Source organism: Peromyscus maniculatus, chromosome 10 (genome assembly GCF_049852395.1).
Source record: "Peromyscus maniculatus bairdii isolate BWxNUB_F1_BW_parent chromosome 10, HU_Pman_BW_mat_3.1, whole genome shotgun sequence".
In the NCBI taxonomy this organism is placed as follows: Eukaryota; Metazoa; Chordata; class Mammalia; order Rodentia; family Cricetidae; genus Peromyscus; species Peromyscus maniculatus.
The window spans coordinates 2,208,610-2,454,901 of NC_134861.1; the positions used below are offsets into that span (position 1 = coordinate 2,208,610).

General features: G+C 46.8%; 5 protein-coding genes, 2 long non-coding RNA genes and 1 other non-coding gene across 32 annotated transcripts in view; 5 read left to right on the forward strand and 3 right to left on the reverse strand.

Annotated features, from left to right (window-relative positions):
* LOC121832571 (uncharacterized) overlaps positions 1 to 3,448 on the reverse strand; it is a 6,565-nt gene extending 3,117 nt beyond the window's left edge. The window contains exons 1-4 of one of the 3 annotated variants that reach the window (XR_013042686.1): positions 3,055 to 3,448; positions 2,690 to 2,842; positions 552 to 594; positions 1 to 234 (exon numbers count right to left, since the gene is read on the reverse strand). The exon at positions 1 to 234 is cut by the window's left edge and continues 3,117 nt beyond it. This is a non-coding gene — a long non-coding RNA (uncharacterized LOC121832571). Of the gene's footprint in view, positions 595 to 2,689; positions 2,843 to 3,054 lie in introns of all 3 variants that reach the window. The other 2 variants (XR_013042685.1, XR_006076187.2) reach the window with 2 other exon arrangements.
* A 12,941-nt stretch (positions 3,449 to 16,389) lies between these two features.
* On the forward strand, positions 16,390 to 33,161 carry LOC121832732 (uncharacterized). Of its 3 annotated transcripts, XR_006076432.2 has the most exons (5): positions 16,390 to 16,576; positions 17,065 to 17,222; positions 23,465 to 23,958; positions 25,265 to 25,365; positions 31,887 to 33,161. It is a non-coding gene; the product is annotated as an uncharacterized LOC121832732 (long non-coding RNA). The 3 variants fall into 3 exon arrangements; XR_013042687.1 differs by lacking the exons at positions 25,265 to 25,365; positions 31,887 to 33,161 and having other exon boundaries at positions 23,465 to 24,622; XR_013042688.1 differs by lacking the exons at positions 25,265 to 25,365; positions 31,887 to 33,161 and having other exon boundaries at positions 16,391 to 16,533; positions 23,465 to 24,622.
* Positions 33,162 to 34,714: 1,553 nt separating this feature from the next.
* On the forward strand, positions 34,715 to 102,777 carry Kiaa0232 (KIAA0232 ortholog). Of its 9 annotated transcripts, none has more exons than XM_076545692.1 (10): positions 34,715 to 34,869; positions 57,221 to 57,717; positions 70,899 to 71,033; positions 83,259 to 83,325; positions 84,230 to 84,311; positions 86,379 to 89,679; positions 90,917 to 90,985; positions 94,843 to 94,990; positions 98,616 to 98,713; positions 100,489 to 102,777. In XM_076545692.1, exons 2-10 carry the CDS (start codon positions 57,487 to 57,489, stop codon positions 100,666 to 100,668), a joined length of 4,311 nt encoding a protein of 1,436 aa, XP_076401807.1. In that variant the 5' UTR covers positions 34,715 to 34,869; positions 57,221 to 57,486; the 3' UTR covers positions 100,669 to 102,777. The 9 variants fall into 9 exon arrangements, with proteins under 9 accessions (XP_076401807.1, XP_076401808.1, XP_076401811.1 ...); XM_076545693.1 differs by having other exon boundaries at positions 94,882 to 94,990; XM_076545696.1 differs by lacking the exon at positions 98,616 to 98,713.
* On the forward strand, positions 65,272 to 65,373 carry LOC121821016 (U6 spliceosomal RNA). The gene has a single exon (XR_006061725.1). It is a non-coding gene; the product is annotated as a U6 spliceosomal RNA (small nuclear RNA).
* A 12,532-nt stretch (positions 102,778 to 115,309) lies between the features above and the next one.
* Tbc1d14 (TBC1 domain family member 14) lies at positions 115,310 to 213,352 on the forward strand. Of its 12 annotated transcripts, XM_076545703.1 has the most exons (16): positions 119,493 to 119,679; positions 127,206 to 127,311; positions 127,485 to 127,582; positions 130,557 to 131,295; positions 160,820 to 160,940; positions 178,429 to 178,547; positions 180,498 to 180,580; positions 183,279 to 183,396; positions 184,613 to 184,719; positions 188,640 to 188,720; positions 190,202 to 190,296; positions 195,881 to 195,952; positions 196,614 to 196,742; positions 200,404 to 200,513; positions 209,288 to 209,546; positions 210,841 to 213,352. In XM_076545703.1, exons 4-16 carry the CDS (start codon positions 130,574 to 130,576, stop codon positions 210,904 to 210,906), a joined length of 2,082 nt encoding a protein of 693 aa, XP_076401818.1. In that variant the 5' UTR covers positions 119,493 to 119,679; positions 127,206 to 127,311; positions 127,485 to 127,582; positions 130,557 to 130,573; the 3' UTR covers positions 210,907 to 213,352. The 12 variants fall into 12 exon arrangements, with proteins under 12 accessions (XP_042141830.2, XP_076401820.1, XP_076401823.1 ...); XM_042285896.2 differs by lacking the exons at positions 119,493 to 119,679; positions 127,206 to 127,311; positions 127,485 to 127,582 and adding exons at positions 115,310 to 115,593; positions 116,678 to 116,732; XM_076545708.1 differs by lacking the exons at positions 119,493 to 119,679; positions 127,206 to 127,311; positions 127,485 to 127,582; positions 160,820 to 160,940 and adding exons at positions 115,365 to 115,593; positions 116,678 to 116,732.
* Positions 213,353 to 216,407: 3,055 nt separating this feature from the next.
* Positions 216,408 to 220,262, reverse strand: Cfap184 (cilia and flagella associated protein 184). Its single transcript, XM_006985592.4, has one exon. It carries the CDS (start codon positions 220,014 to 220,016, stop codon positions 218,289 to 218,291), a length of 1,728 nt encoding a protein of 575 aa, XP_006985654.1. The 5' UTR covers positions 220,017 to 220,262; the 3' UTR covers positions 216,408 to 218,288.
* Positions 220,263 to 220,507: 245 nt separating this feature from the next.
* Positions 220,508 to 229,550, forward strand: Tada2b (transcriptional adaptor 2B). Its single transcript, XM_006985591.4, has 2 exons — positions 220,508 to 220,885; positions 228,458 to 229,550. Exons 1-2 carry the CDS (start codon positions 220,616 to 220,618, stop codon positions 229,448 to 229,450), a joined length of 1,263 nt encoding a protein of 420 aa, XP_006985653.1. The 5' UTR covers positions 220,508 to 220,615; the 3' UTR covers positions 229,451 to 229,550.
* A 3,917-nt stretch (positions 229,551 to 233,467) lies between these two features.
* Grpel1 (GrpE like 1, mitochondrial) lies at positions 233,468 to 240,282 on the reverse strand. Of its 2 annotated transcripts, none has more exons than XM_006985590.3 (4): positions 240,127 to 240,282; positions 236,304 to 236,466; positions 234,467 to 234,548; positions 233,468 to 234,123 (listed from the first exon to the last, which is right to left on the reverse strand). In XM_006985590.3, the coding sequence occupies exons 1-4, from the start codon at positions 240,186 to 240,188 to the stop codon at positions 233,777 to 233,779; spliced, it is 654 nt and encodes a 217-aa protein (XP_006985652.1). In that variant the 5' UTR covers positions 240,189 to 240,282; the 3' UTR covers positions 233,468 to 233,776. The 2 variants fall into 2 exon arrangements, with proteins under 2 accessions (XP_006985652.1, XP_015859524.1); XM_016004038.3 differs by having other exon boundaries at positions 236,304 to 236,440; positions 240,127 to 240,270.
* Positions 240,283 to 246,292: the final 6,010 nt, after the last annotated feature.

Below are 246,292 nucleotides of genomic sequence, written 5' to 3' on the forward strand. Positions count from 1 at the left end.
GTAGGGATGGGGACGCTCAGCAGTGAGTAGGGATATGGTGATATTTTATTTGTGCTGAAATGTGATTTTATTTGTATGTTAATAAATAAAGTTGCCATTTAGCAGAAGTCCGGCGGGGGTGGCACATGCCCTTAAACAGATCACACGGCAGGCAGAATCTCTGTGTGTTCAAGGACACAGCCAAGCGATCACCCGAACCTTTAATCTCAGTACGAACCACAGAGACCTGGAGGTCTGTATAGACAGGCAGTGACGAGGAAGACATGTGGTTGGGTTTAGAACCAATGAGAAGACAGAACAGAAAGTCAATAAAAAGACAGGACACAGGAAGAAGGTCTCTCTCTCTCAGGGGAAGGATGGCAGCAAGTGGTAAGATAAGGTGGCCTTAGCTCTTGGCTACTGCTCCATCTCTGGGCTTTTAACTCTTTATTTGGCTCTGTGTTTTTTATTTAATAAGACCGTTTAGAATTACATCTACATAGGGGTGGACAGAGGGGAGAATCGGGTGGCCGTGTGGTAGGCATGGAGTTCTAGCTGGGGTGGGGGCTTACCTGTAGAGTGCTTGCCAGGCGTGTCTGGGTTCCATCCCCAGCACTTGGAAAATAAAAATAAATAAATAGGTGTGAGGTCTCCTTTGGAGAGAGGGACACTTTTTAGAAGTACATAAAGGTGACAATTACACAATGTTGTAGGTGGATAAATGTCACAGAACTGACACTTTAGATAGCTAAATATCTGTGGTGTGGATTTTACCTCAATTTAAACAACAACAAATGAGTCTCAATACATAGCCCAGGCTACTATTGAACTCACAGTGATCCTCCTGCCTCTACCTCTTAAGTGCTGGGATCACACACGTGCCCTACCATGCCCCAATTAATTTCAATCTACAAAAAGAGAAAAGAAAGATCAGAGTGTGGCTCATCATGGTGCCACAGCTCCCAGGCTGAGTCATCAAGTTAAAGATCACCAGGTCAAAGGTGCCTACATGGCCACCCATATCACCACCTGTGTGGGCAGGGGCTGACATTACAGTTCAGGATTGCTGCCAGAGAGTCCCAAGGGCAGAGGCTGGGTGATTCTTTGGCCTGTGATTTCCACATCACCTCCTGCATGAGTTATGGATAATCTTGCCTGCACGCCTCCAGAAACCAGGACTCAGCAGTCCTTCAGGCTCCTGAGTCCTGTGGGGGCCATCACAACATAGAATAGCATCCAAAGCCAGCTTTGCTCCTGTGAGCCCCGGTTTCCACAGCCAAAACCACATGTAACAGTCACAGGAAGGTTTAGAAGGATAGGAACTCCAAGCGTGTGGTGTGGAGCTGGGCATGCTGGGAGAAGGTACCAGGGACTATTGCTCTCATCTCCTCTCATGCTTGGCAGTTCCAAGATACCTTCAGGGGTCACCTGGATTAGAGATATGTCTGAGGCCATAGCTCAGGGAATGAGCACAGAGTGTAACCCATTCAGCAGGCAGCCGCTATTATCACTTATTCCAACCCTTTTTTTATTTTTATTTATTTTTTGGTTTTTCGAGACAGGGTTTCTCTGTGTAGCTCCAGCTCTCTTGGAACTCATTCTGTAGACCAGGCTGGCCTCAAACTCACAGAGATCCGCCTGCCTCTGCCTCTTGAGTGCTGGGGTTAAAGGTGTGCACCACCACCGCCCAGCTAAAATGTGTAGCAGAGGCTGGCCTCGAACTTGTGATCCTCCTGCCTCTGCCTCCTTCAGCAAATCCTACTGGCATGTGCCACCACAACCAGCTATTCCAACTCTTGCTTGCCCACATGTGCTTCCATACTCTCAGATACTTCCAGAAGCTCACACTGAGAGGTTGTGAAAAACAACCAAGTCCTCCAGGGAAAGAGGGTTTTCACTGGAAACTGGAGTTTTCTGAAGTATTTCCACCATGCTCTTATAACAAAATCTTAATTTAAAGTCAATTAACCTCTGAAACAAAAACCCAAGCTCTTCCGAGTTCCCAATAGAATAGAAGAGGACTATGAGTTTTAATCTCCCCTTAACTGCCGCTCCCCCACCACCACCACACAGGTACCTACTTAAGGGCTCACACTTCCTGTCACTGTCTCCCTGCCCACTTCTCATAAAACTCAGAGAGAGCTGCAGGGAAGGGCCTGTCTGAGTCACCACAGATCTCCCCTGACTGAAGGAATGAGGCTCGGAGAGGTTTAGTTAACTAGCTTGCCTGAGATCACAGAGTAGGTGGTTGGGCTAGTCTCTGTGGTCCAATCAGACCACACCCCGGACTTCCTTAGGACTGCCCTCCCACTCTCTAAAACTGTCTCCAAAAGGCCTACCTGGATACTGTCCAGATGGCCTTCAGTCATTGTACAGATGCTGCGTCACTTGGGAATGGGGAGGAAAGGTCCTTCTGGCCCTGAGTGGCAGCTGGAAATGCCAGCTGGGTGTGTAAAATTCTAGGCAGCGCCCTAAGCAGAGCCAACCAGAAAAACCACAAAAGACATGTGGTTTGCCCTCCCGTGTCTCCTTATCTGTCACTTCAAAACTAAGATCTCAGTCTCTCAATCTCAGGTACAAATTCTCCTGATGGTAGCAGGGTCCTCCAGGCAAAATGCCTCTGCCCCAGAGGTCCTGTGAGGCAGTTCTGCAAACTGACCCCACAGACGAGAAAACTGAGGGTCAGAGACAGGGAAGAAGACAGACTTACCTTAGACCTCAGGACTGCCAGCATCAGAACAGGGTCTCAAGTCAGCCCCTTGGAGCCTGAAGCCTGCGTGTACAGTAGCATGGCTTCCAGTCTGCCAGCCTGGCTTTCTTTCCAATGGCTCCGAACTCCCAGGACCTCATGAGGATAAAGTATCTAAGTGTACAGAAATACTTCAAGCCTGTGCCTTGCACCAATAGACACTCCAAATCATGACATCTGTGGCTGATGATTCTCTCCCAGAGGTGGATAGGGTGTCCCTTTTTGGTAGCCTTACCAACACAATGCCACCTCCTCTCCGGAGCCTTCAGTACCCTTCCAAACCCACAAACTAGGCAGCAAGAATTGGGAAGAGGCTCCAATCTTACCTGGGTTGGAGTGTGGCCTTTGTGAACAGATCCCAGGGGGAGCACCCAGTCTGTAATCTGTAGCCTGCTGGACTGCCAGCTTGCCTGCTGGAAAGTCTGAGGTCAGCTGATGGTCACTCAGAACCACAGAAACCTGGCCTGTCCGGAGCAGGCTGACCTCAGCCTCCCAGCTGCACTTAGCTGGTTGTTTTCTGTGAACATTTTGCCAGCAGCAAACCTCACCCATGCCCTAAAATGAGTAAGTTCAAATTTTGCTCCTAAAATGATGAAGGGACTTGGGGAGAAAGGCTCTTGGTTTTCTTTGAAAAGAATGTCTTTAGAGTCCTGATGTCCTAACAACTTTGGCTCTCCAAGCTCTTGAGGGGTGGAGAGCCCTCATAATTTATACCTGTCTGGCTGAGCCCTCATCATGTCTCTGTTAGACCACTGGACCAGCCTTCTGCCTGCTTCTCCTACTTCCTCCTCTCCCTCCAAAGCCTGACTTCAAGTTTCTCTGCTTAATATCACTAGGGATGCCACACAGCCTGAGGCTCAAGTCATCCCCCAGGTGAAGCATTTTGAGCTAGGACCTGGTGGTGTCTGGCCCCGACTGGGCCTCCAGCCTTATTTCTTCTCAGCTTCACTCCAGCCTCATACCACACACTGGCAGACTCATGTTCTGGAGGTGAGGGACCCCAAGGACCCACTCTGCATCTGCCCATCCTCGGGGATGTTAGAATGAGATGAGATCTAGAATGCTGGCCCGGCAGAGGTATCCTGTGTGTGACCAGTGTTTATCTCCTATCCTCTTGCCCCCAAACATAGTTCCCACCCTTTCAGCCCCTGCTCTGTACCATCATGAGCCGAGCTTGCAGAATGGAAGGACAGCTGACCACAGGGCAGGGTCCTGGGAGTAGATCAAGCCAGGTCTGCAGCAGCATAGCTCATAATGCACGTGAGTGACCTCAGAAAAGCCTTTCCTGTCTTCAGACTCCAATGTGCCATTTGCAAAATGAGGAGCCAGGATTATTGGTGATTAGTGTCCCATGTTCCTGGGAATGTTCTCCTCCCATGTCCATTCCCACAGAGTGCCAGCTCTGTGTTCCTATCCAGCAGTCCATGGGTGGGCTGTGTACCCCACATTCAACCCCTTCTCCCATTTTTATCACTCCGAACATCCCTCAGAACAGAGAACCTGGTCACCTCCAGCATGCAGCTCTAAAGGGACATTGTTGTTAGCTTCTGAGGGGAGGTGACTCCTGGCCGGCTGAGGACAAAAACAACTCTGTTCTCATACCTGGTGGCTGCTCATGTCACACCTTGGAGAGGAACAAGAGGCTCACATGGACCCTCTTTTCTCACAGGAATGTGCTGGGTCCAGAGGCTGTGTACAAGCCAAGCCTGGCATCCGTGAGGAGGAATGCAGGAGCAGTCCCAGTCATGCTCAGACTTCAGTTTGCAGAGGTAGAACAGCGGGTCCAGAGTAGCTCAGAGGCCAAATGAGGGAGCATGCCATCAGGACTAGGCAAGGTTCAGCATCTGGAGGGTGGTGCTTTAGAAGGCATGTGGACACAGGGCCCCCAACCACCAGCTCAGCCCTGGGACTTTTGCTTGTGTGGGTTCCCTTTTACATTTCTATGAAAACATAATTTTTTTATATCAGATTATCCATGTGGACTCAGCAGTGTCTGGCTCTGAGGCAGCCCTCACTGAACTACAGATACTCACTGCACAGATGGATGTGTGCTGTGATCATTTTATTTCTGTGGCATTAAGAATTGAACCTGGAGCCTTGTACACTCTTACCTACCTGTGGTGGTTTTGAATCATGTCCCTCCTGTCCTTGGTGCACCTTGCATTGAATTGAGTGTAGAATCCCTGCCTTTGGTGGTGGTGACTTGCAATGGCAATACCAGAAGACAGAGGGGGCCTGTCCTGTGAGCCCTGAACTAACTACACAGTTTCCTGATTCAGGCTGACTGTTTGTCACCCCCAAACTCACACACTGTATCCTTGCTCTGGAGGAGACATAGCAGGTGTGTGTGGGAGTGGGCCCCCGAGATGCGTAAGACATGACGTTCAATCATGGCTTTAGCACTTTGATAAAGGATGTAGCTCAGTCAGTAGAGTGCTTGCTTAGCATGCACAAAATCCTGAGATCTAGCCTCAGCACTGCATAAAACTGAGTATGGGGCTGACAGATGGCTCAGCAGGTAAAGGTGCTTGCCTCAAAGCCTGACAGCCTAAGTGGATCTCTGGAGCCCATGTGGTGGAAGAAAAGAGTTGAGTTCTTCAAGTTTTCCTCTGACCTTCATAGTCTCATGTTCTCTCCATCCCTTTCTCTCTCTCACACACACACAATTAATTAATTAAAAATAAATAAAAACAAAAACTAGGTGTGGTGTTTAAACATGCCTCTTTAATCCCAGCACTAGGGAGACGGAGGCAGGAGGATCAGGAGTTCAAGGTCACCCTCTACTATACAGAGAATTTGAAACCAGCCTGGGATATATGATATCCTGTCTTCAAATAAATAAATAAGATCCCAGAGAGCCACAGGCTCCTTCCAACCACATAGAGACACAAGGAGAAAGTGCCTCCTGCACCAGAAAACAGGACTTTGCAGATGACGGGGCTGCCGGCACCTTGATCTTGAACTTTCAGTGGTTGTTTCTGTGAGGAGTGGATGGCTAACTGGTGCAGAGCTCCAGGGTCTATAAAACTAAGCCTCGGCAGATGTTTTCCTCGGGACACTCCTGTGAAGAGCTCAAGGGCTCACACAGAGAAGACGTGGAGTCAGCCGATCTCCACCAAGCCATCCTTGGACCCTGACCTCCACTAGCTGTCAGCTCCACCCGACTTCCCCTTTCCTTCCCCACTTGCATGCCCTCACCACTGGCCCACAGCCCCTTCTTGCCCCTTGCACATGCACAGCCCTCCTTCAGACTCTGCATGCTTTCTCCTACAGCCCCTGGTTCAACACATGCGCCAAGCATGGGCATGATGAGCGAGCTCTCCTGGGAACACAGTGTGTGCCCAACTCACCTAGCATTGCCTCAAACTGTCTGTCCGAGGGGCACAGGTGTTGAAGGTAGCACGACACGCTAGTGATTTCAGTTTTCCCGAGTGTGCCAAGGGCTGTGAAATGAAATTCCAGGCAACGGGAACACATGGCCGCTAGCTCCACAGGGGGAAGAGGGTACAGAAAAGCTGTGCCCACAGCCCGCAGAGCCTGAGCACAGGCGTTCCTCATGTGTACTTCTATTCTCACACTGTCTTACAATGGAAGCAAAATGAATGAAAAAATGAAGGAACAAATGAATGAATGAATAAGAAGAAAAGAAAAAGGCCAGTGTGCATCCATGTATATGAAATTCAAGATAGGCCAAAAGCAAATGGAATCCATGGAGACAGGATCAGAATGGCACTTGCTTTGGAAGGGTTGAGGGGAAGAGATTTCAAGGAATATTTCAGGTGATGAGATTGTCCTGTCTCTTGGTTGGAAGAGTTGTTATAAGTCTGATAAACACACAAGCTGTTTTTTTTTTAATTTAGTTTTGCATGTAATTGTGTGTGTGTGTGCGTGTGCGTGTGTGTGCGCGTGCGCGTGCGTGCGTGTGTGTGTGTGTGTGTGTGTGTGTGTGTGTGTACACATCTATCAGTGCGGGTGCCTAAAGAAGTCAGAAACATTGGATCCCCCGGGCACTGGAGTTACAGGCAGTTGTGAGCCGCCTGACTTGGGTATTAGGAATGGAACTAGGGTCCCCAGGAAAAGCTGTACCTGCTCCAAGCAGCTGAGCCGTCTCTCCAGTCCACATTAACTGTTTTGTTTGCTTTTCATCTAGTCTAACTATTCGCAAAAAGGAAGGCTGAGAGAAAAAGGAAGAGGAGAAATAGGGGAGGAAGAAAAGGGGGGATGAGATGGGTGGAGAGAGGGAGGGAGGAGGGAGAGGAGAGGAGGGCAATGACGACAGAGGAAGATGCACACTGGTCTAGGGCCTCAGGAGGTCCCACCTTTGAGCCTGAGCTTCTCCATTCTTAACTGAGCAGTCCCTTGGTCTTATGGAGGTCTGCACCTGTGCCTGGTGGAGGGGGCACTTGGTCATTTGTCTCTTCCCTTGGTTGCTCTCTGACATCACCATCTTTGCCTATGAAATAGAAGGACGAGCTAATGGCAGCCAGAAGTCCTTGTGGGCTGTAGGGAACCCTGCTTGTGATTGGCCTCCACTCTACTTCTGCCTGGCCCAGGCCAATCCCACATCCCACCCGCGCGTGTGTGTGTGTGTGTGTGTGTGTGTGTGTGTGTGTGTGTGTGTGTGTGTGCGTGCGCGTGCGCACGCGCATGCGTGCACATGAGTGCACACATGCGAATGTGCTCATGTGTATGGAGGTGCACATGTGTGTCTGGGTATACATTCAGGCATTTACGTATGTGTAGGCCAGAGGGTATTCTCTTCAACTGTTCTCTACCTTACTTATTTTGAGACAGGCTCTCTCACTAAATCCAGAGCTCCCTGATTCAGGTAGACTGTCTGGCCAGAGAGCCCCATCAATCCCCTTGTTTCCACTTCTCTGGGGCTAGGATCATGGGCACACACTGCTGCTCCTGGGTTTTACATGCTGGTCTTCACACTTACACAGGACTCAATTTACTGACTGAGTCATCTCCCCAGGCCTGACCAATCTTCAAAGCACACTTGTGGATGCTGTCTAAAGTGTATACTGCATTCTAGACCATTGTGTGGAACTACGTCTGCTTCTGTCTCTTGCCCAGCTCTTCTACCCCAGTAAGCCTGTCTCAGAGTTCCTCCAGCATCTCTCAGGGTCCTCCCTCCCTGCTTCCATGTACAAGATCAAGGTCTTGGATAAGAATGTAGAGAACCATATTTTAAATGTTATTTATAATCTCCGGGTCCATATTCTGTTCTAGAAAGTAGTAACTGAGCAGAGGAATGTGGAGTCAGCAGGAGGCTTTCTCCTGATGTCAGCCAGGCTCCTTCTCAGCAGAGGGAAGTGTATGTAAAGGAACAGACTTGCAGGACCATGGCTGGGTGCGTCATTCTGGGATCTGCAGGCCAGGCCAGCAAGCTGCAGACTCTGAGGCAGGATTCTTCTTTTCTTAGGTAAGTCTCCCTGAGGAAGTGTCTGTTTTGCTCCTCAGGCCTTCAATTGCTTGGGTGAGGTCTACAAGGACACTCTTCTTTGCATAATTATGGACAGTAGCTACAAACTACATCTGCAGAATGCCATCAAGCAATGTCTATAGTCATGGCTGAGTAAGTAGGGCCGTAGCCTGGCCAGCTTGACACATAGACTAGCCTACCCCTCCCCAAAGGGAGGGGGATCATTCCCTCTGTCTTTGATGTCCCTGCAGGAGCAGTTTCCCAGGACCCCATTTCCATTGCCTTCTTGGAGGCTACCTAGGCTGCCCAGTTGCCTCTGCCAGTCCAAGAATCCTTCAGGGCACACGAGTTGGGGGCCCATTCTCTCCTCAGCTCGTGGGAAGGAGTAGCTTATCCAGGCTCTAGAATTCCAGCCCGGGCACAGAGCCCAGCTGGGACCCCTTTCCCTGAGGTGTCTGGAGGGCTCTATGGGAGCCCCTGTGGAGGCCCGATGGGAGGCCATGGGGACCCACAGGAAGCTGACAACTGTTCGTGGCTAGCTCTGTCTCAGCCCTACAAGCACGTATTCTCTCTTCCCTCCCACAGGCAACCACGCCACTTCTGGCCTTCCACTCTCACCTACTCTTCCCCGGGAGTCTCTGTTCCTGCTGCCTGTAGCTCTCACCTCACCCCTAGCCCCAAGGATACCTGCTCTGGCCAATCCCAAAGGACACAAGCACAGTCAGTTGGGGACAAATGTGAACACAGTTCAAGGTTCAGGCTGTCTCAGTCATGGTCCACTCTCCTACGTGATCCTGGGCGCATTGCAGGCTTCAGGCTTCTCCTGTGCGTCTGTCCTTGAAGAAGCCGGCCTTCCTTAAATGGCTGAGGGCTGCAGACTCGGGTCATCGGTCCCCCAAGGCTCTCAGTTCATATCTTAAAGGCACCCTGGCCAGGCCACCCCCACCTTCCAGATGCTTGGCCTGCCTCTAGGGACCTTTCCCCAGCTATGGAATTTCTGTCTTGGCTGCTTCTGGGCTTCCAGACCCCATATCTGGGCGAAAAAGAGAGCATTATGAAAGACACTAGAGAAGACACCGAACCTTTATTGTGCAGCTTAGATGTCACTTCCAGGGGGATGAGTGAAGTCACCCCCCCCCAAAAAAAAGAAGGTGCTTTGGGAGAGAGCCTGCACACACCCACAGGCACGGTGAGTTAGGGTTTAGCTCTGTCTCTCAGGCCACCTACTGAGTACCTGTCACTTCTGCTGGGCTTGATCCACACTGGCTTGGGTGACCATAGCTTGGACTCCACACAGCCAGTGTACACAGACACCCTGGGGAGGTCACCCAGAGTCCCAGTCTGGGAGGTCCCAGGGACATATGAAAGCTCTACTCTTCATTTCGAGTTGAGTGTCTGTTTTGTTTTGTTGTTGTTGTTTACACCAGATGTAAGACTTACTAGTGACCATAGTTGGTGTGGTGGGGAACTCAGCACAGAGGGTGTTTTCAGGAGCGCAGCCCTGGCACCTGTCCAGGGAGTCACAGCTGGGAGGGCCAGCACCTGCCCAGGGAGCCACAGCTGGGAGGGCCGGCACCTGTCCAGGGAGTCACAGCTGGGAGGGCCGGTACCTGTCCAGGGAGTCACAGCTGGGAGGGCCGGCACCTGTCTGGGGAGCCACAGCTGGGAGGGCCAGCACCTGTCTGGGGAGCCACAGCTGGGAGGGCCAGCACCTGTCCAGGGAGCCACAGCTAGGGCCTATATTTGACCCACAGACATGAGCTTTTTATCAGCTCCATGCCTTTAACTCATTGGCACTAAACCCGGTGAAGCCCCCTTCTTTATAATGAGAACTTTCTGAAGACCTATCCTGGGACCTTGAACCTGACCCTGCAGCTCAGGACAGATGACCATGAGGACACAGCTAACACAAAACTCTGGCCACTGTGCCCCATGGCTTCCCAAAGGTATCCCACATCCCTGTCAAGATTGGGACAGAGTGAGACGAGAAACACGAACATCCACCAGAAAAGCCTACCCTCAAGATTACCCCAGGCATCCCACACAAGCCACAGACTGCAAAAGCTACCAAGGAGGCTGCTTGCTGCCACTGCATATTGCCAGAAGGTGAAGAACCTGGCTGCCTTCACTGGTTACAGAGCATCTGAAGGGCTGCTGATGCTCTGGTTTCCTAGGAAGTCACTATCACTGTAGTAGAAATAAGAAGCTAGCTGTGCCTAGTGGGGAAGATATTACAAGACCACCTCTAAGAAGAAATATATTCATAGCTTTTAGTCTGATGCTCTGCCCCCCAGTTCCTTTAAAAGACAAGATCTTACTCTGTAACCGTAGCTGGCCTGGAGCTCACTCACTATGCAGTCCAAGCTGGTCTGGAACTCATGATGGTCTTCCAGCCTCAGCCTCCTGAGTATTAAGGTTACAAGCACAAACCACCAAACTTAGCTTGTCTCCCTTTTCTTTTTCTTTCTTTACTGTGGTACTGAGGACCGAACACAGTGCCTTATGAATGTGTCCCACTGAGTCACTGTCCAGCCCTGCCACACCCTTTTCCTACTGCCTCACTCACAGTGTCCATGACAGATTTGCAGATGAGACTACCACAGGTGACAAGTGACAGAGACTGGTCTATGTGGCACTGCAGCCCTCTTTCCTGTGAGCCACGCCCCAGCCTCTTTGCAGAAACTTCTCCAAACCCCTTAAAAGAGATCTTAATTCCCAGGGAGACAGGCACCTACCACAAACTCTTAACTAGAATTTGAATCTGCCCTGGGGAATTGACCATGAATGACATTCTCTGCTAAGCAAACCCTGGCTCCTTGCAAACCAACCACCTAGAATAGCCACTGGGTCCTGGGCAAGAGCATTAACCCTTCACAGTAGGTAGAGGTGCTCTCTGGGAGCTCTGCTTTCTCACAGGATATGATCATGCCTGAGGGTGGCTGGGCAGGAAGGTCACTGTCCAGGGCATCTGCAGCCTCTCTGTGTGCTCCTCTGGCCTCTCTAGCTTGCACTCAGCCCAGGCAAGTGGAGTTGTGTATCAATACAGCCCAGTTGGTGCCCAAGTGAGCACACTCATTTCCAGAAGCCAAAAAAGTGGTGTTGATGACAGTCTCCCTGGGTTGGTCTCCCTTAGGACAGAGCACTGTTTTGGGCACCCTCAGCCAGGCTGGCTCTGCATGGGCAATGCTGTTTGATTGCATCTGGTACAGCTTGCCCAGGGTGATGGGCAGAGAGTAGAGTCAGCCAGCTGGTGGTGGCCAGCCACTCTTGGGAGCTACTGTTCCACACTGCTGTCCTCTCCATAGAAGGACCCTTTCTTGGAAGTTCATTATTTTTTCCAAATAATCCCAAGGGGCAGCTCCTAACCACTGCCGCTTTTGCAATGAGCAAACTGAGAATCAAACGCTTAAGTAACTTGTCTTTAGGTCACAGAGCTGGTGACCCATGGAACTGGGCTTTGAACCCGGGGATTCTGGCTCCAAGGCAGGCCACCTCCACATTCCTGGGCCTCTGTTTCTTCATCTATGAAGTGGAAGATAAGGGTGCCTCCCTTCCCAGTTCCTGGGTGAGTTACAACATCTTTCACAAGCATGCTCAGCTGCCAGTCCCAGAAACAGGACCCTGCCTGGCAATGCTCCAGAGTGCCACCCTATCCTGGGACAGGGCAGGGCAGGGCAGGCTGTGTTCCTCACAGCGTGTCACAGGACAAGATCCCTCTCCCTCTGGATATGGGGCACTGTGAGAGGTGGACTGCCTCTGCCTAGTGGAGGTTCCTTCTATCCAGGGCCTGGTGCCTCCAGAAGGAAGCCAGGCTCATGGGTAAGCTGGGTGATGGACCTACACATTATGACCAGTGATTGTTCAAAAGATGAAGGGCCCTCACTGGGATGGCTCAGGGCCAGTGTTGTGCTCAGCAGTGATTGTGGAGACTAGCTACCACACACTTCCTGGGATGAGGTCCTCCCAGGGGCCACAGGAATGGAGTCAAGTGGCTCCAAGCACAGGCTTTGGATTCCAAAACCAGAGAGGACTCCTAATTCCACCACCAACCAGTTAAGTGAGTTGAGGCGAGTTACCTGGCCTCTCTGACCTTGTTTTTCTTATCAATAAAATGGGGGTGAATTTCAGGATGTTGAGGGGAGTTTTGTTTGGCTGCTGATTCTTGGAAAAGCTTTATTATCCCTTAATTATGAATGATGGTAGGATACCACATAAACACAACCATCTCTGAATACCTACTATATGCAGAAGGTATGTGAACACCTGCTATGTGCAGAAGGCACATGAACACCTGCCATGTGCAGAAGGCACGTGAACACCTGCTATGTGCAGAAGGCATGTGAACACCTGCTATGTGCAGAAGGTATGTGAACACCTGCCATGTGCAGAAGGTATGTGAACACCTGCCATGTGCAGAAGGTATGTGAACACCTGCTATGTGCAGAAGGTATGTGAACACCTGCTATGAGCAGAAGGTATGTGAACACCTGCTATGTGCAGAAGGTATGTGAACACCTGCCATGTGCAGAAGGTATGTGAACACCTGCCATGTGCAGAAGGTATGTGAACACCTGCTATGTGCAGAAGGTATGTGAACACCTGCTATGAGCAGAAGGTATGTGAACACCTGCTATGTGCAGAAGGTATGTGAACACCTGCCATGTGCAGAAGGTATGTGAACACCTGCTATGAGCAGAAGGTATGTGAACACCTGCTATGTGCAGAAGGTATGTGAACACCTGCTATGAGCAGAAGGTATGTGAACACCTGCTATGTGCAGAAGGTATGTGAACACCTGCCATGTGCAGAAGGTATGTGAACACCTGCTATGAGCAGAAGGTATGTGAACACCTGCTATGTGCAGAAGGTATGTGAACACCTGCCATGTGCAGAAGGTATGTGAACACCTGCCATGTGCAGAAGGTATGTGAACACCTGCTATGTGCAGAAGGCATGTGAACACCTGCCATGTGAAGAAGGTATGTGAACACCTGCCATGTGAAGAAGGCACGTGAACACCTGCCATGTGCAGAAGGCACGTGAACACCTGCCATGTGAAGAAGGCACGTGAACACCTGCCATGTGCAGAAGGCACGTGAACACCTGCCATGTGAAGAAGGCACGTGAACACCTGCCATGTGCAGAAGGTACGTGAACACCTGCCATGTGCAGAAGGCACGTGAACACCTGCCATGTGCAGAAGGCATGTGAACACCTGCCATGTGCAGAAGGCACGTGATCACCTGCCATGTGCAGAAGGCATGTGAACACCTGCCATGTGAAGAAGGCACGTGAACACCTGCCATGTGCAGAAGGCACGTGAACACCTGCCATGTGCAGAAGGCATGTGAACACCTGCTATGTAGCACAGCCCAGGTGTTCCACGGCAGTCATGTGTGTGTAAGTCTGTGTCTGCACCCCCGTCTTACTAGAGAGAACATTGGCTGACTTCAGAAAGGACAACCACCTAGGATCTAGTGGGGTCACGCTGGGTTAGTGCTGAGCAGAGGCCTTTTGTTGGATTTTGAATTTTGCATCAGATGACTCTGTGTCTCTGTTCTAGATCCAATACTTATATTAAGACTAGCCTTAGTGGATGTTGGAGAGATGGCCGGTAAGAACATTTTCTGGGCAAACATGAAAGCCTAACTTCAGATCTTCAGCTACCTGTAAAAAGCCTGTCACCATCTGGCTCGCTTGCAAACCCAGGACTGTGGGGGGAGGAGACAGGAGGATCCCCAGGGCTTGCAAGTTCACTAGCCTAGCTCCAGGTTTGGTGACAGTATTTCAAGGGAATAAGGCAGATGGTAGCAGAGCAGGACACCTGACATTCTCCCTGTGCAGCCCCCCACCCCCACATACCTATACCACACACATACACTGTATATTTATTCTCACACACAAGTAAACAAGTAAGTAAATAAATATTAGCCTTAGCGATTTATCATTTGACCTTTAACGTGACCTGCCAGGGAGCTTGATCTCCACGCATTTGACAGAGAAAGGTGACATGATTTGTTTGGGGTGACAAAGCAGGGACTTGGATCCTGAGTGAGTGGCTCCCTGATGACGCTGTCCCTGGAGGGCTCTGCTGGAGAGGAGGAGCCGCAGGGCCCCGCCCACTGGCCTCAGGAAGGCGTGACCCTAGTGTCCTGGATCTGTGTCGCAGGTTTCACAGGCTGCGTTGGAGAACTTGCCCCATGGGCCTCAGCTCTGCAGGGGGGACGAAATAAAAATAGCCAGGGAGAGAGGCCAGTGGCTGGGCTGTGGACAGAGCGCATGCCTTTCGCATGACTCTCTTTGGCCTGCCCTGAGAGGTCCTGGGTGCCAGGCCCTACGCTGGGCCCCAGAAGGCAAAGCCCAGCGGGCAGGGCCCCGCCTACAGGGAGAGGCAAAAACTCCTGAGCCGCAGAAAGATTTGTGTGAGACCTCTCACCCGCTCCCTCCTCCCAACGTGAAAGCTTCCAGAAGAGTCACGTTGGAGAAAACAGTAGTCAGGCAGAGGTGCTGGGGCCTTCCAGGAAGTGGCTAAGGCTGAACAGAGTGACAAACGTGGCCCTGGAGAGGAAAGCCAGCGGCTGGGGCCACATGGGGCCAGTGGGCAGGCTGCATAGGTCCTGGCTGGGAGCCAAGAGTTTCAGGACTATGGGGCAGTGGGGAGCCAAGGGAGGTTAAGGTGCAGGGGGTGTGACATGACCGCATCATCCTAAGATCCAGTTATCTTAACCTCCACTGGATACCTCCCTTTTGCCACCTGAGTTCCTGGGGGTGGGAAAGGGAGAGGGTGGGGAGTGGGGGTGGGGGACAGGGTGGGGGGGTCGGTGTCATGATTCTGGGTACTTGCATGCTTTTTTTTTTTTTTTTTTTCAACACATACTTGTTCAGTGGTCAGCTTCTGAGGGCCTCAAGCTAAGATACCTTATCTTGGGCTCAGAAGGTCTCTGCAGGTCAGTGAAGGGGTCAGCAAGACAGACAATAGACTGAGCTACTTAAGAGGTGCAGAGTGGGGTCTCTGTAGCTATAGGAACCAGAGCCCGCCATCCTCTTACAAATGAGGCAGTGCAGGGCAGATGGAGATGCTGGGAAGGAGGCTGAGAAGCTTTCTTTGGCTCTGGGATCAGCCTTTGTTAGCTACGGAATGAACAGATAATTGTGAGCAGTGAATGAGAGAATATCAGGTGATGAGCAAATATCTCCTATGGACCCCAGTCACTAAGAGTGTGCAGGGTGTGTGTCTGGCAGGAATCTAGGCTTTAGTTCTGGAATGCTAGTTACTGAGAAAACTTGTCACTATATAACCAGAATGGAAGAACTTTTCAAATGGCAGGCATTTCTGACTCTTGTTTCCACGGAGAGGTGGAGAAGGAGGGCAGATGTCCATGCAGCTCCTTCCTGTTGGATGAGGTCAGCAACCTCCTCAGGAGGCTTTTGGGTCAGTTTACACATGGGCATTTGAAGGAGGAAGCTGTGAGAGGGAGAAGTCCTCCCACAATGGCCTCCAAGCCTTCTGATATCAGTCTAGTTGCTGAACATTCTCCCCGGGGAGAGTTGATTCTCTGAAATCACTCAGGAGAGGGATATTCCAGTCAGTATGACTGCGCCTGGTTGACAAAGGGGGAGTAGAGGCCTTTAGGGTCTCCATTCTTGCTGATTCACCTTCGATCAACGAAACCCTGACAGATGGCGTTAGATTGTCTCTGGACTACCTGAGTGTCGATGGACTGTAAATGAGAGCAGATAAAATTAAGACAGTAGTTGAGTACACGAGGTCCAGAGATTACTAGATCTAGGTTATAACATATTAAACCTATTTTTACTATGACATCCAGGTTTCCAGCTGTTCACCAATGGGCTGGTGGTGTTTAGTGGAGTTATTAGACCTTATGAAGCAAAGGAGATAAGCGCAGGATTATCGGAAATAATATGAACAGAGAGCAGTGTGTCAGGAAAAATAAGAGACTCTAACTTAATTATAGCTTGGGTGGCTGTGACTATTCCCACCCAGCATGTCAGCGGCCCATATGGAGGCCGGTAAAGCCTTTCCATTGTTCATTTGCTTTATATTGTTTTCAATTGCTTTAACTTTGGTTGTACTTTCCTGCTGGGTGTTTAAAACTGTGCAGGTGGCCAAAATCACTTCCCCTCTCCTATCAGGGCCAGCTGAGGGTCTGGGCTTGAGCGGAGCCTCTGCCTCGGGCCTTCCTGTTCCTGGTTGTTTCCTCTGTGTAAGGGTTAGTCAAGGCCCTGCTGGGCCATGGCTTTGATTGGAAACTCGGAGGAAAACGTCTCCTTGATGTTGGCCTTTCTCTTTGTAGAATGGGTACTAGTAAAGTCCACGTGGTGGAGGTCTCTGTGGTCTTCCTGAACAAGATGACGGGTAACTCAACAGGGCTAACCTGGGACCTACCTGATCTTGGGAGGTAAGGGGTAAAATGTCCATTTTAATTCCTCTGTCCATTTTAATTCCTCTGTCTACTTTAGTATAGGCCTCTGAATATAGTTGTTGAAACCCCAGAAAGTCAACTACACTCATCTCGTGCTTTTAACTACTGTGTAATGTAGAGATAAAGCTTAGATGGTGAATTTTAAGTAGAATAAATTTTGGGTTTTTTTTTTTTTTTGGAAATTTTTTTATTTGTTTGTTTTCTAGACAGGGTTTCTCTGTGTAGTCCTGGCTGCCCTGGAACTCACTCTGTAGACCAGGTTGGCCTTAAACTTGAAGAGATCTGCCTGCCTCTGCCTCCTGAGTGCTGGGATTAAAAGCATGTGCCACCAAGTCTGGCTACATTTTGTTTTTTGAGTCTGTACTTGTGTTACCAAGAACAGATCAATAACTTAAGAGAACTATTAATTTAAATAGAGTCTTGATTGAACTTTGACCTTAGCAAAGCTTTCACGATTTGTTTAGGTGTTCCAGCTTTCTTTTCTGTTCTGGAAAAACATCCAGCCGTCTCAAGAAAATGTCTAACCCCACAGGAATCATGGGGTCCAGTGTCCCCTCCTTAATCTGACATGGGAAATAAATGGACCTCATTACATGACAATAGAGACACCCAGGAAACATCTGTAAGTATAGAACCAGGCAGCTGGGGTGGAGGTGGGGTGGGAGGCTTAGATCAGCATGATGGAGTAGTGCCCATTGGGAGGAAGTGGTTTTTCAGTAAGTCAAGTGAGTCCAGAAATGTGACGAGAGGGCAGAAAAGCATCTCTGTGAGCCTCAGTTTACGTCTGGAAACGGGTGAACCCATAGATAAGCATAGTGAACAGTGAATGGGGTCCAGAAGAATCCAGATGCTTCTCGGGGTGAAAGGAAGGCAGAGCAGAGGTTCTGGTTAGGTCCAGAGCCCAAAAAGGAGGGACCAGAACCCCAGAAATAAGGTAAAGAGGCTGGTAAAGAGGAGAGTTAGAGCTCTGGGAGGGTGCCAGAATCCCCATGGTAGGACTAAACCTGGAGGGGCTCCCAGAACCTCAATAGAACATGAGGTTAGTGAGGAAAAAAGGGACCATGAGGGTGAGGGGAGGCACAGCTGTAGACAGATGGGCAGGAACTCTGAGGGGACAAAGGATAAACAGAAGAGTTAATGACAGAGCCGGTATCAGGGAGGGGGTGTCTATAGTAATTTAAATTTTTCCTTTAGAGGAGGCCGTCGGAAAAGCATCAGAGAATAAGTATAGATTTTGAGAGGGCTGTAGCAGATTTCTTTAAAGTTAATCACCTTTAATAGTTTTTGAGCTTTGGTCACAAAATGTTGTCCTAAACATGGAAGGGTAATAGATTGGCTATTTAAAAAGTATTAAGATAGTCCAGGACAATTTTGGCTTTGGACCTGTAACATTTTAACTCTCTACACTCATCATCGAAGTTTTGGTGACACAGATGTTGCTTGTTGATGGTTTAGCCTAACTGTAGCCTAGAAATGGTATATTTGCTATGAACATTGTAAATTGGTTGTGTTTTAAAGAAGCTAAGACAGAAGATGAAGGAGACAGGTGTCCTAACTTAGAAGGGTTTAAATATAGACGCCCCCCCCAAATGGTTTAATTAAGGTAGGGTGTCTGGGTAAACACACATTTATTTATTCATTTCAGAAAGATCTAAAATTGTTCTGACTTGTGGTCTTATCAGAATCAAGATCGGTAATTATTGTCACTAAGAAACAACCCGAAAAAGTTAAGTATCTTGTAAACATTGCAGGATTTACAGAGTATAAAGTACAGTCCTTTCTCTTTAGGCTGGAGGGAGTCACAATTTATTAGTAGCAATAAAGAATGTAAGTAAGGCTCCACATTGAGGGGAGTCCCCGAGTCCTCTCACCGAGACAGCAAGATGGCTGAAGATGGACTTACCATTTTTAGAAGGGCTGAGAATTCAGGACTTGCTTTGGTCTCAGAGTCTGGGGGAACTGCAGGTGGAGTTGGGGTGGGTGTTTTTTTCCCCCAGAAGGCAGGTCTGGTCCAGGAGCCCACTGTGGAAGGGGATTGCCACTGCAGAGTTGGCTGGGCTTGGTGGGTGGCGGTGGGTGAGTGTAGAGGATGGGAAAGCTGAAAGAAATGGGGAGGTTGGGCAAAGATGCTTTCAGAGGGGAGGTGAGTGCTGGACACAAGGACACAAGCCACCCACATACCAGAGTGGGAGAAGAAGTCAGAGCACTCAGAGAATCCGAGACTCCTTATCTGATTAGAACAGGGAATTTGGGTTAGGCATGTGAGGTTTTCCGATGAGAACAGTAATGGCTGGTTCCTAGGCTGACAACCCTGTGGGTGGGTACAGGCCTGACACCATACATAAAGGAAAGATGACTGAATCATAAGTGCCCTGCCATGCTGTGCTGGGAGGAACATAGAATTTTGCCAAAGAAAGAGAACCTGGGTGAACCCTGGAGAAGCTGGGACTGGGAGGGCAGGAAGGTGGGTTAGGAAGCAGGTTTTGCTAGGGAGGAAAGCGACGCAGGGCAGCTGCTGTTATGCAGCTGGCTCAGAAAAGAGCCTTTCTTGGAGGCATAGGTCTTCATGGCAGGCTTTGGAAAGCCACATACAGTTACAGAGAAGGCAGTTGTGTGGGGTGAGAAAGAATGCGAGCAGGGCAAATTAGGAGGACCAGGTCTAGGAGACTGATGGAGAAAAAGGACCCGAGGGGCAGAGCAGGGGAGCAGAAGGATGGAAGCAGGACCAGCCAGATAAAGGCTGGAATGCAGGCAAGTTTGGACCATATTCCACCGCGTTAATACAAGGTCCTTTTAAATCTGAAAGTCAAACATGTTGCCCTCTGACCAGTTGTAGCCATGAAGTATACTGTTGCCAGGACAGCTGAAATGGAAAGATTTGGTGGGGACATGCCCAAAAGCCTCTAGGCAGTTAGAGAATTGCTGGCCCATGGCTGTGAGGAGGGGTGAGGAAGGAAATTCTTCCAGGCAGAAAACAGGCCTAAAAGAAGAGATCTATCCTCTAACCAATGGTTTGGTTCAGCAAGACCTTCTGGAGAACAGAGATGTCTCTAATGGACCCCTCAAGGAAGACCACAGTTCCATCTAGGAGAAGCTTTCCATCCATTACTGGAGTTTCCGAGAAGTCTCCCTGGCAAATTTCAGAAAAAGAATTTCCAAGAAGGAAAGGAAATCTCAAAACTCACACAAAGTCAGAACAACTGATGGCAGGGTGTATAGATTGCAATAGAATGATTGTCCCTTTGAGTCACTCAAAGAGATAGGTGGGTACAAGAATCAGAGGGGGAAATGAGGGTGAGGGGAACAGAATCAGGGGACCCTTGTTGGAGAGCCTATGTGCCAACTCCCTGTACAGACAATCAAATGGAAGTTCAGCAAGAAGGAAAGAAAGACAAGGGAACCAGTGACTTCAAGCAGTGCAGACTTTAATTTGTGGGTAGGGGTGACTGCAAAGGGAGTGTGGTGGTTTGAATGAGAACAATCCTTCCACCAAAGGCTCATATATTTGAATACTTGGCCCCCAGTTGGTGGAACTGTTTGGGAAGGATTAGAAGGTGTGGCTTTGTTGAAGGAGATGTGTCACTAAGGGTGGGCTTTGAGATTTCAAAAGCCCCCACCATTCTCATTTTGCCTTCTGCTCCTACTTGTGAGTAAGGATGCAAGCTCTCAGCTACTGCTCTGGTGCCATGGCTGCCTACCTGCTGCCATGATTCCTGGCATGATGGCTGTGGACTCACTCTCTAAAACTGTAAGAAAACCCCCGAATAACTGCTTCCTTTTATAAGTTGCCTTGGTCACAGTGTTTTTGTCATGGCAATAGAAAGGTAACTAAGATGGGGGGAGCTTTAAGAATCAGAATGAGAGCCCATCATCTCCTTACAAACAAGGTAACTGAAGGGCAGACAGGGGAGCAGGGAAGGAGGCTGAAAAGCTTCCCCTTTGGGCTTGAGATTGGCCTTTGCTCCAAATGAACAAAGAATGATCATTGGTGAGTGAAGGACTGTCAGGCGATGGGTAAGCATCTCCTATGGCCAGTCATCATCAAGAGTCCTTAGGGAGTGTGTGGTAGGAATCTAGACTTTAGTGCTGGAATGCTGATTACTGTGGTTTCCAGGAATTGTCAGTATATAATGCAAATAGAAGCAACCAATCTTCGCAGACAGGCCTAGGTTCCAATCCTGCCTCTGTCACTTTCTTGCTTTATGCCTTTGAGCAACTTGCTGGTCTGTTTCAGAGTCTGCTCCCTCATCTTACAAAAGGTGAGGGCCCTAGGGATCCCTAAGCAGGCCAGAGAGTTGTTGGGTGCAAATCCCTTTCCACACTATAGGTTCTCAGGAAACCAGAGTGTTACATCACACAGAGAGCTGACTTAGCTCTGGCTCTCCTGCCTTCTCCAGTGCGGAGACCCAGGCTCTGCAGTCCCCTGAGCTGTCAGTCAGTCCTCCTAGGGACAAAAGAAGCTTGTTTTGTTTCCTGAATGCGAAGTACCAGCCGACTGACTGCTCTCTCCAAGCGGGCTCACTCCTAATAACACTTGGTGCTGTCCAGGGGACTGACATTTGGGAGAGGGCTTTTCTGCGCACCTCAAAATGAGGGGAAAGCACAGGGCCTGTGCCAGCCCACGGGGCAGTGAGGCCAGAAGGTTTCCAGGCAGAATCCGATGGTCTCTGGGATGCTGTGAATCAAGCCATCATTGGGTGTGGCTATGGCAACTATATGCAGTTTCTTTCTCAAGGCCAGGGCATCATGTGTCACTGCCGGTCTTTTGTTCCATTTCGACTTTGGAAATGAATGAGATAATAAATGCTGGTGGTTTTTGGTCTTAAATTGAGTGGATTTCCTGAAAATAAGGTTTGGTCCTCTTCTTGAGCATGCATTTAAAAATAATTCTATTACATTTTATGGATTTGCGGAGGGCACACAGCACAGTTGGAGAGTGGATGTCAGAGGATGACCTCTAAGAGGCAGCTCTCTCTTCCCATCAAAAGATCAAACTCAGGTCCTCAGGCTTGGCTGGTGGTGAGCGCCTTTACCTGCTGAGCGATGCCGAGGGGGCTCCAGGGTGTATTCTTTTTATCATGTCTTCAAAAGAGATGTGAAGTAGAGCCTTTGTATACTTCTCCCATGGTTTGCTTTTGTTTTCCAATAGAGCAACTAAGGAACACCCACTCCTCAGGGGCTGGGCACTGTTTAGTCACTAAGGGGAACAACTCGGTACTTTCTTCATCTTCTCCCCTGGGAATGTAGGATGAGTCTGTGCCGTGGCCCATTTCTCACCAGTGTGAACACTTGGGACAAGCCCGTGGAACAGGCGCCATGGTGTGAGCCTCATGAGTGCATTGCATTCTGGATGTGAGTAGCCCTGTGGAGAGAGGCCCTGTGGAGAGAGGCCCTAGTCAGGGAGAGGCCCTGTGGTGAGGCCCTGTGGAGAGGGGCCTAGTAAAGAGAGAGGCTCTGTGAGGAGAGAGGCCCTAGTCAGGGAGAAGCCCTGTGGTGAGGCCCTGTGGAGAGGGGCCTAGTAAAGAGAGAGGCTCTGTGGAGGAGAAAGGCTTTGTGTAGGGAGAAGCCCTGTGAAGGGGGAGAAGCCTTTGGAGACAGATGTTCAGGGAGAAATCCTGAACAAGATAGAAGTCCTATGAAGGGAGATGCCTTGTGGAAGGAGGAAGCCCTGTGAAGGGGAGCGGTGCCCCTGAGGAGAAAGACTCTATGTAGGGAGAGGTACTTTGGAAGGGGAAAAAATTCTCTGGATGAGAAAAATCCTGTGGAAAATAAACCCCCTGTGGAGGGGAGAGGCCCTGTGGAGGGAGAGGCCCTGTGGAGGGGAGAGGGTCTGTAGAGGGAGAGGGCCTGTGGAGGGGAGAGGCCTGTGGAGGGGAGAGGGTCTGTAGAGGGAGAGGCCCTGTGGAGGGGAGAGGGTCTGTAGAGGGAGAGGGCCTGTGGAGGGGAGAGGCCTGTGGAGGGGAGAGGGTCTGTGGAGGGAGAGGGCCTGTGGAGGGGAGAGGCCCTGTGGAGGGGAGAGGCCCTGTGGAGGGGAGAGGGTCTGTAGAGGGAGAGGGCCTGTGGAGGGGAGAGGCCTGTGGAGGGGAGAGGCCCTGTGGAGGGGAGAGGGTCTGTAGAGGGAGAGGGCCTGTGGAGGGGAGAGGCCCTGTGGAGGGGAGAGGCCCTGTGGAGGGGAGAGGGTCTGTAGAGGGAGAGGGCCTGTGGAGGGGAGAGGCCTGTGGAGGGGAGAGGCCCTGTGGAGGGGAGAGGGTCTGTAGAGGGAGAGGGCCTGTGGAGGGGAGAGGCCCTGTGGAGGGGAGAGGCCTGTGGGAGGGAGAGGCCCTGTGGAGGGGAGAGGGTCTGTGAAGGAGAGCAGCCCTGTGTGGGCAGAGGCCCAGTTTGGGGAGAGGCCCCATGGAGGAGGGAGGAAGAAGCTCTCTGGACAGGAGGATTCCTGCTGAGGGAAGCTCCACTGAGGGAAGAGACTGTGAGGAAAAAAGCCCTGTGGAGTCGAGAAGCCCCATCATGCGGACAAAACAACGTTGAACAGCTGGACTCTGAGCCCTTTGTCCTGATCTACCACTCCTGGCTGTACACCCTTGGCCAAGGTCACTCTCTCTACTAAAACCACGGCCCACAGTGGCACTCTGGGGTCCTGTGCACTGGGTCCTGTAACTCCTCTGTGGTGGGCAGCAGCTGCTCTGGCACGGGCTGAGTGAGTGAGCGCTCAGCACGTGCTGGTGGCGCTGTGTCTTGAGGCCCCGTGGCTGGTGAAGCAGGCAGCAGGCAAAGTGATTCTTTAAGTGCCAGAGACATAGAAGCTGCTCTGCAAATAAGGAATGAGGCCAAGAAGCAAAGAATCACTGTCTCTTTATTCCCAAATAGCCCAAAGTGCAAATCTACCAGGAGCCCACAGACAGCTGAATGGAGAAATGAAGTGCGAACTACGGGTTAACTCCATCGGGATACTAATTCAGCTTGGAAGAAGGAGGGAGACTCTGAAGCACTCCCCTGGATGAACTGCAGGGACAACAAGCTCTGTGAAATAAGCCCTTCCAAAGAGTCTATCCCTGCCCGTCCTCCGCTGGATTCTGGGACTGTCATTTCCTGGAGATCCCACTGGCAAAGGAGTGGAAATGAGTTACGGACACCAATGAATTCAGCAAATGTTTGCTGAGGATCTACTGTATACGCAGCGCTGCCTTGGGGCTACATCCTGTTTGGGAGGATAAGAGGCAGACAACTGAGTGGACAAGAACAGATTAGATGAAGGAAGAGACAGGCAATGTGACGGAGGCAGGCGGCACTGAACAAGGGTGGAACAAGCTGGAAGGTGAGAAGACACTGGACCAGGAATCCCAGGCCCATTCTGAGCACAGGTGAAGGAGTTAAATACTCTTAGCCCAGTCTGGGAGTGAGGGGGGATGGCCACTGAGTGAATATAGAATGGATGTCTTGTGGGAATCAGTGAGAGCTTTGAAAATCCCTTCCTGGAGCAAGGCTGCAATGACCTAACCACCTCCCTGAAGACCTCACCTCCTCAGGGTTCTGTCAGTTCCACAGAACCACACTAGAACCCGGGATTTCAGCACATAAAGCACCAGAGTTAGCCATATCCAATCCACAACAGTGGTTTGGAATGTGTCGAGTTCCTGTTCAAGGCTAGGAACCCTGAGGGGACCACGAGGCTGTGGAAGCTTTTATGAGTTGGTGGAAAAGGTGCCTCTGGTCAGCCAGGGGAGGCAGGGTGGTGGCTGTCCTTATCATTGAGGTCTTCCGGTGTTTGCTGAGAGAACATGAAGTGTCAGTCACCCCATCCAGCTCCCCTGAGAAGTGTAATCAATTGCTTTAGACTAAGGGCTTGTGCTGGGCAGGCATTATGCCAGATGGTCTACCTGGGTGGGGGAGGGGGGAATCTTGTCTTCTTACCTCAAGTCACTTCTTCCTGGAAGAGACAACTTCCTGAACTGTCATTGGTCTGAAATAATTATGGTGTGTAAACATAAATATTATGTCCATTTTAATAAACATCAATTACATGCACTTCCCCTATAAAGACCAGAGCATCATTAGCTGTTAGTGTCGATGCTTTACAGCCAAAGCAGGGCTGTAAACGCGTGGCACTCCCTGAGTAACTACCACCCTCTTTGCCTCCCCCAGGATCTGGCACCATGAATGTGTCCAAGTCATCCTTCAAGCCCATAGAGAAAAGATGGCACAGTGGTAGGAATCTTCAGAGATACTCTTGTCCAGACCATGTATGGTGCCACAGAGTCTATCAGAGACCCTAGGGAAGTGTTACCCAGGTCTCAGCTATAATATCTTTCATAGTCTCTCACCACTCTTGAGGGTACTCTTGGTGTTCTCTGGACATTCATGGGTATTTGAATTGGAGAGGTCACTGGAAGGGAGAACATGACTGGAACTCAGGAATTTGCAGATGCTAGCCTTGCAGGCTACTGCTACAACTCTAGCTTTTGCTTTTGAGATAGAGTCTCAAATTGTCCAACTGGCCTCAAGGATGTAAGCCAAGGATGGCCTTCAACTTCATATCCCCCTACTTCTACCTTCTGAGTACCACCATACACTGTTTGTTTGGTGCTAGGAAGCAGACCAAAGGCTTTGTTCATGTTACACAAGCACTCTGCCCATCTACTGACAATCTCTTTCTTTTCTTTGGAAAAGGTTCTCACTCTACAGCCAAGGCTAACCTGGAACTCACTGTATAGCTTAAGTTGGCTTCAAACTTATGTCCTGCCTCAGTCTCCTTAGTGCTGAGATTACAGGTATGAGCCACTTACTATAACTGGCTTCCAGACCCTTTAAAGTTTTGATTTATTTATTTATTATTATTATTATTATTATTATTATTATTACTACTACTATTTTGAGATAGGGTCTTGCTATGTAGCCAAGGCTGGCCTCAAACTTACTTCAATCCTCCTGCCTCTGCCTCTTGAACACTAGGATTACAAGTGTGAGCCAACATGTCTGGTGTTTATTTTTATTTTGAGACAGGGTCATGCTAATACTCTCAGAGTAGCCTTGAACTCTCAGTCCTCTTGCCTTAGCTTCTCAAGTAGCTGGAATTAAAGTGCAACCTCCATGCCTGGCTTAGAAAGCTTAAAAAGGCCTTGGGGATGATAGGTAAAGTTGCAATGCAACAATATACATAGAAATTCTTTTTTAAAAATCTTTGTTTTACTGGGTGGTGGTGGTGCACACCTTTAATTCTAGAACTTGGGAGGCAGAGGCAGGCAGAGCTCTGCTGTGGAATAATCCTTCTGTACACTGTGAATGTGTATTGCTCTCATTGGTTAATAAAGAAGCTGATTAGCTGATAGCAAGGTAGGATAAAGTTAGGTGGGACAATCAAACTGAGGATACTGAGATGAAGAAGGATGGAGTCAGGGAGATGCCAGCTGGCTGCCAAGGAAGCAGGACATGGAGAAAATGAGGTAACAAGTCATGGGCCATGTGGCAAAGCATAGATAAAAAATATGGTTTAATTTAAGTGTAAGAGTTAGCTAGTAACAAACTTGAGCTATCGGCCAAGCATTTATAATTTATATTAAGCCTCTGAGTGATGATTTGAGAGCATTGTGGGACAGGAAAACTCTGTCTACAGATCTCTGAGTTCAAGGCCAGCCTGGTCTACAAAGCAAGTTCTAGGACAGCCAGGGCTATACAAAGAAACCATGTCTCGAAACAACAAATCATTAGTCTCTCTCTCTGTCTCTCTCTCTCTGTCTCTCTCTCTCTGTCTCTCTCTCTCTCTGTCTCTCTCTCTCTCTCTCTCTCTCTCTGTGTGTGTGTGTATGTGTGTGTGTGTGTGTACTTGACACGTACATGAGTGCACATGCATGTGTGCCACAGACCAAAATGGAGGTCAGAGGACAATTTTGTGAAGTCTGTTCTCTCCTTTCACCTTTCCATGGGTTCCTGGGATGAAACTCAGGTTGTTAAGCTTGCATGGCAAATGCCTCTATCCAACCTTACCATCATTTCTTCTTAAAATATCTATCTATCTATCTATCTACCTACCTACCTACCTATTTATTTATTTTTATTTATTTTTTTATTTATGTGTATGCATGCCTGAATGAGTTTCTGTGCACCACATGCATGGAACTGGAGTTACAGATGGTTGTGAGCAGATTAATATGGGTGTTGGGAACTGAATTCATTCCTCTGCAAAAGTGGTAAGTTCTCTCAACCACTGAGCCATCTTTCCATCAGCCCCTGTGGAGCGCTCTTGTTGGTCCTATAAGAAGAAGTTCTTAGCACAGTCACTATACAGTGTATATGGCAGGTGCTCAATGCAAGGATCCACCACAAGCAGTCTGGAGACTGACTGGCCTCCTGGAGGGTGATTTTGGCATGAAGCTCCAGTTATTGAAATACTTTCTGCTCCAAGTGTGTAACAGTCTTAGTTGGAAGATGGAGAAACTAAGGCTTGGTGACTACTTGAGATTTAACAGCTGCAGCCAGATGTGGCTCTTGGCACTATATAAACAGACTTCCCATGTCGAGGACATTGTTAGGGATGAAGAGCAGGTCACTAGAGGGAATGTTCTCATCTCCCTCCTTCAGAGGTTCTGGGAGCACACCAAGGAGGAGGCAGAAATCCTGAAAGGGACACAACTGGCATCTCTCAGCAAGGGCTAGTCCCTTTTCCTGTGACACAGCTCTTCAGACAGCCTGGGGTTCATTTGTAGTGATATATTGTGTACCCTGATAAATTTGCCTCAAGATCAGAGAACAGAACAAGCCACTAGATTAAACATAGATGCCAGGCAGTGGTGGCACACACCTTTTTTGTTTTATTTGAGACAGGGTTTCTCTGTGTAGTTTTGGTGCCTGTCCTGGATCTCGATCTGTAGACCAAGCTGGCCTCAAACTCACAGAGATCCTCCTGGCTCTGCCTCCCGAGTGCTGGGATTAAAGGCATGTGCCACCGCTGTCTGGCTGGAGAGAAACAGAGCCAGACAGTCGTGGCACACACTTTTAATCCCAGTACATGGGAGTCACATGCCTTTAATCCCAACACTAAGAAGGAAGTGATGGCTAGGTAAAGAAAGGTATATAAGGCATGAGGATACAGGAACTAAAAGCTTTTTCAGGCTGAGGAGTTCTAGAGGTCAGATGTGGCGGTGGCTTGTTCCTTTGTCTCTCTGATCTTTCAGAATTTACCCCAATATCTGGTTTGGGTTTTTATAAGACCATTTAAGATTCCGACAACATTCATTCCTGAATCATGGCCTTATCTAAAGGACATCTTCACACTGGGCTGTGACCTAGAGTCAAGAACATCCTCAGTGTGATCTGAACTCAGCATAAGCACAATCAAAACTGGTGAATAGAAAGAGGAATTATCCACAGTGAACTTACACACATTTCCCATCAGCGTTTTAGCAAACTCTGAACTCCGTGCCTTGGTACAAAGGCCTGGCTTATCTGTGCTCTGTACATGGATAGATATTACACCTCATCAAAGTCACCTGGACTCCCCCAGCTGTGCCCTGTTGCTTTCAGTTTCTCAGTGCACTCTGCCCTGTCCTAAATCAGGACCTTGTCCTTGCTTTTCCTGGAGTCTGATATATTTAGTCCCTACAGTCTGTCATCCCTTCCTGATTGGAAAGAATTGGTGCTCTTCCTCCCTCTCTCCCTTCCTCCCTTTTTTTTCTTTTTGTGTTTGTGTATGTGTGTGTAAGCCTAAGGTGACTGAAGGATGTAGTTCCTCAGGAGTCATGGGGTTTGGGGCAGGGGATCAAACTCAGGTCCTTCTGCATGACAAACAGGCTTCTGTCTGTCTCCTCAGCCCTAGGAAAAAGTATCTTTCTCCTTCTAGCCTGAATCCAACGTCCTGCTCTCAAGGAGCTTTTTGCTGACAGTACCGCTAAATAGATTCCCCATTTGTTTCTTTTTATAGCATTTCCCACAGTTGGTAACATTGCAACTTAACCCTGAATAGTCCTCTCCCGCTAAGATTAAGGGTCCCATGGACACACTGTTGCTGTGTTTATCAATTACCTGCTAAGAGCCTAACGCTGAGTGCCCCACACTGTTGAACAGAGGGAAGTTGTGATCGCTTCACTTTGTTTCCCAGTCCTGGCACACACCAGCTGGGCTGTGACTTGGTGGGACAACTGTCAGTTCTCTAAGCCTCTGTTTCCTAGCCTGAAAAACAAAGATGATGGTAGTCCCTCCTTTCCTGGGAGAACTGAATGAGATGGGATTGAGCAATGGGAATTGCCAGGAACATCATGGGTGTCATGGCTAGAACTGTGTCTTCAGACAGATACATGGAAGCCTCACCCCTATGACCTCTGTGTGAACCCCCATTTGGAAAGTTTGTCTTTGCAGATTCCATTAATGAGGATGAGGACAGTCCTCAAAGGGTTTGCCTCTGGGCCCCTGGGTGCCGGGTCTGTAGTGGGGTTGGGAGGAGTGTTGAGGTAAGGGAGTCACGTATTGGCACCTTGTGGTTGGAAGAAAGAAGCAGGTTACAATGGTGACATCCTGACTTATATAGCACCCCTCTCCCCAGTATCCCGGAAAGAAGGCGTCACTAACTTGTCTAGCTCCAGGCTTGGAGGTCAATAAGAGGGGTCCAGGTCCAGCCCAGCTCTGGCGCAAGGACCTGCTTCTCTGCATCGTCTTCTCCCTGCCTTGCTGAGCTTGGGGACAGCAAGAGCAGTTCTGTAGAGAGCGGATGGCTACTCTATCCTTTCCAACGAGGTCACTCAGGGGCCCTGCTGGAGCAGCCTCCTCCACAGCGGCCTGGCTTCTGTGGCAGGCTACAGATTCGGAAGCTACTTTCATCAGCCCTGGGGTCATGTGGGGTGGAGTAAAGCAGTGGTGTAGAAAGGGACAGGGGAAGAGGAAGCATCAAAGGCAAGGTAGGATCAGAGCTCCAGGAGCCTGGGAGCTGATGCTGGTGTTTGGTTCACTGTGGACAGGGTACTGTTTTGGACCCTGTATGAGGATCGTTTCCTTTGACAGCAAACCATGATGCCTGATACCATCACTGCGAACATTTTAAAGATGAGGATGGTAGTGAGCTTAGATAAGCAGGGCCTGGCTTCTACCCAGTCCCATGCTTCTCCTCCATGCTAGCCTACCTTTGAGATGGACAGTTGCTGACCTCACTGTTAAAAGCTCTTTCTTGAGTGAGTTAGAGGAGTTGGAACTAGATAGTCCTTGGAAGAAGTTTGGGAGGACATTGAGGGGACTTGACACTTACTGACAACTTAGTGTCTACAGAACAGGGCACACTTTTGGCTGGGTTTGGCTCCAGTACAGGTGAAGGACAGGACTATGACTCCTCTGTCCCTTCATGTATGTCTTAGTTAGGGTTTTTTCTTTTTTTTCTGTGAAGAAACAGCATGACCACAGCAACTCTTTTTTTTTTCTTTTCTTTTTTTCCGAGACAGGGTTTCTCTGTGCAGCTTTGCGCCTTTCCTGGAACTCACTTTGGAGATCAGGCTGGCCTCGAACTCATAGAGATCCGCCTGCCTCTGCCTCCCAAGTGCTGGGATTAAAGGCGTGCGCCGCCACCGCCCGGCTGACCACGGCAACTCTTCTAAAGGAAGGCATTTAATTGGGGCTGGCTTACAGTTTCAGAGGTTTAGTTCATTATCATTATGGCAGCACATGGCAGTGTGCAGGCAGGCATGGTGCTGAGAATCCTACATCTTGATCCGCGGGTAGCAGAAGGAAAACTGTGTATCACACTGGATGTAGCTTGAGACCTCAAAGCCCACCTCCACAGGGCCACACAGACTCCAACATACCTCCTAATAGTGCCACTCCCTATGGGCCAAGCATTCAAATGCATAAGTCTATGGGGGGAGGTGTCAAACCTCTCACATAGCACCATCACAATGTACTAGAGAATCAAAGGCCCAGGAAACGAAGCAGTTAGAATCAAGAGGCCACAGCAGAGGCTAGGCCTTGACTGAAGCCCTGGAATAGGGTTTGCACCATTTGGAGGAATGCAGGGCCACTGAGAAGGGGAATGTTAGGAAGGGACTAGGCTTGGGGAGGCTGAAAGAAGTCTCCAACCAGTTATAGTGATACACTCATGGAATTCCAGCTACTTAGAAGGCTAATGCAGGAGGAGCCCAAGTTCAAGGTCTGCCTAGACTACAGACTGAGTACAAGGCCAGTCTGGGCAATTTTGTATGACTCTGTCTCAAAATAAAGGATAGAAAGAAAGTTCAAGATGCATGCATTCCTAGAATACATGAGGGATTAGGGTCAATGCCCAGTACCTGTAAACAAATAAATAGGGAGAAAAAGGGGAAAAGATCTGAAGACCATGGACACTTGGACTTATGTGTCTGAGCTGAGTTGAATGGTTAGGTGCCCTACATGAGGGTGCTTGGCCTGAGGCAGACCATGGAAACATGTGTGGGCATCATCACTTAGGGTAGATTCTTATGAAATGGTATGAACCATATAACAGGGACAGGGCTGGGATGTTACTCAGTGACTGCTTACTCACTGTGTGGCCCAACAAAAGCTACAAACCTCTCTGGAGCCTCAGTCTGTAGCTGCAAAGGGTGGAGAACCCCTTTGGTTGCAAAGGTAGAGTACAGGATGGTGTGTGTAACAATGTGGGTATCATTCATGTTGGTTATGGGGAAGTGTTGAATACATTTCCCTTAATCAGTGTTGCTTCACTTAAAAACTCATTTCTAAAGTGTTACAAAGAAAAAAGGGCAGGGTGGGCTTTTGAAATCTTCCTTCCTAAGTACCTCGCTGTATAAATGGGGAAGCTGAGGCTCAGTCAGTGAGATTCGGTAGAGAAGATCCTCGATCTTACGAGGCTTGTCCTGCCTTCAACCCACCAGAGTGCTATTGAATGCCACAAATCACCCTGCAACTCCAGCCTGTTGTTCTCCAGGCATATATGTGACAAACTCTGCCTCAGCAGGTGCCCTCTATGATCCCCACTAGAGCTGAGCATATCTGAGTCAAATGGTGTGTGTGTGTGGGGGGGTCAGTCATCTTCACCCATCACTGATGTGTCCTTGTGCAGGGGACAGGTCCAGTGGTAGGTGCTCTTGAACCTGGAGAGGTGAAATGATCTCTCTCTGTCTCTCTGTCTCTGACTCTCTGTTTCTTTCTCTCTCTCTCTCTCTCTCTCTCTCTCTCTCTCTCTCTCTCACACACACACACACACACACACACACACACACACATCGAGAGAGCAACTATGATAGTTTTTTGCACAACATGGTGAATGAGGAGCCTCTGCCACTGCCTCTTTGCTGCCTCTTCCTCTGCCACTTTGTTTCAGCCAGAGGCCTCTGGCCTCCTTTGTGTTCCCTGGAGACCACAGCCATGGCACCAGAGCTGCAGTTATCCTGAGTTTACCTCTGCTGATCTGTACCCAGATACTTGAAGGAAGACGGTGTACAGAGTGGCAAATGGAAGGACACAGAAGGCCAGATTGCAGAAATGAACCCCATGGACAAGGACACTGCTCTCCCGGAAAAGGGGTCTTGATGGGAAAACAAATTCACAAATAAGATACTCTCAAGTATTGATAAGAACTGGAAGCCGAGAAACAACACAAGACTGGGAAGGTAGACTGCTATAAACTGGGCACCAGGGAAGGTATAGCTGGATGGTTGACACACCTGACCCTGGAAAAGGAAGGAGCCAGCTAAGCAAAGATCTGAAGAGCCTGTGCAAAGCGTCAGCAAGTGCAAAGGTCCTGAAGCTGGAGTCCAAATGCCTTCTGGAGCTTTTGACCAATACGATCTGAATCACAGGGGTTATTTCATTAAGGAAACCACTTCCAGTCCTTTGTGAACCTCTCCACTGCCTCCAAATCCTCCCCATGCAAGCTAATTCCTACTCACTATGAATTTTTTCTTTTACGAAATTCTTCCTAAAACCTTAGGGAGTTCTAGTAGTCTGTGGTTTATGAAAAATCACCCTGTGATTCAGTAACAAAAATAAAGTGGGGGGGGGGTTGGGGAGACAGCACAGTTAGTAAAAGCATCTGCATGTAAGTATGAGAAGCTAAGTTTGGGTCCCCAGCACTCACACTTAAAAAATAAATGGGAACACGAGTGCACACCTTTTTCTTATGTTTTTCTTTTTTGTTTGTTTTGAGACAGGGTCTCACTATGTAGCTCTAGGTGTCCTGGAACCCACTATGTAGAACACACTAGCCTTGAACTCAGAGATCCGCCTGCCTCTGCCTCCCAAGTGCTGGGATTGAAGACATGTGGCACCACACCTGGCCTAAGGGGCGCACACCTTTAATCCTAGCACTGGGGAGTGAGCACAAGAGGACCCCTGGACTGGCTGGCCAGCCAGTCTAGCTGAACCAATGAGCTCCAGGTTCAAGGAGAGGCCATGTCTCAAAGTTAAAAAAAAAAATAGTGCGCTGATAAGAAATGGCTCTGGATAAAAGAGTTTGCTGCCAAGCCTGAGAACCTAAGTTTGATCCCTGGAATTCCCATGGTGGAAGGAGAGAAACTAACTCCTGAGGGCTGTCCTCTGACCCCACACTGCGGCTGAGCATGTGCATACACACCAATAAATATATCTAAAAGTATGAGGTTGAGAGTGATTAAAAATGACTGATGTTACCCTCTAGCCTCCACCTGTGCTTGCCCACCAAAATCCCACGAACACATACACACAGAAAATAGTCAAAAAAATGGTGTAGCTACAAAGTGGCTGTGTTTTCTTTCCTTTCAGATAGTTGAGATACATTGTTGCTATTTTGAAACTTCTGTACTACCAGTATGCCTTTACATAAGGTGCAGGCTAGGTGACAGTAATTTTATGAATGTACCAAAAATGTGTGCAATTTCTCCATATTTTGGGAAATGTTTCACTGGTCCAGAAGATTCCCAATGCTATTTATTCCCACCTTTGCTCCCACATGGTCCTGGATTTTCCACTGACTCCCCATGTTATGGAGTTCGACTGGCTGCCCAGCCACGAGCCAGGCCTAGAACAGGTAACCAAAGGATGTGTACTAAATATACTGTGGTTTGTGGCTCACCTGAGATGAACCCCCGAGGCAACAAAACTGGGAGCAAGCTGATGAAGGGAAAGAATTGGGCAAAAAGGAAGAGACCCTCGATATCATAGGCAAGGGCCTGGGCTCAAATTCTGCCTCCATCCAGAGACCCCATTCATTCCCTGCCAGCCTGTTCTGAGCCTCACTTCTTACCAGTGAAACCGGCCAGTAAAGCTTTACCCTGGGGTTCTTGGGGGAGAGTGAAAAGGTGTTTGCAGAAACAGCGTGGATTCTATGAAAGCAGGGTTCTTTTAGGTTCCTGTCCCCGGTTTACATACAGAGTCCAGCCTACCTTAGCAGAAAAGTAGTTCCAGTTCTCTGCTCCACCCACAAGCTATGAGCTGAGTATGGGAACTTTGGGTCTCAGGCTCTGAACCCAAGAGCAGGGACTTGTGCCTAGGGATGCTCAGTAAGTTCAATGAACACATGACTGCGCAGGTCACTGCTCTTCTGGACCCGGTCTTTCCTTTGTACAGAAGTCACATCCCAGGCTTTCCTCCCTGGTACCTCTGACATCTATATCTGCTTTTCTAGAAGAGCCTAGGAGTCACATTTAGGGAAGGTGAGTAGGAGGGAAGAGACTTTGACTAAAAGGTTAGTGCACATTTTTGGCTCCCACTTCCGAATCTTCCAGAAGGCCTTTTATTTTTTGCCTACTTAATAATAACATGAAAAAGCCATGTCACTTTTTTAAATTGAAGTCTTTATGTTAAGCCACCCACTCCAGCCATTCCAGGACGCGGTGAGGAGGGGGCGTGGACAGGTGAAGCGCGCTAAAGGGTAGCGCGTAAGTGGGGGCTCCCTGCTAAGCCTGGTCTGAGAGCCCCCGCGGGAGTCATCGACCCAGGCGCCGGCTTTCAAAACCTGGTAAAGCTTCAAAGTCTCAGGTCCCCAGGTCAGCCTCGTGCCCTCTGTGCCTCCTGCTTCCCCCCACCCACGGCACGAGGGCGGCGCCCCAGCGCGCTGATGTAATCCCGGCGCCTGGGCGGAAGGATATGGAACGCGGCGCTGACTGGCGGGGCGCTGAGGCCGTTGCCAGGTAACGCAGCGGAGCCGCTGCCGCGCGCCGCCTCCCGCCCTCCGCCGCCTGGCGCTGGGGCCGCCGCCGCCGCCGCTGCCGCCGCCGCCGCCGCCGCTGCCGCTTTACGTAAGGCGCAGGCCAGGGCCACCCGGCGCTCGGCAGCCGCCTGCAGCCCTCGGAGCGCAAGGAGAGGCTCCCGCCCGGCAGTCTTGGCAGGTAGGCTGGGGCCGGGAGGGGGGCCGTGGCGGGTGACTAGCTGGAGAGGCGCCGGGCCCGGGGACCCCGCGGGCGGCGTGCGATGAGTGCGCACAATGGGCCGCGACGGGCTGAGGCGGCCCGGCCTGAGGGACAGCGGCCGAGCCTCGCCCCGCGCCCTCAGCTTTGTCCTTCGGCGGCCGGGGGCGGGCGCGGCGCGGTGAGTGGCGGGCGCGCGGGCCTATGGCGCGGGGTCGGCGAAGGTGACGGCCGAGGGCAGAAATGACAGTCGTCCCCCCCCCGAGTCGCCGGCCTGAGCGCGCCGCCGCCCGGACCCTCGCGGCCCGGCTTCCGGCCGGCGTCCGCGGAGCTCCCGGCGTCTCCCGCCGGCCCAGAATCAGGCTGACTGAGAGCACTGCGTAGAGGCCAGGCAGGATGAGCTCTAGGGAGCAGACCCCCGAACCTGGCAGCCCCTCCCCTCAGTGTTTGCCCTTCCCTAGACAAACCTTAAAGGTTCAACCAAGAAAAAGTGGGATGGAGATAAGCTGGGGAGGGGGGACATGCGACTCGAGTCATTTACTTAAATGGGGTTCTTGGTTCTCATCACCTGCATCGCAGACATTGCCTCGTTGCCCAAGTAACTGACAATGCATTTTGCATTTCTGAGTCTTGGCTTTGCCAAAGAAACGGTGGGAGAGGATTGCTGAGGAGCTGGGGACGAGCAGTTTGGAGAACAGGTGATGCCATGGGAAAGACTGTACACCGAAAACCCCACGCAGGATTTATGCTATCCGTATAGGACCCGTTGGACGACACCGTGTCGGTTTTAGAGACTTCAGATTTAAAGGGAGGGAAAAAAAAATCTGTCACTCTGCATTCTGAAGGTCAAATATTCGCCCGCAGATATTTTGGGCTGAACCATTCTTAACTAGGTCTCAGGATCTTTATGACAAAAAACCATTCTGGAACTGTGCCTTTGAAATACCCATGGAGGCTCCTTGTAATTAATACTTGTTATTCTGGATTCAATTGCTGTTCTTGTCAAATAATGAACTTTAAATTTTTATTCTTTCACAAGTTCATGCATATTTATATATAATGTACTTTTATCATAGTTCCCCATGATCTTCTTTTATCCAAATAATTAGTTGTAGTTATATATATATTCATGTGTGTATATAGTCATGTGTTTGGGTGCATATGTGTGTGTGTGTGTGTGTGTGTACTTGTGGAGGCAAGGGATCAATATCAAGTGTCTTCAGTTGCTCTACACCTTATATTTTGAGACAAGAAATCTAGAGATCTGCCTGCCTCTGCCTCGGAAATGCTGGGATTAAAGTCATGTGTCACCAACCTTCAGCTCCACAGACAGGGTCTCTCACTGAACCCTGAGCACACCAGTTGGGCTGGATTGGGTGGCTAGTAACTTCAAGGATCCTCCCATCTGGGGCTGCTCAGCTCTGGGATTACAAAGCATGCACCGTATAGTACCTGGAGGTCCGAACTTGAGACCTTGAGCTTGTGTGGCAAGCACTTTCCTGGCTGAGCCAGTCACACATGTTTAATCATTTAAAAAGTAGTTAGGGCTGGGGAGGTAGCCCAGGTGAAGCTCAGGATTAAATTCTCAGAACCTCACATAAAATGGGGCTTCAATTGGAGTGTAACAGGGTTTTTCATGAGCCTATTTTCACTTACGTGCCACCTTAGCCAGTGAAATGTCAAGAGGAGAGTTTTGCTCTTATTGAGTGTCATGGAGATACATGTATTGTTCTTTGAACATAAGGCTTTAACATGGCAACACAAGGCAAGTCTGGTTAAAGGATGATCAGTTTATTTGATACACAAATTAGGAACATTTAAGAAACTAAAAAGGTTTTTAACTTGTCCCTGGTGGTCATGTATCTTCCCTCTGTTCCTGATTTTATCCCAGGGCTCTTTAAGAGCAGAGAACTTGTTATTCCTCATTGTGTGGAAATGTACTGAGCCCAAGCTTTGCCCCTGATTTTATGTCATTTGACTCGGAGCTTGACTCGGAGCAGTTAATGGCCTCTGAGCCAGTTTTGTCATCTGTGAAATGGGAAGAATGCTGATACCTGTCTTGCAGGATAGATAACCAGAGAGGAATGATGTGAAGTAATTTCATCCACACTCAAGCTCTTAAAATGCTGATATTTCTAAGTCCTCAGATTCCCCTGCTGGCTGAAAGCAGTCACTTGTCTTTAGGCCGCTATTGCTTCCTCTCTACTTTGCCTGGCTTCCCGGATTCTCTTTCCCAAACGCATGTCAGCCTCTGGCCCTGCAAGCTTCTAAGTAAGTACCTGTGATTTGGGGCTTTGAATGCAGTTATACACACCAACAGAGTGGTTGGTGGCCCATTGCTGTTCAGCCCCTGGCGTCCTGGCCAACCCCCTTCTACATTATCTTGCTAAAACTGCTGCTGCTCTGAACATGCCAGTGTCAGACTTTCTTGATGTATAACTCTCTTCTGATCTGAGTGCCCACAACTTACACTTTCTCTGGCTTTTAAAAGTTCTTAAAAGATACTATATCCTCTTTGGAGCCTTTAGAAGTCCTTCAGAATTAATTCTTCCTTGCTGTAGGCCTTGTCTTCTAGTTTTCCTTCCATTATTGCCCATGTGTGTGCATATGCTTCCTTCCCTTGGAGGCCAGAAGACATTAAATTCTGGCTATCATGCTCCTCCTAACATCTTGCTGGGGCCTTTAAACATATGGAAATGTGCCAGTGTTTACTAAATAAAAGTTTGCCAGTTTTGAGCATATTAATATTATAAGTAATTTTAATAAAACATTAACACCAATTAAAGTGTTAGAAATGCAGTTATACTGTGTCGAGGGTAGTTACTCTTTAAAAGATTTCTGTGCAGTTGTTTTTGGCTTCTCACATAATTGTGTCCTGAGTGAAAAAGTCAGTTTTGCCATCTGTTTCTCAACGCTCAGAATCTGCAAAGTGACTGTATTCTGCCCCATGTTGTGGGTAGGGGAACCAGAGTCCAAGCTGAAAACATTTCCCTGTATGAAGGGTAACTCTTCTCTTGGTAGATGACATGATTTTTCTTAATTTTTTTTTTTTTTTTTGTGCGCGTGGGGTGGGGGGGTTTAATAGAAAATATTATTGCTTTCAAGAAGACTTACTCATTAACCCATTAGTACCGGATTGGAAAGACTCAAGTTACATTCTGGCTCCTCTGTTGCTTCCTGGGTCACCATGGAATCTCTTAACCTTCAGTCTTTCTGTGGATGAAGAAGTATCATCCCATGTCTTTTGCTTTGTAGTGAGCTGGGTTCTTGGAATTGAACTCAGGTTTCTTTTCTTTTTTTGGTTTTTTGAGATAGGGTTTCTCTGTGTCGCTTTGTGCCTTTTCCTGGATCTCGCTCTGTAGACCAGACTGGCCTCGAACTCACAGAGATCCGCCTGCCTCTGCTCCCGAGTGCTGGGATTAAAGGCATGCGCCACCACTGCCTGGCTGAACTCAGGTTTCTACGCTTGCTTGACAAATGCCTTTATCCACTAAGCCATCTTGCTGGCCCTGGGGGCTTTTTTGATGACCAGCTTTTTAAAAGAAAGATTTATTTTTATTTATATGTATGTGTGTGCATATGCTTTCCTGGGAGGCCAGAAGACTGTGTTGGATTTCTCTGGAGCCAGAGGTACAGGCAGTTATGGTCTACCTTACTTGGGAGCTGAAAACTGAACTCCAGTCCTCTCAAAGAGCAGTAAATATTCTTTACTGCTGAACCATTTCCTTAGCCCCAGGTACCAAATTTTTACCAGGTCTGCATTTGTTCCTGTTCCCCTCCTTTTTTCCTGAGTGTTTGTGTGTGTGTGTGTGTGTGTGTGTATGTGTGTGTGTGTGGGCGGGCCTGTGTGTGTGTGTGTGTGTGTGTGTGTGTTCGAGCGCGCACTTGGGATTAAACCCAGAGCATCATGCATTCTAGACAAATATTCTGCCAACTAAATTACATCCCCTGCCCCTCTGCGTTTTTTGTTTTCTCCTGGAACTTGCTCTGTAGACCAGGCTGACCTTGAACTCAGAGATCCACTTGTCTCTGCCTCCAAGGCGTGCACCACCACAGCTCAGCATTTTTTGGGGAGAGTCTATGCATTTTTTAAAATCAATCTTCCTTGATCTCTTTCCTCCCTGGTCCCCCTACCCCACCTTCCGAACTATCACTGGTCCTTAGAGAAGAATGTACATTTTCTTCCCTTGGCTAAGAGGCAGTGTTGAAAGGGTTAAGACTACACTCTAAAAGCATTGCCACCTGTACTTATTCTTTTAATTAGATCTGAAATTGTATGTCTTCTTGTTATCGCATAGGTTAGGCAGCTCCCAGAACACCTGGTATAAAAACCTCTGGGAGGGAAACTATTTTAGCTCATTGTTTCTGAGCTTTCAGTCTTATCATGCAGGGCATGATGGCTGGAAGATCTCAACCGGATAGAAGTCAGGAAGCAGTGAAAGACAGACAGATGGGGCCAAAGACAGATACCCCAAGGACCTGTTTCCAGTGATCTACTTATTTCTGCTAAGTCTTACCTTGTAATGTTTTCGGCACCTTCGAAAATAGTGCCCTCAGCTGGAGACCAAATGTTCAAATGAGACTGAGGGGCACACTTCAGATCCGTAACATTCCACCCGAGTCCCCAAAGGTTCATGGGCACCTCATAATGCAAAATGTATTTACTCTATCTCAGGAGTCCCCAGTGTGTTATATTTCAACATTGTTCAAAAGTCCCAAGTCCAAAGTCTCTTCTGAGACTTGAGGCAGTCTCTTAGCTATGAGTCCCAGTAAAATAAAAAATAAAATTACATACATAAGGGCACAGAGTAAACATTTCCATTATAAAAAGCATAACAGAATAGCCAGTGAGGATTGGACCAAAGCCAGATCATAACCCAACAGGGCAAACTTTAAATCTTGTTGCTACATGGCTGTCATCTAAAGTGTGTTGTGAGCTCCAGTGGGCTTGGACAGCCCTGCCCTTTGGCTTTGCTGTTTGCATGTAGCCCATATGACCTCTCTTGGGTTGGCTCCACTCAATGCCATCTTTGGGCTGTCATAGTGCAGGGACCCTAATCTTATCACACATTTCCTGACCTCTTAGACTTTTCTTTGAAATCTGGGTGGAAGCCTCTATGGTCCTTAAGTGTACTTTGCTTGCCTGCTAACCCAGCATCACTTAGTAGTGCCAAGATTTGCTGCCAGCTGCAGTAGTAGCCAGGCTCCCATAGTTACAGCAGCCTCAAGAGTCCTGGGTGGTCAAACACAGTAAAACAAATTGTGGGGAAAAAGCTTCCCAGGTAGCCTTGGCCTTGTTTAGTCTTGGTGTTCTTAAAGTTCTCTCTTTTCAAGGGGGAATTATTCCAAATTGTTTTATGTTTTTCTACCCTTGAACCTGTGATGTGGGGGCCTGGCCACTTTCTGAGATGCCCTGAAGACACCCTTTGCCTTGGTTCTTATCCCTGGCTCTCTTATGATAGTCCTAATTTCTTCAGTAGTCACACTTCTTTGGCTTCAGTTTTACCGTGGCTGCTTCTCTGACCATGTTGCAAGCTTTTCAATCTGTTTTGTTTTTTTCTTACTATAAATTTTAGGAGCTGTTAGCAAAACTCATCCACAGCCGAAATGCCCAGCTACTTTGGAATTTCTAATGGGTTACTTGTAAACTCAGCCTGTCACTGTTTGGAGTTTTGGGAAATGGATAAAGTTTAGACATGTTGTTGTTATATTGTAGCATGTACAGTCTCTAGTCTAGTTTCCAGCAGTCTTTGCTTCCATCTGAAACCTGTCTTTATTGTTCACATTCCTAGTGCCTTCTGGTCTTCTGAGCTCCTACCAAAATTGTCCATTAAACTCTGCTGATGGCTTTCTTGGCTTTGGTTTGTTTTTCTAAAGTTTTTCATATTCCTCCTGTAAGACTAGGTTAAAGGCTTCCAATGCACATCAGCAGCAGTCAGCAATGACCTCAATTCTCTGGGACCAGGTTTCTGTGTTCGACTTTGATCATCGTGACAAAATATCTGACATGCACAACTTAGGTGGGGGAAAGGTTTGTGTTGGTTTGTGGTTCAGTACCCTCATGGTGGAAGGACTGGGGGAGCAAAGTTCCTCACCTCCTGACAGCCAGGAAGAGAGAGGAAGAGAAGCAGAGAGGAGATGGGCGACAAGAGATGGACAGATAAGGTGTCCTTAAGTTCTATCAAAGTGTCCTATTCCTTCAGCTAAACCTTGCCTCTTAAGATTTCCAGCGTTTCCCAGTAAAGTGCCACTAACCTTCGGAAGACCAAGTGTTGAGCACGTGTGCCTGTGGGGAACATTTCAGATTCAAGCCACAGCACCTTTTATCTTGGCACAAAATTGCTGGCTACCTCATGATTGTCCAGTTCTTGTGTTTGTTCTTTCCACCCATCATGCTTGAAATCTTGAAGACTTTGCTGGCATATTCTTTGTACTTCTGTAACCTGATTTTCAGAATTAACTCTTTATTCTCTCATACAGTGTTTGCCTGATACCTGAGTTTTTTTCCATTTAACTATTATTATAATTTATTTTATGTGCACATTTGGGTGTGCATGCACCTCATGTGTGCAGGTGTCTGTGGAGGCCAAATTCCCTGGAACTGGAGGTAGAGGCAGTTGCAAGCTGTTCAGTGTGTGTGCTGGAGAGTAAACCTGGGTCCTCTACAAGAGCAGTAAGTGCTCTTAACTGCTGAACCATCTCTCTAGTCTAGTCCCTCAAGTTGTTTTGTTGTTGATGTTTACTTATGACATTTTAGGGTTTTGTGTGCTTTTTTACTTTGGTTCTGCATGGAGGCATCTCCTGGATTTTTAATTTCTTGAGGAAAGAGAAGGGACTCTTATTTGATGATTCCTTCTAGTGTGCAGTATAATCTTTTTGCACAGTACTCATTCAATGTTTGACTGAATTAACTCAGAATCACTGATTTCAGAAGGAAAGGACTTAGGTCAAAGTAGCTTTTGAGGAGAATTTTGTGACTCAATGCAGGGCCCAGTATATAGCAGATGTGTCAGTAAGTGCAGCTTTTAGCTCATTTGAACAGGTGTAGAAAACACTAGAGCTTGGCGCCTTAGTTACTTTGGTGTTACTGTTGCCATGGTACCTGATGGAAACAACTTCAGTGATTTTGGGCTCATGGTTTCATAGGATTTTAGTCCATCTGGGGACAGCATGTGGGAACACTTCACTTCATGGTGGCAGGGGCATATGGTAGAGGCTGTTCATATCACAGCAAACCAGCAAGCAGAAAGAGAGACAGGAAATGGGCAGGGATAATGTAATCCCAGTCATTCCTCCCCAGGTGACCTTCTTCCTTCAGCTAGTTCTACCTCCTGAAGTGTCTAGTCCTCAAGTAGTTAGGGACCAAACATTCAGAACTTGAGCCAGTGGGGAATATTTCCTATTCAGATTCTTACATTTGGCTTTTGATGTTCCAAGGCTCATGGCCATCTCTTATGCATAATGCATTTAATTCAAATTCAACTTCTTAACAGTTTTGACATTGTTCAAAGTCTGGTGCCAAATGGTCAGCCCTGGGACCATAGACACACAGGTAACATTATATGGATTGAACAGGTTGTATTTATATATTTAGGAAAAAATATACATGTATTTGTTTATATATATATATATATATTTGTATATATGTATATATAAATATAACATATGTTACACATATATAAACAATTAAAGACAAAAAAAGACTGAATTTGAGAGACAACAAGGGAGTGCCTGGGAAGGTTTGGAGGGAGGAAAGGGCAAGGGAGAAATGGTATAATTATACTGTAATTTCAAAAAATAAAAAACTTACAAAAAGAAGTCTATAAGATTCAAAGTAGTCTCTTAGCTGTCGTCCATTCCATTTGTGATGGTTAATTTCCATTGTCAGCTTGACTAGATTTAGAATTGCTTAGGAAAAAATGTCTGGACATATCTGTGAGAATGTTTTCATAGAAGTTTAACTTAGGAGGAAAGACCCATTCTGAATGTGGGTGGTGCTGTCCCACTGGTTGAGGTCTGGGGCTGGATAAAATGGAAGCAAGCTGAGCACCATCATTCATCTCTCAGTTTCCTGTCTGCAGACAATATGTGATATGCTGTCCCTGCTGTGAGTTGCTGCAAGTCCTCCTTAAGATGCTTCTGTCAGAGACTTTGTCACAACAGTGAGAAAAGTACTTAACACCTTATAAAGTCAAAATGAAGTCACAGACTTTTGTGTGCAATGACATACAAACATTACCATTCTAAAGGGAGGAGATGGAGTAGCAAGGAAGGGTGGACCAAAGCAAAGTTGAAACCCAGGTTGGCAAACAGTAGGTCCTGTAGCTCCCAGGGCAGGTGGTGAGCTTCAGTGACCTGGATAGTTCTGTCCCTTTGGCCTTGCCATCCTACTCCACATGATCTCTCTACTGGTTCCATTTGGTATCTTTCTTTAGCAGATGTTCTATGCTCCTGGCATCTCCAATATCTTGGTGTCTGTTATGACTTAGCGCGCCCCCCTTCACAAGTTTTATGCATGATCTCACAAGGAATCTGATCTTGCTCCAAATTGCTTGGCCTTCCTAACAAATCTGGGTAGAAGCCTCTATATATCTGTAACTGTAAGCATTATGCATACCTGTGTGGTGGTATTGTGTTCCTCAAAATATTGTGTGTACCTTAATAAACTTATCTGGGGTCAGAGAACAGAAAAGCCACTAGTTAGGCAGTGATAGCACACACCTTTAATCCTAGCATTCCAGAGACAGAAATCCCTCTGGATCTCTGTGAGTTCAAGGCCACATTGGAAACAGCCAAGCATGGTGACACACGCCTTTAATCCCAGAAAGCCAGCCTTTAATCCCAGAGAGTAGTGGTAGAAAGCAGAAAAATATATAAGGCGTGAGGACCAGAAACTAGCAGCATTTGGCTGGTTAAGCATTTGGCTGGTTAAGCATTTGGCTGGTTAAGCATGTGGCTGGTTAAGCTTCAGGCTTTCCAGCAGCAGTTCAGCTGAGAGCCATTGGGATGAGGACACAGAAGCTTCCAGTCTGAGGAAACAAGACCAGCTGAGAAGTTGACCAGGTGAGGTTAGCTGTGGCTTGTTCTGTCTCTCTGATCTACCAGCATGGACCCCAATAACTCGCCTCGGGTTTGATTTTATTAATAAGAACTTTTAAGATTCCTGCTACATACCTGCAAAACTAGTATCCATCATATAGCTTGCCTCCAGTTCAGTCAGTAACCAGGCTTATTTAGAGCACAGCTGTAGCAGGGTTTTGAGTGCTTAGATGGCTGGACATGGGAAAACATTCCCCTAGGCAGCTCCCATCAAAGGAAGATCTTTTATAGGAATTTATAATTGTATTCCCCTGCAACCTGTCATAGGTGAGTTTGGCCAGTTTCCCAGTATCCAATGGCAGCCCTCTTGGCGTCCAGTCTCTAATAACCACACACTTTTTGTCTTCAGCCTCCAATCCTATTCTGTGCAGAATTCACATTTGTTAAATTCTCTGTTTGCTGTGAGTTGTCACTGTAAACCTGGCTAGAAGTCTCCAGCAACAACAGTACCGTAGCCCAGATGCTCCTCTGCCACAGTAATTAGCCTATTAGCTTTTTTTTTTTTTTTTTTTTTTTTTTTTTTTTTTTGGCTTTTGTAACCTTTATTTTTATATTATGTGTATGAGTTTTGGTTTTTTTTTTTTCTTGCATGTATGTTTGTGTATCAGGTGTGAACAGTACCCAAGGTAAGCCAGAAATAGGTGTTTGATCCCCTGGAACTGGGGTTACAGGCATTTGTGAGCTGCCCTGTGGGTGCTAGGAATTGAACTAGAGACCTCTGGAAGAACAACCAGTGCTTTTTAACCACTGAGCCATTTCTTCAACTTCTAGTCAATTTGTTTTAAACTCAGCCTTCCACAGAAGTCCCTGGGCCCCACCAGAATCATATATGATGGTCTTTTAGCATTCTGTAGCTTCTCTATCCCATTTCTATGAATTCTTTTTAAAATTTTCCCACAAATCATTTCCAGAGGCTACTTGGACATATTTAGTCTCAGTAAACCCTTCTTTTGGTATCATTTTTCTGTATCCACTTTTCATTGATTGTGACCAAATGCCCAACAGAGACAGATTACAGGAGAAAAAGGTGATTTTGGCTTATGGTTCAGTTTTTCAGGTCAGGAAGCCATGGCTGGGAAGTGTCAATGGAAGCATGTGGCAAAGGCTGTTCACATCATGGTGGATGACGAAGCCCATGGTGAGATAGGATGGTTACGGATAATATACCCTCAAGGAGCTAGGTCTCCTTCCCCTATGACCTAGTCCTCCAACTAGGTCCCACTTGCCAAAATTTCCAAAGCCTCCCAAAATTATGCCACCACCTGGGAGCCAAGCAATTAAAATAAGAGTCTAAAGGGGATATTCCAGATTCGAATCATAGTATTAAGTGAATTGATTGATTGTTTATACTTTTTTTTTTTTTTTTGAGACAGGGTCTCTGTATGTTGTTCTGGCCCTCAACATATAGACCAGGCTGGCCTTGAACTCACAGAGATCCACCTGCCTCTGCCTCCTGAGTGCTTGGATTAAAGGTGTGCACCACCACTGCCTGGCTTTGCTTGCACTACTTTATTATGACAGTGCTCACAGATTTAATTCTAACACATGTATATAAAGTAGAATTTATCTCTTCATCTATACCTGCATTTCTTTATTTGCTTAGGGATGAGCTGGAGTGGGCTTTTGCACAGATTTAATATGGAATCTTAAACTATCTTGAAAATGAAGAAGTTTGTCTGTAGGTAACATGTTTTTGTATATGGCTTAAGTAGGTTAGTGGAAAATTAGAATTGTTAGACATTACCTGCTGTTTTTCACTTTAATCTTTCAAAATGTATTTGGGGTAGCTATTGAAACCTCCAAATTTTTCCCCTGTTGCTAAGCTTTGTCCATACCATTCTGTCTCTTTTGTCTTATCAGCATCCCAGCCTCCTTTGTAGTGGGAGCAGATAGGTGAGGAATTGTGTTTGAATGTTGACACTTTAAATGTTGATGATGCTATTTAAGTTTGTGTGCTTTACTGATTAAATTTTCAAAAGTACTTACCTGTTGGTTCTGATATTACATGGATCTCCTTCCCTGGAGTAGCCTATTAGTGGTAGTTTCTTGTATTGGTTATTTTATGTTTATCTCTTTCCTTAATCATTGGAACTTGTGTATTGCTAATCTCTTAAAATCTGCTCCAGTGATTTGGGAATGATAGTATTGTCTCAGCAGATGAACTTGCTGTATTGCTAGTGTCTGTTACAAATAAAGGCATTGGGGCAGTGAATACAGAATGCTTGAGAATCTTCTCTGTGTGTGCATGTTTCTAGCCTGAGTAGTGAATGAATGAGTTCTAAGAACGTGGGATGTGGCGGCGGGGGGTGGGGGGTGGGGGTGGGGTGGGGTGGGGTGGTGGTGGTGTTGAGTATGGGGGTGTGGCCAAGTAAATATTTAACATGAGTCAGTTGGTTCTGTGTATGTAAAACACATGAGGGTAAATGAGTGAAAAGAACTATGTCACAGTATACTTTCAGATCCCCCCCCCTCTGTGTGTGTGTGTGTGTGTGTGTGTTAGTCCTTTGTAATTGGGACAGAGGTGTTTAAATGAGTAGGAAGGGATTTGTTTTCCTTTCATCCTGGAGTCTATTTCTTTTTTTTTTTTTTTTTTTTGTTTGTTTGTTTTTGGTTTTTCGAGACAGGGTTTCTCTGTGTAGCTTTGCGCCTTTCCTGGAACTCACTTGATAGCCCAGGTTGGCCTCGAACTCACAGAGATCCGCCTGGCTCTGCCTCCCGAGTGCTGGGATTAAAGGCGTGCGCCACCACCGCCCGGCTATCCTGGAGTCTATTTCTAATTCAACTGTATTTTTCCAAAGCACCTTTGGCTTTGGAGTAATTGCCAATGCATCACTATTTCAAAATTGAGTCTGACTACAGCTTTTGGTGTTTGTGTGTGTGTGTGTGTGTGTGTGTGTGTGTGTGTGTGTGTGTGTGTGTGTTTGTTTCTTCATTTATAACCCCAGACTTGAGTTTTTCTTGCCTCATCCTCCCAAGTTGCTGCAGTGACAGATATGCAACTACACCTGTCTTTATGTTTTTGTTGCATTCTTTTGCTAGGATTCTGAAGGAATGTTAGGATAAGATTAAAGTTGAAGTTCATTTTGTTAAAGGATATTGTGTGTGTATTAGTCAGTTTTTTCATTGCTTTAATGAAGTATTGAGGTGGCTTGTTTGCAAAGAAAAGAGATTTATTTGGCTCACTGTGTTTGGAGGTTCATGGTTAAGGTAGGTAGTCTCATTGATGAGAGTGATGGGTACATTTCCTTATGGTGGAGAGGACTGGTAGCTAGCTCCACCTTTCCGAGGCTTCCACTGCAGCGTAGCTTGCCATAATGTAGTCTTGGGTATTAATAGCTGTTAGAAAGCTTACTCTTTTTTTCTTTAAATAAAAGATTTGCTATTTTATTTGAGTGTGTGCATAATGTGTGCCTGTCACACATGTGCCAGTGCCCAGCCTATGAGCTGGGATTACAGGGGGCTGTGAGCTGCCTCATGTTGGTACTGAGAACTGAACTGAGTCCCCTGGAAGACCAGCAAGTTCTCTTAACTACTAAGTCATCTCTCCAGTGCATAAAGCTATTTTTTATTTTATTTTATTTTATTTTATCTTATTTTATTTTATGTGAATGAGTGTTTTTGCCTGCATGTATGTAGGTTTAATACATTTTACAGTTCACAGCCATAGAAGTTTTATACTTAGACACTTTGACAAGCCACAGTTTCATATTCAAAAATTATATGCATGCTATGAGCTAATATTTTACATGATAAAATGTTTTTCAGCTTTGACAGGGTAAGTTTTGTGGAGAAATATTCATGTCTGAGAAAGCAGAAAGATAACAGGTCCCTAAGGAGCAATTTCCATAATACAAGACTGGTCCAGAAAGTGTCCTGAGAAAAAAATTGTGGTACCTTTGATCACCAGGAACAACCAAATGAATTAATTTGAATGACAGCTTTCAACACTGGCCAATCAAAATTTTGCCTTCATTTGCATGGCAAGAACTGCTTGGCTAGTTACCCCAATTGCAAGAAGTTAGCTCTCCAGTTCCCTCACTTCCAGCCAGCAGACTGGTGGTAGGTCTGTCTGGTGGGTTCTTCTTCCTGCCCTGCTCCTTCATTGTCAATGTACTGGACAGTTGTCCTTTTCTGCTCAGGTCTGAAAGGTGCAGTCTTGCACCTACATGCCAATTCTCTCCACAGGTTTCATCATGTTTTGCAGTAACAGACATTCTGAAAACCTTTTGTTTGTTCTAGGTAAACTTGCTTAGGAAAAAAAAATGTTTTGAGACAATGTCTCGCTATATAGCTCTGGCTGGCTCAGAACTCACTCTGTAGACCAAGGCTGGCCTTGAACTCACAAAGATCCACCTGTCTCTGCCTCCTGAGTGCTGGGATTAAAGGCATGTGTTGTTATTCACAGATTAGAAATTTTTAAATGCATATTTTAGAGTGAAGTTCTAATCTCTCCTAATTCAAGTTTTAATTTTATAAATTTTAGTTGTTTATTTTTCAATAATTTTCATCAATTTCATGTTTTAAAATTAAAGACAATTTTATTATTATTATTTATTATTATTATGTGTAATGTGTATATGTGTGGATGCATGTGCCTTGGGGTGTGTGTGTGTGTGTGTGTGTGTGTGTGTGTGTGTGTGAGGGTCAGAGGACAGTTTTGTGGAGTTCTCTCCTTCCACCTTTATATGGTTTTATATAAATATATATATATAACTTAGGTAGCCAGGCTTCAGCAAACATCTTTACTTGCTGAGCCATCTCACCTGCCCTAATTTGTTTTTCATTCAGTATTTTTTCAACAGATCTTTTAGGGTTCCATCTCACTGAACTTTGTTTTTTTCTTGGGATTTTTGTTTGCTGCCTTTGATTGTCTGCATGGGCACAGTTGTCTGTTTCGGTTGTGTATACCTTTCCCCTTCCCTTTGGTCCACATCTCTTAAGTTTTTTTTTTTTTTTTAAAGATTTATTTATTTATTATGTATACAGTGTTCTGTCTGCATATACACCTGCATGTCAGAAGAGGGCACCAGATCTCATTATGGATGGTTGTGAGCCACCATGTGGTTGCTGGGAATTGAACTCATGACCTCTGGAATAACAGCCAGTGCTCTTAACCTCTGAGCCATCTCTCCAGCCCAAGTTTTTAATTTTGTAAACTGTTGAATATGAAGTTTGCCCCTGCTAGGGAAAAGGAGCATTTTTTTTTTAAGTATATAAACTCATTTTGTAGCCCCGCTGAAGTACTCTGCACCTATGACATCTAAGTGAACTGAACATCTACACTAGTTATTGTAAAGTGAGAAGGTGCACAAGGTTTTCTTCTGTACATGGCTTTTCAAACCAGGAACATTAGTAGACACCCATCAAAGCTTTCACATCTGGGCGTGTTTGACAGTTGAGGGGTGATAGAGAATTGGCCCAGATTGGATGGGAAACTCCCCTTTATTGGCTCCTCACACATATGCCCTATCTGTCCATGGTACTATTTTCAGCTGTGCTTGACTCCTATAAAAACTTGGTTCTTGCGGGGGCAGAGCCAGGCGGATCTCTGAGTTTGAGGCTAGCCTGGTCTACATGGTGAGTTCCAGGCCAACTAGGCCTACATAGTGAAACACTATCTCAAAACAAAACAAAAGTAATCCTTTTATTTATTTTTGACGAGTTCATACTTATATACAATGTGTTTTGATTATATCCACCTCAACTCCCCTTTCTACTCTTCCCAGACACCTCCTAAGACAGTCCATTCCCCTTCCCTTCTTCTCCTTTTATTTAGTTTTGTATCCCCATTGAATCCAATTAGTGCTGCTTGATGGAGTGCTGACTGACCGTAGTGGCGTGTTCTTCTATAGCTACAGTGAGTTCATGTGTGCTGTGTCCGTGTCCTACCACAGCACTTCTCATCTAGCTCTTACAGTCTTCCCATTCCCTCTTATGATATTCCCCATGCCTTGAGGGAGGAGAAACCTGATAGAACTACCCCATCTAGGGCTGAGCACTTCCATTTTATAAAGGTAGTTACTAAGTTAGTATCAGGTAGTAATCTAAGAATAGTCCTGTGATATGAAAAGAATTTTAATTGCCAGTGGGGAGGCTGTGCTTCCTAGTATAGATCATCAGTTTGCTTCTGCTACTTGACTAGTAAAGATGGAGCTGCTTAATCTTTATGCTCTTCCTGTTGGCATAAAAAGAATGTGGTTCTAAACTAGTTTTTTTTAATTATATTATCTTAAAAATAAGCTTTATTCATTTTCTAAGACTTGACACATTGCTAGAATAGGGCAGAAAACTAGGTCTAGAGAACTGTCCATTTCTGTTTAATTTTTTCAGATACATACAGGAAGCAAGTTGACAGGATCAGCAGTTAGCCCTTCTTTGCTGTTTTCAGTGCTAGTTTTAGTTTGGGTTGTAGATTCTTCATGGTTCTTCTTTTGATTATACATAGGCTTTGGAGGCTGGGCCCCTCCTAAAGAGAATGAGAAGTATCTGCTTCAAATTGTGTGCAAGGTGTATTTACAAGTGTGTAACTGTTTTATACATGGGCACACTTGATGTTTGCTAGGCAAAGAGTATGCTGGGGTTGGGGGTAGCAAGGAAGGCTTGCTTATAAGTGTGTAACTGCTTCATGTTGTGCACTTCATGCTTGCTGGGCAGACACTCTATAGAATTTCCAGATCCAAAAAAAGTAGTTTCTGAAAGCCAGACTCTTAGGATTTCAGATATCCTTACCTTTGTTCTCTTCTGTTTCTTTTCCTTCTCCCTTCTCCATTTCCATGTATTTATATTTCAAAAGTATATTTATTTATATATGTGTATATGTTTGTATAGGCATGCATGTGGAGGTGAGAGGACAACTTGAGAGAGTCAGCTCCCTCCCTCTACTATGTAGGGCCTGGGGATTGAACTCAGGTCATCATAAGGCTTGGTGGCAAGTGCCTTTACCTACTGAGCCATCTCTCCATCCATTCATTCATCTATCTATTCTTTGTTTGAAAGTCCCATAGATACCCAAGTTAAATAATTATGGGAATAAAATTGCAAGTAATAAAAACCTTTGAGCATGTGTTAACAAACAGCATGCTCTTTTTAGTGAGGAAGGACCAGTTAAAACACAGTTAGACTGGACCATGTACTGCAGAAATATCCTATGAGATGGAAGAGAGTGGCTGTGTGATTCACTGGAAAGTGGAAGTTGGCATACCCAGAAGTGAAACCTAAGCCTCCTGGAAGAGTTTGGAAAATGCTGAGGGGAAAAACCTTGGGCTGTTGTCTTTGTGTTGCCAGTATTAGCACGGGACCTGGCAGTGGACCTGTGATACATGTGGGGTGGTAAACGGTGAGTTAGAATCCTGGATGACAGTCCTAAACTCATACTAGTAAAACTGACAGTGTAACCAGAAGGGTTTTCTCCACAATGCTGCTATGTTGTTATTTCCTAAACTTCTCTTTTCAGAGTTTATTCTCCGTATTTGGATTTAGGAAATCACTAGTTCAACACAGTTTTGATCACCTGCTAAGGTGTAAGCATTCTGCTAAGTAGGACATGGAGTGTGTCACAGTTTCTGCTGAAAGCCTTGCAGTCTTATTTGTGATGAAACCTACACCAGAAGCCCGAAGTAGTCTGAAAGGATGTCATAGGCTCAGTGTGCTAAAGATGATAATTGCCTGTGTGCTGGCAGAGATGATGGTCTGGAGGAGTAATGGAGGCAGGAGGCTAGATTCCCACTGCTGGTGGCAGTAGCATTTCAACAGTATTTATACTGTTTGAAACCTTTCTAAGAATAATTATCTTTTCTCTTTTATGAATCACTTCTCTTTTACAGTTTTAATTCATTTGTGCTACTAAACTTCCCCTATCTAACTAGAGTGCTAATTTTAAAAATAATTTATTATTTTTATTTTATGAGCATTGACTGGTGTATGTCTGTGTGAGGGTGTAGGATCTCCTGGAAGTCGAGTTACAGGCAGTTGTAAACTGCTATGTGGGTGCTGGGAATTGAGTCCTGGGTCCTCTAGAAGAGCAGCCAGTGCTCTTAACCTCTGAGCCATCTCTGTAACTCCTAGAGTGCTACTTTTTAACAATGTTAAATGTTTTCTACTAATATCCTCTTATTTTGTCCCTCGAAGTCCTTGTGGCTGGTGATGCCTGTTCTTGTTAAAGTGAGGCCACTTTGACTAACTATGATTTAACTGACGAATGATGATAGGTAGCTCTCATCCAAGAAGCAGCTTTCAGAGCATCAGGGCATACTTTGGCACAGAACTTGATTTTTTCAGTCCCTGGATTAGTTGGGTTCCGGGTGGTGACTATTTTGTTACCTGTGTCCCAGGTGGATCACACTTAATGATGATGGCCTTGTGTATCCTTGCCAAAGCTAGATGAACATGTGGCATTAGGGGTTGTGCCTCTGCACCATGTGTACCTCTTTCTTTCTTCCTTCCTTCCTTCCTTCCTTCCTTCCTTCCTTCCTTCCTTCCTTCCTTCCTTCCTTCCTTCCTTTCTTTCTTTCTTTCTTTCTTTCTTTCTTTCTTTTTATGACAGGGTTTCTCTGTGTAGCTTTGGAGCCTATCCTAAACTCAATCTGTAGACCAAGCTGGCCTTGAACTCACAGAAATCCTCCTGCCTTTGCCTCCCAAGTGCTGGGATTAAAGGCGTGCACCACCACAATGGCCTATTTTGTACCTATTTTTTTTCTTTTTATTATTATTATTATTATTATTATTATTTTACAACACCATTCAGTTCAACATAATAGCCACAGATTCCCCTGTTCTCCCCCTCTCGCCCACCCCTCCCCCCAGCCCACCCCCCATTCCCACCTCCTCCAGATCAAGGTCTCCCCCGAGGACCGGGGTTGACCTGGTAGACTCAGTCCAGGCTATTCTGTACCTATTTTAATTGAACCCTTTTTCCTGGTTGATTACCCTGGTCATCTGACTTCTTTACATTGTCAGTGAGCTTCATTTGTTCTTGCTGTCCTATACAGTCTGACATTGTCATTGAACCATCCACAAATACACTGAGCTGTAGTGTAATTTGACCTGTTGGAGTTTAGTCCTGTGAAGCATGATTTCTGTTGTCTTCATGGAAGAGGGGCTTGTAAACTGTTGAAAAAGTAACACGTCTTTATTAGTTCAGCATTGTGATTTGCAGGAGTGAGTCAAAGTCAGTGTCCAGTAAAACTTCTAGGCAGTGTGAATGTCCCATATTCTCACAGTAATCATCAGATGGATGTAGTATTTGGGCCTTGAAGTGTGGCTTAGTATGACAGACTGACCGACCTTTTTGTTGTTTTTGACTGTCTCAGTCCGGCTGGCCTCAAACTCTAGATTCTCCTACCTAGCCTCCAGGACACTACATTTCTAATATAGTCTACCATACTCAGCCCAAGAAACTATTTTAACCTGGGTAGTGCAGTGGCACTCTAGAGCTGTATGGTATGATGGTGCTGCTGGGAAGGAGGCAAAACATTTGCATGCTGTGTTTAATATGTGATATAATGATATGCTAAGCTTTCAGGTGCTCCCATTGTGTGTTCTTAGTTAAGAAACTCTTTTTTAAAACTTACAAAAAGTATATAAGGTAAAGGAGCAAGAAGAAATACTCTGGTGCTAGTAGGCATCTCCCAAAGCAAGTGTACTGACCGTCACAGTAGCCAGGGTCTCAAAGCTGTCTCCTCCTTGCTGCTCCATGAGTGGCTACACTGGAACATGAGAGAGTCTAGGAACAGTTCAGTTGTCTGTATTAGCATGCCATAAAGATACTGTGGGCTCGGAGGTGAGTGTTTGTCATGCAAACAGGAGAACTTTTCAAGACAGGGTTTCTCTGTGTAACAGCCCAGGCTGGCTATGAACTCACAGAGATCCACCTGCCTCTCCCTCCTGAGTGTTGGGACTAAAGGCGTGTGCCACCATGCTCAGCAAGATACTTAATTTTTAGGTGTTAAAAAATATCTAAAAGTTTATTACATGTTTGTTTGTGTGTGAGTGTACATATATGCATGTGTGCCACAATGCATGTGGAGGTTAGAGACAACTTGTAGGAGTCAATTCTCTTCATTTACCATGTGGGTTTCAGGGATGGAATTTAGATCTCCTGGCTTGGATGGCAAGTGCCTTTACCTACTTAGCCATCTTGTTGGCCCTAATGATATTTAATGAGACAGATGTAGTTGGCATTTGTGGCTGTTGTTTCTTTAAGTGGATTCACATTTTGGCTGGAATAATTTTACTTCTGCCTAAAGGACTTTTCATATTTCCTGTAGGGCAGGTTTATTGGGAATAAGTTCCTTCCGTTTTCACATGTCTGAAAAAGTCTATTTCACCTTGGCTGTGAAAGATAGCTCTGTAAGTACGGAGTACTAGGTTGATGGGTGCTTTGGTGTTTTAAGTCTTGCCCCATTACCTGCTCACTTACATTGTTTCCTACCAGAACAGGATGCTATGTACCTCTTTGCACACTTAATGTTTCTGTTTTACTCTGGTTGCTTTAGGATGTTTCTGTTGGTTACAGATGTATTTTATTGTGCTGAGTCATTCTCTTCATGTTTTATATGCTTGGAGTTGCTTGAATGTCTTGCTCATTTAATTTCTATCAATTTTGAAATTTAATTATTCAAATACATAGGTGTGTGTGTATTTGTGTGTGTGCACGTACATGTAAGTTTTTAGTATATGTAAGTGAATTTTTTTCCTCTCATTTTTGTCTCCTATTTTGAATAGTTGTCAGACATTGTAAATTTTATCTTCTTAGGTTCTGGTGATTTTGAATTCCTATAAATATCCTTGTTTTGTTCTGAAACCACAGTAAAGTTAACTGAAAGCAGTTTGGTTCTTTGGGGGTCTGTTAAGATTTGTTCGGGGATGGACATGGTTGCTGGTGCCCAGTTAGGAGATGGAGACTGGAAGATGAGTTCAAGGCCAGGCCATCCTGATCTACATGAGATCGTTTCAAGACATGACCCCTCCCCCCCAAAAAAACAAAAAACAAAAACAAAAACAAAAACAACAAACAGCAAAAGATTTGTTAGTCAGGACCAGATCAGTATTTAGACCATGTCTAATTCTTCCCAAATACAAAGACCAGACTTGCTGAGTTTGTGAGTTTCCTGGCCTGGCTGGAGGTACTGCTTGCTGCTGCTGAGGATCAGGTACTGACTCATCATCCTTTACAGGGATTCATCCTGTGCTGTGGGGGCCTCTGTGTCCATCAGAGCTGACAGAGTAACTATCTGCATGTGACAAGAAGGAAATACCACTCAGCATGACTCAGTAGCCAGTGTTGTTTCAAACATCTAGAGTCTGACACTGGACAGGTTATTGTAGGCATATTTAAGTACAGTACAATTTGGAGAAAAGGATCTGATGTGGTTTCAGTCATACAGATACTATAGAGGTCATTTAGACCATTAGCCACCCCCAGTCCTGGTTGTGGGAGTTTGGGGAGTCAGGTATGTCCTGGCCCTACAGATAGCACAGGGGTTACCGAGACAGGGCAGAGGGGGGAAGTGTCAAAGGACCCTTTCACAGGGGTCACATATCAGATGTTATGATTCATAATGGTAGCAAAATTACAGTTATAAAGTAGCAGTGAAATAATTTTATGATTGGGGAGTCACAGCTTTAGAATGGTTGAAAACCTCTGATCTAGGCTATTAGCCACCTCTATTCCATCGGCAAACAGGTTATACATTTTTCCCTTTGAAAAGACAACCCTGTGTGTTTAGCATTCCTGGTTTCCCTAATGCTTATCTGTGAGCAGAAGGACCTCTGTGCTCCCAGTCCTCCGATAGTTCCTTACTTAGGCACACCCATGGATACTCTGCTAAATACTCCAGGACAGACCTTGGCAAGTTTTTGATGTTTCTTTGTGCAGACCTTTCTCCAACTCTCTGAGTTCAAGCTGCCTGGATTCTCTCACTCTCCTTCAGCTGTTTCAAGTCCCTTCAGTCTTGGCTGGTTTTCACTGAGTAACTTGTCAGCTTGCTTCAAGTGGGCTAGGATTGAATGTGTTTATTGGTGATCTGTCTGATATCTTGCCTGGGAACCAAACATTTATTAAATGATTTATGGAAAATGTTTTAATTTTGAGAGACAGCTGGAAAATATCAGCTGATGAAAAGTGTAGAAGATCTTCGCTTTAACTTCATTACCTTTCATAGTTTAATAAAGGCAGTATAGTAGTGAGGATTTTTGAAAATAGCAAAACAGTAACACATATTGGTCTAATGGCTTAGTTATAGAATGGATTTAGAATTGTTTTCTATATATTTATTGTATAAGTTTTATTGACACCTGGGGAACTCAGGCATACGTCATTGTAAGGAATGTCCACTTTTCACTGAAAATCCTGCTCTGAGTCATGCTTGGTGGCTGAAGTTCATGAACATACTAGGCTCATCAATGCTGCTTCCCCTGTTTTCATTTCCTAGCAGGCTTCATAGCTAGACTCTGCATTAAAAAACCCAAACCCAAAAGATGAACAAAGAAACCCATTACTGGACATATTGAAAGTGTGTTTAGGGGAATGATATTAAGAAAGAATGTCACTGAGTCAGAAGTCCAGCTAGGAGAGGCCACAGCAGGTCTGACAGCATAGCCTGTGGTTGTAAGACAGGTCTGCTTCACCTCCAGTTTTATGAATCCCTGATTACCATCCTCAGTTTTAGCCATACTAAATACATAATAATGACCTGTGAATTTAAATTTAAAGGTTTTTTACCAACGTTTTGATGACACTGTTTAGCTGTTGTTTCCATTGTATTTAAGTGTGGACTAGTGATTTGCTGTAAACATTTTACTAGTCCAGTCTCTTGAGATAAGAATTGATCATTAGTGTCACTGGGCACAAGCAGAGATCACCCTTGTTTTCATTCCAGATGATACCAAAATTTTAAATTTACAGTGTCACTCAGTTTAAAATGCCAAATACTCTTGCACTGTTTCAAGTTACCAGATACATTTTAAAAGGAAGAACACCTTCCTTTTAAAAATCATCCTCACTGAGTAGTGGTGGCTCACACCAGTAATCCCAGCACTTGGGAGGCAGAGGCCAGGGGATCTCTGAGTTGAGGCCAGCCTGGTCTACAGAGTGAGTTTCAGGACAGCCAGGACTACACAGAGAAACCCTGTCTAGAAAAACCTAAATAAATAAATAATAAATATATAAAGATAAAAGTCGTCTCACAGCTTTGTGTCTATATGTGACTCATTCCTTTCTTTTTCATTTCTGTAGGTTCTGCCAGAGACTGACATTTGGCCTCAATGTGAAATGAAAGTTGAAAATTGCATCTCCATGTGTGTTGCTCTCATGGTGTTGATTCACTGGTCATGCCTGAAGAGGGAAATTGTGCTGTAGAGAGCTGACTGCTGCGCGGTCACTGCCTGTCCTCCATGTCCAGCTCCTCTCCCTTCTGCTGGAGTGAAATCCTCTCCGGATACCAACAGAACGTCCACTGTAGAAAATGCTTTGTGTTTTAAGAATGTCAGCAACCTAAGTTCATGCACCCTGTCTGTACAGTTGTTGTGGATGGTTTGCCATCTGAAAGCGCCTCAAGTTCTTATCCAGGCTTCGTGTCTGTTTCTGACATGTCTCTGCTTCATGCGTTGGGCCCAGTGCAAACCTGGCTGGGACAAGAGCTCGAGAAATGTGGCATTGATGCCATGATTTATTCGAGGTATATCCTCAGTCTTCTTCTGCATGACAGCTATGACTACGACCTTCAGGAACAGGTATTGATGTGTGTTAAGTGCTTTGTGACATTTGATGCTCTGTGTCTAGTTATGTTTTATTTTTGTGGTAAAATACTGCAACAGAAGTTTAAGGGAGAAAGTTTATTTGGCTCAGAAATCCAGATTATGGTTCATAATGGCAGGGTAGTCACAGTTGCAGGAGCTAAAGAGAACTGGTCTTATTATATCCAGTCAAGACCAGAGTGCAATGAATACATGCATGCTTGTGCTCTGCTTGCCCTCCATTCTCTACAGTCCAGGATGCTCTGCTCTAGGAATGATGCAGCCATAATTAAGATGGCTCTTCCCACATCAACTCAATCATGACAATCCCTCACACATTCTCAGAGGTGCCTTAATCTAGACAGTCCCTCACAGGTGTGCCTTTAGGCCTGCCTCTTAGGTATCAAGTACTAACTTGATATTTGTATATACTTTTATTAATTTTTGAGGTGGAGGGGCACATGTACCACAACATTCATGTGGAGATCAGATGACAACTTGTAGGAGTTGATTCTCGTTCTACCTTGAAGGTTCCAGGCATTGAACTCAGGTTGTCAGGTTTAACAGCAGGCACCTTTACCTGTTGAACCATCTCATCAACCCTGTATGTGTACATTCTTTTTTTTTTTTTTTTTCTGAGACAGGGTTTCTCTGTGTAGTTTTGGTGCCTGTCCTGGAACTTGCTCTGTAGACCAGGCTGGCCTTGAACTCACAGAGATCTGCCTAGCTCTGCCTCCTTAGTGCTGGGATTAAAGGTGTGAGCCACCACAGCCCAGTGTATGTGTACATTCTTAAGAATTAAAATTTTTTTATTTTATGCGTGTAAATGTTTTTTTTTTTTCCTTTGGTTTTCCGAGACAGGCTTTCTATGTGTAGCTTTGCGCCTTTCCTGGAACTCACTTGGTAGCCCAGGCTGGCCTCGAACTCACAGAGATCCTCCTGCCTCTGCCTCCCGAGTGCTGGGATTAAAGGCGTGCGTCACCACCGCCCGGCACGTGTAAATGTTTTGCTTTTGTGGATGGATGTGCACCATGTGTGTGCCGGTACCTATGGAGGTAAAAAACTTAGATCCCCAGTTGTAAGCCACCATGTGGTTACTGGGAACCAAACCTGGATTCTTGCCAAGAACAGCAAGTGCCCTTAACTGCTGAGCCATCTCTCCAGTCCCATGGGTGTACATTCTTAAGACTTCAAATACTCCAAGTCAGAAATAATCATTGTGTAGTATGAGGAATTTTTGAAAACTCCTATCAGTAACAAGATTGTAGTAGAATATCACTGGTGCAGTTGTTAACTTCATAGATTTTCCTTGTTTGCTTGCATTCTGACATGGACTTTGTGTCTCATCTACATTGGAAATACATTTATGACCTGCCACCTTTGGACACCACTACCCTGAATGTTGGTTTCTACTGTTAGGAAAGTTAGTCACATGTCTATTCTATTTCCTTCTGTTCCAAGATAAATACTGTATATATCTGAAAGAATGATATTAATCACAGTGCATAAGACAAATCAGTACCCTTAAAAGTACTGTCAAGCTCATAACTTTACCAGATGTCACTGTGTGTCACTTTCTAGAAATTGTAAAATAGACTCTTGAGAGGCACGTAAGATATTCTCTCTGCAAACACAGAATGGTCTTTCCAGAAATGAGGCAGTTTCTCATAGCTACTTCAATTCATGGGGGATGGGTTGTTTTCAGTAAGACTTCAACTTCTCATTTCTTAGAGTTGTTTATTAGGAGTCTCAATCTAGAAGATTTAGTCAACAGCAATATATTTCCTAAGGCAAAGTATTTATGTACCAAGTGCTATACGATGTACAGAGTAAAGTGTAAATGTAGTCAAAGAAGAGTGTATATACACATGACTCTTGACAGACGTGGTCAAGTGTTCTCTGGTTTCTTATTCATTGCAACAAGTTGGGATCAGGGATCAAAGAAACAGTGAGTCTCCACCCAAATTGGATCCTCCTTCCAGGTTCTGGTTTATTGCTTATAGACACAACAAATAAAAGCTGGGAAAAGTACACTATGTCTAGAGTTATGAGGAAGATCTATGTGCAAATAGACAGCCCTAAAGTACTATTTGAGGGGGCATTGTGTATGTGTATGTTCAAATGTGTGTGAGTACAAACATGCCTATGACATCAGATTATCTTCTTCAACTACTCTCCACTTTATTTATTGTGACAGTGCTATTGAACCTGGATTATGCCAATTCCAGCTAATCTGGTGAGCTGCCTCTGGGATTCTCTGTGTCTGCCTCCCAAGTGCTAAGATTATAGTTGGCTGCCATGCCTGGCCAGCTTCTTACATAGGTTGTAGGGATCCAAGTTCTGGTCCTCACACTTGTACAGCAAGTGCTTTGTCCATTGAGCATCTCTCCAGTCACCAAAAATACTTTTCTACTTAGCCCTGAAAAGGCAAAGGATACCTTGGCTTGTGTGTGTGTGTGTATGTGTGGTAGTGGTGGGGAACAACGATGAAGGTCAAATAAAAAAATGTCTTGTTTTTGTTCAATTTATTTTCATCATGTTTTATTTATGTGTATGTAGACACGTTTGTGCAGGTGCCCTTGGAGACATTTTAGATTCCCCTGAGCTAGAGATACAGGCAGTATGTGAGCCACTCAGTGTAGGTGACAGGAACCAAATTGGGATCCTCTTTGAGAGCAGCCAGTGCTCTTAACCCCTATCCTGCAGTTGTCAACCACCTGTGAAGGTGACAGAAACAAATGTGTATTTCAAATTAAAACTATCCACAATGCTGGAGAGATGGCTCAGTGGTTAAGAGCACCCACTGCTCTTCCAGAGGACCCAGGTTCAATTCCCAGCACCCACATGGAGTTCACAACGGTTTGTAACTCTAGTTCCAGGGGATCTGACACCTTCACACCAATGTACGTAAAATAAACTTAAATTATTTTAAAAAATCAAAACTAACCATCAGGTGTAGAATTACTTTGTAGGAGCATGTAATGTTAATGGAAAATGTTAAAAAAGGAGAAATGTATGTGAGGAATGTGCAAGTCAGAGCAACATCAGTACTAATGCTGATGGCATGAGCTTGGGTCCATATTCTGCCCAGGACACCAAAAGGACTTATTTTTCTTTTTGAGACTTATTCTTCTTTAGGTAGCCTAGGCTGACCTTGAGCTCACTGTATAACCAAGGATGACCTTGAACTTTGGTTCTCCTACTTCTATCTTACAAGTCCTAGGTTTACAATTGTGCACCACCATACCCAGTTTGTGTTATGCTAGTAATTGAACCCAGGATTTCCTGCATGCTAGGCAAATTCTCAACCAACTGAATCACATCTGTAGCTCCTTTGTTTACATTTAAAAAAGTTATTTTTAATCATGTGTGAGTGTGTGTTTGCATCGTGAGTATGGATGCCTGAAGAGGTTAGAGACATCAGATCCTCTGGAATTGGAGTTATATGTGGGTGCTAGGAATAGAGCCCATGTCCTTTGGAAGAGCAGTAATGGGCTTTTAATCTCATTGAACCATTTCTCCAGCCTGTTTACTTTTTTTTTGAATGTGTTAAAAAATATTTTTGTGTTGGGCGGTGGTGACTCATGCCTTTGATCCCAGCACTCCTTTAATCCCAGCATGCCTTTAATCCCAGTAAGCCTTTAATCCCAGTTCTCGGGAGGCAGAGCCAGGTCGATCTCTGTGAATTCTAGGCCAGCATGGTCTATAGAGCGAGATCCAGGACAGGCACCAAAACTACACAGAGAAACTCTGTTTCAAAAAACAAAACAAAACAAAATTGTGGGATAAATAAATATTTGATGATAAATACTGCATTTTTAAGATTCAGTTTCTATTTTCTACTTAGATGTTATAGCATAATACATGCCTAACACAGTATTGGGCACAAAGACAACTAAGGATGGGTCCCTAAAAGGCATTTGACAGTTTGCATAGCAACAAAACACTGGGTTAGGCAGTTTGGAGACAGGGACACCAGGGGCCCATGCATGGGCTGGGGAATGTTACAAGTGATGGAGCTGTGAGCTGAGAGCAAGCAAGAGAAGATTCGGAAGAACCTGATATGCTGTGGATTTGTAGTTTAATAATAGAGACAAGAAACGAGCATTCTGTCAGCCAGCAGTGCAGGGCTACATGGTAGTGGGGATGCAAACTTCGGGCTGCTGAAGTCAGGGAGCTACTGAGGAGACACCCACTGTTAGGGGAAGATGTAGAGGGTAGAAGTGAGTTAGCTGCTGTGAAAATCCATTTGTTTGTTTGGAGTTTCCTGTTTCTACTAGCTGCAGGTATTCTAAGCAGTGGGTTAGTGGATTATCTAGAAGAGGTTAGTGGATTATCTTAGATTCTGCCATAGTTTCCATTCAGAAGTGCCCAAAAGTCCAGCCTGAACTGGCTTGAGGGGAAGTCACCCAGCTGCACGTCCAGAAGTAGGGCTGGCCCTTGCTTGGTTTGATTCCAAGCTTCCATGTCCCTGGGGCTTCTCCTCTGCTTCTTTGGCTGCCTCCTCCTTTCAACTTGGGTTTGTTTGTTTGTTTGTGTGGTTTTTTTTTGAGACAGAGTTTCTATGTGTAGTTTTGGAGCCTGTCCTGGATCTCGCTTTTGTAGACCAGGCTGGCCTCAAGCTCACAGAGATCCGCCTGGCTCAGCCTCCCGAGTACTGGGATTAAAGGTGTGTAGCACCGCCACCCGGCTCAACTTGGTTTTGACCTAGCTCCTTGTAGAGGCAGAGGGTGTGCCTCTCTTGAGCAGATCCTTGAAGACAAGCCCTGCTACTTTGCTTTCAGCCACTGAGGGCCTGAAGTGAGGCAAAGGTATGAAGAAGCAGGAACTATTTCAAGAATGGGGGTAAATGTTCTTGTCCCTGGCTGCTGCTCCATTGCACTTATTCTTCTTCCTGTTCTGCTTCTCAGACAGTAGGAGGTAAGAAGCTTCCCATTGCTATGCTCTCCTACCATGTTTTCTACCTTGACACGTAGTGTAAAAACAGTGAAATCAGCTGGGCAGTGGTGGCATACACCTTTAATCCCAGCACTAAGGCAGAACTCAGTTTGATGTCAGCCTGGCTTACAGAGCGAGTTCCAGGACAGCCAGGGCCACACACACAAACACTATCTCGAAAGAAATAAAACCAGCCCACCATGATCTGAAATCTCTCAAACTGTGAGCCAAAATAATCTTTCCCCTTTTCAGGTCTTGCCTCAGGGGTGTGTGTGTGTGTGTGTGTGTGTGTGTGTGTGTGTGTGTGTGTGTGTGTGTGTGTGTGTAATTTGTCACGGCAACAGAAAACTCACTGATGCATACTTATTATCTTTTTATCATCTATGCTCCACTAAAAGTCGACTGGTTGGCACTGAATAAGATCAAGTATATTTTTTTCAAAGCCCTAATCTAGAAGGCAGAACACAGTTATCAAGTATCAAAAGCAGATGAGGCAGAAGAGCTCCCCAGGCAACCGTTTATTTATTAGCAGCTGCTTTTCTAGACACCCTGGTGAGGTGACATAAGGTTAGGGCTTTGATTGACTTCTTCATGCTGTCTTCTATCAAAAAGGAGATTGGGACCTGGAGGAAGAAAAAGAACATGGTATTCTAAAATACAGCTGGTATCACTGCTGTCTGCTGCTAAGCACCCACCCCTGCCTCCCACATCTTGTTAACAACCTCCTGAAGAACAGAAGCCCAGTGAGTCTGAATGAGGCTACGTTCCCCTCTCCCCAGCTCATACACTACACCCACTTCAGGCCCTCGGTAGCTGAAAGCAAAGTGGCAGGGCTCGCTTTCAAGGATCTGCTCAGAGAGGCCTGAGACCAGTCAGAAACGAACACTCCATGGCTCTGCATGGTATGTGAGAACTTGATGCCCAGTATCACTCCCCTCTACCCCTACGAGGAGCTAGGTCAAAACCAAGTTGAAAGGAGGAGGCAGCCAGAGAAGCAGAGGAGAAGGCCCGAGGACATGGAAGCTTGGAATCAAACCAAGCAAGGGCCAGCCCTACTTCTGGACATGCAGCTGGGTGACTTCCCCTCAAGCCAGTTCAGCATGAACTCAGTAGTGGGGGACATTTATATTCAGTACAAAATACAAGTGTTTTGTGTCTTTTTATACTATACTGTTTTAAAAATCTGATGATTAGTTCAGTGATTTTAATAAAATGTTAGTTAATACTTATAATACATACTGTACAGAACAGAAAAGTACAGAGTGGGAGATCTCCTGAAATAAGTGGAAAGAATAGAATGCAAAAGGTATATATAATGTGCTATATTTTTTATGTAGCTTTTGTTACAGGTTTTTTATTTCCCAATGAGTTGAACCTAAAACTCAGAGGGTAAATAGCTCTGTGTGCCTATAATGCAGTGAAATTTTTGACAGATATTTGGGACATAAATCATAGTAAACTGCTTCATGTGCTTCTACAGCACACCAGTGTAGTAACAGGCAGCCATCAAGAAAAGATTCAAGCCGGGTGGTGGCGCACACCTTTAATCCCAGCACTCGGGAGGCAGAGGCAGCCGGATCTCTTTGAGTTCGAGGCCAGCCTGGTCTACAAAGTGAGCTCCAAGAAAGGCACAAAACTACAGAGAGAAACCCTGTCTCGAAAAACAAAAAACAAAAAACAAAAAAACAAAAAATAGAAAAGATTCAGTTTTGTAAATCTGGCTTTCTGGTTAATGCCAGAATTTGATAGTATCTGTGTGAGGACATTATCAAAGATAAAATACATAAGGTCTTTCTATGAGTGACCATTAACAGGACAGTTCAGAAGAAAAACCATTCAGACTGGAAAGAAGTAAAACTACCTCTAGTCAAATATGACATAATCTTATTGAAAAGAGATGCCTGTTAAAGGATGAATATCCATATTGGGGGGAGGACAATAGTTGGTGCTAGGGATACATTTCAGTAGTAGAGCATTTGCCTAGTTTGTGGAGGTCCTGGGTTCATCCTCAGTACTATAAAAACAACAAGAAAATGGAGAGGAAGAAGTGTAGCAGGGGAGGGTGCCCTGAAGGAATGAAGACAGTTCCATGTACAATAGTTTCAAAAACAAAATGATAGGAGTACATTTAGCAGAAGTGTGAGACTTCTGTATGAAAGTGATAAATGTGCAAAAACCTCAAAACCTGAATAAATGGGAAAATGTGTTCATGATGAACAAACTCAGTATGATTTAAATGGCAGTACTTCCCAGACTGATCTGGAGACTCGCCAGTCATCATCAGAACCCCAGCCACCTTTATATTGCAAAGATTGACATGCTGATCCTGAAATTTATATGAGAAACTCATGGGACACACAGTAGCCCCAAATTCAACAAACAAAATGATAGCAACTTCAGAGGACTTACTTCCCAATTTCAGATTTTCCTACAAGGCTCTGATAAGACAGTTTAGTCCTGGCTTATGACTAGGAGTCAAAGTCAGTGAGCTGGAACCAAGGTCCAGAAATTAACCCTTTCATCTATGGTCAGATGGTTTCCAACAATGTAGGAAGAACAGTCTTTCAGCGAATGGTCCTGGGCCCCTGGGTACTAAACGGAGAATTAAGCTATGTTCATTTCAGCAGCACATATAATACAATTGGAACAATGCAGGGATTAGCATGACCCCTACACAGGAATGGCATGCAAATGCACAAAACATTCTATGTTTTTATGATACAAAAATAAAGAATGAAGCTTAACTTCTGCATCCTACTATATTGAAAAGTTAATTCACAATGGACCAGACACTTGAATATAAGGGCTAAAAACTTGGGCTAGGCAGTGGTTGCTTAGATATGAGGCAAAAGAATAAGAATCCAGATTGTATGTAAATTAATAAGACCTTACTACAAGTAAAAATCTTTGGCATTTCAGGTAACACCATCATGGAGGTGAAGAGGCAAGTCATATTCTGAAAGATGTGCAGGCAGTTGGGTTAGGAGCTCTTGCATCTCAGCACTGAGAAAGGCTCCATGCTACATTTGTCACAGACAGTATGGAGATGACATTCAGTCCACAGGTAGGGGCTTAGCATCAGTTGTTCTTAGAGGGTGGGTACAGTAGAGAATACAAGACAGTTACAGATGCTGGTGGCGTGCTGATGTGATTGTATAGCAGCTGCTTTGGAAAACAGTCTAGTAATTCTTCAGATATTAAACACAGTTCAAATGTGGTCCAGCACATCCGTCTGTTCATCCATCTTCTATCTATACCAAGAGCATTGAAAATTGGTGTCAATGCCAGGACTTGTATTTGAGTGTCCGTAGCAGTGTGGCTGCTAGCCAAAAGATAGAAATAACTCAAACATCTATCTGTGGCTAAATGGGTAAATAAAACACACTTCGCCTATACAGTTTGTATTAATTTGTTCATAAACAGGAATGAAACACTGATCCATGTTATTACAGCATGGATGAGTGTTGGAGACATGCTAAGTGGAAGACTAAACCCAAAGAGCAGGCATCACATAACTCCGTTGTTAGCATCTGCATAGGCAGGGCTATGTATGAAGGAAAGTACTCATAGGCACAGAGTTCCTTTTTAGGTTGAAGGGAGTGTTTAAAGTTAAATAGTGATACCTGTTATGTAGCCTTGTGGATACACAAAAACAAAACAAAAACCTAAATGATGTTAAAAGTAAAGGGTAGTATGTACAACCCTGGTTCCATTCCTAACACCAAAATTAAACAAAAGTTTTCTCTGTGTAGCTTTGGAGCCTGTCCTGGATCTCGATCTGTAGACCAGACTGGCCTTGAACTCACAGAGATCCACCTGGCTCTGCCTCCTGAGTGCTGGGATTAAAGGCATGTGCCACTACCACCCAGCCAAAAGTTTTACAATGTGTGAATTATGTCAGTGTTAACACCTAACCTTAAGAGGTGGTGTGCGTGATGTGTGTGGGTGTGTACTTAGATTTATTATTTATTTATTTGTGTATGTTTGGAGGCAAGCATGCCACAGTGTATGTGTGGAAACCAGAGAACAACTTGCAGAAGTTGGTTGTCCTTCCATGTTGTGGGTCCCAGGTATCTAACTCAGTCTGTCATGTTTACCAGCAAGTTTCTTTACCTGATGAACCATGTCACTGGTGCTATTTTTGTTTCTGAGACAGTCTCACTATATAGTCCTAGCTGGCCTGAAGCTCATGATCCTCCTGCCTCAGCTTCCTAAGTACTGAGATTACAGATTCATGCCATGATACCTGGCTTCTAAGATGGCATATCCTATGTGTATCTTGCCAGATTTGTGTCTTTCTGGAAAGGAAAAAAACTCACTTTAACAACTGAATATTTGTGATTAATTTGTCTTGTTTTCCTTCAGTGGTCTTATTATTTTATGCAGGCTGGCCTGGAACTTCTGGGCTCAATTCATCCTCCTGCCTCAGCCTTTGAATATGTGGACCACAGCCCTTCATGACTGTGTCTGGCTTGGCTTGTTGGTTCTCATAGATAGGAAATGCTAACTTTGAACTCTAATCAGTCAAATGTTACCCTCCTCCCAAAGAATTAGTCATCTTTGGTGGAGAGATGGAATCTAGGACCTCTGTTCTAGAGCCCTGCAGCTACGGCCCCAGCCTACAAAGCCCATTCTCAGTAGTATAGATATATGGCACAGACTCATTACTGAATTAGATTTCAAATTTCACCAGTAAAAGATTTAGAAATATTTCTTTTTCGCTACATTATTTCCTTAAATTATCTATTCTTTTGACCTTCAACTATTTTTAGTCAGACTCTTTACAGAGCATATTTCTATGCCTTGTAAAACCCACTGTTTCTTCTGCATAATTTGCCCTCTCAAGTGGCCAGACTTCTAGTCAGTGTGTAACAGTGTGCATTAGTGACCATTCCTCCTTGGAAGCCTTTATTTATCTCCCAGACCAAGAATAGAACATGCCTCTTCAGCATCTCCTTGGTGATTGCCATCCCAGAATGGTTGGCTCACTTCTTCCTGCTAGACTGCACATCTCCAACAATTGGAGATTATGTTGTATTCTGTGTTGCAACCTAATGCCAAAGGGAAAACCCACTGGTAAGAGGATGGCTCTTTCTCCATGTACACATAAAGACCTGCCAGGCAGGAAACCTGAGGCTGTTACCAGGTACCAGGTTCAGGTAGAGATCCACAGGTTGCCTCTTATTTATCTGTCAACTTCCAAGCTTTGAGTGTAAAGCTATTTTTTTTTTAATCTTTGAGTATGATTCTTAAGACAGTATAAATGATAAAAATCTTGTTTTATTTCTTGGGATCATATTCATAGCATTTTATTTTTTTATTTTTTTATTTTTCGAGACAGGGTTTCTCTTTGTAGCTTTGCGCCTTTCCTGGAACTCGCTTTTGTAGACCAGGCTGGCCTCGAACTCACAGATATCCGCCTGCCTCTGCCTCCCGAGTGCTGGGATTAAAGGCGTGCGCCACCGCCACCCGGCAGCATTTCTTATCAGATGTTTGAGTGTGTGTGTATGTGTGTAAAATAAGCTCATACTGTAATTAACTGCTATATTATCATAGTGTTCCATGCCAGTCCACTTCAAATTCCTTTAGTCGCTGTCCTGTCCCGTGTTTGCATGAATCATGACTTATTTATCCATGTTCTCCTATTTAATATTTAGTTTGTCTCTCCTTGTTTGCCATTATTGACAGTGATATAGTCACCATAGCTTTGCTAAATCTTTTACATTACTGATTATTTTCTCAGGAATTCCCAGAAGTAGACTTACTGGATTAAAAGTACATGCTTAAGATGTTTGCATAATGACATATACTGTCAAATTGTGCTTCAGAAAGACTGTATGTCCTTGTGAGCTTGCAGTTTACACAGACTGCTGAGTGCATGTCACCTCTGCTGAGCTGTAATAGATTTCAGGGTCTGGATGCTCATTAAGAGGGAGTCTAATCACAGCCCAGATAGAACTAAGCTCCATCCATTTCTTTTTTTTGCAAGTGACCCTCCTGCATGCCCCCCCCCCAATTTTTTGTTGTATGTGTATGGATGTTTTCCTGCATGTATGTCTGTGTACCACATGCTTCCCGGTGCCCACAGAAGCCAGAAGAAGGTAATGGATCACCTGGGAGTGGAGTTACAGAGAGTTGTGAGATGTCTTGTGGGTGCTGGGAATCAAACCCCGGTCCTCCAGAAAAGCAACCAATGCTGTTAACCACTGGGTCATCTTTCCATCCTCACATTTTTTTTTTCCTTAAATATAGTGTGAACCACAGGAGCTTAGAGCATTTTCTCTGTCTTGAAGAAGCTTTGAGTCAACACTGTTAAGGTTCTGCAGAATACAGTCTGTCTCCAGAAGATATCACAGATAAGAAGTGTTGGGTCTCAGATGTAGTCCACCTAAACACAGTCAATAAATGGAAACTGATCATTCTCATTTGACCAACAGCATTGTTTGTTTTTTTGTTTTTGAAATGGAAATAATATTGTAGCTAGAGTTTTCCTGCCTTGCCCACAGTCAGGACAAATCTTTGTCACCCGCCAGTCCCACAGCCACTCAGACCCAACCAATTAAACACAGAGACTTATACTGCTTACAAACTGTATGGCCATGGCAGGCTTCTTGCTAACTGTTCTTATATCTTAAATTAATCCATTCCCATAAATCTATACCTTGCCACGTGGCTCGTGGCTTACCGGTGTCTTCACATGCGGCTTGTCATGGTGGTGGCTGGCAGTTTCTCTCTGCCTCAGCCTTCCCAGAATTCTCTCTCCTTGTCCCACCTACTTCCTGCCTGGCCACTGGCCAATCAGTGTTTTATTTATTGACTAATCAGAGCAATTTGACATACAGACCGTCCCACAGCATAATATCACTTACCCAAAAAATTAGTTTAGTTCTAAAAACATGGCCAGCAAATGACTATTACAGGTTCTGAGTGTGAGGAGCACACAGGAGCCATCTGCTTCCACTCATTTTGTCAGCATAAGAATCATTTCTGTGTTTTGGATCAAAGTGAAGATTGGGTTGGCATATGATGGTTTGCATTTTGCTCTTAAAAAGATGGTTGAAATTTATAGTTGTGGTTCTTTTCCTTCTATATCCCATGTCCTTCATTTGCTTTTCTTTATCTCCTTAGTCCAGTGCCCTTCTGAATAGTAACTTCTTTCATTCAGTCATTATCTGCCCTGTCTAGTCTTTTTGTATCTTGTCTTTCTACTGTTTTCATCACTTTATCAAATGAAAGACTTGGCAAGCAAAACAGACTAGCAAAGTGATGGAAAATAATTCCATAAGTTTCTGCTTTAGGGAAAGAGTTAAGTAAACTTACATTGGGTTATTGTATAGCCAAAGAATTTGTAAAGTGGGTAATGGTCCAATAAAAAATTGTGTACTGACTTTATAAGTACGCTTTAAAAGCACATGAGAAAACTAACTGAGGCACACTCAGTTTTTCCTGAGTGGCAGTACAGTGGCTGATGTCCCCCTCCCACCTTCTTGCTTTTGAAATTGTCTTTAGATTTTTTTTTTTTTCTTTTTGGAGCTGAGGACTGAATCCAGGGCCTTGCACTTGCTAGGCAAGCACTCTACCACTGAGCTAAATCCCCAAACCATTTTTTTTTTTTTTCCAAGACAGGGTTTCTCTGTGTAGCTTTGTGCCTTTCCTGGATCTCACTCTGTAGACCAGGCTGGCCTTGAACTCACAGAGATCCAGCTGCCTCTGTCTCCCAAGTGCTGGGATTAAAGGCGTGAGCTGCCGCCGCTGCTACCATCACCCGTCTTTAGATTTTTTGTACTGGCATATATAAGCCAGAGAAAATAAACTGGCAAACCCTGTAAAATGCTTTATAACTATTGGATGTTCTTTAGACAGTAAGGTAGAGAAATAGGATTTAACCATTTAACTGATAAGCTGTAAGACCTTACCATAGCCTGAATAGTCAGTCACTGAAAAGCAGAAACTGTAGGAGACATTTAGTGTATAGTACATAGTTTATATTGCGTTTTAGTTACATTACTGTTTATGCACAAGCACGAGTTGACTTGTTTGCAAGTTGGCATGTCTTACCACTGCAAGTAGTCAGGTTCTTGAGAAGATGAATAATCTAAGCAGACTCCAGGGAGCGCTGGGTTCTAAGGTGCTCATCTTGAGTATTTGGTAGGAAATGTATGTGTAAGCAGTTGTGTGCAGGGCTCCTTAAACTGATTCTCCAGTCTTAAGTCATCTAACCTGGTGCAATCTCATTGCAGGAGAATGACATCTTGGGCTGGGAGAAAGGAGCTTATAAGAAATGGGGAAGGAGTAAAAAGAAGTGCTCAGATCTAACGCTAGAGGAGATGAAAAAGCAAGCTGCCGTCCAGTGTCTGCGCTCTGCTTCTGATGAAGTAAGTTTATGCTTTCTTATGCTTAGGGGGAGCAGTGGGGCACTCTTAGACATTTATACAACAATGATGACAAAAACAACCTGGAAATAAACTTCATCTCACTCTTGAGAGGTGGACAGTTTTACTTTATAAACTTTTTCATGTCTTGGGATTTTATTTTGTTTGCTTTGTTTTTGTTTTTTGTTTGTTTTTGAGACAGGATCCCACTATGTAGTCCTGGTTGGTGTGGAATTTAATATGTAGACCAGGCTGGCTTTAAATTCACAGAGATTTGCCTTTCTCTGCTTCCTGAATACTGGGATTAAAGGCATAGCCACCATACATGGCCTTACATTTTGTTTTATAAAATATATTTTTGCGTGTAGCACTCTAATTAATGAATACACATGTTATTTTCAACTTAGGTCCTTGAGGGTGCTCGGTGAGAGCTCTGCTACTGAGCTATATCCCAACCCTGTGTCTTTAAAAAAGAAAAGAAACTTCATCCTGTTGTTATTTTTAAATTGCTTTTCATCAAATAATATTCCAACAGCATAGTGGTCCCTGCTAGATAGTTGACTTACCATTGATTTCTGTCCTGATATCTGGAATACTGTGTAAATGGTGCCTTATGTTGTATGTATGCTTATTTTGGATATTTTCCTAGAAGTGAGCTAGTACTTCTTATGCCTTAAGTATCATGTTTGTTTATGATTCAGATATTTTTTGTTTTCTTTTTTTAGATAATTAGCTTATTTTTAAGCTCTTTATATAAAATACATTGTACATTAAATTTGCTTTAGAAAGTGAACATCTGTTTAAATAAATACTATCAATTCTTTCTTTGTCACCCACTCTTATGACAAAATCTCTGAAATTATAACTACTTGAAATGGTTTTGTGGTGAGATGGTACAGTTTTTAAACACCGTTACAATTGAAGGTTGAATTGAGAGAGTTCCAACCTCCAGGCTTCCTTCCTGAACCAAGGGTCCTATGCTGTGATAGCCAGTTTGCTTCATCTGTGATCTGTGGCGTTTACTCATCTGGCTGCATCTGTCGAAGGTGCCTTTTAATACTTACTTGCTCCATGTTAGTCCTTGTCTTAGTCCATAAGTCCTCTCACCCCACCTCCCACTATGTCCTCAGCCAACTCACAGTTGTCTGTGAAACCTGCTTTCCTGGCTGGGTAGCACCATACTTGTGCATCATCCTATGTCACAACCTGTAACCCTGGATTTGGATTGTTAATTTGACTATGCTCTTTGGAGCCAAGAATAGTTGGTCAGTCAGGCAGTCCGTCATTCTGTCCGTCCGTTTCTCTCTCTCTCTCTCTCTCTCTCTCTCTCTCTCTCTCTCTCCCTCCCTCCCTCCCTCCCTCCCTCCCTCCCTCCCTCCCTCCCTCCCTCCCTCCCTCCCTCCCTCCCTCCCTCCCTCCCTCCCTCTCTCTCTCTCTCTCTCTCTCTCTCTCTCTCTCTCTCTCTCTTTACTTTGGAATGCCTATCAGGCTGAGTTCTGAATATAGATACCATTGAATTTCTTTAGAACTAGATAGAATATTCAGTGTTTAGAACCCCTCCTGTCATGGGAATCCTTTTCCTAGCTCTTTTTCTCTCCTCCATCCCTCTGACTTTTTATTTTTTATTTTTATTTTTTTGGTTTTTCGAGATAGGGTTTCTTGGTGTAGCTTTGCACCTTTCCTGGATCTCACTTGGTAGCCCAGGCTGGCCTCGAACTCACAGAGATCTGCCTGCCTCTCTCTGCCTCCCTTTGACTTTTTAACTCCAAATTGCCCAAAGTTGCTGCTCATACACCACATCCACTGAGGACAGGAATTTAAAAGCTGCTTCTTTGGGTAGTTCTAGTTACGTCTCTGCTGTAACCAGGGTACCGGCAGAAGCATCTTTAGGAAGGAAGTATTTATTTTGGTTTAGGGCTTTGGGGATTCCAGTCCATCACGGTGGCAAAGGCATGGTGTGGAGTAGAATGTCTGGGGTCAGGAGTACTTGAGGCTTGGTTGTTAGGTTTTTTTTGGTTTTTCGAGACAGGGTTTTTCTGTGTAGTTTTGGTACCTGTCCTGGAACTCACTCTGTAGACCAGGCTGGCCTCAAACTCACAGAGATCCTCCTGCCTCTCCCTCCCGAGTACTGGGATTAAAGGCGTGCACCACCACCACCACCACCACCACCACCACCACCACCACCACCACCACCACCACCACCACCACCACCACCACCTCCTGGCGGTTAGTTAGTTTTTGGAGGATCGGTGTGCAGAGAGCTAGAGCAGAGGTTTGGCCAGTCTAGAAGCCTTCAAAGGCCTGCTCTTAGGCACCGTATTCCAAAAGTTCCATAAATTTGTAAAGTAGTATTGCTAGCCAGGGAAGTGTGTTCACACATATGAGCCCCTGAGGCACTTTCCAGATGCAGTCCATAATATATGGGTCTCTATCGTAGGTACCATTGCGTTACTTAAAGCAAGAACATCAGTCATCTAGTTTAAGAAAAATAGAGTATATATAGGCATGGGATATAGGAATGTCTCACTGAAGCTGTGGGCTTAAAGTGTAAAGGCCCCAGGAGGGCCCTGAACTAGGAACTGTAATGAACAAATGAGGCTATTGCCTCCAGTGACCTAAAGTCGTCCATTGCCTTTCTCCCCACTTGGGGGTCTTTCCTTTCTTTGTGAATTCCAGCTTTCTGCTTTAGCATAAATGTGGTAAAGAATGGCCTTTCCTGCCCCAGCTCAGCATTATGCTGCAGTATCCATTGCTGGTCACTACAAAAAGAATCCTATAGGCTGTGCACGTGTCCACCCCTACTGTGATGAAGTGTGGTGATGGACAGACAGCAGAAAAAGATGGTGTGATTAAACGGTCACAGAAGTGGATTGATAAAGTGAATGGAGCTTGTAAAGGAATTGTTGAGCATTTCAAAAGTGTAAAGTGTCTGTCTGGATGCTTTCTTTACGTGGTGAGAAGTGAGACCACAACCATTAAGTCCAGGAACTAAGAACACTCAGAGCTTCAGTGCTGTCCCAACCAACCCTGTCTGGAGCCTGGCCTTCTGTTCCTAGATACATGGATGGATATATGGATGGGTGTTGTATTGCAAACTTGGGACTGGCTATAAGACACGATTCTGCCACAGATACATTTATTGCTTTAAACCACAGAGGAGGCACAAAAAAACCAACCAAACAAATAAATTTCTGCAGGGAACCATGACCACACCTAACAGTGACTTTGAAATCTCCAAAAAGATGATGGGATCCTATAACGATGATTCCACATGGACTGTGATAAAGCCATTATGCTGATTAACACGATGGAAAGATCTGCTTTGGACTTGGACTACAAACTACTCAGGACAATTTTGAGACGGCTAGCTACAATGATCCAGATTCATATACTACTCAAACAAGGACTTGAGACAAGCCCTGCATGTTCTCATTATGCAGATACTGGATAAATGATACAACTAACTCTCTCAGGACTTGACAATTAAACCCCAAAATTTTCTTTTCAGGATTCCCTAAAGATGCCTTCACCCTCAGACAGCAGGAAGTAATTTTAAAAACATGATGCTCACATTCCCAAAGGAGATGAGATATCGGGTTTTTGTTTAAAAAAAAAAAAAGAAAGAAAAAGAAAAAAGAGGATATAGAAAAGGGTAGATTATTGAACCTACTCTGAACAGAAAAAGGGAAAGATATAGAAATGATAAGATAAAAGGTAGATTTTTAAATCTATTCAGAAAAGAAAAAAGACAGACTATGGATATGGTAAGATAAAAAGGTAGGTTATTGAATATACTTTTAAAAAGGAACTACTTGCTTTAAATAGAATAAGTAATGAAATTTTTTGTCTGAATTTGTCACATGTTAATGGACTGGACATTGTTTTTTTTTTTTTTTTTCTTTTTCTTTTTGCAACAGGGTTTCTCTGTGTAGTTTTGATGCCTGTCCTGGATCTGTTCTGTTGACCAGGCTGGCCTCGAACTCACAGAGATCCTCCTGACTCTGCCTCAGAGTGCTGGGATTAAAGGCGTGTGCCACCGTCGCCCTGGACTGGACATTGTTATTGTATATAATGGATTTTTTTTTGTCTGAATCTGTCAAATGCTTATGGACTAGACATTGTTAATGTAATTCTTGACTGTATATATTGTATATACTTTTTCTTATATTAGTTATAAATTTTTTTTAAACAAAAAAGGGAAATGTGGTTGATACATTGTGCACCCCAATACATCCACAGTATTAATATAGAGATTAGGCAGTGGTAGCACACGCCTTTAATCCTAGCATTCCAGGGGCAGAGATCCATCAGGATCTCTGTGAGTTCAAGGCCACACTGGAAACAGCCAGGCATGGTGACGCACACCTTTAATCCCAGGAAATGATGGCAGGAAGCAAAAAGGTATATAAGGCATGAAGACCAGGAACTAGAGGCTTTTTAACTTTTAGGCTTTTCAGCAACAGTTCAGCTGAGATCCATTTGGATGAGGACTCAGAGGCTTCCAGTTTGAGGAAATAGGATCTGATGAGGAGTTGTCCAGGTGAGGTTAGCTGTGGCTTGTTCTGCTTTTCTGATCTTTCAGAATTCACCCCAATACCTGGCTCCGGGTTTGTTTTTGGTTTGGGGTTTTTTTTTTTTTTTTGTTTTGTTTTTTTGGTTTTTTGAAGACAGGGTTTCTCTGTGTAGTTTTGGTGCCTGTCCTGGATCTCCTCTCACAGAGATCCACCTGGCTTTGCCTCCCGAGTGCTGGGGTTAAAGGTGTGCACCACCACCACCTGGCTCAGGTTTGTTTTTATTAATAAGAACTTTTTTTTTTTTTTTTTGGTTTTTCGAGACAGGGTTTCTCTGTGTAGCTTTGCGCCTTTCCTGGAACTCACTTGGTAGCCCAGGCTGGCCTCGAACTCACAGAGATCCGCCTGGCTCTGCCTCCCGAGTGCTGGGATCAAAGGCGTGCGCCACCACCGCCCGGCTAATAAGAACTTTTAAGATTCGTGTTACAGATGGGCTTTCTTTTTTCTTTTTTTTTCTCGAGACAGGGTTTCTCTGTGTAGTTTTGCACCTTTCCTGGGACTCACTTGGTAGCCCAGGCTGGCCTCGAACTCACAGAGATCCGCCTGCCTTTGCCTCCCAAGTGCTGGGATTAAAGGCATTCGCCACCACCACCCGGCCCAGATGGGCTTTCTAAGAGTCTTTGACTTTCTTCGGAGAACCTCTGAAGGATTGGAGGGTTTGGAGAAGAGGATGATGTGGTATGAATTAAATGATGATTGTAGCTCTAGCTGCTGCCTAGAGACTGGACAGTGATGAGGCTGGCTAGCTGGCAGACTAAGTGAAATCAGTGAAGAGCCTATTTGGAGGCTGGGGATCATGGGTTGGAGAGCATCCGGTACTACAGTGAGACTATCTGAGAAAGCAAATGAAGCAGCAGTTGTTGCAGTGACTCTGTGGCCAGTCACACTCTGGATTGAAGGCAGAGCTGACCAGATTGCATTAGGGTAGAGAAAACAGTCGGGGGGGGGGGGGGGGGGGGTGGAGACAACGGTCTGTGGTCTGAGCGCCTTCGGGAGTGGAGTTTCCTATATCCAGGGAAAGGAATCCCAGGAAGGCACCCATCTGAGTAGGTGGGGATGAAGAACTACTAGAGTGCGGGGTACCTCCCCGAGAGCGTGAGATGCAGGTGACTGCATGTCCAGGTTTGGTTGGCTGAGTGGCTTGTGGGCCTCAGAAGCCTTAAATAGTAGAATGCTTTCATACTGCTTAAGTAGCCTGGAAGCTTCTCTCCAGAAAAGGTGTAAATTTGAGGTTTCTGCAGAAATTCCTGATCTTTCTCGGATGTTGAAAAGTGAGGACCTGAGAAAGGAAACAAGTGGGAGAGGATGTTCTAAAAACCTACATGTTCAGTGAGCAGCGAACATAAAAATAAGCCTGTGGGGGGTTACAGTGTGGGGAGCAGGAGGAGGGCAGTCATCCTGCAGTCCCAGAGCTCCAGCCTTTTGCCCTCTTCTCCCTCCCTCCCCATGCTTGCTTTTATTGCTAGGATTACTTTGCATGTGCTTCAGTCTCATAAATAGCACCATTCTATGTTTGTTTTACAGCTTTCTTTTAAATGTTTAAAATTTTGTGTTTGTAGCCATTCTGTCCTTTTCATTCTTAGTTATCAGTAATTGTCAGCTTTGGGATATTCTCTCACTAATGCATCTTCCAACCTTTCCATTTTGTTCCTCTCCTCCTGTATATTCTCTCCCTCTCCTTCTCTCCTCCTGTATATTCATTCTCATTCTCATTCTCATTCTCATTCTCTCTCTCTCTCTCTCTCTCTCTCTCTCTCTCTCTCTGTCTTCCTCCCTCCCTCCCTCCCTCCCTCCTTCCCTCAGTTTCTATCTCTGTGTTTGTGTTATGTTTTGTTTTTAGAGATAGTATTTCACTGTGTACCTAGCTCTGCCATCCTGGAACTCACAGGGCTCCACCTGCTTCTGCCTCCCAAATGCTGGGATTAAAGGTGTGTTCCACTAAGCCCAGAGGCTCTTATATAGTCTTTGTGGTACCTTTTCCAGGCTACATGCTGAGGCATTGGGTCACTAGATTAAAGTCTTAGAATCTCGTATTTGAAAAAAGCTACGTACCTGGCCAGGAGGAAATGTAAGCTTTTTTTCTGTACAGTAATTTTCATACACATTAGTGACCTTCCCCAGTCACACTTCATAGATGTAAATGTCTGCTCTAGCCAGGCATGGTGGGTCATATCTATAATCATAGCATTTGGGAAGCTGATGCAGGAAGCTGGTGAGTCTAAGGTCAGCGGGGCTACAGAGTAACACCTGCCTCAAAAATAAATAAAAAGTAAGCAAAATACAATTTTGCAAAATGTCTACTACTCCACATCTTAATCTTAAAACTTTGAAGCCGGGCGGTGGTGGCGCACGCCTTTGATCCCAGCACTCAGGAGGCAGAGCCAGGCGGATCTCTGTGGGTTCGAGGCCAGCCTGGGCTACCAAGTGAGTTCCAGGAAAAGGCGCAAAGCTACACAGAGAAACCCTGTCTCGAAAAACCAAAAAAAAAAAAAAAAAAAAAAAACTTTGAAACCTTGACTGTTCTTATTAAAGGGACAGTGTCATATTAATGAAAGTATCCAAAAAGCTCAACCCAGAAACTTCCAAGCTTCTGGTCTGAATCATCAGAGTTTAGTTTTTATTGAAGGCACACAGATATCTGAAGAGAAAAGAAATGGGCGGTAGCCAGGTGGTGGTGCTACACGCCTTTAATCCGAGCTCTGAGAGCCAGAGCCAGGCGGATCTCTGTGAATTCGTGGCCAGCCTGGTCTACAGAGAGAGATCCAGACAAGTATCAAAACTATACAGAGAAAACCTGTCTCGAACAAACCAAAAAAAAAAAAAAAAAAAAAAAAAAAAAAAGAAAGAAAGAAAGAAAAGAAAAAAAGAAAGAAAGATATAGTCCAGTAACAAATGTGATAGTGTTGAAAACCAAACCTGCCTATGTTTACAAGGTGGCATAAGGAAATGGGAATGTTAGAGAACTTAATTCAAGTTAAAATCTTTCTTTTTTCTGTTGATGGCAGCATAGAAGAATTTTTTAATTTTTGTGTTGTTACTCAAGGTTCTCATTTCTCAAGGGTGAATTTTGTAGATGGCTTATCGCAGTGATAATGGTTCGTTCATATCATTTCCATACTGAAGACTAAGGCAAAACGGAGTTGTCTTTTTGTAAGCTTTGATTGTGGTTTTTGTTGTTTGTTGTTTTGTTTTGCTTTTTGGTTGGGATTTATGTTCATTTTATTTTTTAGAAATGATTTCATTGTGTAGACCAGGCTACCCTCAAACTGGGCGTCTTCCTGGTGGCTGGTATTACAAGCATGTGTCATTATGCTTAGCTGATGGTATTATTTTATCATCATTTAGAGCAGGCATTGGTAACCTCTTTGAGGGGGTGGGGAAGGGAGTGCTGGACTGGAACCTAGGGCTCACATGTACTAGGCAGGTACTGTACCACTGAGCTCTGTGCTGCCCCAGATTGAACCTTTCCTCCTCATCTGTCTTCTCTGCATCACCCCAGCAGTGTGCAGCAGCGAGCAGTAGCCAAGAGCTAAGACCACCTTCTTACCGCTGCCGTCCTTCCCCTGAGAAAGAGACCTGCTTATTGTGTGTCTGTATTTTTATTGCCTTTCTGTTCTGCCTTCACATTGGCTCTAAACCCAAGCACATGACTTTCTCGTCACTGCCTGTCTATACAGACCTCCGGGTCTCTATGGTTGGTACTTGGATTAAAGGTGTGTGTCACCATGCTGCCTGTGTCCTTGAACACACAGGCTCTGCCTGCCATGTGATCGGATTAAGGGCGTGTGCTACCACTGCCAGACTTCTGCTTAATGGCTACTGCTCTCTGATCTCTGGGCTTTTAACTCTGCATTTGGCTCTGCATTTCTTATTTAATAAGACAGTTTAAGAATTACATCTACAGTCCCCATTACTAATGTGTTTTCATTTTGGGAGGGCATGCTAAGGAGAACAACATGATTCACTTGTGGTACCTGAGTAAGGGGCTGCCCTCTAGCACTGATGTTCTGGAGAGACTGAAGACTGTCTAAGCTGAGAGGTATTGGGCTCCATTGAGAGAAAACACACAGGAGGATTATTCAGCAGCAGAAAAAACCAGGGCAAATAAGAGACAAGGCATTCTCTCATTCTAACCATGGCAGTAAATATGAAACAAACTTAATGGAAGGCTTAGAGTATACAGCTGTGGCACTAGGAAGAACAGAGGAATGAAGAAGTTGAGGGACCAGCCAGTATAGGAAGTCCAATAATCAGCTACTGCAGGTGGTCTTCCAAATGTGGAAACTGAGGCTGGGGTTGGTCAGTGGCTTATGTGGAGTCACATAGTTTACTGGTGTCTTAGAACCAGATCTCTTTGAGTTAGTTCACTGTGCCATGTTCAAATGGAAGTTAAGAATATGCTTTCATAATGGGTGTTTACCAGTAGAGCTTGGGGTTACCTGTCTCACACTTGGGGACTATTCAGTCCAGTGAATTCTCTCTGAATGAGTAGCTTAAAATGCTTAATGCAGCTATGAAGTCTTTGGGTATGGAGAAGGCAGACAACAAAGAGACCAGGCCAGCCACCTCTTCTTGACAGATACGCCTTCAAATTCCAAAGCACAGGAAGCATGGAGAGAATGAGAGATGTCTGAGAATGCTGTGGGGTTGAGAAGCAAGGAACAAAGGAAAACCTCCCAGAAGCAGCAGTACAGTGGCTGTAAGCTGTGATCAGCCTCAGTTCACATCAGAGTAACAGACCTGACCACCAGCAGAGGAGAGCTGAGGTACAGAATAAGCCAAGGAGGCTGTGGAGCCCTACTGTTGAACAGGCTGGACTGACACTGGCAGAACTCCAACTCAGCCTCTAGGTCTGCCTCCAAATCCAGATCATCAAAACACTAAAGGCAGTTTTGAAAGAATAGCATACAAAATTTAGAAATGACACTGATGTATACTGAAGTAGCTTGGGTGAGATGTGCTCTGACAGGTGCATCACTGTTAGGTGAGTGTTGAGAGAGAACTGGAGGTATTTGTGGGTATAGAGAGCTAGAGTAATAAGCATTAGTTAGCCCTTGATTCCCATGTGTGTGGCCGGGAAGGAATTCAGAGCCAGGTGTGGAGACCCCAAGCCCAAATCTATCTAACTTAACTCTGTTCCCAGAAAAGTAAGAGGTACTACTATGTGACTTCTAGGAGGACAGGTTCTTATTCTCCATGTGACCTGCCTGACATGTGGGCTGCTTGTATCACTTGTTTACTGGGTGAGAGTTCATGATTGTCCAGTGACTGTCCAGCCATGCTTCCAGGGGCTGCCTTCTAAGCAGCTCTGGAAACAGGACCATCCTGCACATGGCTCTCCACTGCGCATTTTAGAGTGCACTTGCTCTGCAGAGCACTTCCCACGAGTTTTGGACATTTGGTGGATGAGTATGGTCACAGTGAGCAGAGGCCAGGCAGAATGTCACAGGAGAGCCACAGCATCTTCTCTCCACAGGTACTCCTGTGGGGTTTCTAGAACACAGGTATACCCTAACCTTTGTTCCTTCTTAACATGCTTTAAGCTAAGTATTTTTCAACATGCCTATGGATAGGATAGATTGCTAAAATATAACTTAAAATTTTATATCATATATTGTAGGTAGAAATGGAAATGAAATTTCTCAGTAACAGTCCTAAATGAACTCTTTAGAATACTTGCCAGCATACAATGATATGATCGCAGCTTTGGATGCCTTTATGCTTCTTCTCATCTTGCTATTAGGAGTCCGTGATGGCCTAATGGTTATTAACAAAAATAATAACTAGAGTGGGGTTAGTCTCTAGTACTGTAAAAATATGTGTGGTGGTGTGTGTTAGTGTATATGTATGTACACATGTAGGATAGCACAGGAGAAGGAAAGAAAACAGAAACTTGGTCAGTAAAGCTTGATATACACATAGAATAAGGAGTGAGACACTTTTTTATGCTTCTTATATTTGAAAACAGATATTTTATATATAAGAGTATATTCATACATATAAGAGCATATACATTCATACACTCTATGAATGGATGATAGTTACATGTATATTGCTTTTATGTGTAGCTAGTTGTATATCTGTGTAGTTTATACTAGCTACAAGATAGCATGTATACCTCGCTCACAGGTTGTCATGGCCATTCTGCAGGGGTGGGAAATGCTAGCCTATTTTAGAGGTTGAAAGGAGTTTGGTAAGCAGTCCCCAGAGGTTCCATATTCTGCACTGGAGATAGCTCCAGGTTTGCAAGCAGTGACAGAGACTTGTACAGGACAGTATGCGGCGTGTCAGCTGACACTCGTGTTAGTTTCAGGGCCCTGGAGAATGGACTGTAAGTGCCGGCCTCATCACACCTTGACCGTTATGGTAAGCAGACCTCAGTGGTGGGGTTGTGCAGTCTGCTGTGACTGTTGACCGTATTGTCTGCTTGCTTTTCAAAGCTGTAAGTAAAAGGCAGCTGTCCTCTGACCTGTTTTTTTCCATTCCTTCTTAAAGACTGGGACACTCTGTAGATAGAAGGTAACTATGAATATTTACAGTTTACTTTCCTAATTGTAATCTGTTTCTTGTAGCTAAAACTGTGTAAGGGGGGCTTTTTTCTTTAGAACATCTGCCATACTTTGCTGAGTCATTTTGAGTTCAGCGAATGGGTGAGGTTTATTTTTAGCCCCTGGAGGCGCAGAGCAGAGGCACAGAGGCTCAGGCAGCTCTTCTGTGTGCATCTGTCCAGCTGTGTCCTTTCAAAGAGACAAGATTCCAACAAGACATAGCTTGTCCCTGAGTAAATACAAAGGTTTTTAAGAAACTCTCACTTTTCTGTCCATTGTATAGATTTTTTTTTCTCTCGCAAAAAAAAAAAAAAAAAAAAAGAATTTGAAATGAGTGAAAGAGCATGTGCTGTGCCTATTTCCAGTGCACATTTTTCTTTGAAGCTGGACTCATTTTATTCTCAGTTCCAGATCCTTTTGCACCCTTTCTGTAGACATATGCCTGTGGAACTTGTGGGAATCTGTTCTCTCCTCGCACTGAGTTGGTCCTGGGTATTGAACTCAGGTTGTCAGGCTTAGTGGCACATCTCACTGGCCCTCTTGCATGTCTTTCTAGCAGTATAGTTGTGCCTTTCTCTTAAAATAAATAACCTAGAGCTTCCCTATGTGCTTTCTGCTGGAGTTGTGTGAGTTTACTTTAAAGGAGAAAAGAGAAGACAGGGAAGGAAAGAGGAAGGAAAGACAGGAGCACCTACTGTGTTCTCTAGGCTGTAATCTCCTAGAGGACTAAGGAGGTTTGTAGTCTTTGTGTTGAGTTTCTACAAAACCAGGATTACAAAGAGTCTTGGTGCTGTTCTTTCTTTGGGTGACTGACTTTGGTCAGATGATGGACACTTAGATCTGCCTTATTGTGCAAGACAGATGCCATTCTGGGAGCTATATTCATATTGCCACATTTTATCAGTAAGTCTCACTTAATGTCCTTCATTAGTAAGATGCTTACACTAGGTTGGCTTTACAAGTGGACTGTTTTTGAACTCTGGGATTCATTTAAGAATTGATAATGTATTCCTTCTGGAACATGAAAGACTTGTGATCTTTGGTATTAATGTAAAATGCCTGTCTTCTCTGCTCGTGATGGTCAGTTGACTGTCTTCTTTCTCACACAGAGCTCTGGAATCGAGACTTTAGTGGAAGAACTCTGCTGCAGACTGAAAGACCTACAGAGTGAGCAAGGTGAGCATGCTGGGGAAGCCACCACAGCCCTCAGTATTGAGTGTATTGCCAGGCTGGCATTTCTCATCACCCTTAGCTCTGCAAGAGGCTTCAGTGAGGTCCTTAGTGGCCACATGGGAAATCTCTGCTCCCAAAGGATGGCTGTAATCCACATGTGCCCCTCTCAGACATGAAGGAACCTCTGTCTTCATTGAGTTTTTTGGGTAGGCCAACTTGCCAAGTTCATTCAATCATTTGGGTTCCTAAGTGCTCTGCAGAACCTCAGGAAGAGGCTGCATTTAGACTTAGGACCTTGTTCCTGTCCTTGTCAAGGTCACTGTGCAGCATACATACACTTTTGAAGCCTTCTGCTAAGGGCAGAGCTTGTTTTTAAGTTAAGGCAATACCTTGGACTAAGGTAAGTGGATAGATAGTCTTTGTTTTTGTTGGCACTGAAGCACAGCCCGTGCTTACTTACATGTTAAGTCACAGATCTAACTGTAGTGATGAGTTTTCTTTTCAGATTAGTATTAATCAAAATGAGTCAATACAAAGGCCATGACTCAGAATTTTGTGAGAAAATATTTTTGGAATATGAACAGATGTTCACTCCTTCTGGTCTAATTAATAAATACACAGGGACTGTCAGGCTCTCAGTTAAGAGCCTTCAATGTTGCTTTGGTGATGAGATAAAGGACTCTAACTCAGCCTGCAGCCTGGTGCTTGTGTGAGTTAGCCCGAGAGTGCCTTTTGTACACTCAGTAGATTGATGTTTATTGAAGAAACTCACGGTCATGCGGTTCTCTCTCTAAGCCACAAAAGCCTGTATCATATCTGATTAAAATTACTTGAAAAATGTTTTAAAGCATAGTGTTTGTTAACTGGATAAATATGATAATTTATCTGAATTTTTGTTTCATAACAGAAGAGAAGATTCACAAAAAGTTAGAGGGGTCTCCCTCCCCAGAGGCAGAATTGTCTCCTACAGCAAAGGATCAAGTGGAAATGTACGTAAGCCTATGGTCGATATGAACTATGCTTTGTTAAAACTGGACTCATTCCTGCTGTGAGGCTTCCATCTCTGTCACCCGTATGGTTTCTTCCTTTAGAAAACACATGGAGCACTTAGGTGCTGGTACTTAGAGTGCAAAAAAGTAAGTAAGGGGGTCGAGTTGATCCTGTGTATTGGGATAGTCAGGATTTATGAAGTGGAGGAAAGGGACTGCTGCTGGTTACTGAAGCCACTTATAGCAGCACCTTGGAAACTGACATACAGTCTCTCAGACAGCGATAAGAAGAAATCATGATCATTCCTGTACACAGACAAGAAAACTGGGTTTCCACTCTCTTCTACACAGGACCTAACCAGACTTCTTTCCTATGTCTTTAGCTCTTCTGTTGTGATGAATGTTAAAATAACCTGTATTATAAACAGACTTCCTTGTATGTGTTTTATTTTAGTCTTTTAAATCTCTAATAAAGAAAAAAAATTGCATTCATTTTGTTGTAAGAATAACATTCTCAATAGAGATTAGAAACAGTATTTAAAAACTACAAAACAGTACATTAATCAGTTTAGTATCAATTACGTGTTGAAGTGATAATATTCTAATAAGTTATTAGAATTAATTTCACCAGTTTCTACATAGACTTCTAGTGTGGCTGCTAGAATGTTGAAAATTATGTATAGGGTTAGAGAGATGATTTAGCAGTTAAGAGTACTTGCTGCTCTCCAGAGGACCTGAGTTCAGTTCCCAGCACCCATGTCAAGTGGCTCACAACCTCTTGTCACTCCAGCTCCAGGGGATCCAATGTTTTCTTGTGGCCTCCTTGGGCAATCCTACATACATGTGATATACACTCACACAGACACACACATACACATAAATAAAAATTAATTAAAATAATAAAATGATGTATAAAGCTTGTAATAATTTGTACTATACAGCTTAATATAGACTGTCATATTTAGCACCTTTGTAAACATGGCCTTTGCCCCACTTAGTGTTTTCTCTGGAAGAACAGTGCACTCAGGATCCAGCATAGCTTTGGACATCCTTTGGGGATCCATTCTGCTCTCAAGTCTTCAATGGCTGCCAGTTTTTCTAGCAAGTCAAAAGTATTTCTCCCTTTTCCATCGTCTTCTAAACATGTCCAGGGGTTATGATTCAATCAGGCTTCCATCCTGGAACACAGCATGAATGTTTTGTCAGGTCTCATACCTTACAATGCTCACTGAACCCAACTGTGATCCCTTTCTCTGATTGCACCAGTATCCTCATTCATGCGCACTTGAATATGATGATCCCTGCCATTCCTGAGAGCCTTCTTAAATGCCAAGCTCCATGCTATTGCCCCAGTAATATAGCAGGAGTGAGGACATGGATTTGGTGATGTTCTGACTCATTTCTTGTAGGAATCTTTCGTGCTCATGAGTTGGATGGACACTCTTACTCCTGTTTTGAGCCACTACCGATTATGTAATAGGCCTAAGGTGCATAGAAAGTAAGCAGAAGAGCCAGGTTCTGTCTCGGGATGTAGCTACAGAGCTTCTGTTCTTGAGTTATTTGCTAAGCAGCTTTCAGCACCACTTATTTCCACTGTTCACAACTTTGTGAGGTTTGTTATATGTTCATTATTTTAGAGAGAGGAAATAATAGACTAAAAATGTCATAATAAGCTTAACATCACAAGCATTGTAAGTGACCTAGATGAGATTCAAGTTCAGACATTTTCTATTAGCACAGTACATTCTTCCTATTACATTGTTTTTGTCATTTCTTCCTAGTTGAAATTGAAGCTTTGATGACAAGTACACTGTCTTCCATATTGTCATAATACTTGCATAGTGCCTCTCACAGTCTGAGCAGTGCTAAAGTGATTGATTGATGGGGCTGACTTTAATGCATAGCACAGTTTACTGTTTGGTAATTCTGTTTTAATTAATGGTTTGTTGATGATGTGAATGCTAACACTAGTGAGCTGAAGTGCTGCCTCTTAGGTTGTTATTGCTGTCTTTGTGTAGACGATAACTGTAAAAAGTGGCTTGCTTTTGAGTTTTCTCTGTTTTGCAGGTACTACGAAGCATTTCCACCGCTTTCTGAGAAACCAGTTTGCCTGCAAGAGATCATGACCGTGTGGAACAAATCCAAACCCTGTTCTTACTCTAGCTCCTCTTCATCATCCACAGCCCCACCAGCAAGCACAGATACATCTTCTCCAAAGGACTGCAATAGCGAGAGTGAAGCCATCAGAGAAAGAAGCACTGCCGTCTCCATCGCCATGCATGAGAAAGCCCAGAGCAGGAGCAGACACGAGAAGGAGAACAAGCTGAGCAATGGCACCATCGAAGAAAAGCCTGCCTTGTACAAAAAGCAGATCCGACACAAACCTGAAGGGAAGATTCGCCCTCGCTCATGGTCATCCGGCTCTAGTGAAGCAGGCTCAAGTTCAAGTGGTAATCAGGGAGAATTAAAAGCATCTATGAAGTATGTTAAAGTCAGACACAAGGCACGAGAAATTCGAAACAAAAAAGGGCGAAATGGGCAAAGCAGGCTGTCACTAAAACATTGTGAGAAGGCAGAGAGAAGTGTTCATGCAGGCAGCAGCAGCAGCAGCAGCAGCAGCAGCAGCAGCAGCGGGTCCATCAGGCAGCTGTGCAAGCGGGGTAAAAGAGCAGCAAAGGAGACAGGGCGGAGTGACCCCGGGAACACTGCAGTGAAAGACCTGTATGTGGAGAGCAGGAACAACAAAGAGTACAAGGAAGAGCCACTGTGGTACACCGAGCCCATTGCTGAGTACTTTGTTCCTTTGAGTAGAAAAAGCAAGCTAGAAACCACATACCGCAACAGGGAAGATTCAAGTGCTCTGGCAGCAGAGGCAGTGGAAGACTTGTCTGAATCCATGCATGGTCTGTGTATCAGCAACAGTAACATCCATAGAACATACCTCGCAGCAGGTACTTTCATTGATGGTCATTTTGTAGAAATGCCTGCAGTTATAAACGAGGATATTGACCTCGCTGGGACCTCATTATGTTCTCTACCAGAGGACAATAAATACCTGGATGATATTCATCTATCAGAATTAACACACTTCTATGAAGTGGATATTGATCAATCCATGTTGGATCCTGGTGCCTCAGAAACAATGCAAGGAGAAAGTCGGATTTTGAATATGATTCGACAAAAAAGCAAGGAGAATACAGATTTTGAGGCAGAATGTTGCATAGTGTTAGATGGTATGGAGTTGCAAGGGGAACGTGCAATATGGACAGATTCTACCAGCTCAGTGGGTGCTGAGGGCTTCTTCCTGCAAGACCTTGGCAATCTGGCTCAGTTTTGGGAGTGTTGTTCATCTAGTTCTGGTGATGCTGATGGAGAGAGTTTTGGAGGAGACTCTCCAGTTAGACTCTCTCCTATCTTGGATAGCACGATACTCAGTTCACACGTGCTTGCTGGCAATCAAGAGCCCTTTTCCAATATTAATGAAGGATCTGGTATAAACTCTTGTTTTTCAGTATTTGAAGTGCAATGCAGTAATTCTGTTTTACCATTTTCTTTTGAAACACTCAACTTGGGAAGTGAACCTACAGATTCTAGTGCTAATATACTGGGGAAAACACAGTCTAGATTGCTAATATGGACCAAAAATAGTGCCTTTGAAGAAAATGAACACTGTTCTAATCTTTCAACAAGAACTTGTAGTCCGTGGTCCCATTCAGAAGAAGCACGCTCGGACAACGAGACACTAAACATTCAGTTTGAAGAATCAACACAGTTTACTGCGGAAGATATTAATTATGTAGTTCCCAGAGTCTCTTCAGATTATGTAGATGAAGAACTTCTAGATTTTTTGCAGGATGAAACTTGCCAGCAAAACAGTAGAACTTTAGGAGAAATTCCTACATTAGTTTTCAAAAAAAGATCTAAGCTAGAATCTGTGTGTGGTATTCAGCTAGAACAAAAGGCCGAAAACAAGAACTTTGAAACTACACAGGCATGTAGTGAAAGCAGTCCACATGGAGATGGCTACAGCTCAGGGGTTATTAAAGACATTTGGACAAAGATGGCAAATAGAAATTCTGTGGCTGCAGTAGAGACAGAAAGAACTGGGGAGGAGTTGTTTTCCACAGATGTAAATAACTACTGCTGCTGTTTGGACACTGATGCTAAGATGGAAGGCCTTCAGGAGCCTAGTAGGGCTGTGCAGAGATCAGAGTATCATCTCTGGGAGGGACAGAAGGAGAACCTGGAGAAAAGAGCATTTGTCTCTAGTGAGCTGTCCAAGGTGGATGGCGGTGATTACACCACACCCTCTAAACCTTGGGATGTGGCCCAAGACAAAGAGAACACATTCATTCTTGGAGGAGTTTATGGAGAACTCAAAACGTTCAACAGCGATGGGGAGTGGGCAGTTGTACCACCTGGTCACACAAAAGGGAGTTTGTTACAGTGTGCAGCTTCTGATGTAGTGACAATAGCTGGTACAGATGTCTTTATGACCCCTGGAAACAGCTTTGCTCCTGGTCACAGGCAGCTCTGGAAGCCCTTTGTGTCATTTGAACAGAACGATATGCCGAAGAGTGGGGAAAATGGATTAAACAAGGGATTTTCTTTTATCTTCCATGAAGACTTGCTAGGAGCCTGCAGTAACTTTCAAGTTGAAGATCCTGGGCTTGAATATTCATTCTCTTCCTTTGACCTAAGCAATCCATTCTCACAAGTTCTCCACGTAGAGTGTTCATTTGAACCAGAAGGGATTGCATCTTTCAGCCCCAGTTTTAAGCCGAAATCAATCCTTTGCTCTGATTCAGACAGTGAAGTTTTTCACCCCAGAATATGTGGTGTTGACAGGACACAGTACAGGGCTATACGAATCTCTCCTCGGACTCACTTTCGCCCAATTTCTGCATCTGAACTATCCCCTGGAGGAGGAAGTGAGTCAGAATTTGAATCTGAGAGAGATGAAGCAAATATTCCCATTCCTTCTCAAGTTGATGTATTTGAAGACCCACAAGCAGATCTCAAACCTCTAGAAGAAGATGCGGAGAAGGAAGGCCACTACTATGGGAAATCAGAGCTAGAGTCTGGGAAGTTCCTGCCCAGGTTAAAAAAGTCTGGAATGGAAAAGAGTGCTCAGACATCACTGGATTCCCAGGAGGAGGCATCAGGGATTCTGCCAGTAGGAAAACAAAATCAGTGTTTGGAATGTAATTTTAATGAATCTCTGGAAATAAATTTAGAAAGCTCAGCAGTAAACTGTAAAATAATGGCACAATGTGAAGAGGAAATCAATGATTTTTGCAGTTGCAAAGCAGGTTGTCAGTTCCCTGCTTGTGAAGATAATCCAGTGTCTTCAGGACAACTGGAAGAGGTATGTGTCAGTATTGAATTAGGGATTTGATCAGACATTAATGAAGAGTAACCTTATCAGACAAGAAAAACAGGGCTGAATTACTGGAAATTAATTATTTTAGAACTTAAAATTCTTAGTTTACATTTAAAGATGTAAATGGATTTGCTATTTACAGTACATAATTGACTCTGCGTGGAAAAGGCATACATAATAATTCACAGGATGTAAAGTTCTTATGTAATATGTGTGCATTGTGGGTAAAACATAAGGCCTGTGTGTAAGTGTTCTAGCTTTCAGAGTTGGGGAGCCAAGCTGCAACTCTGAGTAAAGAATGTCAGTCAGCTTTATTATAGCTGTGTATTTCATAAAAAATAGCTTATATCTGGACACTGTTCTTTAAAGTGTGTTGTGGTTCATGTATGAAGGAACCCATGATCCAAGTGAAGTGACACGTCTTCCCCAGTGCTCTGCGAGCAGGGGCTCTGGAGCAGGGAGTTTTATGGGGAACTGTTGGGTGAGCTTAGTGTCAGCAGTTTTGTTAACGGAGTCGTCATACCCCTTGAGTATATTTCTAGGAAGTACCTTGAAGTTAAATTGACTGTACCAGAACTGACACAGCAATAAGCTGTTCCCCGGGAAAGCAGAGCTGCCTGCCCGCTTTATTTGATGATTAGTTGGCATAGCAGTGCCTGGCTTTTTTCCAGAGTCAGGTTGTTAAGCAGAGTTGGAGGCAGTCACAAGTCATAACCACCTGGTACAGATGGATATGTGTTGTCTTTTCTCTCGTTTGTCCTGCTCACTGGCTCCCACCCATCCTGTGAGGCCTTCACCTCTACCTCCTCCACTGGTACCTCCCTGAGTCCTGTGCTGTCCTCAGTCCCACCTCATGTCAGAATTAATTTCTCCCTTTTCTTACATTTTCTATGTCTTGTGGATTCCTTACCTTTTTCCCCCAGTACTTGATTGTTGGCTTCTATGACTGGGCACTGCACTAACCCGTTTGAGTCAGAGCATCTAGGTGTGCAGCTGCTTGTCTTTGGGTGGTTGTAAAAGCCTCAGGGGGACTTGAGAATTGCTGCTCTAGTCAGCATGCTTCTTGGTTCATAGAAGGCTGAGTTTAATCCCCTTCAATCCCTGAAATCCGAATTGCTAAGGAAAAGTCAGCAATGTTGTTAGCCTTTATGTGTTGTTGTGTTGCCCCCATTTTTCCTCCTTAAATGTTCCTTTATGTACTTTGTATTTCACCTGGTTCCAGATTGGGAAGAAAGAAAATGAGGAAAGAAGCAAGATACCACCTACTACTACCATATTCCTTCGCTTTCTAGTATGTTGATGTATTTCCGTGTTCTCAGAATTCTGGGGTTTTTTTTTTTTTTTTGAGAGGTCCTATCTTGCAGCAGATGTGTGGGGACATCTTGAGAGTGTGGATGCTGTCATGCTGTCAGCATCACTGCAGATTGGAGCTCTCTTCATAGGCTGACTTAAGGAACAGAGTGGAGAGTGCTTGAAGGGACAGTTTGGGACCAGGCTGAGACTAGGACCTTTGTCTGTCTACCCCATCATAATCACCAGGTCAGTTTTGAGGAGTTCCTGAGAGATGCCTTTGCCTAGGCAGAGCCGGTCTCTTGGAGGGCATGGACACACCACTTCAAGTTCACTGAGATTCCTTCTGTTTCAGTGCAAGAGGATGAAAACAAAGGGTTTCCAGTAGAGCTTGCGTTTAGGACCATGGGAAGAATAGGGTTTTATTAAAGTTGAGTCAAACTAGGCAGACATGATTTGGATGCCTGAATGTGCCTATCACTAAGGGAAGAGCCCTAATGAGTGAGGTGCCATCCTTGTCTGTGGGAAGAAGTTCAGTCTAGGCAAGAAACCCAGTTTGTAAATCACATGTCTTAACTGAGATGGGCTGTTCATCTGAAGTTGAAGGAGGACATATGCACAGTGAAAAGGACTCCTCCCACCAGCCTCGTTAGTGCTAAGTTATGGTAAACCCCAGCACGAAGATTTTCCACATGGTCATGTTTCCCTTTTAACTGAAACGGCCTTTATTGTAACCACCCTTCTTATGTCTCCTATACTGTTCCGCTGTGTGGTTTCACCAGTTTACTTGACAAGTTCCTTATCTTTTGGGACATCAGGGCCAGTGCAGTTGTGGGTGATCGGGTAGGTGGAACAGTGGAAATGAGGCCTGGAGACTGTGGGAACTTCATCAGAATCCTCCCAGGGTATGGTATGGACACGGCAGGTGTTTTGAGTACACCTGGACATGGAGTTGCAGAGGGTGGGAGGCCGGCCATGTGAGTAGAAGGTCAGGTAAAGAATCTGGGCTACAGAGGTGTGTTGATTACTGAATGAAGCTCATCTAGTTGTAGTGGAAGGCAAAAACTAGCACAGAGGGAAATTGTACCCCATGTGTCTCTTGTACAGAAATATGGCATGGGTGTCCTCTTCTTCTGGGTTCTGATGCCTACTTAATGCCAAGAACTTTGAACATAGAAAAGAAGCCAGATACTTAGTCCCTATCTTCAAGGACTTTCCAGTCCTTCAGGAGATGAGCTCATTTGGTCCCAGCAATGTTACACTGGAAGGTCAGTGAGTCTTGTGGATGGAGAGGTAGCAGAGGTCATCCTGGCTTGAGGCACACACACTTCCTGTACCAGTTTTGTTAGTATTGTCTTCCTAGACATCCAGAGAGACTTATTTCCCCACCTGCTAGCTAGGAATGTTTATCTTTCAAGAAGAGACCCACCCTATCCCACAATGGGGTCAGAGAGCAGGAGCAGGCCCTTCCAGTCTCCAGTGGATGTTCTCTTGTTTACACTGTGTTTCTTTAAAAGAGAGGTCCACAGAAAGCTTTCTTTGCCATTTGTGACCCAGTGATGAAAAATGACACAAAGAAAGGAAACCCCAACACCTTTCTCTTCACCAGAAATAGACTATTTAGTGGGAGTGTGAACTATGGAGTCTTTGTCTCTTCTCTTGATTGCCAGCTCCTAAAGAACTTCTGAGAGTTGCTAAGAACATCTGTGGTCAGTCTTTCTGGATGAAGTTTGCGCCTCCCCGCCCATTTCGTTGTCCCATTCATTCATGGAGCATGTATGAAGTGCCCTCTGCCCAGCACTGTTGCAGGTGCTGGAATCATTAGTCAGGGGCCTATGTGGAGTTTTCCTGCAGGCTTGGGTGCTAACAGCAAACATGCTAGGTTAATGCTGTGTGAGGATGTAAACACCATTTGAAGGAAAATGGAGCACTGGACCAGACACTGGGTGCATTGGGAGTGCTAGAAGCAGCTTTCTGTGTTAAAAAAGAAGCCAGGCAGGCTTTCTCCCAAGCTTCCTTTTGAGTATGTCCCTGGAGGTGGGCAGGTGCAGCTCCTGTGGGTGGTACTGCTCTGTTCTGCCCTTTTTCAGTTTCTTCTGTTCTTCCGTTGCTTCCCATCCCCTACCCCCATCCAAGGCTGGCCTTGAACTCACTCTGTGTAACTAAGAGATGGCATTGGGTTTGTGGTCCTCCTGCCTCCACCTCTCTGTATTCTTTGCATTCATTGAGTTAAAACATTAAACAGGCCTCATATGAGCAAATTTTGGTAGTGTTTGCTGTGCTCCCCAAAAGCTGGTAATAACTGAGTGGAAAGGTGTCATGAAATGATGCATGCTTGTTGAATGTGAGTGGCTGCTACAGCGTGAAAGAGAACACAGTGGGTCTTGGCCGTAGGAATTGGCACCCAAAGGAAGGGTTCAGAAAAGACTCCTCAAATAATGGCAGACGTTGACGAGAGCCACAGCTGGGGGAAGAGAGGACCTGATGCGCTCTGGAATCAGACTAGCCTAGGAGCCAGTTTCTGTAGTCTATAGACGGAGTGCGCTGCCTAGAGGTGCAGAGATGACCAAGAAAACAGTCTTGTCCTTAAGCTTCCAGTGCTCTCCCATCTGACCACGTCTTGGTATGTGCCCCAGTGCCTGGGTGATGTCTTGACCTGTCACACCTGTTTGCCTCACCACCCTTGTTGTTGACTAACTCTGTGTCTCTTCCATTTCACAAGAGGATTAGAAGATAATTAACCTCACAGATAGGAACTCAGGTAGCAACCTGTTGCCTCTTCTCTCTTCAGTAGTACCAGGGGATGATGGAGATCACTCTGGCTACTCTCCCTTGCTGCCCTAAACAGCATCAAGTAACCTCCCAGAATAGAGAAGGCCTCCGTATGCTACAAGTTGGTGTCAGGTGCTGGCCGCCACTTTCACTGCAGACCCTGTACACCCTGGCTTCATTTGCATTTCGCTCAGCCTAGGCAGGCCTTCCGCAGTACTCATTGGTGTTGGTAGAACTGACAGACCACAGGGGAGGAGAAAGGTTAATGACTATTCTGGGAGACGGCACCATTTTCCTCCGTTCCTAATATAGAACTATTTCTGAAAAGTTATGTTCAATGAAAACAAAACTTTAAAATGTATTTCCCATTTCGTTATGTGATTTTTAAAAACTTACTTGATAAAGTAATTTTAGACACATAAAATAATTTACAGTTCAAAGCACAACAAAACACCTGAAACAGTTCAGGTTTTGAACTTGAACAGATGATGTCTTGAAATTGTACACAGTTCACAAGCATTTTGGTGAGAGCACAGCATAGGGACTTGGAAAGGTACAAAGATGGAGAGCCCAGACTTTTCCTGGGGAGCTTGTGGCAGGCTCCCCAGGTCCAGTGAAGAAGGGGCCACCACCAGCATACCACGATACATGTATCTACAAAAGTGTCTTCTGAGGTTCATGAGCACTCCAAGGACTTGTTGGTCACCAGTGACAGCTGCTGGTAGCCAGTCCTCACTGCCCAGGAGGGAGGGCAGGGTCCGAGCATCCTCAGACATTCCACTGGGAAGGGTGGGACCCTTCTCTCCACAGCACTTCAGGCTCAGGCCACTATCACTGTTGCACTCCAGTAGTCTGGGAGCCTTTCCCATCTGTTGTTTTAGGTCTTGTAAGAGGTTTTCGTCAAGATTTTTGTTCCTCTTGAATTTGAAATACTTAAGAAGGCTTCCTTTACTTATAGTGAGCATTTTGGCCTTTTCCCTTTCTTATCCTAAACAACAAAAAACTTAAAGAATTTAACACACCAACCTAACATTGCTAAGTGTGTAGTCCTACAGTAATGCTTAAATTTTTCCGTCTGTCCTGAAGGTTTATAAACATGCTCTATGTTTGGCTTCACCTAAACAGTTTCCCGTACTGAACACTGATGTGCAAGAAGTGACGAGAAATCAAGAAAAGCAGAGCTGGTGGGAAAAAGCCTTGTACTCTCCCCTTTTTCCCTCTTCAGAGTGTGAAGGTAAGGAGACTGTGTCATCAGTGTGTTAAATTTCTAATTCACCAAGAGCAACAGGTTCTTTGGCTGTGGATACAGTCCAGGAAACACCAAAAACGTTCCTATGGCCAGCACTGGACTCTGCTCTTAAACCTAGCCATAGGCTGGTGAAAGGGTTTAGAAGTTGATTGGAAGCATAAATGGTTTGTTTGGACCTTTGGTGAAATTCATATGGCCACCATGACCGTAGAGAAGGAAGTCAGTCCTCAGGCAATCTTTGTGCAAAGACGGCCTCAGAGTGGGAGACAGGTTGAAAGAACAGGGTCCCATTGGGCTCAGATAGTTTGAGCCAGCTGAGCCAGAGTCTGATAGGAAGGAGGCTACAGATATGGGAGCCTGGCTGCTGCCTTGAGCTTGCTGTGTGTTGAGGGTGGTCATGGAAAGGATTTCAGTTTGAAGGGTGGGTGTTCAGGTCAGATGTGTGCGGAAAGACTGGTAGCAACAACACAGGTGAAACTGTAGCCGAGGAGTTAGGTACTGGGGATAGGATGGAGAGATTTTGTGGTGGTGGTCTGCCCTGGGACTGAGGTGGAACAACAGCAGGGGGTTAGGGGAGGCTCTAGAGCAATGGTTCTCAATCTGTGGGTCATGACCCCATTGGAGTTGAGCAGGATACTTACAGTAGAGCAGCAAAACTACAGTTATGAAGTAGCAATGAAATAACTTTATGGTTGGGGGTCACCGTGACGTGAGGAACTGTATTAAAGGGTCACAGCATTAGAACCACTACTCTAGAGAGAAGGGTGATGAGAGTTCTCATTTGCCAAGGAGAATGCCAGGGCCCTAGGAGTATAGACCCAATCTCCTGAGTGACCAACGAGTTTGCAAGCTAGGTGAGTTTAAGATGCAGGGGCAGCTACAGTACAGGTCAGAAATCCCCAGAGCTGGGCCTCAGAAGCCCCTCCCTGCAAAGAGCTAGGAGAGGAAGTGAGGAATATCACTGTGTAGCAAAGAATCTACTTCCTTTGGGGGTGATTTTAAAACAATGAGTTCATACTTCCTCAGTTTGCTTCATTCTGTTCATTAGTAGGAGCCCAGTTCTAACTCAGCTCTGAATCTTGAATATCCAGTCTTTAGGCTGGTGCCAGTAAATGGCTGTGTGCAATGCTTTTGTACGTGTATATAAAATAAAGAAGCTTGGTGGAGAAAGAATGATGGCCAGTCTTGTGAATGACAGCTGTGAGTTTGATTCCTGTGATGCTCCCTTGCAGTGATAGTGTGAAGCATTCTTTCTGTTCAAATGCCAAGGGTTTATAGCCTCACATGGAGGTTATGCAAGAAGACAACTAGCTACTCACCCCTTCAAAGGACCAGGCATTCCTGAAGGTTCTAGTATCAGAAATGGTTAGTAATCAAGGTGTTCTGTTCTGAACACTTGCCAGCTAGAACTCTGAGCATCCCTGGGGATAGTCTTTCTATCCGCCTGTTGAATCTGGTGAGGAGACAGGGTGTGTCCTGCTGAGAGCCTATGTGCTAGGCACTTCTGCTGTGTGTGTGTCTCTCTGAGTAGAGTGCTGCTCTGGGGATGTGCAGACACACTGCATGTCCTGGGTGAGTGTCTTCTGAGTGAGGGTGGGGGGTAGGATGCAGACTAGCATAGCAGCTGGGGCTGTCGGGGCAGGAGTACGGGCTGCTGAACTAACAGAAGATGGGATGGTACAGGAGTGAGGTTTGGACAAGGCCAGCTAGGGGCAGAGACTACAGAGGGGTTGTCAGCATTCTCCAGTACTCACACTGCGGCCATTCTGTGCTCTGGAGGCTCAGTTGGTATTGGCATGTATTATCCAGGTTGTATGGAGTGAGCCCTTTGGGGAGCAGCACAGACTGTGATGAGGGCCCAGGCTGGGGGAGCAAGGCTGAGCTAGAGCCTAGTGCCTCTGCACAGCTGCTGGGCCTTTCTGTGCTCTGTCGTCTGTATTTGTAAAAGGAAGCCATCTCTGTTGGGATGATTGTGAGGAATAAAGATGCCTCTTCAGCAGGCAAAGGGCCTGTAACTGTAACCCACACACAATGGTAATTCAGCAAATAGTAGCTGTCACTATAAGCTTCACAAGAAACATGGGATGAGCTCAGCATGGTTCTTTGCCAACCCTCTGTATGAAGGTGTGGAGGTGGACATCCTTCTATCCAGTAGCGTTCCTGAGCCAGAAAGGAGCCACCTCCCCTGCCACAGTCCCTCTTCTGGCCTCAGTGTGTGTGTGTCTGTATGTAGAATGAATGGGATGAAATGAGGACCCCTCCATCAGAGTGCAGTGGCCTCTCAGCCCTCCCAGAACCCATATTCCGGGTTAGTGGCCATCAAAGATGTTGGTGTATCTGTCTACTTCTCCCATAGCACCTCCTTTAAGAAGACGGCATTGCTTCTGTTTTGTAGAGGTGGGGTGTGGGGCTTTGAGTCATGTCACATATAAAGAGCAGAACCTGGCATCTATTATGACTCTTGTCACTCAAAGACAGGGTTATTCAAGTAATGCCCAGGACTGTTAGGTTATGTGCCCACATGGCAAGCAAAGTCTGTACTTGGTGCCCAGGAGTGTAACACTCATTAAGGCTGGCCTTGTCCTCTGTAGCTCTGGGCACACAATAGCAATAACCTCCCATTGATACTTGTGGTGTAACTCCAGTGAGCTGGGTTGCTAAGGGAGCAGCATTCCTGAGCTCTTGTCAGAGCCAGGTTCAAATTAGCCTGGTTGGAGTCTCCATCCTTCTCTGTAACTCCATCACAGTTGACTTCTTCATAGTGTTGGTGGGCAAGAGGCTAGGCTAAGGACTAGGTTCAGCATGGGAGCTGTGCTCAGGAATCATCTGGAAGCTTCTCAGAAGGACTGATAGTCAGTCTCCTGGAGCCTAGGTTTCTCTAAGTTCCCCAGGTGGCTGAATAGTATACAGCATGGGTAAAGCACAGTTGGCCCTGCCGTGGTTGGATTCCTCTAACAGTCTGCATTGCCTTCGCAGCCTGTCGGCCTTGGCCAACAAGACCATGAGCCTCCTTTCCCCAGTGCGTAGGAGTTACATATAGACTGGTGGGCGGCCTTGGCCAACAAGACCATGAGCCTCCTTTCCCCAGTGCGTAGGAGTTACATATAGACTGTGGGCGTGGTGTTGAGTTCTAACAGGCCAGCTGTTACCTGCTTTGCTTTCTCATTGGGCTGCCCCTGTTTGGAACCCCTGCTCCTGTTCCATGAGCACATCTGTGGTACATCGTCTGTCTCCCTCCTCTTTGACACTCATTCTTGAGAGCATAGGCCTCGCTGGTTGGTCTTTTTCCTGTGTTCCCAGGACCATCACATCATGGGTCTGTGTGTTTATTTGTTGAATTGTTGAGAGAATGTTTTACAGTAGAATATGCTTATACTGGATGGGTTTTATTATTATTCATTACTCACTCATGGCTGAAAGTTTTCTGTTGGCATCAGTGATTTCCCATATACTCCTCCTGACTGACTGTACTTTTGATGACAACTTAAACCTCCAGAGGGTGGGGAGGCCTAGCTTTTCAGTGAGGTGAAACAAGGATGTGTGTTTCATAACTGTCTTAATTGAATTTCCCCCTTTCCCTCTTTTCCCTTCTCCATTCAAAATGATTAAGAATGTTATACAAATGCCAAGGGAGAGAATGGTATAGAAGAATATCCAGATGCTAAAGAGACACCCAGTCATGAAGAGCGTCTGTTAGATTTTAATAGGGTAAGTGGACTGTCCTCCTCCCTACCACTCTAGTCACAAACTTGGGAGTCCTGTGACCCACCCTGGCCCGAATTCCCCAGACCTATGGGTGTTGCCTTTCTCCTCTTGGCCTTTCCTTTGGGTCTGCCTCACCCTACTCCCCACCCCCAACCATTTGCCAGACCTTCATGGAGAGCCCCTGATATCCCTCCAGCTTTCCCTATGCTGCTGGTACAAGGGCGTTTAATGCTGTGCTAAGCCTGTTGCTCCTCGTTCAATCCTGGGGCAGCATTTTCTCCTTCCAGTGTGCTTTTCTAACCTGTGTGGGACAGACCTTGCCCTTCCTGTGCTCCTGTGCACTCTCTGGATGGAGTCCCGCCATCCCAGACCCTTCTGTCTCCCCCACAAGCCTGTGAGTACCATGAAGGCACATTCATGACCTTGACCTACTTTTAGCTCAGTCTCAGGCCTTCCACTGTTAGGCAGCTTGACCAATGAATTGAAGGAAACTTATTTTCTCCTCAGAGTTGTCAGAGTTAGCTCAAGCTCTGAAAGAATTCTCCAAAGCACCATGTGGTGCTAATCCTGCTGACCTATCAGGTTGTGTTAATGTTTCCCAGTCTACATGCAAGGCATCCCCATAACCTTCCACCCTCAGGGAATGGCTATCCCACTACCTGTCTCTACCTGTCTCTTCCTCTCACCTCTACACGCAGTGTGTCTACCAGCCTGTTAATGCACCTTACCTCCACTTTCTTTCCACCTCTTTCCTCCACACCATCCTTTCCACATGGTTCAGACCACTGCCACTCCTCAGCAATGGCCACAGCCTTTCTTGTCCTTGCTTCTGCTTGTCCTTGATAATCATCTCCATTCAGCGAGACAGTGACCTTACAAATACCCCTGTGCACTAAGTATTCTTGGCCTACCCATTTGCAGAGTAGAAAATGGAGGCATCTGGAGATGGAACACAGACATGGGCTGGCTGTCCCTACAGTCTGGCTGTAGGGCTCATGCTCCTAGCCTGTGCAGTTGGAAGAAATCCAGCCTCCTCCATGCCTGGAAGCCTGTGTGCTTTACTCTCACGTGGCTTTTCTGTGCTTCTTCCTCTGGCTCAAATGCAGGGACTATGATGGGGCGGTGCTGGTGGTGGATGTTGTGATGGGCTGGGAAGTGTTGCTAGTTGCTGTAACTGGTGAAAAGGCTGCCATTGGCACCTAGTATCCTAGGGTCCTCAGATGCCTGCCTTCCTGTGAACACAACAAAAAGATGCTCTATACCATGCTAGGTAGTGCTAAAACTGCAATGCCGAGCACCAGCCTTTGCTCAGGAATGCCACCTTCTGGAGCACTCTGTCCAGAATGCCCTTCCCAGTTATCCTCGTGTCTACAATCGGAAGCTGTGTCCTTTGGTTTGCTTGTCTGCTGGAACTGTGAGCCCTATGGGCATGACCAGGTCTGTCTTTCCACGGGAGCCTATGTGAAGCTTCATGGGCTGTCCCGAGCCAGGTACTCAAAGACCTGTTGGGAGTTAAGGAGGCCCTTTGTCCTACCCTAATATGGCCACAATATTCCTGTGACTAGACATGCAGAATTAGAATTGGACCCTTCAAGGACAAGGGAGAAGAGGTTTCCTCTTAGACAGTGTGACTTCACATCTTTGTTGCTCTCCATAGGACATATCAGTGATTGCTGCTTCATCTCTGCCTATGAATAGAATCAGCCGTTGGGCGGAAGGGGTGTGTGTGTGTTTGTGTCTGATTTTTGGTGTATTGAAAATTGTTTCTTGAATTGTAGGTGTCTTCTGTTTATGAAGCAAGATGCACAGGAGAGAGAGGTTGTGAGACAAAACCAAACGGCCTCCACAGGAAGATGTGTTCCAGCGCCAGCTCTGACACGGGTGACACAGGCTCCGAAGCCGGCGGAGAGTGGGTGGGCCCCAGCACAGAGGAGCTCTTCTCCCGAACACATCTCTGACCCTGCAGAGTAGTACCAGTCATTGAAAATGCTGTGATGGGAAGTTGCCTTCTGGGAGGCCTGTTAGTCTAAAGCAGCAACTTAGGTTTCTTCTTCGATTAACTGATCCACACCAGTGATTACCTTTCTCTTCTTGCTTATTTTAGCGTTGAGGACGGCTGTCCTGTTGAAGATTTGTTTCTAAGCTGTTAAGTTCTTGCTCTCTGAAGTAGACTAGACTGTGCTGTCCAGTGAGGAATGGGTGTGCATGTGCTTGTCCTAGCGCGTCCAGCTTCTGCATCGCAGCTGCAGGCCTCCCTCTGGCGGCAGTGTCGCCATCACCTTGTCAGCACTGTGGCGACAACCGCCACCGTCCAGAGACTCTAGCTCTGTTCTCTGAGCCAGGAGATCAGTCCTCCCCTGCAGTGGGTCAGGGCCTTGCTGAAGGAGGAGGGAAGCATGGTGACTCATCTGCAGGCTCATTCAGAAGATCTCATGGACATTGCTGTAGGAACACAAGGGTGTGCTTTAGAGACTTACAGAATACTGTGCTCTCTCTTAGGATTCCCCTAAAGTACCATGGAAGATACTGTGGCTTGTGACTTTCTTGCTAGCTGAAGAAGCCAAGGATTTGAGGCATGGGGTGGATGGGTTAAGTTCTGCTACTGTAGTGCATGGGGTTCTCTGAGCTGCCTCTCGAGCACATAGTTGAGGACCTTACCTACAAATTATTTTCTGGTGACAACATTGAACTGATGTCTCCAAATGAACTTAAAAACATTTGACATGCAGTGAGGCCACCTCATTACCCCAGAGAAATCTTTGGCTGCTGCAGCTAGCTGTTCTTGTGGCTGTGATGTAGTATAGCTTGTATCTCATTTTGTGTTTGAGAGAATGTTCTGGGCAAGTTCTGCTTGTGGTGGGCTGGGGTGGGTAGAGGACTTTCCCACATACCTGTGTGATGCTGTTCTGATCGTCAAAAGCCCGTGTGGCTTGTGAAGCAGCAGGCATGCCTCGCACAGCTGTGTCTAGGCGTGTCATCACCCTTCGAGCTCTCAGAGCAGCACTGCCACAGGCGCTGGGGGGCAGTGTGCAAAGCTGAACATCCAAATCAGTTTTCTCTCTTAGCCAACTTGTTGTGTAGTAACACACCTTGTCCAGAACATCGGGAGTGGCTGAGCGCTCGGAAGTAGCCAAGCGGGCCTCACCAGTAAGTGGGGCAGCACTGGGCACGTGGGTGGCTGCCCCTGAGGCCTTGCTGCGAGTACTTGAGTTTGCTGCCTGCTTCTCAGGAACACAGGAAATACCGTGGAGGCTGTGCAGCCACTGCAGTTCTGTGCATCCTCCCCATGGGGAGCCTGGCTTGCTGGCTGGGGGCATCTTACCACCCTGGGGTTTGTTTTCATACAGCACATCTTCCGACACTTTACAGTGCTTGTGTGTGCGTGTGTGCATGTGGAAGGGTTCATGTTGTTGCTCTTATTTATTTACAGACATCAGATAAGTTTTATGTATTTTTTTTCTTCTGGAGCTTCCTAAAATTTGATTAACATCTGCACTGAAATATAACCTATCATCAAAGGCAAAAAGGATTGAAAGTTATAAATTCCTAAAATCAATGCAGTCACAATTACCCTAGAAATTGTTGCTATGACCAAATATTTCATACTCAACCGTGAACTTGGTGACCTGGACAGCCAGTGTTCGTCAGGAAAAGGCTCCAGGTGGCAAAGACACCTACCTCCTCAGCTGTGGGGAGAGGCCCCCCACAGGGGATGCGGTGGGTCATAAAAGGCAAAGGGATGAATAGATTCTGTATTTGGTTCCTTTCTGTAGTTAAGTGGCTGAAGCTCAGAGGCTTTGGCACAGAATTGAAGTGTGGTTTTAGTTTATGAATGGATGATCACAAAATAGCATTAAAAAAAGTTGGCAAACGCTGAAACGCACTGTGGTATGAAGCGCGTTGCATATCCGTAGCACTGAAGTATCAGCTCCATTCCTGGGCTGAGATTTTTTTTTCCGTGGTTGTATTGTTCTGATTTCACGTACACCAGAGTAACTGATTTTTTTTTTTGTTTTGTTTGTTTTGTTTTCTTGTGGAGTTAACACCAAATAAAAATTTCAAAAATGTTTGTTGTTTTTATTTATCATAGCAATTTTTTAAAGTGAAAAAGCAGCCTCTTCCTAACTGAGAGGAAGAGAAAACTAGAAAGAACTCTTCCTCCTGAGAGCAGTTATCCTCCTAGAGCAACTCCCCAGAGCTGGGAAAGAAAGTAGGTACGGGCTGCTGGGCAGCCAGCTGACCCACATCCCCAGCAGGTTGGGGTGGCCCTGTCCCTCCCTGTTAGACAAGTCTTCCCATGTTAGTGTGGACTGTGTTCATGGGACACAGAAGTCAGCAGGAAGGCTCAGTGCGGAAGGTGCTGCTTACTGTGCAAACCTCAGACTCCACAGAAAGGTGGAAAGGACCGACAACCCTACAAAGTTGTCCGCTGATGTCTGAATGTGTGCAATGCACTGCAGTCACACACGCATGTATACACAGTAATACATGCCACTGCTGTGAGGGCCAGCCTCTAGCAGCTCAGGAATTGAAGGAGAGCCACGGAGTCCGCGGTCTAATGACTCAACTTGACTTTCGTATCTGATGGATACGATCCATCAGCCTGTGAAAAAGGGAAAACACACACACTCTTAAGGTCTTTCTATCTTTTTTCTCTGTTCTCTCTTCTCTTTATTTTTCCTTTATAGCTTATATATCCCAACAAAATCTTTCAGGCCATATAAAATTACAACGTGGTTACGTTCTATTTTTCAAGTGCCTGATTATAATGAATACAGTTAAAAAACAGGTTTCCTATTTCCCTTACATAATTGAATATCCTACATATTATAGATGAAAAACAAATTATCCCAAGAACCCACATACATTTATATCCAAGCAACTTGTTATAGAGTAACAGAGTGTAAGCAAGCAAGGTCTTTTTCTCAGTCAGGTCTTTTACTGGCAGGCTGCATTTTGCAGTTACAAAGGATGGATCAGCCACTTTATTCCTTATCTTAAAAGGTAATCTTCAAACCTAAACTTTTACATATGAAAAACAGTCAGATCTGTTTTAAATCCTCAGGGTGCATACTCACTCATCAGCAGTTTCTTTTATATCAGGAAGCTGAGGGCAGAAATGGGTACAAGGAATTAATCATCACCCTTGATCCCCAACCCACCCTAGCAAGAAAGGTACGTCAGCCAGCAATAGCCAGGCTATCATTGTTCTTATTCCCTGACCTTCATGAGTCCCTCGCTCAACTATGTGCCTTTTTAAACTTGAGATGGTTTCTCAAGTTTGTTTTTTTAAACCTCAAAGCTATTAACAAAAACATCTCAATCTAACCTTAAGTCATATTTAAAGCTTTGTTTCAGCTATGATGCACACCGAAACTGGCGAACACATCTCTCAACATTAAGATTAAAAGAACTTGAGCTAGCTGGGCTACTGGGACTCAATTGTTTTTCTTAATCATTAGCCTAAGCCATAGTCTATATGGCTCCTCAAGAGAAACTAGCTGTGTGACACTTCCTTGTTTTAATTTTTTATCCTCCACAGCTCCTGTTTCGTTGGGGTGGGAGGTGGGCAATGCCATATCTTGCTTTTACCTATATTAGTTTTCCCACTAAGCTAACCTCTATCATAGTCCGTTACTGTATTTATTAAAGACCCTCAATCATCAAAATCCTATTTAAACTAACACTATTGTATAAAATCATTTAATCAGTTAAATAGTACAGCTTAAGAGGAAGTCATCTTCACAATAATCCATAGGTAAAAAATTCCCAGCAGAATGGGATATTTCCATTGAGATAATCACACTACATTCAAGGCAGTAGAATTCTCCCCATGCCCATTCACACCATGCCAGACACCAGAGAATAATGGCAGCAGCAAACATGTAAAGGTACAGAAGTAGCAAGAGACATTCTGGGGCTGAAGCCCTCCTGGCCTTGCCTATCCGAGATTCACCCATTCAGGTTTCGCTGCCTGGTGGCTGACTCCCTGAAGTCAGTTGCCACCTGCTGCTCCTCTGACGTGGCCACTGACACGTACATGCATACACAATAACAGTAAACAAGTGTCTGACGAAGTACGAAGGAAAACTCACTGTGATTAAGCATGATCCTGTAGATACCTGTCTCCAGGTCTGAGTGCCCATGTGAGCACAGGAATGCTGCAGACAGTCTAGCCTGCCCTGCACCTTGAGAATCCCTGCTTGTCTGCAGTCAGAGCTGAAACTCTTCACAGGGTGACCCACTGAAGATTGAACAGGTTCCTCACTGACGGATAGAGAATATTCCTTTTTGTTTCCTTCGATCTTTGGCAGGGTCTCCTGTAGCCCACACTGATCTTGAACTTCTTAGCTCCTGATCATCCTGCCTCTACCTCCGAGTAAGGATTCAGCTTCTGTTTTCACAGCTCCTCCTCAGCCACCCTGACACAATTCACAAAACCCCTGGCTTTGCAGTGATGCCTCTGTGGATGTCTTCGGATAGTGAACCAAACAGCTCCATTGGCTGTTTCCCTCCTGGGCTTGTGTGGGAAGGGTTCCTACTAAATTGCCTTCTCTGGACTGCAGCTCTGGTCAAACTTAGAGTCATCACAACCATGTCTTCCTCAGGAGTGCCCCAGGTGCTCAGTGGGGAACTAAGAGCATGATATCCTTCTGGGTGTCCAGCAGGCACACCCTGTGACATGGCTAAGCCCCTTTCCCTGTTGATTTGCCCTGAGCACAGATGTGCCCACTGGCTGCGCTGACCACCCGCTCTGCTTTCTGTCGGGTTCTTTGTAGACTGTCAGCCCAGGTACTTGACAGATGCTCTACCTGCAAGGGCAGGGACAGTGCTGGGCAGCAGTTAGCCTTCACCTGTCCTCAGGGGTATGACCAGCCTGGCCCAGTGTTCAGAGAGCATAAAGGCCTCCGCCTCTGTTGTCTACGCAGCCAACCACTGCTGTGGCCACCAATGCTGTCATCTCTGACACTTTAAGCATCACCTGGTGAGTTCTAGACATGTGGTAAGTTGCCAATCACAACTCCCTGCAACCTGCTTCTATCCAGGAGTCTGAGAATAGAGAGTAAAGACCCAGCCCTTGAAAGCTGCTCATCAGCTGCCTGCCCAGGTTGGCCCTGTTGAAAGCACCAAGACCAGGCAGGCCTGCTGGCCCAGCACTGCCTAGCACTCCAGGCTCTTGAGCATTTCCAGAAGTTAGTTGCCTCATGGTCAGGCTGGCAGGCACTGGCTGCTCCACTGCACTGATTGTACCAGCTGGTGCTGGGGATCAGTGTTCCAGGCCAAGAAGACTAAGGCATGACGAGGCTGCTAGGTGCTTGCTTGCTCAAGGTCTTGTACCTGGTCAGGTCAAAGCTGGACTCCTCAACTCCTGTGTATTTGACAAGCCCAAACTGCCTCGACCCAGTTCATGCAGTGTGTGAGGGGCTTGGCCAATTTCTGCAGGCAGCCCCTTTTCTGATCCCCGTAAGTGTCTCCTGCCCATTTGCAAGGGTGATGCCCCCGAGAGTCCGGTCCCATCACCCCGAGCTGCATGTTCGTGTGGGCCCCGTGTTGTATCCACAGGTCTAGTAGGAGTCTCTTGTCAGACCTAGACCAGTCCATCCACCCTGCACAGTAAAACACGAAAGTGACCAAGATGCCGCTGCCCCAGAGAGCTGTACCAATGGGCTGTTTCCGATGGGCTGCTCGTTCCTTGAGGGGAACAACAGAACTGCAGAGGGCAAGTTACCACACGAGTGGGCAGCAGGAGAGAGCCATAGGCACTTACGCTGCCTTGTTTTCTCTGGTAACGATTGTTCAAGGGTACTTCCGAGGTCTGAAACTCCAAACCACCCGAAGAGCTGACTGACAGGGGTCAGGCCCTACAGAGGTCGTGCAGCCATGATTTGGCCCACTCAGGCCCTGACAGGCCATACACAGTGGCTCCTCTGGTTGTTCTTGACTCTGAGTAATGACTGGGCTGGAAGGCAGGGGTCAAAGCAACAGGAACCAAGTGTGCACAGTGGAGCCAGGCTGAGGAGCCCAGGACACCATGCTATTGTGGGGAGTGAGTGGTGCAGCCTGGTACCTGTACCACAGTCCAGGTAACACTTGGAGCCCCAGGGATGGGGAAGGCCTTATATCCCCTACTGGCCCTGTCACAGATGGAGACAATGTCCCCTTCCAGACTGTCTTGAAGGTTAGTTGAGAGGCAGTTGCCAAAGCTACCAAGGATATTGATCTTCAGGACAAACCAAAGACCAGAAGCCCATGTCATAGGGGTGCTTCAGCCGTTCTTCTGCCCTGTTGTCACCTGCATGGCATGATGGGAAGAGCCCTGCCCTACTAGCTGCCGCCCGCTGCAGCAGAAACTTCACCTCACCTTGGCAGGGCTCTGTAGGCTCCCAGGCACTTCCTGCCCTTCTTATACTCCCTCATCCTAGGGGGCCAGCAGTGTTCCTTTCCTGTACCCCATGTTCCCACCGGTGCCTTACTTAACTAGCTGCACAAAGCCCATCCAACTTGTATGCCCACCATTGTTCCCCAAGTTCTGAGAATGGGGAGCTGAGGTGGCTGACTAGCAACTCAAGCACAGGGCTGTAACCCCACACCAGAGAACTCCAAGCTGGAAAGCACCCCACTGTTGCTGGCAGGGAACCAGGGTGTAGGTCTCCTTTAAGATCTCAGAGCCTTGCTGTGTGCAGTGGACACAGGCTTGTCCTTCAGAAGAACACAGGCTATGAACTCAAGGGCAGCAGCTCAGGACGACTCCTGTTTGCTGAGAAAATGCAGAAAGGGCAGTGCTGACTGGCTTCATGGCAAATGAGTATCCTCCCTCTGCTGAGAAGATGATATTGGAAGAACCTGGAGCTGCCACGACATCAGGCTGATGGGCTAGTAGAGGGGAAGTGCTTATAGAGTGAATAGTCAGGCTTTCTTGGTAAGCATCTGATGACACCATCTGTGACTGCACTTGGGATCTGCTTCCTTGTGGTCACTGATCCCAAACCACCATGAGAGAGATCCTACAGCAAGCTGCAATCCCAGGGTAACCATCACTCCCGTGTGCACTCACACCCCAGGGCTGCCTGATGCATCAGGTCTGGTCATGTTCACTCTCCCCAAGTTTTCCTGTAGCAGGATAGTGAGTAGAGTGCCAACCGCTGGGAAGAGCAGGGGTGCCAGTGAGATGGGAATGGTGCAGTGGGCACACTCTGGAGCTGATCTCGGTGACACCTCCCACCTCACCCCTGCAGCCTTTACCTGCTGGCAGCACTCTCTATTGCCTCATCGGTGTGGTTCCCTGAGGTGGGGAATTTCTCAGAATCCGATCTTTTGAGTCCTGCACGTTCCCAGCTTCAATGAGGGGAAGAAACAAGAAACGAGTTGGAGTGGCCAGCTGGTGAAGTGCCTTTGCAGTCTCTCCCAGGCCTCCAAGGTTGAGTAGGGAATCTTAGCTCAGGCGAGGGAGGAAGAAAATGCCTACAAAAGTTCTAGCAGATTCTCTGTTGTGCACAGGTCAATTCCCCAGGACCCGTGAAGGCAGCAGCCGTGGGGGCGGGGGACTGTTGTATCCCTCTCATTCATGGGGGATATGTGGGAATTCATGGAGAGAATGTATACCCCTCATTCAGGCCCACAGGACTTAGTCACCCAGTCCATCAGGCAAGGCAGGGGCCAGCATGCTGCACGCTGCACAGTTCCTGCCTTCACAGGTCCTGAGGGGTTCGCTTCAGGAGTTTATAGCCTCTCTAAGCTTCCACTTTGCTCTGTTTGCTTCCTGAGTGGTTGAGAGGCAATCTCTCAGTTTTCAGCTCCAGCCGCCTGCTTCTGTGGCTCCCCACCTTTACCCCCACCCTCCTGCCATTATGGATTCCTAGAACCATAAACCGAACTCTTCCCTAAATTGCTTCTGGTCATGGTGTTTTACAGCAGCAATAGAAAAGTAACAAGACACAGACCCTGTCTCCAGAGAGGGAAAGAGAGGGAGAGAGAGGGAGAGACAACTGAAAGGTGAGTGGCAAGAGGATGCCTGTTTAAATCTGCTTGGGCAACTTAAGGGAAGAGAGTCTTAAAAATAAAAAATATTGGGGTCATATTATATGGCCCCAAAATACTGGGATGGCTTAGTGGTCAAGAGTACTTGCTGTTCTTCCAGAGGACCCAAGTTCAGTGCTCATCTCCCACATCAGGTGGCTCACAATCATCTGTACCTCCAGCTGCAGAGTATCTGACCCCTCTGGCTTCCTGAGGGCATCTGCACTCACATGCACAAAACCACACACATACACATAATTAACAATAATAAAAAGGGTTCGGGCCTGTTCTCCAGTACCACAAAAAGAAGAAAAAAGAAGAGAAGGAAAAGGTTAAGGAGGAGGAGCAGCCGGAGGGAAGAGAAGAGTGACCGGGATCTCAGAAGATGCAGAAGACTGTCCCATGTCCTTAGGTATGCTGACAGTGTTGGGATTGTGCTTAGGAGAGCCGTCCTACTTCAGGATTGTGTGAGAGAAGCAGAGGCATTTCCTGTGAACTGGTAACTCTTGAGACGTGCTCCAGAAGAGTTCAGGCAAAGTAAAAACGTGTAACCTCCAGAGGTGAGCAGAGCTTGTTCCGTGGCATGGGGCATGAGCTCCCTGCTCTCCACCGTAAGTGCAGTTGAGGTTCTCCATTATAATGTGTCCAGGGACGCATTTTAACGTATTACAACTGGAATCAGAGGTAGAGAGACAAAAAGACCAAGAGACTTTTCTTCCTTTGAAACCTTTTCCTTGCCATGGTATTCTGGAGCATTTTTTTTTTTTTTTTTTTTTTTAGGGCAGGTACCTTCCTTCCTGTGCAGATGCAAAATAGTGATGTGTTTAATATAGGTCACCCTGTCCCAGGTGACTCCATTGATGCTGCCCCTTCAGAGCTCTGGGCAGATAGAAGCTGGTTCTCTCCATTACCTGCATGGGAGGATGGGACCATCATGCAAATCTGACCTCACTCCTCTGCCACAGCTCTACATGTAGGTCCTCCCATTGCTGCCCCCCACTAGCTGTAAATGTGCCACCTTAAGTAAGGGGTTGACTCCCCAGAGAATCTTGTGTGCCTGAGCTAGCTAGTCACTGCCATGGGGACTGTGCACAGCATCTAAGGGAGATTCAAAGACACTGAGGCCAGGAGGGGCCTGGGAAGGTAGAAACAAAATGCTAACAAGTGTCTCGGGGTGGATGGACCGCTGTGGGTCCACTCAGCACTGTGCTTCCTGTAGACTGAGGCTTGCCTGGCTAACTGAGTAATATAGTTCTTCCAAGATACTGCAGGTAAGGTGCCTTCCTTCACAATCTCCTGACTTGATTTCTTTAGTATTGACAAAGCAATTTCATTTTTTATCAATAACTTTTCCATCTGTGTTCCTCCCTCCGAATTCATATGCTGAGTCCTCCAATCTCCAGTGTGAGGCATCAGAAGATGGGACGGTGATAAAGGCATGGTTTGTCTGGCTTGGCAGCAAGCACTTTTATCCACTGAGCCATTATGTCAGCCCTGAAAAGAACCAGCTAGTGAACAGGAGGGCCTGGGCCTTGGGATGACCCTTGTCCTATGCTTCTTCCCTAACAGGAAGGGTCCTATCATCTGTGAAGGTCCCACAAGTTGGCCCTGGACTCAGCATGGTTCTGCCCCTCTGGCTATATGACCTTGTATGAGGTGGTGACCTCTGTGTCACAACAGCCTATTTAATAGAGCAGTGCTAACACCTGCTGGTGGGAAGTGGGAAGCCAAGCCAATGGCTTTCAGGTGTCTCCAGGTCCTGCAGAGGAGAGGCAGGCCCTTCAGTAATCACTGCCGTGGGAAGCTGAGCAGTATCCAGTTGGCACGTGTGTTGACGACGGCTCTTTCTGGAAGCTGGACTGAGGGATGAGAGAATGTGTTAGGAGGGAGCCTCAGTGTGTTTCTCTCCTCCTGGGGTGGATGTGACAGCTGCAAGCTGAACAGCAGAAGCTGGCATTAATTATAACCCAGGTACCAGCTAGGAGGTTCCTGGGGGCTGTCAGCCTCTTCTCTTGTTTTTAGGGCCCTGAGGAGGCCAGGTAAGTGGCTCTTTCTCTTACCTTCCTGCACTCAGGCCAGGCTGTGTTTGACATTAGGTCTACTTTCTCTGGTCCCCTTTAAGATAAGGTTAGTTTCTGTTTATTGGGTGATGCTTGGATCTCAAGAGGGCTAATCCCCCTGGGCTTGGGGTGTCTGGAAGTGAGACTTCATAGCTAAAGGAAGAGATCGTCCATTATTTTATTTTACCCTTTCCACGGGTGGAGGCAAGGAGACACAATACAGAGGCCGTCTATTTGGGGGCCTGGGACGGCTAGTACAGGCTGGAGGACAGGAAAGGGACATCCTGGGAGAAAGCCAGAAGGCCTCGCTGTGGCTTTTCGGTACACATCTTCCCCTGTTTTGGAGGTTTTGTTTTTTGAGTTTCTCTGTGTAGCCTTGGCTGTCTTGAAGTCTCTTTGTGAACCAGGCTGGTCTTGAACTCAGAGATTGCCTGTCTCTGCCTGAGATTAGAGGCATGTGCCACCACTGCCTGGCCTCCTGCTTTTGGAATTTAAAGAAAGAGGAGGATGTGGTCATTTGGTGGGTATTTCTAATTGAGTCAGTGCCGGGGGTGGGGGTGGGGTGGGGGAGACAGGGAAGTACATTGGTCCACAGACCCCACAGGAGTAACTGGATCTGCCAGGTATAAGCCTCCTCCCCTCAAGGGTGTCAAAGGCAGGAGCCGGTGGGGAGGTGGCCCAGGCTGTGGGAACAGGGCTGGCTGAGGCTAGGGTGGGGTGCTTGAGGGCTGCAGTGAACCCTTGGTTATCTTGGGCTATAGGAAAGCTACAGCTGAGAGCCCAGGAAACACTCTGGCGGCATGGGTTGGCTGGAACTGGAGCAGCAGCTTCTAGGAGCTGGGCTGTCCCCTTGGTCTGTCCTGCCCCTCCCCCTGATACTGTTAGGACATAAGCACAAGGAAGGCCTTCCAGAACACTGGCTGCTATCCCACCTTGTTCCTCAGGCTGCCTGTTCTTCACCCTTCCAAGGCCTGGCCTCTGGATCTCCATTTTCCCTCAAAACAAGGCCCAGTGGCACATGCCTATGAACTCAGCATTCAGGAGGCTGAAGTAGGAAGGTGGCAAGTTCTAGTCCGGCTTGGGTTACATAGGGAAGACCTGTCTCAAAACACAAAGATCACTTCCTCTCTCTTGCCCCCCAGGTAAGTATGGAACCCTGAGGGCAGTGTGGCCAGTGAGGCCTAGAAGTTCTGAGAGAGTGGAGAGGAGAGAGGAGCCCAGGCCTTTGGTCACTTTCCTATCTCTGGTATTAAGCACAGTGCCTGGCACAGAGGTGGATGGGAGGAGCAGCGGTGGGAGTCGGGGACAGAGGGCCCTTGGCTTCAGCTGGCTCAGGCCTGAGACCCAAGGATTGGAAAAGTTGAGGTCTGATCTTGCCCTAAAGATGATGGGCAGCACCCGTGGAGAGAAGAGGCAAGAAGAACCCCAAGAATATTTTCACCCTAGCATCTGTTTTCATAGGATGGTGCCAGCTATGGGTGTGTGTGGCAGGGTGGATCTGGGCTATTGGCAGGTAAAATAATGTGGAGTGTGTTGAAGGAGAGGTTTGAGGATGAGGGGGCAGAAAGAGAAGAGGTTGGGATAGGTAGATAGGTCATGAAGCATGGCAACACCCATTGACCACCTCTTCGAGTGATACCAAGCCACAATCCCAAACTCAGACAGGAAATGCATCCCTTCTAAAAGAGAAAGCTGAGGTTCAGGGAGTCTAAATAATTTGTCCATTGTCACACACAAAATCCCAGAGCTGGGATTCCAGCCTAGGACATGGCAGGCACCTATTCATCCAGGCACTTTCCACAAACAGTACCACAGCCTCTTCACTCTCTGCAAGCCTCTGAATCCCAGAGCCCTGGATTCAGACATCCATAGTTTCCCCCAGAGAGCCTTAATTTCCTGTCTGAATCAGTGAGTATAAAGTTGAAGGAGGCTTCACACACACCAGGTGCCAGATAGAGCAGGCAGAGGGTCTTTGGGAGGGTACCCTCCTGGAGGGGAGGGAGGTGGTGGGAGAGTCAGGGCTGATTTCCTGAGGGTGGCAGCACCTGGTGACAACCTGCAGAAATCATTTAAGGAGAGAGGACTCAGGGGAGGAGGGAGGTTGGGAAGGTATGAGCAGGTGGAGGGCAGAGCAGGTGCAAGGGTGTGCCCAGGAGGGAGTTCTTGCCGCCTCTCAGGAGTCCCGGGTATCCCTGTGAGCCTGGAGGGTGTGTCTGGTGATTTGGCCTGGTGAACAAAGCCTTGGGGGTGGACTTTCAGGTGGTGGTGGGAGCTGGGCCTTTGTCTCCTCCCTCCTTTTCACTTCCATGATGCTCCACATGAGACCTGCTTCCAGCACACATCTAAATTGGGCTTTACTCTCTGTGGTTGGCAGTAGCCGGCAACTGGGTGATGCTTTTAAAAACAAAGCTGTTTGGAAAATTCCACTTTGGTGTGCTGTGGCACAGAGCCTCATTCTTAGCTAGAGTCTTGAGCCTGCAGGCTTACAGCATGGTCACTTCCTAGGGAACACTAGGCTGGGCCACAGGCAAGCTGCACCTCTCTCTCACCCATCCCTGACCTGCCCCAGGCCATGAGGGGAGGCTTTAGGGGGACCCATTCTTTCTGTTGTGACATTCTTCCTGTCAATTACTCGGGATGCACAGGATATGAGTGCCCTTGGGTTATGAGCCAGGCCTGCCTGGATCAAGGCTCCCAAGTTGCTTGTGGGCACCACTGGGCTCCTGGAATGGCTGGAGTGTGGAATCCCACAGCCCAGCAGTCACTCTGTTTGGATGGCCCTCACCCCCAATAGCAGCCAGTGCTGTTGGTCTTATAGGGCTGAAATCTTTTGAGGTAGACATTGTCCTGTTCATCTCCTGCCAGGACTGGGCTTGCTTAGCTCAGGGCTCTGGAGTGATGGGCTGAGAGCCTCATTCTCATGGCCTCAGGTAGCTGTGTGAGACATAAACACTGCTTCCTTGTGAGCCAGCCCATGTCATGGGGAAGTCTAAAAGTCACAACACATGAGCGCAGACCTAAGACACTCAGATATGGCCAGGCACCTCAGTCTGCTGTTTCTTCCTCTCCTCCCTGCTCATGCTTGGAACTGAGCTCACGGCACCAAGCTATCTCTTAGCCTCTCTATCTTCTTCCATCCCTAGGGATGATGTGTATTTCATAGCCTTTGATCATAGCCTCAAAATGCAAGCCCTTCCTCTTTACTGTATTCAGATTTGTGAAAAAGTCTGGCCAGCACTCTGTCCGGTGTTACACTGTCACACGTGGGTACTCAGAGTTCTCAAAGCATACCGACAAACATTTGACAGTTATCCAGGGGTCAAACCATCACCTCAGACATTTCTCATTCTTCTGCATTGGTGGCAAAGCCCTCTCAATTTAGAAATACACAATTGGAGCAGGAGTGATGGGAGACTTCTGGGACCACAGTACTGGGGGTAGAGGCAGGGGAATCAGGAATTCAAAGTCATCTCTGGCTGGGCAGCGGTGGTGCATGCCTTTAATCCCAGCACTTGGGAGGCTAAGGCAGAGCCAGGTGGATCTCTGTGAGTTCCAGGCCAGCCTGGTCTACAGAGCGAGATCCAGGACAGGCACCAAAACTGCATGGAGAAACCCTGTCTCAAAAAACCAAAATCAAAAAAAAAAAAAAAAAAAAAAAAAAAAAGTCATCTCTGTCTAGGTAGCAACTTTGAGGCCAGACTGAGCTCTGTGAGACCTTGTCATTAAGAAAAGATTATCAGCTACGGTGACCCTCCTGTAGTGTCACAGACCATTTGAGACTAGGCCTCCTCATCAGCTACACTACTAAAATTTTTCTTGATGGCTGTGTATGTCACTTCATTTAGTAAATCTCCCTGTATTGTGGGGCATCTACAGGGTCCATCTTTGTTGTAAATGACACTATGGTGAGGTCTTGTTACAATAGAGCTTGCATTTGCAGGTGATATTGGATATTGTCAAGATTCCCCCTTTAAACATGTCAGCAAACGGAAGGGATCCCCAGACATAAATCCCTCTTCATGCTCTTTGATGAGACTGTGCTGGGTTTTGCCCCCAAATCGTGATGCTTCAAACTTCTTGCAGGCCAAGAACTAGTTAACACTGGTTTAAAAAAAGGCGGCAGGGGGCAGTGGGCCGTGGTGGTGGTACATACCTTTAATCTAGTACTCAGGAAAACAGATCCCTGAGTTCAAGGCCAGCCTAGTCTACAGAGTCTGGTCTACAGAACAAGTTCCAGGACACCCAGGACTACACAAAAGAAACAAACAAGCAAGAAGGAAAATCTAGTTGATAAGCCGTGTGTCAGAGGCCAAGTACCACTGCTTACAGTGAGGTATGGTGGGTTTCGGGGGCCCCTCTGGCTGCCTAATGCTGTTCTGTTGGCGCTCTGCCTGCCTCAGGTTGCTGACCACCAGCTCAACTAGCAATTCCTGCCTCTTTTTTCTTGAACAATTTTAAGAACCAACCAGAGACATCCAGATTTTAAGCGGTGTGTCCTAAAAATGGGAACTGTGGTCTCCATGGTGAAGGAGGTAACATTCCAACAGAATGGAGAGGGAAAGGATTGGCTTTTAGAAAGGTCCAAGGGCCCTCAGACCGAAGAAGCTGGAGAGAACCAGCAGAGTCCCAGTGTGGCATGTGAACATGTTGTTACTGTAACCACACCATGTCAGGAGCCAGTGGTGTGGGGGACAGGATGGGGCTGGGCAGGACCTGGGGACAAAGGAATCGAGCTGTGTGTGACACCTAGGCTGAGTGGCATCACCTCCAAGCCCTGTCTTCCCCTGTAAGATGTGGGACACTGAGGTAAGTTTGGCAGGTTGTGGAGATTGACTTCTGTCACAGAGGTGAGGTGCTAGCCAATGCCAGGGATGACTCCAGGTAAAGACAGCTGTGGATGTGACTCATTCATACAGCTCATGAATTGGCGGGATTCATGGGGTTTGGGGGTATGATTCAGGAAATGAGATCTCTGTATCTCTGGAAGGGAAGTTAGAGGGTCCTAATAGAACAGTTATTTTAGTGCTGACCACCCATCACCTGACTGAGGATTCTCCATCCTTCTCTCAGGTCCCACTTTCTCCCTGTTAAGTCGGAGGGTTGGCCTGTTGGGCTGATGAGGACCCTCCTGGAGCTTCATCTGGCTAGATAACCATTTTCCTTATAAGAGGTTGTGGCCACAAATTGCAGAGAGCTGCATCTGTCTGTCCCAAGAGCCCCATGAAAGCAGTTGTGGGCTGTGTGTCCTGGATGTACAACTGGTGCAGAGAGATGGTTTCTATGGATACTGGACATCCTGAGGCATTTCTTTCTCTAAAGAGATACCAGAACACATGGAGGTCAGCCCTAGGAAGGTCTCTTCCCCCCGAGGCTGATTGGCCAGCAATCTTTGTCCATACTATATTGTTAGGGGTGGGTTGGATGGTTCGAGGATGGTTTCAAGAATGCTGGAAACTGATAAAATGGGATAATTTCACTTCATATATGACCATTGCTTTATCTGTTCTGACCTGTTCAATCCTTGAAACAATGTGGGAAAGGGAGAGGCTATGTGCTTTCCAAGGTGGAGGTAGGGAGGGGATGGGGAGAGAATCTGAGGAGTTAGCCAGCCAGAGTCTCCAAGGAGCTGGTACTTCTGCCCACAAGTGAAAGGTTTACAGCCATCGAAGAAACCATGCACAGGGGCAGCCCCGGAGACCTCCAGCAGAGCCAGTAGAGGAAGAGGTGGAACAGCTTCCCTGGGGTAGTTGTGGTGTTGTTGCATGGAGGGCTATTAACCTGATAGGGTTGTTTCCTCTGTATCTGGGAGCTGGACATGTCAGGTTCTTGGGGGGAGGTGGCTGGAAGTGACCACACGCCTTAATGCCATTGACTATGGTTTTTGTTTCAGACTCAAGTTACAATGAGGCTTTATCTAGACCACTTCTGGGCACAGATGACAAAAGGTGAGACGTAGGTCAAATCAAAGGTATGGGAAGTGATGATGAGTCCCCAGGGAGACACCAGTTCTGGCACCAGGTTGGTGAGGGTGAGGCAAAGTCAGACAGAGGGTGCCAACTGCAAACCTGTGCACCACAAAGAGTTTCTGACTCTGGAAACAGGACAATGGTCCCTTGTCATTACAAGGTTTTTAAACTCTGAGACTCACCATTAGGGCTGGTAGGTGAGGAGTCACAAGGACTCCTGTGCAAGAGGACATACTGATCCAATGTGTTAAGAGTGTGAGTTGGTACTGAGGCAAGTCTCCGCTTTCCAGTTGGTTTTTAAGTCCAGCTGTGAGGGCACCAACAGGTGTGATGAAAACCTGGCATTGTTCTCTCTTAAAACTGCCAGCAACTTAAGCACCTTACAGATTTCTATTGTGCACCGAATACTGAGAGATGCGTTGGAAGTCTCTCAGCTCTCTGCATGCCACCAAAAGATTGCCTATTTAAGCCTCCACCCTCCTGCCATTGTAAATGGGAGCTAAGAGTAATTACAGCCATGATCCAGGGAGGAAAGCGAAGCCAGGGGTCTAGCAAGACTTTCAAATAGCCTGTAGGCACCACTGGGCTCCAAGAATGGCTGCAGTCTGAAGTTCCACAATCCAGCCATCTCCCTGCTTGGGTGGTCCTCATTCCCAATAGCAGCCAGTGCTGTTAGGCTTATGGGGCTGAAAACTTCTTGGGTAGGTGTCTTCCTGTTCATCTAATGGGCACAAGGCTGGGTTTACTTAGCTCAGGGCTCTGGAGTGATGGGTTGAGAGCCTCATTCTCATGGCCTCAGGTGACTGTGTGAGATATAAACACTGCTTCCTTATGAACCAGCACACATCATGGGGAAGTTTAAAAGTCACAAAACATAAGCTGACCCAAGACACTCAGATATGGCAAGGCACCTCAGTCTGCTGTTTCTTCCTCTCCTCCCCGCTCACGTTTGGAGCTGAACTCAGGGCACTGAGCTATTCCCTAGCCTCTTTCTGTCTTCTTTCATCCCGAGGGATGGCGTGCATTTCATAGCCTTTGAGCCTCAGTCTTGTTTAGTGCTTCCTCTGCACTGTATTCAGATTTGTGAAAATATTTAAAGATGTTTGACAAAGTTGTACAGGGGTTGAACCATCACCTAATGTTTTGAAATGAATGAAATGAAAGCAGGAGGGGTGGGACATTCCTGTAATCCCAGCACTGGGGAGGTAGAGGCAGGAGGATCAGAAGTTCAAAGTCATCTTTTTCTAGGTTGCAACTTTGAGGCTAGCATAAACTGTAACCAAGCCAAATGAATCTCCTCCTGCATGCCTCCAGGTGTCTGCCAGGGCAGGGAGGTTACTCTCCCTGCAGGCCTATGATGGTTCAAGTCTTCCTACAGACTGAGCTGTAGTCAGGCTTTGGGATTTGTTTTTGCTAATTCCTCAGACTCTAACAGCTCCTAGAATAAACATAAGTAATTCTGAGTCCTCTCAGTATGAATCCAACAAACACTCAAGTCTCTACAGTACTCCAGGCTCAGGAAACAGTGAGCTATGATTTCAGGAAGTGAAATGGGATTCAGTGACCTGGAGGGAGATGTCCTCTACAGGCACCTGACTTCCTTCTAGGTTTAGCAGACTTCTACCCTCTAAATTGGATTTGTTCATAAATTGTATCTGCCTAGTTTTTGCTACTTAAAAACAAAAACAAAGCAAACAAACAAACAAAACCTGTATATAAAGCTGGATGTGATGGCACACACCTTTAATCCTAGCACTCAAGAGGCACTGAGTCCCAGGCCCAGAGTGGGATGCAGTCTAGTGAGACCCCGTCTAGTTCCTAAACGAGTCCATTACACAGCTTTCAAAACACACGAATGAACCCTGTTCATCACCTCCCGAGGACCCACCCGCCTGCTGGGTTTGGGGTACTAAAATATTAAAGTGAAGACAAAAGTTTGGAAACACAGCGCTAGGCACTAAGTGCAATGAGTCGGTGATCAGAAATGCCCGTTTCACAGATGAAGTGGCTAAGGCTGTGCCGTGAGGGCGTTCCGAGGTCACAGATCCGTACCCAGGGTTCAGGTGTCCCCTTACACACTCCCGTGGGCCTTGCGAAGATGCCCCCAGCTGCTGGACAGGGGCACCCCATCGATGCGCTCCGCCGTTCGGCTCCCCATGCCTGGCCCAGCCCCATGCGCTTCTTCCCCCTCCCTCTGCTTCCCACTTCCAAGATGGCCGCGGGCGGAGCTGACCAGGTAAGGGACCCGGCCCGGGCTTCTGCAGTGCCAGTGTGGACACTGTGACTCCCTCAGGGCTTCCCTCGCACCTCCACTTGGGCCTGGAGACAGAAAAAGGTCGGGGACACAACTCCTGAAACCCAGGGCGGATGCTTGGGCAGGCCGGAGGAGCGGCGCCAGTGATCGTCTGGCTTTCAGCTCAGCGGAGGCGCGGCGGGGGTCGAGAGCCCGGGCGGAAGAGCGGTGGAGGACTGGTGGGGGCGTGGCTAGGGAGCGTGGGGGTGTGGCTAGGGAGCCTGGGGCGTGGCAACCCGGCTGTCCCAGGGAGTGTGACTAGGGTGGACGGCGGGACCGGAAGAGCGGAGGGCACGGCTCGTGAGCTCTCGCGGGGCGTGTCTATGGAGCACGGGGCGTGGCGGTGCTCTTGAGGCCCCGAGCCGGGTGTTTGAAGTTGGGTGTTGGGTTGCAGAGGCCGGGTGGAAGAGCTGCGGAGGCGGGGTGGGGGCGTGGCTATGGGGCGCGGGGCGGGGCGGGGGCGGGGCCTAGCGCCAGCCGCTTTGAGCGGCGGGCGGCTGGCCGGCAAGCACCTGCTGCCGCCGAGAGCGTCTACAGTGTCCATAGCTTCCTCGCCCAGCAAGTTGCGGGCCCCACGGGGCCTGGGCTGCGGGCCACGGGCCCGGAGATGGCGTTGGAGCTGCGGTAGCTCGGGTACTGAGGGCCTCTGCGGGGTCAGGCTGAGAGGTTGAGGAGGGCTGGCGAGAGCCGCTGCCACCTGCTGCTGCTGCGCTGGCCTGACGGGGCGGCCCGGAGCGGCCAGGCTCCTGAGAAGGGGGCGGGTGGAAGGGCTGGTGTCCGACTGGTGTGTGTGTGCGCGCGCGACCGCCCTCGGCCAGAGCCTGTCGTGACTTGTGCCTTTTCCACAACTTAGTGAAAAGTTTTCTCCCCAGATGCCGTGCTGTGAGCCACAGAGGAGTCTTGCCCTGCGCGTCCGGAGCCAGCATCCTCCTCAGACTCCTGTGTTTAGATCTCTGCCCTTAGTCCTCCTCAGACCCCTGTGGTATTCTGATCTCTGTCCTCCTCAAACCCCTCTCTTCAGAGCCTAGGCCTCCTCAGACCCCTGGCATGTTCATATTCGGTCCTCAGATCCCTGGTGTGTCTCGAATCTTCTTCCTCCTATGACCCCTTTTCCAGAACTTGGAGAAGTTTTCTCAGACGAGAGGCTGTGACTGGCTCATCTGACTTGCCTGAGGCTGTGGGTTGCAAATGAGTCTGCCCTGGTCATCAAGAACCTGAATCCTCCTCAGACTCCTGAGCTGTTCAGACCTTTGTTCTCCTCAGTCCTTCCTCCTCAGCCCTTTGTGGTGTATTCATATCTTCTTCCTCCTCATACCGAGTTTTCCTCAAACTGCCAAACCTCTTCCTTAAATCTCCTGACCCACTCTTTCCTCTCCCCTCCTGGGCCTCCTTACCCTGGTCCTTGGGCTGCAGAAGGTCATCCAGGTAGGGACCCTAGACCCCACTCTCCTCAGACCCCTATTCCCGGGGCTATGTCCTTCTCAGATCTTCCACTCTCGGACTGTAGAACTCCTTTTCTCTCTAGAGACCCTCAGTATTGGGCAGATTGGTAGGCTAGAGGAACAAGCTCTAGCTTGTTCCCCCAGGATCTTGTCAACCCTGCAGGGGCTTGGCTAGTTTTCTAGAGGGTGCTAGCCAGCACAGACTGCTGAGCCACAATGAAGTTGGGAATGTCAGAGATATCTCCTGACCGGGCCTAGTGAAACTCAAAACTGCCTCTGTCTTATAGATGGGACCTTTATCTCCCAGGTGGAATTAGAAGTTTTGTTCTAGAAGATTCTGTATGCACTACTGCAGTTTGTCACTTCTGGAGGCCCTGGCTATCCTATGATTACTTCATGTTGGCTGGTTGAGGAGGGAGTCCTGGTGTTTGGGGCTCTCCCCGGCACCCTCATCTGCAAGAGGTTAGCACCTTGGCGGCTTCTTTGGAGGATGGGTTGCTTGTGGCTGTTGGCAGCTCCACTAAAGGGACTGGGCTAGCTTTTGTAGCAGTCTTGACACACTTCTGTGCCAGCGCCAAACTAAGTCTCAGGTTTGGTACTGCTTCTCCCCTCCCCCAGCTCTTTGACTGCCTGCTTTGTTGTAAGAGTTTGACCCATTGAGATCTGCACTCCCTGATCCTGATAAGACCCAGCTGTGATGAGAACCTGGCATATGCCTGCTGCTTAGGGTTATCAGGTGCACTCTTCTGGAACGTTAAAAGGAGGTGTGACAATGGGAGATGAGGTGAGAGAGACAGAGGTAGGTAGAGACCGAGGCTGGCATATCACAAGACGAGGCTCTGCTCACCCTGCTGTCCTCAGTGGCCCCAGCAGGCCCTGGTGTGTGTTTGCTTAGCACTTCTCTTGCATGAGTTAGGCTTGCTTTCTTTGGGGGCAGCAGAGTTTTTATACTCTGCCCTCAGCCCATCTCCTCACATTCAGCAACTCCCTTGGCTCCTGGGGATCTGTGTCTCTTTAGCACTCTCAGCCCTGACCCTGTTATACAGAGAGTGAGTTCCCTGTCTCCCACCTTGGCTTCCCCTCCTCCACCAGGACCAGTTCTCTCCTTGTGTAAGCCTCTCTAACAGTGAGTAGGACATGACTTCAGGGGGCCTTGCCTTAAAGTCTGACTCCCCATGGCTTAGAGACCCTTAACTTCGTATTCTCAGCTTCAGCACTGAAGCATTTGCCACATGATGTGGGGTCCTGAGACCTTGGAGAGGATTTGTCAGAATAGACATTCATACATAAAAGAGTTTAGGAAATTGAGTATGCATGGTCTCCCGACATTTGCTTTAGGATTGGATATAAAGAAAGTGTCCTCAGCCAGGAGTATTGAGACTGTTGAGCTGGAAAGCTCTCGGAAGTAGATCGGTTTGACTAATTTCATTTTTTACTTGGGGTAATTGAGGCCCAGAGTTCAGTCAGTGCCACATAGCATGTGTGAGGAGAGACGCTGTGCAGTCAGGCCCTGTGCACACAGAGTGGCTGTGTCTGGGCTTTCTTCCTGTCCTTTATTTGTATCTTTTTTTTAATGTGCAGTTGGTGCTTTGCCTGCTTGTGTATCTGTTTGAGGATGTTGGATTCTCTGGAACTCAAGTTAGACAGTTGTAGGCTGCTGTGTGGGTGCTAGGAATTGAACCCTGGTCTTTTGGAAGAGCAACCAGTGATCTTAACAGCTGATCTATCTCTCCAGCCCCCTGTGTCTGGACTTTCTAATGCAAAGATGTTAAAATAGTGGACCTGAGTTGGCTGTCCACCTCTGTGCCAAGAAGAATAACACTAGCCAAGATCTTCTAAGGCTTAGCTCATGCCAGGCATGGTTCTAAAGGCATTATGTGGCTTTCTTCCCCTAATCTTGCTAATTGCCTGGTAAGGTAGAGGCCAGTATTGACTTCATTTTGCAGTGGAACTGAGGCATGAAAAGTTAAATTAATTCAAGGTCACACAACTGGCCAGTGGAGGAGCTGGGATTTGATCCAGGAAGTCAACTCCAGAGTCTGTAGCTCCTCTCACATTACTTACTTTAAAACTATCTTGTAAAATTACATTCATTTACTTATTTGTGTGTGTGTCTGTATAGGTCTGAGGACAACTTTTAAGTCAGTTTTCTTCTATTCACGGGTCCTGTGGATTGAACTCAGGTCATTAGGCTTGGCAGCAAGCACTTTTACCAACTGATCCATCTCTCTGATCCTAAAAACTCTTATAAATTTTTATTATTGTTGTGTTTGCTGTGATGTGTGTGTGTGATTGAGCATGCCCATGCTGTGTGTGTAAAGGTTGGAGGACAACTTATGGAGTCAGTTCTCTCTTTCTACCATTAGGAGGGTTCTAGGGATGGAATTCAAGTTGCTAGGCATGTGCAGCAAGTGCCTTTACCCACTGAACCATCTTGCTGTCCCTATTTTAAAAAGTTTTTGGGGCTGGAGAGATGGCTTAGCACTTATGAACATTTGTTGCTCTTCAAGAGGGCCCAGGTTCAATTCCCAACACCCATATAGCAGCTCACAACCACCTGTGGAACTCCAGTTCTAGGGAATCCGGTGTGCTCTTCTGGCCTTAGTAGGCGCCAGGCACACACACCTGGTGCGCAGACATACATGGAGGCAAAATACTCATTCATATAAAATAATTTTAAAAATCCATTTCTATTGAAATCTAACATGTAAAATGGTAAAAGTTAGCTGGGCGGTGGTGGTGCATGCCTTTAATTCCAGCCCTTGAGAGGCAGAGGCCTCAGTGAGTTCAAGGCCAGCCTAGTCTACAAAGTGAGTTCCGGGACAGCCAGGACTGTTACACAGAGGAACCCTGGAACTCCGTCTTGAAAAACCAAAAAAAAAAGGTAAAAGTTGTGAAGCGTTCAGTTTACTGATTGTCACAAAGTTCAGGACTTCTTAAGTATTTCAACCGGTCATGTGTGGGGCTTTGATGTCATACCTGGCCTGAATCCAATTTCCCTTGTGCAACTTTGGGCAAATTGCTTTGCTTAGCTACATTTCAGTGTCTATGGTATACGTGGCATATTTGTGACTAGGTCATGTGGCCCCTCAAATGTACAGCCCATGGTGAGTGCTCAGAGTGGCCTCTTTTATTAAGAATTAAATACATATGCCTTTACTCCCAGGACTCTGGAGGCAGCAGCAGGCAGATCAATATGAGTCTGAGGCCAGCATGGTCTACTTAGTGAGCTCCAGGCCAGCCAGGGGTACATAGTGAATTAAGGAGGTTAAGTTATGTTGTATTTATGAAGGGGTCTGCATATCTTCCTGATGCATCAGTACTTCACAAGCATCTGTTAAGTCATTAAATGTAGCTGAAACATTTGGGAGAGGAAGGAACACTCCATGTGTTCCCTGTCCTTAATTTAAAGTATCTCATTTAGGCCTTTTAATCATGTCACCTGTGGCCCGTATAAGTTAAGAGCCTTTGGGACCCTCAACATTTAATGCCATAAGCTTTGAAGCCTGCTGTGCTGAAATATGCATGGATGAAACTGTTCACCCAGAATGTGGGAACCTCAGGTAAGTTGCCATTCGCCCTCCAGAGGAATGTATGAGTTTAGGAAATTGTTTTAGGACTGTTTTTGCACGCTCCCCCCACACACCCCCCAACCCCCCAATAACCCATCTAAAAAGAAAGACCTTTTATAATCAACTTCCATTCTGCATAGTGGCAGTGCAAAGAGGGAACAGCCTTCCAGGGGGCTGCTCCCACTCTTGAGTCAGATCCAGGGTAGCCTAACATACTGTTTTCTTATCCCTGGCCCTTAGTCTTGAGCTGAGGTGTGCTAGTGTATCTCTCGGTAGATGGGTGTGAAGGTTGAGCACCCAGCTGGCTCTGGTAGGTGGCTGCTCCTGTAAACTGGTAATGCTCTGGTACCTGAGACCTAGGACTCCTGATCCCTTTGTCTTTCCTGCCAGTCAGAACTTAAGGAGAAACTCACCTCCTTAGTTCCTGTGGAGCTCTGTGCAGTGCAGGGGAATTCACACAAACGCACCACTCCTGTCTGTGGGTCTCCTTGAGGTTAGACCTTGCTCCTAGCCTTTCCCGAGCTAGTTTGTCATGAACAAATTGTGTTCTTGGCTGAGATGTAGTCTGGTGGAGCCACTGCTTCTTTGAGGATGCTAAAGGCCTCATCAGAACTCTGTGAAACCTGGGGGACCCCACGAGACTTTCTCAAGAATGCTGTGGGTGCTAGATACAGAAGACTTGATGGGGCCTGTTCAGCTTAGAACAGAGCCTGGTCTGCATTAAGTGCTAGTTTTAAAGGTGTGATCCTCCTCTCCTGTACTGACTCTGTGATTTATGTGACTCCAGGCGTGGCTGAGTAGAAACAAGCCATGGGTGCTTTGCCCTTAGAATAAGGACCTGGTAATCAGGTAGAGCTGCGCTGAGGGGAGGTGTGGCAGCTAAAGTGGGTGTACTGCCCTGTCCTTTGATGGTCAGAGAGAACAGCAGTGTTCCCTTGCTGATGGTGCCAGGAAGCCCCTTTCCCCAGGAACATCCAGAGAGGAGCTGGGTCAGAAAGGCCTGCTTGGGTCCATATCCTTTATGTGAGGGGCGGTCCCCAGGAATGGTGCTAGGGCCTGTTCTGCAGCCACCAGGGAGGAGATTTTCTTCTCTGAGGACAAAACTAAATCATTTGGTCTAGGCTTCAGAATTTATTTATTTATTTATTTATTTATTTATTTATTTATTTATTTATTTATTTTTTGGTGAAGATTCTGGCCATGTTCTAAGTCTTGGATTTTGGGGAGGAGGAAATCACATGGTTGCTCTGGATTAGACAGTCTCACATAGCCCTTTCCATATCACTGGTAGAGTCTCTTCTTTGTCACTTGTCTTACACTAAGAACTGCCCTATGGGGTGACAGTTGGGCAGTTCCAGATGTTCAGGCAGTTTCCTCCTTGCTTCCTGCAGAGCACATGAAACTCACGTGGTCTTGCTATGCGGGTTAAAAACGGCCTTCCTCTTATGCCTGCTTCATATCTTGTGTGTTTTTCTCTAGTCCGGAAAGTGGTGACTAATCACCGTTTACCCTGCGTTTTGTGCCTCCTCTGGCAGTATGCTTCTTCCTCCCTAGATGGGCTCAGCCAGTGCCCGAGTCTGCCCAGGCTAGAGTGGTTGCTGCAGGCAGATTGTGTCGCTCTGGTGTTACTCACATAGATGTCATAAAATGAACATAGGGACATTGTTTCCTTTTGCTGACTTTCTGGATGGTGGTTCCCACTGTCAGATCTGCATGTAACCTGTGTTACTGGGTGGGTTGCCCAGTTACCAAGACTCAGTGGGATTTTCCTACTTGTATTGCTCTGGCTAAATGCTTCTTAGATATAACCCAGATTTTAGTTGAATGTGCACGCATGGGACCGTCCTGGAAACCTTCCCACTTGAGGACTTGGCTGTTAGTAATTAATTCAGCACGTACTTTTTAAAATCCTTAATCCATGGTAGGCATGTGGCCAGACACTGAAATCTAGAAATGAGTAGAGCTGTTCCTGCTCTGAAGTCTGGGAATCTGGTGGCAAGAAACAGGAAATAGTTGTAGAATCCCATCATTTTAGGTAGGGTGTGGCAGAAGAGCATAGAAAGAGCTCCACAGCTTCTTGAAGGGGCTTGCAAGGGTGGGGGGTAGGGTTGGGGGAGCTGTGTAGAGGGAGGAGGTGGCTGGTGGGAGCTCCCTGTGCCTCAACCCCTTGCTGGATTCCAAAGCCCCCCGATGACCTTGCTGGCAGGAGCTCTCTGCTCCGCACAGTGGCCCCAGTTGGATTGCGTGTTGAAAGGTGGGGAAGACAGATGAGAGGAGGGCCTTTGAGTCTGCTTAGTGTGGGGATTTCTGGCTCAGTCTCAGTTTAGAAGGCATGTGACCAGGAGGCAGGCCACTTGCTGTAGGCCAGCTTCCAAAGTTCACCTACAGCCTCGTCTCAAAAGCATGCGCCTTGTTTGTGCAGCCTTCCCCTTTCTGGGGCACTGGCAGAAGGTGGGAGGCCCGGAGTGTGACCTCTGCTTTTATGGCATTGGTAGCACCAGGTCGAAAGGCTCAAGGACCAGGTAGCCTTGGCCCTTTGCAGAAGTTGTTTCTAGAGTATTGTCTTCATTAGGGTTACTAGTGCTGTGACAAAGCATCATGACCAAAAAGCAAGTTGAAGAAGAAAGGGTTTATTTGGCTTACACTTTCATATTGCTGTTCATTGTCGAAGAAATCAGGACAGGAACTCAAACAGGGCAGGAACCTGGAGGCAGGAGCTGATGGAGAGACCATGAAGGGGTACTGTTTATTGGCCTGCTCCCCCTAGCTTGCTCAGCCTGCTTTCTAGGACCACCAGCCCAGGAATGGCATCATCCACAATGCTCTAGGCCCTCCTTCATCGATCACTAATTAAGAAAATGCCTTACATCTTATGGAGGCATTTCCTCATTTTAGATTCCCTCCTTTCAGATAACTATTGTTTGTATGTCGACATCAGACCAGGCAGCACAAGTATGTTGCAAGCTGGAGCATTCTTTCCCCTTAGGCTTATTTCCTCAAGACTGACACTGTGTTCCTGAGGCTTCATGAATCACCAGAGGCCTCAGAGTTCATCTTTTTTTTTTCCCCTGTAAGAGGCCTCAGGGTCAGGGAACACCTTGGCTCAGAGCTCAAAGCCCTACTTTCTTCCCCACTTCTTGACTAGGTTTGGAGGAGGGACCTTGGAACCAGTTCTATGAACACGATGCCGCTGTCTGAATGAGATGGCTTCTCACCCCACAGGCAGCAGTATGCACCTTATGTTTGCCCAGGTACAGACTTCTGTGCACTCTAGGAGCAGAATCTCTTGTTAACAGTTGAACAGCATCTCTTGGGGGCACTTTGGCCCGATGTGGCTAGAAAACAAAGATCTATGTATATGGAGCAAGCACCTGTGAGGTCAGGTGGCCTGCTTCACCACACCTCTTGTTTCTTTTGTCTCCAGACCAGCCTGTAGTATAGTATTGCCGGGGTTCATTGCTGGGGAAGCCGGAAGTTGAGGCTCAGAAAGGTTAAGCACCTCTCCTGAGGTCACCCCAGCCGGTAAGTGGCAGAGTCAGAATTTCAGCTGTGCATGTCAAGATTTCCTCTTTTGACCAAGGCTCTGTGCCAATTTGATCTGTTGGAGGCTGATGATGCTTTAATATCTAGTAACCTTTGCCTTTGACAAAGATTAGCTCTTAACTTTGTGATAAAATGTTTTTTATTGTATTTTTGCTTTAGTTAAAAAGAGTGCAACTTCCAGTTGGCATATATTTGAATCTACTTTTTGTGATTCTTTCCCCCCCCCTCCCTCCCCGGCCCCTCCAAGCTGAGGACCAGGAACCCAGGGCCTTGTGCTTGCTAGGCAAGCCTCTAACACTGAGCTAAATCCCCAACCCCTTGTGATTCTTATTCCTCTCTCTCTTTCAAGACAGGGTTTCTTTGTTTAGTCCTTTCTGTCCTGGAACTCACTTTGTAGATCTCAGGCTGGCCTTGAACTCAGAAGTCCACCTGCCTCTGCTCCCAAGTGCTGGGATTAAAGGCGTGGGCCACCACCGCCAGGCTGTGATTCTTGTTTCTTTTTTTTTTTTTTTTGGTTTTTTGAGACAGTTTCTCTGCGTAGCTTTGTGCCTTTCCTGGAGCTCACTTGGTAGCCCAGGCTGGCCTCGAACTCACAGAGATCCGCCTGGCTCTGCCTCCCGAGTGCTGGGATTAAAGGCGTGCGCCACCACCGCCCGGCGATTCTTATTTCTTAACAACAGTTGGTTAGGTTTCCCCACAGCAGGAAACACAGAGATGGTGCTCGATGTCCTTGAGGGGTACATGGCTGCTGGACTCAGGGTGGACATCAGGGCAGTGCGAGCCATGAAAATGAAAAGGTGTTCAACTCCTGCTGAGGTGATGCCCAGATCCTTGTGGAGAATGAACCGACTTTTTGTCTGTAGGTTTAAAAACTTATTTTCAGCCTGTATATAATTTTGTTTCTGTAACAAACTAAATTTGCCTGTGTTTTTCTTGTGGTGTGGTGCACTGCGGTTCTAACTTGTAAGAAAAATGGGTTATCAGTCAGTACAACTCTGGAGTTAAATGAACCTTCCTTTCAGGTCCATAGTTTTCTGTGGCTCAGTCTATTTCTGAATTTCACCTTTCCATTCACTCCCTCCTGCTTCTATTTTTGTTCTTCGCTGCTCTGTCTGACTGACTCCTTCAGTTTCTGGGAGGGGGAGATTGCTTCCCTTCCCCCTTTTTGTTTTTATCAATTTGCTTGCTGCACTTAAGGAGACTGGCTTCCTGAGGGCTGCAGGAGGCTCTTTGTAGAAGCTAGGCTCCCCCCTAACAGATGAACTGCTGTGTCTGCTGTGCCTTGGAGCCTTCAGCAACTTCTTGTTTGATGGTAGCAGCTGCCCATTCATCACTTTCCTTGGTACTTAATTTTTCCAAGGTTGTCTGTAGTGGGGTTACAGTCCAGGAGTGGCCGGAGTCTGGAGTTCTGGTCCTTATGCTCTACTCTGTGGTCAGGTTACAGTGTACCATCTGATCTCTTTAGTTTTGACATTTTAAAAGAAAACAAGAAGGTAACCTTTCACAGGTGAGGGTTGACAATGTGCTAGGGATTGTGTTCCTCAGACTGAAATTTTTCTCCTGGCTTGTGCCTGCCTCTTTGGCCAGAGAACTCTGGACATGGCTTTTGAGGTATGTGTGTGGCCAGTGCTTTAGACTCTTCTCTCAAGCATTGGTCGTTGCTTTTCTATTATTAACATATCTTCACTGAACTAGCCTCCTTTCCTGAGTTTAAGGAGCCTGTTCCAAGCCGATTAAAACTAGGCATGACCTTCCCTTCTGACCCCAAATTCTACCTCTCTAGCTAAGTCTGACCTTGAACTGTTCTGAGTGCTTGGCTTCTGTTGTAAAGGAATAGCATGCCCTGTCATGGACTTGAGTGAGCATGGTAGTGCTGTGGAAAGGTATGGCCAGTTGGGGTATACTTGGGCAGTCTTACTGCAGATGGCGTGTTTGTGTGTGTGTGTGTAATTCCCTTTGCCGTTTTTCTCTTATGAAGTTGTGAGACAGCATAAAAACCAAGCTAATGACTAGGATTGAGCCCATGGCTTTGCTCAGTCTATCTAGCCAAGTGCCATTGCTGAACTATATTTCCATGGCAGCACTAATTCACATCTTTTGGTCAGAGGTATCCCATTTGTAGTTTGTCCCCTGTGTTATCATTGTACCGCAGTGACAGAACGTCTGAGATAAACAACTTGTAAGAATGGAAGGCTTGTTTCAGAGATTTCTTCAGTCCATGTCCTTTGGCCCTGTTGCTTTGGGCCCAGGGAAGCACACAATGTCATAATAGGAGCAGGTGAAGAATCCTGATTATTTTGTGGCATCCAGGAAACAAGGCAATCAAAAGGAAGGGCTTGGGGTCTAAATATGAACTTTAGGGGTGTACCTCCAATGATCTAACTTCATCCAACCTCCTAAAGGCTCCACCATCCATCCATCCATCTAGTTGCACGGTAGTCTTGGGACCAAGCATTCAACATGTGGGCATACAAGATACAGATTGTAGCGTATTCCCACAAGAACATTTCCTTCCTACCCAGCACAGTTCTTGGGCCTCCATTGCTGGCCTGGATGCCAGAGATGTGACTAGGGTGATAGAGCTGAGGATGACACTGGTTGCTACCCCTAGGTGATCTTGTGTGTGGGTTATGCCGGCTAGTTCATGTCATGAGAATGTGTTCAAAACTCTTGTTCTGGGCCTCAGAACTTGAATGTATAGGACATTTTCTTTAATTCTTTTTGACATGGGTTATCACACAGGCTGGTTTCAAATTCACAAGCTTCATGCCTAAGTCTCCCAGCACTGGTTTTACAAGTATGTGCCACTAAACACAACTTGTAGGACTTTTTCAAAGGCATCCTTTTTAGCAAGACAACCCAACCTTTGGAGCTGTGTGTCCAAAGATGCCCGAGGAATGGTATCTTTGGATTTATATACCCGTTTTTAATTTCCATGTCTGTGTTTCTCTAGTTTCTTCTTGGACCAAGATGACTGATGGAAACCTCTCCACCTCTATGAATGGTGTAGCATTGATGGGCATTCTAGATGGTCGGCCAGGAGATTCCCTTCAGGACCTGCAGCACCTGAGTGTTAAGGCACCCATTTCCCTTTCAGTGCCTGACTATGGACCCACGCTAAAACTTGGTACTTTGGAAGATCGACACAGCCTTCAGTCAGTAGACTCAGGCATTCCTACCCTGGAGATTGGCAACCCGGAGCCTGTCCCCTGCAGCGTGGTCCACGTGAAGAGAAAGCAGTCTGAGTCAGAGGTCATCCCTGAGCGGGCCTTCCAGAGTGCATGCCCCCTGCCGTCCTGTGCACCCTCGGCTCCCACCAGCAGTGAACAGGAGCAAGTTGTGCGGAAGTCTTCTACATTTCCCAGGACAGGCTATGACTCAGTGAAACTCTATAGCCCCACCTCCAAAGCCCTGAGCCGAAGTGACAATGTCTCTGTCTGCAGTGTGTCTAGTCTCGGCACAGAGCTGTCAACTACATTGTCGGTCAGCAATGAGGACATCTTGGACCTCATGGTCACAAGCAATTCCAGCGCCATTGTGACCCTAGAGAATGATGATGACCCACAGTTTATTGATGTCACTCTGAGCTCCATCAAGGAAACCAGTGACTTACAGCAGCAGGATTGTGTTGCTGAGACTGAGGAGGGGAAGAAATTGAAACTATTCCAGCCATTCAGTCACTTCTTTACAAGGTAACACTTTTGCTCTTTGGAACAGAGCTAGGGCATCAGATGCAGACCTGTTGCCTTGTGCTTCCTGCTCTAACTGTAGTGTGTCTCCTGTGCATTATTAAGAGCTGTGTCCTACAGACAGGGGTACCATTCCCCTGTGCCTCAGAGTACCGTGGAGTAGCATGTGGCCATGTCTGCTACTGAATCAGCTGGCTGGCTTCTCACTGCCATCTCCTGCTTCTGTGTCCTTGGCTCACTTGAACATTCTTTGTTGCTTCTTGGCCTCCTGCCTTTTGTGGGTGGGGTTGCCCACAGGTGGTTATTACCCTTACTTTGCCATTCACTAATTACTTCAGTTTCTTGGGTCAGGCAAAAGGATGCTGTTGAGAGTGGTACCAGCATTAGCAACTCTGTTTCTAATACTTCTCCTAGTGGCAGACACTGGGGCTGGCATTTCCAAGTGCTCCAGTCACTTCCAGGGCACCTGCCTGGGCCTTTTCATGTGTTCTGGCCTTGGCCCCGCTGTTGAGGCTTGTGCCGTGGCCACCGTGCAGCCACACAATCCTTATTGTGTTGGTCCTGTCATGTGCACCCTTCCTTGAGTGCCTTGTCACCCAGGTCCCCAACAAGCCTATTGGGCTTCCTGTGTGTCCTCTAGAGCCCTGGGAGGAGAGATGCTTCCATTTTTGCTTCTTGTTTGTGTTGTTAGGCATTTATTTAGCAAGAGTCTGTCTAAGGTTCTGTTCTAGGCAGGTCATCTGGGAGTCACAGGGTGATAGACATGATCTTAGGTCATGTAGGGAGAAGGTCGAGTTGAGTTGTCTGTTGAGGCCTCTTCCCCTTTGGGGGAAATACCTTCATTTTGCAGTTTCTGACCCTCTTATTCCTTGGTTCCTGCCTGTTTATCTTTATCCAGCTCTGACACTGTTATAGGGAGCCACACTGAAGCAGGTGGGACATAAAAACAAGTGAACCAAAGTGATATGGCAGTGCACTGAGCCTAGTTGTGCCCCTTCCCCCTTCTAGGCTCTCAAAGTCATAGAGCAGAGCTCCACCCTCGAGTTACTTTGAGGGACAGGGTCAGTGGGACACACACTGAACACCGACAAGTAAGTATAGCACAGAGAATGTTCAAGAATGCAGCCCAGAGCCTAGCCCAGGTGCTCAGAGTACTAGAGACTGCAACAGTGTTTGTGCAGGGAGGACCAGGGCTAGAACTGATCCTATGGGGATCCCAGGCCAGGCCATACCATCTTATGCCTTGTCTGCCCCCTCACGCTCCTGCATTCTGCTCTCTACAACCTCAGTGAGTTTATTATCTCTAAGATGTAGAGAGATATGTGTGGGTGGCATTGTGGGAAGCTGGTCTAGGAGAATATGGCTCCAGTTAGAGGAAGCAGTGGAGATGATCAGAGAGCTTCTGAACCTGACTTCTTGATGAGGTACCTACATGAGACAGGAACAGCGGAGCAATAGCTGTTCCATGGAACTGGTAGGCATAGCTACTATTTGTTCTTCCTCCACTTGCAGTAACATACACCTGTGTACCCAATTACTCTGAGCTGTAGACAGGTTCCTGCCTTCCTAGACACGGTGGGTGTTTTGGGAGGGTGGGCACTGCGGTTGGGAGCACTGGTTCAAGGCTCAGGTGGGCTGTGTTTATCGTCAGCTCTCCTTCATAACTGTGTGACCTTCGACAGCTTTAATGGGGAAAAATATTGCTCAAGTAAGTTCAAATAGCTAAGGCATCTAGTTTCCTGGGATTGCTTGAGTAGTAGCTTTTACTGGTTTGAGCAGACATATTTTGCTTCCTAATGCACTTGCGAGCTTTTGACCCCATACTGTACATTCATTAGTTGAACCCATTACCCAGTAACGTAGAGCAAGATTTCTGCACCAGGCACTGTTTATGTTTGAGATGGATACTTCCCTGTGGGCAGCTGTTCTGTGTTGCAACTATCCTGACCTCTGCCCAATAGATACTGGCACCAGCCTCCAGTTGTGAAGACCAAAATGTCTCTAGACATTATTGCCACATATCCTGGGGGTGGAGGTGGGTGCAGAAGAGTCGGGAGAATCACCAACCTTTCAGATGCACTGGGCTAACAGGTTTTAACTGTTGGTACTTAATCGCTTCCTCAAGGTCACGAGTGTCATTTGAGCAGAATCCTCAGTTTACATGGGAGAGCGGTGTTAAGGGATCCTGTGAATACAGTGTCGTGGAACCTACAGTAGAATTCAGTAGCATGCCTGTGATGTGGCTGTTTTCTCAGGCGATGGGGCTGTTTTCCATGAAGCCAAGGGTTTAATCTGCTAATCCACGCCAGTCTAGGAAGTAGTAATTAGCTTTCCCTGCTTACATCTTCTGTCATGTGGCCTTTTATTAAGCTCTCAGAGGAGGTGATCACAGAGGGTCATTTGCTAAAAATGTCCATTTGAAGGCAAAGCAGCAAAACAAAAACAAACAACAAAAAGAAAAGTAAAAGAAAGCCAGGAGGTGGTGGCACATGCCTTTAATCCCAGTACTCAGGAGTCAGAAGGCAGGTGGGTCTCTGACTTTGTCTACTAGTCACAGCCCTGCTCTACAGAGTGAGTTCTAGGACAGCCCAGGCTACACAGAGAAAGTCTGTCTCAAAAAACAAAACAAAACAACAACAACAACAAAATGAAGGCAAACAGACCTTGCCAAAGGAAGACATAGGGTAGAGATAGCCTTTGGGGATGCACTTGGCTGTGCTTAAAGGTCTGGTCTGGAACAATGGACTTTCTAGTCTGCTTCCTGGACTGGCAGAGAGCCCTTTGGGGGTACAGTCTGTGTCTGGCTAGCCTTGCTTCTACTTGTAATTCAGAGACAGAATGGGAAGACCATGGTGGTTTGAGAGCTGGGGCTGGGGAGTCTCACCGGCTCTGTCATCTTGTGCTGTGTGACCCTGAGAAAGTCATGTAACGCCTGCAGCCTCTAGTGTGAACCTGAGTGACCTAGGACTAACTGTTCCTCTAGAAAAGAGCTAATGAGAGAGGGATAGCCCGTAACTCAGGGTTAGAGCATTTGCCTAGTGCACACGAGGTCCTGGGTTCTATCCCCAGCACTGCAAAACAAATACAAAAACTACCCAAGTGAAGCGCTAATAATGCAAGTGTTAAATGAGGAAACAAGTTAACTCTTAAGGCAGAGTGTGCTCGATACCTACACTGTTTCTGGCCTGCTTTTCTGCTTTTGCTGGGGTTTCACATGTGGTTTCAGTGTTGTTTTTAAAAATTCTTCTGTGTCAAGATGTTTGCTACCACTGGTTTACAAGGGAATCTTCAGTTAGATACTTGCTGTGATATGAATATGTTTAACCACAGTTTTAGTTCTGTACAGAGCTTGGGATTTGATCCACTGGCTGGTGACCATAGAGTATGGTAAGGAGGAAATTTAGGGACAGGAGGCAGCTTATGAAGAAGAAGTGAATTTTTCCCCAGGAGCTGGGTGCACTTTTGTGTGCCTGGTGCTGTTCTTTCTTTGCATGGCTGCCTTTTTCAGGCGGCAGAGTAACGGGGAGTAGCATGAGGTGGGACCCTGGGCTGCCAGTTCATCCTTTGGGCTGCTTCAGGTTGCTTTCCTGGACTTTATTAGCTGCAGAGCAGAAGTCTGCTCCTGGTCTCTTGCTGCTAGATATGAATTAGGACCATCCCCCCATTTGTGGGGACATTGAGGCAGAAATGAGCTGCAGGCCATTTTTCTCCTCTTTTTGCTGTTCTCTGGTACCTACTGATGTTGTAGAGATTGGAGGCTTCCGTACAGCTTTGACAGTGTCTGTTTTCAGCTTCCTGGATGCTAAGAGTGTTGTCATGCAGGAGAGTTCTCTCTCTCTCTCTCTCTCTCTCTCTCTCTCTCTCTCTCTCTCTCTCTCTCTCCCCTCTCTCCCCTCTCTCCCCTCTCTCCCCTCTCTCCCCTCTCTCCCCTCTCTCCCCTCTCTCCCCTCTCTCCTCTCTCCTCTCCCCTCCTTCCCCTCTCTCCCCTCTCTCCCCTCTCTCCCCTCTCTCCTCTCTCCTCTCCCCTCCCTCCCCTCCCTCCCCTCCCTCCCCTCCCTCCCCTCCCTCCTCTCTCCTCTCCCCTCCCTCCCCTCCCTCCCCTCCCTCCCCTCCCTCCCCTCCCTCCCCTCTCTCCCCTCTCTCCCCTCTCCTCTCTCCTCTCTCCTCTCTCCTCTCTCTGATTCTGTAGACCAGACTGGAGATCACAACAGAGATCCGCCTGCTTCTGCCTCCCAAGTGCTGGGATTAAAGGCCTTCGTGCACTGCCACCACCATCCAGCACCTTCTGGGGTTTCTAGAGTTCAACAATTCCAGTAGCAGCTTCCATTTGCATCTCAGTTACATCAGTTTTGTGTTGCTCAGTGACCTATTCCTAGGAGCCAGGGGATCATTCATTCAGAACCAACTTCTTCATGTGATCTTGAAATCATCTTATTCCTTGTGTTAAATCCATTTCTGCTTTACATACCTAGATTTTTATTTTTTATTATTATTATTATTATTATTATTATTATTATTATTTTTTGGTATCTTGCACTGATTCAGGAACATATTGGTATTTTTTTTTTCTTGTATGCATGGAAATCATGGCAGAGGCTGATTAACTTGCCAGGGGATTTAGGGTTTGAGTCTTTGACCTTTAAGTTTATGATCTGCAAGACAGGAATAAGTTCACACTTTGTTATTGGGTGAAATGGGAAAGGGTGTACCTGGATGTGTATTAGCTGTATGGCTGACATAGTAATATTGATTTAGTTTTATGTTGTTTGACTTATTTTCTAATGCTATGACCATTTTGGAATTAGCACCAGTGAAATGAGAGGTTGTATTTGATTTATAATTACGACTTTTCTACATAATCTGTTTGCTAGTGCCCTATGTCTTTGAGCATTCTAGGTGTACCAGAACACTTGCTGTGTATTTGAGCTGCTACTGGTGTGTGCACATGCTTGTGTGTTGCTGAGATATCAAGGAAGGAGGGCTGGGCAATAGTTTCTTGACCTAGCTGTGTGATGGTGTCCTGTGGTCTTGGGTAAGGCAGACACTCGGGTGTAGCTAGAGTTTTTCTGCCTTGCCCACAGTCAGGACAAATCTCTGTCACCCGCCAGTCCCACAGCCGCTCAGACCCAACCAAGTAAACACAGAGACTTACATTGCTTACAAACTGTATGGCTGTGCAGGCTTCTTGCTAACTGTTCTTATAGCTTAAATTAATCCATTTTTATAAATCTATACCTTGCCACGTGGCTCGTGGCTTACCGGTGTCTTCACATGCTGCTTGTCATGGTGGCGGCTGGCAGTGTCTCCTTCCACCTTCCTGTTCTCTCAATTCTTCTCTCTGTTAGTCTCGCCTATACTTCCTGTCTGGCCACTGGCCAATCAGTGTTTTATTTATTGACCAATCAGAGCATTTGAAATACAGACCATCCCACAGCACTCGGGTTTAGTTATTGTGTGCTTGTCTGTGAAGTAAGCTGAGGTACTTAATCATGGGTCTGTGAGAACAAAAAGATCCTTCTCACATAATCAGCATGTTGAGTTCCAAGAGAAGGGAGACGATTTCAAGATGGGCAGGCTGCTGCAGAGGCCACTATGTCAGATCCCTCTGCTGTGGAGTGAGGATAGGAAGAAAAACAATAAGATAAAACAAAAACTAATAAATTGGAATAGGACAGAACAAACAGAAGGAAAAGAGCCTAAGGAAAGGCACATGAAACAGATAAAGACGCAGAGACTGCTTCTTTACACACAGGAATCCCATGAAAACACTAAACTGGAAGGTATAATATATATGCAAAGGACCTGTAGGGTAAAAAGAGAGAGAAAATATATATAAATAAAAAGTAAAAATAAAAAATAAGATAAAAAACAACAACCCTGACTTGATATTATAAGACAAGGAACCTACAATGATGCTGTTGAGTTTGTTTTCTGTTGGCCATCTATCTAGTGCTGGGCATTCAGCCTGCCCTTAACTGGAGTTTGATTCCCCAGTTGACAGTCCCTTAGGGAAAACTAAATTTTCATTTGCAAGTGGGTGTCAATTGGAGATATCTTCTGGGTTAGGAATGGGGGCGTGTGTCCACTTCTCCTTTTAGCTCTTGAGTCCATCTGGTACAGACCCATGTACATGCTGCCTCAGTCTCTGAGTTTATGTTCTTCTGTGGCTTTAGAGGGCATAGCTAATATTTTAAACCGGAGTGATATTTCTCTGTATGGATTTGGCGTAGTTTATCTATTTGCTCACTGAAGGGCATCTTAGTTCCTTCTAAGTTTAGGCATACATGAACAGTTGCTGTTGTAAAGATTCATGTGGGTGTAAGTTTTCAGATCTTTTGGGTACTTGCCAAGGAGTGCAATTGCTATACTGTATGATAAGCTTGTTTAGTGTTGAAGAAACTGCCTGTTTTCCAAAGTGGTTTCACGGTTTTCTATTCCTCGAGCAATGAATGAGAATTCCTGTTGCTTTGTCTCCTCGCCAGTGTTTGCTATTATCACTTCTTGTTGTATTGCTCTGGTTTTCTTGGTCAAGTAGAAAGCAGGGTCACTAGTTGACAATGTTCTGGGATAAAGTTTCTATAACAAAACACCATTGAAACGAATGGTTTGGAAACACCAATTCTGGAGGCTGGAAGTTCAAGACAGAGGTCCAGCAGATTTGGTATCCATTGACACACCAAGCTTGTTTTGATGGACAGTGTATTAGTTACTTTTCTTGTTGCTGTGAACAACTTAATGAAGGAAGGGTTTTATTTTGCCTCACAGCTTGTAGGTCCAGTAGTCCATCATGGCAGGGAAGGCATGGTGACAGGGGCAGGAGGCAGCTGGTCACATTGCATCTGAAGTCAGGAAGAGAGACAGGGGAGCCAATGGCATGGTGCTACTCATTCTCAGAGTGGGTCTTCCTTCTTCCATTAGGCCTTTCCAGAAATACCCTTAGAGATATACTAGGGATGTATTTCTATGGTGATCCTAAATCCCATCAAGTTATCAGTCAAGATTAACCATCCCAGACAGCCATCTTTAAAAAATATTTTAATATTTATTTTTATTATGTGGAAATTGGGGACATGGATGCCAGAGAAAGATGTATCCCTTGGAACTGGAGTTACAGGTAGTTGTTTACTGCCCGATGTGGATTCTGGGAACCACTTGGGTCCTCTGGAAAAAGAGCCAGCACTCTTAACCACTGAGCCATATCTCCAGCCCCAGTAGCCATTTTTGCTATACCCTCATGTGCCAAAGGGGCAAGTCAACTCTTTGGAGCCTTTTTTAAGTGGACACCAATTTCAGTCATGATGGCTCTTGCCTGAAATACTTCCCAAATCTGTCACTCAGTGCTGTCAACTTGGGGATTAGAATTTCAGCATGTGAATTTGGGGGTGGAGGACACATATGTTCAGGCCATAGCCGCAAGGGTGGAGTATTGGGTTTGAGGAGAGAGGTGGTGCTAGGGTTATCCTGAGAGATGGATGTTTGGGCAGAGAGGGAAACATTGCTGGGTCCTGCTGAGTGAGCGGAAACCAGTCAGTGTGCCTCTGGACTGCCTCAACCCCAGCTGTGTTCTCATGCGCAGGCGCTGGTGTGGGGTGGTGGTGTAGTTTTCTGAATATAGTGAAGTAAGCAAAATGTAAGAGTTTAGGATGCACTTAAGTGTGGTCACAGTGGTGAATTTTGATTTTGTGCTGGGTAGCATGGGTCCCTTGTGGGTGATGGACAGTGAAAAGAGGGGGTCAGAAGGAGCGTGGTGGCAACTTTGAGGTTGGTTGGTGTTTTCCGGCATGGACCTATTCCACTCAACTGGTGATTTCAGCTATGTTTGGAGACTAGCCAGAGAAGGTTGAGGAAAAGAGGCAAGGTGCCCTCGTTTTATACACACACACACACACACACACACACACACACACACACACACACACACACACACCTTATATGTTGGGGGGTGAGGAAGGCAGAATGCCATCTCAAGTTCCTTGTTTTTTTTTTTTTTTTTTTTTGGTTTTTCGAGACAGGGTTTCTCTGTGTAGCTTTGCGCCTTTCCTGGGACTCACTTGGTAGCCCAGGCTGGCCTCGAACTCACAGAGATCCACCTGGCTCTGCCTCCCGAGTGCTGGGATTAAAGGTGTGCGCCACCACCGCCTGGCTCAAGTTCCTTGTTCTAATTGGCACTGTTTCGGTGGGCAGGCCTTGGTAAGAGAGACCTCCTCATGGTTTAAGAAGATTCCATTCACCTGGCGGTGGTGGTGCAGGCCTTTAACCCCAGTACTCGGGAGGCAGAGGCAGGTGGATCTCTGTGAGTTTGAGACCAGCCTGGTCTCCAAAGTGAGTTCCAGGAAAGGTGCAAAGCTAAAGTTCGAGAAACTCCTTCTCGAAAAAGAAAAAAAAAAAAAAAGATTCCATTTATGAACAGCACCCATCTTTCAGGGAGAGGTTGGTTTGGGCTGAAGGGTGGTGCATGGTTCCTATGTCTGGGGGTAGGAGAGGACTTTGAATAGCCCTGAATGTAGGGCATGCAGATGTCCCTTATCAAGGGCCCACTAGTGACTGTAGTGCTCAGGAGGTATGTGGGTCACGGATGCTCGGGGTACTCTGCTCTTAGGTGGGCATAACTAAGCACTGTCCTCTAGAGAGGTCCAGGTTACTTTGGTAAGAAGAGAAGTAAACGTAACAGGAACTGCTCAGGAGGAACCTGGATCATCATCATGTGGTTGTGAGGTACTACTTCCTCTTCCTTAGTCCTGGTCCTCTCTAGGGACCCCACCCTTACTTCCAGCTGATTGTCTACACTTGGTGTTCCCTTGACATTCCCCACTAGGTAAGAGCCTATATAGCTTCCTCTCCCTAGGACAGCCTGCAGAAAGGAGGACTTAGTGACACTGTTTCTGTGCTTCTCTTGAGAGGCCACACCCCAGAGTCATGTATGCAAATGCTTAACCTAGCCAGCATGTTCTTTCCAGCTTTGGAGGTCTTCTGTGTACCCCAGGTAGCTCATCTCCTCAGTAGACCAGCCCATAGAGGGCGCATGTCATCACAAGCTGCCCTGCACTATTGCTTTGGCTGTTCTGCCGGGCCCTGTGTTTAGTTCCTTGGGTATTCTCTGTAGCAACGCTCAGCAGACTATCTGTCCTGATTGGAACCCATCACAGACAGCATGGGTCCTGCAGGAGGTGCCATGGAGGGAGAAAGCAGGTGTCAGGGAGGGTGGGGATGAGAAAACCGAAGAGGTTGTGTCTAGACGGGGTGGTTGGGGCTTGGGACTTGCTGAGCAGGTGACATTCAAGTACAGATTTGAGTTTGGGTAAAGGAGAGTGCTCTCCAAGGATATTGCAGGGACAGGGTTTCCGAGGCTGGTGGGCCTTGCCTCATTTATTACATGTCTATCTTGCAGTTGCTCAGGACCTGTGTCATCGCCTAAGCAGCCCACCAGCTCCTGGTCCCAGACACCCCCCCCCCCCCCCACCACCACCGATGCAGTTTGTACTCACTCAGCAAATTCACTCCTTCTGGTTGTCTGGAGTCTGCTTTGCAGAGGCTGGCCCTGTGCTAGCCAGTATGTTAGCCATTAGTTAAAACCAATTAAAATAACCTAAAATGGAAAATTGAGATCCTCAGCCTTACTAGCCACATTCAGGCACTCGGCAGCCATGTGGGAGTCAGGGGCTGCTGTATTGAATGGCTCAGATTGGGTACATTGCCACTGTGGTGGGAAATTCTGTTGTTGCCAGCCTACTCTAGAGGACAGCCTGTGACTTTATTTTTAAACTTGTCCCTTTGATGTATAAAAGCAACACACAGTGTTTGTTTAACCAGCACATCATAATAAAGGGGGTGAAGCTGAGAGAAACCTGCCGAGATCACCGTGTACAGGGCCAGGAGCATGCTGACATTGCTCTTGACCATCGGAGTTATCTCTAGCCCCTGTGTATACTATTAAAGCTTCTCTTTGTTGAACAGTATGCAGCAAATCTTTGGGCATCATTCTACTTTCATACCTACTAGAATTTTTCTTTATTTCCTTACAGACTTTTTATGAGTTTTAAACATTAAAAAACAAAATGGAGTAGACTAGTGCTGGGATCTGCCTCAAGAAGTAGGGTACATGCTTAGCAAGTGTGGGGTCCTGGATTCCATGCTCAGTACTGTAAGTGTGGGTTCCTGGGTTCCATGCTCAGTACTGTAAAAATAAAACAACAGTATCAACAACTAAAACCATAGGCTCATTCTATGGTTTGGTGTTCTACATTTTAGCTTAGAGAAAGCAGTCTATTACATAATTAAAAGCTGTTCATATACTTATTAATAATGTCTTTGTGGTCTTCCTCCCTATGAATCATTTACCTTCCCAACAATAAGGAAGGTAGGCTTTGTTTCTGCCATGTGTACTACAGCCTGCTTGGTCCGCATTTTAGATGATGAAATGGGGGATGGGTTTCCAGAATTGCTACTTTATGATCATTGTCCCTGACACTAGTCAGCTCTGACTGCACCCCTCCCCCCACCTTGCAGAGGTCACAGTGCTATATAGCCAGGGGCCTTAGTGATATATGCCAGGAGCCCTTTTCCCCCTTTGGAGAAAGTTTCTAGGCAGTGAACACCCAGACTCTGTTTTATGAATAATGATACTCCTAGCAATGGCCAGTGGCTGTTGGAATTTGCCATGGTTTTGCCATACTAACTAAACCTCCAGTTAGTATGATATGAGTTTGGAGAGGACTTTTCTTTGGTATACCTTGAACCTTCTCTTTTTCTCACAGACTCTGGCTCCAGTGCTCTGCTTCACACTTACTGCTTCTGCCTGAGGTTCTCTCTCCCTTCTACTCCTCCTTTCAGCATTGTTTTGTTTTTTTGAGACAGGGTTTCTCAGTGTAGTTTTGGCTTGTCCTGGAACGCGCTCTGTAGTCCAGGAATGCACTCTGTAGTCCAGGCTGGCCTTGAACTCAAAGATATCCACCTGCCTCTGCCTTCCAAGTACTGGGATTAAAGGCGTGCGCTGCCACCACCGCAGGGCCAATTGCAGTATTCTTAAGGGCTAGCACAACAGACACCCTTCTCTGAAGCTTCTCCAATGCTGAGGTGTTCCTACAGAGTACTGTACTCTTTCCTGTCTCATACAGGTCACTATAGACTAGAATTGTCACTCTGTCATTCTGCCCTATCTCCTTCAGGCCAGCTGTCCTGTCTCCTGCAGGCCAGCTGTAGTCTAGTACTGTCATGTGGCCTTGCTTTTTCTGTGAGCTCCTCAAGGACTGGGTCTAGGTCTTTGTCATTCCTGATCTCAGCTCTTCCCAGCTACCTTTCCTTAGTCTCGGAACATCAACAGCACATAGTCCAAACATGAGTATGGACTCATGTTTCTAGAGCCAGTGTAAATGATTTTAATCCTGTGGTAGGAGATACTCTATGGTTTGGTGTTTGTTGTATTAGGAAAAACAAGGGATCTGCTGGCTTATGGGGAAAGTGGCCCAGATTTACTGGGGTACAGAGGAATGGCACATTGGGTTTTAGAAGCCCATCAGATTAGGAATCTGCATCCATCTTGGATCAGTGAGCTAGAAGAATCTGAAGACATTAGATAGCTCACATTGTACTGCAGGGCAGGGCTTGCTGTTTGACTTTGGTTTGGTGAGTACAAATGAGGCACAGATTTAAAGCAAAGTCTAAAGATAATCCTTCCTTTCCAGCAGCTTCCATAAACAGTAAGTTATCTTAAATACATACAGGGTAAAACATCAATTAAAGAAGTAGGAAGCTTTTATTGGTTAAAGAGCAAAGTTCTCAGCATAATAGGAATGTCAGGGACACATTAACAAATGGTCAGCTGGAGATAGAGCTCAGTGACTGATCATGTATCTATTATGTGGAGGCTCTAGATTCAGTCCTCAGCACTGAAAATTAAAATAAAAATGATTATGAAAATTCCTGTTTGTTGAGAAAAAGCATCCAAGTCCCACTCTTAGAGGTTAGACTTCACTGGTTTAGGATGAGATGCATGCATCAGAACTTGCAAGCACTCCTTGGCAATTCTGGAATGTAGTGCAAGCAAGGCCAGCTCTGAAGTATGGGCCATGCTTGGAGAGTGTTTCCCTCTGCTGCGCACCTCATTGTTTTCAATGAGTTTCCACATTGCCTCCTCTTTGGGGAAAGTCATTCATTACAGTATAAATAGTATGCTTCTCAGTGCTAAGCTGCTTGGAGAAGGGGACCTAGACTTGTGGTCGTCAGTGATTCCTCCCAGTGTTTGGCATAGTGCTTAGGATAGAAGTTGATTTGATATGCATTGTTGAATGAAAATATAATTCTTATCAATATGCTTCATGTTAGATAATATACTTGGTCTTTTGTAATTAATCAGTTGTTCTCTGGTTAGTAAGCACATTGACTGATAGAGGCCTAGGAACCTAGTGGTGACATCACTATTCTATGAATGAAGGCTGTGAGGGCTCATTTCTGTCCAGAGTCAGGCAGGCTGGGCAGCTGCAGTTTGAGCCACATTCTGTTGGGGTCCATATCCCAGGAGTACACTTTCTACCTTTAGTCAGACTTTTCTCCTTAAGATTTCCAGTGCTAAAGGAGCATAGCCCTCTCCTGACTCTGCTAAGATGGCTGTGATTCCAAGATGACTTATGATTACCATGTGGACAAACTGCTCACTATTGACCTTTCTTTTCCCCCTGCTTCTTAGTATTCAGTTGGAGATTAGGAATAGATTGCATTTTCTTAGTAAGGTATATTTTATATTAATTTACACAGCCACTTTCATGCTGCTTTCTTTTTTTTAGATTTAGTTTTATAATTTTTAATTATATGTAGGTGTATATGCCTGCAGGTGAATATGTGCACATGGAGGCCCCTGGAGTGGAGTTACAGAAGGTTATAAGCTGTGTTATGTGGGTGCTGGAAACTGAACTTGGGCCCTCTGGGAGAGCAGCAAGTCTTCTTAATAGCTGATCCATCCCGCTAGCTCCTTTGCTCTGCTTTCTTTCTCTCTTCATAAAAATCTAAGTCTATGATATTAGAGAGTGGAGCTCTGCTTAATTTTTCTTTCCTGTATTTGCATGTTAGGGAGTGTTTAGAAGAGATTGGGAGCTTGTGGGTAGGGAAAATACGAGCCTTGTGGACTCTGTGACCTTCTGTGGAGACTTGCAGAGGCGTCATTTCAGGGTCAGATTAATGAGTTACCCAGCAGGTTTTATGCCAGACCTTAGGATACAGAGACCAAGCAGGAAGGCCCTCACCTTGTAGTGGGAGGTAGGCCTTTCAGAAACTAGAATCCTGGCCTCCTGCCAAGCCTGATGACCTGGACCCTCATAGTGGTCCTTTGATCTTCACATGTAATTGAAAACAAACAAAAATATTTCCTTTAAAAAGGAAAAAAAGAGAAAGAAACTAGAATCCATGCCTCCAGCTCTATGTCTAAGTGGTTTGAGAGCACAGCAGGGCCTGTGTTGGGAGGGACATCCAGGCAGGCTGCAAAGGAGGGTGGTAGAGCTGAGTGTAGAGCAAAGCACGCAGACTAGGCATCGAGTGTGAGCACACTCATTTGAATGCCACTGGATTAGCAGCCTGCAGAAGCCTCTTTGGGGGCCCTTCCCTGACAGTGTCTGTCTTGCAGAAGGTGACCACTGTTTAGCTAAATAGAGTAGACGTGGTTTGCATTCCTGGGTTTGGCCTCCTTGGCTCTCACACTGTGTCTGCTTCTGTGGGTGGTACTTTGCTGAGTTTCAGCACTGAAGGGTGACGCTGATCATAATACTTTTGTGCCTGTACGTTGAGGCACGCACACCTGGGCAGAATCCCAGGGTCTGCTTTGTCCATGCCAAGCCTCTTCCCAGTATGGATATGGCACTTGACACTTCACTGGCTCTGTGGGCAGGCAGCTTGGTCAGTAGCCTCTTTAGACATAGGTACTGCCTCTTTCGTTTTCTTTGTTCATCCTGGTGGCAGGATAGGGCTGTACCGGTTTTAATTTGCACTTTTATTGTAATGATAGGCTGTATCTTTTTATATTGTATCTGACACTTGGAATTTCTTTTGTGGTGGTTTTTGTTTATTGTTTATTATTGTTTTTCCTGTGAAGCTGGGAGGAACTTAGGCCTTATGCATGTTAAGCATGTGTTCCATATCTGGACTGTATCCCCATAAAGTTGGTTTATAGGTACATTTTGTATATTCAGGATAAGCATCCCTTTTCAAATACATGTGCCACAAATACCATGTCCTTCACTGTGACTTACTTTTTTTTTTTTTTTTTTTTTTTTTTTTACATACTGCTTATTATGTTGCCCAGATTGGTCTCAAAATCAAGTGTTCTTTCCAAGTGATTGGCAATACAGATACACACTACCACGCTCAGCTCATAGCTAACGTTTTAATCTTCCTAGTGTTATGTTTTGTTTGCTTTATGAACAAAGATATTTTAGGCTGTAACCAATTCTACATCTTCCTTTTATGGCGCGTGATTTCTTGTTACCTGTTATCTTCTAGCGGTTTTGTTGTTTTGCCGTTCCCAATGGGTCTGTGAGCCCGGATTGTCTGAAGGAGCCCTGTACATGCAGTATGCAGACCATTTTTCTCATTGAACCTTTGAGGGAACCAGCTGACTGTCCCCCACCCTTACTTTCTCTTTCACTAACACCACGGTAGTTTTCAGTTAGTCAGCTGTGTGAGAGGCCTGGTAACTGCCAAGTGTGTTCTCCTGCTTGTTCTCCTGTGGCGTTGCCTGGGCTGGCCTTGGTCCTTTGCATTTCCATGGCAATTTTATAGCTTGGTGGTTTCCTTTTAAAAAAAATTCCCCAGGGTTTTGTTTGGGATTTTATTGACATTATAGCTCAATGAAGTCTTCTTATGCTTGAATGTGTTGGTTTCTCCATTAGTTTAGTTTTTTGTTGTTGTTTCTTTAAGCTTTTTTTTTTTTTTTTAAATGTGAAGTTCTTGTGTTTCTTTCAAGAGTGAGATGTCTCAGGATTTAAAGGAACCTGCTACTAAGCCTGACAACCTGAATTCCATCCCCAGGACCCACATGGTAGAAGGAGACACCTAACTTCCACAGTTGTTCACTTGCATGCTGTGGCATGTGCTTCCCATAATAAATAAATAAAAATTTTAAAAAACTAAAAATTATTCCAAGATACTATTTTTGATTGTTTTATAATATGTAGTTGTGACTCTGGGTAGTGTTAATTTTTGTTTGTTTGTTTTTGAGACAGGGTTTCACTGTGTAGTCCTGGCTATCCTGGAACTCACTTTGTAGAGCAGGCTGGCCTCGAATTCACAGAGATCCTCCTGCCTCTGCCTCCCGAGTGCTGGGATTAAAGGCGTGCACCACCGCCGCCCGGCTCATAGTGTTAATTTTTATGTATATAGTTTGAGTCCTGTAGTCTTGCTCTATTCAGTTACTCTAATAGTTTATCTGTAAACCCTTTGGATTATTCTGTAGACAGTAACCACTGTCTGTGCATGAACTTGTTTCTTTTCCATCTGTTACCTCTCATCTTGTTTTCTTGCCTTATTGGTTCCTCACCTTCCCCACATGGTGTTACCTTGACAGATGCTAGCAGAATCCCCGACTGGGTCCTGACCTCTGAGAGTGTGGTCCACATTGCTATAGGATAGATGTGTGGCTTTCTCTAATAGATAGCTTTTCTCAGACATTCCCTTTGTTTGCTTGTTTGCTTATTTATTTATTTTTGTTTTTACATCCTAATCAAAGTTTCCTCTCCCTCCCCTCTTCCCAGTTTTCCTCCCCCTTCCTCTCCCTCCCCTGGACATTCTTTTTTATTTCTAGTTTTAAGGTCTTAAAAAAGTCATTCCTATCTTGTACTTTATTGAATGCTTATTCTCCATGTGTTGCAGGCTATGTTTTCCCTCTAGCTTTTTTGGGGGGTGGGTGAGATGGGAATGTCACTGTATTTTCCTAATGATTTAATATTCTTAGAACAATCCAATTTGTTTAAGACACATTACACTACCCCCAGACAGGGTTTCTCTGTGTGGTTTTGGTGCCTGTCCTGGATCTCACTCTGTAGACCTAGGCTGGCCTTGAACTCACAGAGATCCGCCTGCCTCTGCCTCTCAAGTGCTGGGATTAATGGAATGCGCCACCACCGCCCGGCGACACATTATACTTTTTTTTTTTTTTTTTTTTTTTTTTTTTTTTTGGTTTTTCGAGACAGGGTTTCTCTGTGTAGCTTTGCGCCTTTCCTGGAACTCACTTGGTAGCCCAGGCTGGCCTCGAACTCACAGAGATCCGCCTGGCTCTGCCTCCCGAGTGCTGGGATTAAAGGCGTGCGCCACCACCGCCCGGCCACATTATACTTTTTATTTGATAATATTTTGTTTTTAATTTTTCTGTATTGTTTTCCTTTTAGCTTTGGTATCAAGAACCTCATATGATGTGTGTTCTTTCTGTGTTCTCAGATAGTTTCTATAATTTTCTCTGGGGCTGGTTGGATGGCTCAGCTGGTGAGTGGTTGCCACTAAGCATGATGACCCAAGTTCAGTCCCAGGGACCCCCATGGTGATGAGAGAAGTTGTTTGCTGAGGTCCACAGGCATGCTGTGGCACATATACCTCCCTTATACACACAGAATAAAAATGTAATAAAAAAGATATTTTTTCTATGGTGGTTGGATCTATGGATATGTCAAAACACATTGACCTATATGCCCCCAAAGTCAGCTTTACTGTATCTGAGTTCCATAATAAAAGTACTTCAGTGCAGTGTAGGGGACTTTTAAACATGTGCTCATACTGCACTGATACCCCACCCCCAAACTTTGTATCAGATGATCCTCAAGGGGCAGCAGAAAGTTCTCGAGCGCTTCCCACCCCTTTCTTCCCCTTCACTACAGACTGAACCCTGGACTTCGTGTGGTCTAGGCAGGTGTTCTGTCATTCAGTTAGTTTTCTTAGTAATGATGCCAGGGAATGTGTTTGCTGAGGGACCTAATAAATTCTTGGGATGAACCTTGGGAAGAAGGACTAAGAAAGCCTTGTTCTTTATGGGTCTGTATTCCTTCTGTCCATGTTTGGAAGACTTCTTCGTGAGTTTTTAAATTATGGAGTTAGCATTTTTTATTGTCCTATATTATATGAACTAAAACTACGGAAGGTTGAGGAAGTTGAAGGAGACATGAGACTGCCTTCATGAGGCTGTGGGCTTTGTACTGCAGGGGAACAGAAGGGTCCTCCTGTCACCTTCCTTCCCTCCCCTTCCTCCCCATGGTGTATCAAGTGACAATGCATTCCTTGGAGTCGCCACCTCCTTGTTCCAGACAAGGTCACTGACTGTTGAGCAAATGTTCCTAGAGGCGCTCCAGACACGGGGTTTCTCTGTCGAGTGATGGTGGAGCCTGCCTGTGGAGGGGGCTTCTACAGGACCGAGGGTTGGCCTGTGGGTTGATAACAGCCCCAGGAGAACCAGCCTGTAGTTAACTGCCAGTGGGCTTAGAGCTGATCTCTTGTAGAACTTGAAGTTGTTAGATCTTTCTTGTTTGTTTTTGAGCCAGCGGCTCACTGTGTATCCTGGAGCTCTCTGTATAGTTCAGGCTGACTTCAAATGCTCGACTCTCCTGCTTCAGCTTCTGGAGTGCTGAGTTTATGATTCTTATCACACCTAGGGTGTTTTGTTTTTTAAGACAAGGTCTCAGTAACCCAGGCTCCTGGACTTATATGTAGCCGAGGATGACCTTGAACTTCTGATCCCTCTGTTGTCACCAAATTTTTGTTTGTCTGTATAACAACCCTGGCTGTCCTAGAACTTGCTCTGTACACTAGGTTGGCTTTGAACTCAGAGAGATCCGTCTGCATCTGCCTCCCGAGTGCTGGGATTAGAGGTGTGTGCCACCATGGCTGGCCTGTTGTCACTTTCTGAATACTGGGATGACAGGCTTGTGCCATCATGCCTGGTTGATGGATGCTAGGGATCAAACCCAAGACTTTCTGAATGCTAGGCAAGCAATTGAATTTCATCCTTAGCTCTACCTGTTCATTATTTTTTAAAGATCTATTTAATTATTAAAATTATTTCATTGTGCGTGCACGTGTGCATGTGCAAGAGGCCAGATTTCCTGGAGCTGGAGTTGAGGAACTAAAGTCAAGCCCTCTAGAAGAGCAGGAAGTTCTTTTAACCACTGAGTCATTTCTCTAGCTTCTGTTTTGTTTTTTAAAACAGTATCTACAGTTGTGAATGAGAGAGAATTCCCCCCCTAGTGGTTTTCAAATGGGTGTTTGGACAGTGAGTCACATGATATGGTTCACTTACATACTTAACATTTACATGGCTTCTCCATGTAGCACAGTGTCTAATATGGCAAGTAGTCACAGGTGTTGCTTACAAGGCTGTTTGTACAGTGCTATTCTACTTCTAAGTGTGAAGTAACAGTGGGGTTTGTTATCAGAAGGTTGTCTGTCCTGTCTTGTTTGCTTTGTACTGGGGCTGCCTCCTGGCCTGGGGACCTACGTACTCAGGCTTTGCTGCCCCACTTTGCCTACCTTCTCTGCCTCCACCCTCCCTGTGACTGGTGAGGCGCCCCACCCCTTCCCTTCCAGCTGATCTGCTCCTTCCTGCAAGCCTTCTCCTTTCGGAACAGGTGGAAGGAGGACACAGTGGTGTGGCCGTGACACTGTGGCTTGCCAGGTATGTGGCACCAGGAGATTCAGAGCATCTGCAGCTGGTCCCTGAGAACTGTGTGGTCACAGTAGAATCATGGCTGTTTCCCCTGTGCTCCTGTTCATGGACAGGTGAGTGGCTGTTAGGCCTCTCTAGCTTGGGTAACTGGAGACAGCCAGAGCAGCGGCCTTCCCACTGTGATGGAGGATCTGGTGTAAGGTAACTTGATGCCCTTGATACGGTAGGGAAGTTTCCTTGGGTAGCCCTGTTTAAAATAGACACGCTCCCTTGTGTTTAGGAAGGATACTGGGGATGGAGTGCTCCGAGGCAGTGTTAGTGCACAGGCTTGCCTAGTGCTGGACACCACCCCCTGTCCCTCCACCAGCACCCATCCCCGATCGTGATCAGGGTCTGTTTTACTTTGTTTCTGTATAGTTGTGGTATTGCTGAGGAAAACGTGTAGCAGCCCTATGGCTGTCCAAGTGGCTATCTTTGTTTCCTTGCTTTCTCAAAGCAAGGTTACAGGCAACTGTAGATGCACATACGTTCAGATTTTGAGGGTAGAAAACACTGTGATGGGCTGGAGAGGATCAGCTCTGTTCTTTCTGTGTCTCTCTAGATCAGTGGTTCTTAACCTTCATTATGCTGCGACCCTTGACTACAGTTCCTCATGTTGGAGAAATCCCCAACCATAAAATTATTTAATTGCTACTTCATAACTATAATTTTGCTACTTTTATGAATTGTAAATATCTGATATGCAGGATATATGATATTCAACCCCTGTGAAAGGGTTGTTCAACCTCCCCTCCCCAAGGGATCTCAACCCACAGGTTGAGAACCCTGCTCTTGGTGCTTCTTAGCCTCTTGGTGTTTATTTAGTGGCTGGGTGCTGGGAGGGGAATGTAAAATGCACAAGAAGTGCCTGGTTCAGCTTTAGGCTGCAGGAAAGTGACCTGTAGCAGGTAGCTGTGACTGGGAAATGGGCCAGCAGCTCTGGAGATGAGTGCTACAGTTCAGCTTTGGATTCCGATGTCATGAACCAAAGGAGGGAGAGAACAAGGAGTGGTGGCTGAATCCAATAGCAAGCTGCATGCCTCTCAGACTGCAGAACTCTGAGGGTGGAGGCCTCTAGCTTTACTTCCTTGACACCTCAGCAGGGTTTTAGAAATCCCTTAGGGGTGTCTGGCTGGTTGAACCTGCTCCACCAGGGCAGGGACTGTCATCCACCCACTCCTCCAACACCTCATCCTAGTTCCATGCAGCTGATGTCTCTAGATCCTAGCTTCCTCTATTGTAAGTGTACAGTAGTAATCCTTCTGTAACCCTTATAAAAATTCATTGGCCAAGATTTTTACCTTTTATTTGTCAGACAGTCTTAATGTAGCCTAGGCTGTCCCCAGATTTGTGTGGTCAAGTGTGACTTTAAACTTCTGGTCCTTTTGTTCCCACCTTCTGAATGCTAGGATTACAGGCACATACCAGAGCACTTGGTTTATGCTGGGCTGGGAATGGAGTCTAGGATGTCATGTATGGTATGCAAGGACTCTGCCTATTGAACTATGTCCCCAGTGCCTGAAAAAGCATGTTGTATGTATCTAGGACCTATTTCAGGCACTACAGATGAAGCAGTGAGTAACAGAGGCACTGTGCAGCCTTGGAAGCTTTCTAGCTGGTGAAGAAACATATTAGACAGCAGGTTGACATTGTCCCTGTGTTCTCTGTGACTGCTTTCTGAGAGGGCAGGTGCCAGGTGCTGCCCTGCATAGTGTCTTGTTGTCAATGAGCATTCATATTGCTTTTGAAGTCATCTTTTCATTTCAGTACATCCCAAAAGTTAATGGGGGACAAGTGTAATGATACTCATGAAGCCAGAGGCTACACAGATGAGGTTTGACAAAAGGGCATGGACTTTGGCTCTAAGTGCTTGCTGGAGTCTCCTTGGCTGCTGACATGCTCCAGGCGTCACAGGCCAGAGTGCTGGCACTGAATGTGGGACATTGTTAATTGTTCTTAGTCTCCAGAACCTCTCATTTATCTATAATTTTGTGTTTATAATTAATTTTTTTCTTAAAGGATCTTCTGTCTAAACTATCAAAGCTCAAAGAGTCCCTAAAACCTGGATCAGCTCCTCCCTGAAAAACAGATGATGGAAACGCTGATTTTAGCCATGTGATAAGATGTTGGGGGATACAGACCAAAGCATTCTAGAGAAGCCCGAAACCCAGGTGTGTGTGTGTGTGTGTGTGTGTATGTGTGTGTGTGTGTGAGAGAGAGAGGGAGAGGGAGAGGGAGAGGGAGAGGGAGAGGGAGAGAGAGATTTTAAAAAACAATTTATTGTTCAACCAGTACTTCATGTTGAGAACACTTTGTAGACAGAAAACAGGCCACTGGTGGATCATCTCTGCCCATGACCTTTCTGCATCTCTAGCATGGAGCTTCAGGTAAGTGTCGAGGGAGCTCCATGACTTGTCCTTCATCCCAGTTGGTTCTCACAATGGTTCAAGGAAGAAGTTAGCCTTATCTCCATGTAGAATGAAGATCATGGGAGCCCAGGGCTCTGAAATGGTGGTGGTTTGCCCTGGGCTGCTGTTCTGGAGGGGCAGAGCACTTGCCTTGGGGAGGCCTGAGTGCCAGGTAGGTGGCCTGGGGAATTTACCCAGTGCCTTGGAATATTACCACTGGTCTTAACCAGAAGCCACAGGTGATGTTTACAGTAACTTCTGTGGGGCAGGAGCTCCATGCTAGGACAGCGTGCAGAGAAGGTCAGTATATATCTGAGCAGCGATTTCAGTTAGAAAGTGTTTGGACAGGTGCAGGTGAAACTTGCCATGTAACTCGGGTTCCTGTACTCCTAAACCTGTGGTCCTCCTTCCTGTTCCTATGCATGGTTCTGGTTCCTTTTGTTTTGGGACACTATCTCCTCAGCCATGGGGAGGAAACTGGGCTGGTGGTGGTGTAGTGCTCGGAAGGAGGACCTGTGGCTTAGGTTTAATCTTGGAAAGCCAAGGGGTAGGGGCTCAGACTTAACATGGGAATCTGAACAAAGCGGGCCAGTTCTGTGCTTTTCCCACGTGTGAGGTTCTTGAGGGGAAGGCACTGCTTTCTGTGCTATGTCCCACCAGCAGCTGAACACAGTGTCTGATACACATCTGGTTGAGATGTGTTGCTGTCCACATAGCTCCTGTAGATGGCACTCACAGGGCCTGTTCTTCTGGCTGGGCCTCCAGTCACCCTGGCAGCTGCCTTTCCAGCACAGAATTGCTCACTTTGTATTGGTAGCTGGATCTGGGTAGGGTGTATCTCTTGCGCATCCTGATTTTAGTGGCTCTAGGAGGTGGGTGATAGTGGTTAACAGGTAGTCTTTCCCTACACACACACACACCACCACCACCACCACCACCACCACCAACAACAACAACAACAAAATAAACACTTTGAGGGAGCATGGGGAAAGATAGGGAACAAGAGAAATGAGAACTGATTGATAGCTTAATGGGTATCTTGACCTCTTTTTTCTTTCTCTCATCTCTGTGTTGGACATTCCTTCTAGTTGCTTCTTACATCACCACCTGTATGTCAATAAGACAGTTTGTTTGGGGCTTCATGGAGGTTCACCTACCTGTTTTATGGTCTGTGCTTTGAGCACAGTAGTTGCTCACTAAGTGTGCCTGGGCCTGACTGGAACATGCTCAGTGCTGGGCTCTGTAGTCAGCACCATGCTTCCTTACCTTAGTACAGTGGTTCTCAACCTTCCTAATGCTGTGACCCTTTAATAACAGTTCCTCAGGTTGTGGTGACCACCAATGGTAAAATGATTTTCAGTGCTACTTCATAACTGTATTTTTCATAACATAATTTTGCTATTGTTATGAATTGTAGTGTAAACATCTGATACGCAGGTTGGTCTTAGGCAACCCCTGTGAAAGGGTTGTTCCACCCCAAAGGGGTTGAGACTCACAGGTTGAGAGCCACCACTTTAGTAGGTAGCTTACAAAATTGTGGAGGTTAGAAAAGAGGCTCAGAAGAAATGGCTACCAAGGTTAGAGCTAGGGTACAGGTCCAGCTTTGGCTGCCCCTGTGATGCCCTTGGCCTGCTTGGATCTGCTCCACTGAATGCCTTGCCTTTGGTCCCTCCCACCTCCCTCCAGGCTCAATATGAAGGCTGGGCTCCTTCTCCCTGCTACTGCTGTTTTTAGATTGGGGCAGGAGCTGAGCCTCCTAGAAGTACAATATGTAAGGCCCAGTAAAGAGTTCCTAAGGTGTGTTAATCACATAGGGTATAGTATGGATGCCATTCTTCTTCATGCCCCCTCTGGACTCTGTTCATGCTGCCCATGAGGCAAAGCAAAGGATTATACCTGAGTACAGTGATTCGAATCAAAGCTTATATGTCAGCAGCTGAGCAAACCCATTTAGTTCCTCTTCCAAAAGGCTCTGGTTTGTGGTGTCAGTGGAATGTCACTGAGTAATTTCATTTTGCCTTTAACTTTTCCCTTGCTAAGGCCATTTCTGCTGATCACCAAGAACTTGTTTATACTTGCTAGGGTTTGTTGCTGGGTCTGCAGAAAACTCAAGTGCTTCCTGGGGCTCGATTACCTATGGGAGTTATGCAGTGGAGGTGTGATGCAGTGGGGGAGTGATGCAGTTGGGGTAGTGATGCAGTGAGGAGTGATGCAGTGGGGGAGTGATGCTGTGGGGGATGATGCAGTGGGGGAGTGATACAGTGGAGTAGTGATGAAGTGGAGTAGTGATGCAGTGGGGAGTGATGCAGTGGGGAGTAATGTAGTGGGGAGTGATGCAGTGGGGTAGTGATGCTGTGGAGGAGTGATGCAGTGGGGTAGTGATGCAGTTGGGGAGTAATGCAGTGGGGGAGTGATGCAGTGGGGGAGTGATGCAGTGGGGGAGTGATGCAGTGGGGAGTGATGCAGTGGGGAGTGATGCAGTGGGGTAGTGATGCTGTGGAGGAGTGATGCAGTGGGGTAGTGATGCAGTGGGGGAGTAATGCAGTGGGGGAGTAATACAGTGGGGGAGTGATGCAGTGGGGGAGTGATGCAGTGGAGAGTGGTGCAGTGGGGGAGTGGTACAGTGGGGGAGTGATGCAGTGGGGAGTGATGCAGTGGGGGAGTGATGCTGTGGAGGAGTGATGCAGTGGGGGAGTGATGCAATGGAGAGTGATGCAGTGGGGGAGTGATGCTGTGGAGTAGTGATGCAGTGGGGAGTAATGCAGTGGGGAGTGATGCAGTGGGGTAGTGATGCAGTGGGGTAGTGATGCTGTGGAGGAGTGATGCAGTGGAGAGTGATGCAGTGGGGGAGTGATGCTGTGGAGGAGTGATGCTGTGGAGGAGTGATGCAGTGGGGGAGTGATGCAGTGGGGGAGTGATGCAGTGGGGGAGTGATGCAGTGGGGGAGTGATGCAGTGGGGGAGTGATGCAGTGGGGAGTGATGCAGTGGGGAGTGATGCAGTGGGGAGTGATGCAGTGGGGAGTGATGCAGTGGGGGATGATGCTGTGCAGGGTGATGCAAAAGTGTTTTGTTTTCTAGTGACAAACATATCTGGCTTTGCAGTGGCTATTTCTTGTTTATTCACTTTAAAACAGATTATACATTTTCATGGCTCATAGTTCAAAAAGTACAGTGGAGTTTGTGGTAGAAAGTTGCATATCATATCCAGTAACTTATTCCAGAGTAGTGGCTATTAACAGGGAGTCCATGCCTAGACAAGCAGAGGCTGACACTTGTATCATATGGCTTTCTTGATACTGTTAGGACCCTGGCTTTTGTCTGTGACAATAGATAATTCTCAGTCTCTAAGGAAATGTCCCTTGTCCTTCTTAGAGCTATTTATAAATGTGCCACAAACTTTTGGTTTTCACTCTCTATGACATTTAAAAAATAACATTGTGTTTCAGTCAACATATTTCATTGCTTTGTCTTCCATTTTTCGGGCATTCAGTAGGGACAGTGGGTAGTGGCTCCATTGTTGTACAGTGCAGCCCCCAACCTTTTGTCTGCAGGTAAGGAGAGTTTCTGCTTCAGATTTGGTGTTCTTCTTGACACCTGGTACCTAGTCTCTCTTGCCTTTTTGCAGGGGTCTATCTTGTATATACTTCCTGCTGTACAGGGTACCCCAGGGAGCCTTAAGAGTAAAGCCTGCTAGGAATTGGAAGAGGCTGTGTGTGTGCTGGAACCATAGGAGGCCCCAGGTAAATGTGTCAGCAACTGTCTTGCTCCCAAGTCTAGTGGCACCCTGTGTGGTTCACACTCGACATTGTACCTAAGAGTTTTTTCCTGGCTTCACAGAAACTGACAACCACTGTTTTGAACATCACTTTGTCTTGGGTGTCTATATCTTTTCCCACATCATTAATTAACTATTGAGATGAAAATCATGACTTTCCCAGCCACCGGATAAAACATCTACAGCTCAGCTTTGCCTGTCCGTGGTTATTTAGCCCTCACTTCCAGCCGTTAAAAATCATACTTAGTCCCTCGTACTTGGCTGTGGGTTCACCACTGACACTTCCTCCACCATCCCCCTAGTCTTAGTGCTTCTGAGAGGTTGAGACGGCTTCAGTTAGAATTCTGGAATCACCTTGGTACAGGTAGCTTAGAGGCGCTCTGGCTGCTGCTTCTTAGACCACCTTCTTTGGGAACTCCCTGTTCTCACAAACTAGCCCATTCTCTGCAAATCTCTGTGTTTTGGGGGTGCTGAGCCCTGACACTGTAGCAGTGGGGGGAGGGTGTTGGCATGAGGAGCCCCTGCTCTTCAGTGCTCACTCATTGGAAAACCGTGGAATCACCTGATGGGTGGGCACAGCTCTCCTGCAGGCCAAGAATGTGGCTCTGCTGAGCTCTGGCCTCCACCTCACTTAACATTCATGTCACCTATTTCCAAACACTGATGGACCTGGGGAGCAGCCTGGGGGGTAGGGATGGAGGTGGAGCCAGGCCACATTCCACAAAAAAAAAACAGGTTCAAGTCATTGGCACAACTTGAGGACAGGACTAGTGTGAGCCATTTCTGCCGCTAGGGTGTGGTGCTTGTAGATGTATTTGGGGCCTCGGGTCCAGGGCAGTACGGTGCCTGAAGGATAGCTGGAGAAAGGGCAAGGAGTTGTGCACAGGTAGGACAGGCTTCTTCCTGGCTCGTAGACAAGGCAGCTACTTACTGGAAAGAGGCCTTCCTTCACCTGGAACTTCTGTCACTGAATACAGTTGAGGCCTTAGGAAATATGGCAGGAATGAGGCCTGGAGGCTGCCCAGTCCCAGCCTGCAGAGGAGCTTCTTCCCCAGACTGCTACCTTGAGAAAGAGATGCTGTGCCTCCTCCGTGGAAGGGGGATTTGAGTGAGCATCTGGGAAGAAGTGAGTGGTGAGGAACTAAGACAGGCTTGCCCCAGGGCAGAGGGGACCACATTAGTGTGTGTACACTAACACACGGGACTTGTGATCCGGAGTCTGAGGTGGTCAGGGAGCTGTGTGGGCAGTGTGGTCAAGGAGTAGGTGGATTGGAAGCAGGGCTCTGGGCACTGCATTGTGTGTGGGTAGCTAGCTCAAGCCACGGCTGCAGACCTTCCATCTGCTCAGTATTCTGGGTCTCTTGGGTCAGAGACTGCTTCGGGGTCAGCTGCTATCTGTCCCTAATAGTTCAAGAAGGTTACTTTGCCTCTTTGAAACACAGATGTATCTTCCCACCGAGGAGCCACAATTTTCTGGGGATACAGAAAAAAGGAGCCCAGCGTTTATGAGAACAGTTTTCTCTGAAGTACCTCTTTGTTGTGGACACTGGCCCCCTGTAGACTATCCCTCACCTTCTGCCCTCCCTAAGGGCATAGTGGATGTTCTTTCTCCCCTGGCATCTCCAGTCCCCACCTTCCACTGACCCTTCTGTGTGTGTGTGTGTGTGTGTGTGTGTGTGTGTCTGCACATATGCATGTGGAGGCCACAGGTCAACCTCAGGAACTGGTTTTTGTTTTGTTTTTTGAGACAGGATCTCTCACTGGAAGCTGGGACTCACTTCTTAGGGTCGCTGGCTAGCCAGGGAGCCCCAGGGGTCTCCCTGCCTCTGATTCCTGCATGTGCACCATGCCTGGCATTTCATTTAGGTTCTGGGCATTTGATTCTGGTCCTCATGCTTGTATGGAAGCACTTTACCGACTGAGACGTCCCCTCAGCCTCACATTACCCCTTCTTTCCTAGGATCTACCTCTGCCCTGGGATCGCCTCTGTTGACCTTGTGGCGTAAGCAGGATTGTTGTCTCCTTATCTTCAGTGTGTGTAGTGGCTGTGTGTACGTGTGTATTAGTCATATTTCAGCCTCTGTGACAAAATGCCTGAGGAAAACATCTTGGAGGAGGGGGCTTATTTTGCCTCATAGTTCCAAAGGCTTCACTTCTGAGTCAGCTGGCTCCATTGCTTCTGGGCTTGTGGTAAGACAGGCAGAAAGCTGAGAGAACAGCAGGCAGGGTCCAGGATTAGATATCCCCTTCAAGAGCACACCCCCTTTGACCTACCTGTTGTAATCAGGCCCTGCCTCCTAATGAATAGCTCATTCAGCTGTGAACTCAACGGTGGATTAACCCATTGATGAAATCAATCGCCTTTCAGTAATACCACCAGCTGGGGACCGAGCCTTTGGCACATGAACCTTTTGGGGGACTTCATAGTAAGCGATGACAGCATTGTTAACCATGCTTTTTCATTCCCCCTGCCCTTGCCTCCTTGCAAACACACATGGTGGCCACTCCACTTGCCAGCAAACACGCTGAACGTCTACTCTTGCTAGTTAGACTCTGGGAGTACAGAGGTGACTCCCTGCTTCCTGCTAGAGATAGAAAGGGGAGGGGAGGGAGCAGAGCCTATCCTACGACAGCCCAAAGTAGTGAGTGCTGTGGAAACTGTGCTAGGAGCCTGGAACAAGTGTGAGGGTCTGTTGCTGGATGGAGACAGGCCTTCTAAAGTCTCAAAAGATAAGCTTGACTACAGCTGCTCCCTGGTCTCTATCCCCTGGGCAGTGTAGGCTGATGGTCACTCATGGGGTCACATAGCCTTGGGAAGGGGCCACTGAATACTAGGCAAGAATCGCACCATGGGCATGGGTTCCATGGGTGTTTGGAAGATGCTGCCGGACCCTGGGCAGGAGGATTGCACTGGGGCAATAGAGTTCCAGCTTGTGCGTGCCTGCCTGTTCTTATGAGCTCACAGTGCCTGGCTGGGCACAGGCTTTGGTCATGTGACTTTCGGTCACCCGGTTCTGAAAGGCACTCTTGTGTGTTCAGAGCACCTGTGTGCGGTGCCATTTTATATGTAGTATTGTGATTGAGGGGTTTCAAGGCGTTAACTATAAAAAAAAAAAATCAAAGTGCTTTCCGTAAATCTGTCAAGTTTTGGTTGTTTGTAAGCTTAAGATCTTAGACTGACACTAACCAAGCAGCTTTGGATTTGGATGCTCTTTAGTTTCGTCTTCACTTCCACTGTGCGGTCCCAGACAGCGTGCTTTCAGGTGCTCCTCTTCATCATCCTCTGCCTGCTGTCGGAGTGAATAGCGCTGTTAATGCTCAGTCTCCCAAAGCACAAATGCAAGAGCCGGGTGCCCAGATCCCTTCACATATCCCGTACCCGGTTCTCTGTGGGGTCTCATGTTCCTTCCCTGGACCTGCAGCAGCGTCCTTCCTTACTGCCACTGCCAGCGCCTGACCTTCCCTTCCCTGGGTCCAGTTTCACCACCGGTGCCAGCTTCCTTCCCCTGAGAGGGCAGCTGCTCTTCAGCAGACGGAACCCTTCCAGTAACTCGGGTTCTTAGCATCTGTGGGTGCCTGAGGCTTTACTTGGTTTAAATTACATAAGTGCTTCTTAGACGGTGAATGAGTTGGAGCTCTAGAGTGCCCAAAGTTCATCTATTTACTTGTTTTTACAAATATAACTAGGAATTTGTATTGGACCGTGAAACTACTTCTGAAGTAGATTCCATTATAACCACAATAGAACATGGGAAGAAAACAGTGAAACCAGTTCATTTTCATAGTCTCTCTCTCTCCCTCTGTCCCCTGCTTCTCCCTGCTCCTCCTTCCTCCTCCCTCTTTTTTGACACAGTCTTGTTATAATGAAGCCCAAGCTGGCCTCAGACTCACTACGAAGCTTAGGCTGGTCTTGAGCTTGTATCAATCCTCCTGCTTCAGCATCCAGAATTCAGGGATTATAGGTATACTGTACTGTATTTGGTCATTTGTTTCTTTTTGAAGCTTTTGTCATTTTGTTTTGATATGTTTTTAAACTTACTGGAAAGCTGCAGGCAGGCATGTCTGCTTTTTGGGAGCCCTGGAGGCCATTTGTGTTAATGACTGCACCTGAACAGTGCATCTGAGAACCAGGCTGATTTATAGTTAGGACTTGTAGTTTGGGGAGCTTTTGTTTACATGTTGTTGGGAGAGAAGACCTTGTGACCATCTAAGGAATGATTTTCTCTGATCCTTGGAGGCTGTATAGATAATTAAACAATTGGTCTGAAAGACTGGCTGTCCTTGAAATGTCAGTTTGTAAATGAACTTGTCATCACAAATGGGGTCTTTCTGTCACTTACAGGAAACTGAGGCTCAGGTCACTCTCCTGGTCCAGACTCCCAGCTAGTGAATGGCTGAGTCAGGCATTTCAGTTCATCATGGCCAGCTTCTGCTAATGTACTTTATCGTTGAACACATTTTCTCATTCTCAATTTCAGAATAGTTGACCAAGCTTCTGTCTGAGATCTGTGTCTGTGCAGTTCTGCGTGTGTGCAAGCCAAGTCTGAGGTGTTAACATGTGCTCCCGGCCTGTAGTCCCTCTCAAAGTTTGATTTGTTCTTGTCAGCCTGACTTCGCCGTTGGAGTGTCTCTATAACACACAGAAATGGCCTAGCCCTTTTCTTTTCTTTCTATAGGAATTTGCTTGCTAGAAAACAAAATGCAAGACTTGATAGACAGAGAGACTTGGGATGGAAACTGTTTGGAAAAGTCCCACTCCGAGAGACTGCTCAGAAAGATTCAAAGAAAACACACAAGGTAAGCCACTGGTGTGTGAGGGCATGCTCATGAACCACACAGGTGACTCTTGCTGAGCCTTGGAGTTGGAAAGCCCTCTGTGTTTGCTATGTGCCTGGGTTCTTAAGTTGCATTCAGTCTGTGCAGGGATTTAACTCTTCACCTCTTTACAGCTTGTAACATGCACACAGGGAGGTTCAGCTGGGATTTAGCTGTCTAAACTTGATGAATTTCAGTCAGTCTTTCCAGTAACTGTTGCAGATGTACTTATAATCAAGCTTTTATTGTGTTTTGATACTCAAGTCTCCACACATTTCTTGGAGCTTAAATCCTTCATTTTGCTCTGGGATATGTGGACTAGGCCATCATGCTCCCAGGCTTTGGGAGGACCTTGCCCCTTGTTGTCTGCCAGGCCTGCACCAACATCCCACTGTCTTCCTTGCTCCTCAAGTCTGCAGCTGGAGCACCTGCTTATCTTCTCAGGGAGGAGCCCATGCCAAATGGTGGCAGCCCTTAGGTGTCCCTAACTATTAGCACCAGCAACTTCTTGAGGCTCTGATCCTGTTTACCTTGTAGGTCAGCCATTGCCTGAAACCTGTTGCCTTGAGGGTCTGCTGTTGGCCAAGTGGTTTCCTCAGTAGCCTTCTTCCCCTCTTAGATTTATATTCACTGACAGTTGTTCTCTGGACCCTCTTGAGAACCAAGTAAGTGTCAGTCCTTATTACTGACATTGGGGTTTGGGAAAGGACATGGCCCAGTTCAGGCAGACAAGGCCCACCTAAGGCAGGGAGTGGAAAGTAGACAGGTCTTTCCCCCTGAGATGGCACAACTGATATGAGGATTGTTTGCTGAGGGGTTACTATGTGCTAGTTTTAAACAGTAGCGTTTGTGCTTCTGGTTTCTTTAAAACAGTGACCATGATGTTCCCTGAGCCTTAGGTCTAAGGGTTGTGTTACAGATGCATCACCTGGCACTAGGCGTCCTACTGTTGCTTGTTCTCTGCATTTTGATCAGTTGTGGCATTCTGTAATGGTCTCCACCTGCTGCAAAATAGATTCTTTGGCTGTGGGGAAGAGCTATACTTCTCTGTGTATATAAAGATGCTATTTAGAATTCGGTTGGGAATTATACTGGTTTAGAGATTGACTGTAGTAGATTGTCCTGTAGGGTCCATGACCTCACCAGCCATGTGTAGTTGGCTAGGTTTACAGTGCTGGGCAGGATTCCCTCCTATTAAGTGGGCCTTAAGTTCAATGAGGTGGCTGTTGGTTACCCCTAAGATATGAGTGCCACTATTGCACCCCTGGATATTTCTTGTCATGCTAGTCGTTGTTGTAGTTTATAGGCTTTACAGATGAATAGGGATTTTAATTGTTTTCCTCCCTTGGCAACATGCATAGCACCTTCTAATACTGTGAGTGTTAGTCCTCAGGAATGAGGCTTCCAGGTCAATTTCAGCTGGATCCTTCCAAGTATTCTGTATCTGAAGTATGTGGTATCTTTAGTAGTATGTCTTATCTTCAAGTCCTGGGAGACAACCACAGACATTGACAATAGCTTGCCTTGTTTTGGAAGTCTCATGAACTTGTATGACCAAAAACTCAAAGGAAGGGTTGTCATGTCTGGCCCATGACATACCTTCATTTTTTGTGTACATATACTTATATATGTATTTTTAAATAAACATAGCATGTTCTTCTATGGCTTTTCTAGTATGCTTATTGTTCTTTAGCTCTCCTCTCTCCCTCAACATTGCCTTCCCTTGCCCAGATCAAGAAGAGGGTGGGTAGAAATTGTAAGAACCAGAGGACCAGGACATCTGCTGTAAGATAGTGTATATGCAAATGACAGGGAACTGAACTCATCAAATCTTAACAATGTTGTCACCTAAACAGGGCCTGCTCGGTAACACTACCAGTTGACATCCTTACATGATGAGGGGAATATCACAAGGTCCTCCCCCTAGATGAAGAGCTGCAGGCAACTGATGGCTGCTGAGAGAGGAAGAATCAGTCTTTTCCAGAGATGAGCTCCCGATAGGTTATCCAGTGCCAGGTGACCATCCCTAAACACATAGACACTTGAGCGATACCAAATGAAATCAGCAAATTGTATGTGTGTGTGTATATATATATATATATATATATGTGTGTGTGTGTGTGTGTGTGTGTGTGTATGTGCACACATGCACATAAGATACATAAAGTATGAATATATATTTTATGTATATGTAATAAAATAGTTAAAGAAGACATCATGAATTTGAGAGGGAGTGAGGGGACACATAGGAATACTTGGAAGGGGAGAGGGTGGCGTAGAAAGGATGTATACATAGTGTCCATGTATGAAATTCTCAAAAAATGGAACAAACAAAAAAACAAATCTACCCCACCTTATGAGGAAGATGCAGTCATTGTCTTCAGCTTACTGAGGAAGCATGGAGGTGCAGAGACTGAGTGACTTGTGCAGAGTCATATTAGTTAAAGAATGGCAGAGCTGGAATGCCATCCTATGTCGTCAGGAGAGCTGAGCCTCAGGAGCAGAGGGGAGGTTGTCTGTGACCTGAGTGGTGTGCTGGTGCCCCTCTCTGATGGGAGGGCTTGCCTTAGCTGAGTGCGGTAAGCTCACTTGCAATTCCGTGTTGGGGAAGAAGGACCTGGCCCCGCTAAGGTCATTGTGGAGTGCCAAGGACAGGGCTGATGACTGCTAGGTACAGGGTATGCAAGGATGAGGCAGGTTTCCGCACAGTACATTTTCATGTCTTTGCAAATAAAAATTGTTAGAATATTGTCTGCCACTCCCCTGGAAGACTCACTAAGGTTATCAGTTTGGGAATTTATCTTTGTAAATCATACATTTTGATTTTGAGTCATTGTGGAGGCTTATTAAGTGAGCATACAATTAAATGTGAGTTTGTATGCAAAACTCAGCTGTAACTTTCTTAGAAGATGAAGTATTGGTATGTAGTAAAGAATCTATACTTTAGGAGGAATGACAGTTATGTTAATAGACATCCGGGTGGGTCCTGAGAGCTCTTGCTTCATGTATTATCTGCTCTGGAATCTTACTGGTGAACTGCGCTGCAGAGCCCAGCTGGCTATGCAGTAACAGGGTTCTGCTGAGAAGACCTTTGGCTTCAGCTATCAATAATGAAGAAAGTAACTGTACCCCATGCACGAGTCACACAATCCTGCCTGGGACCTGTTTGTATATGTTTTGTGTCTCTGGTCCTCCCAACTCTCGAGTCTGACCCCAAGCTGGCAAAGCCAGAGAGGGAGTCAGGGTCAGGACTTCTGGGCACCACTGGCTTGAGCTGGCTTTTGTCACGATTGTTAGCTCTGACTTTCCAGAGGCCAGAGTTGGACCCTTGATTTTCTATACTTGTGATCTGAGATGGTGACAGTAACTCTGTTTAGGGCTGAAACATAAACAAGTGCCCAGGATCCTCCGTATTCCCTTTTCTCCCTTCTGGAATTGTTTTTCTTTCTTGGAGAAGCATCATCCAACGGTGCTTTAAGAACTTAAACTTTGGGACTCCTGTGATGGCTCAGTGGGAGAAGGCACTTGCTGCCAAGTCTAATTCCCGGAGTGCAATCTATGGGATCCACATAGTGGAAGGAAAGAACTGACCCTGGAAAGTTGTGTTTTGACCTCTGTGCAGAGGCACAGTAGTACAACTGTACCAACACACAAGTGCATATACACACACAAATAAATTTAAAAAGAAAAAAAAAGAACATGGACTTGGGAGACAGACTGCCTGGGTTTGTGTTTCAGCTGTCACAATTTGGCTGTGTTACTCAGGACAAGCTATTCAATCTTTCTGAGCTTCATTTTGCCATCTATACAATTTGGAGGAAATATGCCTATCTCCCAGGTGGTGAGGATTAAGTAAGTGAATCGTGCTATATGCTTAGAATAGTATTGAGCACAGTAAGTGTCGCAGAAGTGCTTGCTGTTATCATTGTTTTTTTTTTTTCTCTTGACAAGCTAACCCTGAGCTTGTCAAGAGAAACTGATCACAGTGTGACAATGAGCTTGAGCCACTGAGCAGACCCCCTGCATTTGCTTGTTCAGCAAGCATTGCTTCATGCTGCATCAGGCTGTGTCCCAGGCAGCAAGGGCATGAAAGCATGTGTGCGGACATGGCTCCAGAGCTTGTGGTAGGACAAGGGGACAGGTGTGCACAGCAGCCAAGGCTCTGGATTCCTTTCACTTGTCTGACCTTGGGCCAGTTGTCTCTTTTGGGTTTTGTCAGGTGTGGACTTGGTATTAGAATACCTACCTGTGGTGTTGCTGTAACTGAAGAGATAGTGTATGCAGTGTATTTTGCCCAGAGTTGGTCAAGGGATGGATGTTGTGATTTCCAGTTAATAAATAGGCCCACTTCGTCATGGAAATACTCTGTGTGCTTTGCCCCAGGCACCTGGCCTCATTTGATCTGAGTCACGTTCTTGTGGCTTGGCCTCAGAGACTTCAGTTTCTTTGGAGGCATGGGGGGAATGTTGAAATATTACTTGGCAGTTATCTTTTCAAATTCATAAAAATCTTGAAAATTAAGTCTTGTTTCCATTAGCTTACATGATGATTTCAGAGACACTTTCTTAGGGGAAACAAAACTGACCAAGGATAAGAGAATGAAACTAAAGCCGTGATTCTTGAAGGGCAGTCACCAGAAGAGGCTTGTCTTCATCACCTGCATATGTAAGAAGTGCAAGTCTGCAGGTTCATGCCTCCAGCATGCCGAAGTAAACCTGGGTTTTAGCAACTACAGATAATCCCAAGGGCGATAGCTATGCAGTGGGAATGTCGGCTACTGGGAGGACAGTAGCCATCACTCCAGCCAGCTACACAGAGGGCACAAGTACATCCACCAGCGTGCAAACTCTCCAGCTACCGAGCTAGAGAGAAAAGGTGCTCCTACCTTCAGTTCTCTCCCTACTGGGTTTGAATGAACGGGGGCTCTGGCCACTTAGCAGGGGTGGTGATACCATCCCCTCGTGAATAAAATGAGGTAGTTTTGTTCTGTGTACACTATTAGCTGTTTGTTGAGGAATTAGCTTTAACTGTAAGTAAGTAAGGTTGAGCAGAAAGCCAAAGTGCTGGTTCTTGCTGAGGCAGCTGCTGGTTATGGCAACCATAGGCTTACAGAGTCAGTGTTAGCTTTGTATACCCAAGAACATCTTAGATGGTCTTCCAGATGAAGTTAGCCTTTAGATGTTAGAGAACCCCAGAAAGTGGTGGTAAATCCAGGGCAGCTTAGAGTGGCGTTCATTTTCCTGTGTTCTGGTTTCTGAGAGGTCTGGGACACAAAAGGATTGCACATTACAGAAAGGATATATCTGGGTGGTCAGAAGAGGTAGCTGAAAGTCTACCTAGTGTCTGACAGAAGCCTAACATTATCAGGAGAAGCTGGCGAGAAAAGGAGATTGTACCTCTGGCTTGTCCCCTCTCACCAACACAGTTGTGGGAAGTGTGTGGCTGTTTTACCACAGCAGGGAGACTCAGGGAACTAGAAGACACTTGATGATTGCAAAGAAATGTGCAGGAAAGTGACTTCTTTAAGGTTGTTATGATTCCTGGATTTCCTGCCACTGTCCAGCTAGGTATATAGATCTGAACCGATGGTCCTTTAAGGAGAACTGAATGGATAGAGCACATGCAAATCTCTGGCTGGCCACTGGGTGGTGCACATGTAAGACAGAGAGTCAAAAGAGCTGAAAACTGAGTTTGGAACCACAATTTGACAGCAAAGCTGGCTGGAGCTTGTAGGTCTTTATGTCTGGAATCCAAATCAGTTACAACAATGTCAACATTTACACAAGGTCAGATCTTGGAACATAATTTTTGAAAAGTCTATGAGCTGGAGAATTGGCTCAGTGGTTAAGAGCACTTGTTCTTACAAAGGATCTGGGTTTGATTCCCAACACCTACATGGAGACTCTCCACTCCTCAGCATGCATGTGGTGCACAGACATACATGCAAGCAAAACACTCATATACATAAAATAAATCTTAAAACATACTAAAAAGAAAAAGAAAAGTCTGGAATATAGTTGAGAATTATTGGACTTGAGGACTAGGTTGTCTTGATGACCAGTAGACTCCAGTCCTGAAATCAGTGTGTCTTGGGACTGTGTGACACCTTAAAGAAGCTGGTAGAAGGATGCTCCAGCAAGTAGGGCGGACGCTCTTGAGAGTGGGAGACAGAGAACATTGGCTGAAAGATAGGGACTATAAGAAACAAACGAACATTCATAACAGAAAAATACAACTGAAAACTAGGCAGACTGCTCAATAGCAGAGCAAACAAAGTTAGGAAAAAAGTAAGTTGTAAGGTAGATTACTAGAACTTACGCAGTCTAACAGTGGAGGTTAAAGGAAGGTCACTAAAGTAACACCATCTTGCACATAGGAGGCACACTAAAATGTTTTAAAATCCAGCAAGATGAGATGGTTTAGCAGGTCCAGGTGCTTCCACACATGTCTCACAACCTGAGTTGAATTCCTAGATTCCCCATAGTTGCAGGAAAGAACCAACTCCTGAAAATTATCCCTTGACTTTTCACACATGCTAAGTGGACATGTGTGCCTGTACTCACACACAGTCACATACGCAATAAGTTTTTTAAAAATTCGTAGAAGCCAGAATCACTAAAGTTTGAATTTGTGCCATGAAGTCTTGGAAGAATTCATTAACAAAAAATATTAGAATAATTAAATGACTATGTCCCAAATTTGTCAAAAGACATAAACCTACAGATTTAAGTCTAGGCAGTGACCCCATAAGCAGGGAAGTTCTAAGAAGCCCATGACCTGACAAGTTGTAACCAAACTGCTGAAAATAAAGGCAAAAAAGTCCTACAAGCATCCTGAGCAAAACAGAGCATTACTTATTGGGGAATAGTAATTTGAACGTCTACAAATTTCTCATCAGAAACCACAGAGGGGGCTGGGGAGATGATGGCTCAGCAATCAGAGCAGCTACTGCACTTGCAAAGGACCACAGTTAGGTTTCCAACACCCAGGTTGGGCGGTTCAGCCACATGTAACTTGTGTTCCAAGGGACCCAGTGTCCTCTTTGGAGGCTTTGCTAGCATCGGCAGACACTTGCACATAACCACCTCCCACATACACACAATTAAAATACAATAAAAGTCTACACACACACACACACACACACACACACACACACACACACACACACACGGGAATCTGTTTTTGGACCTGTTGAGAGAAAGAATTGTCGACCCAGAATGTTGTATCGAGAACAAAGGTGAAAGGAAGGAGAGTGTCCCAGATGAAGACCAAGAACGTTTGCTGCTGCCAGGAGCCTTGTAGGAGAGCTGGCCAAAGACTAGACTTTCAGAGATCATTTCTATAGTTTGTGTGAGAGTTGGCCACTGCAGGATCATTGCACTAGAAGGAACCCTGGAACATAGGAAGAAAGAGGAACAGAAATGGTAAACATACAGGCAGATTGCAGAATTGCAGATGCGCAAGTCCCAATAGGTTCTTTAAAAATGCGTTTGGTTAGTGTTTGGGTCTTCAACTGTATGTAGATGTAACATTTAAGACAGTCATATATACCAGGGGAAGGGCAATGGGTTCCCACTCAAAATGATAAAGTACTGATTCCAATTAGGTCACGGAAAATTACATATACATATTTCAGCTCCTAGCCCAACCATTGAACTATGTAGAAAGATGAACAAAAACATGACAAATTAAAATGGAATTACAAAATTCAGAAAACTCAAAATGAAGGCAGAAAAGAGGAAACAGGGAAGAACAAAGAAAAAAAAACAAGTAAGATGACACTTAAATTCAGACATACCAAATTACATTACATACAGATGTCTAAGCACACCAGTGCTGTCAGAGGCTTGGAAAAAAAAAAAAGACTCAATTCTGTCATCTACAAGGAACTCTTCAAATACCCAACATGTAAGATAACACTCTTAAGAGAGAGGAGAAAATGGGGCTGGGGTGTAGTTTAGTTGTAGATTTTGTGCTTAGTGTGCATGAAGCCCTGAGTTCAGTCTTTAGCACCTCCCTTAAGGTAGACCTATTAATGTCACTTCAGAGACAGTTTCCAGAGATATTGCCTAATGAAGACCATGTAGCTCCGAGTGTTTCTGCACCTAACGCCCATGCATATCCACCAAGCAGAGATGCAGAAAACTGGACCTGTCTACTTTACCAGTGGAGGGTCAGTGCTGCTTGAAGACCCGTGAGAAGGAGCAGCTGCAGACAGAGTAAGCCAGGATGTGGAGAAGCTGAACTCTGCTCTCCAGCAGCTGAATGACCTGTCCAGAACATTCCCCTCCAGTAGCAGCCGGCTCCTGTGCACGTGGAACATTCACCAGACAGATGTTTGGGTCATAAACTTTAAAGATTCAAAAGGATTAAAGTAAAGTAAAATACAGTTCTGACCACGGTGTTATTAGGCTACAAAGCAGTAACAGATATTCAGAGCATCTCCCTAAATGTGGATATTAAATGAGTAGCAAACTTCCGAGGAAGCCACAAGGAAAATTAGAAAATATTTTGACACAAACAAAAATACAACATACCAAAATGTGGAAGGTGAAATTTGGATAGGAAATGTATATCATAAGAATAAAAGAAGGACGGTCTCACATCAGTAATCCAGTTCCTGTCTGAAGACTGTGAAAAGCGGAAGGGAAACAGGTGATACCGAAGAAGGGAAATGAAAAGAGAACTGTAAGTGGGGGTGAGTGAGACCAGGGCTGCTTCTCTGAATGATCTTTGTCCGAATCAGTCTGAGCTGAACACCCAAGGAAAGAGAAGCACATTTTCAATAAGAGGAGTTGCACTGTGGGCCCTGCAGAACTAGGAAGGAAAGTGGGATTCTTTGAACAACTCTACAGGAATTTGTCATCTCAGGTAAAATGATCTATTTCCTTGGAAGTTAGAAATCACCAGAACTCATCCAAGGTAAAAGATAAACTGATTCATACTGCAGTTTTTGTTTTGTTTTGTTGGGGCTGGAGAGGTAGTTCAGTGGTTAAGAGCACTGGCTGCTCTTCCAGAGGACCCAGGTTCAATTCCAAGCATCCACATGGAGGCTTACAACTGTTTGAACTCCAGTTCCAGGGGATCCAACACCCTCACAGAAACATACATGCAGGTGAAACACCAATGCAAATAAAATAAAAATAAATTATTGTAATTTATTACTATACTTATTTTATAATTTACTATGATAATGTTTTATATTACAGTTAAATACTGTGGTGGTTCAATGTGCAATGTTCTGCACTGGCTCCAGTGTTTGCACACTTGGTCCCCAGCTGCTGGAGCTGTCTGGGAAGGCTGTGGAAGCTCCAGGAGGTGGAGCATTAGTAGAGAAAGTGGGTCGTTGGGTGGGCCTGGAGGAGCTGGGGTTCCATTCTTGCTCACTTTGTGCCTCCTGTGTGCTGAGGCAGTGTGACTGGCTGTTCTGCTCTTGTTCCAGGCTTTCCCCACCAAGGTGGACTCCGTCCTTCTGGAACTATAAGCTGCAATAAACCCTTTCTGCTTAAGTTGCTTTTGTCAGGGTGTTTGACCACAGCAAGGAGAAAAATAAAACAGATACTTTCCAGAAAAGTTAGCTCCAAGCCCACATGGTTTCACTGATGACATCTACTTTAAAAACTGCCAGATTTAGAAGGAAAAAGACATTTCCTGACCACACATCCTAATACATTTTTAGTGCATGCTTATGGCCATCTTGACTGGATTTAATGTGAGTGAATCTGTGGACTCAGTTCTGGTCCCACTTGGCTAAGTTGTAAACTGTTGGGTGGGCACTAGGTGTTGAGAGTCCAGGTGATGGTAACATTGATTAGAACTTGCTCTAATCCCTGAGAACTGAGCTTCACAGTGCTTAACTTTCCTCCAGTCACAGCGTTGTTTCTAGAAAGGCACTATTAACTGCCTTTCCCCAAGACTACACTAGTGTTTGTTGGGGGGGTTCCCTCCCCAGCCTCAGTTTTCTGTCATATCACTGAGCACTGGTATGCACATTGCCTGTTTGCTCATCTGTGAGTGGCTTAGGGCAAAGACCTCGTTCCTCTTTGTTGCTAGGCTAAGCACTTGGAGTACTTGCTGGATGGCAGGCAGGCAGGACAGATGGCTTCCTGGGATGGCATACTGATTCCACAAGTGCTGTGTGCCTCCTCTGCCAGGTGCTTCACTGGGCCCTCACCAGCTCAGTGAGAGAATGTGAGTCAGATGACCACGTAATGACGAGTTATACATGCCCCTGAAGCCAGGGTGCAGGGCCTTGCCGAGTGAGGGCATCGAGGACTGTTTCTGTGAGGATGTGCAGTAAGGTGAGACATGAAGGACAGTTACCTAGCCTCCTCGTGCTTTCTTCCTCTTTACTCTCAGGAGCTGGATGTTGTAGTATTTAGGAGAAGACATGGCATCTGCAACTCCTTTCAAAGGGTAAAATGTTTTAAAATTAAGTAAGGAGAATATTGTAACATTTTTACTTTATTATGACCTGGGTGGCGTTTGTATATGTGCTCATTAAATTATTCCTTGAGCACTTCCACAGATTTGAACACCCCCTCCCCCTCTTTTTTGAAGTACTAAGATTGACCCCAGTGCCTCCCACACTGGGCATACATGCTACCCCTGAACTAATGCACCATGAGATCCACTCACTATAAATACATAGTGATTCTCAGTGTATGCACATTACTGACCTGCCATTGCATCCAGTTTTGGAAGATTTCCATCCCCCAAAGTTTGCAGTCAGTCCCCACTCCCTTCTTCGGACAAATACCAATTGTGTTTTCTCTCTGGAGATTTTCCTCTTGAAGAGATTTCATGTTCATGGCCCCACCCCGGCTGCCTTCCTTTTGGCAGCTCTGCTTACCACCACTGCTCTTCCGAGGCACTTTCACTAGCAGCAGGTGCCAGTAGTTCCCTCTCCTTGCTGGTCCAGAGCTGTTTATGCACTCCTCCCCTGGTGGATGGACGTGTGGGTTGTCTTAGAGTTTGATTGGTACACACGTGCTGTGACGTTTTGTGGCGGGGCTTCTTGTAGGTGGTTTCTCTTGGATAAGTTCTCAGGTGTGTGGCTGGTGTGGGTTGAACTGTATAAGAAACTGGGGAACTTGCTTCCAGAGTGGCCCCACTCTTCTCTATTGCCCCCAGGGATTTACGAGAGTCCCAGCTTTTCTGCATGGCTGCTACTATGTGTCATGTCAGTGCCCCTTTTTCTGGTGGATCTCCAGGGCTCCTTCTTTGTGAGAAGGTTTCTACTGAGTTTGCAGAAATGCAGCGGTGAGTGAGGTGCCTTGTAACTCCTAGTCCAAGACACTTGTGTGAGGGTCCAGCAAGGACAGAGAGCTGTGTGGTGCTCTTACTGAGTTTGTTCTGGTGCACTGGACTGCCCTGCTTACTAGAAATAATTTTGGTCCGTATACAGATTTGTAAATTGTTTTATTAAGATGTAGTTTACAGTGGAGTCCTCTGATCTGAAGGTAATATTCTGTTTTAATTAATGCATGGTAGCTTTCCAGAAGCAAGCTCTATCATGAACCCTGTCAGTATGTACTTTATGCTCATAACCAGCCAGCTTCTGAGAAGGTATCAGTGTTAGTTATGGAGTTTCTTTTGGTGACACACATTTCTTCCCCCCTCCCCCCTATAATCTTACAAAGTAGTACTAGGCCCTTTCTCTCCAGCATGCTGTCTTTTGCTTACTCCTCTCTATATAATTAGAACCGAGGTTCCTCTCTTGGGGCTGGCAGGAAGGCCACTGAGCCTTGACTCAGCCAGCCCCGCCCCATCTCTTGTGGAGGAGGTCCCTGCCAGTTAGACCAGCCCAACCCAGGAACACTGAGCAGGGATCCGGGAATCGTTGTATCTGTGAGCGATTGAATATCCTGCCGTCCCAGCCGCCCCGCCTGCCTCACCCGCCCAGTGTGAAGCTGCGTGTAGAACCGTGGTCCAGAGGCAGGAGGGAGGCCGGCCTCCACTCACTGGGCATGGATCCGCCGGCCACGCGCCTCTGAGGCCTGGCGTTCATGGTGAGTCTTATGTGGGTTTGCGGTCCCAGCTTGGCTTCCGCTGGTACCTCGGCCTGCCGTCCCAGGCCTGCTTGGTCCTGTGCGCGGTATGTGCGGGTGTGTGCATATAAGCCCGAGTGCAGGTGTGCGCACATCACGTGCATCTGTTTTACCCATTAACTGGAGCTTGCCGGGGACACCAATGAGGCACCTCCTCCCATGGCCTTCTTTGTGTCTGCTGCTCGTAGGATTTTCTTTCAGGATCTTGTGTTGGTATAGAGAGATCGCCCTTCTAGTCCTTATTCTTACCCCGTAGAGTCCCTGCTCCGTTTCCAGAGTCAGGGCAGTCTAGGCCAGGGGCCACCTAGAGATGGAGTGGTCTTGTTTGAAGGAGTCTGGGGAACAGTAGACTCAGGACAGGCACAGCTGGGTTTCTCAGAACCCATGCAGTTTGGCACATTTCAGTTCCCAGTGCCTGTGTTAACTTTTGTGTTCTTGATGTTTGTAAGTAATTTGACCACTAGAGAAGGTCTCCTGAGAGTTGCTGTTCCCGGTGCCAGCATTCCTGGGAACTTAAGAGAATGATTTCAGAGAGGATATTGTGCTGGGGTAGAGAACAGAGCCCAGAGAGGAGGAGCCTCCCCAGGTGTTCAGGGCCTTTACCTGCCTACGCTGTGGTCAAGACATTGTGTCCCCATTACTGTCTTCTGGAAGGCTGAGCACCTGTAAAACCTGAATGGGTCACTCCCTCTTCAAATGGCAAGACAGCTCCATGTCCCAGAACAGCAGTCTTCTCCCAAACACTTGCTTGTTACAGACAGTGAGGAGTGAAACCAGCTGTGCTCAGCCACACTCGAGTCTTATTTGTCTTTTCCATTAAGTACCCTTTTTAGAGACATGTTGTGGGGAATTATTTTATAGTAATACAGTGACAGCCATGCACCAGACATTTCTGGCATTTCCTTTGGGTACATGTCTCATGCTTACTTGTTCTCATTTAGTCTTCCCCCTTCACAGACAAAGAAACAGGCGTGGAGGGGAAGACAGCGCTCAGGGAGGCAACCCTGTCGGGGATGGCCCATCCTGCAGTGCCTCCCTGCACGCTGCCTGTGTTGTTGGCAGACTAGCCCCATGCTGTCTCTTGGGTTAGTTTATGCTAGCCCCAGTCCCCCATGAGATGGCCTATTCCAGATATAGGTCCTGAACTCTGGACTTACATTAGCAGATAGATTCTGCTGCTGTAGATGTCTGAGTCAGATGTGAGCACAGGCCTGATTGATAGCCCTTTCTTCTTGGTGCACTAATCCAAGAAGCTCGTGGGGGTCTGATTAGATTATCGGCATTCTTGGCTATCTTTGTAGTACAGTTCCAGTTCCAGGGGTAGTATTGATGGGCCATCTCTCTTGTCTTCCTTCTGGAAGACAGTCTTCTATTGCTTTGGATTGATTCAACCTTCTCTCCCTTTCAATACAAATTTTGTCTATTGTAGGGTGTGCATGTGCAGTTGCATGTATGTGTGTGTTCTGTCTCTTTTTAAAACAAATTCAGTTGTCTACTAATTTTCTTCTGGTTCTGCAGATAAGGTCTAACCCACCTTCACACTCTACCTTACAGCCCTATACCTGATCTGACTCTTCTCCTCCATTGGGTTGTTCCACCAGCTATGGGTAGCTGTGTGTTGAGACCATAAATAGCTAGGCAAAACAATTTTGACTCAGTATCAAACCTGTTTAAAATGCTCTTGCTAACTGACAGTCCAGAATCTATGTCTGAAATAGGCCATCCTATGAAGGAGAGACTTGGGCTAGCATAAACTAGCCTAAGAGACCACATAGGGTGGTTCTGCCAAGAGCACAGGCAGTATGCAGAGAGGGCCATCCCCATCAGCACTGGGTGCCTGCTTGGTTACTGCTTGTGTGGTCACCCTGTGGCCTCAGGATTAGACCATATCTGTCGTTGCTGAAATGGTATGGGTAATGAGATGCTGTCTCTTGTTCTCTCTGGCCCTTTACTTCTTGCTGCTTACCCCTCCGCATTTCTCGTGGTCTGCTCTAGGCAGTACCTTTTGCCCATACCTACTTTCCCTGCAGGGGGGTGAGGGTCTCTTAAAGAGTAGGTCCACGTGAGCTTCACAAATGAGCTGCTTCTTCTTTATGTGTCTTCTTCCTTCTTTTCCTCACTAAATTTGCTTTGCTCATGGCCGCGCCTAGAGCTGAGGCCTTGCTAGGCTTCTTGATACTTTTTCTCTGAACTTACTCACTCATCAGGCCACACCCCACAGCTTCTAACAGGGTTAACAGCTGCACTGGCCTGGTCTCATCTTCCTCATTGGGATTTATTACCTACCAACTGCTCAGGTCAAGGATTTCATCCAGGTACTTTTCTAATCACTGTCTTGCAAGTTTTTGTTTTTGTTGTTTTGTTTGTTTGTTTGTTTTAAATGACCCACACTTAGGCAGTTTGAATCTCTGCACAGATAGGCACAGAATGGAGACAAGCTGTTTTTAGTAGGTGTACTTTTTAATTGTTTTATTTTTTTATTTTCAAATTACATTAGTTCATTTTGTCTGTATATATGTGCATGCATGCCAGGGTATTTGTTTGCCATGTTGTGCATGTGGCAGTCAGGGGATAGCTTGTGGGAACTGGGTCTTTCTTTCAACCATGTGGGTTCTAGGGACTGAACCTGCTGAGCCTCTTGACTCTTAACTGCTTTAAGTCTTTTATGACCAATTGAACAACTGACTTGCGGTAGGACTTTGAAGAATACTGTTCTAAATTCCTCTCTGCTGGGATGATCAGGGTGGGTGAGACCACAGTTGATTGTATGGCAGTTTGTTTTACTCATTGTTCTACAGGACTTTTGATAAGTCCAGTGGTGCAGAGAAGTGTTACTTGACTTAAGGCAAAAGACCCCCTAGCTTGGTTCTATGCAGGGAAAACTTTGAGGTGGCAAGTTAGATGGACACAGACTCCACAGATTTTGTCTGGCATACAGAAAAAGCTCTGTCCATCAAAGAGCAGGCAGCCATCCTTAACAGCCGCTTCTGTTTATAATGAGGGAGTGGAGGCATGAGATAGTCCAGACTTGCCTAAGGTCATAGACAGGACTTAGATCTTGCTCTTCTAAACCTTTACTTCTGCTGCATTATGTATGGCCCTAGTGTTGATGAGTCAGTAGTGAGTGCTTTTCCTCAGGCCTTAGAGTGAGTACTGTCTTCTATCTGGAGCTGGTTTGTCTGGTTGTACAGAGAGCCTACTGTGGTCATCTCTAGGTGGCTTTAGAACAGCTAGGTTTGGGACAGGACTTGTGACCATTCCCAGTGTTGTTCCATTTGTATTTGCAAGTACCATTTGAGTTTTGAAAAGGTCCTACCTGGGATTTCAAGTTTGGGCAGGCCAGGCTCTATCATTTTAATCATGCATCACTGTGTGATGAAGCATGCTATTTGACCCCATTTGGCACTAACTGACTCAGGATTATAGGTTTCTGTCAGGGCTGAAAGCTTTATTGAGGCTAGATGCAATGAGATTGCTTCCTGTGGAGTCCTACCTGCGAGCAGCTTACGTGAGTTGGTGAGAAATGTCCCTGAAGAACCTGGTGCTCAGAATCTGATCCATTTCCCCATTCTCCACAGAGCAAATCTGTGACATCAGTAGGCCTCCATATGTCCATTAGGATTAGGGTGGTGGTGGTAGTGGTGGCATCTTTAGCCTCTGAGAATTGGTGTGCAGACTAAATCAACTCTGCCTCTGAGGCCCCTGGAAAGTGCTTGGTACATTAGCCTGATCAGCTGCCACTGCTCAGTGTTGTTACTCGAGTTAGTAAGAAGTGCTTGTTGACAAAACCTGATGCTTTGGCCTTGAGTTAAGGCATTCCCTTCCTTTGGCTTGCTTCTGTGTTTGGCTTGCAAACTTTGCTGGACTCCTTGATTGGTTTAGAACTGCACTGTTTTCCCTTGTGTTATGGAGTCATTTCAGGTCTGAGGGAAAAATGTAATGGTGCATGCAATCCAATCCCTGTGCTGCAGGGGCTGTGCTGACTGCATGGCTGTCTCCCTGTTGTTGGCAGCAGGTCTGATAGTGGTCATGTCCACCTGGTAGCTGTGGGAACCAGGCTTAGAGAAGTCCAAGAACATGCTTTGCCTGAGTCTTAGCTGCTGGTTAGTAGATCTGTGTTTACCTGTTTCAGAAGCCTACCTAACCCATATTTTCTCTCCCAAACCACACATTTGTTTGGTTATAGCCACAAAAGAGGTCTGGCCTCCATAGGGTGGCAGTGCAGAGGGACCTGCAGCCCCGGTCCTGATCTTTGAACTTGCATCATCTTGTCTGAAAGGTGGGGTAATACTAGCTGTATTGATTGTTAGGGGGTCAGATCAAACAGTGTCTGGAGCCACAGCAAATGGAAAGAAGCGTCCATCTTCTGGGGCATCTCACTTATGGCCTCAGATTGCTGGCCTTAGCATAAATTGCACTAGACCAGGCTTAGCAGATAGGTGGCATCCAGTGAGGTTATTGTTACTAATTCTTGCCAGAATGCCACATGCCTTAGAAACACTGTCAGCATAAAGCTTTGGGTAGATTTCCTATCGACCTGAAGATACTGACACCTACTCACTAGACTTGGAGCATCCCCCTGCTGGTCCTGAACTGTCACCACTCAGCCTGGTATAGGGTCTGAAGCCAGTATCAATCTTTCAGCTCTAGACAGATAGGTAACTGGAAGGGATTTCCCCCTTCAATGGGACAGTGTTGGGATAAGAAGGGTAGGAGCCTAACCCTGTACATTCCAGTGTAAAGAAGCTGTTGCACTTTTTAGAGGCCGTAGTTGACTTTTCTGGGTGAGAGAATAATATTCTAGCTTGTGTCAATAAATCCTCTTCACAAGATAGTGTGGCTCTCATCATCCAGAATGGCACAAATCTATGGCAGTTCCACACTTGCTTTTGTTCTACCTGGATTGTCTCCCTTAGGGATGTTCCTCACCTGTGATAGACAACCAGAAAATAATATGTTTTGATTTTACAGGGATCCCAAATCATACATTATTCCAGAAGCTGACTCTCCTGAACCCTTCTCCTGCATTTGGAATGTGGGTCACCAGGTGTGACTAAGCTTCTGTGGCTGCAGTCTGTGGATCAAATCAGTGACTCTGCTTATGGAGGTCACTTTTAGATTTCCAGGGCATGGTAGAGTTATTGACAGGACAATGTACAGTGGTGGTATAGCAGTGGCCATTACAATAGCCATTCCTCTTAGCCAGAAGTACAGAAAACCATAACTGCCTGCAAGGGAAGTATGCAGACCTGTCCTAAGGCATCACTGCAACAGGGAGTTCTTGGACCCCTTCAGCCCATGGCTTTCCTTTTGAACAGCAGGGAAGACTGAGAGTGCCCTCATCCTTACAGTGAACTCAGCTACAAGCAGCACCTTTTTTGATAATATGGTAAAGAGTCACCTTGGTGTTTTTGTCCTAGGAATATGAAGACAAGGCTGGAAGACCAAGCAGGCCACCCTCTCCAAAGCAGAATGTGAGGAAGAACCTGGATTTTGAGCCGTTGTCCACCACGGCACTCATCCTTGAGGACAGACCCGCGTGAGTCTGAGGAAGAGCCTCTGTGCTGTCTGCTGTGGGGATGAGACTAGCTTGTCTACTCCTTTTCCAAAGGCAGGAGAGGGGAGAAGAATGGCTGGGTCTCTTGCTACCTCTGCATCAGCCTTCACTCAATGTGACACCAAATGGTGATTTGGGAAACTGTTCTGTGTCATAGAAATGTAACCAGGATTTTCCTTTCGGGCAGTGTTTGCTTGTAGTTTATCATCCAGGCTTACACTGTGTAGCTGTTGTAAGAACAAGGCCAGTTTGGGAGTGCAAGGAACCCTGCAGGCATGCTCCAAAGTGGTGCTTTGAAGGTGTACCTTTGTTTGCAAGACACCTCCTAGAGTGCCTGTGGAGTTTCTGGGACTTCTCTCTCTCTGGGCCTTGGTATCCCCGCTGTGTGTTGAGGAGATCACGGTCGGAGACCTTCCTGGAGGAGGAAGTCGTAGCTAAACTGATTACCAAATTTACACAGAAGAGTGTGTTGGGGAGAAGGCTTCCCACTTGAGGAAGACAAGAACACCAATGGGCTGACCAGCATTGGGCCAGTCAGTTCCAGGATCCTGTCCATCTCGGGGAAGTCAGGCCAGCGAGATGGTCAGTGAGTAAGGAAAGACGCTTGCTGCCAAGCCTGATGACAACTGATGAGCTTGATTCCTGGCACCTGAATGGTACAAAGAGACAACTGACTTTTGCCAGTTATCCTCTGACCTACACACACACACACACACACACACACACACACACACACCACAAAACACAGCAGGCGTGGGGGAGGAGAGAAGGAAGAGAAAATGTAATCAAACAAAATTAAAATGTGAAGTCTAATGAGGAGTATATCTGCCATTAGTTCTTGGTTCTTAGAGACCAGGAGTGAGGGAAATCCCGAAGAGGAGGTTGGAACTTTAGGGTGAAGAGAAGACCAGCGCTTTTAGTGTGCTGAGAGGTAACTGGGGGCTTGCCACCGTTAGCCAGAGGCAGTGGGTTGCAGTCTCACAGGGAACTTAGGTGGTTCTGGTACTTGTGAGATGTAGGCCAGGGGTCACCACATCTCATCATGTCAGCTGCCAGAGTCCACCGGCGTGTCCTATGGGATATGTGTAGCTTCTGTGTGCATTTGTGTAGAACAAAGGAACCATAGAACTCTGTTAGCCATTGCTCTCATTGCTGTGGCCAATACCTGGCAAAAGAAGCTCGAGGAAGCACGGGTTTATCTTAGCTCACGGTCTGAGGATCTAGCCCATCGTGGTGGAGAGGGCATGGGGGGGGGCAGGCATGTGAGGTGCCGATCACATTGCATCAGCAGTCAGGAAGCAGAGGTAATGCTGGTGCTTAGCTTACTTCCCCTCAGCCTTTGGAATGGTGTCACCCACAGTCCTTTAGAGCAGTCTGGAAATATCCTCACAGACACACCCAGAGGAATGTTTCTTAAGGGGTTGTAGCAGACAGTGTGACTAACTATCACAAGAGCCGATTTGAAACTGAGCGCTTAAACTGGCATTTACTGTGAGGTCATCCTGATACAAGGGTCAGCTGTTGACACTACTGCTTTGCAGTCAAATCAGTTTCTTTGGAGAATAGGGTGACTTTTGCTGTATCTTTATAACCCAGTATTTCAGTGAGTATTTTGCTTTGTAATAAATGTCTTTGCAGGGAGATAGCTTGGTGGTGTGTGTAAGGCCCCAGGCTCTGTCCTCAGCTGAGCAGGGTGGCACATACCTGTAGTTCCAGCACTTGGGAGGCTAAGGTAGTAGTGTCTCCTGGGCTATGTAAAACTGTCTCAACGAAACAAATATGGTTTTAGTTTATGAAAGAACTGTAGTTTTAAATCATGGATAGTTTGGCAATTTTTATACAATAATGCTTTAGGGATTTTTTTTTTTTTTTTTTTTTTGCCTCAGACTTTTATCTAGTTGTAACATGCAAACCTATTTATTTCTTGTCAAGAAATCTCCCAGCAAAACCAGCTGAAGAAGCCCAAAAGCATAGACAGCAATATGAAGAGATGGTGGTGCAGGCCAAGAAACGAGGTACCGTGAGAGCGAGTCAAATTCTGTGGTGTGGGTGCTTTCTTCGTATCGTGTGGAGCTCCTGAACTTTAACCTCGACGAAGGTTTTCATACTTTGACACGTACAGTTTTTCCATCAAACAAACAAACATGGGTGCTTCTCCCCATTCCTGGTAGCAGAATAGCCCTCCATGAGAGTAGGGTGTGGTAGCACATACCTGTTAACCCAGCACTTGGGAAGTTGAGGCAGGAGGCTCTTGAGTTCAAAGCCGATCTTTACTATAGAACAAGACCTTGTCACGAAGAGCGCATAGACTTACGTGAGAAAAGAGACTGTAGGATAAGTGTGCTGGGAAGAGTTGTAGCCAGTGGTGACATGCCGCTGGTTTTCCCTCCTCGGGCTGTTGTTTTCACAAGATGTGAGAAGGTTTGATAAGTTCCTTTGCAACACCTAATGTCTTAGTTAGGGTTTCTGTTGCTGTGAAGAGACACCATGACCACAGCGACTTTCATAAAGGAAAACATTTAATTGGGACTGGCTTACAGCTTCAGGGGTTTAGTTCATTATTATCATGGCGGGGAGCATGGAGGCATGCAGGCAGACATGGTGCTGGAGAAGGAGCTGAGAGTTCTACATTTTGATCTACAGGTTAACAGGAAGTGAACTGAGACACATATCCTCCAACAAGACCACACTTCCTAATAGTGCCACTCCCTATGAACCTATGGGGCCAATTACATTCAAACTACCACATCTAAAAAGCTAGAGAGTACTATGACTCTGGAGTGTTTGTTTTTTTGTTTTTCGAGGCAGGGTTTTTCTGTGTAACAGCCCTGGCTGTCCTGGAACTCACTTTGTAGGACTCTAGAGTGTTTTAAAAGTACATATAATAAATAAATGGAATATCATTCACCCTTTAGAAGGAAATTCTGACACATTACAAAATGGTTGAAGCTGATTGATCCAAAGTGAAACAAACCAGGAACCAAATGACAAATACTATGATTCCATTTCTTTGGGGTGCCAAGAGGCAGTGTATTGAGATCCTTTAAGCAGAAGGGGATCTACTTGGGGAGGGGCAGACAGGGAGTCAGTGGTTAATGAAGACAAATTTAGACAAGGAGAAGATGAGAAGGTTCTAGATATGATAGTAATGGGGGTGCACCATGGTATGAACAGATGTTATAAAATTATATGGGTAAAGTGATTAAAATAGTAAATTCTATGTTATGTCTCTCCTTCACAAAAAACTATAACTGTCCTCAAGTATCCATGAGTGAGTGGGTTCTACAACCTCTTGCTGTTGCCAGGATCTAAAGCTGCTCAAGGCTTGTTTATAAAATGGCTTATCTATGTACATATAAACTATGTACGTCCTTCTGTATACTTCAGCTCATCTGTAGATTACCCACAGTGGTTTTACACTACGTAGATATTTATCAGAGGATTGTTCAGGGAATATGACAAGAAAACAGTCTGCACATGTTTGGTACAGGCATGTTTGGATTAGCAGAGTCAGAGGCTGGGGAATCCATGATGTAGAAGTTACCATTGAGCAGACTAAGGAAACTGTGCATGGTCTTCCTCAGAACTGCTGCTGGTAAGTCAGGAGTAAATTATGAGGGGCTGGAGCCACGGCTCAGTGGCTGAGAGTACTTGTTGCCCTTGTAGAGGACCCAAGGTCAGTTCCCAGCACAGTATGGTAACTCACAACCATCTGTAATTTCAGTTCCAGGGTTCAATGCCTTCTTTAGACCTCTGAGGGTACCAGGCATGTTCATGACACACATGTATGCATGTAGGCAAAACACCCATACACCTAAAATTAAAAAAATAATAATTTAAAAAAAAGAGAGTACTGCACAAGCTGTTAGGAGTTAGCTTAGGGGTCACATTCAGAAAGAGTGGGGAGCATGAGTGTTCTTGTGATACATTCCGTTGCTTTGATTAGATGGTTTCATAGGCTTGTATGTTTTGTATTCATTGAATTATGTTTGGATAGTATACTTTTCTAAAAGAGTAAATTATACTCAATGCTTTTACTGAAGGATGGACAGTGTTAAGTGGTATATAGTCCATGGGGAGCAGGGTATGGTAGCATATACCTGCAATCTCAGCTCTCTGGAAGAAGAAAGTGATGGGATTGGGGCCAACCTGGCCTACATATCAAGACCCTGAGTTCAAAAAATAAACGCATAGGATATGAAGTGAGTGTCAAGAATAGACATGTGCTATCTACCCACACCCCCATATCTGTGTGTGTGTGTGTGTGTGTGTGTGTGTGTGTGTGTGTGTGTGTGCGCGCGCGCACACACACACATATGCGCTACTGGCTAGAAAAAGCATCAGGTGACTAATCACTGTCTGTCTTACTCTTTGAGGCAAGATCTCTTGCTGAATTTGAAGCTTGTGTGTTTTGGCCAGACTGGCAGCCAGCAAGCCCTAGCAATCCTCCTGTCTCTGCTTTGCTCAGTGCTGGGGTTACAGACAGGCAGAGGACCATACTCAGCTTTTATATGGGTGTAGAGATCTGAACCCCAGCCTCATGCTTTTGCAGCAAACACTTAACCACTGACCCCCCACATCTCTAACTCCTGCTTCACTGTTATTTTTCTGATGTTTTTGCAATGTGATTCCTTTTTAAAGAATCACAGAACTTGAACATGGTAGGTACTGGCTGCTCAGTGTTTTCTTCTTTGTTTTAATTATGATTTATAGAGCTTAAAGAAGCCCAGAGGCGGAAGAAGCAGCTGGAGGAAAGGTGCAAGGTTGAAGAAAGCATCGGAAATGCCGTCCTCACCTGGAATAATGAGATCTTGCCTAACTGGGAAACCATGTAAGCATTGTCTTCTCCTGCTGCTGCCGCGGGTGCCACTCCTTTCTTGAGTCTGTAGGCGGCGGCAGCTGTAGTTGAATGAACACCTTGTGAAGCCTTTGATAAAATTATTTTTTGCCGTGGTGCAGTCCTGTTGTTCTGCTGGACATGGTGACACCTTCTTCTAGTTTCTCTTTTGAAGGCCTGAGCCATGTTTTTAAAGCTTATGCCTGTGTCACTCCATACTTGAAATTTTGGTAACTTCTTGTGAGTCTGTAGATGAAATTTGGACAGCTTTCTGTGTGAGAGGGGCTGCCCTGCCTCTGCAGACTGTTCCCTGGGACTGCACCAACAGGAATTGCTAATCTGTAACCTCTGAAACTTTGCCTGCCCTTTCCCTGTCTCCAGTGTCCTGAACCTCGTCACCCTTCTAAATCCTACTTTTTTTTTTTTTCTCTAGCTCAGTCTTCCCAGGGAAGATATCTCCCCACACCTCCACCCCCATAGAAGACTCCTTTGAGTCTCCTGGCACAGTCTGCTTGAGCATCTGCCTCTTTCTCAGGGTGGAAACCACTTGTCTTTGATGTCATCCTGCAGTGCCAGTACAGAGTGGCACCCCGCAGCATCCAGCAGCTGTGGCATCCTCACTTCTGAGGATCTGCTGTACATATCATTTTATTCCTGTGTGGCCAGCACAGGCAGGGTCATTGTGGCCAGCTGACTTGAATGACTGTGCTGTTCAGATGTTGCCAGTTGGCATCCTGTCTACAGTAGTGTGTGGCTGTCACCTGTCCCTGGGCTGCCCTGTGAGGCTCCTTGGAGCCTCCTTCCCACTACACTTGTGTAGAAGAGAGCTGCCGCCATGCCTCCCTGTGCCCAGCACGCCTCCCCCATGCCCCACACTCCTCACCCATGCCCAGCTCTTTACAGTCCTGTAGGAGGCCACTCTCTCTCCTCTGTCTGCGTTTTCTGCTCAGAAAGCCCTTTCGGTCCTTCATGTGTGCAGACTTCTACCAGTCACTCACAGCCTGGTTCTGGAAGGTTTCTTGGCTCTTTGGCCTGTGGTGTTTCCTTCCCAGTGCCCGTCACAGCAGTGGAAGGGTTGTCTGGATCTCAGTAGAGCCAGGAGCGTGAGCTCCCCAGGGAAGGGACAAGGCGGTGAGGCTTGTGTCCCATGAGCCTTTCTCATCTCATCTTTCTCAGAGTAAACTCAAACTCCTGCTTCCATTCTGTTCAGGTGGTGCTCTAAGAAGGTTCGAGACTTGTGGTGGCAGGGAATTCCTCCGAGTGTGAGAGGCAAAGTGTGGAGCTTGGCCATCGGCAACGAGTTGAACATCACCCACGGTGAGTGGCTGCATGATCCTAGGTTCCCAGGACCCCCTGGGTCCATCCTGGGGTTCTGGGACTCTCTTCTGTCACTTTTGCTGTGTTAGGGAGGATGGTAACCACTGCCGTGAAGCTGTGGTGGAAAGGCCAGGTAAATCTGTCTTTTCCGGGAGGGTGTCTGGGAGTGGGTTCAATGCTGGCTGCTCCAGTTTCCAGAGAGGTCAGAGCAGGTTTCCTAAAGAAAAGGACAGCAGCAGACACAGGGCTCCAAGTCTCAGTGGGGTTGGGTAGGCAGGATCTCTTCTCAGGGTCAGACAGGAGAGTGGAGGTAGTTAGGCACTTAGGGTACCCTTTGGTGGTTTGTTTGTTTGTTTGTTTCTCAGCCCAGTATCATTAGGGCATTAAGCTAGCATGTGAGGGAGGGAGGAAGACCCTTGCTAGAAGTTTTTAAGCTGTTTATCATGTTTTTCAAGTACATAGCTCCATACTAGAGTGGTTAACTAGCATGTGCAAAGTCCTGGATTCAGTCTCTAGTATTAGAACTTTGAGGAAAAACAAGTGGGCATGGTGGTACACACCTGAACTTGAGAGGCTGAGGCCAAAGGGTTGTTGGGAGATCTAGGACGGTCTGGGCTACAGGGTAAGACCCTGTCTCTAAAACGAAGCAGATCTCCCAAGTCTCTTAAGTGCTCAGCTTTTGTGTGCTCTGCCACACCAGCTTCAATTTACTTATTCATGTATAGTGCCCAGTTGGGCTCTGGATGTCAGAATTCTACAACCACACAGATCAAACATGAAGCCTTAATACAGGGGAGTTCCATTTCCTCCTGTTGAAAGTAGGCCATCTGGCGGGCAGGCCTTTCTTCTTCCTCTTATGGTCCCATGCCTACCTGCACATTGAAGTCACGCTGCTTTTATTCTGGTAGAGACTCTTAAGTTGAAGGCAGATTGCTTCTGCCTTACCCCTCTAGTTAGGTTACTGTGCTCATCTTGACAGTGTAAGTGTAGCTTCTCCCGTGACTGTTAGCTTTGTTCCAGGCGGTGTCTTCACCTTGAAAAGCAGAGCTGTCAGTCAGGTGGTGACTAGTTTCCTTCAAGGAGGATGGCAGGGCAGGGAACCTTCTTCTCCACACTCCTTTTCTGGCTAAATCTGTCCCTGCCAGGATTTCTCTGTAAGATCTTTGTGTGAGATGTGTAATATGTGACTTGAAGTATATCTTAGCCTCTCAGAAGAAGAGGTGAGAAGTTGCTGAGCATGCAAAGATCTGTGTGCTTGAGAGTCTTCTAAACTCCACCAACAGTTCCTGTGTGTCTAATTGGCTACAACATTTAATTTTGTATTAAATTGTGCTTGCATATTTAATTTTTGGCTCTCACTGATGCTTGGGTTTAATTTACTTAAGACCTGTGATGGACTAGATGATGACAGGTGGGGCTAAGCAGCTACCTAGTCGTGTATACATCTTGCCCACCTACCTGTGCCTTGGTACTAGCTCACCCTGTCGTCTAGCTTATGTCTGTCTGCAGTGAGTGCTGCATCTTGTCCAGGGTCCCCACTATAGGACCTTACTGCACTGCTGTCTACTCTGTCGTTTGTGCCCAGCCTAATCTTCCCAATGTATCAGGACCCCATGAAGTATTTGTTGAGTGAATGAAAGTACTTTATGAACTTGCTTCTGACCTCATCTTGCTGTTTCTCCCAGCCAGTCTGAGACAGTGATCTTGGTCTGTTGGTGCCAAGCACCAGCTGCTGTTCACTATGCCGTGTCTTATTTAACATCAGGCAGGTCTTGGGGGCCTCTGTGCCCTGTATCTGGATGTGGAAGAGATTTGGAGACTTCTGACAGTTTTCTGGCATCAAGAATCCTTGTTCTTTGAGAGCTCTGCCTGTTCAGGGTACCAATTCCTACCCCCCACTCTTTTAGCAGCAAGATGAGGAATCCTGTGCCATATGGGCAGCAAGCTCCTCATGTCCTTATTTGAAGATGGTGCTCATCTTAATCCCAGAAGTCATAGTTCTGAAAGTTAAAGTTCTGAATATTGAAATCCTTGGAACTGAATTCAAAAACAATCCCCATGGAGAAAAGGCTACATGAGAAGGCCAGAATCTCTGGAAAGATTGCTCATGCAAAGCAGCAGGGTCAGAAAATGCCGGTATTTAAAAAACAACAACAACAACAAAACAAACAAAAAACCAAAAAAACGTATTTCTGCAGTGGTGTTTCTCCAAGCTAATGACATTCAGTAGCTTTTCAGGAACTCAAGAAACATTTGCCTGAAGATGTCAGCAGTTACTTACTAGTTGAAAATAATTACATGGGATACTTCTTTCCAGAAGCTGCCAACAGTGTTCCAGGCTGTTCACTGGTACTGCTTCTGCAGCTTCTGCTTCTGAGGTTCGTTCAGTGCAGGTGGAATGGGTGCAGGAGGCCCGGCAGCAAGTGTCGCAGGGAACAGTCGTGTCTGTGTATGGTGAATCCTAGAAGAATTTAGAAAGTGAACATAGATGTGTCTCCAAGGAGAGCCATGGCCTAAAGGAAAGAGCAGCATGGTGAATTGTGTCAGCTTTTGTGGGCTACCTCCATGGAGCTACCTATATTCTACCCCTGTAAAATGGTTTCCTGTATAAAATGTCCTTTACTCTGTTTTGTTTTTAAGCACCTCCTAAATTGTCAGCATTTTTTGCAGTTTGTTGTGTGTGTGTGTTAAGGTTGTATTTGTTTTTTATTTTATGGGTATGGGTGTTGTGATTGCAATGTATCTCTGTGTACCACATGTGTGCAGTGCCTGCAGAAGCCAGAAGAGGGTGTTAGGTCTCCTGGAACTGGACTTACAGATGGCTGTGAGCCACAGTGTGGGTGCTGAGAATTGAACCTAGGTCCTCTGGAAGATGAATCAGTGCTGTTAACTGCTGAGCCATTTCTCCAGCCTGTGTTCTGTGCTTTATTTTCCTGCTACTTTCAGTATTCCAAGTAGAAGTTGTATATAAACTTTAGATTGCCCCAATTCATTTTGTGCATTTCTTTCAGATTTGACTATGTGAATGTGCATTACGATGGTGTTGATTGTGTGTGTGCAGATTGGACATCTGCATTTGTAGAACATTCTTTGAAGTCTGGGCTCTTTGGGTGACTATATGTGCAATGGTAACCTGTCTTAGTTTTGATCAAAGATTTAGGTTGTCTGACCCAGTGTTTCACGTGGCTAGTTAGGAACCTTGGTGCACAGTTGTGAACCATAGTGATAGCTATTCATATATTTTGCTTTTTGGCGTATTTCTGTATATGTAGGCTATCTGCTTGTGATTTAGGTATATAGTGCCTTTTGTTCACTGTGATGCTTAGAAGTCACACTGCGATGCCTGTTTTGTTGTACAAAGCAGCACATGAAGTGGTCTATTGTTCTTATGTTTCTCAAATCCCGCTCTTGATGTAAGTAAATGTGTTTACTTTTTTTTCTTTTAGAATTCTATTTTTAGGATTTTAGACTTTCAAGATTTTACCATTTAGCATTAAAGCATTTGGGATTGTCTTTGGAGATTATGACTCAAACCCATTAGAAACCAGGTAGACACTTTCCACCCATCCCTTAGTCCATAGATGAGAGACTAACTGATCTCTTCAGTCCCAGGGCATTTGGTCTGGAAACAGAGGTGAGCAAGAGACTTTGACCATCCAAGAGGCAGTAGGCCAGTCACAGAACGTCAGCAAGACGAGAACAGGCAGCTGTGGAGTAGTGGGAGGCACCAAGCACTGTGGCTGGCAGTGTTCGCAGTCTGCTTTGTAGAGGGCTCTCTCTAGGCAGGGCGCTGTCAGGCCACGCTGGGAGGAGTTGTGGGAAGAGCGCCTTCCTCCCCTTGCTAACGGAGGTAGTTGTGTGTTCTCTGCCGCTGGTGAGGGGACATGTACAAGTGGGACTCACCAGAGCCTTTCTTTCAGAGCTCTTTGACATCTGTCTTGCTCGGGCCAAGGAACGGTGGCGGTCCCTCAGCACCGGAGGCTCAGAAGTAGAGAACGAAGGTACGGCCCTCCCTCACCCAGCAGTCACTCACGGCAGCTGTACTCACCAGCTGCAGTGTGCCTTTATGGCAAAGGGACTCTTAGAAAACAAAAACGGAATGGAAATAACTTTTAGAAGAACTTGAACTCCACAGTTCCTGCGAGGGTTTGTGTCTCCTGCTCACACACAACCAGTTGCTTCTGATTAAAGTTGCCCAGTAGCCTGGTTCATTGGTGTTAGCTTCTAGAGGCAGAAGCAGTGTGTATCTGTGAGGTTAGAGGAAAGACCCATTGCACACAAGAACGATGCCTCTCTGGGCAGTGTGCTTTTCATGCTGTCTTATATGGTGTTGGAATTTAAAAATACAGAAAACATTTATGAATATTTGAACATAAGCTGTTCCTATTTTTATTTTTATTTAAATTGACAAGATTTTTGTGCCTGTCATGGACATGTTTTGAAGCATTTATAACATTACGATAAAAATGTAAGTAAATGCCTTTAAATAAGTTTTAAAAAATTCAGAATTATATTTTCAGGATTTTAGACTTTAGGGATTTCAACAGTTAGGATTTAAGTATAAATCTAGGTCATTTGTGCTAGGTAATACACATTACCTCACATAGATTGCTCCCCCTCCTCTCTCTATCTCAGCCCTGGGGATAGAGCTCAGGGTTTACAAATGCTAGGCCATCTTTTTGTTACTGATCTATGTCCCTAGTCTGTAGTTTGGTTTTTTTTAATGGGGAAAACAATTTTCCTCTGTTCAAGGCCTGTTTCAAGGATACTATGTATAATTAGCTATAGCTACTATTTTGTAGGGATTTTCTCTAATCTGAAATTTTGTATCTTTTGACCAGTATCTCCCTGGTTCCTTCCTGCCCTACCCATTCTGATTTCTGTTTCTTTATTTCTTTTTTTTTTTTTTTTTTTTTTTTGGTTTTTTGAGACAGGGTTTCTCTGTGTAGTTTTGGTGCCTGTCCTGATTCTTGCTCTGTAGACCAGGCTGGCCTCCAACTCACAGAGATCCGCCTGGCTCTGCCTCTCAAGTGCTGGGATTAAAGGTGTGCGCCACCACTGCCTGGCTGCTTCTAATTTTTTGAGGCAACACATAACAAATTCTCACCAGAGATTCTTTAGGTAGAACAATCATCTTTGTTAGGATTTCCCATGCCTGGGTTCATTGTGTGTATTTCCCAACTTGTACTTACTTTCCTGATTGCTGTTGATGACAAGTAATATCAAACGAGATTTTTTGTTTTTAGACTCTAGAAAATAATCTGATGTTCTGGCTGGTGCTGTGAGGCATTTTGATCCCTAAAGTGAGACACTACACTTGCCATGCACTCTTCATGAAGGTGGACACACTCTTCATGTATAGACAAGGCGTCTACTTGTGTACTTGTGAAGAGCTTTCTCTAGCTCGCGTTATAAAGCTTCAGAGCCTTGTAATGACCCCTGTCTGTGCTGAGGTATGCAATGGCTTTTGCTTTTTTGACAGATGCTGGGTTTTCAGCAGCAGACAGAGAGGCCAGTCTGGAACTTATTAAACTGGACATTTCTAGAACGTTTCCTAATCTCTGCATTTTCCAGCAAGTAAGTGGTGGGGATTTGTCACAAGTGTTCTCTGTTTAAGTTTTATGAATGCCGAGCTGCATGTATTTGTAGTTCTATTTGAAAGGTTACCTAGGGTTTTGGTGGGTAATTAGGTGGGTGTCACTGACAGTGAATTTAGCTATTTAAAATGAGTGTAACTGGTTCTTATTGATCATATTTCTGTTTTAAAGGTGATTGGTTGTTTTTGTAAAGTGTACATGCCAGCGCCTCATGTTGTTACAATGTTCCTCATGCTCTTCTGTTTTTAGGACTGCAGGTAACTGTGTCCTCTTGGTAGGAGCCTCCAGGTGATTTCAGGGACCTGCTGAAAGTAGGGCCAGGAAGGAGTGCCTCATAGCCGTGGTGTAGCCGGAATGGTTGGCTGAACAGGGTCTTGGGATTTCTGAGATGATGAGCCGGGAGGTATAGGGAATGGACTCTTGTCTTTGGACGTTAGTGGAGCAAGAGAGGCTTCCCTCAGTCATTTGGGCACATGCAGAGATGGCTGGCGGCAGATCTTAGAGTCTTCTCTCAAGGCCTTGTGTTCTTTGAGCCAAGAGATGTACACCCAGAGGTTTCCTTTGGGCCCTCCCTCCTGCAGGCTAACAGTATCGCTAGCTCTCTTCCGTATTTCTGCACCTTTCCCTTCTCAGTGCTCACTGCTTTATCTGAGAGCCTAGGCATGGTAGGTTACCACAGCAGTCCCTCACCTCTCCTGGCTGCCCTACCTCCTTCCATTCACCCCCTTGCCTGCTGATCAGTATTGGAATCTCAAGTCATGCACCATGGTTCCCAGTTTGTTATCTGCCTTACACACCGTGCTTACTGGGGAAGGGTGGTGTAACAAACTGGAATGAGTTGTTTAAGTGGCTGCAGAATGAACAGGCCCAGAGCATTGACTTTAGGTGGGCTTGGGAGCAATGTGGTTGGGCTGGACCGTCTGACAGCACAGGAGAGGCACTGTCCTCTTCTGGAGTGTGGAGAATCAGCGCTCGCATACAGGAAGAAGAGGGCAGTCTTGTCGGTGCATGCACTCGGTGTAATTGATGTAGTCTAGCAGAGAGCATGTGTCAGGTGGAAGCACAACTGTGACAGAAGTGTTGGGACCCTGTTCCTGTGCAAGAATGAGCGTAGAGGACACAGTTGTCCCTGAAACCTCTTCAGAGGATGCAGAATTGGTGGATGCAGAACTGGTAAGGACTTCTCCTCAGCTAGGGCAGCGTGTGTTGAGGGCAGGGTTCTAGGACTCTGGTTTGTGGCTGAGAATCAGGCAGCAAGCATGACTTGGCCAGGCATCAGGGACTAGCCAGCTTCGAGAGCAGCACCAGTCTGAGTACTGTGGGTGCTTGAGGATAGAGGGCCAAGAGGAGTCTTTGGGTTCTAGTGACGGGGTTGTTGCTGTCTCAGTGATTCCACAAAGCAGGGTCCCAGTGTCTAGGTGTGGAGGATCTTAATTCAGCTGGAAATGTTTGCATTTGAGCTTCAAGACTCTTTCAGTCAAAGCAAGGGGAAAGTCTATAACGCTGTCCAGTAGTTTGGCCCAGTGTCTAGCCCATAAACCCTGGGAGTACTGCCCAGGCTTGGTGGCATGTGTGGACTTAGCTGGACAGCATCTTCAGAATGGCCCTTTCTCTTTCTGAAGGAGTGCCTGTCTCTTCCCACACACTTTAGTAGGCCTCAGCCCACCCACACCATACCTTGTTGTCCACTGCCTGGTCATCTCCTCTGAGGCCTTCTACTTCCTGAACACTTAGGCCTCTCCACCTCAGTGGGGGCTCCTGTGACCCTAGCTCTGAAGGGGCTTAGGCAGTGCTGCTTTATGCAGGGGGTTAACTTTGGTCTCGCAGATTTGGGTTTGATTCTGATCAGTTGCCTTCTTGCTAGTAGTTTGGCCTCAAGTAAAATATTTAATCTCTCTGCCTTGTAATCTGTTCATCTGTGACTAGGGATGATCTCTGCAGCCTTAGAGCCTTATTCACAGTACTTGACTCACAGAAGGAAGCCATCAGTGCTAACCGACAATTAATTATCCTTGACTGTATTTGAAACTAAATGACAGTGGGATCCACCAACGACTAAAGACTTTTCACTTTTGGCAGCCCAGAAGTGGGGACATGAGAGTCTTCAGAGGGAGCTCATGGTGCCTGGTCTCTTGACTGCCAGGGAGAAGCTTTGTACTCTTTCTCACTGGCAGAAGTTAAAACCAGAGATTTGAGAACAGAAAGCAAGTGGGACTCAGAGCATGGCTGGGCAGGCTTCCCAGCATGCTCCTGAAGGTCCTACTGTGCTGTGGGCCGAACCTCAGAGCCATGGAGCCCTAAGGGCCTGAAGTCTCTTCCGAGGCTGAGGCTCAGCTTTGCATCACTGGGTCTTAGAGGGCTTCTCCTGAAACGTGGTCCCTAAATTCTGCTTCAGAAATGTTGAAAGGGACAGTCCCTTGGTGCTACCTGGGTGAGCTCTAAAGAGGGGACATGGAAGCTCTGTGGTCCCTTCTGGGTATGTTATTCTCTCAAGGCTTCCTTTCAGTGAGACTTCCTTGGTCAGTGGGTTTTAGTCCTGGGAATGGATCATGGTAAATGCAATTAAATGCAAAGGCTGGGGAGAGAACATGAGAGGCCAGTACAAGTGCAGGGCACTCAGGAAAAGGAGCTGACACCAGCGTGAGGGGATGGAATGACAAGGTGGAAAATCCTTTAAGGAAAGAGCAGTCTAGTCTTTCCCATCTCAGATTACATAGAATCTCTTTATTCACTCCAGTCCTCGGGGCAGCTCATGATCTGCCACCACTGTTCCCAGCTCTGTGTTTTGCCTTCCCCTGCCTCCGTTCTGTTTTCTTTATTTGGCTCTTTGTGATTTGAAAATGTCTTTTTGATACAGCTTTTTCTTTTTCTTTTTTTTTTTTCCATCACAGGCAATTTATTTTGTTCTATTCATTCACAGTTAATACAGAAAATACTTGGAAATATTTCCATATAATGTTTGACACAGAAATCATCAAATAGAAGTATACAATGTTGACAGGAGGCAGTACATTTATAATTTATAACCCCAAATGTATTTATAAATTAGAAATGGAAAGATCTACAAATGAAATTATGAAGGTTCACCAAAGTCATTTAATCTGTCAGTTTCTCATTCATTTTTATGTCTTAATAATATTCTATTGTATGAATAAGCCACATTTTATTTCTCTCCAGTATTTGATAGCTATTTGAGTTGTTTTAACTTTTTTACTATTAGCAACACACTGCTGTAAACCTTCATGTACATGTTTCATAGGTGCACATTTTCAGTAGTTTGAGGTTATATTCCTAAGGGTAGAATTGTTGAGTAACAGAGTAACAATGTTTTGCATTTTGACCAACCACCAAACTGTTTTGCCAAAGTGGCACACCATTTTACAATCTCACCAAATCCTTGTTTTTAAGGCTCTGACTTTTGTACAAAAGCATTCAATCATTCTGTCAGACCAAACCAGGAAAAGTAAGCTATAGTTCAGAGCTGTTCTATTCCATTTACTATGCAAAGCCATTCTTGGTGTTTGCAACTCTCAGCCCTTTTGAGTATTCTTGCAGTGTTCACCTTTTCCTCCACCACTTTTTTTTTCTTCTTTTTTTCTGGTTTATTTCTATCTATTACAAATGTATAAAAAATCCTCCATCAATGCTGCTGATAGCAGCAGAACCTTGAGAAATATACCTTTGGTTTGCCTCAGAAAAGGAACACATATTGCACTGTAAAGTTTATAAAATTGGCGCAAAACATTGTGATAATGTTACAATACCAGTTTTAAGAGTTCAGTAACTAATGGGGAGCCGATGGGATACATGCAGAACTGTGAAAGCGATCTCACTTAGCCAGCTGTACGCGTAGACTGTAAATCTACATTCAGATCATTTCTGAACTAAGACTATCATCTCAGTTTATCTGTTGAGGTCAACCAGGAAACCCTAGAATATACCTTGATTTTTGCAAAAAACAAAATAGGGGGAGGGGTTTCTTTAGCATTTCAGTCCACGAGTAACAGTATCCTAACAGGCAAAGTGTTCTCTCACTGTCAACATAGAATGAACTGCTGCTGGAGGTCAACTTGGGCTTTAATTTGCATTAGCACTTACATGCATAGTAGTCCAAGTTGTTGACCTCATGACTTTAAAAAGTAACTCTAAAAAAGTAAAATGGCCCTTCTTGGAAGACTAAAGAAAGACATCCAGCCACAGTTGTAAAAAGTCTCATCAAAACAATATACCCTTTTATGAATTACGCCTCAATTAAAAAAAAAAAAAAGTAGCCCCAAATAAGAAGCAGCTCTGAAAAAGAAAATATAACTTAAGATATTTGAAAAAAAACAAGGTGAATACAGGTTCAAAAATAATTCAGCTTTTTCTTAATAGGTAAGAATGCAATGGTCTCTGCTGGGAGTTGTGGCATATACCTGTAATTCCTGCACTTGAGAGGCTGAGGCAGGAATTTGGCTATCCTTGGCTATACAATGAGACCCTATAACCAACCAACCAACCAAATAAAAAATGAAAATGTGATCATCTGGTTCATGTCATTCCTTTGTAAGCTACCCAGCAGTGCCTGTGGAGTGACTTCCTAGTCATATATGCCAGAAAGAATATTCATTCCTGTGTTATATGAAGGCATGTGGTAGATGTAGGCAGTTAGGAACTTCACTTAGGTCCAGCCAGTCCTTCTAGAGTGTCTCTGGCACACTAACAACAGTGTGGGACAGCTCTGGGCTTGTCTTCTTGTTGCAAGAGCAAATGGAAATCTTAGCTGAGAGAGCGCTTGAAATGAAATGGAATGTACTAGGAGCTAAGACTTAGAGCGTGTTTTCCAAACCCTGCTGTTCAGAAGGATGCAGAGGAAACAGAGTGACGGGCAGAGGGAGGCAGAAAGAACCATACTTGTTGTGGGCACAAGGCTCAGCCTTGTCACTTGCTTTGAGGAGTCTTGGCCATCTGGCTTACTACTGAACTTGGAATAGATCGTCACTGTATAACATGAGCCAAAGGAAGGGCATTTCATGAGGGTACTGATCACAGCTGACCCTTTAGCTTTTCTTGTTTCTTTCTTTTTATTCTTTTCTTTCTTTCTTTCTTTCTTTCTTTCTTTCTTTCTTTCTTTCTTTCTTTCTTTCTTTCTTTCTTTCTTTTTATTTATTTACTTATTTATTTATTTATTTAGGTTTTTCAAGACAGGGTTTCTCTGTGTAGTATTTTGGTGCCTGTCCTGGATCTCACTTTGTAGACCAGGCTGGCCTCGAACTCATAGAGATCTGCCTAGCTCTGCCTCCCAAGTGCTGGGATTAAAGGCGTGCGCCACCACCGCTCGGCTCCTTTAGCTTATCTAGAGTAGTTTCATACACAAAATTGCAGACTTCTCATTAACAGCAAGTTACTAGCTCATTTATTAAATTGCATAATGCATCTAGAGCTGCTAGCATAGTGTTCAGCAAAGTCCCTCCTGTGTGGTCAGCAGGGTGACAGTGGTGACAGTAGCAGCAATGGTATCAGATGCTATTCTAAGACTAACAGTACTTATGCATGTGTTGATTTTGGTATGTCAATCCTTTTAGGGTGGTCCATATCATGACATGTTGCACAGTATTTTGGGCGCTTATACTTGTTACCGGCCGGATGTGGGTTATGTAAGTGATGCTTTCCAGTTTTTTTATGATGTTATGTCTATAAAGAAAGTCAAAACATTGCCCAGCTCTCATATTGAATGCTATTATGACCTTTTGAAGAATATAAAAAGTCTTGAGAGAAATGAGTTGATTCAGTTTTCTTGGAGAAATTGGGCTGACATGGCTGCTCTGTAGTATTCATCACATTTTAATAGGTGTGATGTTTACTTTTTGCATGTGATTTATCCCTGAAATGAAATAGAAAGGCTTTACCATTAACCATTTTTCAAATGTGTGATGCTGCTGTACTTGTAGCTAAACAAATGTGTTATGTATGCATGGTCTTACTTAAGCCTGCTGAGTTCACACATGTGACCACAGCACCACAACCCAGCATGGCACATACCAGATGCAGTATTTCAGATGCCAGAGGCCTAAAGTGAGGTTGGCTTATGATTTTCCATTAGAGGAGGAAGGGGATAGAGGGAAGAAAGAACAGGTGCCCGATAGGCAGAGCTGTGGCTCTGAGGAGGGTGGGTCTGATCTGACAGGGTTTATTTAGGGGGTGAAATGGGTGTCTGTAAGGGCCTTTTTATCAGGAAGGTGTATTGGTTTCTCTTAATAAATAAAAGCTGACTTTTGTGGCCACATTAGTTAACATAACCTTTCTCTCCTTCTTCAGGTTCAGGGCATGTCCTTTATAGCTGCAGTGTTGATCTTGAACCTAGATACTGCAGATGCCTTTATTGCTTTTTCTAATCTTTTGAATAAACCCTGTCAAATGGCATTTTTCCGAGTGGACCATGGCCTTGTGAGTATGCTCTGTGTATGTCCCAGTACCATGTCTTTATGCATCAAGAACTACCCAATCATTCTGTCTTTTCAAGGCGGGAAATGCATAATGGGCTGTTTATAATGAAGAACACATGAACTTGAGTGTAGAAACATGTAGGCCATTGCGGCTTCCATTCTCCTAGAGAGACAGTGTGTCTAAAGCACTGTCCCCTTTCCATGGAGTTGGAGGGGTAACTTCTGTGCAAGCATGTGCACTTTATGTTAGGGAGCTGTAACAGCAGTGCCCTCCTTAGTTGGGTAGAATACCCGAGGGCTGCTGCGTGCTGCTGCTCACTGTCATGGTGGGACTCTGCTCTGTGGAACCTACACAAGCACAGAAGAAAGGAGGAAGGAGACATGCTCCAGACCAGGCTCCCTTACTTCAACAAGGCAGTGGTTTAGTGTGCTGTGTAGATGGCGTTTACCATTGGTGGTCTTTAAGAGACCCCCACATACTTCACAGCTGTGTCCCCTACATAGTCCAGATGTGGGAACAGACTGAGGAGGGAAATGGCTTGTCCAAGACGTATCTGGTACGTGGGAGAGCTGGGGTTTGAATCCATTCTGGGTCCTGAACTTTGTTCTTACTGAAAGAAAACTCACCAGTCCATCAGCTTTTAAGTTGGTGTTGCTTTGATTTCCTGGTCATTACCACTAGTCTATCAAGACCTCAAGTATCTGATGCTCTATGTCAGCTTGGAGTGCTTCTTCCTTAAATGTCTTCAGGATCCCAACAGTCTTGGTTCTGAAGCTGCTGCTCACTCTGGCCTTAGGGGAGTGTCAGCTAGCAGGGTCCTTCACGAAAATTATTTGGTATTCAATTTCTGTGGCTCAGAGTGGTTTTGATACAAAGTTCTTGTAAGAATTGGTTCTGAGAAAAGTCACAGTTGTGAACAAAGCAGTATGCATAGAGATTGTTGCTATGTAATTATTTATAATTGTAAACAGGAGAAGGGTTTGAAACAGGGTTAGGGGAAATGGAGCGGTAAATGAAATCTGCCAGACCCCCAGTGCAGCAGTGACGCACTGCTGGGTAAGGAGTGTGCAGTAGACCCAGTGCAGCAGTGACGCACTGCTGGGTAAGGAGTGTGCAGTAGACCCAGTGCAGCAGTGACTCACTGCTGGGTAAGGAGTGTGCAGTAGACCCAGTGCAGCAGTGACTCTCTGCTGGGTAAGGAGTGTGCAGTAGACCCAGTGCAGCAGAGACGCACTGCTGGGTAAGGAGTGTGTAGTAGACCCAGTGCAGCAGTGACTCACTGCTGGGTAAGGAGTGTGCAGTAGACCCAGTGCAGCAGTGACGCACTGCTGGGTAAGGAGTGTGCAGTAGACCCAGTGCAGCAGTGACTCACTGCTGGGTAAGGAGTGTGCAGTAGACCCAGTGCAGCAGAGACGCACTGCTGGGTAAGGAGTGTGCAGTAGACCCAGTGCAGCAGTGACTCACTGCTGGGTAAGCAGTGTGTAGTAGACCCAGTGCAGCAGTGACTCACTGCTGGGTAAGGAGTGTTCAGTAGACCCAGTGCAGCAGTGACGCACTGCTGGGTAAGGAGTGTGCAGTAGACCCAGTGCAGCAGTGACTCACTGCTGGGTAAGGAGTGTGCAGTAGACCCAGTGCAGCAGTGACTCTCTGCTGGGTAAGGAGTGTGCAGTAGACCCAGTGCAGCAGAGACGCACTGCTGGGTAAGGAGTGTGTAGTAGACCCAGTGCAGCAGTGACTCACTGCTGGGTAAGGAGTGTGCAGTAGACCCAGTGCAGCAGTGACGCACTGCTGGGTAAGGAGTGTGCAGTAGACCCAGTGCAGCAGTGACTCACTGCTGGGTAAGGAGTGTGCAGTAGACCCAGTGCAGCAGTGACGCACTGCTGGGTAAGGAGTGTGTAGTAGACCCAGGGCAGCAGTGACGCACTGCTGGGTAAGGAGTGTGCAGTAGACCCAGTGCAGCAGAGACGCACTGCTGGGTAAGGAGTGTGCAGTAGACCCAGTGCAGCAGTGACGCACTGCTGGGTAAGGAGTGTGCAGTAGACCCAGTGCAGCAGAGACGCACTGCTGGGTAAGGAGTGTGCAGTAGACCCAGGGCAGCAGAGACGCACTGCTGGGTAAGGAGTGTGCAGTAGACCCAGTGCAGCAGTGACTCTCTGCTGGGTAAGGAGTGTGCAGTAGACCCAGTGCAGCCGTCACTCTGTATAGTACTGAGGAATTGACCTCAAAGCAGGAGCACTTATGGACAGGCACTTCATAACTCGTATTTTGTCATTATTTGGTTTCATATTTTGAGGCCTGGTCTTACCGTGTAGCCCAGGCTGGCCTCAAACTCCTGGCCCCCCTGCCGTAGCCTCCCAACTGCTGGGATTACCGGGTGCACCACAAGCCTGGCCTGCAGTGCTTCTGTGCTAACAGTTACAGGATCCGTTCATAAGCAGATGAGAACTTCCCGAGAAGAGAATGAAGTCTTTAGGAGAGATTCTCACCCTTGAACAGCTTGTCACTACTCCTGACTTTATATTGCCTATGATTAGTCCTAGGAAGTAGATCCTGGATGTCAGTTTAAATTTGTTTTGTTTTGTTTTGGAGCAGAGTCTTAACTGATAATCCAGCTGGCCCTAAACTCATAAGCTGTCGGAGCCTGCTGACAGTCAGCTGGTACTGTTTCAGCCTCCTGACTGCTGGGATTATAGTTGTTTGCCACCAAGCTGAGCTTTAATTTTTTTCTTTCTATATATAGTAAGATGGCATCCATTCCTGCTAACTTTGAAGACCCCAGATTTCTCTCTTGAATGTGGAGTGAGGAAAGGGAGAAGCAGTTTTGTAGTGTTGAGTGAGACCTTTGCTCTGGGCAGCACTGGCAGGCAAGCTTTGGGCCAGATGACTGCTGTGGGGGTTCCTGTTCATTGGAGGCCTCTACACACTCATGCCACGCCTTCCCGCAAGTGTCCCTAGACACTGCCGCATGCCCCTGTGATCTGCAGTGTAGTCCCTTCCTGAAAATGAGGAAGAGAAGTCAGGGTCGGGTTCTGCCTCTGCCCTCAGTGGACGGTTAGTAGAGCAGACTCACCTCCCCCAGGTGTGCCTGCTCCCATCCAGCAGGAGCTCTTTTTCCTCCTATCGGTTGCTTCACGCCACCTCTCCTCCCACCCTGCTTGCTTGCTTTTCTTACAGAGCTTGTAAGAACCTGGCCTGTTGCTGCCTCCTTCTTGTAGTGTCTTCGTTCACTGTGGTCAAAGACCTACAAGTTTAAACTGGAGCTGTGTTGCCCTTCCCTCAGACTCTGGTCTTGTCTCTCCTATTGTGAATGTGCTAGGCATGGGCAGCAAGCAGCTTGCTTTTCCAGGTACTCACAATGCAGCTGCAACCTTCGTAGCTGTAGAGACCGTGGTTCAAGTCCCAGCTCTACCATGTACCGGTACTTTGCCCCTGTGTGGCAAGTTAAGCAATCGCTCTGGGTTTCAGGGTCTTCCCTGTAACTTGAAGAAATGATAGGATGTGAACAGACTGCTATGAGAAGCTCAGAAATAGCATTATGCTTATCTACATGTTACCTGGGTAACAATTATTAGACTCTAAGTGAGCAAAGCTCTTGACTCGTATGGATTGTAAACTCATGCTGATAATTAGTTTACTAGTGTGTTTAACATTGTCTTCCTAGATGTTGACTTACTTTGCTGCATTTGAGGTATTCTTTGAAGAAAACTTGCCGAAATTGTTTGCGCACTTCAAGAAAAACAACTTAACTGCAGACATCTACCTAATCGATTGGTAAGACTTGGCTTTCCTGCTTTCCAGAGCCCTTCTCATCCCTTGTCCATTTTCCTGTTGTCACTGCCAGTTTCTTGGAGGGCTCAGCTGAGTTTCCTTGTCCTGCTTCCCAGCTTCCCTCTGCACTGAATGCCTATTGTTTATTCTCCAGGCTCTTTGTCACAGTTTGTGACTTGACTGACCTTCTAGACTCCCTCAACAGACAGTGCCTTAGACCTGTCTGTTTTTAAAGCGCTATTGCCAATCCATTAGATGAGATGTCTCTGGGCAGCCATTCTGTGCCAGACCTTTTACTGGAAGTCCACTGATGTAATATAGAGTAATTGTGTAAATTACTTGAGTAAATGTGGAAGCAGCATGTGGGCTTCAGAGCTTTGGCCACTGCACTGCCCTGTCGGAGAGACTGAGATAGAAGGGGACAGAGGAGGTGGTAGACCCCAACCTAGGGTGATGGGAGTGTGGGAAACAGCATGTAGGGGCCTCAGAATAAGCCAGAGCATAGCAGCTGGGCTGGTGGCATTGGGGGACATCATAAAAGGCTGGGGATAAGGGTGGGGAGATGGGGAAGCCAGAACATCTGGAGCTTAGAGGCCAAGCTGTGGGCCACAGGAGATGGTGACAGCCTGCGCTTGTTGTATAAGTCAGCTCTAAGCAGCGTGGGAGGCAGGAGCTCCCGGGTGAGAGTTCAGTGAAGGAGAACAAGGGCTGATAGAGATTAGGGAGAGGAGTCATGGCAGGTCCTCGGAACATGTTGTGGACTTGCCAGGGGATTGTGGTGTTGGTGGTAGTGCTGATGAGGGGTTGCCAGTGTCAGCAGCTGATATCTAAAACACAGAGGGCCAGATTTGACTTTGACCATGAAAATTTATGAGAGATCTAAATAGAAGTTTCCTGAGACATGTAAGTAGGAGGCTCCAGAACTGTGAGCTGGAGCAGTAGATCAGATACATCTTTGTACAGAAGTAGTTATGGTCATGAGGAGAGGGTGGCTATCACTCTCAAGTGTAACCAGGTTGAGAGTCAGGTAAGGGACCTGGAGACCTGAGCGCTGCAGGGAACAGTTGTCACGTGGTGGAAGAGTGTGCCTCAGGATCCCTGTGCCCCAGCCAGGCATGATGTCCTACTGTGTCATGGTCTACAAGGGCCAGGAGACCTCTTTAATTGTGCTCCTGCAGAGACCATGATAGGCATTTCAGGGTGACTACTCTGTCTTGGAGAAGGGACTTTTCGGGGGAGAGATGTCATTTGGCCAAAAGACCCATGTGGACTGCAACACTAACTCAGAGAGGTAAAATGAGCTGCTCAGCCGCTCTGGACGGAGAACTGGCTGTTTTAGGTTTTCCCTCACTTTCTTTAGGAAGCAAGAGGTCTTCTAGAAGATAAATAAGTACCGTCCAAACCTAGTCCAAATCACTCACTCAGTAGAGCAGAGCTGTCTGCATCCTTGAGAATGAGTGTCAGATATCCATTGTGTTGCTTCCGTCTTAACCTGGTGACAGGTTCAGCTGACTGTGTATATGAGGGTTTGGTGGTTGGACTTGTAGCTGAAGTCACTGGAGCTGATGTTGTTGTAGAATGTAAGCACCAGGCTTGGATGGGCCACCATTGGGAATACTCAGCTGTCCTGTCTGCTTCTGCTACATATAAATGTTTGGGATATCCTGTTTAACAGATGATTTTTGTCCTCCCCATGAACATTTGAGTGCACAGATGGCTCCTTGCCACCCTAAGTTTTGTATCTATATTTGACTGTCAGCCCTGAACCCTTAGATTTCCCTTACTTAGAGCCCAAAACAAGAGGTCATTGGGAGGCAGACCCTCCCCACAGCCAGAAGCCTAGACATTTACCTGGTCTTATTGAAGCCTTCCACAGGAATCTTAGGTTCTAGCCTGGGTTCTATTCAAATCAATTTTTCACCTTGCATTATAAAATGCTACATGTTATGTGGTAATCCAGTAGGACATTAACTTGTGTATACTGGTTCAGAGGCTCCATGAAGCAGAACCACCATGACAGTTTGGAGAGTGTTCTGTTGATGATGGTCTATTCTCACTGACTTGGAGTCTGATGATGGCTGGCTGTTTCCTGAAAGCCATGGCCTGAAGGGCATCTTTGTTTGTTCCTGTCCCAGCCTGCAGGGCTATGAGTCCAGGGTATTCTCAAGGAAAGGAAGCTCAATAGAGTTTTGCTTCTGAGTCCTCTGTGCCATGATGTGGTTGATGCCCAAGGCCTTCTGAGTACTGTGCTTCCCTGAGGGCCTGCAGGGTGGCTTGTTCCTGATAGGTTGCTGTTGCTTTCTGGAGTAAGGGCCAAGTAGGATGCCTGCTGTGTGTGCAGTCCCATTACAGGGCTAGGCACACAGGAAGGCTTGAAGTGCTATGCTAAAGTTGAACTGCATTCAGAGAGTGCCTTCTGCTGATTATCATTACTCTGTTTATTAACAGTCTGCAGTAAGCCTGGTTCTTGGTGGGTGCTGATGGTCAGGGGAAGCCCCAGTTACTAGAGGCTGCACGTGAAAATACTCATTGGTTTGTCCCTGAAGTTTTCTCACCCAGGGTCACCCTCTAGGGTGTGTGCTGTTTAGTGTGACTCCAGAGCCTTGCTCCGTTTGGGTCCTACCACCTCCTCAAGCCACATCCACACTCAGAATTATTGGGCCTGCCTTGACTCATGTCCATGTGCCCTGCACAGTGCACAGAGTGGGTGAGAAGTGTCCAGCCCCAGGGTCATGTGCCTGTTTAAGCTACTACCTCCTGTTCTGTGTGGCTCCATGGGTGCTCAGAGATGGCTGCATAGGGTGAGCAGGCACCTGGCTGCTCTGCTGTCTGCCCGCCTTCAGCACCACCTGTACTCTCAAAGTGTCTATTTTATTTTGTTTTGTTTTGGGGGTTTTGTTTGTTTGTTTTTTCGAGACAGGGTTTCTCTGTGTAGTTTTGATGCCTGTCCTGGATCTTGCTCTGTAGACCAGGCTGGCCTTGAACTCACAGAGATCACCTGGCTCTGCCTTCTGAGTGCTGGGATTAAAGGTGTGCGCCACCACTGCCTGACCAGTATCTATTTTTTGTAGTTCCTCTCAGAGCCTCATAGTTCACTTCTATATCCTCAAGGCCTGGCCTCATCCTTGGCTCAAGTCCTGGTTGGGACAAGGACATTTCTGTTTCCAAGGGTCCCTTTAGGTGCCAGTGGCCTAAAACCACTTGTCTACTTGTTCTACTGTACAAGCTCCTCCCCTTCTAGCCCTGCAGGATGGAGCTTAACGGAGGAAGCTGGCTAGGGCCCTTGTTTAGCTGTGGGCTGTCTGCCTCTCTGCTGTGGACTTGAAGATCAGAGAACTGGCCTGTCAGCTGTCCTCATTTCCTATGGAGTTTCAAGTGTTCTGACTATCAAGGAACTAGATACTATAAGGAGAACTGATGAGAGGTAGCTTAACTTCCCAAAAGATTTCTCCCTTGTATCCAATGGCAGAGTTATTTGGGGTTGGGAGTAAGTTTTGAAACAATCTTGAGCTAGTCAAAAGACCTAGCAGAGTGTTCCATATATGGTGATGCCTTGAGATGAAGAGCTGTCACTCTGTGGCGTTTCTCCTTGTGGGGCAGGTTCCAGGAAGTGACTGTCAGTGATTCAGGTTCCCATTGCATTCTGTACTGAGTTTATCCATAGGTCTTACCTTCTAGGTTATGGATCCTGCCCCAGGACACCTTGAGGGTAGGTACCACATTGTAGTTAGGGTTTGAGACAGAGAGAGAGAGGGAGAGAAAACCCTCCGTCACCCTCTGGAAGCGTGCTGGCTAACTGGGGCCTAGAGTATGGTAGAAGGAAGCTACAGAAGCTCTGGCATACAGCTTGTTTGAGTACAGGGCTTACTGTCACCTCCTAGGTGCTGAACCAGAGAGGATACTGCTGACTCAGGGTAGGGCTACAGGCAGCAGAAAGTGCTTTTCTGACTACTCTTAGGACCAGGAGTGCTTCTGGACTCAGGACTGAATTTAAACTGAAATTTAGGTGGCCACCTTGACTTTGCTTGCATGCAAGTCTACACTGGGAGCTGGCTGCCTCAGGCCCATGGGTTCCTTAACTCACACCCCTGTTCTACCTGTTCCTGACCTTCTTAGAAACATGGGGAACCTGAGTAGGAGAGCAGCGGAGGGTGCTCCTGAACCAGTGGTGGGTGAAAGGCTCATTTCTAGGAACCAGTCAGGTTGAGGAAGTTGGACACAGCTAGAAGTTGGTGCCATGGCCTGTAGGTCCAAGTCTTGAGCCATAGGTTCTCTATGGGCAAGACAGTTCGCTGACATTTCCCCCACCCTAAGCTGTGATCAGGTTTCTACCATGCCCTTGTTTTCAGCATCGTCATCTGCAAAGTGGAGGTGAGACTACCTCCTCTTGGGATTGTGCTAGGGAAGCATGCCCCATGGAAGGCAAGAGTGCCCCTGGGTCACTGTTTGCAGCCTGGGGCCGCTCGCATGTAGCCCAGGATTTCTCTGTAAGGAGGGCTGAATCCTGGGCGGGGTGGGGTGGTGGTGGTGGGGGTGGGGTGTCTGTCCTGGAGCTTCAGTTCTTTTCATATCTAACCCAGTGCAAACGCAGAAAAGTGACTGGGCTGGGCGTGGCTAGATTAAAAGTATTTCTGCGAGTAGTGAAGGCTCAGCAGTAGCGATTATCTGGAGGCTCACAGCTCTGGAACTGCTGTCTTGAAGGTCCATGGCACTGGTGCCGCAGCACAGAAATGCATTGCTTTGCAATAGTTGGACTCAGCCCTGAAAGTGCCTTGCTTAATATTTTGTTTAGTATTTGCAGGGGCCTGAGAGAGGGAACAAAGAAACATTTCTTCTCAAATTCTGTCTCCCCACCGCGGTAGGAACACCACAATGGCCTGGGTAGGCCAAGGGGTTTCATGGCCCACCCGACTCCTGGACATAGTCACTGACCAGGAGCAAGATGGAGCCTTTAGTCATAGAGAAGATGTGAATTTGCACTCTAAGATAAGAAGGTTATGTGGATACTTCAACCCTCCTATTCCGTCCAGGTCTGCAGGGCCAGAGCCAACCTGGCATCATCTCCTGGCCTGTGACTGAGCCAAGTGGCTCACCGGCCCATGGAGGTGCTGCCCAGTTCCTTTTCTATGACTTTTGAGTCTAAGTATGGTTTGAAATCTAGTTAAGCATTTGTAGCTTCCTGGTAATAAGGGGGAGAGAAAAAAGTAGGGGCACCACCTCCAAGCATCTGAGCTGGGAGAAGGGAACATGAAGGGGCTGCTGGGAACTGAAGATCTGAGTCCTAGAGGCACTTGCGGCCAAGAGCAGAGGACAGGAGGAAGTTAATCACAGCCACACACTTTTAGAGGATACCCATGCTTTGATAGCTAAAGGTGGCCCCTGACCTGAGCAGAGGGCCTTTTAGAAGCATGTTACTGAGATGCCTACTGGAGTCTACAAGGCCCTAGAGATGTGAAGGTATGAAAGGCACAGAGAAATAACTCAGTATTAATAATGACAGAGCCCCTCCTTGCCAGCACTGTACTGTCTCTGAGAGAACTGTGGCTGCTCTAGATGACAGAAAGGAAAGGGATGCATGAGGTATAATGTGAACATTGACAGGAAATACTTGGTTATGACCGTGTGAACACAAGGAGGAGCGGGCGTTCTAGAAGCCAGGGGAAAGGTCTCAGAAGAAGCTGGGCATCCCTGCTTATACCTTGATCTCATGAAGATACTGAATTGTGGGGAAATCGGTGTTCATTTTTAAGCCCAAACAAAACAAAACAAAACACCTCCAAACAAAACAACAAACCAACAGGAAGACTCATCTATCCTGAGGGTCAGAAACAGCCTCCCAAGAAAGTCACCAGGGCTGAGACTTGGATGAGGAGGCATCTGCTACGAAACAAAGATTTTCTTTAAAAGGCACATAAATATAAAGGTAATATAATATTCTAAGCCACAATCATTTGTACTCCCTTATAGGACAAAGAACAGTTGTTAACAGTGAGGTCAGGTAGACTCTTGTATGTGCAGTGCAGGCTGGGGAGCAGTTTGATAGCCTTCACCTTCTGATCCTGGTTGTCTTTTCTTGTCTTGGTGCTTTCTACACAGACTATTCACTCAGCTGTGTTGCTGGTACAGAACCCCCTTTGAACCGACAGTCAAATACATGTATCACCTGAATGTCCAACTTTCAGCACATAACATGTCTCAAACTCAGAGTATAAGATGACAGTTTCATCCTTTGAGTGGCTCAGCCAGTGACCTGATGTCTTGGGTTTCTCTTTTGCTTCCCCACAACTGTCCAGCTCATACCTGACTTGGGCCAGCTCCCCTGCTCCCTCTCTGCTCCATGACAGCAGCTGTCTGGGTCATCTGCCCAGCCTGCCTTCCCCCCAGGAGCTGTCAGCCTGCTGCTCCCTCGGACTCTCCGAGTTCTCTAGGATAAGGCCCAGAGCCTGTAGAACAGTCTAGCAGGCCTTGCTCATTCTGTGCCCTGGTTCTTCCCGGACAGCCTTTTTTCCAGTATTTGGTTTGCTTCATTAACTGGCATGATTCAGCGTCATGCTGCCCTCAGATATGTAGTTGTCATGAGCTCTGCTGCAGGTGTGAGGAGCATCCTGCGCTCCTCTCCTGCTGCCTGCTTCCTCTTTAGGGTGGATGGAACTGCCTCTCCTCAGCAGTGTGTTCTGCCCTGATGGCCTGATGTAGAAGAGCATTGGCATGCATTCACCCTTCTGTGTGTGCATAGTGTGTACCCTCCTGACAACCCCTTTCTACCCTTACACCCCATCTGTGTTGTTTGTCCCTTCTGCGCTGGAGCCGTCTGTTCAGCGCTGTGCACCTTTATCGCCAGCGAGTAGCAAGTAGCGTACTGCAGGCTTCGAAAAAGTGTTGATGACACAGGACTCTGAGACTTGACCCAGGAGGATGCAGGTTTGAGGCCATCCTGGTCTACTGTTCCCTTTTTAAAGATGCCCAGTGGGCTCAGTGGTTAAGAGCACACACTGCTCTTCCAGAGGATCCAAGTTTGGTTCGCAGTACCCACATCAGGTGGTTCACTACCACTTGAAACTCCAGCTCCAAGGGGACTTGATGCCGCTGGCTTCCACAGGTACCTTATACTTATGTGCACATACTTACACATATACACATAATCTAAAATATTAAAAATAAATCTTGGGAGAAGAAAAAAAGGTGCCTGACCTGAGCTATTTAGAATCAGAAGGGATTGGTACATAGCCATCCTCAGGGAGACTCCACCTTGCTATTCCACTGCTGTGCTGTCTCATACCTGCCTAAAGGAGTTGATGGAGATCTACTTGCAAATCTGAATTCAGTAGTTTTATGCTCCATGAGTAAAATAAAAGAATCAAGTTTACATCATGGATTTGGGGTTAAAAAAAATGTGGAGAAATCCTTTTTTGTTGTTCTGGTTGGCCCCATCAGTCTTTAAGGAGATGGGAGACATGGTTCTCATGTGTGGCCTAGTGTTTGTGTGTGGGAGGTGCAGGTTAGGTTTCTACATTCTCATTTTTAGTTATTTTTATACAGAGTGCTGCTTTATAACCCAGGCTGGCCTGAACTTGCCATTCTCCTGCCTCAGCCTCCCAAGGGCTGGGGTTACTCATGTGCACCACCATGCCCAGACTTCTCACTTTATAATACCAACCAGAGCATGTGCTCTGGACCCATTTGTTGACATAGGCCCAATCCAGGTTAGAAGTGCTTGACCCCGGGGCACAGGTGTTATTCCAGCATAGTTGTTGGGTAGTTTGGATTGTGATTATCATTTGTATGTGAGTGCATACACATGTTTGAGCCAGAGGTCAGCTCTAGGGGTCATCCCTCAGAAGCCATTCAACCTGTTTTTAAGGACAGGGTTTCTTATTATCCTGGCATTATCAAGTAGGCTGGCCAGGCTGGCCAGGCTGCTCAGTGAGCCCCAAGGATCTGCCTGTCTTTGCCACCCAAGCCCTGAGATTACAAGTGCATGCCACTGCACCTGGTTGCTATGTGTCACTCAGGTCCTCACTTTACCACTGAGTTAAGAGAATACTTTTCATTTGATGGTTTGCATTATTAAAGTATAAGGTCAGTTTTTAGTAATCTACAGTCAGATTCATTGAGAAAGCCATGCCTATATCCCACCACTCAGAGGTTGTAATAGGAGAATCATGAATTCCAAGCCAGCATAGTCTGCTGCTGTGTAACTAGATTCTGTCTCAAAAACCAAACAAGGACAACAGAAAAACTTACACCTTGCTGCATTGCTGACTCCCTACAAGAATGACGAGTAGTACTCTCTCTTCTGTTCTTCTTCCCTAGCTGACTCCATGCTCTGAGCTATATAGCCTGTCTTACTAGACCTAGTACATATCACCTGTCTCAGGAAGCACATCGAAGGTGATTGATAGACATCTGCTCCAAGCAGGAGTTATCCAATATCCAGAAGCTGTGTGGTGCTTGATAATACATTTGATGCTGACAGTGCTGTTTTGTGTAAAATGTCAATTGGCCCAGAGTGAATGCAGGCCAGTATCGTCCATCCACCCTGTGTAAAAGTCAGGGACTCGCCGGGCGGTGGTGGCGCACGCCTTTAATCCCAGCACTCGGGAGGCAGAGCCAGGCGGATCTCTGTGAGTTCGAGGCCAGCCTGGTCTACAAAGCAAGTTCCAGGAAAGGCACAAAGCTACACAGAGAAACCCTGTCTCAAAAAAAAAAAGTCAGGGACTCAGGGTGTTGTGCATACCTTATGCCATTCCAAACCTAAAAGCTCCATCTCTCCCCAGGATCTTCACCTTGTACAGTAAGTCCCTGCCCTTGGACTTGGCCTGCCGCATCTGGGATGTATTCTGTCGAGACGGGGAGGAATTTCTCTTCCGAACAGCTCTGGGCATCCTGAAGCTATTCGAAGATATCCTGACGAGGATGGACTTCATCCACAGTGCCCAGTTTCTGACCAGGCTGCCTGAGGACCTGCCAGCAGATGAGGTGTTTGCAGCCATCTCCACAGTCCAGATGCAGAGCCGGAACAAGAAATGGGCACAGGTAAGCGAGTATGTAGCAGAGCTGTGAGACTGGAGCAGTGTGCTGCTCAGTGAGCCTTTTTAGAAGAGGGCAGGCTGTCTTTGAAAATGGTGCTCAGGCTGAAGGCACGTGGCTTGGCTCCTGTCTGGGTTTCTGACAGCTAGAGGTGTGTGTGTAGGAAAACGGTTCCCATTCTGTAGTGTCAGCACTTCTGGGTCACCTCTGTAGGACTCCACCAGAAAGCTCCCCTCTTCCCTGTGTATGTGACTACATGAGAGAGGGCAGCGCATGTGCCATAATGAGAGAGTGTAGGTCAGCAGACAGCTCATGGGAATTGGTTCTCTCCTTCCACTATGTGAGTTCCGGCATTACACGCAGGGCTTCAGGCTTGGTGGCAAGTGCTTTTACCCACTGAGCTGTCTCAGCAGTCCGAGGCACTTCTTAAGGGGATGAAAATGCTTTAACGTTGACTCTTGCTGAGGTTTGCACATATTTTTGAAGATCTGGAAAACCATTGACTGCCATGCTTTATATGGGTGAACTGCCTGTGAATTACACAGTTCAGCAAAGCAATTAAAAAGGTGTACTCAGTTCACATGAGAGCAGAACTGACTGCTGTCATCAGGGATCCAGGGGCAGAGGAGAGCCTTTCTTTGATTAGTAAACAGAGAACAGTGTGAATAGAAACATGGGACCCTGGCTCTAAAGTTACTGAGAATTTCAAGATGGTGGCAACAGAGCCTGAAGCTAAGGAGAGTCCCTCTGAAAGCTGGGTGGGGGCCTGTGTGAAAGTTTTTGGAATCTTGCAGCCTATTGCTTATAGTGGCTTTTGAATCCAGATGGAAAGGTGGGGTTGAAGATGATGGCAGTCTTGGCATGCAGTGGGCTTAGGAGTGTAGCCTTTGGTTGTCACTGAGACTGTAGGCAGCAGTGCAGTGGGATGTCCCTTAAAGTGTCAGCCAAGAGCTGGGAGAGCAAAGGAGGGAGCAGTCACTTCAAGACTGTGTCATCCTCAGCTCCGGGGCGGGGGTGGGGGGCGGGGGGGGGGTCAAGACTGTGCCACACCTCTGTCTGGCCAGCATCCTGGTGAAAGGGACCAGCTATATGAACAACATGGGGGAGGGGGCTTGTTAGTGCCCTGGGAGGGAAGCCTGGGCCTCAGTGTTGTGTCCAGGGGCTAGCCAGCCCAGAGAACGGGCATGTAGGGGGTGGGGTGGGAGTGTTAGATGGCTGCTGTTTTTTTACTGTTCCTATAAGATTCTCAGGTCAGTGTGGCCTGTGGGTCTAACCATAGCTGTCTTCTCTGTGATTCTAGGTGCTGTCTGCGCTGCAGAAAGACAGCCGGGAAATGGAAAAAGGAAGCCCATCCCTCAGACACTGAGGCTCGGGTAACTCCCACTTGCCACTGAAGCAGAGCTCCGAATGGCACCTGTGTGCTTTCAGACCGAAGCCTGGGAAGAACAGGGGCTCTTTCCATGTTGGATTTCGGATGCTGGAGTTGGCCTTAAAACAAAATAGCTCTTAAAGAATTACATCCAGGCTTAGCCTTAAGCAGCTCAGTGGACCTATGCACTGGAATTGGTCATGGCTAGCCACTGCATTTTCCACATGGGTTCAAGAAAGGGCAGGCTGTCTCCTTGCTCCTTTATTCCAGCAGCAGTTAATTAAATTGTGATGCAATTATGCCAACTACTGGAAGGTACATTACAATCTTTCTTAGCCAAGATGCATGAGAAATATTATTAGGAGACCTCAGAGATGTTATTGGCTCATATGCTGGATAAGAAAGGAGTTACTTATTTAGTTACTGAGATAATCTTTCCAGAGATGAAGTGTGTTTTTAATCTCCCTACTAAGGACAGCGTAAGGAAGATGGACCCTGTAGGATAGTTGCTGGTGAATGCTCATAGGCTCCTGAAAATTCACCTGACCTTTGTGTTGACATTTGACCCTGTTGCCTTGACACCTGATGGCAGGAAGGCTGAGAGTTCACATTAGGATCCCACTCTCCAAAGCAGCACTCATTGCATCTTGGCTGCAACTGTGGTTGGAGCAGGGGAGCCACATGCTGAGAAGGGGTAGAGACCGTCCCTGTAAAGAAAGGGGTAGGAAGGGACTGTAAAATTTGCTCCTCGCTTACCTGCTTGTTTCTGGGAGGCTGGGCATGGCAGCCTCTGAAAACACCATTGTGTGGGAGATGGTTTCCTTGCTTTAGCCGAATGTCTTTTTTTGCCTTTGTCACCTGAGTAGCTGGACCCCTTCTAAGTGCCAGTGATTCTTTCCTGTCCCCATCTGGCTTTAGAAGATGAACTTTAAACACTGCTGTGTGGACCGAAGAGTAAGGCAGTCTTCCGGATTCTCAGTGTCATCAACCTTGCCCCATTCCAGCTGCGCTCTCTCAGCTTACTGGGGAGGTGGTGGTTGTTGCAGCTTATCCTTGACTTGAGAACTTTGTATAAGTAATTTGATTATCCAAATTCACAGAGATGAATAGTTTTTGCATAGAATAATACAAAGGACATCCAGTATCTGTGGAAACTGATTACCTCCTGATAATCCACTGGCATCCTTGTTCCTGGGGGTACAGGTAGGCCAGGGTTGAGAACCTATTTTCCAGCAAATGCCTGTGTGGTCTGTAGTCTACAGCCCTCTGCAACCATACCTGCTACCCCCAGAAATCATCCTCTCCATCGTTCTAGTTTCTGACAGCCATTGGGGAGCCCTTGACTGACTACAGCATGTGGCAGGGAGACTTGGGTCAGCCTTATGACAGTGTGTTTGCATGGGTTCCCTTCATCTGCTCTGTTTGTGATCGTCCAATGCATCAGCAGGCTATCATGCCATTCACCCATGCCACCACTTTTCTTTTTTCCTGGAGTCTCATCTGTAGTCTCATGGCTTCTCCAGGGAGGCTACGGAGCACCCTCCATATAGCTCTCTGCCTTAGTGTGTAAGGCTGATGTCTGACCTCTTGGAGGAGGATGTCTTCACCAGCCATCCAGTGGCCTCCAGATCCAGCCATTCTTGACATCAGATCTGAATGTAGCCCAGGCCCAGCTGGCCTGTAAGAAGTGGACTACCCAGCCCTGTCTGCTGTTGTTCCTTGCAGATGTACCTAGTTTTATTCCATGACATGGGCATCTGTTCTCTCAAGATGTATATATTTTCTTACTGTACATAAAGACATTCCTTAAGTCATACAGAAAGTGTTGTGACAAGGGGACTTGGGCACCTTGTTGTGAATGCCATTGTGGAATTCTCTGTGTGTTCACAACCCAGCTCTTAACTTTTCTTGTTTGACATAAATCTGTGGGCATGCATGAAGTTCTCAAACAAGACTCCATGCCAGCCAAGCACTGACTGCATCTCTAGTCCAAACAGGGTTTTTATAGCCTGTTTGTGTGAGCCTGATGTGCCCTCCTTAGAGGCTCTACAGTTCCAAGTTCCTCTACTTTGAGGACATCTCTCATACTCCTTACTGTTTTGGCAAACTGGAAACAGACCCTGCCGAAGTCTGCACCTCCCACCCCACTTTCAGTCCCCAAACTTGAGGGTGCTGGGCAGCTCTCACTCTGGAGGGAGCTTGCAGGAGAGGCTTCCTGTCACCTTGGGAGCAGTGCTCACTTCAAAGGTACTTCTAACTGCTCAGTTTGTGACTATTTTTAAACAGTTTGCCAATAGGAAACTCCTGATAACACTTGCTACATATCATGTTTTAATTGCTTGTACAGTTAACCTTTAATTTTATTTAGTAAAATGTATCAAACTAGGACTTTTTGAATTGTAAATACGTGGTTTTATTAAAATAAAGTCATGTAAAATTGTTACTTATGTTTACTGTGTACTTTGGTTTAAAGCTGACATTCTTGCTTTGAAGTGTAGCAGAATTTTAATTCAGGGCTTGTGAGACACAAAGCAGGGCAGTTACTCTCCTCAGGGGATTCCGGAGTTCAGCATGTTCTCTCCAAGTTGCTGGGGATCCCAGCCATGCTGCACTCCCTGAATTCCGCTGCCTCGACCTCCCCACCCTAAGTCTGTGTTCCCATGAGAGCGGACAACCATATTTATTTACTCTGTGCTGGCTGCTGAGCCAGAGCTCTTTGCCCTCTGGAGCTTTCCCAGAGCCTGTAAACCTGGGGGCACAGGGGGTGAGCTCCTTCCTGTGAGCCACTTAGGAAAGTGGTTAATGTTGAACGTGAACCTAATTAGTCTTATGGATAAAAACCAGGAATCAGATATCTAGGTAATAACCAGATCAGAGATCAGAGAAGCAGAGGAGCAGCCACCAGTGACTTCTTACCTCTCTGGATCCTCAGACCTAAAGGAGCCATGATCCTGTCTCTGTCCTCCTGCCTTTTCACTTCCTGTCTCTGCCTTCTGAGTGCTGGGATTAAAGGTGTGAGCCACCACTGCCCAGCTTCTATGATTAACTAGTGGCTAGCTCCGCCCTCTGATCTCCAGGCAAGCTTTATTTGTCAGAACACAAACAAAATATCGCACAACAGTATGTGGTAGGGTCCACAAGCTACTTGGAACCAGACAGGGCAAATGCTTGTATATGCCACTCTCCTTTCAGTCCCTCACTGCTGTCACCTCCAAGTCTCCCAAGACTCTTGGGAGATGGACCAATGTGCTACAGCCTCCAGGAGGGACAGACAGGGGGCCTGCCTTCCCCTCTAAACCAGTGGCTTCATTCTCTGAGTTACTGTTCTTTGCAGGCAGTGAGGTGAGGCGATAAACTCTAGAGTTGCTGAGGGCTGGCTGACTCCTCCAGCCATACCAGGCTCTGGACCAAGTGTTCTACATGGATTATTAACCTCCGCAGCAGCCCCATGTAAGAGACTCGTTGTTCCCATTCCAAGAACATGATATAAAATGCTTGCTCAGGCTCCTTCAGCAGATTGGTAGCAGAGCTGGCATCTATACCACCCCTAAGAGAAGTGCTGACTCCTGAATGCCTTCTGGAGAGATCATGCTTGCTTTGGACCTTTGGAGCCCAAACACAGGGCTGGTTGTGGCCTAGATTTCTCATTCCTTCCAATACTTCCAGTGTGCATTGCTGGATGCCTTCAGGTTGGGGCCAGCAGTTCAGAAACCCTGCCTGTCATGAACATGTCTGAAGAGGGGTGGAACCGCTATTCTACACTAGAATCCAGCAGCAGGAGGAAGCGACATTACTGAACCTTGAGCAGAGCTTTTAGGTGGACAAGGGCAAGGTTCTGGCCAGCAGAGGGCAGCCTTAGATCCTAAGACCAGTTTTGTTTTGTTTTTTCTTCAAGACAGGGTTTCTCTGTGTAGCTTTGGGGCCTGTCCTGGAACTCGTTCTGTAGCCCAGGCTGGCCTCAAACTCACAGAGATCCACCCGCCTCTGCCCCTCCCCCCCCAACCCCAGTGCTGGGATTAAAGGCGTGCGCCACCACTGCCGGGCCTAAGACCAGTTCTTAGGTGGGACCTCATCCATACCCGGAAGTGCTTAGACTGGAATGGAAATGAATGGATATGCTTTGTGTGGGACTAAAGATGCTATGAAATATTTGATGTACAGGCATGCTGAGTACATGGGACATGGCCATGACATAGTGTCTATGCATCTCTTCTGTCAGTACTGCCAGCAACCCCCCATTGCCCGCTCATTCTGGAATGATGTGCTACTCTGGTCCCCTTCAGTCAGCCAGCAAAGCTCCCTTTCCTCCTTTCCCCAGGGTTCCTATCCCTTGCAGGGAGTTTTGTTTGGAGTGAGGGAGCCACCTTCTCTCCAAAGAGCTTCTTGTCCTTGTTCTAGAGTTCCAGTAGATACTACTACTAACCAGAACTAAGCCCAGGTTGCAGATAGTTTGGCTAGATGGCAAGAGCAGGACCCTAGAGTTGAATCTCACAGTCAGTGACCAGCCATTGCCATTAGAAGCTTCGTGATCCTGGAGAATTCACTGAAATTCCCTCAACCTTTTTTCTCCCCTTGTAACTAAAGGTTGAGGGCCTAGCTCCTTTCCAGGCTTATGAAATATTGATAAATAAGAGACTGAACTTGCCCTTAACCCGTGAACATTCTCCAGGCATCTAGATTTGTACCTTTAGCATCTTGTGTGAGAGAGAGGGTGGGGAGGAGAAAGAGGGAGAGAAAGACATGGTCTCACTTTGTAGCTCGTGATGCTGATATTACAGGCATGTACCAAGCCTTGCTTAAACTGGTATGTGGCTGTACATTTTCCAATCCAGTCCTGGGGAACCAACTCAAGGCCTTGCTCATGCTAGACTAACACTCTATCCCTGAACTACATCTCCACGACTTTTATTAGATTCTGCTTGAATATTTGTATATAATGTATATACTATAAATATTATATTAATATATAGCTATAAATACATATGTAAGATGAGGATATGGAAAAGCACAAAGAGAAAATTCCTCCTAATTTTATCACCCAAAGGAAGGCACTTTTGTTTTTTCAAATGCTTCTCCATTTCATGAATCAGTACAATGAGGGTTAGACAGGTTCCATTCAGGTCAGCAGGATCACAGTTTAGGCCTTCCCATATCCTTTTGGTATACTTGTGTTCCTCCTTGACAGTATTTGGATGAAATGTTAGAGTTGAGACTGGATGTGGCAGCACACACCTGTAATATTAGTTTTGGGGAGGATCACAAATGAGGCCAGTTGGCATATACAGTGAGACCCTGTCTAAATTTTTTTTAAAAAAATTAGGGAGTGAGCTGAGGCGGTGGTTGTGCATGCCTTTAATTCCAGCACTTGGGAGGCAGAGGCAGAGGCAGAGGCAGACAGGTCTCTGAGTATTAGGTAAGCCTGGTCTACAGAGCTAGTTCCAAAACAGCCGGGGCTACACAGGGAAACCCTGTCTTGAAAAACCAAACCAAACCAAAAATAATTAGTGCAATTTTATTAAAATATGCACGTATTTTGTCATTGATTATTTAAGTAAAAATGAGGATATTTTCAGAGAGAGATGGACTAGTCACTGCACATGTGCTCCAAGCTGCGTTCCTTTCATGGCATCTGTCACTTGCTCTCTGGAACCTTCTGAGGTTAAATACATGAGCAGCATGGCTGGAAGGCATTGACTGTGATACTTTAGGGACAGGTGGCTCAGACGAGTGTCAACGCCCTGAATCATCATCTGTGGATGCACTTGCACAAACCTATTTCTACTTATATAATTTAAGACTCTTAACTGTAACAAGTCACCAAAATGGGGTTTCCTTTTCTAATACCTTAGGCTGTCTCTGAGTAGGTGGCTGAGTTACAGACCCTCCTTTGCTATTGAAGGGGACACTTCTCATGCATATCGACTTAAAATATCAAGCAGGATGTGTTCAGTGCCTACATTTTTTTTTTTACAGGCTCTGAATTACTTTGATGAAATTTCATGATCAAGCACTCATCCTGAATTTAATTAGAACCACACAGGGAGATAATAAAAAATGAAGGGTGTCTTGTAATTAGTTGTAATCCCTCCAGCATGGGGTGGTGTGATTGAGAGCCCACTGGTAACTTCCTACATAATTGTTAGTTAGGACACCTTAGCAACTCGGCATGCTGACCTTAGTGCCCTGCATGACCACTGCTTGCCTTGTTCAAGGTTCAGGAGGGAGTATTCAGATGGTTAGCTGATAGGTAGAAATCTGCTGATGGACTCAAAACACAGAAGGACACCATTACAATGAAGAACCGTCTTGTCACTTCTAGTGCCTCTGCCAGTTTCACTTGGGAGCCTCCCCAGCTGCAGGACCCTGGGTCCCTCTGCTGTTGGAGCCACAAAGCCGACATTTCCAGTTTCAGTAAGTTACTACTTCTCTGTAGCCTTGATGGACAGAGTAGAGGGAAAACCAAAATTGTAGCAACCAAGGGGGAAAGGAAGAAATCAGTTTTTGAACTATCCTCAGTAATGCATTCGAATGGTCTCATGCAAAGTATGTTCAAGCCATGGATGTCAGAAAAGGGGTTTTGACTTTGATTTCAAAGCCAATATACTTTAGCAAACAAAATTGTGTCATGTCATGGAAGCAGGGTTGTGTAGTGCCAACAGCCAGATTGCTGATGCAGGTTATGGCTCAGGAGGTAAGAGTGCTTGTTTGAAAGCATGAGGATCTGAACTCAAATCCCCAGCACCCACATAAAAAAGCCAGACTTGGCGTTGCATACCTGTAACCCCAGTGTTGGGGCACAGAGACAAGCAGATCCCAGGATCATCATACTAGCTGGGCACTCTAACCGAAACTGCATGCTCCCGGTTGAGGAAGAGACCCTGTCTCAAAAAATCAAGGTGAAGAGCAAGAGATGCTGGTACGTTCCTCTGGCCTCCACATGCCAACACACACCCACAAACAGAGATGGAGGGGATTTGTGAGCTAATTGAGACAGTGACTCAAGGCTATACAGTTTAACTAGCACAAAGATGACTGAGTGATTAGAACAATGCACAGGGATATTCTGTACCTTGGCCACTGGTTGAACCTTTAAACCATCCTTACATATAGACAAGAAACAGTTCTAACAGTCCTCTAGACTATGAGACTGCTTGGCTAGAAAGGCTTTCATCATTGGTCAGTTTAATCACCCCACTCTCTCTCTCTCTCTAGAAATATTTTACTTAACCTTATGTAGAATTACTGCTAACCAGATGTGTTTAGCAGGAATTTGGAAGCTGGAAATGACAAAAATAAAGTTGCATCCCAAGTCACATAGAATGACAAGGGAGGGCAGACTAGAGTTTTGGAGGTTTTGCCAACTGTCCTGTCAAGGACTGTCAAGAGGGGAGGAAAGTTTTGGCTTCTCTGATCTTTTGCTTCACCCCTTTGCAGGACAAGGTCAGCCCTGCGTGAATGCGCTTCAGGGATTCCAGCCGCTTGTTGAGATACTCTGTCCTCTCCACCTTTTCCTCAAAGTCTCGGAGCAGTGATTCCTTACCCAGAAGCCCAGATTTCTGATTCAGCCTGATGTTGTCAGTTCGCAGGCTGTCTCGGGCTTGCTTCGTCTTTGTCAATAGGTCTCTTCCTAGGGCCACCTGGGCCTCGATTTCCAAAAGTTGTGCCTTTTTGCATGCGTTCTCCATGTCTATGAAAGACAGCTTTTCCTTCACATGGGTTATAATCTGCACGTTGCTGGTCACCTTAGTGCGCAGTTTTAAAAGTTCCTCGTTTCGTTCCTCGACTTTCTCGTTGAAGGTCTGGTTCTCAATTTTGAGCTGTTCAAAGTCAATGAGGAGCAGCCCCTCAGCCAAGTCCTCCTGGGCCTTCATCCTGGTTTCGAAGTGTACCAGGCTCTGCTTCAGCTGCACGTTCTCGAGACGCACTGCGCTCATCTCCTTCTCCTTTTTATCCTCCAGCGCCTGGATTTGTTCCACCTCTCTCAGAGCCGCCTGGCGCCCACCGCGCATGCGGCAGCTGCCCATGACCTGCATCACTACCTGCTTCTTGAGGGCCTGGAAGCGCCGCCACTCTTTCTCCACCCTGGCCTGCTTCTCCTGGCACTGCTGCTTCATCTCACGCACCTCCTCGCGGTACCACTCTAGGTCGTCCGCTTCTTGTTTCTTCAGTTCCTCCAGCATGGCCAGATAGCGCAAGTATGCTTGCTCTTTCTCGGGGGAGTCTGGTCCCGCGCCCTTGTCCGCGGGTTCAGCTGGTTCCATGCCCTTCTTGCGTAGCGCCTCGAAGATCTTCTGCTGTAGGTACACATTGTAGCGCTGGTACCGGCTCCGCTCCACCAGCAAGGCGTGGTACTGGTCCACTAGCTCACCCCGCAGCTGCTGCTCTTGCAGCTTCCGAAAATCCGCAGACCACTCAAAGTCTTCGTAGTCCTCATCCTCATCCTCATCCTCCTCATCTCCAGGTTGAAGATGCTCTTCTTTGCTTTTCTTGCGTCGTTCTCGACCTATCCCCTCGATATCCTGGCTACCTCGCTTCTGCTCTAACTCCTTTGCTCGCTCTCTCTCAGCCCGTGGGGCTGGAGCAGCCGCCTCCTCGACGATCGTGGTCAGTGGCAGCTGGGGGCGGAACCGTGACTCCTTGCTCTTCACCCTCTTCACCTTATCCTGCTTCTCCGGCTGGTCCGGTTCCTCGTCCTCGTCCTCGTCCTCATCCTCGTCCTCGTCTTCATCGTCGTCTTCGTCCTCGTCCTGCTCCTTGGACTCCTGCTTGGTCTCAGACTCTGGCAGACTCTCTGGCTCTCGGGACACGGCCTCACTCGCGGCCTCTACTGCCTCGCCCGCAGCCTCGGCGGCCTCTAGACTTTCCGGGACCTCGGCATGCGCGTAATCGCTCCCCTCTGAAGCCTCTGCTTTGGGTTCGTCCGCAACCGGCTGGGTCTCTGGTCCAGGCTCTGACTCCGTTTCCGATGCCGGCTCCGGCTCCAACTCTGGCTCCGCAGGGTCGGCCGGGATCTGAGGATCGAAGGTGACCTTGGTCTCGGAAGACTTCTTGGTCAGGCCTTCCTCGGCTTTTCCTTCGCCTTCGGTGTCCCCGTCGTGGCTGTCCATGCTCGACCTGCTGTCTCGGGTCTGAGGACCGCTGCAGCTTGCTGTTAGGTTTCCCGGGGCAACCAGGGCGCGCGCGGTGGGCCCCGCGATTGGTCGCCTGCCTTCCCTATCTCGCCGCCTCCCAGCAATATTAAGCCAATGAAGGACCACGAACAGGTGAAGGCAGGCGCTGATTGGACGCTGGCTCTCGAGAGGCGTGGCGCACAAGACCGGCTTCCTGTCTGCGCCTCGCCGGCTGTCAGGCTTGGGGCGGGACCGTGCAGCTGCGCGAGCCCATGAGGCGGAGGGAGGCGGTGGCGCGCAGGCGCAGAGAGGAGGCTTGGCCGCCCGCGAGGGGGCGCGCGCGGGGCGCCTGCGCGATGCGGCGGGGAGACAGCGGCGGCGGCGGCGGCGGCGGCCGGGCCGGGCCGGAGGGCGCCTGCGTGCTGAGGCGGGACGCGGCCCGCCTGGCGGGCTCCGGCGGCGCCTGGGCGGGGGCGGCCGTGGCAGCGGCCGGCAGCAGCGCGGACGCGGCGGGCGCGGTAGGCCCGGCAGGCGGCGGGGTGCTGACGGCCGGGGGCGCGGCGGCTGCGGGCCGGGCGGCGGGCGAGCGGGGGAAGATGGCGGAGCTGGGCAAGAAGTACTGCGTGTACTGCCTGGCCGAGGTGAGCCCGCTGCGCTTCCGCTGCACCGAGTGCCAGGACATCGAGCTGTGCCCCGAGTGCTTCTCGGCTGGCGCGGAGATCGGCCACCACCGCCGCTACCACGGCTACCAGCTGGTGGACGGCGGACGATTCACTCTCTGGGGGCCTGAGGCGGAGGGCGGCTGGACCAGCCGCGAGGAGCAGCTGCTGTTGGACGCCATCGAGCAGTTCGGCTTCGGCAACTGGGTGAGCGGCAGGCCCTAGCTACAAGGAGGGCATGGCTGGCTGGCTCGGTGCACGCTGCGGAGGGCCGCAGGTGGCGGGGCGGGATTGCCCGGAGAATGTTGGGTGCCCGCGGCTACACAGCTGGTAGAGCAGGGCCTTGACCCGTGACCCCGACACGGAGCTGTCTGCCCTTCACACTCGTCCTCATAAGGTGTGCATTGAACGCGGGCGGAGGGCAGGCCCTGTGCCTTGCCAAGCTTCGCTCCGAGCCAGATGGCAGCAAGCTAGACCCCATGGTCCCTGCTGAGTTCCCTGGTAGGGTTGGGTTCTCCTGGGCACAGTGATGAGGAAGGGCAGAAGCCTGCGCTGCCCATCCCGCATGCACTTAGTTCGTATTCAGGGCTTCGTGTGCCTTCTGAGGATGTCAGCATGTGCCCTGTGCTAGGGTTCTCTGTGGGGTAGCAGTGTCTTGTTTAATTCTTGCTCTCCACAGCACCCAGGGCATGGTGTGATGGGTGGTCAGGAAAGAATGAACAAAGACGTCTTCGTGAGGAGGCATGGAGTCAGGGGTCTGCTCTCTAGCTGTCAGGTGTCTGTAGCAGAGGCTTGCTGGTGGCAAGAGCATTGGTGTGCCAGCCAGATAGTGTGCTGGGCTCCTGGTTGTTCTCTAGGGAACTCTAAGGAGCTCTCCTTCTATTCCTCACCTATGTTAGGGAAGAGCTATCTGTGTTGTCACCATTACCACCAGGCACATATAACATCTTCAGGCTTTCAGAGAAGCAGGGAGCTAAACATGACCCTGTCCTGTCCAGACTCTTCCCCAGTGTGGTAGGGTCCTGCTTCTCTGAGCTTCCCTACTCTAGCCATACTGCTCTCCTATTCCAGGTCAGCATACAGTGAGTGACCTTCTGGACCCACTTCCCCCACCTAGGAAAGATTCTGCTCTACAGATGCTTTCCCGATGGCCAACACCATGATTCCTGCTCTCCAAAAAACGTCTGGTTGCTTTGTCTATAAGTGGTGTTTGTTGCTGTGTATTGAGCATTTGCTTTGTACAGATCAGGCAGCATGAAGCACCCTGAAGAAGAGCCTCAGAGCTGAAAACATTGCATTCATTTGCTCGGTTCCTGGAGCTTGTCTCTTACCTGATGACATCCATCCCTCTTTACCTGATTGCCCATGGTAACCCAGCCTCAGTTTGTCCTCAGCCAACTTGAAGCCCTTCATTCACATCCCTTTGGTCAGCTGTCATTCTATTTAAAAAAAAAAAATGTGCAGAATGTAGCTGCTAATTCTGGCCCCAACCATGCTGGTGTTTACCTCCTGCTGTGATCACTTCTCATGGTTTACCTGCTTTCTCCTTCCGTTCTATAGCAACTTCTCACCCACCAACAATAGGGCTTTTAAAACATAAGCTGCATCTCTTTGGCCCTTAGCAACTTCCAGTTCTCCTTCAATTACACTACAGTGCCTCCAAGGCCTGACAACATTTATGGTTCCCTGTGTCTCATGCTTACTCCCTTGATAATTTTCCTTTCTTCTGCCTGAAGTACTTTCTCCCTAGTCAAGACTGTGACTGATCTTTGTCCTTACATTCAGAGAGACTTTCCTTCCTTACATCATTCCTCCAGCACTTATCTCCAGAGTAGCCACTAAAAAGAGTGAGAGTATTAGTTCCTGGGGAGCCCAGCACTGAGCTTGTTTTATCTCTTGAAAACTTGGACTGTACTCGGGGGAAGCCTGTGGAAGAGGAGGCAGAAAGAGTGTAAGAACCAGAGGGGATGAAGGATGCTAGGAGAGCAAGGCCCTCTGAATCAAGTAAGCACAGCTCATATGAACTCAGGGACTGAAGCAACATGCACCGGGCCAACATGGGTCTGCGCCAGGTCCTTTGCATAGATATTATAGCTTCAGTTTAAAATGTGTACGGGACTCCTGAGTCTATGAAGGAGTGGGTCACTGATTCTTGTGACTTCTCTTGGAGCTCTTTTTCTTCATTGGTTTACCTTGTCCAACTTCGATGCGATGGTTTTCGTTCTATCTTACTATATTTTATTTTGTTAAGGAAATCTTGGGCTGTAGAGTCTGCTAGTGTTTGTGCCCCATTTGTGCAGCATAGAGAAGCACACGGCCCCCAGGAACTCAGGCATTTAAAATGTGGATGAATGACAGGCTGGGTGGGGAAGGCCTCTTCTGAAGCAGCGCTCTCAGGCTCTACGGCCAGAGGAGCTTGGGATGCGGGTTCTCATGAGGCCCAGGCTCTGCTTTGGAAGAAGTAAATCCCAAGGGAAGAGTCTTGGGCCTTGGCTGCCTGTGTGGAGTTGATGGACTGCTACCTGCTGAAGCAGCAGGAGTCTTAGGGCCAGTCTGAGAGGTGCACCCACTGATCCTCACACAGGGAGAGAGGAGGCCCTGTGACCCCTCCCTCCACCTGTGCTCTCTTAGGCCAGTTGCTTTACTCCTCTGAGCCTTGTTCTTCTTCACCAGAGGCACCACAGCTTGGAGATGTGCTGCTTTTCTGAGCTTGTATGCTGTTACACAGACGCATGTCCCAGTCTGGACCTGTGGAGAGCCTGTGCCAGCTCTGTGCTGTGCCTTTATGTACCCGAGTCATGTGACTTGAGCAAGCAACACTGGGGGGCAGGGTATAAGTTTATGTTCTTAGCCTGCAGTTGAAGACAGCAACTGTGAGGATCCAAGCTGCTTGCCAAGACTTCTATAGCTTTGTCCATGACAGCCAGGTGTGATCATAGTCTGGGCCTCCACTCCAGCACTAAGAGCATTATGTGGTTGGAGACCAGACGCTTACTGGCGCAGCTGGTGGTGTGGTACTACCAGGCTTTACATGGGGTCTAGTTGGGATCTGTACTACAGAGAAGTCACAGAAGGGAGAAGACCGTAGTAGGGAGGTTGACTGAGGAAGGAGGTGGCCCTCAGCAACACACACAGGTCAGGCCTGCTGGGGTGCTCAGAGCCTCCAGACAGCTGCGCTGTGGTGGACTCTGCTGGGTGAATGATGTAGGACCTCTGGAGCATGTGAACACAAACATGTAGACATGCAGAGGTTCAGGATGATCAGAGCCTTTGCGGGGCAAGCGGTCAGTTTTGTCACTTGGCTCTAAAGACATTAAACTGTCACAGAGGAGGCAGTTTAAGAGGACCAGCTCCTCTCCGGGGCATCCAGCAGAGGGAAATGGGGTTCAGGCCAGCTTATGTGGTTTTGAATGTAGTAAGAGGAACCTAGGGGCAGGCAGAGTAGCCTGGGTGGCACATCTTCCCTCTTTAGATGACAGTTGGCATCCACAGGCAAACCATGTCCAGTGTGCGGATTGCTGCATCGTGCAGTCATTCCTGTATCCACTGGCATGTGCTCAACAATCTGCTGTGTGCTAGCCCCTGTGGGGAGGCACCGCTGGGACAGCTGGGACCTCGCAGTGTGGAGGAGTAGAACGCCGCGTCCAGTGGTGAGAAGGACAAGGAAAGGCTGCGTAGGTATGAAGGTAGCATGGAGGAAGCGGGTATTTTGTGTTCTAGGAGTTGGTTGTATTTGTGAGCTAGGCAGAAGCTGGCTTGCCCCAAGCGGAAGGCTGAAGATGAGGACTCCTCCTGTGGGGTGGTCAATGAATGCATGAGAGCTTACATATAGTCATGATGGGAAAAACCTTAAGCCCCAGCCAGTGTGTGTTTGGGTATTAAAAGCTGATTCCCACTCCTTTGTGCCAAGTGCCAGACAGGGCTGTGATGGTGTTAAGGTTGATGTCCATTCCCTGGTGCCAGGCCTCAAGGCAGGCATGTTGCTTTGTTCCCTCACTCTTACAATTGCCCCAAACTCTGAGGCAAATGTCCCGCACTTACTGATGAAAAGCAAGTGTACTGAAGGACGAATCCAGGTAGACTCGGTGCCCTGGTCTTTGTGGTTCATGTCTCATTGGGACACTGACAGCATAGCACAGATCTGCTGGTGCCAGGTACCAGCCAGACACTGACTTGTCATCTGTAGGGTCTCAGGGACCATCCGCCTTTTCACCAGGTGCCGTAGTTAGGGTTTCTACTGCTGTGAAGAGACAGCATGACCATGGCAACTCTTATAAAGGAAAACATTTCATTGGGGTGGCTTACATTTTCAGAGGTTTAATTCATTATCGTCATGGCAGGAATGGCGGCATGCAGGCAGACATGATTCTAGCTACATCTTGATCAGAAGGCAATAGCAAATGGACTGAACCACTGGGTGTGGCTTGAGCATAGATGAGCCCTCAAAGCCCACCTCCACAGTGACACTTCCTCTAACAAAACAAGGTGTGGAGTAGGCCACACCCACTCCAACAAGGCCACGCCTCTTACTAGTGCTTCTCCCTTTGGGGGCCATATTCTTTCAAACCACCACACCGGGGCAGAAGGCTTGTGGGGGTTAATAGGAGTGTGTCATCAGCCTGTGCGTCTGACAGGAGGGTTAGTAGAGATGATAAGGACAGACTGGAGGAGGAAAGATCCTGGGTAGGGTCATGTAGAGCACTGGCTCCCAAATGTTAGCTGGATCAGAACAGCCAGGGGAGAGGAGGGTGGGAGCAGTGTCCAAGGAAATGAGGTCTGGGGCTTGCCTAACACCCCACAAGAGGAGTGTCAGTCGGCCACCGTCTCAGGGACCAGCTGCTCCCTATGCGGCAGGAAGAAAAGTCATGTCTAGATGTCCCTTTGCATAACTGGCTGAGCTAGCCTGCCAGCCTAGGGAGCTGGTGGTGGCCGTGCCTCCCTTTTCCTGGCCACACTGTCCTGCTGCCCCTCTCAAGATTCTGGGAGGGTCTGATCTGAGGGTGCAGAGCCATGCTGGAGTAGCAGGTGCAGCAGTGTCTTAGCTGTGAGAGCTCATGGCGGACTTGAGAGGCTTTGTCTAGCATTTACCACCTGGGGGTGAGGAGAATGAGGCAGAATTGCCTAGAGGCACTTCTCAGGATAGTGTGATCTCTGCTTTGGACCTGCCCTTCCCCTGGGGGGCTTCAGAATGCTTTCAGGTGGATTATGTTTCCTGTTTCTTCCTGGCAGCCCCTTGCCGTACCTCTGAGGAAAGGGGGTTGCCTTTGCCTTCTGCCTCTTTAGAAGCTCCTTCATTTGAAGGGGGTGTGGGGGGAGAGCCAGGGCCCCCTCTAGACACAGGGCACACATTCCTACTGCGAAGTCCAGCCCCTGGTCATGGCTAACCTCAGCCTGCTTTGTTCTTCACAGTCCAGCTGCTGGGAGAATAAAGACAACAATATAGTTAAGTGTCAGCTGGGTTGTGGCAGGGTTGTCTGCTAAAGAGGAAGGACAGGAAGGAAATTGGGAGGCCCGACATAGTCAAGGTTGCCTGCCCCAGCAAGGTGCTGGAAGCATCAGAAGCTGTGTGCATACTACCCTTCCGCCAGTCAGAGTCAGGACCTGCCATCCTGTGGAGCATCTTTGAGAGCTGGTTGAACCAGGAAGAAGCAGTGGCCTGTAGTACAGCCTTGCCCTGTGTGCTCACAGGAATTGTATGAGGCAGGCTCCTCAGCACATGCTGCACTGACAGTCATGAGAGGCCCCGGGGTGACAAGCACTTGGTGACAGGCAGTTGTCCTAGCCAGACTGCTGAATTTGAGCTGCCAGTGTCAGCTGGCCATGTGCCCTATGGTAGCTCACCCAAAGGTTTATTGACCTTGAATTGTGGGTAGTGAGAGCACTGCTCTCCTGGGTGCAGCTGTGAGGTTTCAGTGAGATGATGTATAGGTGCTCTTGCCTGTTACTTTTACTCCAACAAAATGCCTAAGAGAAGGACTCACAGACTGGGAAGCAGCAAGAGTGAAGGGAACAGGAGGTGGAGCCAGAAGGAAAGCTTTGGGAGAATGTGGGCTTGGAACACATGTACACCCGCACACCTGTGCGCACGCGCGCGCACACGCACACACACACACACACACACACACAGCTTCCAGTGAACCAGATCGTTCCGAGTAGCAGGACTGATGATGCTGATCACAGCCCTGGGTGCTGTGCTGGTGCCTCCTAATGTGCCTGACCCTTCCACTACTCTGTGAATGGGACCTCAGCTGAAGATTTCACATCTTTGGGCTCAGTGGTCAGCTAATTGAGCTGAATCAGTGACCTCAAGGTTCCGTAAGAGAGCAAAGAGGTGGGGAATGATTAAGGAACAGATCTGATTCTGCAGCACATGTACATGTATGCAAATCTTTGCAAGTGAGAGGCCTTGGAGGCCACTCCTGGGACTTTTCACCAAAGCCTGGAGGAACATCTCCAAGGAAATCAGACCCTGCCTGGCCTGAGTGTGGCTGTTTCTTTGCTAGACAGGATCAGAGGCTCTACGAGGACCAGCAGCTGCTGGGCACAGTCATACTTTGGCTTTTTAGAATGCTTCCAGAGAGAAACAAGTAGGGGTGAAGCTAGTAGTGACATTTAAGGTTGGAGTCATAGACTTCACCCCCAGAAGAGCAGAGTACCCCTTGCTATAATCTTTACTTTTCTCCTTAGGAGTCTTAGGTGAACCTGTATCTGTGTCTCAGAATTTCATTCTGCCTTGTTAGGGTTAACCTACAATGTCTCCTCAGGCCTGTGGGAAGGGTCCTAGCTCCATACTCCAGGTCTGTGTCCCAGAAAAGGTCCAGATAGAGGGCTGCGCAGCTGAGTTGGGCCTCTTTACCTTTCACAGCACCTAGCTTATCATCAGGACAGCCAGCAGCTCCAACTGACTGACAGCGGCACAGAGACTAGATTAGGTATGACCATATGGGGCCCAAAGCAACTTGCCCTTCACTGAACTGTGTATAACCTGCAGCTCAAAGAGGTGCTGCTGGTTCTGGGACTAGTGTTGAGAATAGCAGCCGGGAAATGAGTGTGCATTTTGAGCAATTACTTTCTGAAGTGGCTTTAGCGGTTGACTTTAAGGAAGAGGCCTCTTGGCAAAAGGAAAAGATTGAGGGAGCCATTTAGTTTCCTCTCTTGCAGGAGTGGAGAATGTTTTCAGCAGTGGCGGCGGCACTGCACTTAGTCTCTGCATGTCCATCATCCATAGCCACCTCAGAGAGGAACAGACTTGGGTTCCAGAAGCTAAGGCTGGGACAATGCTGAGAGTCCTGGTCCTCTTTGTCCTAGAGCTGCAGCAAGAAACAGTCCCCTTTGTTGTCATGCTGCGTGGACTTGCTTTGCCCTGTGCACAAGTTGGCAAGTCTGAATGAAAGTGTGTCCTCTAACAGCAGACCGTCTTCAAGTGCTCTTCAGGGTTTGCAGTGGGTAAAACGGACCGTAGCACATGGCTGAGTTTCTCTTTAAGAAGCCAGAGAGTGAAGAATGACTTTTAGTTCTCATCCCAGCTTGGTCACCTGTTCCCACATAGCCTCGAACAAGTCTGTGGCTCTAGAGCTTCCTCTTGGGCACATCTGTGGAAGTTCTTCAGTGCCAATCTGGTTGGGATGCATATCTGAACATATGTGGGGGATAGTGTGTGTGTGTGTGTGTGTGTGTGACAAATCACAACATTGATAGGAAGTAGCCCAAGTAAACTTGGTGAGAGTGTGAGAAGAACTTGAGTGAAGTGGTTTGATGGTCTAGCTTTTGTCATTATAGGAAGACATGGCTGCGCATGTTGGTGCTTCAAGGACTCCCCAGGAAGTGATGGAGCACTATGTCAGCATGTACATCCATGGGAACTTGGGCAAAGCCTGCATCCCTGACACCATCCCCAACCGGGTGACAGATCATACCTGCCCCAGCGGGGGCCCTCTCTCACCTAGCCTCACCACCCCTCTGCCCCCACTGGACATCTCGGTGGCTGAGCAGCAGCAGCTGGGCTACATGCCACTGCGTGATGACTATGAGATCGAGTATGACCAGGATGCTGAGACACTCATCAGTGGGCTCTCTGTGAACTATGATGATGATGATGTGGAGATCGAGCTCAAGCGTGCCCATGTAGACATGTATGTGCGGAAGCTGAAGGAGAGGCAGCGCCGGAAGAACATTGCCCGTGACTACAACCTGGTGCCAGCCTTCCTGGGCAAGGACAAGAAGGAGAAGGAGAAGACACTAAAACGAAAGATCACCAAGGAGGAGAAGGAGCTGCGGCTGAAACTGCGGCCTCTCTACCAGTTCATGTCCTGCAAAGAGTTCGACGACTTATTTGAAAACATGCACAAGGAGAAGATGCTTCGCGCCAAGATCAGAGAGCTGCAGAGGTACCGGCGCAACGGCATTACGAAGATGGAGGAGTCGGCCGAGTATGAGGCTGCCAGGCACAAACGGGAGAGGAGGAAGGAGAACAAGAACCTGGCCAGCTCCAAACGGGGCAAGGACGACGGCAAAGACGGCGAGTTTGCAGCCATAGAGAACCTTCCTGGGTTTGAGCTGCTGTCAGATCGGGAGAAGGTTCTCTGTAGCTCTTTGAACTTGAGTCCCGCACGCTATGTGACTGTGAAGACTATTATAATTAAAGATCACCTCCAGAAACGACAAGGGATCCCCTCTAAAAGTCGCCTTCCCAGTTATCTGGACAAGGTCCTAAAGAAAAGGATTTTAAATTTCCTCACAGAAAGTGGGTGGATATCCAGGGACGCTTCCTGAGGCCAGATGATGCTAAAGCAGCTTGTGAGCCAAATGACCTGGGGTCCCCCCAACATTGTTGCTCTTTTAAACTAATTGAATTCTTTTTTCAAGGCTTAAATTTTTTTCGTGACCCTCTGAAAGAAGCAATAGTAGCAATCTTAAATTGACTTGTGGGGGAGACAAGCCTGTGTCTTTCTAACTTAGTCCTAAGGTAATCCTTTCCGAAGACCGTTCTTTTGTGTCCCTCTGAAGACTGTCCCCTCCTTGGAAGAGTCCCCTTTAACTCATGAGCCTTTCCCCCGTTGGGTTCAGAAGCTGTTACGCTGTGGGAGCCAAGAGCTGTGTGTCCTGACGTCAGCTTTTCCCTGGTGACACAGGCTTTTCTCAGGTGGGCTCCTGTTGGCACCCCTTGGCTGAGCCCACTGCTGCCCCCAGCGGTACCCCAAGCACAGCCCCGGCACACCGCACTTTACCGGGAGGCAGGCTGTGCACAGAACCTTTGCTGTGGAGGCCAGAAATTCCCACCAGGCCCGCTCCCCACTGAGCCACTTAAGATGAGCCCCTCATTTGCACACAATGACCACATGAGCTTCCACTTACCTGACAGCAGCCACTCCAGGCCCTCAACAGTGCTGGTTTCATCTTAGCCCGGCCCACCCTGGGCTGCCTGCCTGGGCAGGCTCTCTTGGCACATTCTTGTCCCTGTGATTGGGAAAGAAGTTAATGGGAGGGCCACAGGGTCAGGGGGGGGCTGCCGTTCGCTGCTGTGAACCCCTGTAGTACACCTGACTTGGAAGACCCCTTTGAGGTCAAGTCTGAGTGTGCAATGCAGAGTTGGGGCAGTAGCTGCTCAGGACTTCCACCGCCATTGCAGATTCCCTTTCTCTAATATAGGACGCGCTAGATAACCCAGCTCAGTGAGCTGATAGGGTATGACCAAGCCCCTCCAGCCGGGTGGAGCCACGGGACCAGCTGGCAGGGGCCCTGGGGAGTGCAGAGCATCCTGCCTGTGCCTTGGAGCCTGTGTGCTGCTTTTATTTGTGGTCTTGAAACAAACTCAGAAATGGCTCCTTCCCAGATCGACTGAAAAGCTTGTTTCTGGGGGCCTCCTTCAAGGATTCATATGGTACCTTCCTTCTAAACTTGAGGAAGGCGTTTGTCTTCCGGCTGCTCAGGGTTCTCACGCCCAGACCCTGTTTTAGAGTCCTGGAGTGACCACAGCCCCTGCCCCCTGTCCCTGAGGTACAAGAGCCTGTTTACCTCATAGAGTGTTTGGGCTCGGAAGTGAAAGTGAAGTTATTTTGAAGAAAAACAACTCATTTCCAAGGACGACTTGATGACGTGCCTTTTCATTTTACATCCTCTGTCCCCTAGGGTAAGTTTTGCAGCATTAAACAAAACATTTCAAATATACCGTATATGGCTTTAGTTGTAAAGTGCATTGTAGGCTAGCAGGGAAGTGCCCTGTTAGCCAGGCCCAGATTTCTCTTGACACCAGAAGATGCTGAGCAGTGGTGTCAAAGGACCAGCTCCACACTGCCCCCTGCAGGCGAACAGTGGACAGGAGCTGGTGTCACTGAACAGCAATGGGGTGGTGCTCAGGGCCTAGTTGTTAAGCCAGTGGTTCTCAAAGTGGGGTTCCTGGGCACTTGTCAGAAACACAGAATCATACCCCATCTAACTCTCTTGAGGCAGAGATTTGGGGGCTTCATTAACAGGGACTAGCAGGGTGTTTTACAAACCCTCCAGGTGGCTGGGATGCAAGCTCGTTTGAGAACCACTGGTTTTGTCCTGGTGTCTCCAACACCAGAGCCCCAGCTTGGTGAGGTTTGAAGTTTCAGTGTCTTCTACAAAATGACAGCTAGACCTATATTAGCTTGAGAAGCAGAGGATCCTGTCAACATGTGGCCAAGAGCTGTTGGACAAAAAGCTGTGCTTAAGCAGGCGTATAGTGTGTGTACATCTTTTGATGATATGAACTTATTTGGGCGTGACTGTTTTAAAACACCATAATGAATGTATAATTAATTTATGTTCAAGTATTAATATTGTTACAAGGGAAAAGTAATATTAGGATTGTTTGCTCTCCTGTCTGCCCAGCTGTTTTTGTCACATTACTCGGTTAGCTCAGACCTTGACATGTTTGTATTTAATTCTCACGATAAATTAGCTACCACAACCCCATGGAACCAAGTCTTTTCAAATTTAAACTGTCTTTAAGTCAGAAAAGTTAGATAATCCTTCAACTGTTTGAAATAATGCTCTCTGGGAGGCCAACATTCCAAGAATGTATTAAGAATTGAAACCCTACCATTTTTATTATTCTTTTACATTAAATTGTTGAGAACAAAGCCATGTCTGTGTGCTTCTTGATCCTCCAGCTTCACAGAAGGCACTGTGCTGTCACGCTAGCTTCTTGCCCAAGGTGGAAAGCTGCTGTCAACAAAGCAGAAGTCCCCACGGGCCGCACAGCTACACATCCACAGCGAGTCTGATCCTGAGAGTACCAGCCAGGCCAAAGATGATTTCCAGGGAGCAGGGCCCATTTCCAGATGCCTCTAAAGTTCTGGTTAGCCACACTCACACAACATACCCAGCTTCTATCATGCAGCTTCCAGTCAATGGACTTGCATGTGGCTGAGAAAGACTTGAATTTCCAGGTGAAAATGTGTATCTGTGTATCTCTTGTTAGTGCTGACTGATGAACTTGCAAAAACATGGTTACATTTCGTCATTCCTGACTGGTTCCAGGACCCTCCTCCCTTCCAGGGTACCCAAAACGGTGTTGAAGTGGCTTACGTAAGACAGCAGGCACCATCTACACATAATCTATGCACTCTCCAGAAGGCCACGCACCGTGTAAGTGGAGTGTACGTGGAGACAGGAGAAATCCTGGCCATGTTCAGTCAACTGTTCTTAAACTTGATTATTGTGTTTGGGTGCAGGTGGGGGTCAGAGGACAACTTTGGGAATCCTCTCCCATTGTGGGGGTTCTGGAGACTGAACTCAGGTTGTCAGGCTTGGCAGCAGGTGCTTTGACTGGCTGACTCATCTTGCTGGCCTTTGACATTTTTCTTGAGTCTAACGTGGACGCTGCGAACAAGGCTGATGACACATCCACGGTTGAGCCTTGTGTACGCACAGCTATGCAGCACAAAGGAACATTGCCTCTGCCGTGTCAGGCTGCTTCTGTCTAAATAGGTCAAGGCAGCTTAAAGGAGAATGTATGAAGACAGAACCTTCCATTTTGAGATAACTTGTATCTTTCAAACTTAACAGCACTCTGCATTTACTGTACTGCCCTGGCTTCTGCACAAGGGTGGATCAGTGCCCTACTTGCTTTGGCACAGCTTCCTTTAGATCACCACTTCTGAGTTTTTTTTCTGAGCTTTATAGGAATGGAAAACAGGCCCTTTGGCTGGTGGAAGCCTGAAGTCAGCTTCTACCATGTGGCTTTGGCTCCTTTGGTTTTCTCCTATGATCTGTATTGTAACTATATGTAAGTCTAAGGTGTACAACCCAGACATAGGCAGCTTCTGTGATGCATGCCTGCAGCTCCAAGCTTGAAGAGCTGTGAACTGAGTGAGCCAGGCTTTCTCCTCAGGAGCTCACCAGATCTCCACTAGATGATAAAATTCAATACTAGAAAACTAGGAAGACAAAAGATGGGATTTTTAATCCTCTTAACAACAATCTGTAAAGTGGAAATGTCTGAAGCATACTAGCTATGCGGCTTTACGTTCGAAATGGTCTGTCTTTATAGTGTGTCCTTAGCAACTACTTACCTACAGACGTAAATATTGAGAAGACTGTAAACAGGGAAAAAAACTAAGTATGTCCAAGTTCAGGTGTTCACTTCCCAGTTCAAAGGCTGCTATTCACAGCAGCTAAATCCTACCTATGAAGGAACTCATGCTCTTGAAGGTCTTAGCTTTGCTGGGAAGAACAGTGTTCCCACTCTGGCCCTTCCCTTCAAGGGAACCCCACCATGCTGAGTGACACCAGCGCTTTGGCACCCAGAGGTAGACCGTGCAGTGCAGATGTAGCCAAAGACCTTTTATTTGTGTAAAGTACTTATCGATTACCAGGTGAACAGATACAGTGTTAGTCACACTGCTCCTGAGGCCCCGCTGGCCTCTTCTGAAGTCGGTGGCACCAAACCCAGTGACCAGGCTCCCAGAGTCCCTGATGCAGTGTGCAAGCAGCTTCGCGTTCTGCTCAGCTTACTTAAGGATTCCAACAAGGCCCGGCGAGGGTCACATGTGTTCACAGATGAGAAATTACAAGCCTACTTTTCGAGTTCTAGCAAGTGACCTACAAAGTCCAGAGCCCCGAGGGAGGCAGCTAAGCTTCCTTCACTACCCCCACCAGAGCTGGCCTGAGGGTACGCCCATGCAGCTTGTATCCCACCTTACTAACTAGTGCCACAGTGCCTGGCTCTTTCCCCTCCACAGGGGTGTGGAACAAGGCCTCGTGTTCATAAGGGTCGAACTTGGCCCCAATGGGGTCGAGCCTGAGCAAGCCATGTTTTGTGAACACCTTCTGAATCTGGACTTCAGTCATCACCAGCCCTTCATATAGGCTCTTCAAATGAGGGTTGCTGTCGCTGACCTCCTCCTTTGGAACACTCTGGGTTGCCTTTTCCAGGATGTCTGCGACCTCCAGTAAGTCCTTGCAGAAGCCCTGGATGCCTGCATGGAGGAAGAAAAGATGGTCTCCACTTAGTATCAGTTGCATGGGCTCCTCACACAGGGCTGTTCATGATGCCCTGATACGCCATAGAACCACAGAACTTCTGAGATAACAGGTAATATGTCCTCAGAGAGAGGAAAGGAAGAAAGCACAGGCAGAGAAATTAGCTTAACGTGCCCCGAGGCTCCCAAACCAGGGTGTCCCGTGCTGACCAGGCAGGCCATGGCCAGCTGAACCAGGAGAGTAAGAATGAAGACAGCAGGAGCTCCGTCTACATCACCATCTACCTGCTAGTCACTCAAGAGTGCTCTCCCCACTCAAGAGACCACAAAGTCTGCTTACCATACAACTTGGCCTCCTCCACCAGCTTCTGGCTTCTCTGCCGTAGATTCTCAGTATCTGCCAAAGCTCGTTTGTATTTTTCCTAAAGGAGGGGAAAAAAAGGTTATGTTACAAATGTGTGAGAAAGCCATTCTGATTTTGAAATGATTATATAATAAACTCTAAATTAGGACATAAATAAAATTTGCTATTTAATTGAGATTTTAGACAAAACCAGGACAGTTTAAGAAGAGAAAATTTACAAATTTACACCTTGCTGGTGTCTCCAAGAGGCAGAGAATAATGTGAGAGACTCCTACCCAAGGGCACAGTGGGGGAGAGCCAGAGGTCCTTATGTGCTCATGCCTTCGTCACCCCTCAGGGGAGAATGCTACTTTCCTGTTCAACTTGAAGGTGTCAGAGCACATCACTGGGGGTCACCTACCTCAGTGGTCCCCTGGAGGGGAAGGAAGATCACATGGGAGGAAATCTCAAAGAGGCCATGCCCAGCCAAATAACTGGGACCAGAGATAGGACAGATCTCCACTGTCCCCATCGCCACCATTCCTGACCATCTCTAGTTCAAAATCCACTGGTGGACTCCAGAGGTCTCTACAATACCTCTGACCTCCATTTTCAGTCTGTCATGGAACAAGGCTCTATGGCAGCTTATCCTGGTCTAGCCTTGATAACTTGGGAGATCCCACTAGCTTTTGTGTCTCAGTTTTCTCATCTATGAAGGTACCATGGTTGAGGATTAACAAGAGTTCATCACAGTGCCAGCCATGTAAGTTTGATGCTACCAATTGCCCCCACACTTACAGAACTTAACTGCTGCCTATTTTTTTTTAATTTATGTGCATTGGTGTTTTGCCTGCATGTATGTCCGTGTGAGGATGCCAGATCCCCTGAAACTGGAGCTACAGACAGTTATGAGCTGCCATGTGGGTTCTGGGAATTGAACCTGGGTCCTTTGGAAGAACAGCCAGTGCTCTTAACCACTGAGCCATCTCTCCAGTCCCTGCTGCTTACTTTTCAACACGGATTGATAATTGCTATCACTGACTCCCACATTCAACTCCTGTACATAATTTTCTAGTTCCCTTCCTAAATTCCAGCTTTATCACACCAAGTGTCCCTCATTTGTATGCAAGACCCTGTAGTCCTTTTTTTTTTTTTTTTGAGACAAGGTTTCCCTATGTAATAGCTTTGGCTGTCCTGGAACTCACTTTATAGACCAGGCTGACCTCGAACTCACAGATATCCACCTGCCTCTGCCTCCCGAGTGCTGGGATTAAAGGCATAGTTTTACCATAACACAGAGACTTCCCCGGTCAGAAGCAGAGCCACAGAGAGTTTGGATCTAGTCCCGGTTTGGCAGTTAGTTTGCCAGCGCTGGGCCCACAGCAGGCAGTACACAAATGATTAAATGTCTTTGTCTGCCATGTCACCTGTGAACTTGGAAGCTGTCGTGTGGACCATGCAGGGAACAATTCAGCAGTGTGTACACTGAGGGTCTGTGGTGGTTTGAAAGAAAATGGCCCCCAAAGGAAGTGGCACTGTTAGGAGATGTGGCCTTGTTGGAGGAAGTGTGTCACTGTAGAGGTAGGCTTTGAGGTCTCATCCATGCTCAAGACATGCCAGCGAGACAGTCCACTTCCTGTTGCAAGATGTAGGACTCTCAGCTACTTCTCTAGCACCATGTCTGCCTGCATGCTGCCATGTCCCACCATGATGCTAATGGACTGAACCTCTGAACTGTAAGCGAGCCACCTCAATTAAATGTTTTCATTTTTAAGAGCTGCCATGGTCATGGTGTCTCTTCATAACAACAAAAACCTTAAGACAGGGTCCTTACCATGGTCTCCCTCAGCTGCTCTTCCAGCTTAACCTTCTCTTCCAGGACAGTCTTGTCTGCAGAGGGTGGCTCTGTCTTCGGCTCACAATGGCCCAAGTCCTCTTCCAGGCCCTGGCCATTGTTCTTCTGTTTCGTAGCTGTGCACAACAAGCGAGGAGAAGGCCTAAGGAAAAGCCCACACATAAGAAGTGAAGACAGCCTAAAGACAGACATAAGATTTTAGAAACTTGCGCCTTTGAGATGGCTCAGTGGGCAAGGCCACTGGCTTCCAAGCCTGACAACCAGAGTTCTAGTCCAGAGGACCCACATGGTAGAGAGAACCAATTCCCCACAAGTTGTCCCAATTTCCACACATGTAATGATATGCATCTCTCTTCCCCAACAGAGTAAATGTTTAAAAAAAAGTGAATTTGGGTAATTTCAAAGTATTTGCTAGAAAAGACTTATCTCAGACCTAACAAAAGCAATTGTAACACACAAAATACATGTGTTGTGGGGCTGGGGAGGTGAGGTGGCTCAGTAGGTCAAGTCCCTGCAGTGCAAGCACGAAGACCAGAGCCCCCCAGAACCCACATAAGAAAGCTGAGCATGGAGGTACAACTGTAGCCCTCGTCTTGTGGCAGGGACAGGTAGACCCCTGAAGCCCGCTGGCCGGCCACCCTAGTTGAATCATGAGCTTCAACCTAGGTCACTGGGTCAAGGTGCTTGCCACCAAGCCAGCCGTGGCATGAGTTCAATTCCCAGGACCTATATGATGGAAGGGGAGAACTAATTTCTGCAAGTTGTCCTCTGGATGCCACACATGTACTGTGGCAGCTACCCACAACAAGTAAGTCAATGGGACAGTGGGAAGATACCTGACGTTGACCTTGGGCCTTCCCCATGTGCTCACACTGCACACACCACAACAAAGAATGTGGGTGCCTTTTTATGTGTCTGTATGAGTATGCCACCTGAGTGCAGGGTCCTAGGAGGCCAGAAGAAGGTAGCAAATCCCCTGGAGCTAGTTACAGGTGGTTGTGAATTGTCCACCATGAGTGCTGGGAACTGCAGTTGGGTCCTATGGAAAAGCAAGCACTCTTAACCACTGACCCATCTCTTTAGCCCTGTCCCCATCCTGAGTCGTTACCTAAGAGCACATGGCATAGGTAGCTGTGGCTGTTCTACTACACTGTGCTAATGCACTCTGATACCCATTAGCTAACAGGATCAGCTGACAACACAGTTCATAGAAAGCAGCCCTGTCATTAAGTGACTTATGACTATTTATATAGTATTCCCTACCTCTTCATGTATTCTAAGGTGTCTCCTTGAGTCCAAGCACCTAGACCCCTTTCATGGCACAAGACCCACTTTGCATCCTGCTGATGACAGTGGCCTGAGCAGAAATCCTTTCATCAGACAGAAAAAGTAAACACCCAAAATACAATGGCCTGTGGTTTCTGTGATGACTGGAGTCATGGCTGCAGGAGGCCCAAAGCAGAGAGAACCAGGAGACTTAGAGGACCTCACTCTGTAACCTTGGCTGGCTTGAATTCACTATGTAGAACAGGTTGGCCCCAGAATCAATGGAGCTCTGCCTGCCTCTGCCTCCCAAGTGCTGGGATTAAAAGTGTGGACCACAATGTCCAGCAAGCTGACTAGAGGAGATAATGTATTGCTATTATATTTAACTATGTGTAAGTATGTCCCTGCATGTGTCTGTGTAAGTGTATGCCACATGAGTGTGGGTGCCCATGAAAGCCAAAGCCACGGGATACTTTAGAGCTGGAATTACAGGTGGCTGTGATCTGTCTAGTGTGGATGCTAGGAACTGAACTTGGGTCCTCTACAAGAGCAGTGAACACTCTTAACCACTGAGACTTCTCTCCAGGTACTGGCTTTCTTTTTGATGTCTTTATTATTCGGAGATTGAGTCTGGCAGTAAACTTGCAATCCTTTAGCCTCAGTCTTCCAAGTGCTGAGTGCTGGAATTGTTGATCCACAAAGGGCTCTGCAGTCCAGGTCAGCTACAGGAGTAAGGTGGATAGGAGAGATGCATTTCAGGAACTGGGTATCACTTGGACAGAGGAATGGAAAAGGGAGTACAAGTGCTGTGCAGGGGAAATGGAAAGAGAAGTCCAAATGAATCCTGGAAGTAAGCCAGAAGAGAAGCATGATCCCCTTAGAGCTGGAGTTACAAGTGGCTGTTAACCACCCAGTGTGGGTGCCGGGCACACTAGGTCTTCCACAAAAGCAGCCAGTGCTTTTAACCAGTGAACCCTCTTTCTGGACCCAGCAGTGACTTTTTATCTTACTTTTCCTTTCATGCTATTTGAAAAGCTAAGAATCTGGGCTGGAGAGTTGGCTCAGTGGTCAAGAACTCGTTACTCTTACAGAGGACCTGAGTTTGATTCCCAGTACCTACACTGCAGCTAACAACTATCTAACTGTAACTTCAATTCCAGGGTATCTGACACTTCCTCCTGACCTCAGAGGGCACCAGACGTGCATCTGGTATGTACATGCACATACGTACAGGCAAAACACCCATACATATAAAAACAAAACAAAACAGAGCCTAATTTTTGAAAAGCAAAATTAAACTAAGAATATAAAAACCTGCTCTCACTATGAATTATTTCCAGCCCTGGGGGTGACAATTACAGCCTTTTGGCAGGTCAGCTTTGCTGTACAGATCCTTTCATCCACAGAATTCCTAGGGCTGTGTCCCAGAGGGAAGAGGGCAGGCAAGCTTAGGGATACTATGGGAGCTATGACTATCAGCCATACAGCTCTCTGGCCTCCTCCTAAGGCATCCTTTCTTCAAAACCACCATTTCAGGGACAGATATGAACCAAGTTTGGGGTGCAGAGAGTGGGAGGTTAGGATGAGGGACTGCCTTCCTGTCAATTAACTCCAAATGCATCACCATAAATGAGAAGTGCTTCTACAGCAATATTCCAGAAGGCTGCTTTGCTCCCGGCTCTTTGCATAATGTAAGCCAGTTTTCATCTTGTCACCTTTTAAGAGATCATCCACCTGCTTCCCCTCACCAGATGAAAAGACCAGCTCTCATTCTACCCAGTTTCCACAAGATTCAGGCAAAGTCGCTTTTCATTAACCAATAACTTGGTCCTAGCAGGGAACAAGTAAACATACTAAGTATTTGCCTAACTTTGGAGTTGTGACTCAAAAGCCTGAGGCCACGGGTTAAGGTAAAGATGGCAAAAAAGGCACATTTGCCTAAATAAACCGCGCACACACTGGCTTTGCTGCTCCTCGGACCTCACATTCCCTGAAGGCCAAAAGTGGAGGAGGACTGTGAAGGACAGTGGAAAAAGCCCGTAAACCGGGCAGCATACATCCTGGTCTGGAGCATGCTTGAGATGGCCCCGGCCCTGAACTGCGTAACTGCAGCTACCTACCAGTATTAGCAACCCCAGCCCCTGCGCAGGCAGGCTTCTGACCTTGGGCAAGTCTCTGGTTTCTGGGGTTGTCTTTTGCAATCCCAGGAGGGGTGGTGCCCCGTTCCCGTGAGCATGAGGTGCGTCGCCAGGAAAGCAAGTGGCGGAACCTTCCCCCAGACATATCGCTACAGAGCCTGGATCCCCACGCTTACGTCCCAGCGGCCCTGCTCCTCGGCTCTCGAGCCCAGTTCAGACAGCGCCGCACCGCAGATCCCGGGACTCCCGCGAGGTGAAGCCAGGCACGGGGACCCGGCTGTGAGGACGAGGCTCCACGGCGCAAGGACTGGCTGTGGGGACCCCAGATCGCCGCCAAGGCCGCAGCCAGAGCTCTCGGCAGTGAGTGGGGCCGACGCGGAGGAGCAGCACTCTCTTACCTGAGCGACAGCGCCAACGCCGGGAGACTGCGCCGCGCCAGCCGCACGCACCGAGCCGCCATGACTGCCCCCGCGGCTGCGTCACTGCACCCACACTGAGCATGCGCGGAAGCATTTACGCCAGCTTCCCTACCCACTGCTGCCTCTCAACTAATCCGTGACCAGTGTTGCTTTGATGGACAACTATATCCACCTGTAATTGCTAGTCGTGACGTACAGTTTCCCCGCCCCCTCTTCTCCCGGTGGGCGAGGACTGAGGCTTCTGGGAGCTCCGGAAGGTGAGGAGGTGAAAGGTGAAGGGGGCGGGGGCCGGAGCCTCTGTGGGCGGGGCGCAACAGGAGCAGCCAATGGGGAGGAAGAGCGCGGGGGCGGGGCGGGCGGCGGTGGGCGGGCCGACGGGCCCAGGCAACCTGTGTAGGGTGGGTGGTGCTCGCTTAAAGCTCCTGCTGCTATTGGTGTGGGGAACGTGGGAGGACCGGGAAGGGACCGGGGTGGGGGGTGGGGGGTGGGGGGTGGAATGGGGGGTGGAATAGGGGATGGAATAGGGGTGGGGGGGGTGGGGAGATAGGGGGGTGGGAGCGGGGTGATGGGTATCTTTGGCAAGTCTGCCGCAAGCGTGTGTGTCAGCAGGCTGTCTGTGGAAGACCCGAGGAACATGCATGGCTTGGCTTTGTGCCTTCAGTCATCTCCAGTTTTCTCAGAACGCGACACAAGCAAATGAACTAGCAGCCGTGTGTTCAGGAGAGCTTCGAGGATACGGGTGCAAAAGTTTGGTCAGTGCTCTGGGGGAGGGATGCAGTGCTGAGAGTCTCCGGAGGACGCCTCCTGTCCTGTCCAGGTCTGCATCTGCTTCCTTCCTCCTCATCCTCACATCCCGAGACCGAATGCCTTGTCCGTGGATTAGAGCCTGCGTGTACACTCGAAAGGGCCCAAACTCTAATTATTTAGCCTCGCTCTTATTAAAGTCATTTGCTCAACGTATGCTACTGTTTGCCAGGGATGGAGCATGTCCACACGAAAGCACAGCTCTCACCTCAAAAGGTGTAAGTTTATTCTGAAGCCAATTATAAGTGACCCTGGCCCAGAAACAGTTTTAGGACAGCCCAAATTCGATGTTCCAACGTGAAAGCAGTTTCAGTTTGTAGAGCAGCAGAACTAAGAAAGCCATAATTCAAGACATAAAGTACACTGGTGGGAACATTAAGCATGTGATAACAACAAAGCAGAGAAATCTTGGCTGTAGGCCCCAGATGCTATCTGTTAGCACTCTTAGTCCTTTGATTGGTGGAGAGTAGTGTTTTGTTACTACATTACCAAGATTTTAATCTGTGTATCAGAATGTTAGGTCTGACACAGTGGGGCAGGGAATAACTGTTTAATGGACTAAAGACAGGCCAAGATAAATTGTAATTAGGCTCTGGACCTGCAGCGTTCCAGCCTCTCCACAGTCACTGAGGTTTTACTCAGTTAATCAGCCTCTGCAAACAGTTTCCAGGGATCCTGGTTCACTGATGTTTTCTAGAACAACTGACCTGATTCATTAATTCATTAGGGCAGAGAGAAGGGGATGGGGGGGGGGGTGATGAGGGACAGAGAGGGTGTGCTGTTAGCACACTAGTGAAATTAAAAGACATAATCGTGTCTGTGGCACTTGATTGTGACAGAACAAACAACTGAAAAAGGCAGGGTGTGAAAAGGGACGTGAGTGTGACGGGTATCAGATGATAACATGGCACCACTGGCCCTTTCGTTAGGGAGTGATATGGCCTGGTGATAATAGCTCTGGGTGGAGCTATTTATAGTAAATTGTCATATTGTTTGGGAGTAGAGTTAAGAATACTCTAGTTTTAAAAGGTGAGGCTTCTCGTAAGACCGTGGGGGAAACGCTGACGGTGCTGAAGCCGGTGGTGACTACCGTGGGGCTTAGACAATTTTCTTTGGAAATTTTCTGGAATAAGACTTAAAACATCCTGTGGTTTTCTCTGGCAGTAACCAGGTCACCCAATTGCACCCATCCTGACTGTGGTTATTCTTCAATCTTGGGTCTTATTTGTTGTGAGGCTTTGAAGAATGGTAATGTCCGTGACTTGCACATCCATCTGCAGAGACAGATGACAGTTATAACTGCTGTGTGGGAACAGGCAAGTATGGCTCTTCCCAGGGGTGAGGCCCGTGGGGACCCTGAACAGCTTCTCAGTACAGGGTACAGGGTTCTTCCACTAGGAGGCCTACCTGCCTGTGCTGCCACCTGGTGACCCACTCAGGAACTTCCTCCAGAAGCTGCCATCTTGGGCAGTTCCACCGTCCCCCTGACATCCAGAACTTCACCATCCACCTGGCCAGTAATCTGCAGGTGGAGGTGGAGCTGCCTGGAGAAAACACTTAGGTCCGCTGTCTGAGTTCACATTCAGCAGTAGTCAGGGCAGTCCAGCGTGGCTAGGAATGCAGGAAGAGCAAAGGAAAACGTGGGGTGGACCCAGAGAGGATAGAGTGGTGTTTATAAAGAAAAACAGTCCTCAGAAGGTTGTGCAGATGGCTCAACAGCATGACTGTGGGCGTGATATGCATTATAGCAGAATGCCTGCTCTGTGCCAGTCTCTCTAAGATGTCCTCTTGTGGGTCAGCCCCAAGACTCGTTGGGGAGAGGAATAGTTAGTTGGCCAGGTTAGGTGACTCGCACAGAGTTAGCAGAGCTCTTGGATATTTCTCCACGCTGACCCAGCATGCACTGGGGTGGAAAACAGAAACAGTGCCTGTCTCACGACGGTGTCTGTTGCTGCCTTCAGTGGCATGGTGATGCCTTAGTTAAGGGGTGGCTCTTCATCCCCCTCAAGCAACCTGGAGGTCGGCCAGTTTGGAGACACCTGGTTCATCTTTGTTAGCAACCTGACTCGATTTGGAATGACCTAGAGGGGACACTTCAGGGTGTGTCTGTGATGGTGTCTCTAGAGATGTTTAACTCACGGGAGAGCCACTCTAAATGTGAGTGGCACCATCCCATGGACTGAAGCCAAGGCTGGATGAAAGAAAAGGAGAAAGCCTGAAGAGCACCAGCCGCCATCTCTCTCCTGCTTCCTGGTCCATGGAAATGTGAGCGGGCAGTCTCAAGCTCCTGCCTCGGGCTTTCCTCACCAGGATGAACTAGAACCCAGATGAACCTTCTTCCCTCAATGTGTTCTCCGGTGCTTTGTCACAGCAATGGAAAAGATAATTGGTACAATAGCAATAGCAGGCAATTATGAAGATGGACTCCAAGGATCGGCTGGGCAAGGATGCCTTACCCAGCATTCAACCAGACACTAATCTAGAGGCTGCTGGGCAGGAGCTTGCACTGTGTATCAGTGTCCCAAGTCCATTGTTCTTGAGGTATTGAGTAACTTGTACGTTTGAGGTTTTGAGCCCTTTAAAGGCAGCAGGAAGTGGGGTCCAGGTGAAGTCTAGAGGAGAGCTAGAATCGCTGCCGCTGTCCCACCACATTCTCCCTACCATAAATTTTTGCCTCATCACAGGCCAAAATCAATGGAGCCAAGCAGCCAGCGGTGAAACCACAGAAATCATGTGAGGAATAGGCCTTCCCCCGTTCAGTTGGTTGTCTCGAGTATTTTATCACAGCCATGGAAAGTTGACCACACAGGGCCTCCAACAAAACCCACTAATGGACCCTACTCCTCAGTGCATTTTGGAGAAGAAAAATTCCAAAAGAGGTAATGTGGGAAGCAGGGTTTCCACCTGTCTAGGGCTAGGAAGGCAGGAGGATGTGGCTGGAGGGCTCTCATGGACCAGCCCTGCCTCCCTTGATGACTGCAGGGATGGACCTCTGACCTCCCTGCTTCCTGTGATGTTACCCTGCCTGCATTTGCCAGTTCCTCTGCTTATGATCCTCTTTCCTGAATGCACTATGGGCATGAAGCCTGACAGGGGGTAGAATCCTTTTTTTTTTTTTTTCTTGTTTGAGACAGGCTCTCATGATGTCGTCATGACTGGCCTGAAACTCAGAGAGATAGCCTGCCTTTGCCTCCATAATGCTGGGATTAAAGGTGTGTGCCACACTAGTGGAATCAGTGTTTAAAGATGAAATCTGGCCATCTGAGTTTGATGGATCCTACAGTGGGTGGATAGAAACAACTCCTGAAAGTTGTCCTCTCATGTCCACACATTCACACAATGACAGCCAATTTAAAATAAATCTGAAAGACACAACATTTTAATAGAAAGGTATATATTTCTTTATAGTTAATTTCAGGTGCGTTGGCTTCCTGTACTTGCCAAGAGCAACCTAACATCGCCTCTGAGAGCTACTGCCACCTTGTGGCCACATCTTTATTCTATTTTTGTCTTATCGGTCTTCAATCCTGTTACTCTTTGTTGCCACTTAAATTTGTTTTTAGTCTGTTAAGTGTGTGTGTGTGTGTGTGTGTGTGTGTGTGTGTGTGTGTGTGTGTGTGTGTGTGTGTGTTTGCATGAATAAACGTGTGCTTGTGCTCACAGGTGTGTGCATACCTATGTATGTGCAGGTGCCTGTGTGCGGGAATGCATGATGCATGAAGAGACCAGAGGCGGCATCAGATGTCACTCCTCGGGAATAGTCCCCCTGTTACAATCATGGTGCTACTTCCAGCTTTTTTATGTGGATTCTGGGATGGAACTCAGGTTTCATGTCTGTGCAGCAAGCACTTGACCTACTGAGACATCTCCCCAGTCCCCATTAAATTCTATTTTTGAAGTAGCTTCTTGGTCAGCTCTGTCCTCTACGTGACATGCCTTCCATAACTTACATCTCATTTCATTTTCTTATCGTATTGCATTTGCCTTGATTTAATGCTGATATTTTAAAAAATTGAAACCTTTATTATTTTGTCCTATTTGGGGGATAGGGTCTCACCATGTAGCCCAGGCTGGCCAAGATCTTGACACCCTTCAAGCTTATTTTAAGAAATCCTTTGTTTATTTGGATGCATACAAATTGTGCTTATTGCTGGGGTATTATGTGACACTGTCACACATGCACACATTGTGTGACATTAGATCATGGTAAGCCTGCCTCTTGTCTCTAATGTTCATCAGTTCTTTGTTGTGAAACTAAAACATTTTTGGGGAATACAGTTGTGAGGGAGGTTGGCCCCCTCAGAGTACAGGATATACCCAGACACCAAATTCTTAGCACAAAGGAGATTATTACCCTGCAAGAGCAAGCAGTGGGGGTTGTGGGTGGTGGGGGTGGGCTGGGGGGAGGCTGCAAAGGCAGCAGCAGCAGCAGCAAGTGCAAGCAAGCAGGAGCAAGCGTTTCTGCATAGGGTGAGTTGGTAAATACTGCCTGGGCATGTTGGCCAAATAATGAATTCTCATGGTTGGACCTTGGTGTTTTGTCTCAGGAATGAGTCAGTGGCCAAATAAGGGAATGGACCTTGGGCGCTAGCTTTAGGGGTGTAACCTAATGGTTTTTAGCAAGGGGAAGAAGGGTAAAAGGAGAAACCTGTCCAGGCCATTCAGCCATGCTTGGGCCTGTTAGTCCTTCCACAGCCGAACAGTATTGTTATTATCTAGTCACCCTGTGGGGTGACACTTGTTCCCCCACAAGTGTTCATGGTCCATCTTCTCCTCTACGTTCAATTGGCGTTGAATTGTGGCGATGATGGTGTCCACCCTGCCTTGTCTCTGATGTCAGTGAGGTCGGTTCGAAGCTTCCTCCTATAGCCCTTGTGGTCAGCTCCCAGTGTTAAAGGGCATGCTGTTCAAACATGTCCGTGACACCTTCCCGTCACGCCAGTGCCCTTCTTTAAGCCAGCCATCCTCTCCTGGGATGACTTCACCGAGCTCTTACCTCTCCTCGCTTTCACTCTCTATAGCCCTCTCCCAGGTCTTCCCCACCAAACAGCCTGAGTTGCCTCACAGAATCACAAGTCAGCTCATGTCTCTCTTACAGCCTGCTGCTGGCTTTGCATCACACTTAGCACACCAGGACCTCAGAGAGGGCTCTGTGGAGAGGCTGAGATGGAGGGGTGAGGTGGGCTCTGTGGAGAGGCTGAGATGGAGGGGTGAGGTGGGCTCTGTGGAGAGGCTGAGATGGAGGGGTGAGGTGGGCTCTGTGGAGAGGCTGAGGTGGAGGGGTGAGGTGGGCTCTGTGGAGAGGCTGAGATGGAGGGGTGGGGTGGGCTCTGTGGAGAGG

Bases quoted from the DNA above. Each gene is read 5' to 3' on its own strand.
- Tada2b (XM_006985591.4), top strand. From the start codon at position 220,616: ATGGCGGAGCTGGGCAAGAAGTACTGCGTGTACTGCCTGGCCGAGGTG. The intron at 220,886-228,457 runs GTGAGCGGCAGG...TTGTCATTATAG, and splicing joins AGTTCGGCTTCGGCAACTGG to GAAGACATGGCTGCGCATGT.
- Cfap184 (XM_006985592.4), bottom strand. From the start codon at position 220,016: ATGGACAGCCACGACGGGGACACCGAAGGCGAAGGAAAAGCCGAGGAA.
- Tbc1d14 (XM_042285896.2), top strand. The intron at 190,297-195,880 runs GTAAGTGGTGGG...CAATCCTTTTAG, and splicing joins ATCTCTGCATTTTCCAGCAA to GGTGGTCCATATCATGACAT. The intron at 196,743-200,403 runs GTGAGTATGCTC...TTGTCTTCCTAG, and splicing joins TCCGAGTGGACCATGGCCTT to ATGTTGACTTACTTTGCTGC.
- Kiaa0232 (XM_076545692.1), top strand. From the start codon at position 57,487: ATGCACCCTGTCTGTACAGTTGTTGTGGATGGTTTGCCATCTGAAAGC. The intron at 57,718-70,898 runs GTATTGATGTGT...ATCTCATTGCAG, and splicing joins ACTACGACCTTCAGGAACAG to GAGAATGACATCTTGGGCTG. The intron at 84,312-86,378 runs GTACGTAAGCCT...TCTGTTTTGCAG, and splicing joins GCAAAGGATCAAGTGGAAAT to GTACTACGAAGCATTTCCAC.
- Grpel1 (XM_016004038.3), bottom strand. From the start codon at position 240,241: ATGCTTCCGCGCATGCTCAGTGTGGGTGCAGTGACGCAGCCGCGGGGG. The intron at 236,441-240,126 runs GTAAGAGAGTGC...TGTTGTGCACAG, and splicing joins GCGTTGGCGCTGTCGCTCAG to CTACGAAACAGAAGAACAAT. The intron at 234,549-236,303 runs GTAAGGACCCTG...CCCCTCCTTTAG, and splicing joins AGCAGCTGAGGGAGACCATG to GAAAAATACAAACGAGCTTT.